A 255,244-nucleotide genomic window follows, 5' to 3' on the forward strand; every position below is an offset into this window, starting at 1 on the left:
GATCCTCAGATTACGAGTCGAGTGCCTTAACCACCTGGTCATGCCGGGCCAACGAGGACATTACGTGAACCAAATGGTACCACGAGAATGTTCCTTTCTGTCTCGATGAACTCATTTATGACATTATACACGTTTCTTTCTTGTGGTTAACATGGTACATGACTATGTTGATTACATAGAGAAATAACTGTTCTTAAAGGTGAATTTTACAGAAAAAATAAAACTTTGCAGTCAAAAGAACTACTCATACTGATTAATTTTGCAGGTTCACATTTTTTATAAAACATATGTGCTAATGAATGAAACATAGAATTTGGTGCAGAAAAAGCCCTTTCCGAGCGGCAATCCAAACGTTTTAGTTTTTACGTTTGTCGCTAGGAAAAGTACTGTGACGTAATAGTTGCCAAACAAACTGCCAACGCCAGCGCGTTGAATGTAAATAAACATGGCCAGTACATACGGAGAAACAGAGGCGGAGTCTGTTTTGACTTTGTGTTCTGAACAGTGTCGAGTAGCACCATATCAATTCAAACCTACTCTGAACGAACCTAGAACAGTTACTTTTGACACAGATCTGACAAGTTCTAGTGATGAGGACAGTTCCACGAGCGAGAGTAGCGGAACTGTGAGTGATACTGATAGCGCCCCAACCGGTTGCGAGTCGATCCTACCTCCAATGGAAGAATGGTAAGCCTAAGTCATGACAACAAATATGGTCTGTATTATTTTACGTGTAATTTTAAGCATCTCGAAACCTGTCTGGTGTTTATAAATTATTGGTATCACAGACTGGGTTTTATTTGTTTATACTTTGCCGACTATGGTAACTAATACTCGGCTCTTCCACAATTATTGTACCGGCTATTTATGACTCGTAAAAAAAGGAATTTCAATTATACGTCATAATTCTGTCTATAAAATCAAACTAGATGTAGCAGTTTGAATAGTTAATTTATCTTGAAATGTTAAATTTGAAAAATGGAATTTTTCAAACTTTTCCATATGTAAAAATGATAAAAAAACATCTACAGAATGATCTACCAGCTTTTAAACTTGGAATATACTCTATTTGGGATAGATTTGTCCACTGTCTAGACTAGTAAATCAAGGTTTCACTGACTTTCAGGTGCCATAAATGCAAAACACGCTCATGAATGTGAAATGTGTATGTCTTGTTACATTTTTCAAAAACTTGTACTTTTAAAATTATTGTATTATACTAATTATTGTTTATCGCTTTATACTGCACACATACCTTTAAGTTTGTTCTTTTCGTGATGGCAAGGGATGGCTTCAGAGGGGTAGAACCTGTACGCTGCAGGCTGAGATCAGTCCTCAGCTCTTCACGAGGAAAGATGGTGGGAACGATCCTGTCTACCGCCGATGGTTTTTTCAGTCTCAACCTGCCTGGCTTGAAACCCACGGAATCCAAAACAGTGGGATCCGACACAAAACATGAGCGTTTAAAGTGATATTGACAAAGCTTTGCATGGTGTGAAGGAGTCCACTTCTTCCTATTGACCATCCGCACCCACTGTCACCACCTTGTCGGTTAATTCTCCTTGCACGGAAATGAAAAGAAGGTTTTGCCTGTTGCCGAACCGTTTTTACAACCATAAGCAACGCAGTAAACCATGTTATCATAAAACAAACACAAAGTAGCAATATCAAGACAAAAAATTGTCTCACAAAGTATGTAATCCGAAAAAAAGCAACGATAGATTTACATAAAACAACAGCACTGAAAGGAACAAAATGGTCGGCGCGCAACGAAGCTTGTTTGGCAACTATTACATCATAGTTGTAAAACGTCACGGAAATAGCCGAACGACCGAGAGGAACTTGAGTTTGAAGACCCGCATATTTTGTTTCATTTTTTACTCAAAAACTAAAATGTTTAAAAATATGGCAACCACACAGGAATTATACCTAACCAAAGTACAGTTTCTAGGGCAATTATTAAATTTGTTGAAAATCCACCTTTAAAAATAATGTTTAATCCCATCTTTAAATGAAGAAAAACAACAAACTTCTACCTCGCTGTTTAGGCTTAACACTCCCAAATAAAGTTTATGAAACAGAACATATTTTATATAGCCTTTCGGTTGACATATAGATGGAGCTCAAGTGATGAGTTCCAACTGGCCGACCCGGCATGGCCAAGCGTGTTAAGACGTGCGACTCGTAATCTGAGGGTCGCGGGTTCGCATCTCCGTCGCGCCAAACATGCTCGCCCTCCCAGCCGTGGGGGCGTTATAATGTTACGGTCAATTCTACTATTCGTTGGTAAAAGAGTAGCCCAAGAGTTGGCGGTGGGTGGTGATGACTAGCTGCCTTCCCTTTAGTCTTACACTGCTAAATTAGGGACGGCTAGCACAGATAGCCCTCGAGTAGCTTTGTGCGAAATTCAAAAACAAACAAAAACAAATGCAACTAGCCTGCTATGCCTAAAGACATTAAACAGATAAGATATGGATCTGTCTTCCTTAAATATCTCTGTTTAAAATATGAGATGGGTTAGCTAGTAGAAAGATACCTGGAGTGACCCATGATGTTTCACTATAAGCTTGAGAACAAAGAAAATATTTTTGATTCTCCTACTGAAGATTGAAAACGAAGCAGCATTAACAATAAGTTGGCTGATTTTATATTAGTTGAAAGTGAATAACATAATTAATAATTCAACAACAACACACAAGTAATAGTCCAAACATAACACATAATTAATAATCCAACAATAATACATAATTAATAACCAAACAATAATACATAATTAATAGTCCAACAATAACACATAATTGATAATTCAACAATAACACATAATTAATAATCAAACAATAATACAAAATTAATAATCCAGTAATAGCACATACATAATAATCCTACAATAAGACATAATTAATAATCAATATTAATAAATAATCAACAATCCAACAATAATACATAACTAATAACCAACTTAACGTTTATATTGCTTAAAAATAATAATAGATAATTAACAATCCAACAACAATATAATTAATACTTCAACTTAACGTTTAAGTTGTTTAAAAGCGAATAACACATAATCCGACAACAATCATAATTAAAAATTGAAAAATAATACATGATTAACAATCCAACAGTAACACATAATTAATAATCCAACAACAACACAATTAATAATCCAACTTAACTGGCTTTTTTGCAAAGTGTTTGTGAAACTATACAGTTTTATTTAAGTGTTTGATATTTGCTGTTGTTTTTTGCGCCATCTGACGATTACATGTTCTTCTGTTTCTTGTTTTTCATAGCGTAGACAGTCTTTCTAACTCTAAGTAGAATTCAGTTCTACATATGCACAATAAATGTTAATACCACTGAAAGAATTAACATTCATTTTTTGTGATTTTAAAATATTGTATTTTTTGAAATTGATTCACTAGCTCTTTAAATATTTATGTCTGCGGACTTACAACGCTAGAAACCAGATTCGATACGCGCAATTGACCAAGCACATATAGCCCGTTGTTTAACTTTATGCGCAATTAGAAATAAACAATTCTTAAATATTTTTTTAGATTTATGGTTCTTAGGTTTACGATCTGTTTCACAACATGTTTTGAGTGTGATAAAAGTCTAGTAGTACCATCTATTTCAAAAACGATCCGGAAATATGGCGAATGGTACAAATTCCAGGCCTACCATCTATTCCAGGAATATCACGTATTCCACGAACAATTTGGAAAGAGAGAAAGTCCAGTATTAGCATTCATTCTTCAAATGCCTTAGAACGATAGCGAGTGATAAAAGTCCACGACTATCATCCGTTTCGCAAAAGATATAGAAAGTTAACCAGTGGTAAATAGACCTGCACTGCCATCTATTCCACAAATTGTCTAAAAAGATAGTGGGTGATAAAAATTTAAGACTATCATCTGTTTCACAAACGACTTGAAAAGATGGGTAATGAAAGAATTTACGTACCCAAAAATTGGACTTGAGGAGAAAATATGTTCTAAGCTTCTTAGAACCAGACAATTACATTTAGTTTTGATTAAAATAAGGAATGTATGTACTAAGTAGGTTCTTGATGTATTTTAAGGTGTTTGGACAATGTTATTTAGTTCTAACTAAAATAAGGGAATAGATACGGTGAATAGATAGATAATGTTTTAGTATGGTGTAGTTTGAACTGTTTTTATATTTTCAATATGTTTACAAGTAATTAATAAGCTTACGTTTAGGAGCAAAATCTCTTTATATATATATATAAGTATGTTTGAATACTTGCAATGGTTTAAAAACAAGAACGCAATTCAATTCGTGTAATAATGTTAATTGTCTTTATGTCATGTTACTCCTTCTAAACTAGTAATCCCAATGACTTCTGGCTGGTGTCAAACGAATTGTCTCGGTTCCCAGGTTTTCACAAAAGTAGAATTTTTTATAAAAACTCTTGGGGAACTCGGATATTTTGAGAAAACACTTTTACGGGGATTTCTTGAACGTGAACTCTATGTTTGGCATTGATTTGCATCGGAGCATATAAATAAGTAGGCCTGCTATTAAGTTGGTTAAATAAATAATTTTTTTTATTATAATTGAAATAATCATCAAACTGACTCAATACTGAACAAGTCCTAAATTTGTATTATGTCGGTCCTGTAAGTGTGAGCTACAGACCCTCGGATTTGCTAGTACTTACAGTGACTTAAAAAACCACCACTACACGTAGCCTCAAGAGCTACTGTTTCTTTTCAGAACGATTTTTTGAAAGCTTGCAGGTTATGATATTGTGTGGTTTATTAATGAAGAACGATTTGCTAAGTTTTCTGTCTTCTCAGTGATTCAGCGGTGAACTTCACAGCTCATACGTTCGAATTCTGGATTTGACATCGGCAGCGGTCACCTCGCAAGTACTCAAAGCAACAGGACTTTGTTTGATGTTAACCGCGACAAATCGAATCCTCCGTTTTTATCAACAACTGTTTCTGTGTATATTATAAGCAACACGAGACATTTTTTAAAATACTATATATAATAAATAATTCAATCTCACTTACAAACATTTTCAGAAAATCTTGCTGAAATATTACAGACAAGTATACGTTCTGTAGCTTTTGTAAACTTGCTGTATTTGTAGAGATTCTGGCGTGATGCTGAAACAATGATAGACTGGCGTGACTTGAGAAGTAAAAAAAAAGTGAGACAAAAGCTCGCGTTGTTTCCAGACGTTACAGCAAGTTAAAATCGAGTATGACCTAGTGGTCAGCAAGTCCAGTCTGCGAACCCTAAGATTCATGGTTCAAGATATTTTTGCTGCAAAAACGCTTTTCACACTTTGCGGTCGTGAGTGCATTATAAGAAAGGCGGTACAAATCTTACTATTCCACCAGATAAGAGTAGCCCTGCAATTAGTGGTGGGCTCTATAAACAGCCAATCAGCTCAAATTTATGGACTGCCATTCGCAGATAACCATTTGCGCGGAAATCTCAAAACAGTAACGAGTACACCAACTTCAGACAATTTTGACTGACCAAACAAGTAAGACGTAGTCAATAGGGCCACCTGGAAAGTATTACTTAATTTTGTAGTTGCGTAATTAATTACATAACATTCCGAAGAGTTTAAATTTGATCAATCGATAAATATTGTTTGTCAAATTAGAAAATTCATAGTTTTCTATGTCCCTGATTTTAAAGTAATAGATCAGAGGAAAGAGAACTACTCAACATCACTCACCACCAACCCTTGGGCTACAGTTTTACCAAAGGAAAGTGGGATTGACCGTAATATGGTAATACCCCTAGGGCTAAAAGAGCGGGGCATTTTCGAACACGGGATTCGAATCTGCGACCTGCTAATCGAGTAACCGTAGCCACCAGGCCTATTATGAGTCCTGTTAATTCAGTGCGTGTGGTGTTGTTGTACTAATAACGAAATATCAACATATGTGTACAACTAAAGTTTTCGCTTGAGTCTGGTTGCCGGACATAAAAATGTTTATAACTGTTAAGTCGAGCAAATGATCTTGATTCATTGAATATAACTCTATTAGAAACATAATATAACTCTATTAGAAACATATTATTCTAATTAAATTCTTAAGCCTGTACCCCCAGTGAGTTAGGTTTGTTTTTAATTTCGCTCAAAGTTACAGTGAAAGACTAGAAGGAAAGCAGCTGGCCACCACCACTCACCGCTAACTCTTGGACTACCCTTTTATCAACGAATAGGAGGATGGACGGTCACATTTTAACACTTCCACGGTTGAAAGGGCTAGCATATTTGGTGTGACTGGGGTTTGAACTCCTGACCCTCGTATTACAATTCGAGTGTCTTAACCACCTGGCCATGCCAGCCCATTCCTTGGTGGGTCAGTAGCAAGTTTATGGATTTACATTGCTAAAATCCAACGTTGGAGTCCTCGCGGTAAACAGAGCCTAGATAATCCAATGTGTACTGTTGTGCATAAAACAAAATAAATTTGACGCTTTATTGAGCTATCTTCTTGTATTAATAGGAGATATTTCACTGGCAAAATATATATTATTAATAGAAAATGTATTATTAACGGGAGGTCACCAAGTGGCATAGCGGATTATTTGCGGAATCATAATGCTAGAAACCGGGTTTTGATACCCATGACGAGCAGAACACAGATAGCTCATTGTGTAGCCTTTGTTAAAAGAATAAATATTATTATCAGGAGATATTTATTAAGAGAAAATATTAATATAATATATATTATTAATAGATGTGTTTATTCATAAAATATATTTTATTAACAGAAGGTTTTTCATGAACAGAAGAAATATAATTAATAGCAGATATGTTATTAAAAGAAGATAATATATATTATTAACAGGAGATGTTTTATTAACAGAAGATATATTATTAATATATGTGTTTATTAATAAAAGATATTTTATTAACAGAATATACATAATTGACAGGAGATGTTTTATTTACACAGGAGATACCTGAACCAGTCATCTGTTCAAGAAGTTAGTTTTCAAATGTTAGCGTAGCTGCAGCTGTGTTTTAATTGTGTTTTATACGTTTCTAAACTTCCTTAGGTAATCCTTGTGTAATGTTTGTCTTGTTGTTTTTTTTTAATTTCGCGCAAAACTAATTGTGTAATGTTACGTTAACATGTGAAAACCAAGACAACGATTTTCATTCCATACTTTACGTAATACGGTCAAACAATGTAATTTTGGCCTACCACTAATGTACTGTTTGTTAGCTAGATATAATTTATCAACGGTTCTGTCAACCCATTGACTCAGCGGAAAACTTGACGGCTTATACACCTAAATTAGAGATTCAATCTAATGCAGAGGACACAACGCAAGTACTCTGCTCGTTGTGTATGTTTTGCGCTAAAGCAAGAAAGGTGCTGTTTGTTGTTAAGTTCAATCCTACGCAATGAGCTCTCTGTGCCAAGCCCACCACGGGTATTGAAACTAGGTTTTTAGCGTTATGAGCCTTCAGATTTGCACTTGGGGTGATGCAGAGTGAACTATTTTTTGATTCCAAATAATTTCTAAAGTTCTATTTAGTAAGGTATAATGAGTATACACACTTAACCTGAAATTTATAAATAAATTTACTGGTAATAAACCAACCGTTCAACGACATTGAAACGTGCAGTGCTGTCACGGCGCACAGTGATCGCTCGTGGTTCACTAGCGCTCTCTGTGTTCAGGTTCAGCAACTAGAGCACTTAATTAGAGCAGGCGGTTATACAAAGGCTCACCTTTCTAATCGCGTTAATTATTTTTGTGTTTCCCAAAACGTAGGTCAACGGTCCTAGCTCCTTCAATAACGAAAGGTGGTGAGAAAGTTTCAGTCGGGGCACAGGTTATGGCTACAAATCACACAGCGAGGTCAAATGATGAGACGTTGAATAACGAGAGATTAGTACGTGAAGATTCTTCTTTTTTTTTTTCTTTAATGGCTCATCACCCCCCACCTCCCCCGAAAGCTATTTGCAGCGCCCGTTAGATCTGATGGCGGCTCCTAACCCCTAGCTGTGTCTTACCTTCGCCTGGTGCGTCATATAAGTGGGATTAGGGGTCAAGGGTTTCGGTAACCTTTGTTGGCTTGCGATGGATACTTGATTTTCTACAGTTACTCGTGTACTGGCTAGATTACTGGTACAGAAACTGCTTACCCGTGTATACTCGCGTAATTTATATGTAGAGGAGGGGGTCATATCGCCGGCTATACTATCAGCAATGTACGTCTTTGTGTTATCAATCGGGTCTGAACAATTGTAAAGAAAGCTCTGCACTCTAGGCAACCTAATACCTGCCCATGAATCGTCTCAAAGACTGTTTGTGGGAAAAGGTCGGAGAATATGATAATTCGAGGACTAGGCGGGCAGATCGTGACCGGTATTACCCCGCATATCAGAGAGCTTCCCGCAGGTTTTATTAAACCATCCTCCGACCTCCGAAGGGGTAGAATAAATAGAATCACACAGCGTCAGGATTTAGGATTGACGAGATGATAAACTCGGCGTGAAACGAAACAATGCACGTGGTATATTTTGATGGAAATTGTATAGTTGTTCGTTAGTGTAGTATGCATTTACAACTACCCCACTTAAATGTTTTCTTGACGTTATGATATTCACAAAACATAACAAGAAAGGACTGAACTTTGAATTTATTCCCGAAATACAAATTTCAATTTTTTTTAATGTTTCAAAGTAAGTTGTGATGAATAGTGTATTCACCAAATGTCACATTGGTAATATATCATGAATGATTCAATAAACAGTGTAGTCACTAAATGTATTGTTGTTAGTACATCCTGAATAATTTTGTAAACAATTTAGTCAAAATGTAATGTTATTAATGTATTCTGAGTGATACGAACAGTGTGGTCACTAAATGTAATGTTGGTAATATATCATGAATTATTTAAAGACAAATCAGTTTTTTTTTAGAAAAACTTATTACGTCTGTTCACGATGTTGCACGAAATTATGTCCTAATTGTGTATTGATGGAGATAATTTTTCGGTATGTAAAAGGTCAGATGTGTTAGTAAGTTATTTATATTCTAGACGTGTCTGCGAATTGATAAAACCAAATTGACCCAGGTTCTGACAAGTCAGATTATAAGGTGATGTTCATCTGAGGAAAATAAATAACTTGTTCATCATACTGTTTTCGTATTTTCATAACCTTTATAACCTGCAAAATCTATATTGAGATGTTTTCTTTAGTATCCTGCATCTGCTAATTTTTCACTTGCATAACGAACTGTTGCTAAATCAGCAGCATAGGTTAAAATGAATAATTGCTCTGACATCATAATGTAATTCCAAGTTGAATGGCGCTGAGGAAAATGTCATAGCTTGACCTTGACCTCGCACACCTGGAGTTAAATGAAAATTGCCATTTACAATATTTTAACAAAATCACTTTTATTTACTATTTCTGAGAAATGTAAATGATTTGTTATTTAATCAATGTTTGTAATTGATCATTTTTTGGTAAATGATTAGTTATTCAACCTATGTATGTAACTGGTAGTGTGTCTAAAGAATTGAAGAGTATTATTTAAGAACAGTAGATTTTAAACGTAGATTCTTTAAATACACCGTACTTAACTCTACTGTTTAACTGTATATAGTGTAAGTGGAAGGCTTATAACTCATTCTTGAGTATTCTTTAAAAATATTATACTTCACACATACTATGGCCTGGATCGTAATTATGGGGTTGCGAGTTCGAATCCCCGTCACATCAACTATGCTCGCACATTCAGCCGTGGGGGCGTTATAATGTTACGGTCAATTCTACTATTCGTTGGGGAAAGAGTAGTCAAGAGTTGGCAGTGTGTGATGATGATTAGCTGCCTTCCCTGAAGTCTATCACTGCTAAATTAGGGACGGCGCTAGCGGTAAGGCTTCAGATTTACAATACTGAAATCAGGGGTTCGATTCTCATCGGTGAACACAACAGATAGCTTGAAATATTATAAATGGAACTGGCAATTATTTGCATTAATATGCGTATTTGGTTCTAGATATACACGACAACATCATTTTACATTTAATGTGAGTATTGTTATCTAGTTAGTTTGTATAGTATGAGTGTTGATGTTGGAAGCGATAATTAATTACAAGATGTTTTTTTTTTTACGGATTCTTTACGAACCATGCTTTGTGTTTTCAATAGTTAAATTTATAATTGCTATATTATTTATATTATTTCGTTGTGCTAATAGAACATTTTAAATCTTCTCGTTATTCTAATAGAATAATATTGCATCACGATACGTCACAATGTGTGGAAGGTTGGAGGCTTTTGTTGGTATATAAATACACGTCGAAAGTGCAGATCTATATGCTTATACACTGCTGGCCAAAATCTTAAGGCCAATGAACATAAAGAAAAAATATGCATTTTGCGTTGTTAGACTTAACCACTTATTTGAGTAGAGCTTCGAAAGATGAAAATAAGAAAAATGGAAAATAAAAATCAAAAACTTTTTTAGCATTTAATAGGGAAAATGTGAACACTATGAAATTAGCCTAAATACCACCTGGTCAAAAGTTTAAAACCATACCAAAAAGAAGTCATAAACAGGGTAGGAAATGCCCAATAAAAGGTCTCAGTAGTGAGTTACACAGCAGTCATTGCGAATAACTGCAAACATTCGCTTTGGCATGGTCGATATAAGCGTTTGCAGAAGGCTGACTGGAATGTTATTCCAAGTGGTAAAGATGGCTTCACGAAGATCATGCACTGTTTGGAATCGACGTCCATTTCTATAGACTTCCCTTGCCATCCACTCCCATACATTTTAAATGGGGTTCAGTTCGGCCGAACACGCTGGATAGTCCAAAAGAGTCACGTTATTTGCATTGAAAAAGTCCTTTGTCCTGCGGACATTGTGGATTGCAGCATTGTCCTGCTGAAAGATCCAGTCATTTCCACACAAGCGAGGGCCTTCATTCAATAAGGATGCTTTCTTCAATATGCCAGAGTAGGCAGCTGCTGTTTGACGCTCCTGTATCACCTGAAGCTCCATTGTTCCATGGAAGGAGAAAGCACCCCAGATCATGATGGAACCTTCTCTACTGTGTCGCGTAGAAAATGTCGCCGATAGGATATCCTTATCGTGCCAGTAACGTTGGAAGCCATCTAGACCATCCAGGTTAAATTTTTCTCATCAGAGAACAAAACCTTCTTCCACTTTTCTACGTCCCATGTTTGGTGCTTCTCAGCAAAGTTTAACCGAGCTGTTTCGTGGTATGGAAGGAGGCATGGCCTTTGAAGATGTTTTCGGTTTTTAAAGCCTTTCTCTCGTAGATGCCGTCTTATTGTTCTTAAGCTGCATTCTGCATCCGTAAGGGCTTTAATCTGGTTCGACAACGGGCTGGTGTCTTGCCGGTCAACCCGTCGAATCTTCCTGCTCAACGCCGGCGAAATGTTCTTGAGCCGACCACTTGAAATTCTCGTTTCGTATCCCTCAAGGTCTTTTAAGAAATTTGCAACAGCAGTTTTACTACGCCCAATCTCACCAGCGATGACACGTTGAGAGAGACCTTGGTTTTGCAGCTCGACAATTTTGCCATGTTCAAACTCTGTCAACTTGTAGCCTTTGTCATATTTTTACCCAATGTAACACAGGAGATGTCAGTGGGAGATGTTGACAACGCTAATGCTTCAACACAGATTACTAAATTTCGTTACGTGTTTACCGATTAATGCTTAGTTTCAGTATGGTCTTAAATTTTTTATCAGCTAGTATTTAGACTAGTTTCATCGTGTTCACATTTTTCCTATTAAATGGTAAAAAGTTTTTTATTTTCCCTTTTCCTATTTTCATCTTTTGAAGTTCTACCCAAATAAGTGGTTGCGTTTAACAACGCAAAATGCATATTTTTCATTTGTGTTCATTGGCCTAATGATTTTGGCCAGCAGTGTATAAATATAGACGACGTAATTACGAGTTTAGTGATATAGAGCGTATAGTGGCGAATTTGAAAGTGAAGTGATCACAGGTTATATTGTAATAACAGAGTATAGAAGAATAACTCGTCTTGTCAGTTGTGTTCTGAGGTAACGGAACCAGTATGTGTTGACCTTGACGAAAAAGAGACAATTTTTTATAGTTTCGGATACAAGTGTGACAACCAAAAGTGTAACGAACATTTATTTGCATGTCCGTTTGACTTATTTTAAAACAACTGGACTTCGTGCAGTTTGTTTATTGTTGAAATTTATCTCCAACAAGTCGCATACACTTACTGTCAAGAATCAAACTCGTACGTGAGAACTGGCAATCAGATACCTGATTTTCATAAGCATGAAGTGAGAGACAAGATGAAAATTATTTATATTTGAGAAATTGAACTTGTTTCAACTTTATTATATCCAATCGTCCTTCGTTAGGTTTATGCAAATCGTTACAAGAAAGTTGCCACGTAGCATGTCCCAACTTGTTTCTAGCGTTTATTACTATTATTACAATTGAAATTGAATAAATTAATACATAATGCAATAATATGTGTGAAATATTTGTATATAGCATAATGTAAAACTATATGCAAGAGGTATATGTACAATGGTAAAATGTGAAACAGAAATTTGTATAGTAGTATAAGGTGTAATAGAACTATAAAGAGTGGTATAAGGGGCAATAGAAATATACAGGACGATATAACGTGAAACGTATATAATGTAGAGTGGTATAAAATACAATAGAAATATGTGAAACGTTATATGGGACATATGGTGAGAAGAGCTGCGTGGTCCGGAATACCAGAACATGGAGTCAGGTAAAGTAACATATCATGATGTAAGGTTGGCCCCCAGTGCATCAGCGATAAATTATTTTTCTATCTAGGAGACTAAGTAAGCAACTAATGGGACTTGCTGCAATAATGACGCCCCCCATCCCCTTAGTGACACTGCGTAATGTCTGCGGACTTACAACGCTAGAAGCCGGGTTTCGATAAGCGCAGTGAGCAGAGCACAGATAACCCATTGTGTAACTTTGTGCCTCATTAGAAATAAGCAAACCTGAAATATTTATTTAGATTTATGGTTCGTAGGTCTCCGATATATTTCACAACAGGCCTTCAGTATGGCAAAGAGTCCAATAATACCATCTATTCCACAAACGATCCGGAAATATGGCGCGTTGTACAAATTCTAGGCCTACCATCTATCTGACAACAGCCAAGGAATATCATATATTTCACAGACGATCCGGAAGTATGGCGAGTGATACAAATTCCAGGCCTACCCTCTATCTGACAATAGTCCAGGAATATCATATATTTCACAAACGATCCGGAAATATGGCGCGTTGTACAAATTCTAGGCCTACCATCTATCTGGTAACAGCCAAGGAATATCATATATTTCACAAACGATCCGGAAATAAGGCGCATGGTACAAATTCTAGGTCTATCAACTATCTGACAACAATCAAGAAATATCATATATTTCACAAACGATCCGGAAATATGGCGGGTGGTACAAATTCTAGGCCTATCATCTATCTGACAATAGTCCAGGAATATCATCTATTCCACAAATAATTAGGAAAGATATCGAGTAGAAAAGTCGAGTATTAGCAATATTCACGAAATACTTGTTTGTTTTTCATTTGCTTTATGACCTATCGTAACCAAAAAAAAATCTTAGTTAAATAAATGTGGCCATTAGTATTTCTAAGGGTAATGTTATTTTGTTGGGGCGTTACAAGGTTCCCCGAAGTTTCATAAGATGGTTTAGGTTTCGATAAAATAATTTGTTACTTTGTAGTTCTATAAAAAAAAAGTACATTTTGCAAAACTGCCCTCTAGGCTTTTCTTCAACACACTGATACTTTTCAAATCACGTTTTTGACACTCAGCTGTTTAAAACGAGAGCATCGCATCTGGTGGATCCACTTTTAAAACATCATTCATTCTTTACTCAGCAACGAAGAAAAACATAAAAGAAGATGTAATAACACATCAATGACACATTGTCTGCCATGTCCGGTGTCTACGTGGCTTTTCATAAGTAACAGGGCTCGATCGTCAGGTTGAGACAGGACAGACATAAGAGTGGCTTATTTGTACCATCTGTTATGGTGTGAAGTACATGTAAATTAAATAAGTGACTATACTTATTGCAGATTTTATTTGCAAATAAAAATTACGACAAGGATTAATAACACATGATATATATATAATTTGTTCTTAAAACCAATTTTTTATTAATTGTATTTTACCTTTATTTAGCTTTAGAAGAACTTGCAAAGCAGTAAACTAGTCTTCTTGTAGTCCAGCAAATTTCTGTAAATATTATTTTTGTTTCGCAGGGATGGCTAGTATTCTTTCAAATATACGTAAATGAATAAAGTTTTATGGTTTAATGAGCTCTATATGTCTTTTTTCTAACTAGTTGTTTTAGTATATATATCTTTTTCTGCAGCAAATTTGTGTTGTTGTAACGTACTAACAACCTTGAACACTGTGATATATATCCCCTCCCTACAGTTTGGTCTGTTGAATTGTTTTATTGCATCACAGGCCTACAAATTGTGTGTTTGTTCTTGTGATTCTCTTGTTCTTACCAATCGAAATACGTAATTAGGTCTAGATGTAGGCTTTTTCAGTAGCCGAAATGTACATCTTTAATATAGGCGTGCTTCTAAGCTTTTCGATCTAAGCGATAGTTCGTAAGTATCAGTCAGTAGGCCTAAATATACATGTAAGTATCGTGGCAACAAGATTACTCTGTGACTGCATATTTACAGCTTTCAGGTTCACGTAATCAGAGATTACCAATTTGCCAATTGAACAGTCCACGTAAGTGGTTGCAAAAATCACCCCTTCCCCCATCGGGTGTAAAAAATCTACGCCCCTGGTTGCACTAACGTAAAAATAAACTTAATTGTACAATTTCACGACTAAAAGCAAACATACTGACTTATTCGAGGCCTGGTAGTTTGGGCGCTTGACCCTCAATCTGTAGGTTGTGGGTTTGAATTCTATAACTAAATATGCTTGTTCTTTCAGCTATAGGGGAGGGGCGTTAACGTGACGATCAATTCCACTATTTGTTGGTGAAGAGTAGTCCAAAAGTTGTTGGTGGGTGGTGTTAACTACTTACCATTAGGGACGGCTAGCGCAGGTAACTTTCGAATATCTTTGTACGAAATTCCTCAGCCAAGTAAACAAACTGGCTGACTTACCAAATTTGAAAGAAACAACTGTTTCAACCGTTTGTTTATAACGTACCTTAGAATCTATATATACAACCACGAATGTCTCTCTTTCTCTTCGTGGGTCTGTTCCTTATGCACGACCACATCTTTAAAGTTACAAACTCCAGACTCAAGGTACAGATACAACTTTGTACGGTAAATAACATTAGCTGTGTTGCAGCAGCTTCAGAGGCTAAAGTGATCAGTGTAGCAATTTTTGGAAAGCATGACGACCAATTGGTCTCAAATTGAAAAAGTCGGATATTTTGGTAATGTGTGATCAAGAGATCCATTATTGATGTTTTTCTCTGTGTGACGACTTCTTCTAATCACTTTATCCATCATCAGTTATGTGTTAAAACGATTTCAAAACTTCGTGGAGCCTTTATTTGTACTCTTTTCGATCCTCGTGCACTCTCTCAACTAAATAAGATTGCTTCAGCCATATTATTCGCTTCGCTCGCGTGCACTCGCAAGAGTCAGCTAAACGATGACTTTACAAAATCGGTTAGTTTGACAAATTTTCATTTACATTGTGTTACAGCGAGCAGAGAATAAATTAATTCTTTATTAAATGGAACAATAATAAAATAAGAATACGTTGTAAAAAAACACCTGAGCACATTGCAAAAATCGGGGTACCATGAAGTAGGTGCTTTGGAAACTTGATGTGTCATACAGTTTTGCTTTAATTAAAGTACCTCTAGTAAATTGTTTTTGTCAATTACTAATTTTATTGATTCAAAAATGTGTTAGGTAAAGAATAATTAATATAGTTGATTTAGTTAAAACAACTCAGCATATTTAAAGACATTTTCGTCAGAGCAACACCTGGCACTCTAACAGTTGCATATAAAACTCGCCTTTAAAGTTATAGAAATTTCCAGTTGTCCTAGACCTATTTTACTATTTTTTTTATTGTCCTTCGGTGGGTCAGATGCAAGTTGGCGAATTTACAACGCTAAAATCCTGGGTTTCACTCCCTGTGGTAGGCACAGCAGATAGCCCAGTGTGTCTTTGTTCCAAAACAAAGAAACTTAACTTTATCATTACGAACAGCAGCTCCCTCTAGCTAACAAACAAATTACAACGTTAAAAATATAGCTTAAAACAATATTCTTCGTCAGATCAACGGCGGCTCTTGTCTAGGGTTTAATATTTGATTGAAAAGCTATCACGTGTAATGTAGTTAATACGCAAGTAAACATGATATAACTTTATTTTAAAGAGTACGATTACATGAAATCCCTTAAAGTACGATTATACGAAGTGCCTTAAAGAACTTAGTTTTTGCATATTTTGATTCTCAGTATTTATATATGGAATAATTAAAACATGTCGTATCTTTTTGTTTATTTTTTAGCATATTTTTATACGAGATAAAGATGTGTAAGGTAATTATTTTTGTTTGTTTGTTATTAAGCACAAAGCTATACAACGGGCTATCCGTACTGCACCCACCAAAAGAATCGAAACTCCATTTTTAGTGTTATAAGACTCTACACTTATTATTCAACCACTGGGAAGGTGCGAATATAATAATGTCCTTTACCTAAATTTCTTTCTGTTTGTCTGAAAACAAATTTGTGATGTCTATTTCTCTGCTGAAATATCCAATTACATAAGACGTATTGAAGTTCGTGGTATGTTTCGACTTGTCTCTACAAGGTGCTTGACGAAATAAGAGTTAGTTCATAAGCAGCCTTGGGAAAACGCTAGGAAAGATAGACAATGAGGAATACATGTAATTCGCTTGTTTCGTCTTTACTGTTATTACGTGAAAACCATTCAACACTCTCAGAGCTAATGACAGCGAGGAGGCGGGGGAGGGGAAATTCCTTTTAGGTTGTGACCTGTGGTGAGGCAAGCACGAAACACTGGACTTCCCACAGTCCATAATGCACGTGAGAGGGCTGCAAGGTGGTGGCTGGTAGAAAGTGATAGAATGCAGCTAAAGCTCTTCTTGGTTACCTATTCAACTCTCCGCCCACAAATAAGACAGTTTAAAAAATAAAAATAAAAACGAAGCAGGATTGCTGCCGTGAGAACCGCCTGAAGCGTAAACTGTGTAATAAAGGACGGGTTCTTTAACACGATAAAGAAGGGATGTTAAGTAAATGGTTATTCTTTTATCCTTGTTGGGTACTCTTCTGCTCTGAACAGTTAACAATCATTTCATAATACCCAGTTCGTTAGCCTCCGCCATCTGCAAAACTGTTTTTGTAAGAACGGCAATATTATAGTTCACCTAACATCCATGAACAATTACAGACTTCGTTTTTTTATTTTAATCGTATATATTTTTTGTTCTGCTTTCGTGAGTTCACAGGAACACCTTCATTTGAAGAGTGTTCAGCATTATAATATCATTGTTGCAATGACGAACTTTCCAATTCCTGGTTTCTCTGATGAAGGATCTTCTGATAAAACTAAAACTTTGGAAGATCAACTATATTCATGAGGGAACCTGCAAGACTAACGAAAGGACTTACAAAACAATAGAACCATGTTAGGCAATGAAAGACTCAAAGTCACAATAGGGTGAGAAGGACTAAAAGACACCAGTGTATATACTAGAAGAGAGGATGGCAGTGTTAGGGAGTGTATAAATTAGAAGATAATATGGCAGTATTACTGAGTGTATAAATTAGAAGACACAATGGCAGTATTAGGGAGTGTATAAATTAGAAGATAATATGGCAGTATTACTGAGTGTATAAATTAGAAGACACAATGGCAGTATTAGGGAGTGTATAGATTAGAAGACACGATGACAGTGTTAAGGAGTGTTTAAATTAGAAGACACAATGGCAGTATTAGGGAGTGTATAGATTAGAAGACATGATGGCAGTTTTAAGAAGTGTATAAATTAGAAGACACTATGGCAGCGTGTAGGGTCAGTCTCAGTATAAAAAATTATACTCCTCGCGGTGTGAAATAATAAAATATATCGTTACTCGAGGTTATACTCTTTAACCTTTTGTTTTTAAATACGCATAAATTATCCACGTTAGGTCAGCTTAAAAGGTCTGTTATAGCCAGGTAGTTAAGGCTCTCGACTCGTAATATGAGGGTTGCGGGTTCGAATCCCCATAAACACCAAACATTTTCTCTTTTTCAGCTGTGAGGACTTTATAATGTGACGGTCAATCCTCCCTTTCGTTGGTGGAATGGTAGCCCAAGAGCCGGTAGTGGATGATGATCACTAGCTGCCTTCTCTCTAGTCTCACACTGCTAAATTAGGGACGGCTAGCGCAGATAGCCCTCGAGTAGTTTTGCGCGAAATTTAAAATACACAAACAATTAGCTGTAAAAGGCTGTGTTTCTCAATGATACAACATTGATATTTGTCTCTACTAATAGTAAAGAATTAGAATTTTAACCACAGGATTTTAATTTTAAAACAAATTACATGTTAATGTAAGATTGTTATTATGAAACACATTATTTTTTGTGTTAAAAGATAAAATGGTTTTAAGTTACATATTGATAATACTGGAAAATAAATAATAGCTGTAACTGCTCACAAATTGGAAGAAAGGACGTTAAGAAATATTTAGATTTTCAAACTGATAAAAATTTTACTGGGCATAGACATAATATATGAAGGATGTGGCAAAATCAGTATGACTATGTTTATTAAGTAAAAGTTATTATTTACAGAATGTCCACTGTGTGAGTGTGTCTAAATAGTAAGCCTTCTTTTTTTCGCATTGATACACTCCATAATTCAATGTGATTCTGTTTGTTTATTAAATTTCGCACAAACCTACTCAGGGTTTATCTGCGCCACTAATTTGGAAGTGATAGACTAAAGGGAAGGAAGCTAGTCAACATCACACTCCACCAGCTATTGAGATGTTCTTCACCAATGAATATTGAGATCACTCATAATATTATAGCTTACCTACGACTGAACGTCCAAGCATGTTCGGTGACGAGTTTTGATCCCGCGGCGTAGCTTCAGAGTTGTGCGCCTTAACTACCAGGCCAACTTCATAAGGAATTTTGATTGTGGGGGTATCTAACTCCACCAAGCCCCCTAATGGCACAGCTGTTTGTCTGCGGACTGGTGCTAAAAACCAGGTTTCGATACCCGTGATAGGCAGAGCGCAGATAGCCCATGATGTATCTTTGTGCTTAATTCTAAACAAACAAACTCCACTAAAGTTGACTGTTTCATTACAGAGTAATACAAAATATATCATGTCCCAATGGTACAACGGTAAGTCTTAGGGGCTTATAAGACTAAAATTTGGGTTTCAATATCAGTGGTGGACGCAGTCCAAAAAGCCAATTCTAGAGGTTTGCGCTTAGCAACAAACATAAAAAATATAATATCATATAATGATAAAAATGAAACAGTTTATAAGAGGTATATTTTACACAGACACGTTTCCAGCGACGTATTTGTTAACACATGAGGGAGTTATAATGCTACGGTTATTCTCACTATTCGTTGATTAAGAGTGTCCCAAGAGTTGGCGGAGGGCGATGTTGACTAGCTGCCTTCCACCTGGTCTATCACTTTAGAATTAGGAACGGGTAATACAGATAGCCCTCGAGTAGCTTTGAAAGAATTTCAAAACTTTATAGTTCTCTCCAGTTGTTTTTTTCCCCCTTGTAATTTATATTATTTCCCTGAAAGGATAACAAAACAACCTCTGCAATGAGAGTAAAAGTATTCGTGATTCTCGATGAAGCTGATCGTGCCGGTTTATGAGAACGTTTCGACAGTTCAGCCAGCAAATGTTTATTTACCTAGATGTCAAACTGGGGGCCCTAAAACACCACGATTTCTCATTGCGATGAACCTGTTTGTTAACTTCTACTCCACGAGATTGAGGTCACGTGATTTTTACTACGTGCTGGCTAAAAATAATCAGTTATGAATCAGTTTTTAAACTCTCCTTCCTATTTCTATGAGATAAAAAAATGAATTTTTATCTGAAAGCGTAAATCTAAGGTTTTGATTTAAGCACTGTTCACAACGAGTTTTAATTCATTCACACTAAGAATAAAATTAAAGTACAGAAACGCACACACATTGGTGAAGCTACACAAATTACTACAATTATTACTTGTATTGTCCTACTTGTTAAAAATCCATAAATTCCAGCTTCTAACATTACTGAATCTACTATAATTAATAAGTCTTCTAGGCAGTTTGTCACGAGTACCTCATCTTAATGATCATGATCAAAGACAATCGGTCGTTAAAGAGACAACCTCCATTCTCAGCTTGCACGACAGCCATAAGTCATATTTGTGAAAGTAGGTAATGTTTTTGTCTTAATAGGGCGTTATTATTATAACCTTAGTCTTATTACACAATGAGATTTCTAGCCATGCATGGGTGAGTATATCTGAAAGGACAGATTTGTATTTCTGAAAGTAAAGAAGAGATAACAATTTATGAATATCTGCCTTGATATGCTCAGCAAGGGGTCGCTAGTTGCACGCGAGATTTTGAATGTGCACGTGTTTTGTAATAGAGTTTGGAGGAAGAGGTCTCGTGCACCTGACCCTCCTGGTTATTCAAAAATTAACATACCCAAATATCCACACAGAAGAAGCGAAGCGAAGGGTTCAAGATAGTTTTGCAAGCAGAAGGTGAAAAGCGGGTCCATGTTTGTTGCAAATCGAGTATTTCATTAAATGCGTCTCAACAGTTGAGAATTAATAGGTTTATTGATCAGTTTTCATACAGATCATTGTAAAAATAAAATATATCATCATTCAGAAACCATAGAATATCAGGACAAAATATAATCTGGCTTTCATCAGCATCAGAAATAAACTTTTAACATACATTCAGAGAGTTTTTTAAGCTTTAGTGTAATTTTTTGTGGTTTTTATTAAACATTTTTACAGAAAAATATTTTCTCGGCACGTATTTTGCCAGACGTAATATTATGTAGTTTGTTATGTAAAACTTAGCTTGATAAAGATTTATGTAGTAATCTTATAACTTAATTTGTGTTTGGGTGGCCACTCTTATAAACCTAAAGCGGCTTATTGTCCCAAGCTAGAAAAACTGTCCATGGAAATGTGTGTCGATAAAGTGAGACCTCACATTTTAGGAGCCACAAACATTAAAATAAAAGCAGACATTAATTTTCTGTTTTATTTGAGGCAAGTTAACAGACAATGGGCAGGTATCTGAGGGTTGGAAGGTTGCTAATGTCACTCCTAATTTTAAAGTGGATCATACGAGTTACCTTGATAGTTACAGGTCAGTTGGTTTGTAGTGAAAGAGTTTTAGAGTCTGAGAAAGAATCTTTACAGAGTCACTCACTAATATATTATAAATGAAATCCGACATGAATGTAAAAGAAAGGTAGGCCTGGTATGGCCAGATGGGTTAAGGCATTCGACCCTTAATCCGAGGGTCGTGGGTTCGAATTCCCGTTGCACCAAACATGCTCGCTTTTTCAGCCGTGGGGGCGTTATTATATGACGGTCAATCCCACTATTCGTTAGTAAAAGAATAGCCCAAGAGTTGGCGGTGGGTCGTGATGACTAGTTGCCTTCCCTCTAGTCTTATACTGCTAAATAAGGGACGGCTAACGCAGATAGCCCTTGAATAGCTTTGCGTGAAATTAAAAACAAACAAACCAAATATAAAAAAGGTGAAACTTGTCGAAGTAATTTTTTTCAAGGATATTAGTTGTTTTCTGGATGATAGAGGAAGTATGGATTTAATGTAAGCTTGAAGCTATTATTTGTTTTGTGAAAAACAGAATAGGTATGGAATTGATGTAATATCGAAGATGGTACTTGCTATTTGGGCGATATAAAGGGTATGGACTTGATGCAATTATGATTTAAAAACACTTTTGGTTAGGCTCAGCAAAAATATTTGCTAAGAAAATCAAATCTGTGAGGGTTGAGGGGAGAATAATTAAATAGATTATAATGATTAAAGTTCGGGAGAAGGATTTGCAAAAAAAATAATATCGTTTTAGACTGGACAAAGGATTGTTAACTGGAGTACAGACTGGTCGGATGAAAGAAAGCAAAACGATGGTATTAAAGGAGTCTGATAAAATTGGATCATTATCAATAGCAAATGCCTTAGAGTTCAGGGTTTGGGTCATAATTGGTTAAAATTATTAAAGTTCATTGACAGGCTAGTGGGGTGTTGACTTTTGGGTCAATTAGAAAGTTGGGTAGATATCTGTCAAACGGTTTTAATTATGGTAAATGCAAGGTCATGGATTTGCGTCATCATAATTTGGATAAAATAATTAATATGTGTGTAAACCCACTCAACTGTATGACTTAATAAAATAATATTATTTTATTATTTATGGATGGATTTGTTATTTATTATTTGATGGATAAATCATTTACGCAGTCACAACACTGCTTTGTTACTAATAAGTTATTTGGAACTTCAGGTGTATATATACAGATAGAACTGTGGTTTGACCTCACATGATATACTGCATACAGTTGTGGTCTTATCTGATAAAGACTGATTTATTGGAAAAGGTTTAGAGGAGGGATAACTTAGGATAATAGTTATCCTTTAGAAATAAGTTAAGATTTTTAATCTACTTTTCCTTGGTAATAGAACAGTAACAGTAATATTATTGAAGGTTATTGGGGGGATAGGATAAAGACCTCTTGTTTGACACAGTTTAACATTCCAACAGAACACCTCTGTCTAAGCAGACTATTAGAACGACATATCAGAACACTTTATTTTAGTAAATTCAGTATGGCACCATCAGCTGAGTTAGAGTAGATGGACCAGTATGGCACCATCACCTGGGTCAGATTAGATGTACCTGTATGACACCATCAGCTGAGTCAGATTAGATGCATTAGTAGCGTACAATCACCTGCATCAGATAAGATGCACCAGTATGACACCATTACCTGGGCCAAATTAGATGCACCCGTACAACACCATGACCTGGGTTAGTTCAGAAGCGTTATTACAGATAAACCCTTTAACCCACATTATCTAAACAATAATCTTATATCATTTAATATCGAAGCAAAAGATACTTGTTAAATAGAACAACAGGGTAAATCACAACCAAGTAATAATTAAAATTGTTATTTCTGTTATTCGATATCTGAAACATTTACCTGGCAGTAAACTGAATACAAAATATATATTACAAAATTGCCTTTTTGAAACTCATAACATAAGTAAGAAAGTATGAAGAGAAAAAAACATCCCATATCTATATCTTAATGTTCAATTACAATTAAAAATTCCAAATTATTCACTCTTCGAGTTTGAGCAAGATTGTAACCCGTAACAAAGAGAGAGAAAAGTGGTCTGAAGAAGACTGTAACCCGTAACTAAGAGAGAGACGTGATCTGAAGACGATTGTAACCCGTAACTAAGAGAGAGACGTGGTCTGAAGAAAATTGTAACCCGTAACTAAGAGAGAAAAACGTGGTCTGAAGAAGATTGTTACCCGTAACAAAGAGAGAGAAATGGTCTGAAAAACATTGTAACTCATAACTAAGAGAGAGACGTGGTCTAAAGAAGATTGTAACCCGTAACTAATAGAGAAAAACGTGGTCTGAAGAAGATTGTAACCCGTAACTAATAGAGAGAGAAGTGGTCTGAAGAAGATTCTAACCCGTAACTAATAGAGAGAAACGTGGTCTAAAGAAGATTAAAACACGTAACTAAGAGAGAGAAACGTGGCCTAAAGAAGATTGTAACCCGTAATGTATAGAGAGAAACGTGGTTTGAAGAAGATTGTAACCCGTAAATAATGGAGAAAAACGTGGTCTGAAAAAGACTGTAACCTGTAACTAAGAGAGAGACGTGGTCTGAAGAAGATTGTAACCAGTAAGTACGAGGGAAATATGGTCTGAAGAAGATTGTAACCCGTAACTAGGACAGAGAAGTGGTATGAAGAAAATTGTAACCCGTAACTAAGAGAAAAAACGTGGTCTGAAGAAGATTGTAACTTGTAACTAATAGAGAAAAACGTGTCTGAAGAAGATTATAACTCGTAACTAATAGACAGAGACGTGTTCTGAAGAAGATTGTAACTCGTAACTAAAAGAGAGAAACGTGGTCTGAAGAAGATTGTAAACCATAACTAAAAGACAGACGTGGTCTGAAGAAGATTGTAACCCGTAACTAGGAGAGAAAAACGTGGTCTAAAGAAGATTGTAACCCATAAGTAACAGAGAGTAACGTGGTCTGAAGAAGATTGTAACCAGTAACTAAGAGAGAAAAACGTGGTCTGAAGAAGGTTGTAACCCGTAAATAATAGAGAGAAACGTGGTCTGAAGAGGAGTGTAACCCGTAACTTTGAAACAGACGTGATCTAAAGACGATTGTAACCCGTAACTAAGAGAGAGACGTGGTCTAAAGAAAATTGTAACCCGTAACTAAGAGAGAAAAACGTGGTTTGAAGAAGATTGTTACCCGTAACTAAGAGAGAGAAATGGTCTGAAGAACATTGTAACTCGTAACTAAGAGAGAGACGTGGTCTAAAGAAGATTGTAACCCGTAACTAATAGAGAAAAACTTGGTCTGAAGAAGATTATAACCCGTAACTAATAGAGAGACGTGGCCTGAAGAAGATTATAAACCGTAACGAATAAAGAGAAACGTGGTCTGAAGAAGATTGTAACTAAGAGAGAGAAACGTGGTCTGAACAAAATTGTAACCCGTAACTAAGAGAGAGAAAAGTGGTCTGAAGAAGATTACAACACGTAACTAAAAGAGCGAAACGTGGTCTCAAGAAAATTTTAACCGGAACTAATAGAGAGAAACGAGGTCTGAAGAAGATCGTAACCGGTAACTAAGAGAGAGAAACGTGGTCTGAAGAAGATTGTAACCCGTAACTAGGAGAGAAACGTGGTCTGAACAAAATTGTAACCCGTAACTAAAAGAGAGAAACGTGGTCTGAAGAAGATTATAACCCGTAACTAAGAGAGAGATTTGTTCTGAAGAAGATCGTAACCAGTAACTAAGAGAGAAAAACGTGGTCTGAAGAAGGTTGTAACCCGTAAATAATAGAGAGAAACGTGGTCTGAAGAGGAGTGTAGCCCGTAACATTGAGACAGACGTGATCTAAAGACGATTGTAACCCGTAACTAAGAGAGAGACGTGGTCTAAAGAAAATTGTAACCCGTAACTAAGAGAGAAAAACGTGGTTTGAAGAAGATTGTTACCCGTAACTAAGAGAGAGAAATGGTCTGAAGAACATTGTAACTCGTAACTAAGAGAGAGACGTGGTATAAAAAAGATTGTAACCCGTTACTAATAGAGAAAAACTTGGTCTGAAGAAGATTATAACCCGTAACTAATAGAGAGACGTGGCCTGAAGAAGATTATAAACCGTAACGAATAAAGAGAAACGTGGTCTGAAGAAGATTGTAACTAAGAGAGAGAAACGTGGTCTGAACAAAATTGTAACCCGTAACTAAGAGAGAGAAACGTGGTCTGAAGAAGATTACAACACGTAACTAAAAGAGCGAAACGTGGTCTCAAGAAAATTTTAACCGGAACTAACAGAGAGAAACGAGGTCTGAAGAAGATTGTAACCGGTAACTAAGAGAGAGAAACGTGGTCTTAAGAAAATTGTTACCCGTAACTAAGAGAAAGAAATGGTCTGAAGAACATTGTGACTCGTAACTAAGAGAGAGACGTGGTCTAAAGAAGATTAAAACACGTAACAAAGAGAGAGAAACGTGGCCTGAGGAAGATTGTAACCCGTAATGTATAGAGAGAAACGTGGTTTGAAGAAGATTGAAACACGTAAATAATGTAGAAAAACGTGGTCTGAAAAAGATTGTAACCTGTAACTAAAAGAGAGACGTGGTCTGAAGAAGATTGTAACCAGTAACTGAGAGAGAAAAACGTGGTCTGAAGACGATTGTTACCCGTAACTAAGAGAGAGAGACGTGGTTTGAAGAAGATTATATCTCGTAACTCAGAGAGATAAAGGTGGTCTGAAGAAGATTGTAACCCGTAACTAATAGAGAGAGAAGTGGTCTGAAGAAGATTGTAACCCGTAACTAAGAGAGAGACGTGGTGTGAAGAAAATTGTAACCCGTAACTAATAGAGAGAAAAGTGGTCTGACGAAGATTCTAACCCGTAATCAAGAGAGAGAAACGTGGTTTGAAGAAGATTAAAACACGTAACTAAGAGAGAGAAACGTGGCCTGAAGAAGATTGTAACCCGCAATGTATAGAGAGAAACGTGGTTTGAAGAAGATTGTAATCCGTAAATAATGGAGAAAAACGTGGTCTGAAAAAGATTGTAACCTGTAACTAAAAGAGAGACGTGGTTTGAAGAAGATTGTAACCAGTAAGTACGAGGGAAACATGGTCTGAAGAAGATTGTAACACGTAACTAAGAGAGAGATGTGATCTGAAGAAGATTGTAGCCCGTAACTAAAAGAGAGACGTGGTATGAAGAAAATAGTAACCCGTCACTAAGAGAGAAAAACCTAATCTGTAGAAGATTCTAACTTCTAACTAATAGAGAAAAACGTGTCTGAAGAAGATTTTAACCCCTAACTAATAGACAGAGACGTAGTCTGAAGAAGATTGTAACTCGTAACTAAGAGAGAGAAACGTGGTCTGAAGAAGATTACAACACGTAACTAAAAGAGCGAAACGTGGTCTCAAGAAAATTTTAACCGGAACTAATAGAGAGAAACGTGGTCTGAAGAAGATTGTAACCGGTAACTAAGAGAGAGAAACGTGGTCTGAAGAAGATTGTAACCCGTAACTAGGAGAGAAACGTGGTCTGAACAAAATTGTAACCCGTAACTAAGTGAGAGAAACGTGGTCTGAAGAAGATTGTAACCCGTAACTAACAGAGAGATTTGTTCTGAAGAAGATTGTAACCCGTAAATAATAGAGAGAAACGTGGTCTGAAAATGATTGTAACCCGTAACTAACACAGAGAAACATGGTCTGACGAAGATTGTAACCAGTAAGTAAGAGATAGAGACGTTTTCTGAAGAAGATTGTAACCCGCAACTAAGAGAAAGACGTAGTCTAAAGAAGATTGTAACCCGTAACTAATAGAAAGAAACGTGGCCTGAGGAAGATTGTAACCCGTAATGTATAGAGAGAAACGTGATTTGAAGAAGATTGAAACACGTAAATAATGGAGAAAAACGTGGTCTGAAAAAGATTGTAACCTGTAACTAAGAGAGAGACGTGGTCTGAAGAAGATTGTAACCAGTAAGTACGAGGGAAATATGGTCTGAAGAAGATTGTAACCCGTAACTAGGACAGAGACGTGGTATAAAGAAAATTGTAACCCGTAACTAAGAGAAAAAACGTGTCTGAAGAAGATTGTAACCCGTAACTAATAGACAGAGACGTGTTCTAAAGAAGATTGTAACTCGTAACTAAAAGAGAGAAACGTGGTCTGAAGAAGATTGTAACTCGTAACTAAAAGATACGTGGTCTGAAGAAGATTGTAACCTGTAACTAATAGAGAAAAACGTGGTTTCAAGAAGATTGTAAACCATAACTAAAAGACAGACGTGGTCTGAAGAAGATTGTAACCCGTAACTAGGAGAGAAAAACGTGGTTTAAAGAAGATTGTAACCCGTAAGTAAGAGAGAGTAACGTGGTCTGAAGAAGATTGTAACCAGTAACTAAGAGAGAAAAACGTGGTCTGAAGAAGGTTGTAACCCGTAAATAATAGAGAGAAACGTGGTCTGAAGAGGAGTGTATCCCGTAACTTTGAGACAGACGTGATCTAAAGACGATTGTAACCCGTAACTAAGAGAGAGACGTGGTCTAAAGAAAATTGTAACCCGTAACTAAGAGAGAAAAACGTGGTTTGAAGAAGATTGTTACCCGTAACTAAGAGAGAGAAATGGTCTGAAGAACATTGTAACTCGTAACTAAGAGAGAGACGTGGTATAAAGAAGATTGTAACCCGTAACTAATAGAGAGACGTGGCCTGAAGAAGATTATAAACCGTAACGAATAAAGAGAAACGTGGTCTGAAGAAGATTGTAACTAACAGAGAGAAACGTGGTCTGAACAAAATTGTAACCCGTAACTAAGAGAGAGAAAAGTGGTCTGAAGAAGATTACAACACGTAACTAAAAGAGCGAAACGTGGTCTCAAGAAAATTTTAACCGGAACTAATAGAGATAAACGAGGTCTGAAGAAGATTGTAACCGGTAACTAAGAGAGAGAAACGTGGTCTGAAGAAGATTGTAACCCGTAACTAGGAGAGAAACGTGGTCTGAACAAAACTGTAACCCGTAACTAAGAGAGAGAAACGTGGTCTGAAGAAGATTATAACCCGTAACTAAGAGAGAGATTTGTTCTGAAGAAGATTGTAACCCGTGAATAATAGAAAGAAACGTGGTCTGAAAATGATTGTAACCCGTAACTAACACAGAGAAACATGGTCTGACGAAGATTGTAACCAGTAAGTAAGAGATAGAGACGTTTTCTGAAGAAGATTGTAACCCGCAACTAAGAGAGAGACGTGGTCTGAAGAAGATTGTAACCCGTAACTAATAGAAAGAAACGTGGTCTGACGAAGATTCTAACCCGTAACTAAGAGAGAGAAACGTGGTCTGAAGAAAATTGTAACCCGTAACTTATACAAAAAAACGTGGTCTAAAGGAGATTGTAAACCGTAACTAAGAGAGAGAAGTGGTCTGAAGAACATTGTAACTCGTAACTAAGAGAGAGACGTGGTCTAAAGAAGATTGTAACCCGTAACTAATAGAGAAAAACGTGATCTGAACAAGATTATAACCCGTAACTAAAAGAAAGAAACGTGGTTAGAAGAAGATTGTAACCCGTAGCTAATAGAGAGAAACGTGGTTTGAAGAAGATTGTAACCAGTAACTAAGAGAGAGACGTGATCTGAAGACGATTGTAACCCGTAACTAATAGAGAGAGAAAGTGGTCTGAAGAAGATTGTAACCCGTAACTAAGATAGAGACGTGGTCTGAAGAAAATTGTAACCCGTAACAAAGAGAGAAAAACGTGGTCTTAAGAAAATTGTTACCCGTAACTAAGAGAGAGAAATGGTCTGAAGAACATTGTGACTCGTAACTAAGAGAGAGACGTGGTCTAAAGAAGATTAAAACACGTAACAAAGAGAGAGAAACGTGGCCTGAGGAAGATTGTAACCCGTAATGTATAGAGAGAAACGTGATTTGAAGAAGATTGAAACACGTAAATAATGGAGAAAAACGTGGTCTGAAAAAGATTGTAACCTGTAACTAAGAGAGAGACGTGGTCTGAAGAAGATTGTAACCAGTAAGTACGAGGGAAACATGGTCTGAAGAAGATTGTAACACGTAACTAAGAGAGAGATGTGATCTGAAGAAGATTGTAACCCGTAACTAGGAGAGAGACGTGGTATGAAGAAAATTGTAACCCGTAACTTATACAAAAAAACGTGGTCTAAAGGAGATTGTAAACCGTAACTAAGAGAGAGAAGTGGTCTGAAGAACATTGTAACTCGTAACTAAGAGAGAGACGTGGTCTAAAGAAGATTGTAACCCGTAACTAATAGAGAAAAAGGTGATCTGAACAAGATTATAACCCGTAACTAAAAGAAAGAAACGTGGTTAGAAGAAGATTGTAACCCGTAATTAAGAGAGAGAAATGGTCTGAAGAACATTGTGACTCGTAACTAAGAGAGAGACGTGGTCTAAAGAAGATTAAAACACGTAACAAAGAGAGAGAAACGTGGCCTGAGGAAGATTGTAACCCGTAATGTATAGAGAGAAACGTGGTTTGAAGAAGATTGAAACACGTAAATAATGTAGAAAAACGTGGTCTGAAAAAGATTGTAACCTGTAACTAAAAGAGAGACGTGGTCTGAAGAAGATTGTAACCAGTAACTAAGAGAGAAAAACGTGGTCTGAAGACGATTGTTACCCGTAACTAAGAGAGAGAGACGTGGTTTGAAGAAGATTATATCTCGTAACTCAGAGAGATAAAGGTGGTCTGAAGAAGATTGTAACCCGTAACTAATAGAGAGAGAAGTGGTCTGAAGAAGATTGTAACCCGTAACTAAGAGAGAGACGTGGTGTGAAGAAAATTGTAACCCGTAACTAATAGAGAGAAAAGTGGTCTGACGAAGATTCTAACCCGTAATCAAGAGAGAGAAACGTGGTTTGAAGAAGATTAAAACACGTAACTAAGAGAGAGAAACGTGGCCTGAAGAAGATTGTAACCCGCAATGTATAGAGAGAAACGTGGTTTGAAGAAGATTGAAACACGTAAATAATGTAGAAAAACGTGGTCTGAAAAAGATTGTAACCTGTAACTAAGAGAGAGACGTGGTCTGAAGAAGATTGTAACCAGTAACTAAGAGAGAAAAACGTGGTCTGAAGACGATTGTTACCCGTAACTAAGAGAGAGAGACGTGGTTTGAAGAAGATTATATCTCGTAACTCAGAGAGATAAAGGTGGTCTGAAGAAGATTGTAACCCGTAACTAATAGAGAGAGAAGTGGTCTGAAGAAGATTGTAACCCGTAACTAAGAGAGAAAAACGTGGTCTGAAGACGATTGTTACCCGTAACTAAGAGAGAGAAATGGTCTGAAGAACATTGTGACTCGTAACTAAGAGAGAGACATGGTCTAAAGAAGATTAAAACACGTAACAAAGAGAGAGAAACGTGGCCTGAAGAATATTGTAACCCGCAATGTATAGAGAGAAACGTGGTTTGAAGAAGATTGTAACCCGTAAATAATGGAGAAAAACGTGGTCTGAAAAAGATTGTAACCTGTAACTAAAAGAGAGACGTGGTTTGAAGAAGTTTGTAACCAGTAAGTACGAGGGAAACATGGTCTGAAGAAGATTGTAACACGTAACTAAGAGACAGATGTGATCTGAAGAAGATTGTAGCCCGTAACTAAAAGAGAGACGTGGTATGAAGAAAATAGTAACCCGTCACTAAGAGAGAAAAACCTAATCTGTAGAAGATTCTAACTTCTAACTAATAGAGAAAAACGTGTCTGAAGAAGATTTTAACCCCTAACTAATAGACAGAGACGTAGTCTGAAGAAGATTGTAACTCGTAACTAAGAGAGAGAAACGTGGTCTTAAGAAAATTGTTACCCGTAACTAAGAGAGAGAAATGGTCTGAAGAACATTGTGACTCGTAACTAAGAGAGAGACGTGGTCTAAAGAAGATTAAAACACGTAACAAAGAGAGAGAAACGTGGCCTGAGGAAGATTGTAACCCGTAATGTATAGAGAGAAACGTGATTTGAAGAAGATTGAAACACGTAAATAATGGAGAAAAACGTGGTCTGAAAAAGATTGTAACCTGTAACTAAGAGAGAGACGTGGTCTGAAGAAGATTGTAACCAGTAAGTACGAGGGAAACATGGTCTGAAGAAGATTGTAACACGTAACTAAGAGAGAGATGTGATCTGAAGAAGATTGTAACCCGTAACTAGGAGAGAGACGTGGTATGAAGAAAATTGTAACCCGTAACTAATAGACAGAGACCTGGTCTGAAGAAGTTTGTAACTCGTAACTAAGAGAGAGAAACGTAATCTGAAGAAGATTGTAACCTGTTACTAATAGACAAGAACGTGGTTTGAAGAAGATTGTAAACCGTAACTAAAAGACAGACGTGGTCTGAAAAAGATTGTAACTCGTAAATCAGAGAGATAAAGGTGGTCTGAAGAAGATTGTAACCCGTAACTAATAGAGAGAGATGTGGTCTGAAGAAGATTGTAACCCGTAACTAAGAGAGAGACGTGGTCTGAAGAAGATTATAACCCGTAACTAATAGAAAGAAACGTGGTCTGACGAAGATTCTAACCCGTAACTAAGAGAGAGAAACGTGGTCTGAAGAAAATTGTAACCCGTAACTTATACAAAAAAACGTGGTCTAAAGGAGATTGTAAACCGTAACTAAGAGAGAGAAGTGGTCTGAAGAACATTGTAACTCGTAACTAAGAGAGAGACGTGGTCTATAGAAGATTGTAACCCGTAACTAATAGAGAAAAAACGTGATCTGAACAAGATTATAACCCGTAACTAAAAGAAAGAAACATGGTTAGAAGAAGATTGTAACCCGTAACTAAGAGAGAGAAATGGTCTGAAGAACATTGTGACTCGTAACTAAGAGAGAGACGTGGTCTAAAGAAGATTAAAACACGTAACAAAGACAGAGAAACGTGGCCTGAGAAAGATTGTAACCCGTAATGTATAGAGAGAAACGTGGTTTGAAGAAGATTGAAACACGTAAATAATGGAGAAAAACGTGGTCTGAAGACGATTGTTACCCGTAACTAAGAGAGAGAAATGGTCTGAAGAACATTGTGACTCGTAACTAAGAGAGAGACGTGGTCTAAAGAAAATTAAAACACGTAACAAAGAGAGAGAAACGTGGCCTGAGGAAGATTGTAACCTGTAACTAAGAGAGAGACGTGGTCTGAAGAAGATTGTAACACGTAATTAATCGAGAGAAACGTGGTCTGAAGAAGATTGCAATTCGTAATTAAGGGAGAGAAACGTTGTCTGAATGAGATTGTAACCCATAATTAGGAGAGATACGTGGTCTGAAGAAGATTTTATCCCGTAGCTAAGAGAGAAACGTGGTCTCAAGAAGATTGTAACGCGTAACTAATAGAGAGAAACGAGGTCTGACGAAGATTGTAACCCGTAACTAAAAGAGAGAAACGTGGTCTGAAGACGATTAAAACACGTAACTAAGAGAGAGAAACGTGACCTGAAGAAAATTGTAACCCGTAACTTATAGAAAAAAACGTGGTCTAAAGGAAATTGTAACCCGTAACTAATAGAGAAAAACGTGGTTTGAAAAAGATTATAACCCGTAACTAAGAGAAAAAAACGTGACTAGAAGAATTTTGTAACCCGTAACTAAGAGAGAGACGTGATCTGAAGACGATTGTAACCCGTAACTAAGAGAGAGACGTGGTCTTAAGAAGTTTGTAACCTGTAACTAAGAGAGAAAGGTGGTCTGAAGAAGGTTGTAACCCATAATTAGGAAAGAAACGTGGTCTGAAGACGATTGTTACCCGTAACTAAGAGAGAGAAATGGTCTGAAGAACATTGTAACCCGTAACTAAGAGAGAAAAACGTGGTCTGAAGACGATTGTTACCCGTAACTAAGAGAGAGAAATGGTCTGAAGAACATTGTGACTCGTAACTAAGAGAGAGACATGGTCTAAAGAAGATTAAAACACGTAACAAAGAGAGAGAAACGTGGCCTGAGGAAGATTGTAACCCGTAATGTATAGAGAGAAACGTGGTTTGAAGAAGATTGAAACACGTGAATAATGGAGAAAAACGTGGTCTGAAAAAGATTGTAACCTATAACTAAGAGAGAGACGTGGTCTGAAGAAGATTGTAACCAGTAAGTACGAGGGAAACATGGTCTGAAGAAGATTGTAATACGTAACTAAGAGAGAGATGTGATCTGAAGAAGATTGTAACCCGTAACTAGGAGAGAGACGTTGTATGAAGAAAATTGTAACCCGTAACTAATAGACAGAGACCTGGTCTGAAGAAGTTTGTAACTCGTAACTAAGAGAGAGAAACGTAATCTGAAGAAGATTGTAACCTGTTACTAATAGAGAAAACGTGGTCTGAAGAAGATTGTAAACCGTAACTAAAAGACAGACGTGGTCTGAAAAAGATTGTAACTCGTAAATCAGAGAGATAAAGGTGGTCTGAAGAAGATTGTAACCCGTAACTAATAGAGAGAGAAGTGGTCTGAAGAAGATTGTAACCCGTAACTAAGAGAGAGACGTGGTCTGAAGAAGATTATAACCCGTAACTAATAGAAAGAAACGTGGTCTGACGAAGATTCTAACCCGTAACTAAGAGAGAGAAACGTGGTCTGAAGAAAATTGTAACCCGTAACTTATACAAAAAAACGTGGTCTAAAGGAGATTGTAAACCGTAACTAAGAGAGAGAAGTGGTCTGAAGAACATTGTAACTCGTAACTAAGAGAGAGACGTGGTCTAAAGAAGATTGTAACCCGTAACTAATAGAGAAAAACGTGGTTTGAAAAAGATTATAACCCGTAACTAAGAGAAAAAAACGTGATTAGAAGAATATTGTAACCCGTAACTAAGAGAGAGACGTGATCTGAAGACGATTGTAACCCGTAACTAAGAGAGAGACGTGGTCTTAAGAAAATTGTAACCCGTAATAAAGAGAGAAAAACGTGGCCTGAAGAAGATTGTTACCCGTAATTAAGAGAGAGAAATGGTCTGAAAAACATTGTGACTCGTAACTAAGAGAGAGACGTGGTCTAAAGAAGATTGTAACCCGTAACTAATAGAGAGAGACGTGGTCTGAAGAAGATTAAAACACGTAACTAAGAGAGAGAAACGTGGCCTGAAGAAGATTGTAACCCGTAATGTATAGAGAGAAACGTGGTTTGAAGAAGATTGTAACCCGTAACTAATAGAGAGAAACGTGGTCTGACGAAGATTCTAACCCGTAACTAAGAGAGAGAAACGTGGTCTGAAGAAGATTGTAACCCGTAAGTTATAGAGAGAAAGGTGGTTTGAAGTAGACTGTAACCCGTAAATAACAGACAGAAAGGTGGTTTGAAGTAGACTGTAACCCGTAAATAACAGAGAAAAATGTAATCTGAAGAAAATTGTAACCTGTAACTAAGAGAGAGTCGTGGTCTGAAGAAGATTGTAACCAGTAAGTACGAGGGAAACATGGTCTGAAGAAGATTGTAACACGTAACAAAGAGAGAGATGTGATCTGAAGAAAATTGTAACCCGTAACTAAGAGAGAAAAACGTGGTCTGAAGAAGATTGTAACTTCTAACTAATAGAGAAAAACGTGTCTGAAGAAGATTGTAACCAGTAACTAATAGACAGAGACGTGGTCTGAAGAAGATTGTAACTCGTAACTAAGAGAGAGAAACGTGGTCTGAAGAAGATTGTAACTCGTAACTAAGAGAAACGTAGTCTGAAGAAGATTGTAAACCGTAACTAAAAGACAGACGTGGTCTGAAAAAGATTGTAACTCGTAACTCAGAGAGATAAACGTGGTCTGAAGAAGATTGTAACCCGTAACTAAGAGAGTGACGTGGTCTGAAGAAGATTGTAACCCGTAACGAATAAAGAGAAACGTGGTTTGAAGAAGATTGTAACTAAGAGAGAGAAACGTGGTCTCAACAAAATTGTAACCCGTAACTAAGAGAGAGCGAAACGTGGTCTCAACAAAATTGTAACCCGTAATTAAAAGAGAGCGAAACGTGGTCTCAAGAAAATTGTAACCCGTAACTAATAGAGACAAACGTGGTCTGAAGAAGATTGTAAACCGTAACTAAGGGAGAGAAACGTGACCTGAAGAAAATTGTAACCCGTAACTTATAGAGAGAAACGTGGTTTGAAGAAGATTGTAACCCGTAAATTACAGAGAAAAACGTGGTCTGAAAAAGTTTGTAACCCGTAACTAAGAGAGAGACGTAGTCTGAAGAAGATTGTAACCAGTAAGTAGGAGAGAAATATGGTCTGAAGAAGATTGTAACCCCTAAATAATAGAGAGAAACGTGGTCTGAAGAAGATTGTAGCCCGTAACTAAGAGAGAAACGTTGCCTGAAGAAGAATGTAACCCGTAACTAATAGAGAGAAACGTGGTCTGATGAAGATTATAACCCATAACAAAGAGAGAGCGAAACGTGGTCTGAAGAAGATTGTAACCCGTAACTAATACAGAGAAACGTGGTCTGACGAAGATTGTATCCACTAACTAAGAGAGAGAGACGTGGTCTGAAGAAGATTGTAACCCGTATCTAAGAGAGACGCGTAGTCTGAAGAAGATTTTAACTCGTAACTAATAGAGAGAAACGTGGTCTGAAGAAGATATTAACCTGTAATTAAGAGAGAGAAACGTGGTCTGAAGAAGATTGTAACCCGTAACTAAGAGTGAGACGTAGTCTGAAGAAGATTGTAACCCGTAACTAATAGAGAGAAACGTGGTCTGAAGAAGTTTGTAACATGTAACTAAGAGAGAAAGGTGATCTTATGATGATTGTAACCCATAATTAAGAGAGAAACGTGGTCTGAAGAAGATTGTATCCAGTAGCTAAGAGAGAAACGTGGTCTGAAAAAGATTGTAACACGTAACGAAGAGAGAAACGTGGTCTGAAGAAGATTACAACCCGTAACTAAGAGAAATGTTGTCTGAAGAATATTGTAACCCGTAAAAAAGAGAGAAACGTGGTCTGAAGAAGATTGTAGACCGTAACTAAGAGAGAAACGTTGTCTGAAGAAGATTGTAACCCGTAACTAAGAGAGAGAACCGTGGTCTAAAGAAGATTAAAACCCGTGACTAAGAGAGAGAAACGTGGCCTCAAGAAGATTGTAACCCGTAACTTATAGAGAGAAACGTGGTTTGAAGTAGATTGTAACCCGTAAATAACAGAGAAAAATGTAATCTGAAGAAGATTGTAACCCGTAACTAAGAGAGAGAACCGTGGTCTAAAGAAGATTAAAACCCGTAACTAAGAGAGAGAAACGTGGCCTCAAGAAGATTGTAGCCCGTAACTTATAGAGAAAACGTGGTCTGAAGAAGATTGTAACCCGTAAATAAAAGAGAAACGTTGTCTGAAGAAGATTGTAACCCGTAAGTTAGAGAGAAACGTGGTCTGAAGACGATTGTATCCTGAAACTAAGAGAGACACGTGGTCTCAAGAAGATTGTAACACGTAACTAAGAGAGAAATGTGGTCTGAAGAATATTGTAACACATAACTAAGAGAAAGCGAAACGTGGTCTGAAGAAGATTGTAACCCGTAACTAATAGAAAGAAACGTGGTCTGAAGAAGATTTTAACCCGTAACTAAGAGAGAGATGTGTTTTGAAGAAGAATGTAACCCGTAACTAATTGAGAGAAACGTGGTCTGTAGAAGATTGTAACCTGTAACTAAGAGAGAGAGAAGTGGTCTGAAGAAGTTTGTAACCTGTAACTGATAGAGAGAAACGTGGTCTGACGAAGATTGTAACCCGTAACTAAGAGAGAGGAACGTGGTCTGAAGAAGATTAAAACCCGTAACTAAGAGAGAGAAACTTGGCCTGAAGAAAATTCTAACCCGTAACTTATAGAGAGAAACATGGTTTGAAGAAGATTATAATCCGTAAATAATAGAGAGACGTAGTCTGAAGAAGATTGTAACCAGTAAGTACGAGAGAAACATGGTCTGAAGAAGATTGTAACCCGTAAGTAAGAGAGAAACGTGGTCTGAAGAGGATTGCAGCCCGTAACTAAGAGAGAAACGTGGTCTGAAGAAGATTGTAACCCGTAACTAAGAGAAACGTGGTCTGAGGATGATTGTATCCCGTAACTAAGAGAGAGACGTGGTCTGCAGACGATTGTAACCCGTAACTAAGAGAGAGAGAAGTGGTCTGAAGAAGATTATAACCCGTTACTAAGAGAGAAACGTGGTCTGGAGAAGATTGTAGCCCGTAACTAAGAGAGAAACGTGTTCTGAAGAAGATTATAACCGTAACTAAGAGAAACGTGGTCTGAAGAAGATTGTAACCTGTAACTAAGAGAGAAACGTGGTCTGAAGAAGATTGTAACCCGTAACTAAGAGAAACGTGGTCTGAAGAAGATTGTAACTTGTAACTAAGAGAGAAACGTGGTCTGAAGAGGATTGCAGCCCGTAACTAAGAGAGAAACGTGGTCTGAAGAGGATTGCAGCCCGTAACTAAGAGAGAAACGTGGTCTGAAGAAGATTGTAACCCGTAACTAAGAGAAACGTGGTCTGAGGATGATTGTAACCCGTAAGTAAGAGAGAAACGTGGTCTGAATAAGATTGTAATCCGTAACTATTTTCAAGAAATTTCTGATCTTTTTTTTGACATAGAGTAAGGAAATATTCAACTTCCAGTTAGATCTATAATAAAGCCGTGAATGATTTCTAAATACAAATAACTTTCTTGTCTGAATCAATGTCTGAAACCAACCCTCCTCTTGCCCCTGTAAGCCACTGACCTGGTAGTTTAGAATATGCAGGAGGGATAGAGTGAGGGGTTTAGTAGTTGCCCGGGGCTAGCACGTACTGGGTGGTTGATATTACTATTTAATCCCGCTACGAGGCCCTTAGCGTCGAGACAAGGCCGTAGTCTTCTACACTTCGACTACCAGCGCTAGCCTAGCCTTGCAGAGTTTACATTCTTTGTGAGTTGTCATAACCCTAGCGGCCGATAATTGGTCTGGTAAAGGCGCATAATCAACAATGTGAAAGTGTTAGACTGGTTCGAGTGTTGTATCATGCCGCCTCTACTGGCTGCCTTCTCCCAGCTCCTTCATCGTTGACTTTCGAAACATGCACGTGGAAGTTGACATTTTCAAAACTATGATTTTTCCGCGCCTTTCTTTGGCCGATAGCGTGGTAAGTCCTGTATACCAGTGATGTATACACGTATTTCGTATAGTAGATTTCTTGTTTGTTTTCCTAGTGATTCTTAATAATTCTATGCCTTCAAAATCATCTACACGTTATATATACTATTGCTATAAAGTAATGGGCACATCCCGTGACTTTATAATAAGTCTGTGTCATTATACGAAGCAATGAGCTTACACTATTTAAAGAGTGCACGTGGTAACTTCGATAAAGCTGCTGGAGCACTGTGGGAACATCATTCCAAACGAACTGTCAGAAAGCTAACATCCAAGGGGCAAGCTCCGATCTCGTCTTTGGTATCAATTAAAATACAAGCCGTAACTGCAATTCTACATCCTGTGATAAGATTGTCACCTACTGCAGTGAATATAAACCGTAGTTTCTAATAAATGCTAAAGTGTTCGAAATAGTAAAATAAATTTGTCTATTGCATCTCCCGTAATGCGATACGTGATGCGTATAAACTTTAGGTTCATCCACTACTGATGTTTTGTAACAATTTTTGTTATTTTAAAGAAGAGTTATTGTATTTTTTCTTCTTAAAACTGATTTATTTTTATAACCCCTTCTGCTCTAGCTAGCTTAGTGGTAAGCTTAATTTTTTAGTGCTAAAATACAGGGATTAGATACCTTCGGTGGACACACTTAGTAACAAACAGTTTATAAACGTTGAAAAATGTTGTATATTAAATGTACTACTAAAATATGTTACTCAAAACACTGTGTTTTCAGAAACATGGTTATTTAAATATTGCATCTTGTGTACTTATAAATAACCCCGATGTTGTGTGTTGTATAGTTACATATAATCCAGATGTTGTGTGTTGTATGGTCACTGATAACCCAAATGTTGTATGTTATGTCATATAGTTATTGATAACTGAAATGTTGTGTAGTCACTTATAACCCAGATGTTTATGTTGTGTAGTTACTAATAACCAAAATGTTGCATGTTGTGTAATATAGTTACTGATAACTGAAATGTTGTATAGTTACTTATAACCCAGATGTTTATGTTGTGTAGTTACTTATAACTCAAATATTGTATGTTGTATAGTTACTGACAACCCAAATGTTGTATGTTGTGTAATATAGTTACTGATAACTGAAATGCTGTATAGTTATTTATAATCCAGATGTTTATATTGTACAGTTAATTATAACACAGATGTTTGTGTTCTAGTTACCGATACCCGAGATTCTGTATGTTGTGTAGTATAGTTACTGATAACTGAAATTTTGTTTAGTTACTTATAACCCAGATGTTTCTGTTGTGTAGGTATTGACAACCCAGATGTTGCATGTTGTGTAATATAGTTACTGGTAACTGAAATGTTTTATGGTTACTTATAACCCGGATGTTGCATGTTGTGTAATATAGTTACTGGTAACTGAAATGTTTTATGGTTACTTATAACCCGGATGTTGCATGTTGTGTAGTTACTTATAACCCAGATGCTTATGTTGTATTGTTACTGAGAACCCATATGATGCATGTTCTGTAGTTACTGAGAACCCAAGTGATACATGTTCTATAGTTACTAAGGGCCCAGATGAAGCATGTTCTGTAGTGTCTGATAATCAATTGCGCAAGATAGAACAAGTCATCATAATTCACTTATATCTCTCCAATAACAACGTTCTATCACGACAGGTTTTTAATTGTTTAATAAAATCGTAGCTAGGTAACTCTTTCATAATCCTAACTATGTAACTCTCACATAACCATAACTAGGTAACTCTCCCATAATCTTAACGATGTAACTCTCATATAATCATAACTACTTAAATCTCACGTAATAGTTACTAGATAACTGTGACATAATCGTAACTAGGTAACTCTCACGTAATTGTAACTAGGTAATTCTTACTTGAAAGATTATTCTGAAACCTGTTTTAATTTATTTGTTTCTTTTTTCTGATTCCAATAAAATCGGTTTTGAGAATATAATCTACTATATCAAGCAAGTTTTTATTTATGAACCATATATAAAGATTTGTAGGACTATGTTTTGTATTAAACGATAGGCGCTGTGATTAAGTGACTTTTACTTTGTTTCCAGGTGAATGCTAGATGTTAATTTGTAGTATTTTTTCTAGTTTGTGATAGCGGCGCTGTCGTTAGCACTGAGCTGGGAGATTCGAAACGATGTTCTTCGTGGTTATCCTTGCATTCGGAGACTGAACCAGCTGTACTGTCCAACACCAGGAAACAGTTATCCCAAGTAAGTAGAGCTCATTGTACGTCCTCGTAAATGGTAAATTTGACAAATACAGTGGAAGCAGGTCTTCCCTCAGTATCGTACTGTAGAATAAACATCGTCCCAAGACACCAGATTGTGCGGTTTTTAATGTTTATGAGCCTCTTAGTGAGATTAGTGGAGCTAACGGCTTAACTCGCTTAAGTGATAACAGCTGATTAACTGCTTAACCCACTCATTTTCTTGAATCATAACGTCGGGAATAACTGCTTGGTTCACTCATCTCCCCGAATGATAACAATGTAGTAAACTGGTTATCTCACTCATCTCCCTGAACGATAACAATGAAGTAAACTGGTTAACTCACTCGTCTTCTTGAATGATAACAATGTAGTAAACTGGTTAACTCACTCATCTCCCTGAACGATAACAATGAAGTAAACTGGTTAACTCACTCGTCTTCTTGAATGATAACAATGTAGTAAACTGGTTAACTCACTCGTCTTCTTGAATGATAACAATGTAGTAAACTGGTTAACTCACTCATCTCCCTGAACGATAACAATGAAGTAAACTGGTTAACTCACTCGTCTTCTTGAATGATAACAATGTAGTAAACTGGTTATCTCACTCATCTTCCTGAACGATAACAATGAAGTAAACTGGTTAACTCACTCGTCTTCTTGAATGATAACAATGTAGTAAACTGGTTAACTCACTCGTTTTCCTGAACGATAACAATGTAATAAACCAGTTAACTCACTCCTCTTCCTGAAAGATAAGAGTGTAGAAAACCGGTTAATTCACGGAATTACAACGTTAAAATCAGGGGATAGATTTCCCTCGGTGGGCTCAGCAGACAGCCCGATGTGACTTTGTTATAAGAAAGCACACTCATATAACACTGACTTATTATATAGGGATATAACAAAGGAAGGTATAAAGCACACGACAGTTTTCAATTAAAAATAAAATAAAAATGCGGTGTTAATATTTCCGGGTAAAAGAGATGATTTACAAAATATTTGATTGTTTTAGTTACACCATTAAAAATAGTTCTTGATGTCCTAGCTAAACGTCACCATGATAGTTTTTGTCGAATTAAATGAAAATTAAATAAATAAAACATACCAATTATCACCTAACAAGGTGGTCTTCGAGCAGAGACAAAATTGGTGTCTGGTTATGAGGAAACACTTTGAACAATTATCAGTAGCTAATTTTTATTTCTTACTGTTTACATCAGAAAATGAGAAAAAATTCTACCTAATATATTTTTATTGATGGCTAAAAGTAAACTATTAAAATATCCTTTTATACTGGCTATAAATGTGAGGTTATAAATAAAATAAATTAACAAAAATTGTACAGACGTTTTTTTTCATATATTATTCGAGTGAAAATAATATATAGTGTAACCTTCCAATTGCAATACTAAGTGTTTTTCATCAAGCTAAACCTGGTTAGTGTAGGCTTAACTGGACTTGTAAGCATAAAGGAAATTTCGTAGACGAAAAGTAATATGATATATTTGATTGGACCGGGCATGGCCAGGCTGTTAGGACGCTCGACTCCTAATCTAAGGGTCATAGGTTCAAATCCCTGCCACACCCAGCATGTTCGCCCTTTGAGCCGTGAGGACGCTATAATGTGACGGTCACTCCCAATATTCGTTGGTAAAAGAGTAGCCCAAGAGTTGGCGGTGGGTGGTGATGCCTAGCTGCTAAATTAGGGACGGCTAGCGCAGATAGCTCTCGCGTAGCTTTGCGCGAAATTCAAAAACAAACAAACCTTCTCTCATCAAATTGTGCCAGCAATGAAGTTGACGCGAAACAAACCATCAAATGTTGTTTGAAAAACTGTCTGTGCATTTATTTAATTAAAACTAAATTAACTCTAAAAGAATGTTTAAATGAAAGTCTAAACTAACGAAAAATGAGAATGAAAATCTTTAGAAGTGAAGTCAGTGGGAAAGTTTGTCATTTCTGAATCAAAGAAAACAAAAACATTAAAATAATAAAATATTACTTCATTATAAAAATAAGAGTTAAATATTTGATAGCACAAGCTAAACAAACTTTAATTATAGTAACTAATTCTTGTATGATTATTGGTTAAAAAAGACACCTGTGGTAAACTTATCTATATTTATATTAACCCTGGAACTACCAACTAGGTCCAAAATGACTCCTTTTAGAGAAACAAACAAAACGATCAAAATACTATTATAAATACAATAATATATTTATTTATAACTGTGTTAATTTCATCCTTTATTCAGTTACTGTAATGTACTAATTGAGTACTAGGTTCACTGGACGTAAATGGTAAAACGAATTACGTCTTTCTGGAAGTTTCAGGGTTGAATATACGACACTATTTATTCGGGAAATTAATTTTCAATTTCTTCTTCAGCCGAAGCTTATATTAATTGATATCGGTTTCATAAAATATTCTATTTGTTTGAAATCAACAATTTTATTTTAATAATTACATTATTATAATTTTTAACCATAAACCAGACTCCCAAGTTTCTGATTAAAATTAATCTTCTATGAAGGGATATAACTTAAAAATTGAAACGACTCTCCGAACTTCAATAGGACTAACGTAACCTACTTTTTGCTGTCCCTCTAGTGCTAATACTACACAGAAAAATGAAAGAGGCAGGACTAAACGAGAGCAGAAACATGAAAGGTGAGACTATTTATCCATCTGTGCATGGCAGCTCAGATTAAGTAGATGCAAGTTGATGGCTGTTATCGCTTTGCTTATCCTCTCTTTGCTAAACATATAACCAGAGGCTTATACATCGAAACTAAAACCAAATCTAAAACGATTTACTTAAAAATTCTGTCTTAATTGAAAGATGAATTAACCTGATTTACTTTCGATAGAAAAGCATTGAAGGTACTTCAGCCAATGAATCAAATAATTTTTTAATCTCATAAAATGTAAACATTTCGCTAAGTAAAACAAGTCCTTTTCCTTCAATACTGAAAGACTTGTCTACTAAACATTCTCCTGTTTTTCAGTGAAACTCAGGTACATAATTACACGTAAGTTGGAGCTGTTGATTTTTATAGACTCTTAGAGACAAAACTAAACACCCATTAAAAAAAAAAAAACAAGTTTAATAGTCGAATTATTTTACCCCTATCGGATGTGTGGAATACCAAAGAAACTGAGCTGTCTATTAAAGGCACAAGTGGCCCCTGTCTAGTATATTAGGTATCTCTCAACTATTTAACAGTGTTTGTGACAAGAAATATATCACAGATGTTATATTTGCCTCTGTCACAGCTGCATGAACAACTTGTTTTACACGTCATCGAGGACATGTTTATTATCGGAACATTTACACCAAAAATACAGTGGTGATATCTTGTTGAACTTGGTAATGTAGCCAGTATAAACTTAGGTCTTCCAGGATTTAAGTGCATAAGATGTGAATTGACATCTGAAGTCTTTAAACGAGCCCGACCACTGTCCATCTATCCTTCCCAAAATGTAGGTGTATTATTGTACCAACTTGATGCACAGTAAGTAACCCGTATAAATTAAACAATACAGGTCAAAATCTATATACGACACAACCTGCTTTGTAAATGGAACAGTCACGTCTCTTTGGTAACGTCACAGGAAGCAATCCAATCATTCTACTTCAGGTCCTTGGTTGAAAATATGACCTACATATGTACGTGTTTTGGCTATTAGACAAACTTTAACTACAAGATTTCATAAAGAACACAACAATTTAATTTATGTTACCTCTATACTATAATAAACAGTGACAACAAATAAATATCTGTGTTGTGTAATATTTATGGATGATATTTTTGTCTTGGAACACTGTGTAGCATGACACAGAGGACCTTCCCATTTGTTGTGTTTCAAATTCGATTTTAAAACCGAATTTTAAGTGGTATCATTCTATTCTAAAGGAATTGTTTGGTGTAAAAATGTGTCCTATTGCAACAGAAAGTTAACCCTAACGCTGATATATCTTCAACATTTATCCCTTGAATCATCTAACTTGTTCTTACACCTTCACTAACGAACCCCGCGATAGCTCAGCATTAAGTCTAAGAGCTTATAGCGTTAAAAAATCGAGTTTAAATACTCGCAGTGGCCACAGCACAAATAGCCCATTGTGTAGCTTTGCGCTTAACAAGCAAATTAGCTTATGCGCTTTCTTGTTACAATGTCTGACATAGAGAACTAATGAAAACAACTGAATAAAAAACATACATGGGTAACCCTAGCAGTAATTAATAGGATTAATATGAGTATCAACGGCGTTTTATATTTTTGTATGACTGATACAGTAGCAGCGGCTATATTTCTAAAAGATAATAGATATACAAGGAATTTGATGTATAAACATGTTTAAACATATAGTCATGTAAACATTTTTAGTGTTAGCATATAACAATGTATTCGTGAGCTTCTGAAACACATTACACACTTAAATAAAATCGAAAATATTTTTAAAATATTATTTCACACAGAAATACACACAGAAATAATCATTACTTTCGATAAGTTTCACTAGAAAAAAATACCTCCAAAATGATTTAAATAGACACGATAGAATTATTTATTTCTGAGTTCATACATGATATATATACATGATTCTTTCCGTAGTGAAAAAATCGAAAACTTTATTGACGAAAATAAATCCCTAATTAAAAGAATGTTTGGAGAATATGAAAAGTTTGCAGAAGACTCCCACAATCCCCCTTTTTCGACCTACGATGGACATAAAATCCCTACGCGATCCCATCGAGGTCCCAGATCTACCTACGGCGCGACCCCTAACAAGTAAGTTATTATTATATCAGTTTATTTACTTATAAAATTGTAGTTTGTCATAGCAATAGTTCATTGGTAGATATTCATAGGTCAGGCAAACAAATAAGAAAGAAATATTTATAATCTATTACGGTTTCGTAGAAATTAAATATATTTTTGCATGAATTGGAAAGAAATATATTTAGTTATTTAAATAAAATTTAAAATTAAATTAAATAAAGAATGAAATTTAAATATATTTATGCATTAATTGTAAGGAAATATGTTTAGTTATTTAAATAAAATTTAAAAATAAATTAAATAAAGAATAAAACAATGGATAAAGTGAAACAAATCTTGGCCTTGGATAAATGACATTAAAGTTTGTTACACATAAGTTGAGAAAATTATTTATCAGATTGAGAATGTACAGCAAAACGAAAAAATTATCATTAACAGAATTTGAGAAATTACAGAACTATTCGTCATGATTAGGGAGTCGAGGCTGATATGCCTACTTTCTAGCCTAATAACTTTGTACGTCATTGAACGTAAATTTTTTAGAAGCTCGTAGTCTAAATAATAGTAGAAAAAATAAGTAAATAAAGTATGGTTGTACGGGAAATTTTAAAGTATTATAAATTATACTAATCATAATTATATCTGAAATTGTGTATAAAGCTTATAATTGTTGCAGTATTCATAGTGTTCAGACTTCATTGAAAAAAAAATGACAAAATGTGTACATTTGCTAAAACAAATTATTTATTTATTTTTTCGTGGGAATACAGGGAAAGTGTTTTGATTGTGTTGTTCAGTGACACGAAACACATTCCATCACATTCAATTTACATATCTCAAAATTTTCGTAAATGTTACTGAAATAAACTGTAATTTTTTTGTGTTCAAAGTGGAAACATTTATTGGAAAACATAATAATGTTTTAAGATAACTCTACGTACAGTACAAGTGAAAGTTGTGTTTTTGTTGTGAGTAGAGTACCTTTAATTAAAAGTGTGTTCTGTGATAAAGAAATAATTGTTGTACATACCATAGGTATTTTTATAATTGTCTGAATCTTAAATACCCAAATTGTGAAATTCTTTATGTATTTTTGTTTTTGGCGCCATTCTAAAACATGAAGCAAGAATTTTGGTTACATACATAGAAACTTACATACACGCTACGTCTATTATACAAATATAAGTTTTAATTTTCCTCTCGAAATATTATCTCGAATTCTTATTACATGTGTATTGCCACTTTAACATATTTCAGATGTTTTATATATTTTTAACTTCTCTTTCTTCCAGTACATTATAATTATTTTATGACCTTTAAAGTAACCTGAAAAGTCACCAACGAATATTTTTTGTAGAGTTGACGCCTGCGAATCTACGGTAGAAATTGTGACCCCGTACTGGGCTTCAAATAGTGCTGGAAAAATTAGGGCTATTATTAACACGAAACATTTACAACAGGCTATACAACAAGAAGTATGTCAGTAAGTATTAACTACGTTAAACGAATATAATCTGCATGTAATGTTCCACTTTGGGAAACAGTGAAGAAGAATGGTTGAATAACTTCTAAATTGGAAAATCAGTTACTTAGATTTAATGACTTCTTCTTTAGGAAGGGAACGAGAAAGACGAATATTAGGATAGTATAATATATATATAAGTATAAGATTGGTTAGAATAATATATATATTTATGTATCTGTATAGAGATTGGTCGGAATAATATATATATTTATGTATCTGTATAAACATTGGTTGCTATAATATAATATGTAGAAAGAATGGTCAGCATAGTATATATATTTAATCATCTGTATAAAGACTGATGAGTATAATGTATAAATTTACTTAAATATTTGTATGAAGATTGATTAGTATAATATATGTATATAAGTACCTGTATAAAGATTGGTTAGTATAATATAAATATTTAAGTATTTGTATAAAGGCTGATTAGTATAATATATAATTATATTTACATATCTGTGTGAAGAATGGCTAGTATAATTCATACATATCAGTATCTCTATAAAGATTGGTTAGTATAATATAGATATATATATGTATCTGTATGAACATTGGTAAGTATAATATATATATTGAAGTATTTATATAAATATTGATCAGTGTAATATATATATTTAAGTATCTGTATAAAGACTGATCAGTATAATATATAATTACATTTGAATATTTGTTTGAATACTGGTTAGTATATTATATATATATATATAAGTATATGTAAAAAGATTGGTTTGTATAATATATATATTCAAGTATCTGCATAAAGACAGATTAGTGTAATTTTTAAATATATTTAAATATCCGTTTGAAGATTAGCTATTATGATAAATATATATAAAAGTATCTGTAAAAAGACTGGTTAGTATAATATATATATTTACGTAGCTGTATAAAGATTGGTTACAATAATATATATATTTATGTGTTTGTATAAAGATTGGTTAGAATAATATATATATTTATGTGTTTGTATAAAGATTGGTTACTATAATATATATATTTATGTGTTTGTATAAAGATTGGTTACTATAATATATATATTTATGTGTTTGTATAAAGATTGGTTACTATAATATATATATTTATGTGTTTGTATAAAGATTGGTTACTATAATATATATATTTATGTGTTTGTATAAAGATTGGTTACTATAATATATATATTTATGTGTTTGTATAAAGATTGGTTAGAATGATATATATATTTATGTGTTTGTATAAAGATTGGTTACTATAATATAATATGTATAAGAAATGGTCAGCATTATATATATATTTAATCATCTGTATAGAGACTGATTAGTATAATGTATAAATTTATTTAAATATCTGTTTGAAGATTGATTAGTATAATATATGTACAGTCATATGAAAAAGTTAGGACACCCTATGAAAGCCTGTGTATTTTCTAACATTTTTGGATATATAGATATTTAATCTCAATTTCGACAATACTGAGAGATTATAGGAATATAACTAAACAATTAAAACTGAAGAAAAGACTTTTTAAGATCTTCTGTAAATGTAATTATACAAAAATGCATATTCTAACTGAGGAAAAGTTAGGACACCCTATCCTCTAATAACTAGTGTTACACCCTTTGGCTGAAATAACTGCAGTGAGACGCTTCTTGAAGCCATCTACCAGTCTCTGACATCGGTCTGAAGAAAACTTGCCCCACTCCTCAATACAGAATTCTTTCAGCTGTGAGATGTTTGAGGGGTTTCTTGCATGTACAACCTGTTTCAAGTCACCCCACATCATCTCAATGAGATTAAGATCTGGGCTTTGGCTCGGCCATTCCAGGACTCTCCATTTCTTAGCTTTCAGCCAGTCTTTGGTGGATTTACTGCTATGTTTTGGGTCATTGTCGTGTTGCAGGGTCCAGTTCCGCTACAACTTCAATTTTTGTACAGATGGTCTCACATGATCCTCAAGCATCCTCTGATACACAGTAGAACTCATGGTGGATTCTATGATTGTGAGCAGTCCAGGTCCTGCTGCAGCAAAGCAGCCCCGAACCATGACACTTCCACCTCCATGCTTCACAGTTGGTATGAGGTTCTTTTCCTGGGATGCTGTATTTGGTTTATGCCAAACATGTCCTCTGTTTTGGTGTCCAAATAATTCAATTTTGGACTCATTTGTCCAAAGAACATTATTCCAGAGGTCCTGGTCTTTGTCTACATTCTATCTGGCAATCTTCAGTCTGGTTTTGATGTTTCTCTTAGAGAGCAAAGGTTTCCTCCTTACACACCTTCCATGCAAGTTAAACTTGTGCAGCCACTTTCTGATTGTAGAGGCATGAACTTTTACATCAACAGTAGCCAGAGCCTGCTGTAGGTCCCGTGATGACATGTTAGGGTGTTTGGAGATCTCTTTTAGCATCTTATGGTCTACTCTCGGGGTAAACTTGCTTGGACGACCAGACCTAGGCATGTTGGCAGTTGTTTTGAAAGCCCTCCACTTGTTGACTATTTTTCAGACAGTGGAATGGCTGATTTCAAAAACTTTTGGAATCTTTTTAAATCTCTTACCAGACTCATAAGCTGCTACAATTTTCTTTCTGAAGGCCTCAGACAGCTCTTTTGTTCTCACCATGGTGCTCACTGTCACTTCAACAGTCAGGAGCACATCAAACTAAATGTTTGAGGTTAAAATAGGACACGTCTCATTCAGAATGCTGAGTAACGATCTTCTAATGATGTGCACCTATTGTGATGCACCTGTGTGTGAGTTGAGCCATTTTAAGTGGGAATAAATGTGGGGGTGTTCTAACTCTTTCCTCAGTTAGAATATGCATTTTTGTATAATTATATTTACAGATCTTGAAAAGTCTTTTCATCAGTTTTAATTATTTAGTTATATTCCTATAATCTCTCAGTATTTTTAAAATTGAGATTAAATATCTATATATCCAAAAATGTTACAAAAATACACAGGCTTTCACAGGGTGTCCTAACTTTTTCACATGACTGTATTTAGGTATTTGTATAAACATTGATTAGCATAATATATAAATATACTTAAGTATGTGTTTGAAGAATTTTTAGTATAATATATATAAGTATATGCATAAATAATGGTTAGAAAATATGTGTATTTAAGAATCACTTTGAAGATTGGTTAGTGTAATATATATAGAAAGATTTGTATAAAGATTGGTAGGTATAATATATACATTTAAGCATCTGTATAAAGACTGATTAGTATAATATGTAAATATGTTTCAATATCTGTTTGACCATCATTGGTTAGTATGATATATATATATATCTAAGTATCTGTCTAAACACTTATTAGTATAATATATAAATACATTTAAATATGTGTTTGTAAATTGGTTATTATAATATATATAAGAATCTGTATAAAGATTGGTCAGTATAATATATATAATTAAGTATCTCTATAAAGACTGATTAGTATAATATATATTTTGTTACCTGTTTGGCCCGGCATGGCCAAGCGTGTTAAGGCGTGCGACTCGTAATCTGAGGGTCGCTGGTTAGCATCCCCGTCGCGCCAAACATGCTCGCCCTTTCAGCCATGGGGGTGTTATAATGTGATGGTCAATCCCACTATTCGTTGGTAAAAGAGTAGCTCAAAAGTTGGCAGTGGGTGGTGATGACTAGCTGCCTTCCCTCTAGTCTTACACTGCTAAATTAGGGACGGCGAGCACAGATAGCCCTCGAGTAGCTTTGTGCGAAATTCAAAACACACACGTTTTCTGTTTGAAAATTGGTCAATATGATATATATATATATATAAGTATCTTTATAAAGACTGATTAATATATAAAGATATTTAAATATCTGTTTGAAGATTGGGTAGTATAATATATATAAGTATCTGCATAAAGTTGGGTTATTATAATATGTATACTTAAGTATCTGTATAAAGATTGGTTAGTATATTACATATATTTAAGTATTTGTATAAAGGGTGATGAGTATAATATATAAATTTATTTAAATATCTGTATGAAGACTGGTTAATATAATATATATATATAAGTATCGTTATAAATACTGATTATTATAATATATAAATATATTTAAATACCTGTGTAAAGATTGGTTTGTATAATATATATGTACATTTAAATATATGTTTGAAGATTGGTTTGTATAATATATATGTATATTTAAATATCTGTTTGAAGATTGGTTTGTATGATATATATGTACATTTAAATATCTGTTTGAAGATTGGTTTGTATAATATATATATTTAAGTATCTATTTGAAGATTGGTTAGTATAATATATATATATATATATGTTAGAGTTTACATAGACTGATTAGTATAATATATAAATATATTTAAATATCTCTTTGAAGATTGGTAATTATAACATATACATGTTCAACTATATCTATAGAGAGTGATTAGTATAATATATAAATATATTTATATACCTGTAAAAGGATTGGTTAGTTTAATATATATATTCAAGTATCTATATAAGGATTGGTTAGTATAATACGTATTTAAATATTTGTATAAAGACTGATTAGTATATTACATAAATATACATAAACATATGTCTGAAGATTCGTTAGTATAACTAATATACTTAAGCATTTGTATAAAGAATGGTTAGTGAAACATATATATTTAAGAATCTGTTTACAGTTGATTAGTGTGATATATATATGAGTATTTGCATAAAGATTAGTAAGTATGATATATATATTTAAGTATCTGTACAAAGACGGATAAGCAAAATATATAAATATATTTGAATATATGCTTGAAGATTGGTTAGTATAATAGATTTATATATAAGTACCTGTATAAAGTTTGGTTAGTATAACATTTATATTTAAGTATCTGTAAAAAGATTGTTTAGTATAATATATATATTTAAATATATGTATAAAGTTGGGTAGTATAATAAATATTTTGTATCTGTATAAAAACTTATTAGTATAATATATAAATATATTTAAATATCTATTTTGAAGAGTGGTCAGTATAATATATATACTTAAATATCTCTATAAAGACTGATTAGTATAATATATACATTTATTTATATATGTGTTTGAAGGGTAGTTAGTATAATATATACATTTATTTATATATGTGTTTGAAGGGTAGTTAGTATAATATATATATGTAAGTATCTGTATAAAGATTTGTTAGTATAATATAGATATATATAAGTGTTTAAAGATTGATTAGTATGATATATATATTTAAATATCTGTATAAAGACAGATTAGTATGATATATAAATATATTTAAATATCTGTATAAAGACAGATTAGTATGATATATAAATATATTTAAATATCTGTTTGAAGATTGTTAGTGTAATATATATATATAAATCTGTATAAAGGTTGGTTATTATAATATTTATATATATATAAGTATCTGTATAATGATTGGTTAGTATGATATATTAAGATGTTTAAATATCTCTTGAATAGTCACACTCAACTTATTATAAAAAGTGGTTTATCGTTTAGTAGATGGTTGATAGTCACATTCTACTTCTATAAAGTAGTTTATCATCTTGTAGATGGTTGATAGTAACACTCAACATATAATATAGAGTAGTTTATCGTTTAGTAGATGATAGATAGTCACACTCTATTTATAATACAAAGTAATTTATCGTTTAGAAGGTTTTTGGTAGTCACACTCATCTAACTATATAAAGTAGTTTATTGTTAAGTAGATGGTTGATAGGTACAGTCTACTTATTATATAAACTAGTTTAACGTTTAGTAGATGGTTGATAGGTACAGTCTACTTATTATATAAACTAGTTTAACGTTTAGTAGATGGTTGATAGGTACAGTCTACATATTATATAAACTAGTTTAACGTTTAGTAGATGGTTGCTAGGTACAGTCTACTTATTATATAAACTAGTTTAACGTTTAGTAGATGGTTGATAGTATCACTCTATCTAATACGTAAAGTAGTTTATCGTTTAGTAGATGATTTAGAATCACACTCATTTTATTATATAAAGTAGTTTTTTGTTTAGTAAATGGTTGATAATCACCCTGTACGTACTGTACAAAGAGTTTATCGTTTAATGGATGGTAAATAGTAACACACTACTTATTATATAAAGTGGGCTATAGTCACACTCTACTTATTATATATAGAGTTTATCGTTTAATGGATGGTAAATAGTAACACACTACTAATTATATAAAGTGGGCTATAGTCACACTCTACTTATTATATATAGAGTTTATCGTTTAATGGATGGTAAATAGTAACACACTACTAATTATATAAAGTGGGCTATAGTCACACTCTACTTATTATATATAGAGTTTATCGTTTAATGGATGGTAAATAGTAACACACTACTTATTATATAAAGTGGGCTATAGTCACACTCTACTTATTATATATAGAGTTTATCGTTTAATGGATGGTAAATAGTAACACACTACTAATTATATAAAGTGGGCTATAGTCACACTCTACTTATTATATATAGAGTTTATCGTTTAATGGATGGTAAATAGTAACACACTACTAATTATATAAAGTGGGCTATAGTCACACTCTACTTATTATATATAGAGTTTATCGTTTAATGGATGGTAAATAGTAACACACTACTTATTATATAAAGTAGCTTTCCTTTAGTAGATGGATGATAGTCACACTCATCATTATGTATAAAGTAGTTTATCGTTTAGTAGATGGTTGATAGTCACTGTACTTATTATATAAAGTAGTTTATCGTTTAGTAGATGGTTGATAGTCACTGTACTTATTATATAAAGTAGTTTATCGTTTAGTAGATAGTATATAGTCACACTCAATTTTTTATATAAAGTAGTTTATCGTTTAGTAGATGTTGATAGTCACTGTACTTATTATATAAAGTAGTTTATCGTTTAGTAGATGGTTGATAGTCACTGTACTTATTATATAAAGTAGTTTATCGTTTAGTAGATGGTTGATAGTAACGCACTACTTATTATGTAACGTAGTTTATTGTTTAGTATATTGTTTATTGTTACACTCAACACATCAGATAAAGCAGTTTATCCTTCAGTAGATTTTTTGATAGTCACACTGTACTTATTATATAAAGTAGTTTATCGTTTAGCAGATAGATAATAGTCAAACTCAACATATTACATAAAATATTTTATCGTTTAGTAGATATTGATAGTCACTGTACTTATTATACAAAGTAGTTTATCGTTTAGTAGATGGTTTATTGTCATACTCATCTGATTGTATGAAGAAGTTTATCGTTTAGTAGATGTTTGATAGTCACATTCAACATATTATATAAATTACGTTATCGTTTAGTAGATGATTGATAGTCACAGTGTAGTTGTTATATAAAGTTGTTTATTGTTAAGTAGATGGTTGATAGTCACTCTTAACATATTATATAAAGTACTTTGTCGTGTAGTTTTTAACTACTTAAAGTTCTGCACTTTTGTTTCAGGTCGCAACATACTAAACGATGTAACAGAGATTGTTCGTGTGAACAGAAGTACAAGTGGCATCGACTTCTATCCTATGACCCTAATGATGATTGTCGGGGGATATTTATGGACTGGTTCCTTTTTCCTTCTTGTTGTGTTTGCAGGTGTATAATCTTTGTCACCAAATGACCCACTCTGAAAAGGTGATAATAGAAGAACTATTTTATTTTAAAACAAAAGAAACTTGATAATAAGCTAAAAAAAACTGAAAACGGTTATATTTGTAGAAAGTGTTAATTTTGAACAGTTGTTTGAAATGTTTTCTTAGGAATGTCTGTGGCGATACTTCGGAGTGTAATCAGTAACTAACGATGTTATAAAATACATCTTCCAACTTCAAAGAGACAACTGTGTACGAAAGCAGAAGTTTCGTATGAATTTTTTAATCTATTTGTCACGTTCGACATCTGGTATTGTTTGGAAGAACTAAGAAACATAAGTCTGCACCAGGAAAGAGAAGCTGAAAAGGTGCGAGACAAACAGATCTGGCACCACCTCTCCTGAGAGATGTAAGAACAGTGTAAATGTATTTGTATACATTGTTTTAAAACCTATTATAAGGTGTTTTTACTTAAATAAGCCGGTTTCAGTTTCTATTGAAGGTCCACTTAGATCCTGCCCGTAGATAAAGAATATCATTACATGCATTATTGTTGCAAGTGTTTGTTTATATAGTTTAGAGCTTGTCTGATGTAACAAAATGCTTTAGTTTAAATCTTTTGTAATAAAACACGCAGAATGTGGATCAAAAATCCATTATCCTTTTTTTGGTTTACACTATTTAAAACTCCAGAGAATCCATTATGTAACACTTCATAGAACGCGATAAACAATAAATTACTTTTACAATTTTTTAAAATAAAATATCAGAGAGATTTTGACAGTAAAGATAGAAAATAAAACGAACTTTACTACCTAAATGATAGTAAAACGTTATTAATAAAATTAATAAATAATAATCATTATTTTTCCATTGCGACTTCGTTATGGATAGTATAATTAGAACTATTTTATTTTTATTTTTTTAATTTTGCGCAAAGCTACACGAGGGCTATCTGCACTATCCGTCCCTAATTTAGCAGTGTAAGACTAGAAGGAAGGCAGCTAGTCATTATTACGCACCGCCAACTCTTGGGCTTTTATTTTACCAACGAATAGTGGGATTGACCGTCACATTATAACGCCCCACGGCTGAAGGAGTGATCATATTTGGTGGTACAGGGATTTGAACCTGCGCCCCTTAGACTGGGAGTCGAGCGCCTTTACCACCTTGCCATGCAGGACTGACTATTTTCATATCGAGCATTACATGTGCTATTAACCCTAACGAAGCCGCAATGTTGATTGCAATGAAAGTTTATAATTATTACATAGAGATAATGAGTCGTTTTTTCCTTACCTCATGCCAACTTTAGTTTTAATTTCAGTACTATGTTTCTTATAATCGGATAACAGTATAAAAACATCTTTAGTAGTGTCTTGCAATTTCACAAGGTTTTGTTTTACTGGCTAAGAGTCTTCATCATGACAGCGCCATAAGATTAGAATATCTGATGATAATATTTTTATTCGAAAGAAGGAAAACAAACAACAAAGCTCGCGACATGTTTACGTTATAACAAACAACAAAACTTGTGACACGTCTATGCGTGAGAAATGCATTGTTGTGAACCTCATAACAATAGTGGCATAAAAAATATTAATAAAGTGCAAGAATATATTTAGAAGGTAAAAAACGGAATACAAATGTTAAAGAATTGACGGAATTCTACAGTTTGAAACACATTAGAAAAAGTAACCCATTACTAATAAAGTAACTGTAAATTATGGTCGTTATATTAGTTTACTTGTGGCCTCTTTCGATCAACATTCATTGTTTTGTTGACACTGCTTATACACAACTAGGAACACTTTTCATACGTTCCTCCTAATAACAATAAGAATGAATTGTTTGATTAGTTCGGTAACCGCGCAGTTAACGATATTTTGGGCCACTAACCTAATAATATACCACGACGTTTGGCAGTTTTAATATACTTAGATTATTCTAAAAACATATATAAAGCTAACAACGAAGAACAATCATTACAATGAGAGTACAATAATTATAAATTTAGGTAATAAAATTAGATATATTGAACAGTTCAACAAATAACGTTCACCAAGATAACTGTAACGAGATAATAATAGTATATTTTTCATCTCCAAAACACACAATTACTGGCACTTAGCAATCAAAAAATACTTGTAAAGATAAGTCATGACTTTTGGTATCCTCTCCGCTAGAGCTGCAACCTCTTCTCCGTACTGACTGGACACTTAATTGTTTGTTTGTTTTTTGAATTTCGCACAAAGCTACTCGAGGGCTATCTGTGCTAGCCGTCCCTAATTTAGTAGTGTAAGACTAGAGGGAAGACAGCTAGTCATCACCACCCACTGCCAACTCTTGGACTACTCTTTTACCAACGAATAGTAGAATTGACCGTCACATTATAACGCCCCCACGGCTGGGAGAACGAGCATGTTTGGCGCGACGGAGATGCGAACCCGCGACCCTCAGATTACGAGTCGCACGCCTTAACGCGCTTTGCCATGCCAGGCCCCTGGACACTTAAATAACACAGCTTCTTGTGACTTAAGAAACGAATCATAAGTTGCTCTAAACAGTGAATGTTGTACAATCAACATTTAATAACATAAGTTAAGAACAGTACTACTATACACTAAGAGACACGTGATGTTAGTGACTAAAGAGCCATACAAGGTTATCAATAGTACTACAATACACTGATAGACATGTGATATCAGTGACTAAACAAATGTACAAGGGTATCAATAGTACTACCATACTCTGACAGACATGTGATGTTAGTGACTAAACAACTATAGGAGGTCATCAACAGAATTGTCATACACTAACACGCACGTGGATAAGTATTAAAACAAAGGTGCACACTCTCAGTATTCACTTAGTATGCATCCAAAATTTTAGGTTTTTAGGCTGTTTCCGTTTGAAAGTGTGGTGGTCACATTTTCTTTTATATGTGTTTTTCTTCAGGTATTATGGTTTAGGAATAAGATTTTTCCCCTGCATTGCCTCATTACCTCCCTTAATAATGTATACAAAGTTGCAGATTTCCTGGAGTTATGTGGTCTGTCACAAACACAGTCCCATAGACAAACCTTTATTAATATTATATATATTTATTTATTTATACCTCTGTATTGGTGTACACATATATAATATCATGTATGCGGTGGTGAAAGAACTGTTAACTTTAATATCTCCTATACACCTGGAGTATAAGAATCACTGATTTTAGATTTTCCTATTACCCTTGTAATATAAAGTTTATTGATTTTAGTACGTCTTACTGCCTTTTTAATATCTCTTACGCCCCGAGTCTCTAGACATCAAGAGATTGTGCATAAATTACTCGAATTACTCGTTACAGAATTGTCATTGCTCAGACAAACGATAAATTTAAGTTAGTTCAGATTAAATTAGGTAAAATAATAATAATAATATAATAAAATGTTTCATAATGAATGCACACGAGCATCACCTGGGCAATGTAATTTGATAACGTAACTTAAGCAGCTCGTAAGACGGGCGAATTACAACTTTTAATAATGTAGACTGCAGTTAAACACGGCTCAAAAGGCAATCATAAGGGAAATAAAACAAAAAAAGTTAATTATAAATACATGTATACTGTTATGAGCTTAAAGCTACTTAGGACGAACGAATGTTGTTTCATTTTACAATGTGAAGTCATTCGAGAAAGAAAAAGTAATTTATGTTTATTTCAATTTTTTGTAGTTACGAGGTCGGTCAAAAATAGATCCCGTTTTGAGTTAAGGTGAATAAAATAACTGATAATATATAAAGTATTATTAAAAATAAACATTTGAAATGTATTTAAGAGGTTTAAGGAATTATACAAAGGAAATATGAGATTCTTGAGACGAGGAAAAGTATTTTTAATCTTAACACGAAAATTATTTTACACAAGGAATACTCAAAATAAATACCCAGTATATTCATGGACAAATCTTTATTTAATTTAATTTAATTAAAATTTCCTTATCATAAAATATGATATTTTGTATATAAAGATTTATACCTTATAACTGAAAGACTGCCAAATTTTGTGAAGATAACAACACTATATTGAGAGTTAGAAGTATTAAATTAAGACCCATTGATTTTAGTATCTCATATCAACCTTGCAACATAAGACTCATAGATTTTCGTATTTTCTAGTACCCTTGCAACATATTGATTTTAACATCTTCTATTGACCTAACAATATAACACCCATCGATTTTAGTATCTGCTATTACCCTTATAATATAATACTTTGTGTTTTAGACTCGTGATATATTAACTGTCTATCTTAGCGCCACCTATTGTCATTATTCAGTAACGATAATTTTCTGTTGCTTCTTTACAAAGCAACTTCTGTGTCGAGGTGACCTGCGATACTTAGATATTTTGTTGGGATACCGTGTTTCAGCGGTTACGTTCTCAGGCAAACGTAAAAGAAACGTGATCTGTACAACAAAACCTTCATACACTTACCAGTGTTTTTTGTTGTTGTTTCCAGAAGACAAATGAATCGATCTGTTCTGACACTGAACAAGAACGATAAGCAATTTACTTCTATCACTAGTCGTCTACATATATAAAAAGGAAACATTCAGCAGGTAGGAAGTAGAGAACAAATACCTGCTTGAATAGCTCGTTCACCAACGTTGTTGCTCCATTGTTAAGGTTTTGTTGTTTGATTTCTACTGCTATATTGCGAAAATTACTAAACGTAATCTAAACTGCTGCTTTCGAGTTCCGTGTAAATCGCTATACTAGTTTGCACAAACACACAAACATTGATGTAAGGGACTAGTTTCCCCTTCGCAACGGAAACAACGAACTATATACATAACGTGACTTTTTAAATTAAACAACAGCTTGCCAAGAGAGTGCGCTTCCCTTGTCGGAACAGTAAGATGTATAATTCTAAATGTTGTAAAATCAAACTGAACAGCAAGAAAGTGCTATTAATAACAAGGTATTTTTACATTTTTATTCTATAACTAAACATAATCTAGTTTTAACAAAACTTAAACACTATTGTAGGTTTGCTGTAAGTTAGGTTTGTAGAAAAGAGGCTTTATAATATAACACCTTACTCACCGGTAGCATCACAATATAAAACTGATAATATAACGCCTTACTCACCAGTAGCTTTATAATATAAAACCAATACTATAAAACCTTACTAACCTATAGTTTTATAATGGAAAACTAATAGCATAACACCTTACTCACCCGTAACTTTACAACACAAAACTGATAATATAACACGTCACTCACCAATAGCTTTATAATTTAAAACTGATAGTAAAACACGTTACTCACGCGTATCTTTATAATATAAAAGTGATAGTATAAAATCTTAATCGCTTGTAGCTTTGTAATGTTAAACTAAAACTATAACACCTTACTCACCCGTAGCTTTATAATATAAAACTGATAATATAACACATTACTCAATTATAGCTTTATAATATAAAACCGATACTATAAAATCTTACTCACCATTAGCTTAATAATATAACTCTGCTAGTATAACATCTTATTCATCAGTAAATTTATAATATAAAACGGAGAGTATCAAATCTTACTCATAAAAAGCTTTATAATATAAAACTGATAGCATAACATCTTACTAGGCTGTAACTTTATGATATAAAACTAGTAGTATAGCTTCTTACTCACCTGTAACTTGATAATATAAAACTGATAGCATAACATCTTACTAGGCTGTAACTTTATGATATAAAACTAGTAGTATAGCTTCTTACTCAACTGTAACTTGATAATATAAAACTGATAGTATAACATCTTACTCACCAGCAGCTTCATAATATAAAACGGATAGTATAACATCTTACTCATACGTAGCTTTATAATATAAAACTGACAGTATAAGAACATACACAACTGTAACTTTATAATATAAGACTGGTAGTATAACATCTTACTCGCCAGTAGCTTCATAATATAAAAGTGATAGTATAGCGTCTCTCTCACCCGCAGCATTATAATATAAAACTGATAGTAATATAACATACACAACTGTAACTTTATAATATAAGGCTGATAGTATAACATCTTGCTCACCAGTAGCTTTTTAATATAAAACAGATAGTATAACATCAAACTCACCTGAAACTTTGTAATATAAAACTGATAGTAATATAACATACACAACTGTAACTTTGTAACATTGTTTGTTTGTTTGTCTTGGAATTTCGCACAAAGCTACTCGACGACTATCTGTGCTAGCCGTCCCTAATTTAGCAGTGTAAGACTAGAGGGAAGGCAACTAGATCATCACCACCAACCGCCAACTCTTGGGCTACACTTTTACCAACGAATAGTGGGATTGACCGTCACATTATAACGTCCCCACGGCTAGGAGGGCGAGCATGTTTGGCGCGACGCGGGCGCGAACTCGCGACCCTCGGATTACGCGTCTCACGCCTTACGCGCTTGGCCATGCCAGGCCCCTTTATAATATAAGGCTGATAGTATAACATCTTACTAACCAGTAGCTTTTTAATATAAAACAGATAGTATAACATCTAACTCACCTGAAACTTTGTAATATAAAACTGATAGTAATATAACATACACAATTGTAACTTTATAATATAAGGCTGATAGTATAACATCTTACTAACCAGTAGCTTTTTAATATAAAACAGATTGTATAACATCTAATTCACCTGAAACTTCATAATATAACATGTTAGTCACTAGTAGCTTTATAACATAAAATTGATAGTATAATACGTTGCTCACCGGTAACATTATAATATAGAACTGATAGAATAACATTTTACTCACCTGTTGCTTTCTAATATAAAACTGATAGTCTTATTCAACTCTAGCTTTTTATACAAAACTGACAGCATAACATCTTATCCACCTGTAACGTTATAATATAAAACTGATATTATAACACCTTACTCACCAGTAGCTTTGTAATATGAAACTGATAGCATAACATCTTACTCACCAGTCGCTTTATAAAGTAAAATTGATAGTGTAACACCTTACTCACCTTTCGTTTTGTAATATAAAACTGATAGTATAACACCTTACTCACCAGTAGTATTGTAATGTGAAACTGATAGTATAACACCTTACTCACCAGTAGTATTATAATATGAAACTGATAATATAAAATCTTTTTCACCCTTAGCTTTATAATATAAAATTGATAGTATAACACCTTACTCACCGGTAGCATTATAATATAGAACTACACTATTGAAGAACAATAATAACAATAAATAGCATCATATAGCAAAGATATTGTATTACTAAAGAACAATATTAAGAGTAAATAACATCATATGAGAAACATATTGCACTGCTAAAGAACAATACTAACAATAAATATCATCACCTGCCAACCATATTGTACTACTAAAGAACCATAATATTAATAGAAAACATCATGTAACAAAGATATTATACTACTGAAGAACTATACTAACAATAAATATCATCATATAAGAAACATATTCTATTACTAAAGAACAATGCTAACAATAAATAACATCATGTAACAAATACATTCTTTTTTCCACAAAAAATTTCGAAAAGTATTCTGTTATTAAAAGGAACAACGACATTAGCAAAATGTTTGCTCAACACAATTGTGAAATGGACTCAGCGTAATACAGTTCAATCATTTTTTTAATAACAGGTAGCCACCTAACGGTGAAATTTTTAACTTCAGTAAAATTCACTTGCTCGTCTCAGTAGCCTTCCGTTCTCAGGCTGGTCGGCTTCTGTATGTCATGATTTATTACTGCTGTCGAAGATTTCGAGGAACGAAAAGTTTCTACTCTATACTGGGTACGTCTTATGTTAAAGTCTATGGTTACTTTCTAATTAATTTTACATCTATTTTTGAATTACGTGATTTCTCCGTCCTTCTCCAAATTGTAGTTTCAAGTTTAGTAAGCACCATATTTATATTTTAAACGTTACGATCTCAAAAAATAATACTGTTTAATTCTCTAAACCTATGGTTAAGTCGTACAATAAATAAAGTTTCTCAGATTTTTAATTTTCTTCATATTTTAAGTTCAAGTTTAGAAGATGAAAATATCATATTAATTTCTTGTTACACAACCGATACTTGATTTGAATCTTGTGCAAAGCTACACAAGGGTTATCTACACTAGGTGTCCTTAATTTAGTAGAGGTGGAAGTCAGGTGATCAATACCACCCACCGTCAACTTTTGTACCGTTACACTAAACTGCCCATCCGGATGAAAAGGCGAACATTTTCGATGTAGCAAAGATCTGAACCCAATGTCTACAGATTGCTGGTCGAGCGTTATTTGTTTGTTTGTTATTGAAGTTCGTGTAAAACTACACGAGGGCTATCTGCGCTAGCAGTCCCTAATTTAGCAGTGTAAGACTAGTGGAAAGGTATCACCACCCACCACCAAGTGTTGGGGTACTCCTTTACCAACGAATAGTGGGATTGACCGTCATATTATAACGTTCCCATGGCTGAAGTGGCGAGCATGTTTGGTGTGACGGGAATTCAAACACGCAACCTATAGATTACGAGTCGAGCGTCCTAACCACCTGGCCATGTTGGTCGTATTGTGTAATGTATAGATGTATTGTTGTGTATCCTATGTAACGTGGAATATATTAGGTAACATATTGTTTATAATGTAGACGTTCTATTGTGTACTCTATGTGTTATATTGAATAGCCTAGTTATACGCAGATCTTAATTTATGATATAACACCTAATTGTACGATATAACGTATATATGTGATTTAATTTGTATTTGTAGATTATAACGTACATGATTCAGTTTGTAAATGTACACAATGTACGTTTTCCCTGACTCACTTTATATGTACACAAATTACACATTGGACCTAAAAACACAAGCTTAAAATAGCTAAAAGAAAACTCAAAACCCATAATTATATTTAAATCACCAACGCAATATTCTAGGAGGGAAGAGTTTGACGTCACATTGATTGTATTCGTTTACAAGAGAATGGAGAAGTGAACATTTAGAACCGAATCGTGTTCCAACATTACAATTGTAATTACTGTAATAATATTCCTTTCACTTTACAGTTCGAAATTTCTGCTACGTATTAGTTTCCACACTATTAAAATCTTCAAACGTGATACCTGTTTTTCAGGCTAAATGTTGCATCTTGAGATGTTTGTGATTATCCAAGTCCTCAGGGCTGTTCGTAACGAACGTTTCGGTAAAAAAATTTTTGATTACTAACAGTGAGCGTCATGTTTAATACCGTATTATGATTTCTAGTTCTAATATTTCATTCTATCCGAACTAGCAACACGACGCCATCTATCAGTGTGATATATAATAAACAAACATTTTAATATTTAATTAGAGATTGTATTAAGATTAATTGTTCTGTTGTGCAGAATATTCTCATCTTCATGTTTTATATTAACGTGTGCTGTAAAATTTCATCTCATTGTCAAAGGTAATTACTAGAAACTGCTCGGTTAATTATAATGTAATTTAGATGTTTATGTTAGAGTGCTTGCAACACTTTATCACGAACAGTTCTTTGTGTGTTTTTTTCGTTCCAGGTATACGAGAGTAACGTGCTCCTCGAAGCCCTCCCGATGACAAAACTTGCAACAATTATTAAACTGGTAGGTCGTTTTTATTTCGTTACGTTAGTTTTCAAACACTCCAACAGGTCTAGTAAGTTCTGGTGGTGCATTTATTATTCATGTCTTCTTCTTGTCTGACACCTGTTTTTATTTAAGTTTAAATATTTATAACAAATATCCAGATGATGCGATGAAATTCATGGGGAGGGGAGCAGGCCAGCTGCAAAGTTGAGAAAAATCAGGCCGTATATACATCCTCTCTCTCTCTCTTTGTCGGGCCCGGCATGGCCGGGTGGTTAAGGCACTCGACTCGTAATCTGAGAGTCGCGGGCTCAAATCCCCGTCACACCAAACATGCTTGCCCTTTCAGCCATGAGCGCGTTATAATGTGACGGTTAATTCAATTATTCGTTGGTGAAAGAGTAGCCCCAGAGTTGGCGGTGGGTAGTGATGAAAAGCTGCCTTCCCTCTAGTCTTACACTGCTAAATTAGGGACGGCTAGCGCATATAGCCCTCGTGTAGGTTTGAGCGAAATTTAAAAAACAAACTATCTTTGTCTCTTTCTTCACATATAGGTATAGGTTTGGGTTTTTTAAGGGCAAACCGCTATGGAAGAGTGTTTATTCGGTGATGCTAGACCTTTCCAAGCCGTTTATAGGTTTTACTCCTGTAAGTTACACTTGATGGATAGCAAACATGATATTAGAAATAACTAGTAGTTTGTACCATCAGGAAGACATAAAGATTTCGTCTTCCCAAATACAAACAAATGGGAGAATCCGTTACTTCATTACAAATTGGTGTCACAACCCACGGTATCGTATCCTAAACCCCCCATTTGATATTGGTAGGGTTATTTGTATCGTACGTGTCAAACACCACAGACGTCATGAAAGTTAGACAATTAAAATAAATATGTCCTGCATAATCAAGTTGTGCCTCATATCGATTCTGAACACACACACAACCTTCGTTAATTGACGTTTACCAGTTAAATACAGATAAACACTACTGTTATCGTGCTCTATGTGTTAATATCTTAAAATATCATTGTGCTATATGCTGCTGTGTGTGTTAATATCTTAAAATATTATTGTGCACTATACTGCTATGTGTTTTAATATCTTAAAACATTATTGTGCACTATACTGCTCTGTGTTTGAATATCTTGAAACGTTTTGTGCTTCATACTGCTTTGTGTGTTAATATCTTAAAAATTTATTGTGCTCTATACTGTTTTTGTGCATAAATATATTAAAACATTATTGTGCTCTATACTGCGCTATTTTTAATAACTTAAATCCTATTATGCTCTAACTTTTTCATATGTTGATACTATCAGTCAGTGTAATTTTTACACTAATTTTATACGTTATAATAGGTTATAAGACACCATAATCTCCATATATCAAGCTAACACAACTTTGTATCACGTGCTGATTTTATGTATAATAGTTTACACAGTAAGTTCGTGTCTATAGGACAAACGACATAATTTCTATCTTCTAGCTTTCCTTAGTGGTCACCGGTGTGAAGACAACCAATTTAACTGACCACGGGAGTGTTTATTGCCGCACTGAGAGAAATCATGGGTCGTACTTGACATTACAGGATTACCACGATGACACCTGTGCCCGCTGTTACCACTACTTACCAAAGTGGTCTTTTCTTAACGAGTCAACAGCATTTCGGTAAATTTAACTTTCATGTTTATTATACTCTTCCAACAAATAATTGTCGCCTGGTTGCGCGTCGAAGGGCAAATTTTGTTCAATAAACGAAGAAGAGGATGAAACGTACATTTTGAATACAACTTATGGTTCGAAAATTTTTAAATCAAAATCAGGATATAAAAAATTATTTGACAAGAAAACGTAACTAAAGTAATGAAAATAAACGATAATTCAGGTTCAATATTTGTTCGAATTTGTGGTGTAAAAGTTGTTAAGGTGGATGTGTTGTCAAAGTCTTCAGATTGTGAATTAAATGGTTCATGGTTCAAGACCTGACCCTAATAACTAGGTCATGTCCATAAGCTAGTTTAAAGGTTATCTGTAATAACAACTTTTAAAATTGTTATTGAGTTTCAAATATACATTTCAAACAAGTTATTCTTAAATGCAACGACATTAATTGTTTAAAATAACATTCACATAAAATATTAGTAACCATAACAATATTAGTTGTTTAAAATAATATTTATATTAAAATATTGGAAAGCATAACAATACCAGTTGTTCAAAAATTTGACATCAAAATATTGATAACCATAACAATATCAATTGTTTAAAATCACATATCAGTTAAATTATTTGGAACAATAACAATATCAGTTCTTTAAAATAACATTTATATCAAAATATTGGTAATCATAGTAATATTAGTTTTTCAAAATAACACATAAATAAAACTATTTGTAACCATTACGATATCAGTAGTTCAAAATAACATTTACTTAAAAATATTGTTAACCAAAACGATATCAATTGTTTAAACTCGCATATCCATTAGAATGTTTGTAACCATAACAATATCAGTTCTTTAAAATAACATTTACATAAAAATATTGGTGAACATAACGAAATCTCTCATCAAAATAACATTCATATTAAAATATTGGAAACTATAACGATATCAGATGTTCAAAATTAACATTTACATCAAGATATTTTTAAACACAATGATATCATTTGTTCAAAATAACTTTACATTGAAATATTGGTAAGCATGACGATACTAGCAGTTAAAAATAACATTTACAGTAAATTTTTTGATATCATAAGTATATCAATTGTTCAAAATAACAATTGCACCAAAATGTTGATAACCATAACGATATCAATTCTTTAAAATGACATATCCATTAACATATTTACAACGATAACGATATCACCTCGACCCGGCATGGCCAAGCGTGTTAAGGCGTGCTCCTCGTAATCTGAGGGTCGCGGGTTCGCATCCCCGTCGCGCCAAACATGCTCGCCCTTTCAGCCGTGGGGGCGTTATAATGTGACGGTCAATCACACTATTCGTTGGTAAAAGAGTAGCCCAAAGTCGGCGGTGGATGGTGATGACTAGCTGCCTTCCCTCTAGTCTTACACTGCTAAATTAGGGACGGCTAGCACAGATAGCCCTCGAGTAGCTTTGTGCGAAATTCAAAAACAAACAAACAAAACAATATCACTTCTTTAAAATAGCATTTATAGCAAAATATTGGTAATCATAACAATGTCAGTTGTGTAAAATAACACTAAAAATCAAAATATTGGTAACCTTAACGATATCAATTGTTCAAAATAACCTTTACATAAAATATTGGAAAGTATAAGTATATCAGTTGTTCAAAATAACTATTACATCAAAATATTCATAACCCTAACAATATCAACTGCTCAGAATCACATATACATTAATATATTTGCAACCATAAAAATATCAGTTCTTTAAACTAACATTTACATCAAAATATTTCTAACGACAGCGGTATAATTTGTTCAAAAACCATTTACTTTAAAATATTGGTAAGCATAACGATATTAGTTCTTTAAAGCAACATTTACATTGAAACTTTGGTAACCGTAAAGATAACAATTAAAAATAACAATTGCATCAAAATATTGATAACCATAACATTATCAATTGTCTGAAAGCTTATATCAGTTAAAATATTTGCAACCGTAACAATATCAGTTCTTCAAAAGAACATTTAAATCAAAATAATGGAAACCTTAACGACATCATTTGCTCAAAATAACATTTTTGTTAAAATATTATAAGTATAACGATATCAGTTGTTTAAAATAACATTTACATCAAAATATTGGTAATTATAACGATATTACTTGTTTAATGTAACATTTACATCAAAATATTGGTAATTATAACGATATTAGTTGTTGAAAATAACATTTATATAAAAATACTGATAACTGTAACAATATCAGTATTCCAAAATAACATTTACCTCATAATATTAGTAACCATAACGACATCAGTTGTCCAAAATAGCATATACCTCAAAATATTGGCAACCATAATGATATCATTTCTTCAAAACAACTTTTACATTAAAATATTGTTAAGCATAAAGATATCTCTTGATTAAAATAACATTTACATCAAAACATTGGTAACTGTAACGATATGACTTTTTTAAAATAATATTTACATTAAAATATTTGTAACCATAATGATATCAGTTGTTTAATATAACATTTGCATTAAGATATTGGTAACCGTAAAGATAATATTTTTTTCCTAATAACATTTACATTAGAATATTGGTAACCATAACGACATAAATTGTTTAAAATAATGTTTGCATTAAAATTTTCGTAACCGTAAAGATATTATTTTTTGAAAATAACATTAAAATATTTATAACCATAACGATATCATTTGTTCAAAATAACATGAACATCAAAATATTTGTAACCATAACGATATCAATTGCTCAAAATAACCTGTGCATCAAAATATTGGCAACCATAACGATATGAGTTGTTTAAAATAATACTTACATTAAAATATTGGTAATCATAACGATATGAGTTGTTCAAAGTAACATTTACATTAACATTTTGGTAACAATAACGATATTAGTTGTTAAAAACAATATTATATTAAAATATTGATAACCAAATGATATCATTTGTTCAAAAATAACATTTATATTAAAATTTGGTAGCCATAACTATATCAGTTGTTAAAAATAACATTTACATAAAAATGCTGGTAACCATAACGATATCACTTGTCCAGAATTACATTTACATTAAAATACTGGTAATCAAAACGGTGTCAGTTGTTCAAAATAACATTCACATTAAAATATTTTTAACCATAACAATATCAGTAATCCAAATAAAATTTCAATCAAAATATTGGTAACTGTAACAATATCAATTGCTCAAATAACATTTACATCAAAATATTGGCAACCATAACGATATCAATAATTTAAAATCATATATACATCAAAATATTCGCAACCACAACGATATCAGTTCTTTGAAATAACATTTACATTAAAATATAAAGATATCAGTTGTTAAAAATAACATTTACATCAAAATATTGGTAACCGTAACGATATCAGTTGCTCAAAATAATATTTACATCAAAATATTGGTAAGCATGCCGATATCAGTTGTTCAAAATAACATTCACATTAAAATATTGGTAATTATAACAATATGAGTTGTTCAAAATGACTTTTAAATCAAAATATTGGTAACCGTAACGATATCAGTTTTTTCAAAATAACATTTACATTAAAATATTTTTAACCATAACGATATCAGATGTTTAAAAGAACGTATTTAGGTGGTTGTTTGTCTCAGAGAAGAGATGTTTTACAGACATCCTATACTGAATCGAAAGTGAACCAATTAAGAGTAATATGAACCAGCTGTTTGTGCGATGGTCATTATAAAGTTTTTTGCATGTTGTTTTCTGATTAATTTGTTTTAATTGAATATGGCCCTTGTGGACTGAAAAGAAACTGTATTGGATTGAAATAGTAGAAGAACATCGTATCTCTCTTCAATTATGTATTATAAATTTGCATCGAAAAAGAAACATTATGTTAAAATAATAATGGTATGTGTAATGCCAATAAATATGAACTTCATTATTGGTGTTATTCTAAGAACGTTGTTTGTGTTTGTTTGCTTTTTAATTTCGCGCAAAGCTACACTAGGGCTATCTACGCTAGCCGTCCCTAATTTAGCAGTGTAAGACTAGAGGGAAGGCTGCTAGTCGTCACCACCCACCGCCAACTATTAGGCTTCTCTTTTACCAACGAATAGTGGGATTGACCGCACATTATAACATCCCCACGACTGAAAGGGCGAGCATGTTTTGTGCGATCGGGATTTAAACCCGCGACCCTCAGATTACGAGTCGAACGCCTTAACCCACCTAGCTATGCCAGGCCCGTTGTTTGTGAAGAAACTCGTATATGATACGGTATAAATACGTATTTGGCACGCATAACCTTTGTACTAATAGTGGTATCGCCAAACATTATGTGAAAGAACATTGGATACTAGAAGCAGATGAATATCTTATTCGATGTTTGAATATGTGTAAAATTTGTTTCTCAAAAATGTTAACTGACGTAACGAACAAAGGAAACTTATTTTTAATATAATATTTTAATTAGCCTTGAACTGGTACTAAACTTATTAAAAGCTATCGACTATATTTGGTTTAACTCATGTTTCATTTGGTACACGTGTAAGAACGTAAATCTTTATTTTATTTCAATTTATAGTAAGTAAGATTAGAGTTTACTTATTATAAAAACTGTACATTGCGATAAAATATGATTTATCAGCACGTAAACTCCAAACGAAACTTAAATCTTTGTCTAGTGCATATTTTCAAAGTTCTGTCTAAACCGTTGTATGTAATAGAACTGTTGCTGTGGTGGATTGCAGTGACAAGGAGTTTCTTTTTTATAAACTCATGTTTCGTGATACGAACCCTTCATCTTAGAAACCCTTCCGAATTTTCTCCAGTTTTATCTAAAGTTCGAGTTGATATTTATTTTGACTTACCGTTTTCATATCAAGATCGTTTCAAACACAGTTTTCAAAGAAAGTCATAAAAAATAAGTAACGAGAGAAATACTTTAGTTCCAGATTTGTCTAATTCGATTTATTTCTATCTTCAACTGTTATCATTAAATCGTATATTCATTAGTTTCATAACATCTAACAATTACTATAACATTTCTAGTTTAGTATCCAGATCACATATAATATAGTTACTAGTTTGTGGGCCTTCAGAAACTTATTTTAAAGTAATAGCTTTAACCAAATTTGATTGAGTTCCCTTTTTAATCCTCGAGTAGATTGTTTTTCTATTTATCAACGTTCTTTGTTCGAAATCAATAACATGTTTCACGTTTAATATAATTTTCTTTGTATTCCTTTGTAACCACATAGCCCAGTTGTTATACCTTATTTCTCCGTTTTGTGAGTTTCCTTCAACCTTCAACATCCATTTCTTAATCTTATGTAAACAATACTCTATTTCCTTCTTTAGATATAATCTACCCTTTGTAAGGAGTAAAGTTTATTTATAATAACCCAGCACGTTTAACTGAAGTAACCCTCTTTTCAGTTTACTCGTTTGTCTTGAAGCTTTGGCTGTGTAAAATTAAGCACAAAGCTGCACAATGGGCTATTTGTACTCTGCCCATCACAAGTATCGAAATCACGTTTTTCGCGGTGGAGTCCGCAGACATTCCGCTGTGCCACTGGGGGGCGTGTCTTGCAGCTATTATCTCGTTATTAAATTTATAAATACAAGTTATCAATATTTGTGTAATTTTCAAATCCAATAAAGAACTGGAACACGTTTTCTATTCACACAATTAAAATATATGTACTAAAGCAGTTAATATCTATTTAAAAACAGTCTAATATTCCTATATCTTTACGAATTCCTTACATTGTCAGTAATTATATACTTCTTGCAAGACACGTGATATGGCGTTTCTACATTACTTACACAACTACAGAGAAAACCGCTAAGCAAAAACAATCACCGCAAACTCTTGCGCTACTCTTTACCTACGAAGATTGTTTGTTTGGTTGTTTTTGAATTTCGCACAAAGCTACTCGAGGGCTATCTCCGCTAGCCGTCCCTAATTTAGCAGGGTAAGACTAGAGGGAAGGCAGCTAGTCATCACCACCCACTGCCAACTCCTGGGCTACTCGTTTACCAATGAATAGCGGAATTGACTGTCACATTTTAACACCCCCACGGCTAAAAGGGCGAGCATGTTTGGCGCGATGGGGATGCGAACCTGCGACCCTCAGATTACGAGTCGCACGCCTTAACACGTTTGGCCATGCCGGGCCCGCGTACGAAGAGTGTTAATGAACGTCAAATTGTAACGTCTCCACAAGTGAAAGAATCGAGTGTGTTCGATAAAAGGGTTCGATCCCGCGAGCTGCAGATTACTAGTCAAATGCCTTAACCTATCAGGCTATACTAGGCCTTTTAGCACCACGACATGTCGGCCCTTCTGATTTAATAAATGGTAGAATAACTCGGGAGATGTTAAAATTCTGTTAATATATTTAGTACAAGTAATAAAAATCGTGATCAACAGATACAGCTTAAACTTATTGTTGACAACATATTAGAGTTCATTTAAATTACGTCTGCTACAATATAACGTTTACTAATATTAAATCAGCTCTCTTCGCTAATATTTTATAGTTGTTTAGTTGGGTATCGACAGTGGTTATATCAGTAATGAAAAATTTTAACTTGAATCTCTGTATTCGTTAATCCTCAAAAAAAAAAAAAAATTTTATTCTGATATGAACTTCAACAAACGAATCTAGCTCGAAAACTGTTTACATTCTGTTATCTGACAAACAAGATGGAAGTAGTTAGTACAAGCTGCTTATACCGGTTTTCTGACAAACAAGATGGAAGTACTCAGTAGAAGCTATTTATACCTTGTTATAAGACAAACAAGATGGGTGTACTCACTAGAAGCTATTTATACCCTGTTAACTGATAAACAAGATGGAAGTAATTAGTATAAGCTATTCATATTCTGTTGTCTGACAAACAACATGGAAGTACTCAGTCGAAGCTATTTATACCCTGTTATCTGACAAACAAGATGATGCTAGTTAGTAGAAGCTATTTATACCCTGTTATATGACAAACAAGATGGAATTACTCAGTAGAAGCTGTTTATACGTTGTTATATGACAAACAAGATGGAATTACTCAGTAGAAGCTGTTTATACGTTGTTATCTGATAAACAAGATTGAAGTACTCAGTGGAAGCTGTTTATACGTTGTTATCTGATAAACAAGATTTAAGTACTCAGTGGAAGCTATTTATACCTGAATATCTGACAAATAAAATGCAATTACTTGGTAGAAGCTATACTCTTCAAAAAAAGAAACGCAAAAGGCAAAATTTGAGACATATTGTTAACAAGTTTATTCCGTGTAGTTCTGTATGACATATATGAAACTTTGTACATTCACTGCTGAACATCCAAAGTCTGCAAAGGCGAAGTCCACGCTCACTAGGTGAAGTTTAACGTCACTGAACATCAATAACGAGTATGCCCCCCGTGAGCATCAATAACTGCTTGGCATCTCCTGCCCATGGAAGCGATGAGATGACGAATCACATCCTGTTGAATGGCTGTCTACTCAGCCTGCAAAGCTGCTGCAAGCTGAGGTAGAGTCTGCGGTTGAGGTTGTCACCGTCGCAGACGTCGGTCCAACTCGTCCCAAAGATGTTCGATGGGGTTTAAATCTGGTGATCTAGAGGGCCAGGGAAGAACGTTGATGTTGTGGTGTCTCAATAAGACAGTGGTGAGTCGGGCTGTGTGAGGACGGGCGTTGTCATGTTGAAAAACGTCGTTGACGTTCACCATGATGGGTTGCACATGGGGCCTAAGAATCTCGTAGACGGTTGCGTACGGTATGATCGGAAATCCTACGCAGCCCTGGTAAGGTTGAGGCAGTAGACGTCGCAGTGCTGGTACTATCCCGAAGGTGACGTAATCGGATGTTGCGATCTTGTGTGGGCGTGGTCACACGAGGTCTGCCAGATCGTGGACGGTCACAAGTTGATCCATGTTGTTGGTGACGATTCCATAGCCTTGTGATGGTGCTTGGGTGGACATTCACAGCTCTGGCAACATCTGATCGAGATTTTCCTGCTTCCAAGCGACCAATGGCGTTGTTGCGTTGTGCTTCAGTCAGTCTTGGCATAACTGTATTGCGTGTCGGTGGCTTAACACTAAGCTATGGAAACCGAGAACCCGTCACTTTTATAGGGATTTTGCACATGTTGTACTTGCAGAACATGCAGATCTCTCAAACAAATTTATTGGACACGAATGCGTTTTGGCGAAAAATCCGATGTTTTCCTCCGTTTTCAAAGTGCACAACTTTTATTGTCATTTTGGTCTGACAATCAGTGCCTTAACACGTGTAACACCACATACTCTAAGCTTGTAACGTTATTACATATATTTCTCTTTAAAATAACTAAAATATCCCTTTTGCGTTTCTTTTTTTGAAGAGTATATTTATACTTTGTTATCAGACAAACAAGATGGAAGTACTCAGTAGAATCCTTTATACTCTGTTATCTGACAAACAAGATTGAAGTAGTTAGTAGAAGCTATTTATACTCTGTTATCTGGCATATAAGATGGAAGTACTCAGTGGAAGCTGTTTATGCCCTGTTATCTGAGAAGCAACATGGCATTACCCAGTAGAAGCTATTTACACTCTGTTATCTGATAAACAAGATAGAAGTACTTCGTGGAAGCTGTTTATACCTGGATATCTGACAAACAAGATGGAGGTACTCAGTCGAAGCTATTTATACCCTGTTATCTCTGTTATCTGACAAACAAAATGGAATTAATTAGTAGAAGCTATTTGTACTCTGTTATCTACAAACAAGATGGAAGTATTCAGTGGAAGCTGTTTATACCTGTATATCTGACAAACAAGATGTATCTACTCAGTGTGAGCTGTTTATACCTGGATATCTGACAAACAAGATGGAAATACTCGGTGGAAGCTGTTTATACTCTAACAAACGAGATGGAAGTACTCAGTGGAAGCTATTTATACCTAGTTATCTCTGTTATCTGACAAAGATGGAATAAGATGACTCCTCAGATAAGCACTAGTTTGTTGACAACATTGCGTTAATTTAATGGAAACAAAAGCAAGGAGAATGGTATTAAATAAAATGAACTAAAGCTATTTCTCACGTCTTCTCTATCCTGTATGTAAGTATACACAAACACGTCTTCTCTATCCTGTATGTAAGTATACACAAACACGTCTTCTGTATCTTGTATGTAAGTATACACAAACACGTCTCCTGTATCCTGTATGTATGTATACACAAACACGTCTTCTCTATCCTGTATGTAAGTATACATAAACACGTCTTCTCTATCCTGTATGTAAGTATACACAAACACGTCTTCTCTATCCTGTATGTAAGTATACACAAACACGTCTTCTGTATCCTGTATGTAAGTATACATAAACACGTCTTCTCTATCCTGTATGTAAGTATACACAAAAACGTCTTCTCTATCCTGTATGTAAGTATACACAAACACGTCTTCTCTATCCTGTATGTAAGTATACACAAACACGTCTTCTGTATCTTGTATGTAAGTATACACAAACACGTCTTCTCTATCCTGTATGTAAGTATACACAAACACGTCTTCTGTATCTTGTATGTAAGTATACACAAACACGTCTTCTCTATCCTGTCCTGTATGTACAAACACGTATACACAAACACGTCTTCTGTATCCTGTATGTAAGTATACACAAACACGTCTTCTCTATCCTGTATGTAAGTATATCACAAACACGTCTTCTCTATCCTGTATGTAAGTATACATAAACAAACATCCTGTGTAACACGTCCTGTATGTAAGTATACACAAACACGTCTTCTTTATCCTGTATGTCTTCTCTATCCTGTAGTATATACACAAACACGTCTTCTGTATCCTGTATGTATACACAAACACGTCTTCTCTATCCTGTATGTAAGTATACATCCTGTATGTAAGTATACAAAACACGTCTTCTCTATCCTGTATGTAAGTATACACAAACACGTCTTCTTGTATGTAAGTATACACAAACACGTCTTCTCTCCTGTATGTAAGTATACATCCTGTAAACACGTCTTCTTCTATCCTGTATGTATGTAATCCTGTATGTAAGTATACACAAACACGTCTTCTGTATATACAAAACACGTCTTCTGTATCTCTATCCTGTATGTAAGTATACACAAACACGTCTTCTCTATCCTGTATGTAAGTATACACAAACACGTCTTCTCTATCCTGTATGTAAGTATACAAACAACACGTCTTCTATGTATCCTGTATGTAAGTATACACAAACACGTCTTCTCTATCCTGTATGTAAGTATACACAAACACGTCTTCTCTATCCTGTATGTAAGTATACACAAACACGTCTTCTGTATCCTGTATGTAAGTATACACAAACATGTCTTCTGTATCTTGTATGTAAGTATACACAAACACGTCTTCTCTATCCTGTATGTAAGTATACACAAACACGTCTTCTGTATCCTGTATGTAAGTATACACAAACACGTCTTCTCTATCCTGTATGTAAGTATACACAAACACGTCTTCTCTATCCTGTATGTAAGTATACACAAACACGTCTTCTCTATCCTGTATGTAAGTATACATAAACACGTCTTTTTCTATGTATTTTGTTTTCTTTATTTTTCGAATCGTTGTTCATCGCTTTTCTTGCTTCTGTTTCTAATGTAATTTCAGGCTTATTCCTAAACAGTAATATGGAGACTTTTTCTTTAACCTCAATAAACATACTTCGAGTCTTATCTTTGGCCCACTTTTCAGTGGCACAGCGATATCTCTGGTGACTTATACTGTTGGAAATGGAGTTTTGATACCCGTGGTAGCCAGAGCATAGAGAACTCTTTGTGTTTAATGACAAAAAACAACATCAATGACCAAGTTATTTTACTTAAACAATTATTCTGTTAACTGTATCTTATGGGTAGTTCATAAATTTTGTTTTTATATGTATTCTTTAACCAAATTATTACTTTTGTAACTCAGGTATCTCGGACCCATTGGTCAGCTTCAGGACCCTGTAACTAAAAGTATTTTTTATCCACGACCGACGAATCATTCTAGTCCAATTTTCAGTACATTTAAAGCCAGTCTGTACAGCGATCTGTGGATTTCTTGTTGTAAAGCAGCGATGAAATGTTGTCATACAATGTTATCTTCATCTGGTTTGTACAAAAGTAGGTATTCAGTAATCTAGCTGTAACTTATATCTTTATAAGTAGGTATTCACTAATCTAGCTGTAACTTATATCTTTCCAAATAGGTATTCTGTAATCTAGCCGTAACTTATATCTTTATAAATAGGTATTCACTAATCTAGCTGTAATTTATATCTTTATAAATAGGTATTCACTAATCTAGCTGTAACTTATATCTTTATAAATAGGTATTCTGTAATCTAGCTGTAACTTATATCTTTATAGATAGGTATTCACTAATCTAGCTGTAACTTATATCTTTATAAATAGGTATTCACTAATCTAGCTGTAACTTATATCTTTATAAATAGGTATTCACTAATCTAGCTGTAACTTATATCTTTATAAATAAGTATTCATTGTTCTGGCTATAACTTTGACTTGACCTTGTTTGTGAATACTGGTATAAACCAATGACAGGTGATTAATTCAATGATGTAAGAGGTTTCGTATTGCCCCCCGCTAGTACAGCGGTAAGTCTACGAATTTACAACGCTAAAATCAGGGGTTCGATTCCCCTAGGTGGACTCAGCAGATAGTCTGATGTGGCTTTGCTATAAGAAAAAAACACACACACGCTTCGTATTAAATTTTATTATGTTAAGCAGCTTGTGTAGCGAATAATTCAGAAGAATAAATTCGTAGAACAAATGTAGTGTTTGATATAAAGGAAGTGAAACGGTAAGAAAACCCATTGTTTGTGTGTGTTTCTTGAGAGTAAAATTGTCAACGAACATTATATTCTAGCCATCACTGGCTGAAACTCAAACAAGGTGTTCGATAAACGTCAGTAAATATAACATTGTCGGTTTGCACGTTAAATAGTTTTATTGATAATAACCAGCTGAATAGGTTTAGTGATAGTAACCAGTTAAATAGTTTTATATTGATAGGAACAAGAAACAATGTTGTCAATATTGAAGGATGCTCATTAGTTACCTACATACAAAACCTTTGGTTTTTATACACGTTGTGTAATCTTAACACAGACGTAGTATGGTGTTTGGGTTCCGTTATATATATATCCAGTTGTTTGAATAAGTTGTTCATCAGTAAATCCGTTTGTCTGTATATCCTCGTTGATATAAATTACTTAATTACATTAGTTTTCATATTATCCGTTTGTTATTCATCAAGTTCTTGTGGTGGTTTGAATGTTTTGTTTATTGCCGAGCTTGTAATTGTTGTTTTGTTTTGTCTGTATTATTTGTTTCGTATCCGTTCTTCAACTACACTTGTTTAAAGTTTAGTATCATTTTTTCTACTGATAACTCCATTTCTTCATATATATTGCTATATGATAACTGTAACCTCACCTGTGCATATTACTATCCGTTAATCAATGGATGAATACTCTAAACGAACTTTTTCTAATCGTATTCTGCAGACGAGTCTCACTGTCCGCGAACTTGGGACGGTTGGCAATGCTGGCCGGACACACCTGCTAGTCAAATGGCTTACGCCCACTGTCCAGATCACATCTACTTCAAGAATGAGCCTCCTCAATGTTCACGTAAGTATGAAACAAGTTTCCAATTACCAGTTTGTTATTGGGAACTAAAAGTCGAGTTTCTATCGATTTCTTTTTAATCTGGTGTACTAACAATGACTTGTATTATGCTAAGAATTGTCTGTATTATGCTAACAATGACCTGCATAATATCTGTACTATGCTAACAATGACCTGCTTTATGCTAACAAAGGGCTGTATTATGCTAACAATGACCTGCATAATATTTGTACGATGCTAACAATGACCTGCTTTATGCTAACAGCGACCTGTGTTATGCTAACTAGTTCATTTAGTAAATCAACATATTTCTTATATCACTGTAATTTAACGACATAAGTATTTGTAACTTATGTAACTTTAAAGCAGAACGTATATATGAACCACATGTTCTTTGTTTAAATGTGAAACATTTACATCTTAATTTGAAAAAGGACAGGTACGCCTAGATTTTTATTTCAATTATTCCTAAGCCACAAGAGGAATAAATATAAAAAAGTTTTTAAAGGTAACAACTTTGACTATATTACACAGAGAGGTAATGTAATCCAACCAAGCGAAGATTGTTTGAGGTAAAGTAAGACGTAACAACAGACACTGTATATTCTAGGTTACGCCAAGAAGATGTGTGATCCTAACGGCGCGTGGCTTGTAACTGACCAATCAAAAGAATGGACTGACTACAGCAGCTGTGGAATCGTGAGTGTAAGAAAACTGGTGCTTTAAACCAGCTACTACCTAGTCAGAGGATACTGTATATCACAACCAATAGAATCTTAAAATATACACTTACTACTCTAACAGATCATTAGATGTTTTTTTTAGATAGCCTCATACCGATGTAAGTGGTTATCAAACGTGTATTAAGATTCTTGAATAGGACTCTAGGTGATTATTAGAAGTGTTATAAGATTTGTGTACCATGACTTGACAAATTACTGGTGGTATCTAAAGAAATTTGCAGGTTACTTTAGTAAACCGTTAACAGTTAATAATACAATACTATGACGTATGATTTTAGCTATGATTGATTAAGGACTCATTTTGGACCATGCAGTAAGTGTATTGATGTCATGATTAACCACAGAATACCTGTAAAGATGTATTACTTTAGAACCTATGATAAACTTGGGGGCTTGTAAAGCTAAACTTTAGGTTTCTATATTTACAGTGTGATATAAATACACCATTGTGTAGATTTGTGCTTAATAGCAAACAAAACAAAACCAGAACCCATAGTTTGAGAAGTGAGCGAGACTTTGTTTTATTTTAAGCTTAATACATGGATTAAATATAATATTTCTTTACAGTCTCTCCGTAAACGGCTCCTCTTCCACATTATCACGTTCGCGGTGTCCATCTCTGCACTTATCCCCTCTCTGGTCGTCTTCTACACGTACAAGTAAGTTGTTTTAAATACCCATACTTCAAGTCTCACAGTGATTTACACTTAGTGATTATTGATTTTCACGAAGTTTATTTTCAAGCAAAACCTGTAAGGATCAAATATATTTTGTTCTGTCTTGTACGGCCCCCCAGTTTCAATAACCGTGGTGGCCAGAGTACGGATAGCCCAGTGTGTAGCTTTGTGCTTAACTTAAAAAAACAACAACAACTGTCTAGTACAAACGTAGAAAACACTAAACTAGATAGTCTTCAATACCAAAGCGGCCTTTTATTTTTTACTCCAATGATTAATCTATCATAAGATTCCAGTATTTCGCTTTGTAAGACTGGACTTTTCAACTGATGTTTGTGTCCTTCCACCAGGCAACTCCAGGTTCCTCGAGTCACTGTACACAAGAACCTTTTTTTCTCTCTTCTGATCAACGGAGTTTTCGTTATTATATTTCGAGCTATAATTCTAATCGAAGAATCTGATGAACTAAAAGACGGACAGAATTTCTTCCAACAAAATGGGGTAAGACTTTATTAAAATAGAAAGAAAGGTTTAACTTATTGTGCTATGTACAACACTTTGACAAATGAAAGGAGACAGCTTATATGGAAGTTATTCGAAATGCTGTCCTCCACGTGGTCTTTAGTCCACGTGTTTCTAAGTGTCAAACTTCTTCCATCATGAAAATACAGCCTAAATCATATGTCATAGGCTACAATCAGAAACCGTAAGTTTTCTTTAACTACTTTATAAATTGTTTTGTGAAATATACTGGTTTTGGATGTAGATATTTCAACAATTTAGATTCTAAAACTGTGGTATCTGGGGCTGATGTCAGCGGTACACAAAATAAATTCATGCAAAAATTATACAACTTTTGATATGCGTTTGACACGTACGTGAGCATTCACTAACCATTCTTTTTGCATACACTAACCATTCTGTTTGCATACACTAACCATTCTGTTTGCATACACTAACTATTCTTTTGCATACACTAACCATTCTGTTTGCATACACTAACTATTCTGTTTATTTATTTCTGGCCTCCTTATTGTTGTTCTTCCTTCACATTGACAAAAAATGTTTGTTTTATTTGTGAACGATTATATCGTATATTATTAGTTTCGTCTTTTAATATGGTTTGGTAACAATACTATATTCCGTTATCCTGGTCTTTCGTCACGTTATGGAGACTATACAGCATATTGTTAACCTTGTATTCTAAGATAATGAAAGACTTTATTCATTCATCACTGTATTAGTATTATCTTCTGATCTGATAGAAAAATCTGTAACGGTTTAAAATGGTGCCGCTACAGCCATGATTAAAAAAACAAACAATTTAGCACCTACCAAAAACATAATAATAAACACGAGTCTGGCCAAGACTTGATGCTAGTAAATGTTAGTAAAAAATAAAACATAAATATTAATTATTTCACAAAAAGAAATAAGGATAAAGAATCAGACAAATAAGAAATAACAATTAAAAAACAACAACATAAAAACACATCATTTCATCTCTTTTCTTGTTAATAAAAATATCAAATGGCAAATAGCAATAATTCACTAATGATATCGACGACTAACTATCTGGTAACTCAACCTGTGAAGCTTATTACAAGATATTGATCCACTGTGTTAAACATAACAAAAATTATATGTATAATTCGCATTCTCGTAAATCCACAAAAAGGCTTACGACAAGCTTAATCCACGAAGGGGTTTACAGCAAAATAAATTCACAAAAGGACCTTTATACCTAAAACAAAGCAAAATTGGTGAGAGGCAAAATAACGTGGCGAACTTCAGAGAAGACTTCCAGATTTTCCCGGTTTCCTCGCCTAACCAGTAGCTGAATTTTAGATCAAACATTTTTTTTTATTTTCTTCTCTCTCACATCAATTTTCTCCGAGTTTTCCAAATGTATTATTTTGAGAATTAGGTTTGTTGGGTGACGAATCTGAAAACTCCTGAGACAGCGCTTATAAATAGGGTTTCAACAGCTGTAGCATAGATAGATAGGAACGTTTCCTAACAATAGAAACATAAAACTTCCTCAAAAGATGTCTGTTCAAGTATAAATACTTAACGTTCTTCTTAAGAAATATATCAAGATAAAATTTTATACAGTTTTATTATTTTCCTCGTTACGTTCTACAGAAATATAGTGGCAAAATGTTGAATTGTTATAACAGAACCCCACAGTTTCATTTATTAAAACAAGCAATAACTACCTACTGGTAAAAAAAAAGTTAAAATAGAAAATCAGAAAATATTTTTTTTCGAGCAACTTCTACCTTACAAGACATTTCATAAAACTTAATATGATTTTAAAACTTCTTATCTGAGAAAAATGTTTGTTTGTTTCTTTGTTTTTGGAATTTCGCGCAAAGCTACTTGAGAGCTATCTGCGTTAGCTGTCCCTAATTTAGCAGTGTAAGACTAGAGGGAAAACAGGTAGTTGTCGGCACACACCCCCAACTCTTGGGCTACTCTTTTACCAACAAATAATGAGATTTACCGTCACCTTATAACGTCCCCATGGCTGGAAGTGTGAGCATGTTTAGTGCAATGGGGATTCGAGCCCCCAACCTCCAGATTACCAGTCGAGATATGTGCACAAATATAATTTTATTATCACCACCTACCACGTAACCAGAGTAAAAAAAAATCAAAATAGAGAAAAGACAGCTTTATAACAGATGTTAGTGAAGTTTAATGAAGAAACCAGAATGATATAAACGTTTCTTCCTGTTTGATCAAGTGTCTTCACTGTAAGAAGAAGTAAAATAAAAGCATCATGGATAACAGTGACACCCCACCGGTCAGGAAAGGGTCAATAGAGTCCTTCTGTAGTTATTAAGGTATGTTCTTTAATGGAGTCCTTCTGTAGTTATGTATACTTTAAGTTCTTTATTGAGGATACCCAGCTGGGGCAGTGGTAAGACTGCGGATTTACAACTATATAAAATCAGGGGCTCGATTCCCCTCAGAAAAGCACACACATAATTTAGGTATGTGCCTTAGCATATATGATTAATATATATTTATTAGTTATTTATTTTAAATAAAAATAGTATACATAATAGAATAGGATGTCGTCTGTTATCCTACACATAGGCTTAAATCCAAGTAGTAATTAATCAAGTTAAAAATACACACTCATCTCGCTTCCTATTTCGTGTTCAGGTTTTCTCCTTGTAAAGACCATTTTCGTTTTCTTTGTGTAGCAGATGTTGTTATTAACTTTAGTTTCTTAGATAATGTCTGTAAAATTTTAATTTTTTTTCTTCTCTTCATATACTATACGTGTTTTCTTACTGGAAGTTTTTTTTTTTTCTATTGGGTTCAACAAAAGTTATCTTAATACAACAGAACTCAATGCATCTGCTCTTCAATAGCTTATCATGTTTCAAATAAATTTGTTTTTTCTGCCTCGTGCACAACGGTTTCTGATCATCATAAATCAGTGGTGCACAAACTTTTTGAGTCAGGGGCCACAAACAGACTTCCCTTAACCATTGGGGGCCACAAAAATGTGAAGATTAAAATCTTTCCACGGTTGTTTTACACAAGATGGACATCACATTTAAGAACACACAAATAACGATTACATTAAAGAGTTTGCACATTATTCTAAGAAATGTTATGATACGTCAGCTGTCACAAAGTCAGTGCGATGGATGGTGCTGCATGTCATCTACGAGCTTAGAAATGTACAGCTTGATGTTTGACGTTGAAAGATGCAAGATGATCATCAGTCAGCTGATTGCAAGTGTTGTTATTGTTCAGTTTTATATGCGAGAAAGCCTGTTCGCAGCAGTACTTGCTGCCAAACATGCTGGTGTGGACAAGTGCGTTCTCTTTCAGATTAGCAAATGCATTAGGCAACGTTTTGTAGAAGTCAAGCAAAATGTTTTCTCAGTCAATAGCACACAGTTCATCAGATGCCTGGAGATCAGTAAGTTTGAGCTGATATTCTGCTGACAAGTCATCCACTGAGACACTGAATGGATCAGCAAAAAGTTTTATCAACAATCTGCATTGGTCAAAGTCATGAAACCGTGAGTTGAAGGATTGAATCAAGGTATCTAGCTTCCCAACATAAACTTGTGTGTCAATGTCCTGATTCTTCTGTAGCTGTGACTGAAAAGTGGAAAGTACACGAACTTACCTGATGCTGCTTGCTGTCGGAACAACTGCAACTTTGTCCTAAAAGCTGAGACGTGATTTGCAAGCTGACAGACAAGTTGATTTTTGCCTTGCAACTTCAAATTCATATCATTCAAGTGTTGTGTCATGTCGACCAGAAAGGTCAAGTCAGCTTGCCATGGTGGATCAGTCATGGAAATCACTTCTGTGTCTTTGTTCTTGCTTCTTAGGAATTCTATCACCTCATCAATCAACCCCCAGAATCTTCTGAGCATCTTCCTCGACTCAGCCAGCGTACTTCACAGCGATACACAAGGTCACCATAGCATGAATCAATTTCTTCAAGAAGACTTCAAAACTGACGGTGATTGAGCCCTCGTGATTTGATGGAATTAATGGTTTTCGTCACTAATGCCATCAGTGCTTGAAAACCAAGTTCTTTACTGCACAGCTTTTGTTGGTGAATAATGCAGTGCAACGTCACCAACTGTCTGCTCTGCTTTTCTCGATGCTTCATCAAGAGTGCTACCAGCCCGCTACTTTCTCCGATCATGGCTGGTGCTCCATTAGTTGTCACTCTTACCAGTTTCGTGAAATTCAATGAAACACTATTACACAGTCGTACTGTCTTCTCGAATAGAGCAGACCCAGTTGTCTGACCCTTTATGGAACCCATGCCGATTAGTTCCTCTGTGATATCAAACGATGACGACACACCACGAACAAAAACTAGTAGCTGTGCTGTTGAACTGATGCCAGTCGACTCGTCTGCTGCCAAAGAGAAGTAGACAAAGTTGGCTGCTTTATTTGTAAGCTACCTTGTCACGTCTGCTGAGAGGTGTGAAATTTTCCGTTGAACTGTCATACGATTCAGAGCCACCGTCTATAGCTTGCGAACTGCTTTTGGACACAACTTTTCCGATGCAGTAATGATACATTGCTTGACAGAATCAGTGAACGGTCGGCCAGATTTCGCTATCATCAACGAAATATCGTAACTGACCTCACATGCTGCACCTAAATCTGCTGACTGCTTTGAGAAAACGTTCTGCTGGTGATTTAGCGACCGCCGCAGGGATTCAATTCGAGCTGTTCGTTCATCACCAACAACATTGTGGAAATCTTTATGCTTCGACTCATAATGACGCTTTATATTGGATACCTTTGCCACTGCTACTGTCGAATGACACAGCAGACAAATCACGTTCTTCTGTTGTTGAGCAAAACAGTATTGCGCAATCCAATCATCATGAAACTGCCGGTTTTCGTTGTCAGCTTTTCTTTTACGATTAGCTGCCATTTTTGTTACAAAATAATATCAAAATAGGGCTCGAAAGTAAATCTCGAAGAACAATTGGAACGCGTGAGATTTCGTAATTACGGAAACATTACGTCATTGCGCCAATGATTAAATGCCTATACATTAACGAGATTTGCTTATTAAATTTTCTTTATTGCTCGACACAAATATGGAACCATCCAGTATCTAATCTAATGCATATTCTTCTATAGCGCTTAATCTTCGCGCAGGCGCGAACTCTAAGCGCGCGAATTCTCTATGTTCGACTTTCCCGTTGGACATCGCGGGCCACTCAGCGAGGATATTGAGCTGATAATAAACAATATTAACATACCTTACACAAAAATAGAAAGAATTATATCCAAGTTAACGAACAAAGTAACAAATTTAATAAGAGTAAATTTAGAACATTATAATATTTTAGAACTGATAAATAATGATATCATTTTGTGGTACCAAAAATACCAAGTCGAACAATTAAAAACACCAGCAGTTGTAATTACCCAGTGTTTTAATTGCCAAAGATATGGACACGTCTCAGCGGCATGTCTAGCAACACCGAGGTGTTGCGAATGTGGCAGTGAACACCATATATCGGCTTGTAAAAAGAACAACCCAAACCAAAATGCTGTAACTGTGGTGAAACACATACAGCAAATTATAAAGGATGCGAAAAATATAAACAGATAAAACAACGCATCTACAAAATAAAAACAACAAAACTATCACAAGATAACACATCAAACACAATAACACAACAAACACACACAACTACAGGACCAACTCCATATGCATAAAAGTTAAAAGAAAATATTACACAACCAAAACCACTAACTAAAAAGCAACAAAATTCAACGAAAACAGTAACCACTTTACAATAACAAAAACACAGATAGAACAAACAACCAAGAAAACAACAATCTTACAATAAACGGAAACACAAACGAAGAAACAAACATAATAGTAAACCTAATTAAAAACATTCTCACAGAGTTTATTACAGAATTTACTAAACCAAACCAATCGAATAATAGCATCGACCTTTTTATAAATATAGCTAAAAAACACATAACACCACACATACCACAACTAATAACAACAATTTCAGGATACATGCTAAAATCATAAAATTCACAGTTCTAAGTATCAACATCCAAGGTGCACTTGCTTTCAAGAAACACGAGATCGAAAACTTAATAACAGATATTAAACCTGATATTTTTATCATTTTATCATATATCCTAAAAATAGATTTAAAATATATAACTATACTTCAATAAGAAAAGATAGAAGAAATAATCAACAGAGGAATCATGTTTCTATATAATAACCACCTTTCCGTTACTGAAATCCCAATAAACAGCAACAATTAAAATATAGTGGCGGATATTCTCTTAGAAAACCACTCGAAAATAACAATAGCAGGATTATATTGTTCTCCAACTAAGTATATAGACATAAATCTAATCTGCAACATCTTTTCTCACAACCAAAATACAATAGTAATAGGTGATCTGAATTCCAAACATAAGAACTTTGGATGTAATTCTACAAACTCCAATGGCAGACACCTATTACAATTCATAGATAATAATAGTATATCTCTTATTAATGATAATACACCTACCCATACTACCTATGCAACAAATTTTAATGATATCCTAGACATCTATCTCACCTCTTACAATATGAGGCAAAAGCTAATAAATTTTAATGTGGGAAAAGATGTTGACAGCGACCATCTCCTAATATGGTGTGTCTTCGATCTCATCCCCCATAAAGATAAAATCAGTAGGCAGGACAAATTTGATTACAAAAAAGCAAATCGGCAAGAATTTCAAAAAGTGTTAGACAATATACTACCAGATAAAGTTAAACATACAGCATACAACGAATTAGAAATAGATTCTTACAGTAAAATAATCATGGAGTTCCTTCTAAAAGCAGCTACGGAAACGATACCTAAACAAAAATATATAACCACAAACAATGGATGGAAACCAACCAAACAACTACTAACAATGATTAAACAACGAAGACAATTAAGAAGACTATTCATGGCAACAAGAGAATAAGAATTAAAAACACAAATTAAGAACATTAGAAATAAAATTAGAGCAGAAGTTAAACAACTAAAACAAGAAAAATGGGACAACTTCTGCTCTCAATTAAACGAACAAACCGACCCTAGTAAATACTGGCTACACTTGAAAAGATTCACAAATGAACCCGCCACAAGAAAATACCCAACACTGGAATATAGAAACACTTTAGCACAAACCAACAAAGCAAAAGCAGAAGCCTTCAAATATCAATTACAAAGCACATTTAAAACACACAATGACACGGCTTTAACAATAAAGAATGCACTGTTGCCTGCTTCCTCGATATCGAGAAAGCATTCGACACTGTATGGCACAATGGTCTTCGGTTCCGTATGTATGAAATGGGACTACCGCGAGGAATTATTCGCTGGTTATCAAACTTTTTGGAAAATAGAAAATGTAGAGTAAACGTAGAGGGAACTTTCTCGGAGTTCTTCACTCCAGAAGCTGGAGTCCCTCAAGGAGGGGTGGTTAGCCCTATTCTCTTCATCATGTATGTAAATAATATGCCACTGAAAGACCCAAACTATGGATACGCGTCACAGTTCGCTGATGATGTAGCAATTTGGAAAAGTGCCCCTACACCAGAAATAGCAGCCACTAACCTACAACCACAACTAAATGGATTATGTGAATATTGCGAAAAATATAGAATTAAAATAAATACAGCGAAGACGCAATTAGAAATATTTTCAAAATCTACGAAATATCAAAAAGTTCAACCCCAAATCTATATGAATGGAGAGCTCCTCCAGACTGCTACATCTGCAAAATTTTTAGGATTAACATATGAATCGAAACTTACATGGATAAAACATGTAAATAACATAAAAACTAAAATTTTGCGAAGAATAAACTATGCTAGGAGTCTAAGTGGTAAAAACTACAGAACAACACCAGAAAACATCATTAAAATATACAAGTCATACATTAGACCTGTGATAAACTATGCAGCTCCTGCATGGATCAATGTAAGTGTAAAACAAATTCAAACCAAACTCCAAACATTACAGAATACAATAATTACATCAGCATACAGAGTACCTAAAACCTCTTCATCAAAGTTCATGCATAATTACTCAAACACACAAACAGTACCATATAGACTTCTGCATCGTACAATAAAACATTTTGATAAAAATTGGTGAAAAAATGAGTTGTTATGCGAACTAGACAGGTATTGCATATATAATGAAAAGAGACCTAAACACTTCTCCCCGTTAAATTTACACATTACATCACTAAGATAGAATCATTTAAAATAATAATAATTTTAATAATAGAATAGAGCTAAAATAAAACAAGCCACCTACGTTCTAGACTTATTTTTAAAAAAAATAATAAATCAAAGAACAATATAAATGGACATTGCCCTGAAAAGGACCTGACTAAATTTATGATACCACTCCAGCCATTCAGTATGTAATCGAAATATATTAATCTGGCCACTTCAACAAAGTTATGGAAGGAGGAAGAGGTCTAGTGTACCTGACCCTCCAGGGTATACAAATAAATATACCCAAATACCAGAGAGAGAGAGAGAGCCACTCAGCGACTCGTCGCGGGCCAGACTTTGTGTTAAATATGTATTAATTATGTGTCTTGAAATTTAGTAAAATATATTGCAGGAAATATTTTGTTTTTAGGTTTAACGCTTCAATACTGCATTTCTAATAGAATAGACGCGGAAAACTCGAGCCGAAGAAGCAACCGTCTGCTAATTCCGAATATATAGAACAGTTAGGTGATTAGTGTTATGTATTCACAAACAGATGGTTGTGACGTCCGCAGAAGCATTGATTGAGGTATTAGCCGTCACCCATTTACTGAACCAATATTTATGTAAGTTGTTTTTATCTTCCTACGTTACTTACATCTAGATGTATAGACACAGTTGTCTAGCACATCTTACAAGGAAAATGTTAACTATCTTCCAGCCTGAATGCAAACTTCTTTTTGTCGCCACTAAATACTTTCGTATGACGTCTTACATGTGGATGTTCTGCGAAGGCCTTTATATCGATAGGCTCATTTCAGCAGCATTTACCGAGTGGAAGAGTCTTACTCTCTTGTACGCTATTGGTTGGGGTAAGTACCACGTGATAATTATAATAAAACAGTTTCATTTAAAAATATAAGCATATAAATATTAGTACCGTAGCTTTAAGTAACACTCTCAGTTTTTATTAGTGTCACTACAATACTCTCAATATTGTGTAAATATTCTGTGATAAAACTACGAATAAATTAATATCTACATTAACTAACTGAATGTTGTTAGTAGTTGATTCTATTTATCTACAGTACGGCATTCCATAACGTTATTGTTTCTTTAAAAATCTGCTATCTATAAAACATTCTATTGCATTCTTATCTTGTAAACTGCATTGTTGACTTTTTTCTAATCTGTAACACTAGAATGTTGATTTTTCTTAATCTGTAACACTGTAATGTTGACTTTTCTTAATATGTAACATTGTAACGTTAACGTTTCTTAACCTATAACACTTCTATTCTTTCCAAGCTCATTTTTAACCGTAAAACAACTCTCATCGGCTCAGTTAAGAACTTAAACATCATTAAAATATCGGGGCTTAATAGCTACAGTAGAAAGAGCACAGATAACTCTTATGTTGTTTTGAGCCTGAACACAAGGAAATAAAACTATAGAAGTTATTTGAATCCAGAATATTATGAACATGCTATTTTTATATTTTCCTTTAAGCTTGTTAGCAACTTGTGTTTTGTCTGCTATATTTTTTGTAACTACAAATATCACTTTATCACTATTACGTTGTTTCACGAGATAAATTTATTGTTAAAAGTTGTTCATTTCTTACAGGGTTCCCAATAGTTCCTGTCGGCATCTACGCTGCTATTCGCAAGTCATTGAAAGATGAGAGGTGAATTTTTTATTGAATTTCTAAACGTTTTCTAACGAAAATAATCTGTTTCATACAAATAACATTTAGAGATGCAAACAAAACTTGTCCATTACGTGTATTATTATTATTGGTTATTGTTGTTGTTTTTTTACACCTTGTTTTATAAAGTAAATAAAATGTTGCTTGGATAGTTCATTAAGCCTTCTTTTCGACAAAATTGATATAGTATTCTAGTGTATATTAATAACAGCAGTGTTTTTAGTGTTTGATAGTGTAATAACATTTGCCTTGTGTTTGCTGTTAGATAATATATTAAAACCTGCAGTGTTTCTAGTGTTAGATAGTGTAATGACACATGTACTGTCTTTAGTGTTAGATAATATACTAAAATCTATAGTGTTTTACTGTCAGGTAATATATCAAAACCTGCAGTGTTTTTAAGAGTTAGATAATATACCAAACCTTTAGTGTTTGGGGGTTAAATAATATAGTAAAACATTAGTATTTTTAGCATTGGATAATATACCAAAACCTATAGTGTTTTTCGGTTTAGATAACATAATAAATCTGCACTGTTTTTTAGGGTTAGATAATAAACCTGCCATGTTTTTAGGGTTAGATAATATACTTGAACCTGCAGTGTTTGTAAGGTTAGATAGTTAATATTTTATGTCGGTGGTGTATTCTTCTTTATGTGAATATGTGAATTGTTATGTAATTGTTCTGTGATATAGGTCTGTAAAACATTTTAAAGATTCTGTTTGCTTCCTGAAAATAGTCCTTTTAATAGCACGTTATATTTTGTAACACGTTTTTCATTTGTAGTCACCACTAATATATCTCATCAATATTACATTTGTTTATAGAATGATTCTTTACATTCTCTTAAGACACGGCTAAAAACGATGGTGTCTTGTTAGTGGAAATGTGCGATAATTTAAGAGATATGTGTAACATGTAAAACCTTTAGTGTTACACCACTGTACGACTGTGATATGATGCACATGTGCGATGTTACGTTACTATGTCGAATTTTCTTGGTGTAATGATATCTGAGTACAGTTATTTTAACACGACTCGTTGCTATGAAACAGGTGTTTGGTACAAGTAAAACCCGTAAAACAACGTGTTTGCATCTATTGTTTTAGAAGACTCATAAAGTAAGTAAATCAATAGTGGAATTATACATGGATTGTCCTCTACGTAAAAAAAACAGTAATATGTTGTTTGCATTCAAGTCATTTGCGTTGTAAGTTTTAAGTATAACTGAGTAAGTAATGAGACGTATTTTCGTTAGATCATTCGAATATAGCTTCTTGTTTTCAGTCAGGTTTCATTTTTATGTGTAATTCTTTGCGTTACGTTATTTTAAGTAAAAGATTCTTAAGGCTACGTTGTTAAACATTTAACACTTTTGATGTTATATTTGTGTGTACTGTTATTGAGTTACTATAAAATTATGTTTTTCTTTGTTTTGTCCTTAATATTACGTTTTGAGGATATATAATTTAACCTTACTTTTAATTCAGATTAAATCATGTCACGTCACTGAACACAGATTCGAGCCATGATGTTATAGTAAAACCTGAACTTTAACTGAATTGTTTCATTATTCCAAGTTCAAAAACAAACGCGTACCAAAAACCACGTCATATCTATTTAAGTCTAGAAAGGATTAGAAATTACCACGGTTCCATAGTGGTTAGTTTAATACCAGAGTTTGATTTTCCGTGGTGAACACAACAGACAGCTTAATATAATTTTGCTATGGAACAAAAATAAAATCTAGAAAAATAAATTATCATCTTAATAGGATGTTACGAAATATGTTTGTTTGGATCATTTAATACTATCATATCTTAGCTTACGCAGAAAGAAAACTCTTAGTATGTACGTGAGATGTAGAATGTAACGATGAAAGAGAAGTAGTCCAGAACATAAAACGTTCTAAACTATCTCAGCAAAATCCCATTGTTCAATTATATGAGAATTTAGCTTATTACAAATTAAATTTGTTTCATAGGGACATATTTTGTACGCTATCAAAAAGAGGGGGGGATGGAAAGAAACATTGACTATGATTCCTTAAAGAGAATCAAATTGTGTGCGAAATTAAAAATGTTTCATGAATTTGTAGCTGTTTTATTTCAAGATTGAGTCTGGCATTAGTGGTACTATAGTTTCCATGTGTTTTACAATTACTTAACGTAAGGCTTAGCTGCTTTGAACTTTTTAAAGAGAAATTCTATATACAATTATTCGAGTGAATTTCACATACGTCTTATTTTTTGTCGACATTTTTTGTTTTTATTTTTTCTGTAGTAATTGTGATGAAAGTTATAAGGTAGATAATATATCATTCTACTAATTATCATACTACGTTTCGGTCTGTTAAATATCTTGCCTAATGAGCAACAACAAAGTGACTGGTCTAAATGTTAATGAATCACAAGAGACCCAGGCATGATTTCATTTTAACAACTTTGAAATGCACGATACTCATACTGCGTTTTTCAAACAAACAACAAAACGAGAAAAAATATACTTTTTTGAAAAATGTAATGTAATTTTACTCGCTAGATGACTTCACTATTTTCGTGATATTTCTATGAGTCATTAGGTGGCTCATTTTTGATTCAATAAATGGCAGGACTATAATTAAAATATTTTTGATTAATTAAATGGTAGCACTATAATTCTTTCTGCTTCATCTGCTTTGCTAGACCTAAATTCTAAATACAAAGCTAACAATACAAAATTATCTCTACAATGAAAATATAATAATGATAATAAATTGAAAATAATAGAAATATATGTTAAACTTTTCAATCACTTTAAGAAAAGATGTAGTACATCTTACGGAACACACAAACATTAATGTTTTGCCTCATGTACCGTCATACATGTTTTACAAAACAGTATAATAAGAAATTGTATGTTTTTGATTAATTTTTATTAACAGTATCTTTCAATCGCCTACCACTCTATAAGTAACATTTATTTAGCTCTTTTTAGTTTCGAAGATTTCCAGCACAGATCTGTAATAATTGTGACATTCCCCTTACGGTGTTAATGGTAATAAGATATGCAGAAATGTAAGCTTAAATAACTATGACATCTGAAAATACAGATATCAAACAAAACTGTTGTCATGTAAAAATAATTACACGGTCACTGTTTAGAGTATGTTATCTTAAATTGGACAATAACAACTTTAAAGTAGTTTGGTCAATAGGAAATAATCACAAATTAAACATTTTACTAATGTCCCACCAGGCGGCGCTAGTAAATTCCTATAAAAGGTGTTATGTCTTTTAAATTATAATTTCATAACGTCAAGTATTTTTATTGACGGTAAAAAAGTGGCAACCTAGGAATAAAATAGACAGTAACACATTGTTCACCCGATGTTACTTCCAGTTACTGTAAAGTACCTCGTGCCTTTGAAATTGTTATTTAACTACTTTGCAATAATTATGACGTAAAGAACAGGAACAACCAGAGACAAAATGTAAACTTTCAAGATATTGCTTAAAACTGTCCACTAGATGGCACCAATTATTGTAACACAGGCATCGAATATTTCTACATTGGGTGCTTTGTTGTACAGTGTGTATGTGATACGAAGCTCATGTTTAAGTATAAACATCGTTTCAAAATAAGCTCTAGCCATCTTATTTAGGTTGATGATGTCTGCTGGTACCTTTTAAGAAAGTAGGTTTGATTGTACTGCAGACGTTTACAAGTGTAACGGGTTATGAAATGTTTATCTGAGACAAGTTTAGTGTGTTTTATGTTTCTCCAAACAGCACAGGAAGTAGGGCAAACTAGAAATACTTTTTTCCAGAGTGGGAGAGTATGTGTACACAACATTACACCGCTAGGTGTACAATGTTTTATTTAGAAGAGCGACATCTACACATTAAACGAGAGGACCTGATGACATTTGAAACTCACGTGTTAGAGCACCCAGTCTGTTGTGTAACTGTAATCTCCTTGTCCAAACACCATCAATGTGTAAATACACATTAAATGATTTCTGTTCCATATATTCTTAAGAAGCATTAAGGAATGTAAATACAGAATAAAAAATCACAAAACTAGGTCATTATTGTTCAACAGTTACTCTGGTTTTTGTTGTTTTTTTCAGGTGCTGGGTGATTCCAATAGGACCATATGAATGGATAATGCATGGTCCCTATTTACTTAGCTTATTGGTAAGTGGTGAAGAGCCTGCACGTGGAAAAAACAAAACACGTGCTCTGTAAAGTTAACTTTGCTCTCGAGACTTTAAAAACTAGATCCCTTTCTGACCTAGTGGGATGTAACTTTTAATAACTTACGTTGTATTTACAATCAGTTGAGTCCCAGTAGTTTGAATATTGTTGACCACGTGTGTAAAATAAATATCAAATGAACATGTGTAACTACACACCAATTCGGAGTGACAGAGATATATCTTTTTATTAACTTATGATTCCTGTTACAGCTTTGGTAATGTTTTTGTAATATTGCTTTGGAAAAAATAAAGATTTATATTGTTTGGTCGTATTGTCATAAAATAGTTTTTCTGTTTTTTTCTAGTTGAACCTTGGATTTCTCTGTAAAATACTCAGAAATCTGGTTACAAAAATCAAAGCAACTCATCCACACGAACCCAGTCAATACAGGTAATTACGAAAACAAGTTTACAGCAATTTTTATCTTAAAGAGAAACGAACTGTAATTTGTTTTTTTAGTTGGTTCAGAGCGTATTACATAAAGATCGTTTAGTTTTCAGATTAGTGCTTGTGTTCTCACATCTTATATTGAATATTGTCTCTTTCTAGTGTATGGTAAACACGTTAAAATGTCATGTAAAATAGGCTTAGTATTTAGAGTGCCCCGACTATCATTCTGCGAATTAATGATTCTAGACCAGTTGGAGCAAACAATGCGCTCCGCACTTTGAATTCTTGGAGTTCTATACGTATATATAAATTAGAGATGGTTTTAGCACAAAGATGAACAAGGCATTGTTTATTCTTTGTCCATTGTGGGGAACTGAACCTAATTTTAGCATTACATTTTTTAATTTTGTGCAAAACTCTACAAGAGTTATCTGCGCTAACTGTCCCTAATTTAGCAGTGTAAGGCAGCTAGTCATAACCGCCCTCCGCCAACACTTGGGCTACTCTTTCACCAAGAAAAAGTGGGATTGATTGTGACATTATAATACCTGAAAAGGCGAGCATGTATGATGAGACAGGGATTCGAATCCACGATCCTCAGATTACGAGTCGAGCGCCCTAACCACCCGGCCATGCCAGGCCGCTGACAAGGGATGATTCAGTTTTATTATTCGATCAAATAAGTATAGCCCAAAAGCTGATGGCGGATGTTGTTGGCTTGCTGTCTTCCCTTTAATCTGTCAGTTCTAAATTAGTTTTGTGCATATAGCCTTTGTGTAGTTTTGCCCGGCGTTCCGAAACATTGAAGTCACAATTAAAACTACGTACGTGGATACTGTCTTACCTTTAAGTGTTTGTTTATTTAAATCTTAAAATAATAATTCTCTGAATAAAAAAATTACCAGAAAAACTTTAACACTCGCTACACATTTTGTTCATTATTTGAATAATACACCTTTTCTATTGAACCATTCTGAAATATTATATTTCTTTCACAAAATTATAGAATCTTTGGGTCGATTAGATAAACTAGTAAAGGTACCTACTCCACGTGCACTATTTATTTTGTGTTCCTCACGAGGTTGGTGGGATGGCGCGTGTGTGAGTAATTCGTTTAATTGATATTAGTATAAAGTTGTCTAGAAATTTCTACTTTCCTCATCAACTTCTTGTAAAATGTTATCTAACTTGTAATTATTGTAACTCAGGGGACCCACTAAAAGTTCCGTGTCGGTCTGAGTTTGTAGGGAGAGGGGGTTAAGTACAGTAATGCTCATATCAGGAGCGTGCAATAGAACACAAACCTTAACTACTGATAGTACAAAGGTTCGAATGAAGCCGGAAAGCGAAACATTGATTGTCTAATTAAATAGAAACAACATTCTGGTGCTATAAGATCGTTTATTTATGCTATAACAATGTTTTCTATACACCAATATGCACTAGAAAAATTAAAGAAAGTAGAAAATTAATGAAGCAATGGATTTTAGTAACTCTATGAAGCATACCTAAGTATATGCAGGAACTCCTAAATGTTTTGTGATTATCAGTAAACTGGAAAATTATCCTTACGGAGGCAGACACAAAGACAACCTTGTGGTGTAGAGTATAAGCAACATGCAGGTGGTTCTCTGGCCATTTGTTCTTGACAAAGAATAATTGATTTGTTTTATAGTACTGTCGTTTCACTATCTGTCCAACTAATACATTAGGTCTTTTAAACCCTATATTAACGTTTATCATAAATCTTATCTTGTCAGTATGCGTTACGACCGCTTTGATGTCATGAGCGGCTAGGTACTCTCGTCAGTAGAACTTACTAATTCTGAGTAATCCTGAACCGTGTTTGTAATTAATGTCGTGGACAGGTTTGGTTCATTGCCCAGCCATGCTTGGTTCACATGCAACCAGATGACTGACATGTAGTTTGTAATTTTGCTATTGCATCATAAAGAAGTTGGAACACTGATTAAACTATATATAGTTTTATGTGTAGGGGTGCGCGTGCATGTGTTTCATTTCATGTAGATTTATTCTAAAATTCTATTAGTTTGTAAAGCATCTATCAGAATTTTTTTTAAGAACACCATGTTTCTTAGGAAAGCTGTTCGGGCAATATTGATTCTTGTTCCACTGTTTGGTGTGCACTTCTTCTTTGATAAATACAGACCAGCGCCTGGTGAATGTGGCTGGATGAATATTTACATCTATTTCAACTTTGCCATAGACGGGTTTCAGGTAGGTCTCTGTGATTTGTGGTAAATGTGTTGATCTTTGTTTTGTTTCTTAAAAAATTCGATTTAACAAAAAAGCGAACACTTGTTTCAAATTAAACTCGCCGTATAAATAAAGAAACAAAACCAAAGTGGTCACGTGGTTTAAGAGAGATGAAAGATTTAATTTGTGTTTTTTCTTATAACAAAGCCACCGCATCCTATCTACCATCGCCCCGCAGTAGACTCGAACTCCTAGCTTTAGCGTTGTAAGTCCATAGATTTACCACTGTTCTAGCAAGGGACGAGTGATGTTTATTGCTAATTTAACTATATAATTATATATAAGTACACCGACTTCTATATGTAGCTTACTCTTTACTACTGCTAAACTTTCCCAACCCATTGGAAGGGTTACAGTTCTAATATATGTCAATAAAGGTTAATGGTTTTATATATTTTTTATGACCCAAACATTTTAGGGTTAATATTTTATAAGAAAATTCTAAAGTAAAACTGCGTTTATCTTTTATTGGGACTTATTCTGTAACCCATCCTAATATCTCTCGCGACTCAAAGTTTGGGAACTGGTTACACATTCCAGATAATCTTGTGTTTATAAAGTTCTGAAAACCTCGTAGGTATACGTGAATTATTCGTGTTATCTAGCGAAACCTGCAAGCTGATGAAATAAAATTTGGGATTTCTAAAACAAATGTTACATAAATTATCTTTAGGGCATACCTTGATTCACATATTTAAACAAGATAATTAAAGAAACACCGTATTTAAGACAATTATATCAGACTTCCCAGTGAATCCTTTACAACAAATAAAAACCAATTTTCAGTTTCTATAAATAGAAAGGTTAATTTATGTTTATAACCACAACCATTACTAAATACTTCCAAAACCATTATCATGATATCACTTCAACACAACTTCAGGATGGCAGGACCATGTGGTTAGGGCTCTTGACTCGAAGTCAAGGGCTTGCGGGTTCGATTCACTATCCCATTAACCAGACTAACTCCCTCAGCCTTGGGAGCGTTATAATATGACTAACTTAATTAGGGACGGTTAGCCCAGATATTCCTCGAGTAATTTTGAGTGAAAAGCAAAGTAGTGGAATTCTCCATATTTATGTGCATTACAAGTTACAAGTATAAATTATAAATATAGTTTGGTTTGTAAAACCACAATTTCCTCTATATCTTTAGAAGAACGAACGTTAAAAAAACTATTTTTCAGTAGCCCACTTTGGAGGCCTACACCCTCTTAAGATCTGCTTGGCTTAAGAAAAAAAAACGAGATTATTTAGATGTGCTAGAAACACTATGTAGGTAATAAACAGGATAAGACAAATATTCAAAACTTATCACTTTAATATGGTTGAATGTTGTTAAGGGTGGTAGTTCATCTTTCACATTATCGCTTTACATTGTTTATTCTTGTTAAGGGTGGTGATTCATCTTTCACATTATCGCTTTACATTGTTTATTCTTGTTAAGGGTGGTGATCCAACTTTGACATTATCGCTTCAAATTACTATTTGACATTAACGGTAGTTAGTCATCTTTACAACATGATTTTGTCTATTTTTAGACCAAGTAGATACGTCTGCCAGGAAAATATATCATTATGAGAACCCGGAAGTCAAACAATAACATGATATAATGGTATTGCATGGTTCACACGGCATTTTTTTATCAATCGTTACGTATGTAAAGCTATTGATGAAGCCGACCATGTCAAAACTGTTCTAGTAAATTAATGGGACAACCCATAATGTCTGTCATCTTCTCAACTACGTTGAATACACGACAGAACCAGAGGTGGCAAGTATGAATGAATTCCAAGACCTTACCTATTTATTTATCATCCAATTCAAAGTATTCTAACACAGAACGATGTCAAAATAACAAGCGAGGATTTCCAGATCCTGCGTAATACCTGTCGTCCTGTTAAAATACTTTTAACAAAGGACAGAACCGGAAGTTTCCTGGAGCATTAGTACTTGTGCTCCCATTAAAATATTTCTTACAAAAGATGAAACCGGAAGTTGTCAACAAGATTCCTGGATCATTAGTGCTTGTAGTCCCATTAAAATATTTCTCACAAAATATGAAACCGAAGTTTTCAGCAAGATTTCTGCACCTTTAGTACTTGTGGTTCCATTAAAAGATTTCTTATAAAAGATGAAACCGGAAATTGTCGGCAAGATTCCTGGACCTTTAATACTTGTTGTACCATTAAAATATTTCTGACAAAAGATGAAACAGGAAGTTGTCGGCAAGATTCCTGGACCTTTAGCACTTGTTGTAACATTAAAATATTTCTCACAAAAGGTGAAACCGGAAGTTGTCGGCAAGATTCCTGGACCTTTAGTACTTGTGCCATTAAAATATTTGTTGCAGAAGATGAAACCAGAAGTGTCGGCAAGATCCATGGAACATACACCATAAGGTTTTGCTGTGTGGTTTACTGAAAGTGGAATACGTATCGGAATAGTCCCGAAATTTGGAGGATCCAAAAACAGCCAATACAAATGATACTGTAAGGACTTATGAAAGCTGTCTTGAAAAGCCAAAAAGGTGTTTGGAACAGCTTCATTCCAAAATAAGTTTCATTTACTGTTTATTAGTGTTTTTAGAATTTTCGTAGGCGTCTACGAGAGGGTTGTCTGTGCAAAATCCTCACTAATTTTCAAACGGCTAGTAACTGATCAACAGTATCGACCATCAACTCTTGAGTTACTCTTATAACGCATCTACTACCCAAATGTGGGAATAGCGTTTTTGTGACAATGGATGCGACTTAATTTGAAGACGCTAACCATTCACCTCAAACCAACCTGATACAATGATTGAAATGAAAGGAAAGCATATTTAATATTTTTTCTGATAGTGTTTAAAATATTCTGTACTATGTTAAAACTTTCCTGTGATTTTCATTGTTCTGTTGGTGAAATTGGGTTATCTATAAGTTATAATAATTGCTTTAATATACATATATATATACATATTTTGCTTTTATGTGTCTCAGACCACGTACTTGTTTGTTTTTTCGCAGGGATTTATCGTGGCTTTAATATTCTGTTACTTAAACGGAGAGGTAAGTTATTCATCTCAGTATTTCTACCTTCTAAAACCTTTGAATACTATATTCGGTACCAATATGGAAGTACAAAACCTAACTTGTTTTGTTTACTGTTAATTAACCTTATACTGCTTCCACCTCACTTCATCTTTCGTTAAATCAGATGATTAGAAGTTTTACCTATGTAAAAATCCGCTTATCTTTTTATGCCTAACAGGTTTTATCCCTCCTGAAAAGATCTTACCAGAAGTACAAGTTACGTCACAGTGTTCAAGTTGGTTTTTCTAGAAGCCTCAAGGTGGCACGAATGTCGACTTCCTCTCAAGTGTATTCACTTAACGAATCCGAATGTATAAAAATCAAATATCCAATGAGGCATTTTTATAAAGGTAGAAGGAACTTATTCAAAGCAGAAGTCGCCCCAAAAGTGGAAGGACTGTATTCAGAGCAGGTGTAAAACAACAGAAATCATCCCAAAAGTGGAAAGAATCTATTCAGAGCAAGTGTTAAAACAACAGAAGTAACTCCAAAAGCGGAAGGAATCTATTCAGAGCAGATGTTAAAACAACACAAAGCATGTAAATAAACATAAACAAACATAAACAGCACAACGGGTCAACAGTGATGGTAACAACTGGACAATGAGTGAAAACCATGTCGTCGAAATCAACAACCACTGAACCTTGAGATAAGATGAAAATAAAGTTACTGACTCAGAAATAAAGTCAATATAATCTCGTTCTTTAAGTGGTCCGTCAGTTAACAGAAGTAATAAATTATTGTTAAAACAAATATATTAGATGAAATATTTTCATGCTTAATGTGGTATGAAATATTATTCGCTCAGGCATAGCCATATTGATTAGGCTTAATGTAATGTGAAATCTTATTCACTCACGCATAGCCATATTGATTAGGCTAAATGTAATATGAAATTTCATTCGTTTACGCAGAGCAATGTTAATTGGACTTCATGAAGCTAGAATAACTGTTGATAAACAATTATGTCGCTGTAAAGTTTGTATTTTTATAAATGAGTCAAGTCAACTCACGATCAACTGATTTGTTCATCACGGATAGGAAATTTCTGGAATTTTCTTAAATTTATTTCTTGTTCAATATTTTATTTTCCAAGTTCATACATCTTGTTGCATTTGTAACGATTGGTATTTTAATATTCCATATACATTTTGGAATGTCTGTGATGATTTCGTAATAAATCACACATCGGTAATCACGTTAATCGACCCCGTGTGAAGTTTAGTTTCTACAAATAAATACCATACTGTTGTTGCTAGGTTAGGCTTACGTTTGATTATACTGTTGCTATGGTGTCGAGGAGCGATAAGTAATCATGAGTCGAAAGTGCGTTTATATTAAAAATTAAATCTCTTATTATTTGCGCCGAGCGCGTAAGGCGTGCGACTCGTAATCCGAGGGTCGCGGTTTCGCGCCCCCGTCGCGCTAAACGTGCTCGCCCTCCCAGCCGTGGGGGTGTATAATGTGACGGTCAATCCCACTATTTGTTGGTGAAAGAGTAGCCCAGTAGTTGGTATCGGTGGGTGGTGATGACTAGCTGCCTTCCCTCTAGTCTTACAATGCTAAATTAGGGACGGCTAGCACAGATAGCCCTCGAGTAGGTTTGTGCGAAATTCCAAAACAAACAAACTTATTATTTGCATTAGGAAATCGCTGGGAAAAAAGCTTCATAATAATAATTATTACAGTTAAGTAAAAAATAAGTAAACTAATTAATAACACACATATCTATAATAGCAGTGTGTTACTCCCCAAGACTACCATCCCGCAGCTAATTGTTCGAAATAATTAACGGTACCATGTCACCTTCATACGTACCGATAAACGTGCTGCGATAGGCTTGCCTAGTTGCAGGTAGGAGAGCGTAAGTTTCGGCTGGGCTAAAATCTACTTTAGCATGTAACAGTAATTATAAATGAATTTGTTTTAGCAATTATTTTATACTTACTGTTTAGAAACAAATAATTTAGAAATATATATATATTTTGCTTATAAACGATTAACTTTTTGCTTTTAATGCACAAATAAGTTTAAACTGGTGCAAAAAAAAACGGAGCGTCTATAATGAAATATGTTTGTAACACGAGCCTGGTAATTAGGATGCTTGATGCGTCATATAGGGCGTGTTGGGATCGAAACTCGTCGCCGAACATGCTTGCCCTTTCATCCTTGGGGCATTATAATGTAATGGTCAAATCTACTATTTACTGATAAAAAGTAATCCAGTAGTTGGCGGTGGGTGGTCTTAACAAATTGCTTTATCTACAGCCTACCACTCCTACAGGGTGGCCCGTAAGTCCCTACCCATCCATATATCTTATGTATCCAGTGTATTTGTGTGCTGTTCCTCATTCTCGCTGCATAATATTATGCGACGTCATGTTCTGTGAGACATTTTCCTCAATATGCCGCGGTAACAGCTGCCTTCAACTCATCATTAGTATTATAACGTTGTTTAGACACAACATATGGATGGGTAGGGACTTACGGGCCACCCTGTAAATTAAGAGTATCTAGTCACATACCCTTCTAGTAGCGTTTCGCGAAACTTCAATGAATAAAATAATTGGTTTGTTTCTTTATTTTGAATTTCGCAAAAAGCTCCACGATGGCTATCTGCGCTAGCCGTCCCTAATTTTGCAGTGTAAAACTAGAGGGAAGACAGCTAGTCATCACCACCCACCGTCAACTCTTAAGCTACTCTTTTACCAACGCATAGAGGGAATGACCGTCATAATATAAAGCCCCCACGGCTGAGAGGCCGAGCATGTTTGGTGCAACGGGGATTCGAACCCACGAACCTCCGATTACGAGTCGAGTGTCTAAACCACCTGCCCATACCGTGCCTGAAAAAAATAATAAGTTTGTTGTCGTAATTTTTATTTATAAAGATATTCTTGCTGTGCTAAAAACGTTTTATACGTTTGTAGCGACGATCTACGGTATAAAAGAAGAAAGTTCTGGTTTAGACGGTACTGTACAGCCACAATCACCTTTGTAGCTTAAATATTTATGCAGGTAAAACGTTTACTGACTTTATTGTTAGTTGAAAAGCTACAGTTTGGAAGGTCCGTTCCATGTTTTAGCGTAGCCTCTTGCTGCGTGTTTATTGCAAGGGATCGAACGCAGAATTGTAGCGCTATAAGTCCGTATACCACTGAATTACCGGAAGATATATTTAATACCAATTTATTATCTACAAATATGCCTGTAGGAATTTGTTACAGTTTTAATACAATATTTAATGGAATATAAGCTGAAGAAACAGTAATAAAAGCGTCTCTATAAGTTTTATTATAATTTGAAAGCTATTTCTTCGATACCGGTCTTTATGTCTTCTGTGGTGTTTAATCGCTGGCCTGGATCTTTTGGATTATTCGATAAAAACAATACAATCTTCAGTCAACCCAGCGAATACTAACATATATTTCTTCAACCTTTCCTCAATGGACTCAGCAGATAGCCCGATGTGGCTTTGCTGTAAAAAAAACACATTTCTTCAACCTTTCCTCGATGGACTCAGCAGATAGCCCGATGTGGCTTTGCTGTAAAAAAACACATTTCTTCAACCTGCTCTTCACAGGCTACGTTCACTTACTAATTCTCACAAACATTAATTAATTGTTCATATTTAGGTCTTTCATAAGGTGGTATATAATTACTGTTAATAATAATAATAAAACCATTGAGTATTTGTTCATATTTAAGTCTTACCATATTTTCACTCATATTTTTATTTTAGTCTAGGAGCCTCTACTGGCCCCAAATGTTTTCAATCTAGAAAAGCTAGAAATTTCACATAAGTGAACTTCGTTCCACTTACTTCCAACACTAACTTACTGTTGGTGAGGAAGTTACAGTGGTTTGTTTTGCTTTATTATATTTCATTTTTTAAATTTTTTTAAACATGTATTGGGTTTAGTGCAATTTGTGTAGTTTTATTTTAATTTATTAATTAACACTTAACTAATATAATGTCTGTATCTGACCACTTGTTCTGTCTGATGCTTTACTGTGTTGTGGTATTGTATAATTAGTGTATTGTTCTATTAATTGTGGTATTTCATAATTAGTGTATTGTTCTATTAACTGTGGTATTGTATAATTAATGTATTGTTCTATTAACCGCGGTATTGTATAGTTAATATATTGTTCTGTTGACTGTGGTATTTTATAATTAATGCATTGTTCTGTTAAATGTCAGAGTGCCATTAAATATGTATTTGTACAAAGCCTTGATTTGTATCTTTTTTTTCTATCCATCCAATTCAACTCGAGGAGAAATAATTCTCAAAGATCGATAATATATTATTGTTAGTGGTTCTAACTTCATACTGCTTTACTTTGTGATATTTAATTTATTTTAGACTGAATAACTGTTATGAAGAGAACTTTACCTGCAGGACACTTCATGGTTTTGCTTCCAAAGATTACCTTTAATGTATTCATGTCAAACGTGTAAAAGTATATCTATTTTTAGGTGATCGATATTTAACAAAAAGAATAATCACAATCAGTTCCCAATAGCCGCTAAAACTACTGAATTCAACTCATGTTTACAGCTAAACATGACTCCTCCATATATAAATTACTCTATGTCTCTACTTTAGTGGCTCCATATTTCCATATCCATCAACATCGGCCTTTTCTTTATTAGCCCACCCTCATAGAATGGGAGGGGGTAATAAACAAAATCACATAGAAGATTCACGACACCTCATAAAAATGGCTGTACATACATGTAAAGTAAAAAAATGGTAAACAAGGGCATTTATCTGAAATAGGTACACAGAAAATTATTGGTAAAATATAACAGTAATACAGAACACAATGAACTATAACAAATGTCAGAAGAAACCCGTGATTATTTAACCTGAAAACCAAACAAAAACTTATATTCCAAACTCCTACATAGCACACAACCCTGTCGACCCTCACTTAACAAATACTTAAAGTCGTGATAGATAGGTACTCTAGGAGTCTGATAGTTTTCTCGTGACCGAAATCGCAAAAAATCGAAATAAATTTTTGCTTTAAGCTGATCTTTAAAAATATTTATAAAATGAACACAAACTCTACGCGCTAGATCCTTATTATGGGCAGAATAAATACAAATGTTACAACCTAAGTTGATGAGAACTTGGTTGAGGTAAAAATCCAACCAAAGCCCCCTGCCCTTTTTCATGATCCATTAACTCATGGCAAAAAAACTGCCTTTAATAAACTTAAAAACTAAATTTCACGTGTCCTCTATTATGGAACATTATAAAAAATAAGTGAGATGTAGTTTATATAGCAACACAACAGAAGAAACATGAGTCAATCAGATGATGAAACACATGAACCAACTTTGTATTTGTAGTCATTGCATGATGCCAAATAAGATAATATAAATCACAATATCGATAACCAAGAAACGAATCAAAACAACTTATTCAAATAGTAACAGGTGCGACACGTGTCCAAAACTGACGCAGGACATGGTGGTGAACATTAACCTACAAAACAATAAATATCCGTTTGTTTTGAATTTCATGCAAATCTATACGAGGGCTATTTACGCTCAATAATTATCTTTCGCAAGGTTTGGTTTGAATCTCGCATAAAGCTACAGGAGGGCTATCTGCATTAGCCGTCCCTACTTTAAAAGTGTAAGACAAGAGGGATGGCAACTAGTCATCACCACCCACTACGAACTCTTGGGCTACTCTTTTACCAACAAATAGTGGGATTGACCATCACATGATAACGCTCCCACTGCTGAAAGGGCGAGCATGTTTGGTGTGATGGGGATTCGGACCCGCGACCCTCGGGTTACGATTCGAGTGCCTTAACCACCTGATCATGTCGGGTTTTTTTTGCAAGAAAATACCCTGTAATATAAACTAAAATCCAAACCATTATTACTTGAAAATACAAAGATCGTGTGGGAGAGCATCCGTCCAAGGGGTGATCTAGAAGTTGAGATAATTAGTCTTTGGGGACAGAGCAGAATAAAGTAGGCTGAAACGTTTATTAGCAAATTTGTTAATGAGTTCTCTGTTACTAGACAAAACCAACTCGGTAATCGTCGATTCTTGTAAAAAAAACAAGAGATAACCTAACAGTGTAAATAACGTTGTCGAGCGATACTTGCAGCTACAAATTCAGGGAAATAAAATGTTCGTCTACGGTTTACACGAGATTAGGGTTAAGAAGCAAAGGTTGCTAGAAAACTCCCATAACATCGTCAGTTGTTCGCCGAGTAAAACCACCTGAACAAATTATTCATCCTCTAACGATTTCAGCAATCTATGGAGGTGAAAGACGTTTACCACCGAGCTATAAATCATCATAAAGGCCAAAATAAAAATCTAACAACGAACTAGAACTTCATGATACCTGTGTCAATAACTAACTTTGTGCATGTCTCCATTCCATAGAAAGGTGAAACATCCCTACGTAATAAAACAAAAGTAGAAGAGTATATCACAGAACTGAGAAAACTGAACCACCAATGATCAACAATCGACCCTTCAAAGATATATCTCTATGTCACCATGATGTTAAACTACGAATGACTCGTCGATAGATATCATGACAGTTCGTACGATACGTCTCAATTCTATTAGGATTAAACTGTTTACCCAGAATCGTTAAAACTTGTGGAGAGACAGTAAACCCTTTAAATATCTCTACTCTCAGAGAAATCAACTTCCTAGCCACAGACCATTGTTCTTATTCCAGTTAACCAGACTACCTGACGCAGGCCCATAAAGTTGACAAATTCTTGTAACAGGAGTTATAGAAGACACATCACGAAGTGTTAAAGTAGAGTCATCAACATATTGAACCATAAGACTTGGTCGAGAAAGTAATGTGGAAAATATAATAACACTATGTCAAACAATCATGTTATGTAGAGTTTCTGCACGAAGAATGTATAATATTGCCGATAGAGGACACCCCTGGCGTAGTCCTCGAGTAACATTGATATTGTCAGTAAAATAACCATTACATTTAATAATACTAGAAATATCAAAATAATAAAGTTTGATATACCAAAGAAAATTAACACAAAACGCTAATGTAAATGAAGAAACAATCATATTAAACATGATCAAAATACTTCATTTGATCGAACTTAATCAAAGATCCACCTGTAAGTTGTCCATTAAGATCTTCAAACTTACATTATACATAATATAAATACATTGTAAGTTGTGAATAACCTTTGAACTCGTCATACTACGTCACAACACTAAATACTTAAATCTATTATTTCACATTGTAATTGCTGTTTAAATGGTTAATATGTAACATACTTATTATGATAATGACAAACATCTTTAATAGATGGCGCTTTTTCTGTTTTGCCACTATAAAAATGAAATTTAATAATTCTTTAATCCGATAATGATACTGAATTTTCTTTCTTTTAAATAAAACTACCAACTTTAAATAAAAGTAAGAGTAAATTATAGGTACAACAGATGAACCATATCGTTACAAAATCGCGATATGTCCAAAAATATCTATTATTTTAGTTTTTCAGCGAATCATAACATCAGGTAAGATTTCTATTCCTCCCGTTGAATCATGAAATGTTATTCTGATTTTTAAGCTATTTAATGCAAGCTATTGTTCATTGAACATATTTCTAAGTATGTAAATCCTAACTTCAAAAATTAAACGATATATTTAGAATAGTCTAGATTTTCGTCTTTGTCTGAACCAGTTCTGATGAAATAATGTCGATAAGAGCAAATAAAAAAATCTTATAGAAATATCTACTCGTTGCGAAAACAATACTCAATTATAAATACAAATATTACAACAAATCAAGGTTTTCGAAAGTTTAGATGGTGTTATAAAAATTCAATTAAGCTGTTAAATAAAAACTCGGTCAGTTTATAAATTCAGCATGATTTTGTAAGTTATCCTGCCCAAATTCCGTTGTAAATTAAACCTTCATAATACATTTTGCAGTTATCGGTTTAACCTGAGAATACCACACTCTTATAAGATAAAAATATCTTAACTGGATAGATACGTTTCTGAAAATAACAAACACGTGAGGTAAACTTTTAGGTTAAGTACTTGCTGAATGCTGATAATTTTTGGAACATTTCTTCACATTTGGATTACTTTTATCTTATAAAATCAATTAATGCCAAATTAACGCAAGAGCTACTGGTGCTGTAGGCCTAAAGCCCTAAGGTTTTGAGAATCACAACTGCCTTGAAGATTTTTTTAAAATACCTACATCGTTATCAATGGGCTCCTAATGTGATTAATTTTTATAAATAGAATACAAATATTCAGGAACTTTTGTGAATTAGCTCATTTAAATTTCATGTTCACAGCTGAATTGTATTCAAACAGAAACTTCAATGATTGCACAAAATCTTAAATCCGTAAACGAAAGTTTCTAAGATTTAATATTTCAAGCGTTATGAGGTTAGCCCCCTAGTGGCACAGCGGCATATCTGTGGACTCACACCACTAGAAAACGGTTTTCGATACCCGTGGTGGGCAGAGCACAGATACCCCATTGTGTAGCTTTGTGCTTAATTTCAAACAAGCTACAAGCTATACGTTTAATAACATTTTTAAAGTATGAAACGCTTTTTTGTTTTACTTTGTGAGAAAAATGATAAAATAAAAAGACGATACATGTTATTTTTCGCTCGCATACGTTTTCTTATAAATCAAAATATATACGAAAATCTACTGAAGCCACCAAAAATTCATACACGATCGAGCAATGCGGAAAATTACATATATGTATATACAGTACTGTGCAAAATTATCAGGACAAAGTCAAAAATTAGATTTCAGGCTACTTCAAAGAACAGTGGAAGGTAAATTACAGGTAAAACATCAATATTTTATTAATATTCATATTTATTTAGTGCAATAGAAACTCACTGAAAGTGTTTGAGTTGAGCAAACAGTTAATGTTTTGTGTGTCCCTTTTCTTCTGATCAGCAACCAAAAATCTATAAGGAACACCCAACAGTGTTCAAGAAGCAAAATCTTTGTTGTGCAGTGTAATTGAAACAGTTACTTTATACAACAGTTTACATCTCCAACTAAAGGTTTAATATACAATAACACTTTTACTAATTTGTGACAAATTAATTCAGATTTGTTTTGCAAAGGCGAACTTTCCCGTATACTTAATCACTATTATTACCGAAGGATTTTAACAAATATATTCTGAAAGAACATGTAATCAAAGTCCAGATTTCATTATAATGAAATTATCTGTAATAAAAAAATAAACTATTGACTTACTATATTCCTTCATTTTCTATGTATCCATTAATCACCTACAAAGGCACATAAAATTTGTAAATGTATGGAGTACATTTCTAAAATGTTCATAGCTTCTTTGAGACAATGTTCTGTAGGACACTCAATGTTTCAGAAATCATGCATGAGCAATTATCTCCCTGCAGCTAAATATAACATGCAGAGTTAGGTATGTAGTCTTAATTTTTTGAAGGCATTAAAACATGTAAAAAAATATTGGTATTGTACATCTTGCAGTTTTGTTTTGCAACGTAATATCCTGAAATACTTATGGGTTAAACCAATTTTTATACAGCTAACTGTTAAATCCTTGTTGTTCTTCTGTTGTTACTTAGTAAAGTTAGTTCACTTAGAAAAAGTAAAAGTTTTATTCAATCTAAACATTTGATATTTATAATATGATAATGAAAAGAAATTATTAATAAAAATACTATGTCAGAATACAATAAATCGTCAGACCACATAAGTCGGCTTGGAACAAAATATCAATTCTACTTAAATATGAAAATGACCTAAGTAGGTTGAAACATTATTCTTTACCTTATTTTAATTAAAGTTTTTAATACCAATACCAGCCGTCTTGAGGACATGAAAAAAGGTTTTGTTTTCATAAGTATCTCCATCAGAATTTGTTACAATTACACACAGAACATACTAATTGTCTAAAATATATTGAGAGACCGTTATCATCATCCTTATCATAAAATTATGCTCATTCACCTTATATCATTTGTAAAGTTATTAATTTTTGCTATAACTAAAAATAATAAACGAATGACTTAGTGTTTCTATGAAAAGTTCAGAAAACATTGAAACGATTCCGAACATGTGTCAAAGATGATCACATGGTCTCTTATTCTCTGAGCAAACAATAATGACATCATTGTCTTAACAACACCATCAATGGTTACAAAGAAGACACTATTTAAGGGCATCATCACATATTATTCTTTAAACAGTTAGTTTACTAATACTTAAAATCGCAAAACTTACCATTTTCTATAGATTATTCACCTTAAATACTATCATACAAATAACACACACAAAAATTTGCATTAATGATTCTATGTTATTGAAAGCCATTAAATAGACATTAAATTTAAAGTTCTCTTTGAGTTCAAAAACATTTCAGTCAAATATCAATACTGTCATATTCCTAGGTAATCATTATAACAAACTTAATGTTTTTGAAACAGTGAATGCAAACTTAATGATACATAAAACATGGTTCTGATACAGGAGGCAAAAGTCATTTCTAACTTAGCAAGGTCTCTATTCCAATACACAGCTGAACCTGGTTGCTCAATCAGATTTAAAAAGCTGTCGATTTGTATATGAAAGCCTTGTACCTTTCACCACTATTAATAATCAAAGTGACACAGTTCTACTGCATGAAATAAAAACATGACTAACCAGTTTTTAAACATAAGTGTATCATTATATATATTTATTTGCTTTTAAATCATTTCCGTGTATCTTTGAGATACTAATGATTACTTTAAGCCATATTTATTATAATAACAAATAATGTTGCTGTGATTTAATAATTATATAGTATTTTATATTTTAGACTATTTTAAAGAAAGAATATTGAGAATAATAAATGGTGAGAGAAATGAAATCCAACAGTGAGAAAGAACCAATAAAACAGAAACAAATGATAATTAGGCTCCTCTACTGTTATATGATACAACTTGAAGAAACACCTGATTAATCTCAGGTCTATCCTATTGGAAATGATTGTTACATCACTCTACGAACAAATGAGAATAACTTGAATATTCATATACGACAGTTTAAGGACTTTAGAAGAGGAAAACTACATCTAATCAAGGAAGGTATCACATTTGTTCAACAAAATAGGAGGAATTTAGACAGTAGATCTCAAACACTAGTGAACAAAACTGAACAAGATTTTATTCTAGGAGGATGGAATCGTGTAATTTGTGTTACATATGTTAACAATATTTTCTCTAAAATGTTTATGTATTGATTTGATTATCATGGTATTGATACATTATCTGATAAGGTTCTCTTTATTTTATCAAACTCAAAATGGTAAATTTATGTGCACAGATTTCCCATTTTGATACTTAATTAAATGCTGTAGATCATAATAAAAAAATAAGTGAGCAAATAGATTAAACCAAAACTTATTAACATATCTGTATGATAAACAAGTTTATTGTTATTTATATCTAATGAAGAAAGAAATCGAATATCTTACTCAAACACATTATTCTTGTAACACTCTAATTCATGAGATCGATGCTGGCAAGAGTGAATGAATTTATTGTTCAATCTATAATTAATTAAAGAGTCATAATTATCAACGAAACTGTCTGAGATACTACTATAGAGAAAGACACTTTAACCAAGAGTTATCATATATTATATCTTTGAAGAAAAAACAAACAAAAAATATGTAAAATAACTAATGATAACAATAAAAACAGTTTTTGACAAAATATTTCAACTGTTGTTTCTTTCAATAAGTTATAATGTATTTCACATTTCATAAACCCAACATGATTAAAGTGACTTACAGCCTATTATATATAGTTATTCAAGTAGAATATCTTAAATAAAACAAAGAGCTAAGTTTCTTTATTTAAAAGGTATACAAAATATACGATATCTAAACTGTCTGCCCTACTGTAAGTACGATTATTTTATACAGATGTATAATATAGATAGAAGGAACTCTTTAATACTTAAAATATGTTAGTCATATGGTCAATCCTTGAGAACAATAAGTATTTATACAAAACGGACAAACAAACCAGAAATTATATTTCAGTATCTTTCAAGTTTCTTGAGATAAAATAAAAGATATTGACAGCATAATAACCTTTGATGTTTATAAAATGGAAATATATAATGATTAGATTGGTTATCATACAAGTTAGTATACAATACTTATTATATTTCTTACCACTAACCTTAAATAACTTTAACCACAAGTTAACCAGAGATAAAATGAACCTATGCCATGGTGAAATGTATCAAACAACTGTTTAATGTCGAAGTCTATATTCAAGGGAATACTGAGTTTATTTAATATATCTGTGTGTGAAGAACTGAATAATGGCCAATGAAACTTTTTTCACTTCACCTGTACAGTATATAAGTTTACCACATTGTAACTACAAAACAAATTTACACTAACACTGACAAAGTTTGAACATCGCACGTATCGCGCCACCAAGTAGTCACACACACACACATAGAATACACAAAGCCATTACAAAAATACTGACGTAATTACCATCTACACTACAAACAACACAAGAATAGAGAATGATAACAGTCTAAAGTGTTTGATATTCAATACCTCTGACCATATCGGTTAAGGAAATATATAAAATTAAAAAAACTAAAGTATCAAACTGGCCAAGTCTATTTGTAATAACTGTCTAACTAGTCCAAAGACCATAAATTGTGTCTTTTTAATAAATATCAAACTAGTCCAAGGACCACAAATTATCAACCAAGTTAGTAAAGTTTTTCATAACATGAAATATATTGTTCATTGTTTGTCATATATTATTACAACTCATTGATTAATATAATGGCTACAAAAATTTAATAAGAAACTTTAAATAATGTGTCCTATGTACTTTATTTATAGTTTTCAATATGCAAATAAAGACGTGTAGAGTGTCATATGAGACTTGGAGGAATAACCCATAGCACTATTTTGCAACACTACGTAGTACAACTTCAGTACTGCTGTATTCCTTGGTAATCATCACAGAAAATATATATTTTCGAAACAGTCAATGCAGACATAATGATACATAAAACAGGGAATTGACACAAGTGATAAAGATCTCTTCTAAGTTGACAAAATCTATTTTGTAATACACGGTCGAACCTAATAGCCCAATAACATTTAAACAGCTGTCAGCATTACTACTGATAAGAGTGATACAGTCCTACTACATGCTAGTACAACCAATAACGTAGATCAAAGTGTTGATTGAAATGGACCTCTATTGAACTTAGATTTAGTTTCTTTATTGTTTTGTCAGTTTTAATATAACAGGTAGAGGTAAGAGAAAGAGGTCTGAACATACCTGACCCTCCCATGTCGCACACAAAAAACAAATGCTGATACAGCAACAACGAAAGTGTGGGTCCAGAGTGTGCCTAAACCTTTCAGGTCACTTGATCAAACAACGACACGAATGGCTTTTGATAAATTGACCTACTCACAATGACCAATGCACAATGACCAAAATATTGATCCAGACAAAACGCTTGGTATAAATTACTTTTGATATCAACTTACATAAAATAATATATATGTGAGATTACAATACGAGGTCTGTTCAAAAAATACGCGGACTGACGTCATAAAACAAAATGTACTTTATTAAAAACTTACAGGGACCCCTTCAAAGTACTCTCCTCCCCAACGCACACACTTATTCCAACGGTGTTTCCACTTGTTGAAGCAGTCCTGGTACGCTTCTTTTGTAATGTCCTCCAGCTCCTTCGTCGCATTTGCCTTAATCTCGGGAATCGTCTCAAATCTTCTTCCTTTCAAGGGTCTTTTGAGTTTGGGGAACAAGAAAAAATCACAAGGAGCAATGTCAGGTGAGTAGGAGGGGTGGGGAAGAACAGTGATCGAGTGTTTGGCAAAAAACTCACGAGTTCTGAGGCACAAATTTCGCAGCAACGCGGTGCATCTGCAATTTTTCGGTCAAAATCTCGTAACAAGATCCAACTGATATCTCACACTCTTCATCAAGCTCCCTGACAGTCAGACGTCGATTTGCCCGCACCAGGGTGTTGATTTTGTCGACGTGTGGGTCGTCAGTTGACGTGGAAGGACGTCCAGGACGCTTATCATCTTCAATGGACTGTCGACCTTAAAACGTTCATGCCACTTGAAACATGCCGTACGCTTCATAGCAACATCACCGTAAGCCGTGTTAAGCATAGCAAAAGTTTCAGTCGCAGATTTTCCAAGTTTAACACAAAATTTCACAGCAAGTCGTTGCTCCTTCAGGTCATTCATTCTGAAATCCGCCAAACGAAAAAAATCGCACTTCACTTAAAACCGCGTAGCTAATACACAAATAAAGATATATGCAATCGGGAAATGGCGTCGTAATCAGCTGATATGTGCGAACCTAGCGACAGCAAGCGGATTCCCCTGAAACCAACTGGAGCCGCGCAATACAAACAGTCCGCGTATTTTTTGAACAGCCCTCGTACAGCCTAATAAACACTATTTTATTCTACTGTAAATAAACTTAAGTTGTTTGGGAGCATTACGTGTGGAATTTTTGTACAGAATATTAAATGAAAGATTATGGAAAATTCTCGGAGAAGCTAAGCCTAGAAATTTAAAGAAATTATTCTACAAGCGCACACACTCATGTATTCGATGAGTAAAGAACAAAGTTTAGATTTGGTAGAGCTAGAAGTTGAAGAAAGATGGTAACTAATCAGAATACAATATGGCTTCAGGAAATATGAAAGTTGAAGAATGGTGAGAAAGGGATAAAACTTGAAATCAAGAGGATTCGACGTCTCTTACATAATTTGAATAGGAGATGTCGTATCATTAACTTATCTAACAGTGATATCTGTTTAACTTGGAGTGAAGTTTTCAGAAGTAAACTATTCAGCGAACTCTTGAAAACGATTTTGCATTTTTCGTTTTTTAGGCTTAGAAGTAAAATCAGATTAAACAAAACTGAGTGAAAGGTTTAAATGGCGTAGAATATGTAGGTCTTTTTATTTATTGTTTTTATTCATAATTATGAAGACTTAGAGTGACTAAAACAAAAAAAACTATAAATATTCATTGCTAAAGCTTTAAAATATTTGTTTCTTGAAAGTAGATGTTCTTAAAGATAGCATCCCAAAGATGTTCACTCTCCTTGCTTGTATCGTTATTTAACTCTGAGGCTTGAAGAAGTAGAATCGACGGACTGAAACTGCTTTGTACATTTTATTTATCTACTGAAGTAAGTTAGATAGTTTCTGTACAGTGTCCTTATCTACAGGTGTTGGTACTCTTTACTGGTTCCGTAGTGTGACAACAACCATCAGGTTCACCAGAAGAGAATGTTAATTTTTTTAGTGAGGTTCTTTTCTTAACAAACAAACAAAACCCCGTTGGTGAAATAACTTTAACTTTCCATAGGCATTATGATGCATATTATTTAATTTTATAGGCATTTTTATAAAAAAAAATATTTAATTATTATAGGCATTATTATAAAAAAATTATTTAATTATTATAGGTATTATGACGAATATTATTTAATTTTTCATAGGCATTATGATGAATATTATTTTTTCTGAAGATGAAGTGACTTTTATTGACCAGACAAAGGTCAGGTGGATGTAACAAACCGTTAACACTATTCATTGAATCCAACATCTAGAACTTGAACAGAAAATGTTCGATGAAACAACATTTTTCTACCATTTTAATCAAAATTTTTCCCTCCAATTCTAGAATAATAACCAAATCCATAAAACTGAGGGTCGGGGGTTCGAATCCTCGTCACGCCAAACATGCTCGCCCTTACAGCCGTGGGGGCGTTACACTCTGACGGTCAATCTAACTATTCGTTGGTAAAAGAGTAGCCCAAGAGTTGGCGGTGGGTGGTGATAACTAGCTGCCTTCCCTCTAGTCTTACACTGCTAAATTAGGGACGGCTAGCGCAGATAACCCTCAAAACAAACCAAACCATAAAACTAAAACCAACGGAACACGAACTGTAAAAAGCAATCTGATTATTACTGTAACTTCCAACAACTACACCTACATGTAAAGTAGTGCTACTTGAGCACTGTATAAGGGTGTAACTCCACCTTCAACCCAAACAAACCTAGGAATAGCATTTATTAAGTACAAAGAGGGAGCTTGCGTTTTTAAGATAAAATTATATTACCATAGAACAGTTAAACATTTAATAAAAATACAATACGAGTACTCATAGTAAAGTGCAAACTATTAACAAATGTGATATTTGGTGTATTTTCAATGTTAATACACACCAAGCTGTGAACGCGGTACTGTTCACAACACCATAGCACATCTTCTAGTCTAGAAATACCTTGCAGCGACTCTAAGGTTCAGGGAATAAAACTAAAAGTTATCACAATACCCAAGTTCATTCTAGTAAAGAGTTTACCCATCTCGAAATAGGCCTACAACATCCTTAGAATGTCCACTTCTACGTGAGTCTCTTACTGGATTACTGGCAATATGTTTTCCTGGGGGAAATTCTCAGATTACAGATGTAAAAGTCCGTTCCTAAAACTAGTTCCAGATGTCCTGTATGGAACTGTGATCTAGAGAAAATGATCACCAGTCTGTGCTCACAAAAATTGTTTTCAAGGGATTGGTTTGTTTTGAATTTCACGCAAAGCTACACGAGAGCTATCTGCGCTAGCCGTCCCTAATTTAGCAGTGTAAGATTAGAGGGAAGGCAGCTAGTCATCACTACCCACCGCCAACTCTTGGGCTACTCTTTTACCAACGAATAGTGGGATTGACAGTCACATTATAAAGCCCCACGGCTGAAAGGGTGAACGTGTTTGGTGCGACGGTGATTCGAACCCTCTACCCTCAGATTACGAGTCTAACGCTTTGTCATGCCAGACCAGGGGGCGTTATAATGTAACGGTCAATCCCACTATTCGTTGATTAAAAAGTAGCCTAAGAGTTGGCGGTGGGCGGTGATGATTAGCTGCCTTACCTCAAGTCTTACACTGCTAAATTAGGGATAGCTAACTCAGATAGCCCTCGTGTAGCTTTGCGCGAAATTCAAAACAAACCAACTCTTAATTTTTAGATTATGAGTTTATGAATTAGGCCTATAGATGACGCGATGATACGCATATACTAAACCTATGTGACGAGCAATTTGATTTAAGATATTATACATTACATTTGGTGGGAAGTATGTGAAAAAAAATGACAGGAATTCGTAAAATCAAGAGCAATAAAAAATTCTCACTGACGTCAACAAATCTATTTACAAATAAATAATAATAAAAATAAAGTTTATTATAGAGTTGGGCCTTTTTATTTCTTTGTATTCAGTACTTCGTTCGTGTGCCTTGGAAAATTTAGCTATCTGACTATCTTTCGTATCTACCTAACTATAATTTCGATACTAACCAAACGCATTAATTATAATAAACTGTGTCCATTGAAAATGAATGAAAATCCAAACTATGCCTTTGGAAACAAATTAGAAGTTTCCATATCAGACTAAATGTTTTATGTGTGTGTGTTTCTCTTACAGCAAATCCACATCGGGTTGTCTGCTGATGTTTTTGTAATAGAATACTTTAGTAAGGTAAAACAAGAAAAATCTCACTTGTTTTTATTATATTTGGTCTCCGGAAAGGCATGGTTTGGAAGTAAACTTTCAATATATTTAAGTTAATTTGTTTATTATAATTTGTTATTGTATAAGTTTGTTTACTAAATACAGTTATGACTTTTAGATTACCGTTAAGGGGTTTTAATGATCGATATGTACAATCTATAAGCCAACAAGAGAGAAGACACTATAATGCATATACGAAACAGAAATAGGCCCATGATCAATTACGAGAGTTTGTTTTGGAATTTCGCACAAAGCTACTCGAGGGCTATCTGTGCTAGCCGTCCCTAATTTAGCAGTGTAAGACTAGAGGGAAGGCAGCTAGTCATCACCACCCACCGCCAACTCTTGGGCTACTATTTTACCAACGAATAGTGGGATTGACCGTCACATTATAACGCCCCCACGGCTGAAAGGGTGAGCATGTTTGGCGCGACCGGGATGCGAACCCGCAACCCTCAAATTACGAGTCGCACGCCTTAACACGCTTGGCCATGCCGGGCCCAATTACGAGAGAAAAAAAAATCGATACAATATAGATATAGGCCTAGCGGCAGGTGTGAAAAAGAAACTGTAAAAAGCAGAGGCAGATCTACAAGTAGAGGTAAAAGAAATATAACTAAACCTAGAATTATAAGCAGAAAAAAAGAAATGTTCAAAAACCTAGAAGAAGAATTTAAAAGAATATGGTCAGAAGTAGGAACAGTACAAATAGGCCTAGCAATAGATGCGGTAGTGGATGTACAGAATAGGCTAGTAACAATTGAGAAAAAAGTTAAATGTTGGTCTTGCGAGTCACAAAATATTTAATAACTAAATACTCTGTTTAAAGTTTTCCAACTAACTTCATTATTTTACAAGACAGCTTTGATACCTTAAATATTCAGATAGTGTTTAACAAACGTTCTATCTTTATTGTTAATCAAACTTAAGCCTGATAACCTAGCACAAACGGGAGAATCTTTGATGTATTACATATCACTTTCGTAGTTTATGTTCGATCACGTGACAACACCTACCACCACGAGAACGCAGAGACTCGTGCTTTTTCAGTCTCGTTATATACAGGATAAACTGTCTATCGATTTCTCTTATATGGTTTCTTTTTTAGGGAGTACAAGCCATAACCCTAACACCAGGATACCACAGCTCACGCAAAAAACAAAAAAGAAGAAGAAATTAACACCAGTTTATTCCAAAGGATGAAGTAACAGAGTATTCGCGCCACACGATTTGTGTTATATCTAGGGAAGAGAGCACTGGAAAGGCCTCGTCGGAACAAACACGTAATTCCTTATTGTTGAGGGTTGTTAGCCAACTAAAATGTTTCTTTGTTATTAAAGAAGTGCAAGTTGATGGCCAGGCAAGTACCTTTATAATCTCTCAATCGTATGTTATACAATTCTGATTAAAACATTTTCTAATAATTTTTATAACAATGTCAATGAACTTGTATACAGTTTTATTTATTTATTTATGTGTAAGTGGGTGTAGCTATATAAAAATGTAGTACTCTCGATAAAAGTTATTATTTGGTTCAGGCACAAAAAATAACATATATAAAAACAATTACCTAACTTAACAAAAACAAGTAACTCGAATCAAAATTAACAAAGAATATTTTTACAATAAACACACTTAACCCAACAAAAGCAAATAACATGACTAAATAAGCATAATAAAAAGAAATAAAATTACCAAACATGATCAGGGAACCTAAATAGAAAGAAACAACCTTGCTGAGTAGAAACAAATAATCTGGTTCATTGAAAATAATTTGGTTTAGTATACAAAGCTAACATGGTATGTTGGTAAATAAAAACAACAACATTTGGTTAAATGTTATCATTTAGTCTGGTATGTCTAAGAAACAAATAATATGTTAACTGAAACAACCGAAATCAATAAACGTATTTAACCAGGCCCAGTGAAATAGCCTGTGTAATAAAAAGAAAAACAAACCTGATTCAATGAAAATAGTCCTTCGCTGGAAAACCGGTAAGTCTAGGGTTTAAATAAATAAAATAAGGAGTTCGATTTCCCTTGGTAGACACAGTAGCTTATTTGATGTGGCTGTGATATAATAATAAAAAAACACATACACACACCGAATGAAAATAACATTTTGAATAAAAATAACCCATTAAAAAACAAATGTCCGAACTTAATTAAAACACTCTATCATAAATAAATAATTGACCCGATAAAAAGAGATATTTTGTTCAGCAGAATCAAATATAGTAAAAATATAACTAATAATTCCTCATCCCAACATACACGTGTCACTTTTCATCAGTCATAATGATAGAACCAAATTACTTTCAAAATAATCGACAGGGGGTTTCTCCTTATGAATCAACCTAAATGTCATATTTTTTACAGGAGTATCTCAGTTCGTACATTTAAACTGACGTGTTTTATAAGTTTTTAGCTAATACAACACTTCACTCTTAAGCGCAAAACTTCACAAATCGTTACATTTTCTGCGTTCTTTTAGCGTTATGAGCATTCAAACATCCTTCTGAACTGAGGTGATATCTGTAACAGATATTTCATTATTTTTATTTATTAAGAAGCCCTCAGAACTACATTAGTTAAGCTGTTCTACTGTTCAAGTATTTCGAAATCAGTTCAATTTTCTGTAGTGGACAGTTCATATAGCCACTGTAGCTTTGCATTAAGAAGCTAACAACAGTTAAACTAGTAAAAATTAAAAACTGCGGGCCTCTGATTCGCAGTATTTTATCTTTCTTTTATAATTAATTTTATATTTATGCAGAATGAATCAGAATTTACTCATTGATTAAAACATTTTAAGTTATATTTGAGTATACAGTCATGTGAAAAAGTTAGGACACCCTATGAAAGCCTGTGTGTTTTTGTAACATTTTTGGATATATATATATATTTAATCTCAATTTCAACAATACTGACAGATTATAGGAATATAACTAAACAATAAAAACTGAAGAAAAGACTTTTCAAGATCTTCTGTGAATGTAATTTTACAAAATTTGACTCAAACATTAATGGTTTTAGTCCTTAATATTACAATTGACAGTCTATTATTCCCTTTATATTGTTAAGTAATACGTTATGTACCAAGTCAGTCACGTACAGAATGTGGTGACATACTGTCCGACAGATGGTGCTTTATACTGAAATATTTGATTCATGTTTATTCAACTACATGTTATAGCACGAAAAGCAGCGGTCAGTAATCTTCAAATCGAGTGATGACGTTTCTCAAAATTCTAACTTTATGAAGTTAAAAGGTAAATGATTAGCTTATATACCTCTAAGAGGCTATCTCTGGCATAACAAGAGAAGTTAGATTGGTTGGTAGGGCGTAACCTGCCGGTAAAGTCGTGAAGCCTTGAATGGTGGTCATCATTCTAGCTAAGCCTTATATGGTAAGTAGCTCCTCAACACTTTTCTTTCTCCATACGTGATCAGGGACCTCTTGTGGAACTTTCTCAATGTTGTTGTTCTCTTCGGGTTTTATTTGTATCGTCTCTTTTGTCAGACATGACCCCTTCCTCGCCTTCATGACGGCTGATGCTTTTGGTCACAGGCATTGTGCTGTCATCACCTGCTGGACTACTGACATTCCGAGTCAACTTGGAAATTAATGCTTCCGATATTTGTTCGGAGATCGGAACGACTGGTATAAGACTGGTGTGTTTTCAGTGAAATCGCTTTAGAACAACTGATGGGCAGAAATAATCTGCAAGGAAAAATCGTCCGATTAACTATACACAAAGCATCGTAACTTACTGATTAGTTCTCTCTTTCAGAATGTTTCTACATCGTTCAATTTGTTATAGAATGTGTGTGAATATAATAGTACTACCTGTTGTATGTAGATGCACTTTCACCAGTATTCGTTTGGAGGTCTCTTGATGACGAGAAGCCCACTCGAAATAAAATTGTATCTCAGAACGGCTGGTATGGGTATTAACACTTTTACTGATCAGAAGAGCACAATGTTTTGACCTTCTTAGGTCATCTTCAGGTTAAGAGATACGTTTGGAGGTTTGTTGGGTCCGTTTTTACATTTTCTGTTTTTCAGCTAAAATGTTACAAGTTTGCAGGAAACACAACAAATTCCTTAATGAAACTAACTGGCTAAAAGTAGTTTGGCAAACGCCCTCTGATTAATGAGAATTAATTTACAGAAAAATGTAACTAAATACATAGAAATGTTTACATATGAAGTTTTGTCCTGGTCAATATGTTTTCTAATAATACACTTTGAACAAGTTATAAAAAGGACAGTTGTGTACCAGAAGTTTGTATGTTTTTGAATTGTATGTAAAATATATATTGTTCTACGAAACCACGTGACGACGTGTTGGAAATACAGGTGCAGCGAAACACGTGTGGATGTCTTGGATATATATGTGTGCATGTAAGATGGTAGACACGAAGGTCATGTGTGATCTCATATCTCTCCCAAACAAAGTAACCTTGAAATCGGTTGGTACTGTAATAAATACCAATCTCGAACCAACAACAAACTTCTGTTGCAACATTTGTCACAAATGACCAGGAATTGTCATAGCTGCTGTTTTTAAGTTTTTTTCTGAATGGCTTGTTTTATGCTCTTTTGTAGTTACTCAGACGCGAAACTATAAAACTTGTAGTTTTAATGGTTACTGGTGATCATCTGAGTATAATTATTAATTAGTAACTAGCTTCTGTTTACTGGATAGTGGCGATCATCTGAGTCTAATTATTAATTAGTAACTAGCTTCTGTTTACTGGTTAGTGGTGATCATCTGAGTCTAATTATTAATTAGTAACTAGCTTCTGTTTACTGGTTAGTGGCGATCATCTGAGTCTAATTATTAATTAGTAACTAGCTTCTGTTTACTGGTTAGTGGCAATCATCTGAGTCTAATTATTAATTAGTAACTAGTTTCTGTTTACTGGTTAGTGGTGATCATCTGAGTCTAATTATTAATTAGTAACTTGCTTCTGTTTACTGGTTAGTGGCGATCATCTGAGTCTAATTATTAATTAGTAACTAGCTTCTGTTTACTGGTTAGTGACGATCATCTGAGTCTAATTATTAATTAGTAACTAACTTCTGCTTACTAGTTTGTTGGCGATCATCTGATTCTAATTATTAGTTAGTAACTAGCTTCTGTTTACTGGTTAGTGGCGATCATCTGAGTCTAATTATTAATTAGTAACTAGCTTCTGTTTACTGGTTAGTGGCGATCATCTGAGTCTAATTATTAATTAGTAACTTGCTTCTGTTTACTGGTTAGTGGCGATCATCTGAGTCTAATTATTAATTAGTAACTAGCTTCTGTTTACTGGATAGTGGCGATCATCTGAGTCTAATTATTAATTAGTAACTAGCTTCTGTTTACTGGTTAGTGGCGATCATCTGAGTCTAATTATTAATTAGTAACTAGCTTCTGTTTACTGGTTAGTGGCAATCATCTGAGTCTAATTATTAATTAGTAACTAGTTTCTGTTTACTGGTTAGTGGTGATCATCTGAGTCTAATTATTAATTAGTAACTTGCTTCTGTTTACTGGTTAGTGGCGATCATCTGAGTCTAATTATTAATTAGTAACTAGCTTCTGTTTACTGGTTAGTGACGATCATCTGAGTCTAATTATTAATTAGTAACTAACTTCTGCTTACTAGTTTGTTGGCGATCATCTGATTCTAATTATTAGTTAGTAACTAGCTTCTGTTTACTGGTTAGTGGCGATCATCTGAGTCTAATTATTAATTAGTAACTAGCTTCTGTTTACTGGTTAGTGGCGATCATCTGAGTCTAATTATTAATTAGTAACTAACTTCTGCTTACTGGTTAGTGGCGATCATCTGAGTCTAATTATTAATTAGTAACTAACTTCTGCTTACTGGTTAGTGGCGATCATCTGAGTCTAATTATTAATTAGTAACTAGCTTCTGTTTACTGGTTAGTGGTGATCATCTGAGTATAATTATTAATTAGTAACTAGCTTCTGTTTACTGGTTAGTGGTGATCATCTGAGTCTAATTATTAATTAGTAACTAGCTTCTGTTTACTGGTTAGTGGCGATCATCTGAGTATAATTATTAATTAGTAACTAGCTTCTGTTTACTGGTTAGTGGCGGTCATCTGAGTCTAATTGTTAATTAGTAACTAACTTCTGTTTACTGGTTAGTGGTCATCATCTGAGTCTAATTATTAATTAATAACTAAATTATGTTTTGTCATAATAATGTTTATTTCTACGAAAGGAAGGGGAAAAACTGTCTGGAACTTTCACCTTTTTTAACCACTCGCACCATGTACAGCAGTGTGTTGTCTCTCTGCCTATTTTGTTGTTTTTGAATTTTGCTCAAAGCTACACTAGGGCTATCTGCGCTAGTCGTTCCTACTTTAGCAGTGTAAGACTAGAGAGAGGACAACTGGTCGTCACCACCCACCACCAACTATTGGGCTACTCTTGTACTAACGAATAGTGGGATTGATCGTAACATAATAGCGCCCTCACGGCTAAAAAAGCGAGTATATTTGATGTGACGGAAATTCAAACCCGCGTCCCTCGGATTACGAATCGAGCGCCTTAATCACCTGACTGTGCTGAGCTGTTTTGTATGTTCAGTCACTCTGTAGAAATTTAAATTACGTTACATTAGAGACACTTGACGTTTAAGTTTTGTACTGTCGTAACGAGAGAAAATGTGCACATGCTGTAGACCACCAGAAGTATTGTGAATTCTTTCGGCTCCAACACAGTATAACATGAATTTCAAAAGCAAGGAAAAATATTTGTTACTTTTAATTTTGGTTTGTGTGTTTTAGAAACAGTACACTTTCGTAGACCCTCCTGGAAAGTGCATCTAATTTTGTTTTTATTTTGTTCGTAAATAAAAGAAGTTGTAAGTGGCTGAATGGGCCTGATTTGAGTTAGTTAAAATGTTTACATATTTAATTGTATTTTTTGTAAGGTAAAGTCTTCCGCTAGGACAGCGGTAAGTTTTCGGATTTATAACACTAAAATCAGCAGTTCGATTCCCCTCGGTGGACACAACAGATTGCCCGACGTGGCTTTGTTATAAGATACATAAAGCAACTTAATTTTGATAATATATAAAGATTCTTATTTTAATTTAAGACATCACCAGAGCGCGTTTTGTACACCTTTCCCAGCCAGAAAATAAACAAGTTTAATAAACGCCGGTAAGTCTACGGATTTACAACGCTAAAATCAGGGGTTCGATTCCCCTCGGTGGGTTCAGCAGATAGCCCGATGTGGCTTTGCTATAAGAAAAGCACACAAACACACACACACAATAAACGCCGGTCATGGTAACAGTTGATATCACCTAGAGATGTGTGCTAACTTTGATTGCATGTTTCAACCAGTCAATTGGTAATATTCTGTTTTCGTGTGTTTATTATAGAAGTGTTACGATTTAGGACTGTAGTGGATTATATTGTTTGAGCCATTTAATGAAAGATCAACTACAGTCGGCTTATGAGTCGTAATATTGAAATACTGACATAGAACGAAACGTCTAGAAAACTACTGAATAATGGCATTGAACGAAACGGCTAGAAGGTAATACTGACTGATGTGATAGAAAAAAGTGTAGAGAAAACAGTATTGACTGGTGACATGGAACGAAACGTCTGGAAAACAGTACTCACTGATGACATTGTACGAAACGTCTGTAAAATGTACTTAGCGACGACATAAAACGAAGCGTGTAGAAAAAAGTACTGACTTATGGCATGGAACGAAACGTTTAGAAAAGAGTAGTGACTGACAGCACGTTTAGAAAATACTGATTGATTACATAGACCGAACCCTTTAGAAAAACAGTGCTGACAAAAGGTCTGGTAAATAGTACTGGCTGATATCACAGGACGAAACTTCTAGAAAGCTTTACTGTATGATAGTGATAAATGAGACGTTTACAAAACCTTAATGTCCAGTCCATTGGTATGAAACGGTTAGCAAATTCTGTGCTTTGTAATAACATAGAAAAAAACATCTATGTAACTGTACTATCGTTTGCCTTACTTGAAACCTCTGTACGACTATGTACTGTGTGAAGTTGGTGTTATAGTTACCACCTGTCCTACCAGCTGTCACTTTTTTTTTGTTCTTTGTTTACACAAAGACTACGCTGTAAACATATATTGATATGCACGTATACGTGTATTATACATAATTACATTTTTAGCCTAAATTGGACATTAATTACGAAAAAAATCGTCATTTCTCTACTATAGGATAACTTTTGAGTTTAAATTTAATGCGAAAAACTCACTTTTTAGAAAATAAACTGTAGAGACGGTTCGAAGATAACGACACAAACTTCATTACAAACTAGCTGGAATATCCCTCTCTGGAAGGAAGTTGTATAAATTTATGATTAATTAACGGTTATCTTAAGACATGAAAAGTTACTTCCCTTATATGCAAATGTAAGAGACGCAAAAACGCCCCCAAACCACCTGAAAACACAAATTGCAAAACCGCTAATTTGCATTTATTTCCACATGAGCTCTGTGGCTGTCTGATATACCGAAACTTATACTTATTAAACTACAAGTTTTGTATTAATAATTGGGCCGATGCTTCTGTCTACCGGACCGTGAATCTTAGGACTTATGATTTGCGTTACAATGGTGTAAAATCTCTCTCCACAATTTATAGCCTTGGGTGCATTATGAGAGTGAATATCAAGTGAGATTATTAGATTAGAGTAGTCCAAACGTTAGAAGTGCGTGCTGTTGACTAGCTGGCTTCGTCTTTAATTTCTCAGTTTAACATTTGGAATGACTTGCGCGAAAATCCAAAACAAACAAATATTTTATTAATGATATCATTAATTAGTATTATAATATTAATAATAATTACTACTATCTTTAGAACTTAATTAATTAGTAAATATGTGATTTACACAGTAAATTAATAATAAAGAAAAACGCGAACGTAATGATGTGAAGTATTTTTTAAACGTCTTGTAATCTGAAAATTCCATCATTGGTAACGTAGAGACACAAAACAGACACAGTTTTAAAAACAACAGAAATATAATTTGTAATACATACTAGGTAAACGATTTGAATATAAGATGAAACGAAAAATATATAACAGAAATGAAATAATTAAATATTTTAAAATAACATTTACCAAATGCTTCACGTAATTACTATTGTGTTTTTATTCATTGCTAAATTATGTTTTCGGTAAAATGAATCGATTACTCAACAATATATCATGGCCGCCATTATAAAAAATGACGGATGTGTACAATGCGGATACGAGCGAAGCATCCAAAGTTTAATGCGCAACGCAAGATGGTGCTCAGTCTTGCAAAAGTAAATTTTGTTTCGTCATTTTCTTCACCAATTAAGAAGTAGTAACATTTGGGTCACCGTTTTCGTTGCTGTATACGGCTCGTGAGCACAAAGTAAAATAATACATTCTACGAAAACGAATCTTTCATGATGAAAGTTGGTTTGTAAATGACTTTTCGTGTACGTATATATATATATATTTTATTATTTTTAGAACTTAACCGTTTTGACAGAGAAATCGTTGAAAATCAGTTTCGTATATAACCAGAAACGTTAGGAATATATTTTCCTAGGTTTCTTGTAAGTGGGTTCGATATATTAATTCTAATATGTTTATTATATATCATCGGTTACATAATTTATAACTAGTTTAATATTTTGATGAAGTTTACGGTTTTTCGTAATAAGAACATCTTGTGTACTATGAAGGTTCGTCCTTTTGTCTTTAACTTATCTCTACTTTTTCACCGTGTAATAATACCATACAAAACTGCGTAATATGAACTAAAGCATTTGAAACCAACCTTCTAATGTAGCCAGTCTGCTGACACACGCCAGATAATTTGCAGTTACCACCCATGTACTAAAAGAATAAAAGTCTAGTGCAGCTGGAATTTCTCTCCATGTCTAGCCTAAGTCTTTTTCGTTGTTGGAATCTTAATCAGGGAATGTTTGTAATTATATAGTTCCTATCAAACCGTTGGAGAGCATTTGTAATTTATCAGAAAGGTTCGTATGTGTACGAACTTATGATGATGATATAAGAGTATTTAGTGAAATAATACTACACTTTATTCTAACCACAGATGTCGCTCAACTTTGTGATTTTTTTAGGTTTATTCTTTCTTTGAAATGTGATACAGAAAGTTTACACGTTTCTGATAACACAGGCATAATTTACACATGTTCTTTTTCAAACCCATCACAATTTTTGGAATAATAAAAGATTTGTTTTTAATATTGTTTATTTATCACAATTAATGATAGATATAAAAACATTAGTTCATACCGCCAGTGTATTTTCTCAGCGTCCTTATAAGTGTATACAAATAAAGTGAATTCCAGTTCAATTGTCTACCCTAGAAACCGTTAAGCTAATTACCGAGACTAGGGGGGCTGAGGATTTGGCAACCATTAAATTCATAATAGCCATACGTAGCAGCAGTCGAGCGTTATATGTTTGTGGTATAGTCTGTTTCAGATATTCGTGTACTGACGCTTTATTTTCGTGATTGCTTCACCCATCAACTTTACATCTAAGGATGTAAAGTAAAGCCAGAAGTTTCAGGTTTTAAGTACGTTTTGTGAGAAAAACTTAAATTAACTTGGAGTTTAGAAGTCAACGCTCACTCCCACTGATTATACTTTCGCTGTATTGTAGTAACCAGCTATACTTGCATTTAACAGACTATATTTTTATACTGTTGGTGAGTCAGCATTAAGTTTCCGAAGTTAAAACGCTAAATTATTGGGTTCGATTCTCGCGGTGTACTCAGCAGATAACCAGATACGGCTCTCCTCCAAACAAGCTGATCATTTTACAATATATTTATGTCATTTTATATGTTCATCGGACAAAGAAAAAACGCACGTAGTGTAATAATGTTACACGTTTGTTTCATAAAGAACCGCTTCTATCAATATCTGCTCTAAATGTTCAGATACTTTTTCTGAGTGCATGTGAATGTATAAGCCCATATGCCTTATCATGTTAGGCCCAACATGGCCAGGTGTTTAAGGCACTCGACTCGTAATCCGAGGGTCGTGGGTTCGAATCGTCGTCACACCAAACATCCTCGCCCTTTCAGCCGTGGGGGCGTTATAATGTTACGGCCAATCACACTATTCATTGGTAAAAGAGTAGCCCAAGAGTTGGCTGTGTATGGTGATGACTTGTTGCCTTCCCTCTTGTCTTACACTGCTAAATTAGGGACAGCTAGCGCAGATAGCCCTCGAGTAGCTATGCGCGAAATTCAAAACAAACCACACCAAACTTAACCGACTCGTAATCCGAGGGTCGCGGGTTCGCATCCCCGTCGCGCCAAACATGCTCGCCCTTTCAGCCGTGGGGGCGTTATAATGTGACGGTCAATCCTACTATTCGTTAGTAAAAGAGTAGCCCAAGAGTTGGCGGTGGGTGGTGATGACTAGCTGCCTTCCCTCTAGTCTTACACTGCTAAATTAGGGACGGCTAGCACAGATAACCCTCGAGTAGCTTTGTGCGAAATTCAAAAACAAACAAACAAACAAACTTAACATGTTCTGTATCCTAATGATGGAAATAACTGACAATTTAGATAGAGTTAATAAGCGATATTGATAGTTAACAATCAATACTTATTTTCTATACAGATAATAAATTCCAAACAGAACAAACTGTGTACTTACAGCAAGACCCAAAATCAGCCTTTCCATCAGTAAAGCGAAGAAAATATACGTCTTTTACGTTTCCATTAATAAATATTAGAATGCATTTTTTCAGTTGGATACTCTCACTATTAACGACATATTTGGTCATAAATCCAGCAGTATCCCACGAAGTTCAGCCAACACATGTGAGTTAGGCTAGTCCTAAACACAAAATGTGAAATAAGAATACAGTTGAATATTTTTATTAAAACTATAACAATGAACGACAAAACAGAGAAGTATATGACATGCAGCTAAGTGAAGGACCTTATCATTCGGATAATGGACTGGTGTTTGTGTTTAAACATAAAAACAAACGTGTTGTTCGAACCATGTTTGAGCTAAATGTATAGTAATTAACTCATTCACAAATCCAAAACTACGTGAAATACATAGGTTAAAAGACTGAACTTCTAGCTTATTTATTAAATAAGTAAATAGTTTGAGTACTGTGTTTGATATTTCTTAAGAGGAGATGTACTTCATCAGATCCTAATCAATGATGCTAAGAGGTCAAGGAAATCTTTCGTGAGAAATATAGTATGTTCACGTTGGGAACTGAAATACGCCTTTCAAATTGTAGCCAAGAAAACGCACCATCATCTAACCACATACGTGAAAGACGCGCCAAAGGAAGCGTTAATAGAAGTTGCGGAAACTTAAGATAACATCTGAATTAGTCTTAGCACAGCTGAGCGCTAACGCAAAAAAATAAAACTCAGAGCACTCTAAAAGACATCTGGATATGACACCCACCCACCCTCTAAGATAACAAACAGATTCATGATGTAGTCTCCATTAGGACTGAGCTAAATTCTTAGTTTTCCTTCCTAACACTAGTCTCGTTCAGTTTGTTATGTAATGTTCATTAATGGCGTGGTAACTTGGATCTAGGTGGCATATCCAATAGATAATATAATTAGAAAAAACTTGAAATTCAGTAAGTAAGTGTGGAGATAAAAGTGTTTCTGAAGATGGGACACAAACGTTAAATGTAAAATAAAATACATGATTGTTAATTTTCATATACGTTGGTGAGTCGGAATTAGGAGCGGTGGGGGCCAAGTTACTGGATGTATACTAACAAAGATGCGACTCCGCTATTTGATGGAGAAGGACCTTTATTTTGGTTGGTGCCGAACTCCCTCTGGTATGTAAATAATCAGTTCGTCAATTAAATAAAAACGTAAAATACATAGCGACAGAAACAATTATGGAGAGAAATAAATTGTTTGTTTTTTTAATTTCGCGCAACGCTGCACGAGGGCTATATGCGCTAGCCGTCTCTAATTTAGTAGCGTAAGACTAGAGAGAAGGCAACTAGTCATCACCATCGACCGCCAACTCTTGGGCTAATCTTTTACCAATGAATAGTTGGATTGACAGTCACATTATAACGCCCCCACGGGGCTGAAAGGGCGATCATGTTTGTTGCGATGAGGATTTGAACCCGCGACCCTCAGATTACGAGTTGAACGCCTTAATTCATCTGGCCATGCCGAACCAACGAGAAATAAATGTCAGACAGTAAATATCTGTGTTAAAGTAAAAGAGGAATTAGCTGAAATTGCGCATAATGCAGTGACCACTCAAACCGCAGAGCAGCTGTCACTGAACGAACTCTAAGAACGAGGACTTTATTGGTCGTAAGACAAGACGACATTCTGTTCTTTGATAGTTGCAACTGAGTACGTGTACAGAATCGTGGATTAGCCAATTACACCAAGTTAAAGTGACAGTTGTAATATCTCTTCAGCTACGTGTGACATTTTAATACGGAGTAAGATGGAGGTTGATAAATACAGACTTGTGTTAATGGCGGTGTCACAGATAACCGTAAAATTCCTATGAAAACGTTTCATTAAACTCATCCAATCTTCAAACACTGGTATCATTCTTTACTAATAGTAAGGTAGAATTAATACATGAAAACAGTAGAGTCACCATCTCGCTTAAAATAAATAAAAACTAGAACACAATATTCTTAATGTAACATCTGGACTCTTTTCTTTGGAGACGGGAAACATATGTAGTCTTCTACTGGAAACTTTAAAGCTCATACATTTGACTTTCAAGAGTGTAAAATGTAGTGTCCACACAAAACGTTTTGACCACAATGCGTTGGATTTGAAGTTTCCTAAAACATTTCAGTCACCTGCTGATATATATATGATGTATGAAGACACTACATCACATCAAAGAGTATATTTTAACGTGCATCATGATGTATATTACAAGATTTATACAGTGTTAGCGCATAGAATAACGTGTCTAAATTACATTCACTCTTCTAACTGTCCTTGTGTCATAGAATTGTAGAACTCTGATTTATGAAGGAAAAGTAGAACTTAAGCGAGCGGATAAAAAAAAACAGTAGAGAACCTATGTATTTTTTACATGTTACATCATCTCTAGTAGTACTTGTTACTCAAACATGCACCAGTTTAAACACGTGGAAGGACGTGGCAACGTCTGGACACGTGTTTTTTTATTGTTTTTTTTTTCATACGAGCATCTTTACGTATGGCTGTTCATAAGATATTTATAGACACTAGTAATAGTATTTGGGCACTGAAATTTATTCCAAACATTTCACAAGTGTGTGTGGGTCCATCACCAGGGATGCTATCAGAAAGTACACGGTGAAAATGTGAACTTAATATTTTCAGTAGGTAACAACAAAATCCAACTTAGCATTTTTACTTGATTATCTCTATTATATTTGTTTGTGTATTTCTTGTTAGTTGTTAAGTCACACGATTGGCTATCTGTGCTCTGTATATTTTATTAACAAACCTTCAGAGTTACTGCTGAACCACAGGCTGATTATCATATATTTTAATTAATTTAGAATGTTCATCAGAAGTAAACAATCAAAACCAGTCGTTTCAGTAGAATGTAACAGTGAAAATAAGCCAATATTATTCCACAACTGGATATTTGAATGTAATATTAAAATTAAATAACCATTGTTAACCCAACCAGTCGTCTAAGTGGAATATCACAGCTAAATAGGCCAGAATTAGCTCAGCTAACAACCAAATGTTTCAGTCGGATATGACAATAAAAGAAACTAGCATTAACCTGCATCGATATTTCAGTAGAATATAAAAGTGAAAGAAGTCAGATTTAGCCCACTGCTACTCTTTCAATGAAATAAATCATGTCATATTAATACGAAATAGTTGTAAAGTTAACTTTGTGTCACCCTTTCTGATCACTACTTTCACAGAGTAAGGAAGTAATAAGTTATCTATTGGCGACAGATCTATAAAGTGGGTCAGAACAAAAAAGATTTTGTATCCCAACGTAATTAGCAGTGTTAGAAATGATGCCATTGGCACATCCTGCATATTACTATTTGTCAGCCTGGGAGTAAAGAACGATAAATGAACTACTTCCTGAAGTTTCAAGATTCTATATGTGTGTATAAATACACATATATATCATTTTATATATCAAAGAAAGACTCTTCTTGCTTTATTTGAAGACAAACTCCAGTGTTTGGCTCTAACACATTCTAGTCACGTGATATACAGTTGTTATTATTGCTGGTGTGAGAGTTTCACTTCTTCATCCTCTTTGGAAGTTAAAACTCTGAGATGTAAAGTTCTTCTTAGTTCTAGAGTGAGTGTTTCACTTCTTGGTCTTCTTTGGAAGATCGAACTCGTGATTGCAAAATTGTTCCTAGTCTTGGAGTGAGTGTTTTACTTCTTGGTCCTCTTCGGAAGTTCTGACTCTGAGATGTAAAGTTTTTCTAGCCCTGGAGTGAATGTTTTACTTCTTGGTTCTCTTTGTAAGTTAGACCTCATGAATGTAAAATTGCTCCTAGTCCTAAAGATAGTGTTTCACTTCTTGTTCCTCTTTGGAAGTTCGAACTCTGAAATGTAAAGTTGTTTCTAATCCTGAAGTGAGTGTTTCAATTTTTGGTCTTCTTTGCAAGTTTCAACTCTGAGATGTTAAGTTGTTCCTAGTCCTAAAGTGAGTGTTTCACTTCTTGGTCTTCTTTGGAAGTTCAAACTTTGAGATTAAAGTTGTTGCTAGTCCTAGAGATAGTGTTTTGCTTCTTGGTCTTCTTTGGAAGCTCGAACTCTTGGATGCAAAATTGTTACAGGTTGTAGAGTGAGTGTTCTAATTTTTACTTCTTGGTCCTGCCCCCCCCGCTAGTACAGAGGTATGTCTCCGGATTTACAACGGTAAAATCAGGAGTTCGATTCCTCTCTGTGGGCTCAGCAGATAGCCCGATGTGGCTTTGCTATTAGAAAACACCACCTTCACTTCTTGGTCCTCTTTGGAATTTCTAACTCTGAGATGTAAAGTTGTTCCTAGACCTAGAGGGAGTGTTTCACTTCTTGGTCTTCTTTAAAAGTTAGAATTTTGAGATGTAGAGTTGTTCCTAGTCGTAGAGTGAGTGATTCACTTTTGGTCCTCTTTGGAAGTTCGAACTTCTGGATGTAAAGTTGTTCCTAGTCCTAGAGTGAGTGTTTCACTTCTTGGTCTTCTTTGGAAGTCGAACTCTGAGATTAAAGTTGTTCGTAGTCCTAAAGTGAGTGTTTAACTTCTTGGTTTTCTTTGGAATGTCGAATTCTGAGATGTAGAGTTATTCCTAGTCGTTGAGTGAGTGTTTCACTTCTTGGTCTTCTTTGCAAGTTCGAACTCTGAGATTAAAGTTGTTCTTAGTCCTAGAGCGGGTGTTTTACCTCTTGGTCTTCTTTGGAAACTGGAACTCTTGGATGCAAAATTGTTCCTAGTGGTTGAGTGAGTGTTTTACTTCTTGGTCCTCATTGGAAGTTCTAACTCTGAGATGTAAAGTTTTCCTCATCCTAGAGTGAATGTTTTACTTCTTGGTTTTCTTTGGAAGTTTGTCCTCTTGGATGTAAAGTTGCTTTTAGTTTTAGAGTGAGTGTTTCACTTGTTCCTCTTTAGAAGTCCGAACTCTGAGATGTAAAGTTGTTTCTAATCCTGAAGTGAGTGTTTCAATTTTTGGTCTTTTTTGCAAGTTTCAACTCTGAGATGTTAAGTTGTTCCTAGTCCTAAAGTGAGTGTTTCACTTTTTGGTCTTCTTTGGAAGCTCGAACTCTACGATGCAAAATTGTTGCAGGTCGAAGAGTGAGTGTTTTACTTCTTACTTCTTGGTCCTCTTTGGAAGTTCTAACTCTGAGATGTAAAGTTTTTCCTAGTCGTAGAGTGAATTATTCACTTTTGGTCCTCTTTGGAAGTTCGAACTCTGAGATGTAAAGTTTTCCTAGTCCTAGAGTGAATGTTTCACTACTTGGTCTTTTTTGGAAGTTCGAATTCTTGGATGCAAAATTGTTCCTATTCATAGAGTGATTATTTTACTTCTTAGTCCTCTTTGAAAGTTCTAACTCTGAGTTTAAAGTTGTTCCTAGTCCTAAAGTGAGTGTTTCACTTCTTGGTTCTCTATAGAATGTCGAATTCTGAGTTGTAGAGTTATTCCTAGTCGTAGAGTGAGTGTTGCACTTCTTGGTCTTTTTTGGAAGTTCGAACTCGTGTATGAAAAATTGTTCCTAGTCGTTGAGTGAGTGTTTCACTTCTTGGTGTTCTTTGCAAGTTCGAACTCCGAGATTAAAGTTGTTCTTAGTCCTAAAACGGGTGTTTTACCCCTTGGTCTTCTTTGGAAACTCGAACTCTTGGATGCAAAGTTGTTACAAGTCGTAGAGTGAGTGTTTTACTTCTTGTTCCTCTTTGGAAGTTCGAACTCTGAGATATAAAGTTGTTCCTAGTCCTAGAGTGAGTGTTTCACTTCTTGGTCTTCTTTTGAAACTCAAAATCTTGGATGCAAAATTGTTCCTAGTCCTAGAGTGACTGTTTTACTTCTTGGCTCTCTTTGTAAGTTCGAACTCTGTGATGTGATGTTGTTCCTTGTCCTAGAGTGAGTGTTTCGTACTCTTGTGTTGCAGATGTTGTGTAGTATTCTGATCAGGAATTAAGAAGTGTTTGAAGCTGGTCTAATCTCACACCCTTATTGATGTTTTTCCTTTTCTTACTCAGTGTCCACCCATCATATTCTCACTAGAAAGTTTGGTATTCATATTAGAGTACGTACTTAAATTTCAGTCAACATATATAATTTCTACTTATTGGAGCTACTCCAGATATTATTACTATAATGCTTTATTAAACGAGCTAGTTTCATTTTCCTGATTCTATCCTTCTCTCTACTGCTGTAACAGAATTGGCCTCAACGTCGTCCATCTGCTGGGTGTCCAAAAAGTCTGGAACTATATCCATTTCAACGAAATTTACAGAATGTTTTCCACATGTAATTCGAAACAAGTTTGGATTAACAGCGGGTTAACTCTTATCTTTTCATACTGACAGCGACATAATCAATCATGTATCTGCAATAAAGAAAAGCTTCAAATCACCTGCGATTCCTGAATCTGTATAAGTAGTCAACAAGTGATTTGATGTTTGAGCTGTTTTTATGGGCTAGTATTTCTCTGCCTACCATGGGTATCGCAAGCTAACATTAGCGTCTCAAGCTTTCAGGCATACTAAGCTATTAAGGGTTGTTAAATAGTTATGTTCGTAAATCAAGCTCCGGAGTTTTCTCCGAGATAGCCTACAAAATAATGAAAATTTGGATTCATTAACTCGAAAATGTTTAGGCCTAACTTTATAATTAACTGGAGAATGTTTAGGCCTAACTTTATAATGTTTAGGCCTAACCCTTTAATTAACTCGAGAATATTTAGGCCTAATTTCTTAAAATATTATGTATATGCACAATAACAACATTAGGCTAATTGTCTAAAATGCTCTGTTGTCAAGAGAGCCATTTGTCGTAGTCGCCATACACGACCGTAATAAGCATTATGGGTTAATACTTCGAGGTTAGATCGTGAAGTGTAATGAGTAAGTGCTAATGACGTTTAGCCCAATAAAACTAATAGAGAAGTGTAAAATCTACATCAGAAGTCGTCACACTTTAAATATTTAAGATAAGTGTTGGTAAATGTTCTTTTTGACACATTGATAAAGATATGTTTATAATGAGAGATGTTTATAGAGTTTGTTTGTTTTTGAATTTCGTGCGAAGCTACACGAGAGTTATCTGCGCTAGCCGTCCCTAATTCAGCAGTGTAAGACTAGAGGAAAGGCAGCTAGTCATCATCACCCACCGCCAACTGTTGGGATACTCTTTTACCAACGAATAGTGGGATTGAACGTCACATTATAATGTCCCAACGGCTGAAACGGCCATCACGTTTGGTATGACGGGGATTCGAACCCGCAAACCTCGGATTACGAGTCGAGTGCTAACCACCTGGCCATGCCGGGCCCTATAGAGTTTGAACGTGTATATTAGAAGTTTTTGTTAGGTGTACGAACATAGGCTTGCAGTTAGACATACGTGGTACTAACACAAAACGTTTAAACAAGATAGAACCAAAAGTAATCATATACTGGGTAATGTACTAATACAAGAGAAAATATTACGAAAATAATTTATATCAGTTTTAAACTAAAAGTTATATACCATAATCTGTGTTGTAAGTGAAACAACTGTACAACCATCTTTCCCTTACCTTCTTTCTAAATAAGGTCTGCACGTAAATTAAATATACTTAGGTATAAGAAAAATGGTTGACGTACTTGTGCGAGAAACAATTTGTGATTACAGTTGTATGGGGTTTGTGTCTTTACACGTGTAGGTGAGATCTGGTAAGATGAACTGTCAGCACGCGCTGCTGTAACATTACCACTCGGTATGTCATAAAAAAAATGAAACCATGGTAAAGTTAACCTTCTAATATTCTTTATCCTCTTAAAAGCTCGTGACTTTGATGTATCAAGCTGCCATTAAACGATTGTATTTCCTTTTTGTATTGAAGGATTTAGTGTCGTTGTTTTTGAAGTCATCGTATTTCCTCTGGACGTGTTGTTTATTGGAAGACGAATGTCAGAAACAGCAGGTAAACACTTCAACACTAATGTCAAATTCATCTGACTGTGATTAGAAGAAAGGGCGAAAAACTACATTGCTTGAAAATGTTACGAAAACACTGTTAACTGCGCATGCGCAATTTTTACGAACAGAATCAAGATAAATTGCCACACAGAAGACAGTCATTCCACTAATTCGGTAAGGTTTGTTTGTTTGTTTTTGAATTTCGCACAACGCTACTCGAGGGCTATCTGTACTAGTCGTCCCTAGTTTATCAGTGTAAGGCTCTTTTACCAACGAATAGTGGGATTGACCGTAACGTTATAACGCCCCACGGCTGAAAGGGCGAGCATGGTTGGCGTGACGTTGATGCGAACCCGCGACCCTCGGATTACGAGTCGCACACCTTAACACGCTTCGCCATGCCGGGCCAACTCGGTAAGGTTTGTTTGTTTGTTTTTTTTGAATTTCGCACAAAGTTACTCGAGGGCTATCTGTGCTAGCCGTCCCTAATTTAGCAGTGTAAGACTAGAGGGAAAGCAGCTAGTCATCACCACCCACCTCCAACTCTTGGGCTACTCTTTTACCAACGAATAGTGGGATTGACCGTCACATTATAACGCCCCCACGGCTGAAAGGGCGAGCATGTTTGGCGCGACGGGGATGCGAACCCGCGACCCTCAGATTACGAATCGCACGCCTTAACGCGCTTGGCCATGCCGGGCCAACTCGGTAAGGAACGTATTGTTTCTGTAACTCGTATCAACAGGATCTGTATTGTGTTGATTTGTTTTTATTCTTTATTATTTTAACGCACAAATTTAGGGAATATATGTTTACTAATCACATAATTTACTTTACTGTCTAACAGAGCAGCTACTCTGTCACGCTGTCAACAGAATATTTTTATAAGATGTCGAAATCAGGCCAGGAGGAGGATGAAGGTCGGATGAGGTCTCTGTCCGGCGGGACTTCAAAGGCGGTTGACCACAGGATGTCGTCAGGTGATGATACCTTTTCTGAAGGGGGTCCTTCCAGGAGGTCGTATGTTTTCGAGGCCTTTCGGCCTCGTTCGAAATCCGACAGTAAGAGATATAGACCAACTTTTATTTCGACCCTGAGGGCCTCTGGTAGCAGTGGGAGAAACTCTCCAAAGTCGCTAGGCCACACCCTGCCTCCTGTTTACCGCACCCGCAACATTATCAATCAAGCTGAGTCTTCAGATTACAAGCGCCCGAGAGCTGGATCTGAGGGTAAACATGGACCTGTATCTAAAATGATGGGGCTGATTCACAATAGATCCCATTCAGTGTCTGGTGATGCTGCAGCGAAAGTATGTTAGTTTCAATCAAATAGTTTATTAAACAGATATGTTTTATAAAGGAGCATTTGGAATTTTTTACTTATTAAAAGTTACTTTTAACAAAATACTTAAGCTTATATGCATATGAATATACGTAACTCAGTCACTTTATTAAATGTGAACAACGATACTTAAGTATCTGATAAAGTACTTACTTGTTCATTTGTTTTTTCACCAAGAAGTCATGATGAATATAGTATCTCATATTTTCAAAAATGTTCCTTTCAATAATACTAACGTTCATTGAAATTATTTAAATATATATATAAACTGGTCACATAGAAGTGAGTTTCGTTGATGCAAAGTTAAACATAACTTTCAGCAGGTGGAATTATTTAATATTGGTATAAAACAAACTTACGATCCTTCCTAGAATTTGGCTAACATTTTTTTCTCGTGGAAAAAAGTTAACAAAAATAAATTTGGTTTTAAAAGTTATAATCGTAAAATAAAATTCCCTTGTTTGTGTTGTTGTTTTATTTGCTTTTGTCATGATCTTTATAGAGAATTGGAGCGACATCTGGATTCCAGTCAACAGGTATGTTAAGTATTCGTTTTTACGCTCGCCAATAATGTTTTAACTAATAATTATTTTAGTACTAGTAAAAATCAGTGCAATAAATGAATGTTAGATAACATAACATTTAAGAAAAAAGTCACACAAACCTTATTTTTTGGTTATCTTGAAATGTTTTTTTTTTGTAATGGAATGTTCTTCAGCTAAGCCTTTATACATTTATATCCATGTTTTTGTTACTTATTAACTCGCGCTAAGTGACCTATAGAAACACACATTTTACCAGCTACCAACGGATGTTAACAACTTCACCTTCACTCTTATGACTATTTATACAAATTTCAGCGATGGCCTGCAGGTTCATTTTGAAAGTCGCGGGTTCAAATCCCCGTCGCACCAAACATGCTCACCCTTTCGGCCGTGGGACGTTGTAATGTGACAGTCAATCTTACTATTCGTTGGTAAAAGAGTGGCCCAAGAGTTGGCAGTGGGTGGTGATGACTAGCTTCCTTCCCTCTAGTCTTACACTGCTAATTAGGGACGGCTAGCGCAGATAGCCCTCGTGTAGCTATGCGCAAAATGCAAAACAAACCAAAATCAAACCATTTCGAAAGCAGAACTGTTAAGGCTGCCATAATTTTGAAATACTGCAGAGCGGAGAGAGGACAGTTTACTGTCCACAGTTTACAGTGGGATATTTTGTGGTATCCAACTTGCCAATCCACGCTCGATGATGGGAGATTGTTTTTGTTTAAATTCCCGCAAAGTTACACAAGGAATATCTGCGTTTGTCGTCCCTAATTTAGCAGTGAAAGAATAGAGGGAAGACAGCTAGTCAACACCACACACTACCAATGTATGGGATATTTTTTTACCAACGTATAGTAGGATTGACAGTAAAATTAATACGTCCCCACATCTGAAAGGACGAGCATGTTTAGTGGAACGTGCGTGATTTTGTTTATAAACCACTTACGAACATATATATGTTGTTGTTTTATAAAGTATAACTTAATTGTTTTTTCTTTCTTTTTTGACTCATTGGATGTATAAAAAAAGGTAGGATATTTTTTAGGATATTAATTTTGATTGTTAATAAATTATAACTTTAAAATTGTACAGCCCAATTAAATTCATACGAGAAACTAAGATGCCTATTTATTTATTCATTTCTTTTATTTAACCAATAAAGACAAAAATATTTTCACCTGGTGAGTCAGGGGCTCGATTCACAGAGTGCGAATAGCTTATTGTGTAGCTTTGCAGAAAGAAAAAGACAAAGTATTATTACAAAATTAAATCAGAACGAAATTAGTGAAAGAGTATTTACAGATTATAATAGAACTTTGAAAAAATGCTTTGAAACATTTGTAAGCTAAAACTGAACTCAAAATAAATGTTTAGTTTTATTAGCAGAGTGAAAGTAATTTCAGTGAAAGGTCACCTAGTGATAATAATTTGCAACTAGTTAGATAACATTGTAGACACGTGTTACGTAGGCGACAAGTAAATCACAGCGTGTCTAATTAGTCTCGGTTTAAAGGTTGTTTATAATATTTTGTACTTCCTTAGATCCCATTCTAGTGCAGTGTTGGTTATACTACAGTTAATTTATTTTCGTAAGCTTTCTATCGTTAAATCACAATCTGTCATTTTTCGAATCGATCGGCACTTGAGAATAGAGATAAATACAGATAAATGAAATACTTTTTAAGTCTGAAATTAGGTTTTCTTGGAAATAATAACTTGCTTTTTCGTTAAACTAATGTGTTTGTCAAACCACCTAAGATATCTTGCTGTACCCAAATTACCTTTAGTTATACAAATGTTTACTATGTCTTGGATGACAGAGCACCCTCATCACAAAAGAAGTGTAACTCTTACTATCCCTAAACTGGCCTAAATAAAAGAACTTCTAATTTCCAGAGAGGTTGCTGACGGGGTGCACATTTAAAAATTAACTTGCGGTTAGTCAATGGTGGCTAAACACACGCTTACCTCGACCTCTAGGAACACATCTGGAAGTCAAAATATATTCTCAAGACGGCTGGTATGGGTATTAAAACTTTAATTGAAGTAAAGTAAAGACAACTCTCCTTATTAACCTGAAGATGACCTGAGAAGGTCGAAACGTTGTTCTGTATTTTATTTCAATTAAAGTTTTAATACCCATACCAGCCGTCTTGAGAATACGTTTTTACTTTAAGTGGGGGTCTCGTCATCACGGACATCTGAAAGTCATCGAGGTTTATGTTTTTTCAGCAGTTAGCTATATTATTTATCATGACAACCAGAATATCTGGACCATTCACCTACGTGAGAATGAAGGCCACGTGTATGCTTCAAACTTTTCGGGAAAGAGGTGATTTTTACTGGTCAAACATGGGTGTAAAATACCATAGAAAAAAGTAATTAAAAAGGGGGTAAGGATTGAAACATTATCTTTAATTGAAAAAGTTTCACCATTCCCAAACCCATGAGTAGCGCTAGACACACGTGACAAAAACTAAATATTATTTAAGACAAAAATTTCTCAAATTTTCAATTTGCCCATTTTAGCGTTGTTGTAAAGGGCAACTTTTCTGAAGCTTGTGTGGTTTCAAAATTCACTTTTGTTCTTTGACTAGATATGTTGTAAATAATAATTAGTATTAAATTAATTGCAGTGTTAGAAATACTGTTTATGAGTATCAATAAATAAAATATGTTTTAACCAATGTGATTAACCTTTAAATAAATGTACTGTTATCTGCAAAGGATATATATATATATTATGTTTTAACATACATCCCGAACTAGGGGTATATAACAAAGTATACATATATATTAGGTTTTAACATACATTCTTAACTAGGGATATATTGCAAAGGATACATAGGTATTCGGTTTTAACATACACCCCTAACTAGGGATATATAAAACGCGAGACAGAGGAGGGAGTAGGAAATAAACGACTCCCTAAGTAGGGAATCATTTTTTAAACGTGTGGAACGAGCATATAAACCTTTTGATATTATTACACTTGCCAAAATACTCCATTCTGTTGTTTTCTAGACTCTAGAATACAGCATGGTTACATGACTTGTAAATAATTGTAAGAAGTAAAAATGGCTAAGAATGATGACTCAGGTTATTATGTTTTTATTTTTCATAATAGTATTCCTACGGTTAAATCTGCAGCGATATTAGGAAATTCGAGGTGCTTCAGACAACACATGATAAATATATCTTTGTATCTATCTGGAGACAGTGGTACTCTGTAAGCTAAGAATTAATAATACTGAACTTATTACGTAGGAAATATTTGTTTTATTACATATATTACGACTGTTATCTGGGAAACTTTGTGTCTGTTTTCTTACTTCTGTTTTGTTTGTATAGCCCACAGAAGATATACGTTCTACAATCAACTCTTCACACTCTTCAAAGTTAGGCCTAACCTTTTTTATCTTGTCTTTATGATCCATTAATAATGTACGTTACACAGTCAACTTCTTAAATTTCAAAATTAGACCTGACCTTTATCTTGTTTTTTATGATCAATTAATAGTGTGCGTTACACAATCAACTTCTTCTTAAATTTCAAAGTTAGGCTTAACATTTAATCTTGTTTTTATGGAACGTTTATCATTAATCGGCCAATGACTACTTTGCAATGACACACAGTACAAGTGTTATAAGACTGTACCACCATTTGGCAAATGTTACGTTTGTGATATGGTATATGAATTTGGATACAAAAAGGTCATATCGTATGTTATCAGACCTAACATACATAGGCCCTAGCATTAAGAACTAAACACTCTTAGAAAGTGGCACCGGATACCATTGCAAACGTAACACTATTTGCTAATCGTTTTGTAAGCTAATATTTTTTAAGTTTCATAATTTAGTTAGACAAGAATTACAAAATTCATTAAAGGCATCCGCGATCATCAGATGGCACTAGTGTGCATTACGTTTTTCTGAACATTTTTAATTCAAAAAAGCAATTATTTGATTGTTTGTTTTTAAACGGACGTCTTTATAATGTGTTATCTATGTTTTTCGGGGATCGAATAAAGCGCTCTTGTGTTAGCCCTCAAACGTACTTCTAAGCTACCGGGACCTAACAAAGGTGATGTGTTAAAGTGGTGAATACTTAGGTCATGTTAAACATTTGAGTATAATTAAGAAACAAATAGACCAATTTAAGAAGAATAGCCATTTTTATTATTCACTGGTCAACAGAGTCGAAATTAGAAATTTAAATCTAAATGGTACGTTAAGCGCAAGTGCGCTAAACTGCCAAATTTGAGACTCCTCGGGTGTCATAATACACGTCCTTAATTTTGAACTACTGATTAAAGATGAAGTATCCAGTCATCATCATCGAATAACGAAACTGGTTATTACATTTATAACGCGCCCATAACTGAAAGCGAAGGGTATGTTCAGTTGCTTCATGTCTCGAACTCTGGATTAATTGGTGCCTCACACTCCACCAGTGGTTGAGCGGCTAGTGTGCGGGATTATAACGATAAATATTTAATTTCGTGTCGGTAGTGGGCACAGCATCAACAACCCATTGTGTAGCTTCGTTTAAACAAGAAACAAAGACTAAATAATAAACTACACTTAACCCACAAATATTCAGATATCATTAAAGATAACAAAGAACTATCTATAGACATGCACTAAGTACGACTTAAATAAACTTTAGTTTAAAGCATTTGGTCAAAAATATTTAAGATTTCGTCATAAAAATTAAAAGAGAACTTATGATAAATAATGTACTCGTTGTTTTTTTTTCTGTTGAAATGCAGTTTAATATTTGTCCGATAGATGGTACAAGCGGTAACCTTAAGTATGTTTTAAATTTAACTGTTTTTCAAGTTGAGCACAAAGCTTCACAATGAGCTATTTGTGCTCTTCCCACCACGGGTATTGAAACCTCGTTTATAGCGTGTAAGTCCGCAGGCATACTGCTGTGCCGCTGGGAGCCAGTTTATGACGTAATGTTTAAATTTAAAATGCAATAGATTCAAATAAGATAACGTTTAATTATACTGTAATTTCGCTTTATTTCACAGTAAAGCACGACTTCTCAAAGAAATAAAATATTTTTCACCTGAAATTGTTATTCAAATAACAATCATTGTTTGTAGATATAAGCTTAGCACGGTTTGTATGGTGACTCACACTATACAATCATATTTCTCATTTCGGGGTTCGGCCAACTGGGCATACTTTATCTGTTAAAATAGTCTCTTAATTTCATAATCTTTTATAGTTTTTGGCCTGACATGGACAGATGGTTAGGGCGCTCAACTCGTAATCTGAATATCTCGGGTTCGAATTTCCATCACACCAGACATACTCATTCTTTTAGCCGTTGGGGCGTTTCACCTCAACGGTCAATTCCATTATTTGTTGGTAAAAGAAGAGTTTAATAGTTGACGGCGGGTAGTGATGACTAACTGCCTTTCCTCTAGCCTTACACTGCTAAATTATAGACCGCTAATGCAGATAGCCCTCGTGTAGTTTTGTGCGAAATTTTTAAAAAATATGCCAACAAAAGTTCGGAGTTCTCAGAGGTTTTTGAGATAAACGGTTAGATTTCACTATTTGAATAGTAGAACCCAAGAGTTGACTTTGCCCTAGACTGTAACTTGAAGGTTAGGAACGGTTAACCTAACTTGTTCCTGTGGATCGTTCCGGTGAACACAGCACAACGACAAACAAACAAGCAACGCTATATCAACATAATACAGTTACTTTAAATATATATATATATATATATACACTTTATTACTAGATTGTAAATTTGTTTTCCTTAAATTCACTGTTTTCTACAATTTATTAGGCTATAATGTTTGAAATACTTGTCCTGTTTTATATTATTTGGTCTCAACAAAACTCAATATTGTCGCGTATTAATCTTTTTTTTTTTTTTTTTTGAGGTCAGTTAAGCTTCTGTGATGAAGGAAACTGAAAATAATATTATATTTATATATAGAACAGAGCTGACATCTGGCAGTGGAATTTTGGTTTACAATAAAACCATTATATTTACGAATAAAAAAGGCTTGATTCTCACACTACACTTATTTTTAAACCGTTTTCTTCTGGCGGAATCCAAATATTGCATGAGTAAGTTTATATATTCTATTGCATGAGTAAGTTTATATATTCGACTGTTATGCACATTCAGTGTAAAAAAAAAAAGAATAAAATTTGAGTAACATATTTTATTTACGAAGTAAAATACTTAGGAAGTTAGTCAGATTATTTTTGTGGTATATTTGTTTATACTGTTTTACCTGTCTCTAGTGTTATTAAAGACCATGCAACCAAAAACCCAGGGACCTTAAGCAGCTTGGAACACAAATATTTATAATTTGCATCTGATGGCACCTGAACTTGAGTCTCATCTATATCTGTTGTTAATAATTTACATCGGTTATGAAATATCTGATCTGCTATTGTTTTATAAGTTTATACGATAAGAATGTTTATATCTTAATGTCTTGTAAGCGTCTGTTTTACCCATGTTCTTCTTTCTTCAAGAAATGTCTTTTACAGTCATGCTTAACCGACTTGTAAGCAATTTGTGAGTCTGTTATCGATGGCTCAGCGTGAAGTCTGAGGACATTTCTGGCTAAAAATTAGGTTACGTTACTCGTGTTGGGCAGAGCAAGATAGGAACTAATGTTTGTAGGCTATTCCTATTAGCGCATGCATCAGAAAATTTGCGCAAGTGCTATTTCTAGTGTTCCACTTATGTCACTTTTAACTGTTTATTTAGGTGCAATTATGAACGTGTTGTAATGTGTTCTATAGGTGGGCGGATTCCAAGTATAGTCCACGTAACGATAACGAATTAATTGATTTCTTTAGTAACGTTTCATACAGGCCATGTTTATTCGTAAGTCTAAATTTAAAACAAACTTTTCAGCAGAAACTCTACATTTTAGTTGTTTTTTGCATATCTGCTATGATAATGATTCAATATATTCTGTACTATATAGAAATAAGGGTAAAACAACTGGATTAATCACTTCAGTGCCACTTAATGATAAAGTACTTCTGATGGATAATTTTAATGTACAAATAAAACACTATACTAAACTGTTCGGTCACCTAAGTGGTTTCCTTTTCCGAGTGTTATGATATACATACAGATGGAATGGCCTTTTGTGTCTTTCTGTCACTTGGAGTTCTCCCTAGGTAAGTGTTCGAGCTAATTCACTGGTGTCTCTTTCTTTGGTACTCCTCTGGAAGAACTCCCAACAGGAGCCATAGAAATTTCAACAGTTGGCTTTTCGTTTGAAAGATTATTCTATGATGTCACCCAGCTTCTCTTCCTCTCACCAAAGTACTCCCCAAAATAATCGCCATGGATAGACCACGTATCCTTCTGGATTATTTAAAGTTTTTAACTTTGGAGTCTATCCTCCTCTTGTTGCAAAGATAGTATAGATCGAAGATATCCAACACTATCATCCTAGTGACTTTTATTGCATCACTAGCTAGCTTAAGTCCTTACTGGGGAAAGTGGTTTCATGACACGAATCGTATCCCTTAGTTTGTCTTCCTTTTTTGTGTAATATTCTACTGAGTGGCTTTCCTCCAGATGGTACTTTAAGTTTCTCTTAAACGTTAATGATAGCGGTGTATTGTCTGTAGCTTCGTGTATTGCTGTTCGATAATTCATAGGTAGGAGTGGAAGATGCTGGCCCTGCGTTTCTTGACATCCGTCCACATAAACGGCTAACTGTTTTAACAATGCATGGTTGTATCTCTCATCATGCCCTTAAGACATCGATGAAAGGATATTGTTCTGGTCATTTTAGTTTCAAACATATGATATATGTTTCGTCCCTGATGTGAGTGGAGTTCCAGAATAACAAAAAATCTTGAAACAGATTCATTGACGGCATTTCCCTGCTAGAGTTTCTACTTTCTGTTTAGGAACAGCATATTCTTCTGGCAGGTTGATAAATAATTCATCATATCTGTGATACATTCAGTCCAGTTGCTATTCTGGGGCAGAAAACTAATCACATCTACAGAGGTGTGTGTTCCGAAAACGTAAGGTATGCATTGATTGCCTTTATAAAACTAAAAAATGAAATAATTAATATATGCCAGTATTTAGAAATATAAATACTAAAATACATAAACAAACAAGGCTGGAACAAAATGAATGCCACACAATCATTTTTATTGTTCTTTTGGTGAACATTATTGCGGACAGTCACATGTTGTTTGTCATATACGATTGTTTCCATTAGGACATACAACTATGGTCATTATAATGGTTTCGGTGCTGAAAATTGTGTACATTTTGACAAAATAGGTTTCTCGGTTACTTTTTAAGCTTTTCCATATTTAGACTTTTTATACGTTAGATCAGAATGACGTAATAGTTTTCATACAGTTTTGAAAAAATTCCTTTTTATAATAATACTTGTAGTCCAATAAACGACTATAGTACAACCACCACCACCGGTGGATCACACCAGTGAGTCTTCAGATTTACAATGTTAAAATCAGATTCTCCTCGGTGGAAAGACGACGACAACAACAGTACAATAAAAATTTATTTCTATACCTGGTCTGTCAAGCTTAATTTTTAATGTGTTATGTTTCTTGTTTTTAGTGTATTTACTTCATAATAGCTGAACTTTAAAGTTTGAAACACATTGAAAAGCAAGCAACTAACTGTACACATTGCTAAATCCAAGCAGACATAGTATGGGTCAGCTGCCCGAATATGACTGCGTTATAGGAAACATATTGAAACAATACAAAAGTGAACTATTATGTAAGGCATTTTAACACGTATTTGTTTGATAACGATGAACGCTTAATTGGATGTCTTCAAAAATGATTTTCTTGTTCTTGTCTGTTTTTGTTTTTTTCAAATGACAAGAATTCTTGACGTAGTACAAGATACATCGATACGGATAACATTCATATTTCAACAGAACATTTCTACATCATCTTTGAGCAATAATTTTTGAGGAGACGTTTCATGAGACTAGAATTCATCACATGTTGGGTAGCCAAACAAAAACGTGATTCAAGGCTCCATGAAAACGTAAAAAAAAAATACGTAAGTAGGGAAAGATTGATTAATATAGTTTGTTTTCAACAAGACAAGAGCTGTTCATTAGAGGACGTGACAAAACAAGTGATTTAACAAAGGAAATGACGTCAAACTTGTCTCTATGACGAAGAACTAAAACGTCATTCATTTGTACTTGTTTTTAGGCTATCGACGTTAATTCAGAGTAACTTGGTAGTGTATTTATTCAACGTATTGCTTGCTGAAATAAAAAAAGTTATTCAAATTAATTTTATTTGCATAATACTAGATAATACAAGTGATGTAATTATTTCAAGTGATATATATCGACAAGCTCTGGGAAAAGATTTGGGTTTCTCATATAGTACTGTACAATATCTGAAGATCTAATGGCTGAAACAATGAACAATATTTGAATATCTAATGACTGAAACAAAGAACAATATCTGAAGATGTAGTGGCTGAAGAACTGCACAATATCTGATGATCTAATGGTCAAAACAATGAACAATATTTGAAGATCTAATGGCTGAAACACTGTACAATATCTGAAAGTCTAATGGCTGAAACTGAACAGTATCTGAAGATCTAGTGGCTAAAGAACTGTATAATATCTGAAGATCTAATCGTTAAAACAGTGAACAATGTTTGAATATCTAATGTCTGAAACAATGAACTGTATCTGAAGATCTAATGTTTGAAACACTGAACAATATCTGAAGATCTAATGGCTGAAACACTGAACAATATCTGAAGATCTAATGGGTGAAACACTGAACAATATCTGAAGATCTAATTGCTGAAGAACTGAACAATATCTGAAGATCTAATGGCTGAAACAATGAACAACATCTGAAGATTTATTAGCCGAAGAAATGTACAATATCTGAAGATTTAATGGATGAAACATTTTGCAACATCTAAGAAACCTAATGGATGAAAAACTGTACAGTATCTCAAGATCTAATGGCTGTAACGATGAACAATATCTGAAGTTGTAATGGCTGTAACAGTATACGATATCTGAAGATCTAATGGCTGAAACAGTGAATAATATATGAAGATCTAGTGGCTGACGAACTTTACAATATCTGAAGATTTAATGGCTGAAACAATGAATAATATGTGAAGATCTAATGGCTGAAAGAATGAACTATATCTGAAGATCTAATGGTTGAAACACAGTACAATATCTGAAAACCTAATAGCTGAAGAACTGTACAATATTTAAACATCTAATGGCTGAAATAATGAACAATATCTGAAAATCTAATCGGTGAAATACTGTACAATGTTGTCCTACTGTCATATCTCTATCTAATATGGCTGTGAACGTAAGCTTGTATGGTTGTCAAGATTTATGAATGCGATTCTTTTCACTGTTTTGCTTACTGTTTTCCTTGGGAAGAGGATAGTGTTGATTTACAAAAGGAGTTAGATCATTTAGTGAGTTGGGCAAATAAATATCAGATGGGTTTTAATTATAATAAACACAAGGTAATATCATAAAGTGAATTATAAGCATAATTTGTATGGTAGTAACCTTAAAAGTGACATTAAAGAAAAAGATCTTGGTGTAATAGTTAATCAAAGTCTAAAGCCATCCAACCAGTGTGCTGTTGGCCATTCAACCAGTGTGCTGTTGGCCATCCAACCAGTGTGCTGTTGGCCATCCAACCAGTGTGCTGTTGGCCATTCAACCAGTGTGCTGTTGGCCATCCAACCAGTGTGCTGTTGTTAGTGGGAAAATAGGATTTTAGGTTGTATGTACGAGGAGTTATAATTTCATTGTGTAGGTTCATAAAGTCCATTTGGAGTATTGTGTTAATTTTTAGGTTCCTTACCTTATGAAATACATTGAATTGTTGGAAAGAGTTCAGGGGAGAGCTACAGAAAATATTATTATGTGAGAATAGGTTAAGATTTCTTTACATTTTTTTCTCATGTAAAAAACAGCAACAAAGGGTGGATCTGGTTGAGGTGTTTAAGATTATTCAGAGAACTAATAGTGTTAAAGTGTCACCTCTTTTCATATTTAATGGTGAGTCTCATAAAAGTTGGAAAATAAATATGCATTTTGGCAGAGAATAAGTTATCTTTAGCAAAGACAGCTTTATTTTTGTAACAGGGTGGTTTGTCTCTGGAACAGGTTGCTTTCGGACATGGTGGATTCAGTTAATTTAAGAGAAACCTTAATAAATGTACTCATGATAAAGGCTGGCTTTGAGGTATTGTTATGTGTTTAGTTTAATTTAGTCGATATGAAAGCCTAGATGGACCAACAGATCCCTTGTTGTCCTTCAAGCTATGTTGTAAAGCGAGAGAAGTTAGTTATCTCGAGAAACTAAAACAATACTGTAAGAAGATTCCAAGTGAATGTTATAAACTACACGTGTCAGTCACGTGGCTTTTCTATAGTCATTGGTAATATAAAGTTTAATCTGGAAGGAAATAGAATACTGACGCAACGAAACAAACTTCGTCAACAGCAGTGTTAATAAGGTGTGCAATATCGATCTTCCTCAGAATACTGTTAAACATACTAAATATTTGCCTTTTCCAGGAAGTCGTTTTCTTTTACAGTGTGCAAGCTAGGACTCGATAACCAAGTTACTTGCTGTAAATACAAAAAAAAAAATAAAAAAATACCATTTCAATTCACGGGCGGTTCCAGGGAAAAGACAACCCCTCTTTTTGATGGAATGCCAAGTAAAACTAAACAAAGGAATTGTTTTAAAAACTTGTGGGAGAACACAATTACTACTTATCAAAATTCTTAGATCCCTAACACTAGCAGTAGTACAAGAAAAGTAATTGACTAAGTATTATAACTGTATGTGTGTTATCTCGGGTAACTTACTAACATCGTTATGTTTTGTTGTTGGTTTTAAAACTTATCATATATTTTAGATTTCGAAATAGTGAAAAACGACTTTAATTTTCTGCCACAAACAGCTCGTGTTATGAAACTGATTTCATCAGGTGGTATAACGAAAAGCACATTTCTCTGAATCTAGTGGTACAAACAGCCAATCAGCGATTACTATTTTACAAGGTTGCGTGACGTTCAAAGAATTTGCGCGAATTCGACTTGGTGCACGTAGTGATCGAAAAAAATGGACTTATTTCGAATAATTGCAAGACGTGATAGTATGGGTGTAAGTGTAATTACATAACACAGTTATTTTGACACGACACCTATAACTGCTGTTTCTAATAAGTGATCTGATAGTGGTATATATTCGAAGGTTTGAGTCACTCGCTGTTCTTACTGTGTGTTGTTTCCTAACATTTTATCGGTAGTGCTAAAGTGAAAGTTTATGCCTCTAGTGGATATTTATCTCAAGAAACGAATTAACGTGTTAGTAAGCACACGACTTTTCGATTGAAAACTGCCATGAATTCGCTTCGACACATCGATTGGTCCACTGAGAGTAACAGAATACATCTTAAATCTCCAAGCAAATCTAAAAGGGACTATTCTAGGTTGAAAAGAGGGTATTTAGAACCGGGTAACCATGGTAAGTGTGAGAAACAACGAGCTTTTTTGTGGTGTGGGAATTATGCTTGTATATCAAATGTTTTAAGAATTCGTGTTATAAATAACGAATAGACACAGTTTAAGACAGAGAACACGACATTTATAGATATGGTGAAACGATACAATAAACAATTAATTGAATTAGAGAGTACCTCTCCTTCCGGTGAGAACGGAAAGTTTAACGGCTGTAAATGCTACAATTCACGGGTGATCCATGCAGTAAACACAATAGCAACCCATTGAGAATATTTGCGCCGAACGAAACAACAGCCAATGAATTAGTAAGGCTTCGCTTTTGTTCTTATTGTCAGATAATAATATTTTATTTGTTATTCTTGTCAGATAATAATATTATTTTATTTCTTGTTGTCAGATAAAAATATTATTTATTTGTTCTTGTTGTTGTCAGATAATAATATTATTTTATTTTCCTTGTCACATAATAACATTATTTTATTTCTTCTTGTTGTCAGATAATATTATTTTATTTGTTGTTGTTGTGAGATAATAATATTATTTTATTTGTTGCTGTTTTTAGACAATAATATTATTTTATTTGTTCCTGTTCTCAGGCAATAATATTACTTATTTGTTCTTGTTGTAGATAATAGTATTATTTTATTTGTTCTTATTTTGAGATAATAATATTATTGTATTTGTTCTTGTCACATAATAATATTATTTTATTTGTTCTCCTTGTCAGGTTATAACATTATTTTATTTGTTCTTCTTATCAGATAATAATATTATTTTATTTGTTCTTATTTTCAGATAATAATATTATTGTATTTGTTCTTGTCACATAATAATATTATTTTATTTGTTCTCCTTGTCAGGTTATAACATTATTTTATTTGTTCTTCTTATCAGATAATAATATTATTTTATTTTACCTATATCAGATAACAATATTATTTTGTTTGTTCTGTGTTGTCAAATAATAATATTAATTCATTTATTCTTATTGCCAGACAGTAATATTATATTATTTGATTTTCTTGTCAGATAATAATGTTATTTTATTTGTTCTTCTTGTCATATAATAATATTATTTTATTTGGGTTTCTTCTCAGAAAATAATATTATTTTATTTGTTCTTATTTTCAGATAATAATATTATTGTATTTGTTCTTGTCACATAATAATATTATTTTATTTGTTCTCCTTGTCAGGTTATAACATTATTTTATTTGTTCTTCTTATCAGATAATAATATTATTTTATTTTACCTATATCAGATAACAATATTATTTTGTTTGTTCTGTGTTGTCAAATAATAATATTAATTCATTTATTCTTATTGCCAGACAGTAATATTATATTATTTGATTTTCTTGTCAGATAATAATGTTATTTTATTTGTTCTTCTTGTCATATAATAATATTATTTTATTTGGGTTTCTTCTCAGAAAATAATATTATTTTATTTGTTTTTGGTTGTCAGATGATAATATTATTTTATTTGTTGTTGTCAGATAATATTTTATTTGATGTTGTTGTTGCCAGATAATAATATTATTTTCTTTGTTGTTGTCAGATAATAATATTATTTTATTTGTCCTTGTCAGATAATAACATTATTTTATTTCTTCTTGTTGTCAGATAATATTATTTTGTTTGTTGTTGCTGTCAGATAATAATATTATTTTATTTATTCTTATTGTCAGACAATAGTATTATTTTATTTGTTCCTGTTCTCAGGCAGTAATATTACTTATTTGTTCTTGTTGTCAGATAATAATATTATTTTATTTGTTCCTGTTCTCAGACAGTAATATTACTTATTTGTTCTTGTTGTCAGATAATAATATTATTTTATTTGTTCTCCTTGTCAGGTTATAACATTATTTTATTTGTTGTTGTTTTCAGGTAATAACATTATTTTATTTGTTATTCTTATCAGATAATAATAATATCTTTTCTTATTCTCAAATAATAATATTATTTTATTTGTTCTTCTTCCAACGGCGCGGCATGTCCGAGTGTGTTAAGATGTTTAACTCCTACTCCGAGGGTTGCGCGTTCGAATCCCGGTCGCTTCAAACATGCTACCGTAATGGCGTTATAATGGGCAGCCAATCTCATTATTCGGTGGTAAAATTTGATTATTTTGTTGTCAGATAATAACAATATTTTATTGTTGTTGTTGTCAAATAATTATATTATTTTAGTTGTTTTTGTTGTCAGATAATATTATTTTATTTATTCTACTTTTCAGATAATAATATTATTTTATTTTTTCTTCTTATCAGATAATAATATTATTTTATTTGTTGTTGTTGTGAGATAATATTTTATTTCTTGTTGTTGTCAGATGATAATGTTATTTTATTTGTTTTTGTCAGATAATAATAATATTTTATTTCTTGTTGTTGTTAGATGATAATGTTATTTTATTTGTTTTTGTCAGATAATAATAATATTTTATTTGTTGTTGTTGTAGTCAGATAATAATATTATTTTATTTATTCTTGCTTTTAGATAATATTATTTTATTTATTCTTATTGTCAATCTACAATCCATTCGTTTTATATATGCAATTCTGTCACCTATTTGAAGGCTTGGCTTCTCGGACGTTCTTTCGTTTTACGTCACTTATGTTAAAACGTTTTTATGAATACCTTCAACTCGTATTTGTTTTAGGCTTAATTTTGTACCTAGTTTTTCTTTTTTTTCTTGTTTTTTCATAAACAGTTTCTACTCTGTGCCTCAGGATTACAGAGGGTTTGTGTGTGTGTTTGTTTAGAGACCATGGTGAATCGAATCATGAATTTTGTTTGCACACTTCCGCTGTCTCACTGGGCAACACAGTCCACATGGGCAAGTATCTGTGTGCTGAAATATGACTGATTAATTCCATTGGGACAGCTATTTAGGTCCTAAAATAGGATTAACACAGTTCACAGTGGCAGATATCTTGGTGCTAGAGTAGGGCTGAAACAATCCACAGGGGCAGAAGTCTAATGTCTAGAATAGGACTGATCCATTTCACAGGGGCAGACGTCTAGTAGCTGGAATAGAACTGATACGGTCCACAAGGACAGACATCTATGTGCTAGAGTGGAACTGATACAGTTCAAAGGGGTAAACGTCTAGGTGCTAGAATTAGGACTGATGCATTTCATAGGGGCAGGCGTCTAGTAACTAAAATATAATTCATACAATCCACAAGGGCAAATATCTACGTGCTAGAATACGTGATACAGGCCACAGGGGCAGACGTCTAGTAGCTAAAATAGACCTAATGCGGTTCACAGACATCAGTAAGATAGACCAGTTTGAGTACAATAATCATCATCAGTCTGAGAAATATATTCGGCTAGCATCAAACAAAAAATAAAAACCAACAAACATGTAATCGACGTTTTATTGAACATTATACAATTCCTTCTTTAATGTTCTTCAAGATTCAGCGGGAAGTTTTACTGGTCAATTTACTGGTTTGGTTCCCTGCGTATAACTCGGTAAGTAGCTTCATGTTAATGGGTTTTAGTCCCCATGTGTCTGCCCCTGGAAAAGAAGGAAGAGGAGGCTAGAACATCTCTCTTAAAGTGTTTTGTACAAATTGTTGTAAATGCTATTATACGTTAAAAATTGTCAACTAACTTGTAAAAGCTTCAAAAATTAGGAAAAATCAAGTTGTTAATATGATTGTGTTGGTTTGATTAATTTGTGAAAACACGCGAAAATGTCTTTCCTTTAAAATTTAATTAATAGCATGCGAGCTTAAATATTTAGTGTTAGATGTAATATTACACGTAGTTTAGTTTTCTGTTTCAATTACAGCCAGAAGTTTAAAAAATGTGGTCATGCTGGGCCAGGGACGTATAAAGCAAAGAAGGATTTTGTTTGTTTGTTGTGGAATTTCGCACAAAGCTACTCGAGGGCTATCTGTCCCTAATTTAGTAGTGTAAGACTAGAGGGAAGACAGCTAGTCATCACCACCCACCTCTAACTCTTGGGCTACTCTTTTACCAACGAATAGTGGGATTGACCGTCACATTATACACCCCCACGGCTGGGAGGGCGAGTATGTTTAGCGCGACGCGGGCGCGAACCCGCCACCCTCAGATTACGAGTCACACGTCTTACGCTCTTGGCCATGCCAGGCCACTCCAAAGAAGGAATATAAGAAAAAATCTAATTTATAAAATTATCAGTTCGATTTTTTTTGGCTCAATAACATTTAAACTTGCATAAAAGAGTGGCAGAGATTGGAGAGGGTCAGAAAGTAGATAATTAACCCCAAGAATATAGGAACAACGCTCTTCATAATTTGTACATGGCACATCTCATATTACCGTTTTATCTCTTCCAAGCCGCTTCCTACTGGCTCATCGCTAAGTGGCTCATGGCTTTCAACACTAAAATGAATTTTTGTTGTTGTTATTGTCGTTGTTTTATAGGCGTGGTAGGCATTGCACTGATAACCCACTGTGTAGCTTTGTGCTTAACTGAAAACAAGTTTCTCAAAGTCGTTTAGTGTTTAAAGAAGAAAATAAACAATGTAGGTGTAGTATCGTGATTAGGGCTGCCACCTATCGGCGGTTACTTTAATATGTTTAGCTGTGAAATAATTGAGCTTGTAAAACTTCTATAATATACATTTACTATCTGCCCCCAAGCGATTTAAATAGTTAGAAAGAACTCATGACCAATAAATCAAAACTTATAAAAAAATCACTAAACTGTACAACAATAAAATGTCCGAGAACGTAATTTTTTTTAATGAAGCTGAACATTTTATTTAAAAACGTTGTTTACAAAACAGATACATTGTTTACTTTAAACACTTGTTTGTTTCTCTGTTGTTAAGTCCAAAACTGCGCACTGGGATATCGAATCCTAAATGTATCATTTTGAAAGAAATTTTAGAGAAGTAATTTTTAAAGTTTGTTATTAGTAATGAACCTAAAATTATGTTATAGATCTAGCGTTACAAACTGCGTTAAATAATGATCTAGGTGAAATGGAAATGGAGTCACTAAACCAGAGTGCAGAGTATATCATGGTCTTGTCATAGGTAACTATAGAGTATATAAAGTCAATCTATACCTCATTACTGTCACTACAAAAAACCTTACTATATAAGACAACGTTTACTCAACTGTAACAATGTTATTTTCTGTTACATAACTGTCAGTACAGAACCGTACTGACTCGTAATCCGAGGGTCGCGGGTTCGCGCCCGCGTCGCGCTAAACATGCCCGCCCTCCCAGCCGTGGGGGTGTATAATGTGACGGTCAATCCCACTATTCGTTGGTAAAAGAGTAGCCCAAGAGTTGGCGGTGGGTGGTGATGACTAGCTGCCTTCCCTCTAGTCTTACACTGCTAAATTAGGGACGGCTAGCACAGATAGCTCTCGAGTAGCTTTGTGCGAAATTCCAAAACAAACAAACAAACAGAACCGTACTATACAAGACAACGTTTATTCAACTGTGTTGATGTCATTCCCTGTTCTTTACTGTCAGTACAGAACCCTAATATACAAAACAACGTTCACTCAGCTGTATTGAGATTTACTCGGATAGCTGTGACACTTGATTGGGTGACTTGCAAATTACTCATGTAGATAAATAGCTGATTTGATAAGCTCTGACTTTATCTTGAACTTAAGGTTTCGTCAGCAATGGAGTGCATATACGAAGTGTGCTATTGTAAAGCTATTGCGGTGCACTCTTCTGGAAAAATTCATGTATTAAATAAAATGATTGGAGCACAATGAGACGAATCAGTTTATTTAGCAATTCCTGTAGCTTAAAGTGGAACTGCTATTACCTTATGGTAAACCGGAACAAACAACTATGATTTGAAGTTCTTAAGATATAGAGGGGAACTAAAAAATTGGTTTCTGGAAGAGAAATGTGTGTGTGTTTTTTATAGCAAAGCCACATGGGCTATCTGCTGAGTCCACTAAGGATAATAGAAGAGAAATATAACTATGAGTTAGAAACCAAGAAAGAACTAGTATAGTAAAGTATGGTTATTTTCAAGAAAGAACTAGTATAGTAAAGTATGGTTATTTTCAAGAAAGAACTAGTATAGTAAAGTATGGTTATTTTCAAGAAAGAACTAGTATAGTAAAGTATGGTTATTTTCAATAATTTAATTTAGATGTTTATTTTATAGATGGAGCATGCCATTACGTTAAGATGCAGATAAATTGATATAAAAATTACGTACGATATAAGTACGATACGTGCAATATGTAGAAACAAGGGTTCGATATAAGAACGACAATGAGTTGTCACTGAGTTTATTCAATTCAAAATTATTAGTGGGAGTTATCTCATATCTTTAGTTATTAGATCGGTAAGTATATAAGTTAGATGTACATTATTCAAGAAATAAGTTATTTCGTTTTCATTCAGTGGACTGTAATTGATATTATGTTTGCCAAGTAATGACAAAGATCTACGTAATGGTAGAACACATTACAGCCGTCTTATTACGAGGGTTCGTTTAAAAAAAAAAAAAAAAAAAGCTTTCATAACGAAATGTAAACATGAAGTCGCGAAACGCCGAAATACTAAGTATGCTTTACTATTTGTTTTTGGTGGTTTTATTTTTATTTGATAGGTATTCTCTTCTTGATTACGATTGGTTGGAATGCACGTTTTAAATTTGAAACAGAATATGGATATTTACTCGAGACTGAACTTCAGAATGCCAAACAGACTTCATCTGAAAAACAAATAAACTAAAATTAAATATCTCGTTCAGGTGAAGTTTTTGATCAAATGTTAAAGCAGTACAATTACAGATAAAATGTTATTATAGTTATAAACTTTTTCCTCAGTAACTTTACGAGATTACTTATTTCTAAATTATTTTAGTATTGAACCAAAACTTTCGAGTAAAAGCTTAAGTACACATCTAATTGGATTACTGACAAAGTAACCGATAAATTATATGTTTTGTTATTCCAATTATCCGGCTACTGTTATTTTTCTGATGTTTTTGTTGTCTATTATAAGTTTAATTTTTTTTTCTTTCACTCTATTAACAGTAGACATTCTTTGTTCACCTTAGCACTCTCATCTTGGCCAGGCGGGCTAAAGCGCTCGGCTCGTAATCCGAGGGTCGCACCAAACATGCTCGCCCTTTCAGCCATGGGGGCGTTATAATATGACGGTCAATCCCACTATTTGTTGGTAAAAGAGTAGCCCAACAGTTGGCGGTGGGTGGTGATGACTAGCTGCCTTTCCTCCAGTCTTACACTGCTAAATTAGGGACGGCTAGCGCAGATAGTCCTTGAGTAGCTTTGCGCGAAATTCAAAATAACAAATAGCACTCTCAGATTCTGTTGTAGAAGTTCAGTTGCTTCACATTAGGTAGAACTGTTGTTAACTTCACCTAGTGCTCTTTGTAACTTTAGCTAGAACTCTTTGAAAAGTTCCTGGTTCAAAAATGAAGCACAACGTGTGTGTATGTTTGTAGGAGTGGAGTAAATCTGAGATTAATCGTTTAAGATGTTGACTCAAATCTTATATGTCAATTACAAATAACGCAGTTTAAAATAGGCCCCCAGGTGGTCCAGTTGGATAATGGGAAGTGTACAAAATTACAACGCTAAAATTTGGGACTGGATTCCCCGCAATGAACACAGGTTTGCATTGGCTCAGCGGTAAGTCTGGTATATTACTTCGAGGATTACATTCCTGATAGTTTGTGCTAGATAAGGAACAAACAAAAAGATATATTTTATTTTGTCACATTTGGTGACATTCGGTTTTTATTGTATATTAAAGACTATCCATAAAAAGTTCCTTTATTCGTGGTCCAGACGTGGTCAAGTACTGTGGATCGGATCGGAAGCTTCATCATTCTAAACAGTTACTACGTCATAAGAGTGACAGTCAGTCCTGTTATTTGAGTTAGATCTAAATAGATCTTTCAATATGGTGGTTGCTATTGAGTGACTGCCCTACCTCATTATTAGTTTAAAATAAGGGACCGATATACCTAAACACTAGGAATATTTTTACATCCCTGTAGAAAATTTTACTTTTTATTTGATTTGAGAACAATCAAAAAGTGGTTTCAACAGTTTTCATTTTAAAACGACTGAAGTTAGTTGTTTATTCGTTTCGTATAGTAACATGAGGGTTTCCTATCTTAGTAGTTTCTGGGAAGAGAACTAGTAAAAGTCCCCTCCGCCAACTCTTGGGCTACTGCAATCGAATAATGAGTTGCGACTGTCATTCTTATAACGTACTCATAGCTCCAAAATAAGGAGTTCGATTTTGTGGCGAAGGGATGCGAACTATGAACCATGTTAAGTTTGTAGTTTTTTTGTTTGGTGATTCACGGTATCTAGATGTTTGATTTCTAGATATTCACCATAAGCAGTAGGCTTGAATACTTATAATGATACAATTCAGATTTCAATATCAGTGGTGGACATTGCACGGACAGCCTATTGAGTTCTTGAAACGAATGTTTTCAAAATCCCAGTTTGTACAGCCAGCAAGTTGGTAAGAAATTAAAGTATCTGTCAGTAAGTGTTTTTACTATAGATTCAACTTATCCTTTAGGACTTGAAACGTCCTAAAGTGAAGTGAGATAAAGTATGATTTTTCTATTTCAAGTGTTGTAAATTATATTTGAAATGCTTTAATTTAGAATTTTGTTTGCTTGAAATAACTAGTCATCACACCGTGATCAATAAGTTTCCGTTACTACGTAGAAATACGAGTACAATGTCGACTGTCCATTAAAAAACAAGTGAATCATTCAGTTCGATAATCAGTGAAGCAGAGAGTTAATAAGGTATTCTGTTCTGTTTTTCACTTAATAACTTAATAATTTAAACAATGAGTTAGTGTGTTTGTTATCGATATAGTAATGAAGAAATTTGCAGATAAGTTTACTTGTGAGTTAGACGTGCATTAATATTAAGCAGTAACAAACATTATTGAATAAATAAATTAATTCGTTATCGTCATGTGGACTAGGCTTTGCATCATTTTTAATGAGTAATCCAAATGAATCCGCCCAACGATAGAATATGTTTGTCGAGTATAAATGAAACTTTTCAAGTTCATCTGGGCCATGACGCTGTAAATAGAAGATGAGGTTAAAATATGACACAGTGTATGACACTATCTTCTAACCTTTACATCTAAGTACTGACATACATCCCCAGATTTGTAACAAAACACCTTTGTTATCATTGTTACTAAACGACCTTTATTTCTTACTGCTACCATAGTTGTCTTACATCTGTCGTAAATTAACGTGTGAATTGTCCAATTAAGTTACAGTATACAGCTAGAGGGCTACACTGTCTCAAGGTTGAGTGTTAGTGATGTGGTCGAAAGACACATTAGATGGACTGACGTTCCTGCGATTTTACTCAGTTCTTATGAAGTAAACACATATTAGATTATTTTATAAAGATTCCATTAATAATAAATTACCTCTACAATTACATGCTAACATTTATTATTTATTTTTAAAAAAATCGTTCATAAAGTAGATTTTCTGAGCCATACCTTCACTGCAGCAGTTCAGTTCTATCCCCGTCAGCCAGTTATGTGTGTGTGTGTATGAAAATTTCACACACCAACGACTGAGTGATAGATGTGTAATTTGTCAAGCTGAAATATCGTTTCTTACGTAAGTAGTTCTTCCACAATTGTACAAGAGAGGGAGTGATCCCCAAACATACTTTCTTTCCATCATAAATCCTATAATACTAAACTCTGAGGTTCGATTCCCGCGGTAGACAGAGTGCAGATAGCCCGCTGTGTAGCTTTGCACTAAGTAACAAAAACATCAACTTTCCGTAAACAGTATTTCTATGACTTTCTCAAAGATATTCAAACGGAAATGTATTTCTCTAGTTTCACATAAAGAATATTTCCGCGGAAGTTCGCCCGACTCACACCGCTTTCAATATGTTTTAATTGTTTAGATCACTACAGGCGATGTTTCTTTTATAATAAATTTAATCTTTAGCGTTATTTAGAAAAGTTGAAAACTAACGAAACGGTTGAGAAATCTGTGTAAAGGTTGACATCTTGTATTACTTAGAGCTTATCTATGTTTAATATTTCACGGTATTATTTTTACAATATGCCACTCGATAATTATCATTATTCGTATATTATTCCCAGCCGTAAATTTACAGTAGTTAATATACATTACGTTAATACATAAGTTTAGGCTTAACAGTGATATCCCTAATTGTTGTTTACTTTCCAGATGCAACATGAATGTCTACCGTATTAATTTTCATGGTATCTAAAAAAGTTAAAATAATTTTTCACGTCTATCCGCCACAAAGACGCACCTCATACAAGCTTTTCATAAAAAAATATTTTCAACATAAGTTCAACAGCTCTTAACATGATGTTATTTGCTTTTTTTACTGAAGGTACGTCTCTACGACGACAGTTGATAGACCCAGAAAAGCGACGGTCGTTTCTGACCCATGGATCTTTTGATGGGTTCTGTCATCATCGAGCTTTAATTCATCGAAACGACTCTAAACGGGTAGGTATGGTTGGTTATTATATTGGTCAGTAAGTGATCCATTGCTGGATTGCTTTTGCTCTAGTAAGATTTATCAAGTTTTTATAACTGCTCATCACAGGGTGATAAAGTCCATGATGGTTTATTTGAAAGAATTGAAATGAAATAATTATATGGGGCATCCTAGGTAGGGTTAGGATGAATTGTTCTAGCGGAACACAGGAGCAAGCCTACAGGTCAGCACGCGCCCGAATTGACCAATATAGGCCCGGTTTGGCCAGGTGGTTAACACACTCGACTTGTAATCTGAGGGTCGCGGGTTCGAATCCTCGTTACACCAAAAATGCTCGGTGGGTAATGACCGTCCCGCTAGTCTTACACTACTAAATTAGGGACGGCTAGCTCAGATAGCCCTCGTGTAGCTTTGCGCGAAATTCAAAACCAAACAAACCTAAAATTAATAAATAAAGGTGTCCTTTGCTACCTGAATTTTTCAACACTAGAATTTACAACCATGCTTTAATCGGGTTTTAGATGAATATCTAAATACATTTACCACCGATGAGTACAATAAAGAAAAAAAAAGATGTGACTCTTCTTATGAAATACAACAGTTGAAGTTTGACAGTACTGTACAGTGATGTAGGAACGTGATATAAAAATACAGCTGTAGAAGAGACCGTACTGTTTAATATTGCATTTCCTACAGAATGAATATTTTAAACAAACTTGAAACAAATGAGCTTTGCTATTAAAGAACCTTAACTTCATACTTGAATGAAAAAAAAATAAATTATACATTATATAGAACAATCACCAAGTTTGTTTTAATTTAATTTAAAGAGAATGACGTTTCGAACTAGCGCTCTTCGTCAGCTCTCACAATTTACAACCAATCAATGTAAATTCCTTACAGTTTACAACCATCAATGAATAGCCTTTACAGTGTACAACCAATCAAAGAAAAGTCCTTTAACCAGCTCGACGGAGTTGCTATGGGTTCGAGATTAATATAATCTCCGGCCAGTTTATTTTTGGGAAATAACCCTGATCGAGCGCCAACTTTCTGAACTGTAGACATAGCAATATGAATATTACTGTGAAAACAGGAACACAATACGAAACGTTCATCTTTTGATACTTTAATTAGTAATAATAATTGTCAATTTTAAATGTAAGGTGTATCATGGGGTAGCGGTAAGACTGCAACGCTAAAGTCACAACAGATAGCCCGATAAAAACACACCCAAAAAAAAACATTTACTGTCTTCTATCTTACTTTGATAACTTTCATTCTAAATATTTTGAAGGAAACTTTTGTTTTTTTGTGTGTTTTTTATTGTTAAGCTTAAAAATACATAATGGGCTATTTGTGCTGTGCCCACCGAAACCCGTTTTTGGAGTGTAAGCCTTCAAATTTACCACTGATCCTCTAGTGAACTGAATATTATTTCGCACAAAATGTATGTTGCATGTAAGTACTTACGTAAACTAATAAAAATTATTATCGTGTTAAAACTGCTTTTTTATTTCACCATAATTTAAATAAGCGAGTTATTAATATACGATGTATAATATAAGTGTCAAAATTTCATACTGACGTCTGTTTACCCTCCGTAGGCGAATATCCTTTAGTTATTATGGATCCGTTAAAAATGTTACTTCAGGGGAGTATCCGGAAGCACTGTTTAAACCTAGGTATCATCTACATTTTTACTTTAGATTTAAGGACCATATTCCATCGTCATATTTAGCCTATAACACCGTATTCTACCTTTACGATCATCGTATGTAGTCTATAACACCGTATTCCACCTGTACGATCATCACATGTAGTCTATAACACCGCGTTCCACCTTTACAATCATCACGTGTATTATATAACACCGTACTGCATCTTTACGATTATCGTATATAGTATATAATACCATATTCTATCTTTATCATCATCACATGGAGTCTATAATACCGTATTCCACCTTTACGAACACCACATGTAGTATACAACACCGTATTCCACCTTTACGAACACCACATGTAGTATACAACACCGTATTCCACCTTTACGAACACCACATTTAGTCTATAACACCGTATTCCACCTTTACGATCCTCACATGTAGTCTATAACACCCCTGAAGACATTGTTCAATCTGAGTAAGAGTCAAAAGTCAACTGACTCTCCGTACAAGTAAGAGCTTGCTCCTGGAGCAGATATCTCTGTATTTGCAGAGAATTTTCACAGTAACACAGTGAGTGTTTAGAGACACATACATTTGTAGTAGTTTAGTTGATAACTGAAGGATATCATAATTATTAGCCCTATCCTCTTCATCAGGTAACTAAGCAACAAACTTTTAAAATGCCTATAACCCATTGTTATATGTATTACTTGTTTTGGACTCTAGGAAAAACTAAGGACCATCCGCCACAATCCTACAATCGGTATCAAACCAAGTACTTGAATACTTTCAAAAATATAGAATTGAAAAAAAAATGCTCAAAAAAATTAAAGAAACAAGTACATATTTCAGTATATTTTTGTCTGAACTAAATTTATGTAGGTAAAAACATATCCGTTCGTCTACAAACGTATTTTTAAGCTTGCGAGTGAAGTTTGAAGCAACTCAAACGAAACTCACCTCACTCAAGGAGAATACAACTTAAGGTACCCGATATAAAGCTTTTACGTGAAACTATGCCTTCTTCATTAATTCTCGAAGCAAACAGCAACATGGATCTTTAGCGTCTCGTTTTGTCAGTGTGTACCTTCAGCATTCCAGTGGAACCTGTGTGCCGATCCAAACAGTTCGCAATCGTCTAACGAAGGACGCTTTAGGGCCAGACGGTCTACAAGAGGCATTATTCTGACGGTGCGTTACCATGCAGCCAGGTTGGAGTTTGCTCGTCAGCACATGGACTTGGAACTTCGTTAATGGGCCACTGTGCTACGAAAAGACGAGAGCAGGTTCACTGTGTCTCATGATGATGGACGTGCGAGAGTATGGAGACGCTGAGGAGAGCGATTTTCCGCCTGTAACATTGTTCAAGTCGACACTTATGGAGGAGGTTCGGTAATGGTCTGGGCAGGCATATGCTTGGGTGGCCGCACGGACTTACCCATACTCAACAGGGATACTCTGAACGCACGACGATATAGAGATGAAATTCTGGAACCAATTGTGAGGCCTTCTGCCGCTGCTGTCGGCGATGGGTTCATTTTTATGCAGGTTAACGCGCGAATTCACGTCGCCAGACTGTGTATGGTCTTCCTTGACGAGGAAGGAATAGAGACTTTTGAATGGTCCGTCAGATCTCCAGATTTAAATCCGATTGAACATTGTTGGGATATGTTGTAAAGGCGTGTTACCCTCCTCAGAATGTATAGAAACTCCGACAAGACCTGGTAGACGAGTGGGCTGCCATATCCCAAGATAACATCGATTCGACGTGTGCCAAATTGGTGTCAGGAGTGTGTCACAGTCCGTGGAGGTCATACTAGATATTGAATGTTTCAAACATTTTTTGAATAAATGCATGTAAACTGTTTAAAGTATTGTTTCATATGAGATATCAGTTTTGGTGATATTGGTCATTTTTTAAAATCTTAGTTCTTCATGTTTTATCTTTCATAACACATTAAAAAATGGATACAGATGGAACTGAAAAGAGACAAATAACCTAAAAAAATAAAAATATTATCACATTTGGAACGCTGAGATAAACTGTATAAGAAAACGTACTTGTTCCTTTAATTTTTTTGAGCAGTTTATATGTTCTAAATACCAATCTGATACTATTCTCAAACCCATCAAAGACACCTGAATTGTACTTACCTGGAACTTAGTCTACAAACATCAACATCTTAGGGTTAACGTAAGATGAAATTAACATAAATAAATCATATCACCGGAATTAGAAATAAAGTTTATGAACGAGAAAACTATGCTAAGATAAAAATACGGAAATAATAGCAAAAGATATCATTAAACTTTATAAACAGTACATCCGTCTAGAACGTGAATACACCTGTCCAACATCGATCAACACTAAAGCATAACACATTATTACACAGAATACCGAATTCGGTAAAAACCACAATACTTTGAGTACCCAGGTCAAGAAAAATCTTCTTTATGAACGAATACGACTCCTTGAATGGCCGTTCAGATAGTTTAACAAAAATATGCACAATCGTTATATCATACATGATGACAATAGCCATAAATATCTCTTTCCACTCAATATATATCATAAGAAAAAGACCAACTATGCTAGACATTAAAATACCCCTTACGTCAAGATATCTAAGGTATACATAAACTGTTGATGTGAAACATGGGTCTGATAACTTAATATAGTGAAACATTGACACGAGTAGGGAAAGAAACTGTTATACAGTAACTTAGAAAAAGGAAGTATGATCAGTGTAACCACCCGCCGATTGTATAAACTCTGGTCTAGAGATGTTTTTGCACCTGCCATGGACGAATTACAGTAAATTTATACGTTATTTTCCGACACGAGAGCTCAAAGTGAACAATAGTTGACGCTGAAAGTGATGAATATAAAAATATTTCAGACAGTATCTGAATGACCTATCTGTTCTCTGCCCACCACGGGTATTGAAACCGGTGTACGTCTGCGGACATGCCGCTGTTCCACTTTGGAGAGGGTGGGGACTAGAAATTTGTTTTGAATTTCGCGCAAACCTGAACGAGGGCTATCTGTGCTAGCCGTCCCTATTTTAGCTGTGTAAGACTAGATGAAAGGCAGCTAGTCATCACCACCCACCGCCAACTCTTGGACTGTTCTTTTACCAACGAATAATGGGATTGCCCATCACATTATAACGCCACCTCGGCTGAAAGGGCCAGGATGTTTAGTGCAACGGGAATTAAAACACGCGACCCTCAGATTACGAGTTAAGCGCCCTAACTACCTGGCCATGCCGGGCTGGGGTTGAAAGTTACAGAAATACTTTTTTTTTTAAGTATTTCAAACAGAGTCTGGAAGTTACAGAAATAATTTTCCGTCCCAAAGAAATATGCATACGTCCTGCAGTGCAACATGGGGGAAAGATATTTGGTTTTCTTAATGTTCGATCCCACCTAATAGAAACTAACTATAGACGTATACAAACGGAGAGATGTTGAACTAAATTAACTTCACTCAGATTGGTTAACATCCTTAATTAAATTACCCGGGTTTGTTTACGTCCTCAATCAAACTACCCAGGTTTGTTTACGTCCTCAATCAAACTACCCAGGTTTGTTAACGTCCTTAATCAAATTACCGAGGTTTGTTAACGTCCTTAATCAAATTGCCCAGGTTTGTTAACGTCCTTAATCAAATTACTCAGGTTTGTTAACGTCCTTAATCAAATTACTCAGGTTTGTTAACGTCCTTAATCAAATTACTCAGGTTTGTTAACGTCCTTAATCAAATTATCCCAGCCCAGCATACAGTTACGACAGAGAGTGTTCGTACCCCTGCGTCCCGAGTAGTTTTTTCCTCATAACTTAAAAAGTATCACGATTAGGATTATGAAAGTAGAGTATATTATAAATATTATACTAACATACATTTACATAATTTTTATGAAAATTGAACGACAAATAAACTGTTTATAAACAAATAACCAAACATATGATGAGCAGAAAGTGTTCGTGCGTCTACTTTAATGGTCAGTTGTATAGCCTTTCAGGTGAATACTTGGCGCAATCTCTCCTCATAACCCTCTATGATCGTTTGACAGTACTCGACTGGTAATTTCTTCCATTCTTCTTTACAGAAGGTCTCCAAATCTTGCAAGTTTTTTGCATGACGTTGATGAACCCTGGTCTTCAACTCATGCCAAACATTTTCAATTGGATTGAGATCGGGTGACTACGATGGCCACTCCAGAACGCTTATATGGTTCTTCTGCAACCAGGATTGCACATATTTCGATTTATGCTTAGGGTCATTGTCGTGCTGGAAGATTCAACGATACCCAAGCCGCAAGTTCCGAGCAGCATTCTTGATATAAGTGCCTAACATATCAACGTACTCTTCTGTTTTCATGATTCCGTTGACTCGGTGAAGGCTGCCTACACCAGAAAAGCTGAAGGAACTCCATAGCATGATCGAGCCACCTCCATGTTTAACTGTAGGGACGGTGTTCTTCGGAAGATGTCGTTTCTCCTTCTTACGGAAAATATAGCGAACATCAGTGTGGCCGAAAAGCTCGATTTTAATCTCGTCTGACCAAAGAATACTCTTCCAATAGGTAAAGGGTTTATCTACATGCTTTCTTGCATACGTCAATCGTTCTTCTAAATGAACAGGCTTTAAATATGGAGTTCTACGAGGACGGCATGCTTTGAACCCAGAAGAGCGTAACATGTTCGTAACTGTAAAGGTGCTTACTTCAACCCCAGTTTTCCTTACCAGTTTCTGTATGTCATTACTTGTTAAACGAGGGTTCCTACTAACTTCTCTGAGAACCTTCCTCTTGGTTCTCTCTGAAATTTTGGTGAGGCGTTCGGAACGAGGGAGGTTAGCAATTAATCCTGTAAGCTTAAACTTGGCAATTATGCTTTGAACAGTAGATTTTGGCACATTAAGTTGTGTAGCAATACCGGAAAGAGACACACGAGACTTGTATTTTACAATAATTCGGTGTTTTAAATCACTTGACAGTTGTTTCCTGTTCGTCATGATGACCAAGCAGATAATGACGGAGACTGGGCTAAATTGCCGGAAGTACATTTTTTGCTGGCTAACTTCCAATAATTATGAACCCAATGTCTAGTTCTGGAATAGTAATGTAGCTGATTTGCCAAACTAAAATATTTTACGGAAATATTAGTTTTCTCACACGTTCTGAACTGTACGAACACTTTCTGCTCCTCATATTTGTGGTTATTTGTTTATTTACAGTTTATTTGTAGTTTAATTTACATAAAAATTTATGTAGATGTGTGTTAGTATTATATTTATAATATATTGTATTTCTATTAGCCTAACCGTGATACTTTTTAAGTTATGAGCAAAAAACCACTCGGGACGCAGGGGTACGAACACTTTCTGTTGTCACTGTAGCCAGGTAAATAAGGCACCCGACTCGTAATCCGAGGGTCGCGGATTGGAATCCCCGTCACACCAAACATGCTTGCCCTTTCAGCCGTGATAACGTTAGAATGGTACGATTAATCCCACTATTCGTTGGTAAAAGAGTAGCCCAAAAGTTGGTGGTGGATGGTGATGACTAGCTGTCTTCCTTCTAGTCTTACACTGCTAAATTAGGGACGGCTAATGCAGATAGCTCTCGTGTAGCTTTGTGCGAAATTCAAAAGAAACAAACGAACAGTCAAATTACCCAGGTTTGTTAACGTTCTTAATCAAATTATCCAAGTTTGGTAATTTCCTTATTCAAACTACCCACGTTTGTTATCGTCCTTAGTCAAATTTTCCAGATTTGTTAACTTCCTTAATCAAATTACCCAGGTTTGTTAATGTCCTTAATTTAATACCCCAGGTTTGTTTACGTCCTTAATCTAGTTACACAGGTTTGTTAACGTCCTTATTCAAATTACCCAGGCTTATTATCGTCATTAATCAAGTTACAATGATTTGTTAACGTCCTTAATCAAACTACCCACGTTTGTAATCCAGGGTGGTTCGTGTAACGGTAGTTAGTTTTTATAAGTGAATTGTCCATGGTGGTATGTGCAACGATAGTTCAGTTCTTGCGAGAAAAGTGAATTTCTTTTATTCACCACATTATAAATCAGCACAGATTCAACTTTATAACGATTATTTCGTAAGTTATTCAGCTGACAGAAATATAAGATATAAAATAATAATTAACTTAAACTGGGTACGGTACGCCAGCATGCGCAGGTCTGAAAAATCACAATTTTAAAAGCTAAATTGTTGTTATCATTAACAAATTAATTTAAGTATTTCTTTGCCGAAGAACTGTCGTAGCCTAACGAACAATAATGCCCCCCAAAACTATTTGTTTCTTTGTTTGTTTTTTATTTCGCGCAAAGCTACTCCAGGGTTATCTGCAGTAGCCGACTCTAATTTAACAGTGTAAGACTAGAGGGAAGGCAGCTAGTCATCACCACCCAACGCCAACTCTTAGGTTACTCTTTTACCAATGAATAATGAGATTGACCGTAACATTATAACGCCCTCACGGCTGAAAGGTCGGGCATGTTTGGTTGTACGGGGATTCGAACACGCGACCCTCAGATGACGAGTCGAACGCCTTAATCCACCTGGCCGTGCCAGGCCGTCCCAAAAAACGAAGATTATAGTCTTGGACAGATGACTGTTCGTATTTGTTAATCACAGATTATATACGAGTAGCTTTAAGAAAGCAGATTACTAAACATAATAAAGAAGGGAGTATTTTTACACAGGGAAAGGAATTTGCATGTAAAGTACCGATGTATAAAAACGAAAACTTAGAAGTTCTGATAGCAATTCTTCTTCTTGCAAAACTTTGCGCCTAATATAATACTAGTAGTTCAAACTGTTGTCATCCTGCATAAAATTAAAATCGTTTTGTTTCTAAATGCACCACGAACTATTTCAATTAGTTAAATTCTTTTTAGATTTGTATGTAACCTGTACCTTACTGTATTAAAAACAATAGTTTCGCCCTGATTTTTATCTCTCTCTCTCTCTGTGTGTGTGTGTGTGTGTGTCTGTGTGTTTAAAAAATGAGCCAATGTTAGGTTTCGCTTTCGTCTATATTAGGTTTGAAAATTTACGACGTTATTATGTTACGATAATCCGGCGTTGTGTCGCCTCGAAACTTGAGTGTCAAAACCAGTCGTAAACATGACAAGAATATAACGCTAATTTCTAGTTAGCATGTAATTAATTGGCTGATCTTGTTTTGAGACATTTTTTATGACGACTTCCAGCATTGTTTTAAAAATAAAAAATCGAAGAAGAAAATTAATGGCTGTGTTTTAAATATTTTAGATGTACGAACGATTACTTGAACCCTAGTTTATTTCCTAGAGGGGGCGTTGTAGAAATGTACAGACGAAGGTAGATATCGATCTAGTGATCGCTTGGAGTCTAGGACTGACGAATTTGTAAGGCATTCTAGTGATCCAAATTGGACACATCTTTAAAATAACAAAATGCATTATTTTTAATACTTAACCCTAAAATTACCCATACGATCACCTTATTAAGCAGATTTTTTATGTCAACAAATATATATTTGTTGAATTTCACACAAAACTATACGAGACCTATTTGCGCTAGCTGTCCCTAGTTTAACAGTGATACTATAGAAAGAAGGCAGCTAGTCAGCTGTACCTTTTCAACAACGAATAGCCAGATTAAACGTCACATTATAGTCCACCCTCGGATGAAAGGCGGGCATTTTCGGTATTAACGGAGACTCGAACCCGCTAACCTCTGATTACAAGTCAAGCACCCAAAACACCAGACTCAAATATTTAAGAATATCAGCCATATTTTTATTAACGCTACTAGGTCCTACTCGTGTGTCCTATTTTAAAAGATAAGATAAATTATTTTATCCAGTTCGTTCTGCGATGCAAAATATAGACCTCAGGGAAAGCAAACGTCAGGTAGAAAACCTCGAAATTTTTATAATAGAACAAGTAACTTGAAAATAAGTGAATGATGACATGGGTGGATTTGACCCTCAGATTCTAGCGTTCTAAATCCGTAAACTTATCGCTATTCAATAGTAGAACGTATGGAGACTGGAATTTGCTTTCACGGCATTTTTATATACAGTGTGTCACAGCTATAACGAATTTTAACTCATTTAAACTGTGGGGCGCTACCGTTTTTAAGCGGGGTGAGAAGCGTTAGAAAAATATTACGTTTTTTAAAAAATAAAATTTATCGTTGTCATCATTGGCTGTGTGTGTGTGTGTTTTAGTGAAACAAACACATTTAAGTGAAATTAAACAAGTAAACCAAATCACGAGAAAGGACTGCGTTAAAAACAGCAAATCCCAACCTCTGATTAATTACATTACAACCATAATTTTTAAAGCCAAAATAAAACACATTAAAATTAAAAAATAGACAAAATACGCTGCATCTTTAAAAAAATCCAAGGGTACAAGCCACAAAGGGGACTATAAAATATATTCTAGGTTTCGGAGATGGCTGTTGAAGTAGGCCCCACATTAACCTCCAATCATAGTGATCTTGTGTAAGGCTAGAGACTTTCAATGAGTTAAACTTTTTTCGGGGGGAAAGGGAGTGAAGTGTTTAGAAAAGAAGAAAAGGGGGGATGGCCTAAATGTTTCGAGAAATACTGACATATACAACTATGCTCTTGTTGTGGTTGAAATATGAACAAAAACAATACGTCGTGTTTTTATATACTTCGACATTTGTCAGGTTTATAACGCCCCTATATTGAAAGATTGGGTGGGAGGTAACTGGTCAATATTGCACTGCGGTGGACATACCCTAGATAACCCACTATACTGGCTTTATGCTTAACAAAGCAGCGTTTCCCAAACTTCTGTTGCGTTCTGTCATTTAAACGAACGAACTATGTATGGCAGGTATTCTGTTTTAAGAAAGGGCATTTTACTTTCCCAACTGAGGTATTCATGGATAAGAGTATCCTCCTTCGACCTGTTGGCGAATATATTATGAAGTCAAAGAATTAATTATTTTAATGGTGTCGGTAAAAAGGTCGGGGAATGCCTACTGCAAAACTTGGTAAATGTCTGGTGGGCGTCGAGACAGAGTGAAGTCCAAGGCCTTCGGTGATTGACGTGATAATGTTGATGATGTAGAAGATGGCGACTATATTGAAGATGATACTGGAATTGTGAAGAAAAGAAACAAGGCGGCAGAATGCGGACAACCCAGTAACTCATGAAATTAACGGGCCTTCATCAGAGTCACTTGGTGGCGGGGATCTGTATATCCAATGCCTTGGATAAGATCACTATCACCATCGCAAAGGAGGTTCAACGGATTATTCATTCCTACCGGACGGGGACAATCACACGCTGATTCCTTCATTTCTCTGAGAAGATTAACCAAGATATGTGATCAGTCATTCACGTCCACCCCTTAAATAAACATGGTTTGTTGCGCGCCAACTTTTTTTTAATGAGTAAAATTATGAGTTAAAGTTACACAATACAAAGATACACATTATTTTGTAATAAATACTTATTATTTTCATTTAACAATATTAAAAGGCTTAATTTTGCATTGTTACACTATTTACTCTACCCTAAGTCAAGAGATAATTTGCGCCCCTTGGGGGGCGCGTCACACACTTTGGGAAACATGGCAATAAGGAATGAACGAGAAACATATGGTGATTTAACCAGACGTACGAGAAACTAGCATGGTTTTTGCTAACGGTTACAACAAATATGTTGACCGTACTTTTAAATGTGTGATGCTATCGGTTTACAGGCCTGGCATGGCCACGCGCGTAAGGCGTGCGACTCGTAATCCGAGGGTTGCGGGTTCGCGCCCGCGTCGCGCCAAACATGCTCGCCCTCCCAGCCGTGGGGGCGTTACAATGTGACGGTCAATCCCACTATTCGTTGGTAAAAGAGTAGCCCAAGAGTTGGCGATGGGTGGTGATGACTAGCTGCCTTCCCTCTAGTCTTACACTGCAAAATTAGGGACGGCTAGCGCAGATAGCCCTCGAGTAGCTTTGTGCAAACACCACACCAACCAATTAATTTACACTGTTGTCTAAGAAATGTTTTTACGTGCTGCTGTATACCAACACCTTGCTGGCGTAATATTGTTTATCTTACTTCACGTAATACTGTAGTTAGAAATATATTAAGCTACTAGAAAACTTATTTTAATGTTAAGAAATTTTTACATGTTACACATTTGTTAACGTCTCTCCCCCACCTTTCTGCTTAATTCAAAGAAAGTCGAGTTGCATGTTTTCAGTCGGTAATATTTACATATCCACTTTGTGTAGTCTTAGATGGTCTAGTACTGTACGTATTTTCGTTATTTAAAATGAAAATTAAGTTTTGAATGCGGATTGTTTATCATAGTAGTGACGCCACAAGTATGAGAAATTCTGGCAGTGCTCAGGCAATAAACTTTAGAATCATAACACGGGTTGTTTCCGTTCAAAGATTCCAATAGATGGCGCTTTTTGACTATGATGGAAGTTATATATGTAAAGTGGATCGAAGCAAGCTGTCATATGCCTAGTTTCTATATTGTGGGTGTTGTGTGAGAGTAGGATTGTGTGAGGAGATAGTTTTGATTTATAGGGTTATTTATATATATCTGCACGTGTGGGGTTCTTGTCAATAAATAGCGTGAATTAATGTTGTCGGGCCTGATTTTAGGTCTTAGTTCTCAATAACTTAGTATAACAATGAACTGTTGTTAACTTACGTTATTCAGTATATTAGATTGGTATTTTTCACTCTGTTAATTCGTGAATGATATGAAACGTAAAGGTTAACCGTTTCTAAATTGTATATTGTTTTTCATTTTAAAACGCAAGCGCAACGCAATATATATTCCGAAAAATAATAATAAAGATCTAAGGTTGGGCATTAAGGGATTTACCATCATATTTTCCCGTTCATCGTAAACGAAGCTGGGGAATAATACAGCGGTTCAAGTGGTTTCATTTCGCCTAGTAACAGACGAAACCATGCGTTCCCAACGCTCTAACGTCCGGCACTCTCACCATCTTTTAAGAAGAACAATGGTCAGTAAACAGTTTACTTATTGTTGACTATATAGTTTAGTCTTCAGTGTTTGTTGATATTTGTACTTTGTGTATCCACGTTCTAAGAAGCTGCCGCATGCGTTATGTACTTGTCACTACTGATTTCTATCAAAGCGTGTTGGATGACATCGAATACTGTCATAGACTGTTGCCTCAACATTCTGTAAGGGTGTTCTATTGTTTTCTTGTAAGTGCATCGGATAAAGTATTGAAACTGAAAGTTTTTTGCATATCTTGTAGTGCAAAATAGTTGATACTTTGATCACAACAAGAACCAATGCTTCATGCCAGTTTTAAAAATTACAATAATAAACTCGAGTCTAAGACTTCTGACCGCTTGGATAACCGCGGAAGTATCTATAACGTTGGTATAATATGCAAGTGTATGTAGTACCACTACAATTTTATTTATTATATAATAAACGGACCTCTTTAATTAACAAGTATGAAAACGTACTTGAATATCTTATAAAAGAAAATGTCGGCTATCTTATAAAACTAGGTTAGTAGAACTAGCTAATCTGTTTAAAATAAAGAACAAAAAATAATTCGAGAAACTTTCATCTTTCACCAAAAGGTTTCTTTCTCAACATCGTTTCAACACTGTCTATGAACATTAGTGTTTCTTGTGTACTCCATCCTAAAGGTTTGTTTGTATTCATTTTGTACCCTTCTGTCACCTAACCACCCTTAACTCTATTTTAACGACTGGTATGGAACTGTAACTCGCTGATCGATATGTCAGGCTCTTGTCTGGTATAACTGGAAAAGCAATACTCTAGAAAGGCTGGTTTTATCGACTATTTTTGATTGCTATAAAACTGAGTTTAACGCTGGTTTTTCATTTTTGACTTAATTTTGCTGTCAGCAGGATTTCAGATAAATTTGTTTCAAATTGCCGTTCATATTTAATACAAAAGTTTTGTCTGCTAATGAATGCAGGTACACCAAATAAATGTATATTTAACACCAGAGTATGCACTTATTACGTGATCTTGTGGCTACGACGCCTATTCTTTGCAAATAACAATACAGGAAGACTTTCTACAATACCCACATGTGGGAAGAGATACAGCTGGCTGTTCATACCCAACACTACCAGCTTGTAAGAGTTATATTTAATAGTTCTAAACGTAAGCATTCATACAGCAAAACTATTCAACGGAAATATTTCTGGGGGTTTGTGTGTTAAAATAGTTCGTCAATGTTTGTTTGTTACACGAGTTTTTGTTTTAATTACCTTTACTATTTAAAACAAAAACTCGTGTACATCAGCTGCCTCTGATTTTGTCACGAAACAAAAGGTCTGAAACCCTTTAACTTGAATACTAAATTTTGTATCTCTTTCAGAAACGTCTTAATGTTTGAATACGACCCGTACCAGCACTACTATACTGGACATACGTTAATAAATCGCATCTTTCTTCAAGTACATAAAATACTGATCGTAAACTAAACTCTGAACTCCACTTTTGTTTTATTTTGAACGCGGTAGCAAGTTTGAAAATCTCCCAAAAGGGAGATAGGCGTAACTCGTGAGGCAACAGATATATTAGAAGCATTAGTTTATTTATTAAACTATGATGCTCCTAAATACATTTGTCTTACAAATTTTCTGCCCTGTTTTTAAAAATGAATTTTTATAGTGTTTTGGTGTGGGTGCTCAAATTTCAGAAGTTTGCGAAGATCTATTACAATTACTCTTGTAACTTTGTACGAGGCCAAACTGGCCTTTCAGTAACTGGGGAAGAATTATACGTGTCGTAACGTTAGTGTTAAGCCTATTTTTTTTTATTAAAATGTTCTAAACACAACTGTTCTTTGTTGTATTCCGGCCGGCTTAACGATTTGGATCTAATGAAACACGTCATTGGTAATGGTTTGTTTGTTTGTTTTGGAATTTCGCACAAATCTACTCGAGGGCTATCTGTGCTAGCCGTCCCTAATTTTGCAGTGTAAGACTAGAGGGAAGGCAGCTAGTCATCACCACCCACCGCCAACTCTTGGGCTACTCTTTTACCAACGAATAGTGGGATTGACCGTAACATTATACGCCCCCACGGCTGGAAGGGCGAGCATGTTTAGCGCGATGCGGGCGCGAACCCGCGACCCTCGGACTACGAGTCGCACACCTTACGCGCTTGGCCACGCCGGGCCCATTGGTAATGGATACGACAAATAATGTAGTTAGAATATGGGGCAAATACTATTGTTTATATTAATGAGCACAAAATAGTTAAGAAGTGACTGTTAATAAAGGTGGTGTTCACAGATGAAACTTGTACATAATAGTTGATAAGAGTAAATGTGGATTTGGTGTCTTTTAAAACATTCATCTTCGTTTGATCACCTTAAGTGAAGATAAAAGGAACGTGTTTTCTTTACTTCGGTTTCGTTTAGTTTTATGCTTTTCGAATATTAGGTATGCGTTTATAATTTACTGTATTTTACAAAATTTTGTCGAGGACTATATTAAAACCACGTGTCTGCATATATGTAAATTAGTCGATACCAGTGACCGCTTTGTCTGCAGACTTACAATGCTGCCTAGAACGGGTGTCGAAATCAAGTTTCTAGGGTACAGATAACCCATTTAGTAGCTCTGTACTTAATTACAACCAAACAAGTTAGCCGCGTTTTGAACAATAAAAATGCGACCTCTGTTTTTGAAGTGACCAATTTAAGTTGGAAACGTTACTAGACTACGTGAATGTGGATACAGTGAAGTTGAAACCTTCAGACCGGGGAGTTAATTGGTCGATTGATTGGGCAGAATTCTATACATTTCCTATTTAAATTAGGCATAGTAACAACATTAATAAAACTGTTTAATAGTTATGGGTAAACATAACTTGTATAAATTTTGAAATAAACTAATTTGTAAGTTATGTAAATGAATTGTATTTTTGCGTTATTTTCTCCAAACAATTTAAAATAACTCTCTCCAAACGATAATGTTAACAGTCCAGGAGACTTATCCTAATGTTTCTTATGTATAAGATATCTGTTGTCACTTGCTTTTGTAGACGTGGTAGCAGCGTCAGATGTTTCACGAGTTCTAAAAAAAAAAATATATATATATATATATACACACAGAATGAAGTTCTCTCAGAAAAGCATGTTAGGCTGCGATAAGAGAACGCGACAACTTAAGTGAAAAATTAAAAAGAAAAACGTGAGTCGTCGTCCGCATTGCATCTTCCTTGTACTGTGTAAAACTATGGTTTATCGTGCCAGTGGAATAAGACCCAGTAGAGGTAATGTTCGAATTGTTTCTTACGTTCCTTCAAACAGCTTCATTTAGCTGTAACTTTACCAAATAATTAGACGCGACAAAATAACAAGATGTTTCTACATTTTTAAATACACATCCTAGTAGTTTTATATAATGTATAAAGTAGAAGTAATCTTGTATATTTTGTTGCAACTCTAACTTACTTGTATGTTTTGTTTTGGAATTTCGCACAAAGCTAGTCGAGGGCTATCTGTGCTAGCCGTCCCTAATTTAGCAGTGTAAGACTAGAGGGAAGGCAGCTAGTCATCACCACTCACGGCCAAATCTTGGGCTACTCTTTTACCAAAGAAAAGTGGGATTGACCAGATATTATAACGCCCCCACGGCTGGGAGGGCGAGCATGTTTGGCGCGACTCGGGCGCGAACCCGCGATCCTCAGATTACGAAGCGCACGCCTTAACGCGCTAGGCCATGCCAGGCCCCAACTTAATTGTACATGCAACTACTTCATAAACTAAACTGACTCGCGCTACACTAAATGCCTTTCTACTTATCCCGAATTAAAACAAATTACAGTATTTAATATATACCTTTGTAACAATATTGATCGTACTGTTGTTGCTTGTGTCATAGACTGGCTACTTAATCGTTTGTTATATCTAGTATACAGCTGCACCATGGTAAAACAAAAGCAATGATAATAACTAGCCTTTAAATTATTTCTTACTGTTTACTTTAGAGCTAGTTCGTCTATCACTACCTTAACCGTCCTACACGTAAACGTCGAGAAGCAAGTATTTGTAGTTTTTTTTTCATTCTTTTGTAAGCTTGCACGCACCAACATTTATAAATCGGTTTTAGTTGCCTCGGTTACGTGATAACCCTAATAAAAGGGAGTTAATCTACTTTAAAGTGTATTGTCTCTGCTAGTGCTGTGTAATGCCACCTTTACCTATGATACGTAAGTAGTTCGTTAGTTTTACCGCAGAGCCACACAACAGTACTTTCAGTCTACCGTGGGAAATCGAATTTTATCGTTGTAAACATAACAATGTAGACAAACGGTAATCTTTTATCGCATATTTTAATTTATTTAACTATTTTGTATATCCCCAAGTGGATCTTTTGTTTTTCGATTGAAGTGATGTATTTGTTGCTGGTAGTTTGTGCTTCGGACTTTGGAACCTTGGGTGCATTATGATTATCAAATCCTAATATATTATTTGCTTTTGATACGACCCATCTAGTCTACGAGTTTAGATAGAATTTGTAATGACTGTAAATCTGCTATAGTTTTGCACGAATAGATCCGAATGAACATCACGAGTTAAGCAGGAACAACTTGTACAAGAAGAACACAAACCGTTTATCGTATTCACATTTCTCGCTGCAGGTGTGATTACAAATGTTTGGAATAGTATTAAATGTAGCTTTTAGATCTTGACCTGTATTGTTAAACTTTCATTGTGAAGACTAGGTCATGTAATTATGGTAACTTCATCACGACCGTGATATGTCACAATAAAAGACAGTAAATTTCCTCATTAATTACATTAATATTCCCATAAATTACCATGGTTAGTGATTAGATTCCCTGCCCATGGTGCAATAGTTTGTGTGATTATATCGCTAGTTGTATGGTCTCTAACAAACACATGCAGTGAATTATCTGTACATCACGTAACTGTGTAGTGTTTAGTTGTATTTTAAGGCTCCGCATGGGCAGGTGGTTAGGGTGCTTGACTCGTATTCTAAGGGTTGTGGGTTCGAATCCCCTTCTCACAAAATATACCTGCTCTTTCAACTGTGGGGGGGGGGCTTTATGTAACAATCAGTTCCACTGTGTTTGTAAGAGTAATCCAAGAGTTTACGATGGGTTGTGATGGCTAGCGCAGATAGCCTTCATGTAGCTTCGCGTGAAATTTTAATTCTTACAGCACCACCTAGTAGCTTACAAAGCAAGAGCTATAATTCCCATTTCCTGTGAGTCGACCTCCTAGCTGTCATTTCTAGGCATACAAACTGGTGTTGCTCTTGGCATTACATCTTCATTCGTCAGCTGTGTTGATATTTATAGTACTCCATATCTTCTGAAGGCTAGGAAAGTAAACAAGGTCACTTCCTCTGCCATTGATCTCCTTAGCAGCATATTGATTGTTTCATGTTGGCCATATTCATTTGGTAAGCAGTTTCTTTCGTCTGAAGGTACAGTACTTCCTAACGTGGTTCATTCTGTAGGTTAGATAACTACTATCAGTTCCTTTCTCGTCTTCTGGTTCAGAGGTGAGAAAGATGGCGCTTTTCCTTCATTTACCTTTTTGATTCCTTGTCAAGCCAGTTCATCACGAGGTGCCTATAGCTAGGTTATTATCGTAGTTTGGTAATCAACTTAATTATTGGACTCTCTGATTACATTGAACTAGTTGATTATTCTCGAGGAATAGAGTTAACACACTCTTCCAGAGTTGCTGCTATTGGTATCAACACCTTTTCTATCCACTATATTGAGATCATATAAATACTGAGATAACTGTACACAGTTAATTCACTTATTTCCAAAACTACTCCTTCATGAAAGGCCCACTTGTGCATAAAATCGAATATTCTCGTTAGGAACAAACATTTTCACCTAAATATGTTTTCTGGTAGTTACATAGTAGTACTAGTAAACAGTTAAAACGTGTGAAGAATAATATTTGAAGACGGTTCAAATGCCTTTTTAAAGTTCTTGTAATGAGTTGTGTAATACTATATTTATGCCATTTCCGTATATAATTACGATTCTTTAAGATAATTTGGGTATTTAAAGAATGATCAGTTACTTATGAAAAGTATTTTAAGATTTACTACGTTTTATTTAAGCCAAACGATATATATATAGGCATAGATACGAAGGGAAATAATCTCTTCACCCTTCACTTGTCCTAACTTTGCTACAGCTCAAACAACTTGCTCACAACTGAAATGGTGAATATATTTGATAGAAACATAAAATAGCCCGAGATTCTATAATTATGAAACCATCACTAACCAAACCGGAATAAACTCTAATTGATTCAAAAAGTAAAGTCTATTTTGCTTATTTAAATACCTGTAGCAAAAGAAATATTAATATATACTCTTCAAAGAAAAGAAACGCAAAAGGGATATTTTTGTTATTTTAAAGAGAAATGTATGTAATAACGTTACAAGCTCAGAGTATGTGATGTTACACGTGTTAAGGCACTGATTGTCAGACCAAAATGACAATAAAAGTTGTGCACTTTGAAAACGGAGGAAAACAACGGATTTTTCGCCAAAACTCATTCGTGTCCAATAAATTTGAGAGATTGCATGTTCTGCAAGTGCAATATGTGCAAAATCCCTATAAAAGTGACGGGTTCTCGGTTTCCATAGCTCAGTGTTAAGCCACCGACACGCAATACAGTTACGACAAGACTAACTGAAGCACAACGCCATTGGTCGCTTGGAAGCAGGCGAATCTCGATTAGATGTTGCCAGAGCTGTGAATTTCCACCCAAGCACCATCACAAGGCTATGGAATCGTCACCAACAACATGGATAAACTCGTGACCGTCCACGATCTGGCAGACCTCGTGTAACCACGCCCGCACAAGATCGCAACATCCGGTAACGTCACCTTCGGGATAGGACTATCACTGCGACGTCTACTGCCTCAACCATACCAGGGCTGCATAGGATTTCCGATCAGACCGTACGCAACCGTCGACGAGATTCTTAGGCCCTATGTGCAACCCAACATGGTGAACGTCAACGACGTTTTTCAACATGACAACGCCCGTCCTCACACAGCGTGACTCACTACTGTCTTCTTGAGACACCACAACATCAACGTTCTACCCTGGCCCTCCAGGTCACCAGATTTAAACCCCATCGAACATCTTTGGGACGATTTGGACCGACGTCTGCGACGACGATAACCTCAACCGCAGACTCTACCTCAGCTTGCAGCAGCTTTGCAGGCTGAGTGGACAGCCATTCCACAGGATGTGATTCGTCATCTCATCGCTTCCATGGGCAGGAGATGCCAAGCAATTATTGATGCTTACGGGGGGCTCACTCGTTATTGACGTTGAGTGACGTTAAATTTCACCTAGTGAGCGTCGACTTTGGATGTTCAGCAGTGAATGTGCAAAGTTTCACACATGTCATACAGAACTACCTGGAATAAACGTGCTAACAATTTCTCATATTTTCCTTTTGCGTTCCTTTTTTTAAGAGTATATTTAATTATAATTTTATTTAATTTTTTGGAACTCTAATCAGTGTAATGGATGCCCATACATAATTGATTTACGAGGGCTGTTCAAAAAATACGCGGACTGACGTCATAAAACAAAATGTACTTTTATTTAGAAGTTACAGGTCTGGGACCCCTTCAAAGTACTCTCCTCCCCAACCCACACACTTATTCCAATGGTGTTTCCACTTGTTGAAGCAGTCCTGGTGTGCTTCTTTTGTAATGTCCTCCAGCTCCTTCGTCGCATTTGCCTTAATCTCTGGAATCGTCTCAAATCTTCTTCCTTTCAAGGGTCTTTTGAGTTTGGGGAACAAGAAAAAATTGTAAGGAGCAAGGTCAGGTGAGTAGGGGGGTGGGGAAGAACAGTGATCGAGTGTTTGGCCAAAAATTCACGAGGCACAAATTTCGCAGCAACGCAGTGCATCTTCAATTTTTCGGTCAAAATCTTGTAACAAGATCCCACTGATATCCCACACTCTTCATCAAGTTCCCTGACAGTCAGACGTCGATTTGCCCGCACCGTGTGGGTCGTCAGTTGAAAGGACGTTCAGGACGCTCATCATCTTCAATGGACTGTCGACCATCCTTAAAACGTTCATGCCACTTGAAACATACCGTACGCTTCATAGCAACATCACCGTAAGCCGTGTTAAGCATAGCAAAAGTTTTAGTCGCAGATTTTCCTAGTTTAACACAAAATTTCATAGCAAGTCGTTGCTCCTTCAGGTCATTCATTCTGAAATCCGCCAAACGAAAAAATCGCACTTCACTTAAAACTGCGTAGCTAATACACAAATGAAGATATCTGCAATCGGGAAATGGCGTCGTAATCAGCTGATCTGTGCGAACCTAGCGACACCAAGCGGATTTCCCTGGAAACAACTGGAGCCGCGCAATTCAAACAGTCCGCGTATTTTTTTAATAGACCTCGTATACAGTTAATGATGTATGTCTTGGTTCCTTTGTAACTTGTGTTATGTATTAACTTTTCTAGGACCATTCTTCAATTTATTTAAGATTTCAACTAGCCGGATATTTAAATTTAGAAGTTAATTGAATGTTAGTATGTACGAAATTTATTTTCGCAAACAAGATTGATACACAATTTTCTTAACACAAACATATTTTAACATACATACAATACAATGTAGTTTTTATCCACAGTTATTACAAATAATGACTTTTTATATGCAAGCTTCACAAACATTAAGTCTATTTGGTCTGGAACTGATTATTTTCACGATGAGATAAAATAGCTTGTTTTGTATTCTTGGCTGGCTTCACACCGTTTATCAACTGACTTTTCTCCAAAAATGTCCTCGTAGAAATACTGACGTACGAAGTTAATTGATTGAAGTTAGCGGTTTGGAATGTTCTAAACCTGTAAGTGTTCCTGGTCAGATATCTGTAGTTTCCCCAATTAATAAGCGTTAATTACAGTTACAGCTTCTGAATATTAAATACCAACTGAAGCAAACCAATATTAAACTGTCTTCATGCATGTTGCTATGCCAATCTTTTAATAATCAAGTGAGATTCTCAAATTTAGCAAGCAGCAGTACTGGCAACCATAAGAATTTTGCATACTCGTACGTACATACGTACGTACATTCTAGCATTTTAAATTGTTCTACAAAGTTAGAGAACAGGTGGGACTTTTGCAATACACATTCGACAACACAAGTTACACGCATTTCTAAACATATTTAACTAAAACATTGATATTAAAATATAATACTAAATCTGTTAAGGTTACCTGGTAATGCACAGAGCTCTTAGTGCTCTGTCAATGTAATAACTTGCCAATGCACAACATGACTGTCTTCTATGTTGCTGAGATGTACTGGAAGAAACACCTGGTCTTGTCACTGGTACACTTGCTCATTGATTAATAACATTACACCACACCTTCCTGCATTACAAACTGAGTTAGACTTCATACATCTGTTATGTTCCTCATTTGGAGTTGGTTATTACCTTGTTGCATAGTGAGAAGTGTATATCTTGGATCTGGGTTAGTTGGTTGCTCTTCCTGGAACTACAAAAATGCAATCACTTAACCTATCATCTGGTGAAATCCTTCTATATGGCCTGTTGTCATGACAGAAATGGTCTCATCTTTCAGATAGTGCCCACAATTGAGCACATTTCATTGTATGGTGAACAAAGCTATCTATCTGCATTGCAGTGTCTTGAGCTGAAGCAACAACATATGAACAAATATTGTTAATACAGCACTTATCTAGCATGCTATCAACTGTTTTTAAAATGCATGAACCATTTAGTTTATGGTTACTTGAACAGAGCTTTCTAATCATAAGTTGATTTAATATAAATGGATATTCACACCTGCATGCATATTTTTGTCATATCATCTATGCTTAGGAGTTATGACTTTATGACTAGCAAAAGATCAGATTCCATTACTTCCTGCAACTTCAACCCTGATCCAGTTCCACTGGCACAGTTATTTCATTAACTTTATGCCAACATGTATACTTTTACTGCTGTAATGCTTTAAGTTGCTCACTCCATCTACAGTGTGTATAAACTTTAGTGGGCTAATACTTGGGAGGTGATTTAAGCTGTTGACCATCCACCATAAATAGTAAGACAACATAAAGCCAGACATTGCTTAGTTACACATTGAGCCCAGCCTTCCAGTACTACTTCTGCAGGATCCATGAAGGCTTTCTTTACACAGAATGTACATTTTGCTGGTATAAGTAGCAAGGATATCTCTTGGTCATTTCTAGGCTCTACGTAAATGTATTGGTTATTCATTCAGGTGCATCCAGTGAGGGAAGACAAGCAGTGGTGTGGCACAAGCCTTAGAAAGGTGAATTCAATTTTATAAAGCATACACATTCACTACATTTTCATTTGACAATGTCTATTACAATCAATTGGATATGATGAATGTAAAATTCTGATTTTGCAGACTGGCTGTGTGACCACCATCTTTGTTTTGTTGTAAGTGTCATTATTGAATCATTTACTCGGTAGCAAAAATGCTGCCTTATGGGTGGCTGTTTGTACTAGTATTTACCAGTTTTCGTATTCAAGTATGCAACATCATTGTTCATCTGTCATTGCTTTTGCTGCATCTGTGAAATTATTGCCCAAACTAGACAGCATTGCTTACTCTGCTCAACAAGGAATAGGCAGTGCACTCTAAAGTGACCAAGGTGCTCCACATCTAAGGTAAGATTTGCTCCTCTTATCTAGAATAAAATCCAGGCAAAGGCATCAGTGGCATAGTGTCCAATGTACACCAAGGGAAGAATAAAGATATCCCTGACCATTCACTGGTTACCAGTGTGGTTGTATTACAGTACCAGGTTATATAAATAACTGGTCAATCTGCATGATATGGATGCATGGGTATGATGGTCTTTCAAAGGTGATATTGCTGCAGATCCTTCTCTTATAGGCTTTTCTTACCAACAGTTTGAAGTTGCTGTATTACCATATAAACTGCCTCTTCCAAATATTTAATTAAAAGAGCATTCTAATGATCTACTGTGAAAATGGTGTAGATCTTTTCATGGTACCTTCATCCTTTCAAGTCTTCAATTGTTTTGCTTCATCTTCCTCAAGTCAAACCTCTGCAATTTGGTAATAACTATCCCAGAGTTGTACCTCCCTCATTCTCTGAGGTCTAGTGCTGGAGTGTTCAAACTGTATTAGACATTGCACAATGGGCTCCAGAGCCACCTATTCCAAGTCATTACTTACTTGAAATACTTAATGCTCCTTTGCTTTATCATTAAATGTTTAGGGGTGATCTTCCTTAGTCCACTTGTGGAAGAGCATTGATCATTGCCAGTACTTTCATATTACAACCTTCCAGCTGCAATGTCATTTTATATTGTAGGCACAGCATTGTAGTTACTGTGACTTGTCTGTGTGGCCAATCACTGGTGTAGTGCCACATAAATTGACATTGACAGCATGTCCTTCAGCTGTGGTGACTTGTTTCAGCAATATCTCCTTACTTAAAGATGTGTATCACTGTCGCATGGTCCACCATTTAATGCATGCCATCTTACCTACTGGCTATTAGGAGAGTGTCCTCCAATCTTACCTTTAGTTTTATTGTTCTGATAGTGTCAACCAGATGAATGTCTAGGAATTTACACATACTGCCTTAGCCAGTCTGATTTTCTAGAACCACAATCCTACAATAACACTGCACAACAAAGTTTTTTGCTTCCTGAACATTGTTGTGTGTTCCTTATAGATTTTTGGCTGCTGATCATGAAAATCACTTCCAAACTTGCCCATCATGTACCATTTCGTTGAAGTCTTCAGTTTTGCTACAATGGAAAAATATTGGGGCAACTGGAATCTGTCAATGCTTGCTGACTACTGTTTGATACTGCAACATGATGCACTGGACATTGAATACAAACAAAATTCTGGAGCAAAACACTTGTTTAACTTAATAGTGTATCAGAAACATAAACACAATTAAATACGTTATTGCAAGTAAACAGTTAATTGTCTATTTCTCAGTTCCTACGTAATGAAGCAGAACCAAAACTATTTGTGCATACCCAGCAGGTGCCTGTCACAATCAGCAAAAACTTTTCAGGAAGCAAAACTTTTCAAAAAAACTGTTGTGCAGTGTAATCCTTGCTCATTGATTCTTTTCTCACTCAAGATAATTCTTAAGGAAAGAGCATAAACAACTTTTTGTGTGTGTGCACTAGATGCTTGTAGTCAGTCATTGGATGTAAGATGATTGGGGACCTTCACATTATCAACTCTTGACTAGCTCCCTCCAGTGACCTACTTTCTTTGCCATATGACCTCTTGTGGGAAATGTCACTTGTGACCTAGTCTTTTGGAAATTGTAGCACTAGGACTAAGACAACGCATGTCATCTTAATAGCAAGCTCTACAATAAGAGCTTGTGGTTCATTGCACAAATTTTCTTTCCTGCACACTGCAGTATTTTTGACAGTTTTAATCTTGGAGCAGTGAGATAGAGCTGCCTAACAGGAGTTGTAAAAAGAATTAATAAATAGTACTTAATCTTGGTAACTAACTTGGGTGAGAAATAATAAAGAGAATGTAAAATATAACCATCTTTTGGTATGGACAGAGATGGACACTTGCACTGGATTAAAACTCTTCTGTCCAACCAACTGAACTATTTAAACTCAATGTTTCTTAACACTAGCTGCAAGATGTACTCTTTGTTAATCTTAATGCACACCTAGCTAGATTTTTCTTTTTTTGTTTTACTGGAATGTGGTAAAGTTTTAGAGCAATCTTATCAACAGAATTGCACTTAAAGTACAAAGATTTTTTAAATACGTTGATTTATCTATCTTATTTGCTTTTGTCTTCTAGGTTCCAAGTAATCCTAGGGCTGAAAAGATCGATATTGAGGATCTAGGTATGCTTTAGTAATAATCTAGTAACTAGCCATATTTCTTTACTGAAAATTGTAAAGAAACATCTTAGTTTATAGTCTTGGTTGTCTTTATATAACAAAACCTCTAAACAGATGTTTTGATAGATTTTTATACTAACAGTATTAGTTTTACAATAGATTTGTGTAGACAAGTCTTCAGAATGGGAACTAAACAATCATTTTCTGAAGAAAGTACAATTAAATTGATTGTATGCTGTCAATGTTTTTCTAAATTTGTAGTTAAAATTGAGTTGAAATTAACTTCACTACATTTAAACATTTTTAATAACATTTCAAAGTTTTGTCCAGAAGAAATTAGACCATAATGTTTTTTTTTTTCTTTCTACTAAACAGGAGAAAATGAGGACCTAATATTTGTAAAGTTTTTTCAACATTTCCATTGTTATGACATCATTCCAATTAGTGGCAAGCTGGTGGTGTTTGATACTCAACTATTGGTAAGGAAACTTGTAATACAAGTGTCTAAGTACAGCGTTCATGATGGTGAAAATGTACGACATGTAGTGTTGATAAATTGGAAATATAAAAAAAAAAAAAAAAAAAAACGGGGAAAAAAATTAGGCCTGTTGAAAGTTAGTGCTGAAATCAGAAATCCAATCAACATTAACTTATTTAATCAAATTGTTTGATACTGAACCTTGCAAGATCTATTTTTTGTTCACTTAATCTGTTGTACTCCTACTTTACTTGTGTTTTTAGTTGCTCAGTTAGTGTTTAACACATTTACTGGTGCCAGTAATATAAACAATACCTATCCTAATGCAGGTGTCTTATATTTGAGTAACATATTTTAATTGAATTGTTTTTATTTGAAGCCACTTGTAATGTGACCCACTGGTGGAGTGAATGTTAAACATTAAATAACTTCATATTTAAGTTATTTATTACTAGAACTTGTGAATAGTTTGAATAGTAAATTTAAATTACTCATTCAATATTTGACAAAATAAAAGCATGTTTTTTCTTTCTCTCAGGTGAAGAGAGCGTTTTTTGCCCTAGTTGAAAATGGTAGGTACAAATTTTACTTGGGGGGGAATGGAGGGGCTAAAATTCAAAATAATATGATTACAACAAACCATTGGAAACTGAAGTGGGTTTACTTGTCTACTTTAAGTCAATTCTTGACTATAGTTTGTCTTCCCAGAAATGAATTTTCAGGAAAGTGAGAAGCATTAGGGCAGAGTAGGGCTTTATAGCACAACAGTCACAGCTGATGTGTTTTTGGTAACTGACTGTTAGTACTATTTGAACTTATTATCAAAGTTTGTGTGGAGGGTGTAGGGAACTTGCTGGATATTTCAGTATATTTGTAGCTTTAAATCGAGGAGCTTGTTGATGTTTTCTATTTAGATTCCTACAACTAACTAGGCTGTTTTACCTAAGTATTTTTAAAGGAGTTTTAAGAAAGTTTGCTTTAAGAAACTGCAGTATTATTGTGGGATTTTGTTTCAGTTTAAGCAGGAACTCTCTTACTGTAGTAAAGACCAAAAGTTTCTTAAATATATGAAATAATTTGAGTAACACAAGTTGGGCTACAGTAGATAATTAGTTATGAAGTAACATGAACATAAGTTGTTAAAATTGTTTTGCAGAAAGATAAGGCATCTTGTCAAAGAAATTCTTTTGATATTAAGTTGCCTCAATTGTCTTTTTCTAACTATAATCTAAACCTTCCAAACAAAATAACTCTTTATTTAAAGTTTTCTCTATGTTGTAGTAGCAACATTTTTGCTATTTACAAACATGCACACAGGGTACTTGAAAAAAGTTCTTAGTACTATCGTTCAGATTTTTAACTTCACGTGCTGGGTTTAGTCCATTATCTGTTTAACTGGTCAATGATTCATTGATGGTTCTCAAAGTTTTGACCAGTTTTTCATTCTGTAAATTAAATGTTCAATCAGTTTTGATGTTTAAAAGTGCTAAGGTTTGTTACACCATTGGAAAAGTTCAAGTAATTTAAAGATTTGGGATGGGAGAGATTAGTTTTCTCAGCAACTATTGAATTTGTGCCAGAGGGTTTCTTTCAATTTAGTATTTATTAGTAAATACTGTAATTCTACTTTTTTGATGTGAATAAAAAATAGTTGGTAATCATTAAGATGTGCTGGACTTGAAGTTAAATCTTGGTTAACCATATCAGTTAAGACTGATTATTTTTATCAGGACAAATGTCTTCAATAATTATGATACTGCATCTCCACACCTGTTTTAATATAAGATATATTTTATTTAACATATTAAATACATATGATACCTTGTTGCAATGTTTGTTTTTATCTCCTAGGAGTTAGAGCTGCTCCACTGTGGGATAGCACTAAACATCAATTTGTTGGTAAGATTATGATAGTAGACCTTAAGCTAAACTGTTTTTTATTCTCATGGATATTTATATTAAATAGATTAACTATAATTATGCTTATCAGCTTCTGTGATACTTAAAACTGATCTATCATCACTTAAGTAATGTTATGCCCTCTATAAACATGATTCATAAATTGTATACTTTGACATATAAAACTATAAAGCTTTCTTTACTTTTAACATTTCTTTATCCCCACCAAATTACTTGTACATAAACAGATTTAATTAAATGTAATAAACAGATTTTTAATTATTTACAGGAATGTTGACAATAACAGACTTCATTCATATTCTAAGGACATATTACAAGTCACCTTTAGTAAGTACATGGTCAATATCCATTAACTCTACTAGTGACTACGAGATAACTTTAGCAATCATTGTTTTCTTGAAGGCAGAGTCAAGTCTTGTAATCTGACTAAACCATGTGTCAACCCAGTAATTATACAACAAGAGTACCCAAAAGATTATATTCAAACTAATCTTTTAATTCCTGCTATGCTGCACTATACTCTTAACCAGCTAGTTGTATATAGTGAACTATTTTTTATGGTTTGTTTATGATTGTTAGGTTGATTTTAATTGTAATATCTTAGTTTGATACTATAACTGTTGCAAATTATTAAAAGCAACTCTTCACTATGAATCTAGTTTCCATTATTCTTTACTAATAAGATGTTTTTAATTTAAGCTCCAATGTTTTCTTGATCATGTCTTTATAATTGCAGGTTCGTATGGAAGAATTGGAAGAACACAAGCTGGAAACATGGAGAAGTGAGTTCAATATTTTGTGATTTGATTTTCTTTATAACAAAATGAGGTGATTATCTTATGAACTTTCCTTGTCAATATCCAGAGAATGTTTCAAATTAACATCTTAACAATCTTTTTTTAATTAGATTCTCCAGATAATTTGAATTCAAAGCTCAGACATCTTGTAGGGCACATATATCTAATCTAACAAGCACATGAGAACCCTCTCCTATTATTTACTACCTGCACCTAAACCCACACTACTGTTTATTTTTAAGGATAGTATACTCTGTACTTTATAATCTATTCAAGACCTGAATGAAATGTATGCTTCAATTAATTCTAAGTAACAGATGCCAAACACTATTAAATATTTAAATGAATTTATATTTTTAGTTTCCTAATTTGGTTCTAATTACCTGAATTTGAAAGACTGCACTTGTATAGCAACACTTTGGTTAGATGCTCTGTAGGTTGACTCTCTAATTAGAAATTTAATGAGGTGTATAGGATGCCAGACTTTATTAATGTAGTCTAATGCAGACATCTTAATTTTAATGCTTTAGTCAGAAGAACATGGACGAAACATTTAATCTAATTTATGTATATAAAGATAATTAAACTCCCAAGGTACTGTAAACAGGAGAAGACTGGTTAGTGTTATAAAAACTACTTTAATAGCTTGTGTTAATTAACAAGCTGTTATGTATGAACCTATAGATATTAAAATAATGACAATAAAAATTGTATTGAATAATATAAATAATTATAAAGTACTTGTGTTGCTAAAGTCATCTGATTCAAATCCAGTTAGTAAGTGTTTTATCTGAGCTGGAAATTCTTTTTTATTTTCAAGATGTCCTGAAGACAAAGATAAAGCCTCTGTATAGTATTGGACCTGAAGCAAGGTAAACAAGCTTTAAGCTCATATTAAAATGTTTTTAAAACGTTTCTAAGTTAGAAATCAACGTAAAATTTTGATTTACACTTTCTATTAAGTTTGAGACCTTGCTACTCTGATGCTAGAATGTGTTTACTTTGAAGTAACTTAATATGGTACGTTTGATTTGAATATGTACTTACTATGTTTCTGTTCACCTGTGAGGCAATGTTTGGTAAAACTTGTTGACAAAAATCTTTCCAGATTTCACCATCCTCACTTTAAGGATGTAGTAAGCTTCTTAATGAACTGTTAAGAAGCTAGAACACAAACTTAACACATGTGTTTGTTTACCATAGTAATATATTGTGCCAGCAAGTTATTACCAGACCATCAATCCAATCACTACTAGAGGACCTGTATAGTAGGTGACCTAGTCACCTGTTTGTGTTGGACACCAAGTTTGGAATTATAACAATGCTGTTATCAAGTGATCATGAAACAATATCTGTAAAAAACAAAACAAAAACACTTGATTACATGAAGTAAAATAATGGTAATAATAGCAATACTTGCAAATAAATGTAGGTGAACTTGTAAACTTTTTTAATATACAGAACTATCAATTTAACTTTGCTTTGTTTGTTATTTATTATATGGAGAATCTTCTCTTCATAACTATTACTGTGAAACAAAATTGTATTTTCTAGCCTGTTTTGTAAAACGTTACAACTTAGCAATTGCAAATTAATTTGTAACCCTCTTGTGAAATCTTTAACAATCTAGTAGCTTAGTCACATTTCACTTAAACTGTTAATCTCCCTTGCCTCCATAGGCTTCTGTAAAATAAGAAAATATGGTTTTAGATAAATTTTATAAGTACCGTTGGCTACAGTTTCTTTAATAAACACTTTCTTTAACATCTGATAAAGGCTATACATCAACATAGGCCTAAATTCATAAACATTTCAACAAAATCTTACAAACCTGTTTGCAGAATGTCTTCACTAATTGATGGATAACAAATGCTGAATAGCTCTAAGTGAATTGCTTGCTTAGCCAATAAGTCACTCATAGCAACTGAAGTGAATGACTTAAGTGGTTACCTCACTGTTATATTTTTGTTCTATATAGTAGAGGAAACATGTGGATAATGATGTAATTGTTTTTCTCTAGTAAACATATCTACATCAAAACGTTTGAAACAATGTTTGTTTCTAAAACACTAATACACTTGTGAGAACCTGAAAGTTAATCACTGTATTCCTTCCATGATTTGTAATTTTTAACTTTGTGTAATTCTTCATGAAAAATAGCTTGTATGAAGCCATAAAAATGCTGATTAACAAGAAAGTTCACAGACTTCCTGTGATAGATCCTCTAACTGGAAATGTGCTGTATGTTCTGACACACAAACGAATCCTCAAGTTCCTCTTTCTCTACGTAAGTAATATTTGTTGTACTTGATAAACTGGCTATTAAATTACTGTTTTGAGTTTCATAGAGACACGAACTTTAGCTTTAACGGTGAAAAAGAAACTGAACTGGTATTAAACATTTTGTTGCTTTCAGCAGGCAGGTTGAAATTGCTGTTTTAATGGTTTAGTACATAGTTAAGTGTCCACAAGCTGACCTTTGCAAGATTGTATTTCAGTATCCAGATTTCCAAACCCTGGCATTAATATTTTGCTCTTGTGAATATTTCTACTCTTCAAAATGTACTTGTATTATACAGCAATTTAAAAGTACTCTTATGTTGCATAGTTTTATCTTCAACAGCTACTTTTCTGAAAAGTCTTTTGTATTTAGAAATTAATAATTTGTAATTTCTGCACATTTTGTACAACTTGTTTCAAACGTTCTACATCTTGTGAAAATCTCTCTAGATGGCTGAGCTCCCAAGTCCAAGTTACCTCAGCAAAAGTTTAAAGAATCTAAAAATTGGAACTTATGAAAACATTGCCACGGTATGTGTTTTACAAACTTTAAAATAGTTTTAACTTTAGTTCATTTATATATTCTAGTGTGAAAAGGTATAATTTTGTCTAGTTTTAAAAGCACCTCATATTTTCAAGATATATTTAGCTTTTGAGTGAACTTTTCAGACAATCTCAATTGTAGTTAAAGGGTTTTCACAAAACTAGGTAATCTATTTTTCTACTAGAATGTAATAAAACATCTTTTCAAAATGCTTGTAAAATTGGTTTTAAAAATATTTTCAACTACATCTGGGTCATTATTTTTGAATCCTTCATGTACAAGAATGATATTCAAACTATATTTTTTTCTTCCCAAAAGCTATTTACATACATCAAAGCTAAAAACTGAGTAAATAATGCAGTTATATTATTTAGATAAATGTACTAAACTAACTTTGGAAACTAAGATTATAATGCATTACTTTACTTTATTTAGGCACATTTTCTTTTGAATGGTGGGGGAATGTATGAAATACTGCTATGCATTGGAAGTACCTTGTATATTCCTAACATATTCAATAAAGTATATAATATTAGCATTATTAGTATTGAAATTATAAAATGCTAGCAGTAATAATGAATTGTAAAATCATAAGCTTGTTTACAATAACAGTTGCACTTTTCAAGGAATGTTAATCTTTCATAACATCAAATGTGTACTTGTATTATCTTTCAAAATAGATTTTTCAAAATATTTAACCTTCCTCTCATCCATAACTTAGTGTTCAGTGTTTGTGTTGCCACACTGACTAAACACATCTTGCATATTTAATCAAACCTTGTTATTGAAACATTAACAACATAGAAACCTCATCTTTGTCTTAATATAAGCTTCACTAGAAGCTATGGTGTTATAACTGAATCAAAAAGTAGAAAAAATGAAACGTAAGCAATAAAAAACAAAAAAATCTTACAATACCTTCAAAGACAACTGATAACTATGGTATCCTTCTGTAATGAACTGTCCAAAAGGTTTAATTAATTTATAAATATACCATTTTGGACTAAATTCCATTTCTTTAGGTTTTCATATTTTGAATATTGTTGGACTAGTTTTGTACCTAGTGTTAATGTACAGGACTGCAGCTCACAAATCTTGCTGATGTTGTATTGAGTAGACTTTACAAGAAATGTGCAATGCAGTTGTCTCATTTAGACAGATAGGTTATCAGCTTTCTGAAATCTGAATGACAAACGTGTTTACAACTTATATGATGTGTGTATTTATAAACGTTTTAAAGAATAAAGAAATTCGTCTCATTCTAGATCAAAGAGAGCACTCCAGTCATTATGGCTTTGAATAACTTTGTAGAGAGAAGGGTTTCAGCTTTGCCCATAGTGAACGACAAGGCAAAAGTCGTAGATATATATACAAAATTTGATGTTATTGTAAGTAATTGATTTTAAATTAGTTTTAAAAAATCCTTTTAACTATAGTTTAACTATAGTTTGTTTTTCCTAATTATTACTTCAGTTTTTGAAAGTACTTGTATAGAATTGTCAGCAAAATAAGTTTTTTAAAGTAGTGTATTTTAAAATGACATATAGATCTAATGTAAATTTGTCATAACACAGGAACATCAAGAGATCACTTCCTACTTTGCAAGTTGTCTTTGCACTTGCATTCTGGATGAAAATGCACTTGAACCTCTTTCTTTTTGGAAGTCTTGGTTTTGTCTTAACTTATAGTGGTGTTGGCATCTACAACTGCTGATGGGAACTTGTTTAAGTTTTATTCTCCACCTATTAGGAGAGTAAAACTTGAACTGGAGCATCGCCTGTCTTCTTCCAAATCTTAACTTGTAATCTCATTTTAATTTTTAGAACATATCTTTACAAGATAACTTGTTCCAGATATTACCTTGGCAACCTTCCTCTAAATCCTTTTAAAGTAAAACTTTCTTCATTAGATAAGAAAACTAAAACTAAACAGTAAAACGTTAGGCTTAAAGCACTTAAATATTCATTGTATTTGTAATTGGTACAAATACATTAACTACTATAATATTAGTGTAGATTAATTTTACTACAAGAGCACTTTGACTTAGATTGTTGTATCCATCCTCTGTCTCTGCTCACTAGCTACGTTGATGAGTTTCCACCTATATCAAACAAAATGCATTAATATTGCACTTACTATATTTAAATTATTTGCCAAATTTATTCAACTTGCTACCTGATCAGTCCATTTAGCAGTACCTAAACATTTTCCATACAACTAGGAGTTTCACAGGTTTTTAATGTTATCAGTGAAGTTACTAACTATATTCCTATTAATCTATAAAAGTATCAAGCACTTAACCCTCCAAATCACTCCTAATAAGATTCACATAGAAATGTTTCCATTAATCTTAAATCTTATGGGGGGGGGTCTAGATAATAAAAAAAAAAAGTGCATTTATCCTTTCACAACCCCCACATGGTTTCCATATAATCGTTTAAAAATAAAACTGAACATCCTTTTCCTTTAAATTTAACAAAATTTGCTTCTGAAACAATTATTGTAACTAGGGTACTTAACTTGTTCTTTGAGGTTCAAGAGCTTGCATTCCCACTTTTTCAGCCATTGAGATGTTTACAATGTGACTGTAAATCTCACTTTGTTGACAGAGTAACCCAAAAGCTTACATTGACAAGCTGCCTTCCCTCTAGTTTATTGCATCAAAATTAGGGATGGCTAGTTCAAGTATCCCTCATTATGATTTCCAGTCTTGTTGAAAATTGAGGGGTAAATGAATTTGTATAGTTCTAAATACAACTTGGATCAAACTGTCCTTCTTTAATTAGGTGTCAAAACCAGGTGACATTACCATAATTGTAATATTTGGTCTATTTGAAATTAGAATAAATGGGATTTGTGCATTTATAATTATGTCATTCTGCACTTCAAAAGCTGTAAGTATAGTTATCAAATAGTTTTGTTTTATTCATCAACTTATTCCTTTTTCTCTTGTAAGGTCCATTAGTTGTGATTTTTTTTTTTTTTTTCCAATCAAGTATCTTGCAGCTGAAAGAACTTATGACAATCTTGATATAACTGTGAAGAAGGCATTACAATACAGATCTGAGGTTAGTGCCACATATTTATTTTGAAACTTGTATTAAAAAAAAAAAAAAACTTCTGACTAAAAATTCTGCAGGTGGTAGCTTGGTATGTTGGTATTTAAGGCCATTGCCAAAATCCAACAAAACTGACAAATTATTTATTCTTATCACAAACACCACTGTTCAGGTTTTAAATGGTTATTGGTGATTTAATTTACATTTTATATTGTATGTCACTATTATTGCATCTTGAATCTATCTGATTATGAACCTGAAACAGTTCTTAAAAATTAACTAACATTTTGAACTACTTTTCTGTAAGCATGTCATTGTATCTTACATTTACGTTCTATTTAAAAAACGTGAAGGAAAATAAGTAACACCTTGTTTCAATTGGTTACAGCATCAATGTTGGACTTGTTTTAAGTAGATGAAACACAATAATAATAATAATGGATTTGGTAAAATATGAGTTTGCTGTAGTTCCAAGATTGTTTGCATATTAATAGAAGATTTTTCCTAGTATTTCGTAGTAACTTTTTGTTACTATCAAAGTATTTATATTAATGGATCTTAGTTAGTTGGCCACTGTTTCTTCTTAAGAGAGCTCCTATGTTTTGTATAAACTTAACACTAAGAAAACATTCTACACTTATCTGAAACTAGATATCTCTAGTGTTGTTGTTGGTTCTTTTTAATGATAAAATGTAAAAGATTTAACTTTCCACTTTGCAGTGTTTCGAAGGAGTACTGACATGTAAGGTAGAGGATAAACTTAAAGATGTCCTGGAAAAAATGGTAGACTCTGAGGTATGATCGGTAATGTATGGAGATTTCTTCAATTTCCCTTGCATAACGAACTTTATAGGTAAACAATTGTATAGCCTATTACATTTGAAACTACTGTCAAAATAAAATGACCCTAAATATTTGGTTAAAAACAAAAAACTTGCTAAAAGTGAATATTGAAACTTTCAGATTTTAAAATTATATGGGTGAATCAGTGCGAGACATTAAATTAGCCTTCTAAATCACTAATCACTTCACTGTACTGACTGTACACACACTAATAATGAGAACTAACTGAATTGAAGTTTGAACAAGTGTAGATTCAAAACTCGATTTTGAAGTCTTGTGTCAATCTGTTCACTGCAGTTCATTTGATTTTTTTTCTAAATCATAATTGTATTAAGGTTAAATTTTTTAATTTGTTTAACTAGTTTCTCTTGTCACTAGACAAACTAGAATATTTAGTTTTGTACAGCCCTAGTGGTTCCTCTTGTGCATGTAAATATAAAAGATTAAGAAAAATGCAAACTAAAAGCAACAAACACAATACAGCAGTATCACTTTCTTCTTGCACTCTAATGTCATCTTCCTGAAATTGTGACTTCCTCTATTTACTAATCTCCACTGCAAGGGTTAAACTAGCTCACTTTACTGACATGATGATGCTTAGTCAATAAGACAAGTCTTTTTAAATCGTTCTTCCCATCTGTGTTAAAATATATTGTTAAAATTAAACACATTAAACCTATTAACTTGTTACTGGGATGTACCTTATTAAATATCTTGCTAATTACTTGCATTTTGTAATCAGGGTATTTTCAGTAGATAACAATTTCTAATTTAAGTTTCTTCTGTATTATAGCATCAAATATTAGCTTAATTGAATTCTTTTCATTCATTGTTGCAAGCTGCATTTGTTTTTAAAAATGTTTATTCATTAAGGTAGTCTATTCGACCCTAAAGTTCTTTCTAATATTATTAACTTTAACTTTACGCTGAAAAACTGTTTTTTCTGTATTAATCTTCAGGTGCACAGACTAGTCATTGTTGACCATGAAGACCATGTTGTTGGCATAATTTCACTTTCGGACATCTTGAAGTTCCTGGTTTTCCAATCAACAGGTAAGGTAAAGTTGCTTTGTGTACAAGTGTCTTTGAGCCAAATTTCAAAACTTTAGAACTTACCTTTGCCACTTATTTATCTGAATGTTTAACTAGTTTTTCATACTACATCGATCACACGTGGTATGGTGAGATTTATAAATAGTTGCTTTATAATTAACTTATTTTGTTCTTGCATAATGGACAGAAGTAAATGTATGGTAATAACTGTAAATACTGATTTTTAAGTGTTGTATCTTGTGGTTTATCCCATTCCATTTGAAACCACCACCAAAATATCAAAAGAAGCATTTCATATTTTATCACATTACCATAAGTCTTAAAGCCAGTATATTAACTCAAGTCTAGAATTAGAGTAAACCAAACTAATCCAAGTGCTCTTATACAATGGCAGTTTATTGAATATGTTTGAAAAATGTTTTTTTCTGAATTTAAGCGAAAGTTATCTTTTTTGTTTGCTAAGAACATTAAAACTTATGACAAAGATATCAAACACAAGTTGTATAATTTTTCAATGTGTTGTCACATCTTGTAATGTCTGATATTGGACATTCAAAGGTACTGCATCTGTAGATTTGTTAACAATGAGCTTTGAAACTTGTTCCTCTGGTTGAATGGATATGTTGGAAACAGCTGTTGCCTGGGACATGTGAACTCTAGTAAACATGAATTCTAAACCCATAAAATATTCAGCACAGACTGCAAGTACAACTAGATTACATATTGTCAACTTAATTTGTATTGAAATGTTTTTACAAAGCAATTCTTCTCAGTCCTGTTATGTTAATATTTAGCAGACTTGTAAATAAGGTCTTATTGCATGTGATGTATAACTTAACGTGTGAAACACTTTCCTTCTCAAGGTTCATTACCTCAGGTAAAGTGACTCGTTGCAGGTCCATCTGTGTGTGGGGTTCTAGAGTCGCTTGTTAACTTTAAATCTCCAGTATGAATGCATCTTTGACTAAATTACAGGTCCTAACTAATTTTAATTAGTACTTAATTTTTGAAAGTTTGGTGTAACCCCTTGTGTAAGGTTTTATTTGTTTATTTTTACAGATGAGAAAATGAAGTTGTGAAAGAATACTGTCACAAAAGTTACAATAAATACAATGTTTATTTAAGTTTATGCTTTGTACTTGTAAACAGTAATCCTGACATTAAATTTGTCTTTTGAAGAACACATGTACCCCAGAAAGTTGTTTTATCATTTGTTTATAAGTTGTATTGTGCCTTTTCTTAATTGTAGATGTTCAGATGCATTTTTAATTAATAAATATTATGATTGTCTCTTTACAAAGTGATGTTTCCTTCAGATTCCAATACATCATTTTATCTATACTTGCATTATAACCAGCAATTTAACTTTGCCCTTGTTTTTTGTCTAATGTATATTTAGACAAATAACAAAAATGCTTAGATATGGCAATTCCAAAACCAAAACTAAACTTTTTTCATTGTTAAATTCTCCAACATAAAATACTTTGGAGAAATGAGTGAAAATTGTATGTTTCACTTGACATTCTGTTTTATATTGTCCCCTAAACTAGGCAGTGTAAACAGGATTACTACTGTGTTTTAAAGTTAAAATAGGAATGTTTAAATATTTTTCCACCTTTGTTTGGGTCTTGGTAGAACCTTTTCTTGTTGACTTTATACACAAAAAGTAAGCAATATTAAAAATGAACTTTAAGTTAATATCTTATCTACATGCAATTAGTGAAATGTTAAGACCTATGCTCAGTTGATTATTGGATAAGATCCAATGTTTCCTCATGGATTTTGAACTTCATAACTTAATGTAGTTAATTGCTCTAAACAAATATACGAAGTTTCATAAAATGTTTCTTTATACTGAAATCTCCCTTTCACATACAGCACAGGTCCAGTAGGAAAATGTTGGTTAGTGTGAAGTGTGGGTACTCACCCCTCCACACCATTTGTATATTGATTGGAACTTCATTACCACCCCTTTCCTCCTCTGTCACATTCCTTTAGTTGAATATAAAGGTTAACACTGCCATTTCATGAATATGAAGTCTGTCTTTCAGTGTGAGTTGCAGGCTTTACATCTTATTGCATTCTACCAAATGTTTAATAGATTTAAAACTGTGTGCATTAAAAACAAAAGTTCAATCAAAACAGATCATAACTTTCCCTCATTCACCCATATTTCAGGTGTCTACAACTTATTACCAAATTATTTTTAGAAAAGTAAAAGGGGATTTAACCCCTACTTTTGCCATTACCTGAGGAAACAGATCTGTCTTTGGGCCAGGTAACTTAACTTGAGGTTGTAACCTCCTGCTAAACTCCTGTATTACCAAGAATGTTAACCTCAGCAACTAATCCATTGTGTTCAACATTTACATAACTTCACCAAAGCAATTCAGAGGTAAACAAAACCTTGTGTAAATTGCAAACGTAGCACAATGCATATCCTCACATAGCCAAACAATGAACCTTCCAAAGACTGTCTTGAGTGCTAGCTCTATCATACAGATATACAAACATGACCTCTTTACTTGGTCATCCAATACACTTAGTACATTTTAAAGAATTAAACTTCCTTAGTGCAGATGGATGAGGTGCACAGTCATACCCAAGTTCTCTCTCCATGCTAGCAGCTGATCCACGAAACCTAATGACATTCACACAAGGGAAAAGAGCTGTCATCCTTTGAAGAAACTATCACATTTGCTTCTTGACTAAACAATCATTGCACATTAACATCACTAACATAAGTGAGGATTTCCACACCTTTAGTCAATTACACTGTACAATTTTGTTTTTAAAGTTTTTGCTGATTTTGTGACAGGTATGGGGTGGGTATGCACAAAGAGTTTTGGTTTGGCTTCATCATGTAGGAATTCTGAGAAATAGTTAACTGTTTACCAGCAATAACTTTGTTGAACTTTGCTTCTGCTTTGCATTTGTATTCAATGTCTGGTGCATCACATTGCAGTGTCCAACAGTAGTCAGCAAGCATTGACAGATTCCATTTGCACTGATATCGTTTTTCCATCGTAGCAAAACTGAAGATTTCAATGAAATGGTACGTGATGGGCAAGTTTGGAAATAATTTTCATAATCAGCAGCCAAAAATCTAAGGAACACCCAACAATGTTCAAGAAGCATTGTAGCAATGTCCTGGTGAAACTTTTCACCATGCTAACATGTCGGATCTGAGGGCCAACAAAAATGCCCTCTTTGATCTTGGCCTCAGTTATTCTTGAACATGTCTTTAACTAAAACCTTCACCTTCTTTGTTCATTGCTTTTATGAAATTCTTCATGTCCCAATTTTATGTGAAGAGGAGGCAAAACAAATCTCTGCAGGGTTGACAAGCAGTTCATGCACCACATTTTTCTGTCCTGGAACTAACTTTTTACAGAGTGGCCAGCTCTGTATAGAATGCAACTCCTGGTCACAACTGTCCAATTCACAGATGAAACGACAGCACTTTGTATAGCCGAGCTGCAGTCCCAGTAACAGAAGAAAGACTTTCAAGTCTCCATAGATATTCCAGTTGTACTGGATGTGCTTCAACATTTCCATGTTCTTGTAGGTTACTTTCAAGTGTGCTGCACAGCCAACAGGTATTGAAGGGTGAATGTTGTCATTGTGTAACAGAACAGCTTTGAGGCTTAACATTGAATCAATAGAGATGACACTCTTGCAGGTCATGGTCACAACCCAAAGCAGAGAACAATCCTTCAATATCAATACAGAAAGAGACTGTCAACTTGTGCAAAGAATTTGGTTATATTATCTTGGCAGCTTCGAAAAACAAATCTTTGTACCTGGTTACAGCAAACACCATTCCTGCAGTTTCAAACCCAGCAATTTGGCTTTTGTTTTTGACAAACCCAAATCTCTGACCAGATTCAATTCTGACTGTTATGACATGTGGACCTCCTGAGGAGCATGGTTCAAAATCCAGATCAATGTCACTGCCAGTTTCCTGCATTGCACTTTCTTCATCTGGTTTGTCTACGGTCCATTCCTTTGGGGGTTTCGAAATTGGAAGACTGTCATATGGCACGGGTCTCATTGCTGAAGGCAGATTAGGGTATTCAATTGACTTCTGTTTGACTAATTTGTCTAGTTTCTCTGCCAAAAACAAGTAACAGTCCGTCACATTGTCCTCTGTTCTCGCCATATCATTGGGACAGCAAATGGCATTGTCTTTCGAGTGCCTCTGAGCCAAGCTCTGACAGACAACACATGTCACACAACAAATGAGGTGCCCATTCCTGGTCATGATCACCAAGTTTACAGCCGAAGTACAGATGATATGCTTTCTTCACACAAGCAGTCATTGAGCATCTCTGAACAAGTGTATACTCGCCACAAATATAGCAGAATGTATCGTGGCTGTTAAGACACTGACAAGACATATTGACTGACACCAATTGTGCTGTAAAACTTCTAGAACATCTAACTTGTTATGGTGCTACTGAGGCAATGCTTTATTCTGACACAATATGTACACACTAAGGTCGATTAATCCAATGAGCAGCATCTGTGTATGCAAGCCATTTTTGTAGCCTGCTGATACTGTCAAGCTGGCTCCAGGCTGCATACTTCCACAGAACAGCTTTGAACCTGGCCTGATTTCATGACCAGACTGCACAAAATTGTTCATAAGTCTCTTACAGAAATAAATTTTTTTGACACAAATAAGACAAAACTGAAGATTTCAATGAAACTGTGATTGGCAAATTTGGATGTGATTTTAGTGAGCAGCAGCCAAAAATCTAAGGAACACCCAACAGTGTTCAAGAAGCATAAACTGTTGTGCAATGTTATGGCTAACAACTCAAATTTGGCACTGCTGCAGATTCCCTGTAACAATCTTTATTTTCCTTAAGCTTGCAAACCTCCAATTCCTGGTACTCTAGGCATGATACATGTCTGTAATATTTGGTTGTACCTTATTCACATGTAGTATCCTGCAAATGGTGGATTTTGTTAAAGGACTAACTTGTCTTATTAGGTTAACTAAATCCAATCTGAGTTGAGCAACTTCCATGCTGCCCAATCCTCTGTAACAGTTGTCAACGGGTGTACGATTATCTTTCACATTTCCAGGAAAGCAAACTTGTGCATCTACCTGTACTGTTCTCACTCACTATAAAAGCTTATTGGCATTGTGGTGTGGTCACTTGGAAGTTGTAGATGTACAGAAAGCATCTGTATCAAAATGAGACGTGATGCTTGGTACATCATAATGGCATTCAGCAAGTCATCAGAGTCAGTTTAACCCTTTCAGCACTGAATAAAAAATTTTAATGTTTGGCATGGCACTGAATATATATTTTTGATACTTCAACTAATTATGATATCTAAACTAAAAGCATGATATCTTGGCAATAACTCAACAAAAGTCCCTGAAATGTTCAGTAATTGTACCCAATACTATGTGTTAAATTCAATACATAAGAATAACAGGAATAAAGGGAAGACGCCCTGATGCACAACAAAATGCCATGTAAAGCACAATTTATTATAAATTGTATACAATTTGTGCAGCAGCCTGTTGATAGTCTTTTTGGTTATGATATATCTTGTGGCATGGTAAAAAGCACATGGGGAGATTGCACTGTTTGCAGAAATAGTCTTCTTTCTTTTCCATACAGCTGTGCATCGATTACTGCAAAGAGTACAATCAGGTTTGTGTTTTTTGTCCTCATATTGTCCAATACTGTCTTTCCACCAAGAGCCAACCTTTATCAGTACTTTGTCTTCCATTTTGTTTGGATTTGCTGACATATCCCTCCAGCAAATTTTGAATAACCTGCTCTCTGAATAGTCTTAGAGATACAGGGTTTTCACCATTGCTCTTGCAGTCTGCACAATATATGTTAACAAGAGCTTCTCTAAGCCAATGGTAAAATACCACTTGGTACCTTTGTGTGGATACATAAAGGTTCCCAGCTTCTGGTCCATGATGTCTACTCCATGTGTTGTATGTTTCAGCAATCGGTGGTTTTCTCACTTTTCTGTATCCACGAGGCTCTCCTCTAGATCAAATTCTTTTATCTGTGGTGCCATTTGTAGAAATGGTCAATTTAAAAAAAAGCACACATTGAGTGTTATGCCAAGCACATGCTACCATATTACCACCATGCATAAATAGCAGCAGATCTCCTTTGCTAAGATGCAATCATGTAGGGTGGATATCTGATGGCATGTGTTTCCAGCCTTAACTGTGTCACAAGCCCCAGTTTCATTCATCTCTAAGTTTTTGAATAAAAGTTGTCCATGTAGACTATGTCCCTTATTCCAAAACTCCTCCGGTAGATTAAAACATAGTCTCTGTGACTGAGCATCCAGCCACAGGGACTATTGTAGTTTTCCCACAATATGTAATAAATTTCAACACATATCTAGATTTGCTTTCATACAATGCAAATTGTTTGCCCCATCTTGTGGGTTTTGATGGTAAATACTATTTGAAATGAACTCTCCCTTTCAATTTGATGATACTTTCATCAATGGACAGCTTATGTTGTGGGGCATATATACTACAAGGTATTTTGATTCATAGATTCATCAGATCCCAAATTTTCCACAGTGGATCATAATTTGGATCTCCATTCTTTGGCTGAGCATGCTTATTGTTAGCAAAATGCAAAAATGTCAGGTTTTTGTAACGATCTTGTGACATTATCTCTAAATGGCATACGAGTTAGTCAAAAAGAGCCACAGTAATCTTCCAGTTCATGTTTCTGGCACAACCCCATTGTTATTTGTAGTGCAACATATGCTTTGAGTTCATTGACATCAGTCTCAATCCATTTCATAAAATGGGAGTAAGATGGCAATTCAGTGGTGCAGTCAAAATACTGCAAAGCATCTCTTTATTTCATTACAAATCAGCTCAAATGCTTCATCAGGAAAGAAAAGTTTGAAATACTGAAATGGAGTGAAATTTGCTGTATCAATCAGGACTCCAGTGGGAGTGGTAAAATCTGGCAACCAGTCAGATTCAAACTCATCAGTGTCACTAATATTGCCCTGGAAAATTTGGATCCTGGTTTTGGTCTTCAGGTTCATTATCACTTTCAGAGACAGCTTACAGCTGTGCTATACTAGCTGCTCTACCTCTCCTCTGACTTCTCTTTGTACCTCTGGGAATATACTCCTTGATCATCCTCAAGCAACACCACTGGAAGTGCTAGGGGCTTCTACAAAATAAAACAAACTTGTACATAGAGATATAGCACTTTTCTGACGTTCCATGTATGTATGTATGTTATATTTATTTTCCTATTGACAATATATGAAAACTTAGAGAATTAGCCCTGGTCAGTCAGTTTATGCAATAAGTTATGACTTCACCTACACCTAACTACACCCTGCCCTTACCTAAAGGGGGGGCAGATTCCAGGCCATAAATGTCTTCATTATCACTCTTGTCCGTTACAAGTAAGCTTTCACTATCATCTTGCTCAAACTTTGTCACTCTCTTCATCATTAAAAATATCTATTACTACTTCAGTGGTATAAGCTTTTCCTTTTAGCATTCTAACAATGTTGCAAGTATCAAAAAAACATGCACAGAAGGAGTCTTCTAAAACAATGAACAGTATGATCTACACAGGCTAGAAAACAATCATGTGACCTCCAGTTTAAATACCTGCTGGGAATCCCAAGTAAAGAATGAATACATGTGGTTCTAGCCTCAAGTGGGTCTACAGGCCTGTGATTATGATAATTAGCCATGAGGGGGATGTTGTTTACATCTTGTCAACAAAGATAAAGATTGCCTGCCATGCTGAGCCTTCAAGTCGACTGCGGTTGCCAACTGCACCAAAAGGGTTAAATAGGATTAATAAATGTTTACCATGTGCTTACCTGTCATTAATTCTGCTAAATTTTTCTACGATCTGGTAATTCATATTTTCACCACATACAAGACTGATCACAAGATGGATAATAATATCCTGTTAAATTGGCAATTGGGCATTTTAATCAGTTCTGTCCTTCAGAAAGGGACTCTATGATGGAAGTCCTTTTACCCCCCCCCCCCCACACACACACACACATACATACATACACACAGAGAGAGAGAGAGAGCCATACATGTGGAAGTTTAATAAACACTAAGAATTTTGCAGTTTTTCAAACTTGTAATCTCTTCAGTTACTTGATGTCCTGGAACAAGCAACTAGAACATTCATTTAAACCTTTTCAAAACAAATCTTTTACTTTCCATTTCTTTTATATTTTCCTGATTCATTATTGGCACATTAGTTTTTTATTACAGAAATTAGCTTCAATCTTTCCACTACATTTAACAATAACTATTTCCACTAACAGCAGTTTCCTTGCTAAAATCTAACAAATGTGTGCCTGTTTCCACATCCTACTTTAACTTGCTCTTTATTTATAACTGCTATAAGACAACAGATATTTACTCCATGTGATATGTAAAAAAACATACACAATTGAACTTCTGTTTGTGAAAAAAAATCTACAATCCATTAACAAACATTCCTTGTATGTTTTTAAAACTATAACCTAATTTTATCCTTTATTACAGACTAGTTTAATGCACCTTTGAAACATGGTTAGTATTGGTTTATGCTTTGTAACCCAGTAACATACTGCACGTATGACTAACTATGACTTGTAATAAAATTCAATCCTTGTGATTTTTCCTTTTTACTGAATTCCTTGAAGCATGTTTCCAGTTTCTGTAGCCACCAATAATCAGCATCTACAATATACACAGGAAAATAAGTCATTTTAATAATAGCTCATAAATCAGATAAGTCATACACAAACCACCAAATATTTTGAAGGAATCTCAAACATATGACTTAAGCTTTTCTAGAATGCATTATTTTTCTTGGAGGCACAACTGTTAGAGCACATCCACTTGCAGAAGGCTCTACTGGACCAAGTGTCAAAATTTAACCTAGAAAAAAAGTACTTGTACAGATCCCAACGTCTTAACTATTACTCACAATGACCACAGCTTAGTTGCTTGCTGATAAACATCTAAAACTAATCTGTGCGACTATATAACTATAGTTATGTAGTCACTATACACAGTTGTTATAAAGTAACAATATTACCACTGTAAATTTGCTTACAAGCAAACTTTTATATAATAATCCACTCTTAGTTTCATAGTATTAGCTACGAAAACATTTTCCTAAACTGATACACAAGATTTTACTTAATATCTTCATACATCTGTACCCTGATCTTCAGTTTGTTTAAATTACACAAACTATTTAAGAGCTAGAAATAAGCTATATTTTAGCTTCATCATTACACTTAAACATTTGTGTTGTAATTTTGTCAACTTTGAAATATATATGTCTGTAAACTAATGTTTATTTAAATGAGCACCAGGTTCGAACTTCCAAATTACACAACGTTCCAGTTCTTAAAGTATTTTATCTATTAGCATATTGGCTTCTATATAAAACCCTAAGAGTTGTATACTCATGCATGTACTGAGATGGGGTAAGTTTTTAGTTTCTTCAATTCATCTCCATACTACAGAAATGGATGGGTCAAGATATTTTTTATTATAAGAAATGTAAGCAGAAGGAATATAGAACTTCAGTTTACAATTGTATCTTTAGCTGTACTTCTATTTACTACCTCTAACCATTAACATTACAAGGCTGTTTTCGTTAAATTTTATATCTTTAAAATGCAATGGCACTTAAATATTGTTGTCATGGAGTTGGTAACCTATAAGATCATCTAAATTTCATAAGTAATTGCTTAACATTTTTTAAAACTAGCACTCAAAATGCAGGATAATTTACAAATTAATCTGCTGCCATGTTTAGGAAGTCATTAACATACTGTGTCTGTGTTGATAACAGTTGGAATTCAATCCTGGGTCTTCCTGCCAGAAACAGTTATCCATGTGATAAGGATCTTTCCCTCATTGAACTTAATTGTGAATATTTTTGTTAGGGCTGTTGAGTTCTGCATGAGCTGGACAGTGTTATCAGTCAGGCTGAATATTTTTTTTTTTCATATAGAAGGATTTTAGTATTGGTCTAACTTATATTGGTCCATTTACATTCTCCTCTCACACACTGGACAACTGTAGTTAAGATTGGTATTAGCAAGTTATCTTCACACTCCTGAATTCTGACTTTGTTGCTGTTTTGGAACTCAACTTGCAACACCCTCTGAATGTTTGTGTCCTCTGTATTAGATCTATAGTGGTTTGGTGTGTCAGATTGTATTGTTTCATAGTTTCTGTTCTTGTGTAATGTTCTTTACCTTTCCTGTTTTCAGAGTCCTCTCCCCTTAGGGAACCAACCACAGCTGTGTCTAAATTTCTGTCTGAGCAAATGTTCTAGTTATGCATTGTTAGATTGGAGTGGTAATTTTTCTTCATCCTTCTTAGGTAGTTTTAGTTTTTTCCTGAATAAACTATTACTTTTTCTTCACAATGTACACAGGTGTGTGAATTTTCAACAAAAGATATTTATTGTAAAATATTAATAACAAATATTTAAAACTTAAACTTCAGTATTTATTTCTCCTATGCATAGAAGTCAAACGTAATTGAAATATGAGATTGAGTAATAAGTACTAAGCTTAGTAGTAATAATACTAAGTTTAAGACTTTATAATAAAACCATAATAACAATGCTTCATCCATTGAAAGCATTTTACATTCCTGCCATAGATAAACACTCAATTGACCTAGCAAAAAAAACTAAGCCTGCACAGCATTCAAATAAGGCAATACATGAATGACATCCAGGAAGAAGACCCAGGCCTAAATTCCTACGATAATCAACCTAGCAATATTTCTCTGAAGATGTGGGATGAAGACTAGGTAACAAGTAAAAAGTATTGATGTATTATAAAAAGGCAAATAACTAAAGGTCAAAACAAAGCTAGAGCCTGGGCTATCTATGCACCACCAGGGGTACTGAAAACTGGTTCTTTAAAGCTGCAGACTTAATTGTTCCCCACTGGTATAGTGATAAAGAATTGGAAAGCTGTTAACTACTAGTGACATCTAATTGCCTTGCCTCCACCTTGCTCTGTCCTATTAAGGGTTGGCTCTAATTACAAAATATTACAAATCTTGTTAGAGCAGACAGAAATGATCTGTGTACAGAAACATATTTAATTTCACTCAGAGCAATAAAATAAAAATCCACAACATTTGTTTAGGCTTAGCTTTAATCTTTTAGACATGTCTTGCAATATGGTTTCTCCTATCACAGAAAAATTCAGACTGTAGGCACTAACTGGTAGTGGTTGTTAGTGTCCCTCTGTCGGCACTGCTGCCACATCAGGACTCCACAAACAATCAGTAGAACAGACGCTGCAAGTCCAAGGCCAATTACAGCCATAGCTGGAATGATAATAATCTTGGGATTATACTCTTATACCACAGTACCAAAAGTAAGAAACTCAATGAACTAGAATAACAAAATATTTACTAAACAAACTTAATTTCAACATCAGAATGTATGGCAACTCATCTACACCATGGGAAATACTTTCAAAATTCAGATATTTCTGGAATTAAGTCCAGAAGAAACTAAATGGTACATATTCAAAAACAGATTTGGATCATGTCCAGATGCAATGTGATTGTACATAGAGTGGTTAGAATGTAATGATACTCTTCCACCACCATGTGGACATACTGCAATGGAAAAATTGTCAAACAATTATATTTACTCAAACTGAGTCTCTAAGGACAAGTGTTGATTAATTCTAACCTAAACTGTGGATTTAATCCGTTATCCAAGTCTCTTATAATAAAAAACTTTTCTTCCTCAACCATTAAAACATGATAGGTGGATGTTCTTTTTAACTTTTATTTTCTATCTTTTGTAAGATGCACCTCTTAGCAATTTTATTTCAATATTCTAGCCTTTAGCTTCAGCTGCAGACCTGGTCTAGAATGGTTGGTATGTTAATTATGTATTGATTTCTTAGAAAACAAATAGAGGATGCTTTTGGTGACATCCAACTCTATATACTAGAAGATGCATGAACACAAATGTGTGACTCACAGCTTACCATTTTTAGACACAACTTCTTCAACAGTCAAACCACACTCCTTTTCCCAGTCCTGTGGTATAAGGTTAGATGTCAAATGTATAAAGTGACCAACTGGACATTCAGGTTGTGGACACTCCGGAAGTGTTAAAAGGTATGGTTCAGTGCTAGTGTCATTAAGGTAAAGAACTTTGATGGTATGATTATGCTGTCCATTTCTGTGTAGTTCAAGGATAATAGTAGCACAGTAAGGAGGAGCCAACATATTGAAGACACCAAGAGCATGAAGTAACAATGACACTTGAGTATCATGCTAAAGCCAGCAATGAAATAATTGTCAGTTCCTATTCAATTTAAATTGCTTTGACAAAAATGAACAATCTAACAGTACACAGTTTAAGAACAGGTTTTACTTAAATCTGACTAAGCTGGTATAATTCTTCTAAAAAAATTTAAGCCTTAACATGTGTTTAAGTGAATTTGTTTTATGTAATTGGAATTCTTCAGAGTCAGTTTGAAAAGTGGCAAAGACCAAGAACATGGAACTTGTTTCAAACATGTAAATTCTACATAATCTTCTTTTAAACAGTGCTGCATTCAACATACCATGTGACTCACTAAAATCTATATTTAGGTGTTCTTTTAATATTTAGTTTAATCTTATACAAGTTAATTTCTTAATTTAAAAGGTTGAATTATATAATCTAGAGTTTCATTCCAAACTCATTGATATAACCTCAAAATATCTCAACGAAGGTTTGAATGCAAGCAAACAAATACAATGACACAGCCTTTGACCTCTAGCCCATTGCAAAAGGGTTAAGGTAATCCATTTGGAACAAAAACACCACCACTGCAGTTAATCTCCTTGATTACTAGTGAGATTTCAATCAATTTTATTCATGGGTTCTTCATGCTGAATTTTGTAAAACAAAAATGTTAACAATACTAATGAACTGCATAAAGACAAGTTAGAAACATTCAAGTGGTAATATTAATTTAACCTGCAAGTTTCTTAAAATGACAGACCAGACTAGTACCAGCCCCTTGCCAACCAATGAAGTTCATACAAAATGACAACTTACACAAATCTGTTATAATTTTATCATGAAGACAAAATCCACATGTTCAATTCTAAAAAAACAAACTGTACTCAGTAAAACAAATTACTTACTGAAGAATACATGAAAACTGTTAGTTTTGGCAACCTTCCATTAATTTTCTTCTGTATATTAGAAATCATGTCTTTAAGCAGCAGGCCTGGTTTCCATTCATGGGAAAAAACAAACACAATTTGGAAACATTTAAAATCAACACATTAAGCACATTTTGTAACTTTCACATTTCTATTTAATGGTATAACTGAAAATGGGTAAAATAAATATTTAGAATTAATTACTTTTGTGAAGAACAAAATTCATTGAACTGTAGTGCACTCAGCTACAGGAACCAGTTGGAAACTACACCTGGGTGATCAACTTAAGCAGAAGTACATTTATGCCAATAAATATGCTGAAAATAACCAACTAATCAAAATGTTAATGCAATTTGTCATTATTAGTTAAGGTTGTTTAACTTAATCTAACATCAACTCATCAAATTAAGGGTTTCTAATTATTCATTTAATTTTAATATTGTTGATACTATATTTGCTTGTCTTAATCACAAAAATAGACAATGGATAACCTATGCTCTCATAATCATCATTAGTAAATCCCACTTATTATTAAACTTTCTCATAAATCATCTCTTTGCAACAAATGAGGGGTTGGTTGGTTTGATGTGGTATGGCACAATGCAACTAGGCTACTGCAACAAACATCTAGTAAATTTAGTAAAATTCATAAAAGGAAATTAAGGTAAAATAAAGTTTAAACCAATATTTACATCTGGTCTGCAGATAAGCATTGAATCCAGGGACCATACTCCATGTACAGAACAGCAGTGAGAGTGCCAGTCAGCTCATTCCTGCAAATACCAACATGGCCCAGTATCCACAAATATTGGGTAGAAGTAGATGTTAAAGAGAAATAGGCCAGTCGTTTTTGATATCGGCAAGAACAGGGTGCGAACTAACATGAAACAATGCCAGGGCTAGTAGAAAACAAAGTGAGTCAGTATAAATTGTGCAATTTGAGTACTGCTTAGCTTCTATGTGATCGAGGGCAAAGGAAATGTCATACAGTTCAGCAGTGACTGGAGAAGCTGTAGAGGGGATTCTGCGCACAATCACCGAACCACCACAAACTACGACAGAACCCACACAGATAGATGAGTTTGAACGATCTGTATAAATAGGAGTGGAAGGATGGTTCAAAAGATGTTCAGCAAATAGCAGACAGTATTTCTAATCAGGATTGTCTTCTTTTCTCAGATGACTTAAAGATAGGTTACATTTGGGGACTGTAAGAAGCCATGGAGGGATTGACTGACCAGTTGATACTGCAATGTTATCTAAGGATATACTCAATTCATCCAACTGTGACTGGATATGAAGACCAAAAGGAGCAATGGCAGATCATCTGTTCTGAAAAAGTATACTTCACTGATGACATAAAACACAATCCCAGGTGGTATACTTTGGTAAGGAATGAAGTTTTGAAGCATATAGTAAAGACAGTTGCAAGCAGTGGAGGTGCAAAGAAGGTTCATGAGACTATGTATAAGCTCTGAACTGGGGAAGTGCAGAAAACTCCAGTGCATAGCTGAAGTCCTCAATGATGAATGGTGTCCAGCATCTTTAAGGTTAAGATCCTGGCAGAGCCATAAACCAGTGATCCATAGTCAAGTTTCAACTAAATAAGAGCATGATATATGTCTGTAGCACAGAACATTGATCTGCTACCCAAGTGGTGGAAGAGAGAACATGGAGGATGTTCAGTACTCTTGTACATTTGACCCATAACTGCTTTAAGTATGGTATAAAGGTCAGTTTATGGTCAAAAATAAGTCCCAGGGACCACAGGTAGCACAACTTCACTGATATGGAGTTCAGGATCAGGGTGAATACCCCATTGGCAGCAAAAATGCATGCAGACGGTTTTAGAGAGAGAGAAGTTAAAGCCGTTTGCTTGGATCCACTTCAGTAATCGAATGAGGGCAGGCTGTAGCTTCCGTTCAATACACCTCATGTTCGACAACTGACATGAGATATGAAAGTCGTCAACATACAGCCCATTTGCAACAGTGAGAAGGAGTTGTTCAGTGATGGCAATAATCTTTATACTGAAAAGTGTAACACTCAAAACACAGCCGTAAGGGACTCAAGTTCCTGTAGAAAAGAATGGGAAAGTGTCAAACCCACACGAACTTGGAATCCCCTGTCTATTAAAAAATGTTTCATAAAAATGGGCAAATGGCCATGTAACCCATACAGATTGAGGTCTTGCAAAATACCTCAATGTTGTATCATAAGCCTTCTTAATGTCAAAGAATATTGACACAAGATGTTGTCATTTGAGAAACGGTTTCTCTGATTGACGTTTCAAGCTGAATCAGGTGGTCCATGGTGGAGTGCTGTCATCAGAACCCACACTGGGTGGGCCAGAGGAGTCTCATTTGATATGAGGAACCAAACAAGATAAGCATTAACCATCTTCTCTAAGTGATGTCGAGAAACCCACTTGTTGAGAAAAATCACCCATACTGGACTATACATTCCTTGGGACTCAGCACATGAAACAAAACAAAAACTCAACATACTAAGAAACCAAATAAACACAGCCATAAAACTATGCTCACCAGATAAAATTAACGATGAATTAGACATAATAAAACAATACTTCATCAACATCAATAAGTTTCCTCCACAAACCATAGAAAACATTATATGCACACACCTAGACAGAAAGCAAAATCAACCAACTAAAGTAAATATATCTAACGAATAAAAAAAATCACGAAACCATATACTGCTGTATACCATATATTCCTGACATCAGCACACAAATAACTAACATTTGGCAAAAATTAGTAACAAAATATGACATTCCAGTTAATACCAAATTTATTCAAAAACCAGGCACAAAACAGGTCTATACTATGTAAAAACTACACTGACAAACACCACACCAACATTATTTACAAAATACAATGTGATAACTGTCACGACTTCTATATTGGGGAAACAAGTAGAAAAATGGAAACCAGATTCAAAGAACATAAAAAAGTCACCTTCACACGTTTTCGAACACTGCAAGTCCAATAAACACAACATAACCATAGAAAACACTCAAATACTAAATAAAAAAACAAACAAACAAATGCAAAATTAAAGAAGTCTTACTTATACAACAACTTAAACCCAAAATAAACAATATAAAGGAACACCTTTATACCTATATTAAAATAATAAAATAAATAAAATTATATATTCAAACATCTAACACCGCCCTCTACATTCCGACACTCAGTTACACAACCCCTTTCAAACATGTGGTCAGCTTCCGGTCAGTTACCTCTTTTTTTTGTGAACCTGACGATGACCGAAGAAGGTCGAAACGTTGTTCGCTCTTCTATATAAACATCTTCTCTAAGGTCTTACAGAAACAGCTTGTCAAAGCAATTGGATGGTAGTTTGAAGGAATCTTAGGATTCTTCCCTAGGTTAGAGAAAGGTAGGACAATAGCCTGGTGTCAGGCATTAGGAAAAACATTCTCCTGCCAGATCTAGTTAAAAATAATCAGAAGAATAGCAAAAGAAACAGGAGATAGATGGTGCAGCATTTCGTAGTGTACATCCTCAGGTCTGACCAATGTATTGCCAGTTTGAGTTCCACCAGTGTAAAGGAACAATTACAGTCATAGAGGCTAAGAAGGTGGAGGAAGAAGCAGAAGTGTTAGATACCTGGCAAGAGCTTTCACCTAGTGTATTGGCAATGCTCAAGGTATCAGCTGCTTCCTGGCCATCAGAGAGCAAAATCGAGAGAGGGACAGAATTATGTTGCCCACTGACTTTCGAATCTTGTCCCATATGACTTCAGACTGGTGGTAGAAGATATGCTGGTAGTGAACTTAATCCAAGATTCCTTCTGACTTTGAAGTCTTACCCACCGAACATGTGCATGGGCCTGCAGGAAAGCCATGCAGTGCAAGAGTGTGGGATACCTATGAAAAGTATCCCAGGCCTATTTTTGAGCCTTCTATGCCATTGACAGGCAGAATTCCACCACAGATGAGGATATTGTGGAAAACGTGTCAAGGTTTTAGGAATGCACTGAACATCTACCTGTATAATACAGTCAGTAACTGCTGCCACACAGTTGTCTACTGATGGGTTACAAACAATGGCAGGATCAAGTTCTGCGAGAGCAGTGAAAGAAGGTCAGTTTGCTCGGTCCAGCTTCAACTGGGGCACATGGGTGGAATGACTGGCATCAATCACGGCAAGTCTCTCTCCAAATTATGGGAAAATGATCACTGCCTCATGGATTACAGTCAACCTTCCATGAAAAGTGGGAGAATAGTAAAGGGGAGCAAACCGAGAGATAATAGCAATAAAGGACTGACTTGGTGCATGAAAATAAGTATAAGAACTGCTATTGAAACGAAAAAGGTTGTGATCAGAGAGCATACACTCTACAGAGCGACACCTCCCCAGAGGAGAAAATGTCCATTAAAGTCCCCCAGGAGTAAAAAGAGAAACAGCAACTGTTCAATGAGAGCATCAAGGGCTGATTGATCATATGTCTCTCCAGGAGACAGGTAGAGTTAACAAACAGTGATGGTACAACCTAAGGAAACATGAATGGCAACAGCCTCCAAGAGTGTATCAAATGGCAAAGACAGGATGAGCACATGCTGATCAATCAACAGTGCCACCCCTCCATGCACTCATCCATCACAGAGCCTGACATTTCTGTACAAAGAAAACTGCTGAAAGGTGACTGTATCAGCAGGTTTCATAAATGTTTCCTATAAGGAAAGACATACAGGATGGTAGGAAGCAATCAGTGTTTTGATGTCATCCAGATTAGAACATAAACCTCAACCGTTCCACAGTATCAAAGTGGTCATTTTTATTTGTGTGTAGGCGAATTGGATAGAGAACTCTTGTTTACGACCATGTCTGTTGACCTCCATGGATCCTGCCCTGGGTCGATTGGGCAAGTCTTTGCTGTTGGAAGAGGATTCTAGCAAATGATCATTTTGTATCTTAGGGTGAGAGAAGAAGATGTAACTAAGGAAATTCCCCTACCTGGAATCAAAAGAAGTGGATCTTGGGATTCACTGGAATGTATGTTAGAGACAGAGATGGGTATTGAAGTTGATTCATCAATTCTTTTAACCATGGAGGTCAAAAGACTTTTCATTTGGTTTGAGAATGATTCTTTTGGAGGGACAGATAGAATTGTCTGCACTCCCACAATAGTAGCGGAATGAAGTGCAGCAGCATATGTCCGAGATGAAATGATGCACAGCAACTTTCGAGCCTCAGGGTAAATGTTTCGAATCATTTACAAATACTGCACCTCTTTTTCCTCCAACCATTTAGGGCAAGAATGAAAGTTAGATGGGTGGGAGCCATTACAATTGATGCAATGAGGATCTGTTTCACACTCATAGGCATCATGGTCCTTGCCACCTCAATGAGCCCATGTCAAGGAACCACAACAAGATGTCTTCAAGTGACTGAACCACTGACACTGAAAACATATGAAAGGGTTTGGAATGTATGGCTGCACCCTGCAATTAAGATAACATGCCTTGATGGTGGATGTGAAGATGTAAATGTCAGAATGAGGACATTGGTCAGCATCATAATTCCAACTTTGTGAGTGGAGATACGCCTCCCTACAGCAACTCCTTGAATGGAGAAACCAGCAAGAACCTCTGACTCAGAAATGTTCTTCAACTCCCTCTCAACAATAACTCCTCATGATGAATTCAAAGTAGCATGAGGTGTAACCGCAATAGGTATATCTCTAATTGTCAATGAATGCACGAGGAGTTCACTGTGTTGAGATGTGGATGTTTCCACCAATATGTCACCAAAGTAAAGCTTTTTGATTGACTTTGGAGAGCCAGCAAGTCCCTCTATTCCTTTCTGAGCAAAAAAGGGAGACATCTACCCTAGAGGTTTGTCTGAAAGAGAATGTAGTATAAGAAAATAAGATACAACAGGTGTTACAGATTTTGAAGATTGCTGCTCAGAATCTTCAAGATGTCGTCATTTGCCTATGGATTGTTCTTTTCCCTATTTTAAGTTTTTATTTGGAGGATCCATAATAAAAAAAAAATATTTCAGTGCCCATTGACCCCACCCACCATGAAGCCCTGTGAGGGGATGCATTACAACACCAGACAAGGACACTGCAGCAATGCCAGGGTTTCGTGAACACTATACCCACACACCAGCATCAGATACAATGTCTGCAACACCTGCTGAGAACTTCCAACACTGGTACTTGATTGAACCTAACCCAAGTGGACCAGCCGATTGACCCAAGGGGGCCACCCCAAAGCTGCCCATCCACAGGAATTCAAAGCCAAAGTGGTGTGTTAGGGCTGGGCCACTCACTCACTAGGATCCTCTCCTATCCTTCATGAGTCACCCTGCACAGCAAATACATGGGTGGATGTTTTGATCCCAAAGAGGGTAAACTTAAAGAACAGAACCTTCCCTGGGATGTCCCCTTACCACATACAGGAATCCACAGTAAGGACCAACTGAATTATTAATTTAGCAATTAAAAAATTCCACTGACACCTGGTTATGTTTAAAATACACCTCTGTTTCAATAGCAACAGTTTGATATTTCCTTTAATGTGAAACTTTGTTAGCAGAGTAACATTTCCTGAAAAGTTCTTTTAAGTCCAGATACTTTAAGTAAAATAACATTTAAGTAAAAATATTTGTCAGAACCATGAAACAAAACTAAAGTACACTTCTGAAAACTGATTTTAAATTCCTGAAATTTCTCATATTAATTTAGATTTATATTATTGTATTAAAATGTTCTTACTGGATCTTAAGGCATAAATCTGAACAAATTAACATTTCCAAATAGAAATTATTTAAAATTTATCATGTTGGTCATGGTAATAATTATCCGATACATGTATATGATGAAAACAAACTCCAAGAGTGTTTTTACACTCATTAAAACTGTGAAGTAGAATATATTTAGTATAGAAATTAGTTGAACATTGGTCTTCTAAGCCCAGAAGCATATTGCTCCTTTAAAGATGCTTGCCCACACAAAAAGTAATAATTAAGCCTGTGGTGACTTTACCAGTTCTAAGCCTTAGTATAACCTCTGAATCAAATCCCAAGTGAAAGTTCCAGTTGCTAATGTTGACCAGTTGTTCCCACATGGGATCTACCCAGTCAGGCACTGTTAGGTTGTGGAGTTTCTAGATGGGAAAAGTAAAACAAGACAAGTTATGTTTAGGAATACTTTACCAGTGCAGTGTGGCAGTAGTTTAAAATATACTGTAAATCAAACAAAACAACCATCTTTCAGAAATAAATTATTAGAAAAAGGATAAAATATTTATCTTAAAACAATCACATGCAAAATGAATGGAACTTAATACAATCTAAATAGTGATGTGTCACCTCAATTTTCAAAGTATCATACACACTCCCTACATCTCTCCAAGTTTCAATCTTTTCACCAGAATGCTCAGACAGACTCCTGTAAAGCTTCTGAAAAATTAAATAAATGACTACATCAGAACTTCTGTATTCCCTATTTCAATATACAACTCTTACAAAAGTGACTAAAACATTAAAAACACCAAAGATTCCAATACATCTTTTATATTAAACCCTTTTCCTTCACATCATGGTTGTTTAACTATTGTACTACAATTTCCTATTGGTTTGCACTTTAATCAACATGTGGAAGTTCAATACTGCTATAAATTATCACTTTTGAACAAAGGATAATCATGAAGTCCCTGAATTTGGCTGGATTTCTTGGAAAGATACATTACTTAGGTAATGACTGTGTATTTAACAACAAAGCAAAATTATGCAAATTATATTATTTAACTTTCCAAGTAAAATATTAAATGAGAATGTTCACCAAAATAATCTTTATTTTTATGCTGCAATGATGAAGTGTCACAAAGTGTTCTCATTTCAATTTTAAACACAACAGTTTATAACTTCATTTAAACCCCGTTTCTCTCACCCACTAAATCTAACTCACAAAAGCTTTCTGATAAAATTAAAACCCTCGAGATTTAAGGCCAAAAACATTTATCTTTAATATCTAATGAAACTTTGAAGAAAAACTTGGTATCCATGAAGTTTGTGATGTTACTCTAGAGGAAATACCTCAAGTTTACTCTATGGTTCCACATATAACATACAAAAAAACGGTCTTCAGATAAACTGGGACAAGATTTTAAAAAATCAATTTTTAACTACTTATTTAAACCTTTTATTTTATTTACTGTTTAATAAATTACTCAAACTTGCACAAATACACATTAGGAAGGGGTATCCAAGAGCGTATTTTCAGTACATTTGTAATTGTAATATTGTACCCAATTCACTTAAGTGTGGAAGTAATGGATTCAAGGGTATTTTGAGAAATTGTAACTCAGAATTATTTTTCACTGTAGGGATTTTATAATTTCCAATGGCAATCAAATTGTGGCAATGCTGAAATAAGTTACTAAATTTTCTAAAACAATTTATTGGTAGTGAAACAAAACATTATTTTATCATGAGTTTCATACAGTAACAATAAGGACTCCTCCAGTAGTATGTTATACATCTACAACTTGAAACTACTCTTGAATGTTCAAGCTGTTTAATAGTATTAACGCAGGACTTGTATTCTAAAGATGGCTGGCATATGTATTAAAATTTTAAATAAAATAAAGTACAGAACAACGTTTTGACCTTCTTAGCTCATCTTCAGTCTTTATAAATACATTTTTACTTCAAGTGGATTTCTCACCATCCTGAATGCAGGACTTGTTTTACTTCATAATGGGTGTAGTGGTTGTTTGGTACTACTTAGGTAACATTACGAGCGTGAACATTAAACACCAAGTACCTTGTATCACTAACAGAAACTGAAAAGTAATATCTTGATTGTTCAGAGTTGACTTCTTTCCTATAAATTAGAAGAATCTCTTACTCATAGCAACATCTTATTTTTAGCTTTACCAGTGATTTTAGATGCAGCTTTAGATGTTACAGTTTTGTACATATTGAAGTATACTGAATTTGTTGTGAATAAGAGATACCAGTTAAAAAGATAAGAAACATTACTTGTTTTACTACAAAATGAATATTAAAGAACAAACTGTCCTTTTAAACACTATGTACTTAACAGTAAATCCCTAACATGTTGGTGCTAAACAGGATATTTAATACTGCTTTCTACACAATGCACAAGCTTAAGCCTAAAAGCTAGGAAAATATAAGTACAGAAAAACTTACATCAGCACATGATGAACTAACACGCATCTACTGTAGCACATCTTAAGCACACAAAATGCACCATTTTTATTAACATACATACAACATTAGTTTACAGTTGCTCTTTGGTTGTAGCTTAAACTAACTTTTAAACAATTTATGCACAAGTATCATCCTTAATTTTGAACTAACAGACAAGAGAATGCATCTAGATAGAGCATCAACCATAAGATCTTGGGCTACTTTTTCTAACCTAATAGTGGGATTTTACCATCACTCTTTAAAACTCATACCACCACAGTATAAACCCAGCTTTGGCAGTAGTGAGCTCTAACTGTCATTGTATCCATTTACAAAATCAATCACCCTTAGAAATAAAATTGTACTTTACAACCATGGCTCCTAAACAGTGGAGACACAATGTAAAATTATTTGTTTATATGAGAAATGTTATAAACTTATTAACTTACTTGATGGTCATTATTAAACCTCTGAGCCATTGGAGATTTCAAAATTCTTAAAACTTCTTTATCAGATTCTGGACATTCTGATTCTGGAAACAACATCTGTTTCCAAATAAAATGTTTAAGTTAACTCATTTCTTTTCACTACATAATAACAAATGTATTATTTAAATTACAGCATATAAAAAGCAGAGAACATATATTAAGATGTTAGCAAAAATAACAAAATCTGCTGAACAGTACACTAATCATTTTTACTCTTAAAAAACCTTCAGAAATGCTAGGGTATAGCCACTGACTGTTTGAGACAAAAAAAAAAGAAACAATGAGAGGAACACTTGAAACCAAATTTAACCTTGACAGTTAAATACAATTACAAACATATTTATTACCATCCCTAAGTCCTTAAAAATATTGCCAGTAAAGTTTCATGTTCAAATATCAAAACTTATTTTTTTCTGTGTTTTCAACACTTACACCATCTTCTGCTAAAGGAACAGTTTCAATTGGCATCGGCTGCCAATTGAGATTATTATTCCACTTCCAATAACCTTGAGGTTTGTAGAGTGCAGCTAAGTTACATTCAGCACTCTCAAGACAGCGTTCCTTGGCTGAGCTGCGGATGGATATCTATACACACAAAAAAATATACATCTGAGGCTTTAAAAACTATCCAGCTTAAGTATTTACTTTAAAACTGTACTCAATCTTGTGAAATTAATGTAATACCAGTAACACAGTAAACTGAACTATTAACACAGTTCCAAAACTATCAACTTTATGTGGAGAACACAGTAAACTGTAAACTGCTCTGGTTATAGTTCTACAAAACATTAACTGTCAGTGAATTAAAACAAGTTTAGAACAAACTAATACTTAAAACTATAAAACCTAACACAGCAGGACAATTCAATGCTGCTTAAGTAACAGGAAAGTGAGACTTGACAATCACTCAAAGTTTTACAAACTAACCACTAGTCGTATACAGTTAAAAACAACAGATTAGAATGATCAACAGAGAGAGACAACAGAGTAGAATTATCAATGAAGAGAGAAACAAACTAGAATTTAACACACACACACAAACTAGAATGATGAATAGATATAATAAACAAGAATAATCAACAGACAGATAGCAAGATAGTAAACTGCAATAATCAAGAAAGAGAAACTAAAATGATGAACAGAGAGACACAATAAACATAGAATTATGAACAGAGACTATAAACTAGAATAACTGATAGAGAGATGGAGAAACAATAATCAGAATGATTAATAGAAAAAGAGACTAATCTAGAATAATCAAAGATAAAGCCAATAAACTAGAAATGATGAACAGAAAAAAACCTAAAGAATTTACAGCCTGTAAATCAGAAGAATCAACAGAGATACTGAATTAGAAGGATAAACATCAGGGTTACCATAAACATTCTATATCCTTAAAAGGCTTTTGTCAAAATAACTAATGTGAGATGTTACAATGTGTTTGTCTAAATGATACAATGCTGCTTACAAGAAAGTTTCATGCACATACAACTGTAACAAGATACATGCCTAGCATACCTTTCACTAAAATTTGAGACTCCTCATTACAACAGTCAGAGATACAACTAAACAAACAACTCTGTATCTGTCCTTTTAATATCTCAAATGAAAAACAATGAGATTCAAAGTGACTGTGTTAAGTTGGGAACCACTAGGTTAATACAACAAAGACATAGGTTGTGATGAAAGACAGATAGTATGAAGTTACTGAACAAGAAAATTCTATATTAATGTTTTCAGTTATGTCAAAAAAAAAATCAGTGAGGGTATCTTGAAACTAAACAGTAATAATATAAATCAATATTCTAAGATGAAAATTACCACCACCATAGAGAAGTATTCTCATTTTAATGCTCAAACTATTATAACAAACCAGTTGTTAACTTAACACTTACATTAGTTGTTATTATTCATATTAATCTTTTCTCTGACCAAAATTATACACTTAATTATCCTTCAGGAAAGTCTAAACACAAGCTGTGGAAAGAACATTTTGTGTTGTAGTTATTTATGTACCTGACACACCTACATCTCAATCAGGATATTATAAAAGTTTCCCATTACTCAAAATCTTAACACCCACCTCTCTTGGATTATCTGTCAGGAAACCTTTGTAATATTTTCTCAAATACTGTCCCAGTTCATACTGTTGTTGCTTCCCAAGCTGAAAGAAATGTGTTAACAACAATGTCACATTTGGGATACTGTTTGGTTATAAGAAAATAACTGAAATATTTCTAAAATAATTTACAAAACAATATTAAAACTAACTTGTTACCAACCAATTAAACCCATCAGGTAAATTGTATATCTGATATCTTATCAGTTCAGGACTTGTGTGTGATATCCATCCATTCCACTTCAATCCAGGGCCTACATCTGATATTTTACCCTAAGCTTCAACCTAGAACCTTTTATAATAATATTCTACCAACTCAGACTTAACCCAGAATCTGTATGCAATATTCTACTGCTCATATTTGACCCACAACATTTGCATAACACAACAAATTAACTAAAACTTAAAATTTAAGCTGTTGGAAAATTTAGTAATTCATATTTTAACAGTTCCTGTTAAGAAAACAGGAATTCATAAAACAATTGTGAATATACAACCTAGAAAAAGAAACACACTCTGCACAATAACTACATAAAAAAATGAAAACTATTTAAAAAATTCCCAAATGAAAAATCAGACATGCCTTTGCCTCCTATTACCTTAAAACTAAAATTAAGAAGTCCCTATTGAAGCCATTTTGAAATGTGTAGATACATATAGTCCCAACAATAGAAGGCATTTATTTCTTTACACATATAGTCATGGTTATCTCAAATATCCAGGCTTCTTGTTGAAGGCAAGTCTTTAGATTTTTCCAAGAAACAGCTTTGAGATTTTTGGATCATAAACCAAATGGCCTCTTTTCATTTATAACCTTATGTTCTTACTTGGAAGCCTTAATCCAGTCCATAATTATGATTATCCTTGGCTTTTGGACTTTACTGAACTGACTGGTCACTCTAGAGCACTTGATGAAGACAACCCTGTTTCCTTGGAACTTCTTTACTTTCCCAGACTTTTCACTTGCACTTGTTGCAATGGAATCAGACGAACTGACAGTAGGCTCTTCTGTAAGGATACTTTTCTCTTGTATGGTTCTGTTACTATTTTTCTAGACTTCAGAACAGCTTTGTTTTTGGAAGGGTTTCTTCCCAATTTTCTTGTTACAGGAATATTGCTTTTGAAGCAGTTGTATCAATTTCCCCTTCTTTTCCTTAACAAAGTTCTTATGACTGAACTTGTAGATGCTGTGGTTTGGCACCTGGAAGTGTTCGGGTACTAAGTTGTCTTGAGAATGACCTGCCATGCATTTCATCTTTCACATGGTGACTATAAAGGAACTTTTTGCCACTATTTCCATAATTCAAAAAGTAGTTATAAACAATACAAAAACACTGTCCAGATAAAGCAGTCTGTGTTCCACATTCATTGTTAATATGACCACATTAACAAATAATTTTCTTTATACCACTGCCAATGCCATTTATTTTTCTCAAATTTATTATGATAAAACATCTATCACACAGCCATGCAGTTAATAATGTGCAAATGAGAATTAATAGAAATTATGTTTGCAACCTGATGGTGTGTTATAAAACTACACACAACTGTTTTACCTAGTTTATGTGTGCAGTAATACAAGAAATGCCCTTTAATTAATTTTTCTTTGTTTCTTCAAATTCTTAAAGAGATTATAATCATAGTAGAAAAACTAATACTAATTTTAATCCAGGATATTTGTAAGGTATTCCACCTTTCAAAAGCACTTGGGTTATAAGGGTTTCTATTTCAGCTTTATCAAGACTTTTTGGACCTACATGTTTTTAGCACATTTTCAAACAGTAGTTTCACTGAACCATGGAAACTACTGGTTGCTCAATCACAGATTCTTACAAAATATTCTATCCTGTTCACTTCAACCCACTATCTGTATGTAACATACAATACAGGATATAGGTGTGGTACTCCATATGTACTGGTGTTATAACAGTGATAACAGAAAGACTTGAAAACACTTAGGATTTTAGAAGTTGTATATTACAAAATCACCAAAAGATCAAACAGGTTAAGTTTGATAACCACCTATGAAATGTTACCATATCATTTTAAAGGAAGTGATTATAAATAATTATATTTTTTAATTAAAGTCTGTAAAACCTGTACTGTTACACAATAAAGATGAAAGGAAGGATGAGCTTATTTTTTAAATATATACATACATAAGACTATATTAACCAATAATGCAGTACAATTTTCACTAACACTAGTTTTCATTTAAAGAACCATTCTGTGTTTGTTTACAAAGTATAGTCTAAGTTCATACCAGTACCTCACTACTTTAATAAATCAAATATAAGTACTTAATGATTAAAACAACCCCTTACCATTTGTGATAAAATTCACAAAATGTACAGTTTTTCCAATATTTCTCTTCATTTACCTATTCTGGAGCTCAGACCACAGCTTCTAAAGTCTCATACAATGTATGTTATTTATATAAATATTCTTTCAGAAAACCTCTCATGAAACAGCCCAACTGATGAGTTCTAGGATTCAATGAAAGGCCTCTTGGGCAGTGCCTTCTGAGAGATAGAAGATAAATCTTAAATGCTATTTTTCACACCTCTGATTTTCAACTGAAAATGAACAGTTATAAATTATGTTTTTTAGTTGCAGTTTTTGTAGAGAAATGTAAAAATACTTCTTGAACAAAGGGCAAATTGCTATAAAAATCTATTTGCTGGTCCCCATATCATAAAATATACCCAAAAATTAAAATACAAATATAACTTACAGGATTGTTCTTGTTTTAACAATTAATACAATACCATGCTTGCTTCTATCAGGAATGAAATATACTACTTTTGTATCTAAAGCTCTTTATACATATTTGTTCATGTATTTTATGGTTTTCAAAATATGTAAATTTGGATGTAAAATATCCCATGCATAAACTAATAAAATAATTCTTAGCTTACATTAGTGTAACCAAATGTTTAGTATATCTGTATCAATATAACAGATTAATCTTTTTTTTATTTTTTTACTTCATTACATAATCTTCCTAAAGCTGACAATAAGCATTGTAATGATATTGCATTAAAATACATTTAATATTATTGTAATAACATCATTGTCCAAAATACTGTTGTAGTAATCAGAAGCAGTGCTAAATATTTAAGAGGGCTTAGGCCCCCATGTGGGCATTTTTGCCATTTAAGTATTACACTTATCGTGGTTAGCTATCCTAATTTTTCAAGATGCCATCTGATAATTTGGAGCAATGCAAATGGAATTGAGGTATTGGCCCCATTTACTAGTGCCAGTAATGGTAAATAATATTGTTGAATTACATACATTTAATATTTTCCATGACTCAGAGTTTGAGAATTAAGGAAACACATATTTAGTTCGGTTTAAAAATCATATGTACATGTTTAAATATCTGTATGTACTTGCCATATTTCTACATTACAGAATTTTTGGAAACTTTTATAGCTCCATAGAAATACGCAATGAGTGTTTTTTCTAGCAATATAATATAAACAAAGCAAAGAAAACACCACTTCACTAAGAAGCAAAGTATAACAGTACAATTTATCGTCCCAGGTTGTCATGAATTTTATCACAAATATTAGGCATATCGATTTCTTGTGCTCAGCCAGTTTTCAGTATTTATACTGTAACATTTAAAGCACTTCATTATGAAAAAAATTCCAAACTATAAAACAAACATTTTTCATTTCCTAGCATGTAAACAAATCCATTTTGTAATAACAATTAACTTTTCATACCTTATAATGGCTTGCATTTTGCACTAAGCTATACAAAGGTTGTGTGTATTCGCCATCCCAAATTTAATGATAGACTAGAAGTAAGGCAGCTAGTCATCACCACCAACTACCAATTCTGGTATTTGGAAAACAAATGCATCTAGCTAATAAGGCTTAACTTTTTATAAAACAAATGCTATATATTTCCTAATAAACAAGTAACCTTTAAAGACAAAGCGTTATGGATAACAAATAGAAATTTCACCTCAATTTTTGTATCAGCGAGGAATCTAAATTTCACAATTCTAGAAAAGAATATATATACTTCATTTGAAAATTTGTAGTTGTTTGACATTTTATAGTGCAAAGTAACTAGGCTATCTGTACCAAACAACTGGTAAACAAATAAAATAAGAGAAAATATCATAAAGTGTACAAGGAAATTAAGTTGAAATAACAACAGTGGTTCAACATCAGATAAAAACTTAAATAGAATTAAAAAGGCCAATGACCTTTAAAAAATTAAAAACATTTGTAAAGTATGCAGTGTCACAACTGTCAATGACACTGTCCATCATCAAGGGTAAACCCATGGTAAAAACATGTCTAAACTGGTGCCGTTTCTCAAGGTCATAACAGTATGACAGTAAAATGTGAGCTATCATGACTTGAGTGTCACACAGACCACACACTGATGCATCAGTCCCAGGTAAAAGAAAACGATTAGTTAAAAACTAATCAATGCATAGTCTAGTTAGGACAACTTCCGCCTTCTGATCCTTATGGAAACTAGACTGCCAAAATCCAATAGAAAGTTTTATCTGGAAAAGCTTGTTATCACATTTCTCATTCCAAGTCAACTGCCAACTGGCACAGAGCCGAACCTTGAGTAGAGGACTGTAGTCCATATATGGAACAAGCTCGGCAGTGATAGCGTCAGAGCAGACAAGACTTAGCTGTAGTGTCAGCTAACTTGTCCCCTCAAATATCAACATGACCTGGTATCCAGAAAAATTGGATAAAAGTAGATGATAAAGATAAATGGGGCAGTCAGTTTTGAATATCAATGAGAATAAGGTGAGAACTAATGTGAAATGATTCAAGGGCCAATGGAGAGCTAAGTAAATTGGCATAAATAGTACAGTTTGTATACTGCAAACCTTCTACATGATCCAAAGCAAGAGAAGTGATGTACAATTTGGTAGTGAACAGAGAAATTGTAGAGAGGATCCAGTATGCAACCACTGAATTACAACAAACCATGGAAGAGCCCACAGAGTACCTGATTTTGAACTATCCATATAAATGGGAATGGAAAGATACTAAGCAAATAGAAGATGGTACTTCCAATTGGGAGTATCTACCTTCTTCAGATGACTCAAAGAAAGGTCACACTTGGGGATGTTCAGATGACTCATAGAAAGGTCACACTTGGGGATGGTAACAAGTCATAATGGGATGATGCACTGACCTGTGGAGACAAAGGCCAGAAGGAATAATGGCAGACTGTGTATTCTGAAAAACATGGCCCACTGAGGGAGGAAAACACAAACCCAGGTAGAATGCCATGGTAAGGATCAAAGTTTTAAAGCATTCATTAAAGACAGTTTCAAATGACAGAGGTGTAGAGGAGGTTCATGAGACTCAGTGTACAAACTCTGGACTGGAGAAATGTGGAAAGGCTCCACACATAGCCAAAGCCCCAAATGATGAACAGGGTCCAACAGTCTTCAAGGCCAAGGTTCTGACAGAGCCATAAATCAGAAACCCATAATCCACTTTTGACTGAACGAAAGCACAATAATCTCGAGCATAGAAAATCAACCTGCTCCCCAAGAGGTGGGAGAGAGGTCATGCAGGATGTTCAGTGGGCCTTGTACACTTCATGCATAGCTGCTTGATGTGTGGAATGAAAGTCAGCTTACAGTCAAATATAAGCCCCAAGAACTTGACCTCAGGACACAGGAAGCACAACTTCACTAAGACAGAGCTCAAGATTGGAGTGGAAACCTATTGGTGGCAAAAGTGCATCTAGACAGTTTGAGAGAAAAGGTAAAACTGTTTGCTGTGGTCCACTTTAGTAAACAATTGAGAAAAATCTATTATTGCTGCTCCATACACCTCATGCTCAATGACTGACACAAGATGTGGAAGTCATCGACAAAGTCCATTTGCAACTGTAGGGGAAGTTGTCCATGAAAAGCATTAATCTTTGTAACAAAAAAGTGGAATTCTCAAGACACAGCCAAGTTCCTGTGGGCAACAATGGGAAAATGTCAAAAACACAAAGTTGGAATCACTGGTTCATTAAAAAAATTGATAAAAATGGGCAAATGGCCATGCAACCCATGAGGGGAGGTCTCACAGAATGCCATACCTCTACATTGTATCATAAGCTTCCTCAAGATAAAAAAAACAGAAACAAGATGTTGCTTGAGAAAGGCTTCCCTGATTGACATTTCAAGACAAATCAGGTGGTATATGGTGGAAAACTGTCATTGAAACTCAGTGGGTGGATGAGAGGAGGTTATCTGATTCAAGGAACCAGACAAGACAAGCATTAATCGTGCTCTCCAAGATCTTACAAAGACAGCTAGTCAAAGCAATTGAACTATAGTTTGAAGGAATCTCAAGATCCTTCCTGGGCTTGAAAAAACAGAGGACAATAGCTCAGTGCCAAGCAAAGTATTCTCCTGCTAGATCCAATTAAAAATCAACCAGAAAAGTAATAAGAGAGAGATGGTACAGCATCTTGTAATGAATATCATTGGGTCTGACTGGTGTACTACCAGACCAATGAAGAGCAAGCTTGAGTTCCATTAGTGTAAAGTCACTTATTTTACTAACAAGATTTATAACCAGAACACAGATAACTGGTTCATCGACTGACTAATTAATTAAGCAACTGTAATTAACTGATTAGTGTAGTGGATGCTTCTTTACCTACAGAATAAAAAAACATTATCTAAAGGACTACAAATCAAAATGAAACACTACTTGTATTCCACCATTATATGAAACTTTTTTATCTTTTACACTCTTCCTTGCAGCACTGTTTAGCTGTGAATATAACAGATCTAGTGTGCTGCAGTGAAAGTAGAAAATTCAAAAAATAGATTAGGCCTGTTGATTGTCTTTTTTTTTTCACCAAAATTCACATTCTGGTGAATAAAAGGAATTCACAAGTAAAGTCTTTCTTGTAAGAGCTACAGGTATCCAAAACATGTTTACTACAATTTGCACAAGAATAATGAATTCATTTTTTCACTTAATCCTAAAGAAGATAGATCCAACTACTAAAACCATTAAGGTTTGATTATTGTTGTAGTTTTTAATGCGATTTTCCTAACCATTTTTATTACTACTATGAATGTAACTATTTTGAATCATTTGAAACCTAAAAACATCAGCTAAAAACTCCAAACAGTTTGGTTTGGGAGTTGTCGAAGCTTCTAAAATTGAAACTTGCAACTGAATGCTTCTATTTGAAATAATTATGACTGTAAACTATCAGAGACTTGGTTACACAAACAGAAGTATTTATTTAAACATCCGATGAAAATGCTACAATGCTGTTAAATAAAGGAAAATTTTTTTCCTGGGTTTGTTTCTTTTTTTAGAAAACAATACATCAGTTTTGCATCCTTTATTACAAATTAAACTATATACATCACAAAGTTATTGGTTTAATAAAAGACTAGTCTAAATATCATCCTTAAATCATTTTAATTATATGTAATATGTATATTTGAGGTTAAATTTTACATTTGTACATTACTTTCAATAATAACTGAAATAAATTTTATCTTACAGAAGCAACCAATGGATTAACTTTCCCAAACTAATAGTTTCTTTCAATTATAAACAAACATATCCACATAATACTCTTGTCAAATACCTTCAAATGAATAATATGAAGTGTATACTATACAAATCATTTCAATAAAACATCACATATTTCCATCATATATTCCTATAACCTTTGCTTTTTTTTTTTAATATATCATCATAAATTGTTTTTCAAATGCAATATTATATCAAACATTTTTCATGTACATTCACATTGCTATAAAACTTTAAAACAGTTCCTGCCACTCACCAAAATACCTGTACCAAATAATCTTTATAAAACTTTTCCTTACGTTTGTTAATCTTCCGAGTCCTTCTGGCCATGTATAATTTTTATTTGGATCTGTATCAAACATTCTAATGGGTGTGCGATCACCATGGCGATAAAGCTGTAATAACACTTATACATTATATGAAGTTAAAATAAATAACAATACAACATGTAACAAGTACAAATGTGGATCTCCTAATACACATCTATTAACACATACACTGTACTACATGGTAACATGAAACTTTCACTTTACTAGCACATCTAATGAAAACTACACATTTCATTTACTATATATTTAGCCAATAAAACAAAGTGCTTGTATACTGTTTTGTAATAACTCATATAGAAATTTATTTAGCTTACCAGGATTCACAAGTCTTTTACTTTGTCACAGATATAATTTTACCTTGGTTTTATACTTGGCTTTTTAATAATAACTAAACAGATAGCTTGTACCAAGAAAACAGCTGAATGTTTACTAGAAATGGGAATTATACTCTTAACAAGGTTCTGCAGTTTTTGGTTCTATAAACAATCCTTCAGGTATTAACGTTAAAAGATGAACACGCTCAGGGATCGTATCATGTCTTGGAATAATAAATTACTTACTAATATTAATAAATCATATTAGAAAGTTGAAAGTTCTTTTCTTTTTTCAGAGTGATTCTGCACATATTTGAAATAAAATCTTTGGATTGTAAAAAAAAAAGTTTGATGGGATCAGGATGTTAAACACCATTTGATTTACAGAGTTAATGAAAATCATATTTTAGGAAATTTCAAAATATTTTATAGAGTGTATTAAACACACATAGAACAGGTAATTTTATTTGTGAGAAGCTGGCTTGAAAATTATAAAAGAAATGTTGTCACCAAACTTCCTCATTTGACTGAGTTTTCTTGAACAGAGATGATACTTGTTTGGATTTTTTGCAGTTGACCAGGCTACTGATGTTGATATTTAAATTTATATAGAACATAAATAAGAATTATCAACTGTCTATGCTACCAAAATTTTAGGTTTATAAAACATTACTATATAAAGATTTAAGGCTTCAATAATCCAAGCTTGCATAATCTACCAGTGACTGTCACCATAACAGCTTGTTGATACTTGCCTAGAAATTATATCCTATTTATTACTTGATATGAAGAGAAGCAAGTAAATAATCCACATAAAATGAAAAACAGTCATATATAGTCTCTAAAAGATATACTTAAGAACATTAATTTTTGGTTTTAAAATTTAAAGGGGAATACACATCTGGTGTTTGCAAAACCCACAAGAGCACATCTGCATTGTAGATACACTGTACTGCAGCCAATTAGAATACCTACAGCTGACTTTGATAAACCAAAGCTCTACTTATCGGCAACAATTCTAATCAGGTTATCATTCAGAGACAGCAGGATATAATGTTAATTCTGGTGTTCTTTATGTCAGAGTTTAAAAAAAGATTATTTCAAAGATCTACAATATTATTTTAACAATGAAAAACTGGGTGGATAATCTGATTAAAAAAAAGGGAATGTTTATATTATTTTTTCAAGATCCAAAGTTAAAATTCTTAGGGTATCTAAGCCTCATCATTTTATAATTTTACAGCCAATCAAGAGATTATGGACCCAACTAGTTTTATAATTCCAATTATTTAATAATGTATTCTATTAATATTCAAACAAGTCCAGTTAATTTACCAATATAAAGATCAAACTTAGTGTTAAAGAATACAAAATGTCCATCTTTAATGGAAGTTTAAAAAATAAAACAATTTGTTCCTCTTTGACTAGCCAGCTGTACACTAGAACAATGATTGTGGGTTGTTTCTTTTTTCATTTAGCATTTGATTGGTTGGTTGTTTTCTCTTTTGTGTTAATTGAATTTTTTAATAATAATAATAAAAACATAAACTGATTTTCAAGATGTCCTTTTGCCCCACATCTCCAAGCAGCTTAATCACGACTTGCATTCTTTTGTTGTGGAGGTTCATACTTTCCATGTATGGTTACATGGCAACATGAAAGTTGCATACAGTCTGTAGGATGCACTTCCAAATTGATAGAATTTTAAATGGAGCTGAAATGATTAGCCAATTAAAAAACAAAAACCACAGGAAATGATGTTATTTTTCATTACAATGCTATGTACAAACAGAGACTTTAACAGAAAATAACATTTGATATCCAACAACCCTATCAATGAAGCAAATATAGTCCACTAATAAATATTTGTATTATACTTAAATGCCTCTTTTCTATATACATGAATGAAAATTTTAGTAAGCAAATGTTTAGCTTGTGTGAACATAATATTCACTTAAAAATGGAAGATACTGAACTTCCTATAAACTATAAAACAGTTTTTAAATTTTGTATTTGCAATAATTATAAAAAAAAAAATACTGGTCTTTCAGATTTTGAAGAAATCTTAATATTAGATATGATTACATTGCTTTTCTTTTTAACTAGAAATTACACCAGTAAAGGTGAGGGACTTTACATAAGCTTTATTTAGGTAATTTTGTCTATGATATTATACAAGAACATACCAATAACTTTCAGTGAAGAATATATGCTTTTTTCCAGTAAATTGGTCACTTAGGACCATTAGATATAACTGTGTGGATTTGGCAAAACTTAAGACCTAGACAAATGCATTTTTATTCAAACCTGTAATGGTTTTTGAACAGCATATACAAAAAAAAAAGTATTTAACTGGAATTTAAATACCACAATCATTAGTGTAATAAGCACATTCTGAAACTGAAATACAGACCTCCTGAGTAGCAATTTGTAATGATTAGAAAAATATTTAAAAACACACTTTACATCTTATATTTACATACCACTGACTTGCAATCATAATAACGTGTAACTTTATTATTATTATTATAAAAAAATATCTATAAATCCAGCTTATTTTTTCCCATACATTAATTCTAGTCTTTTGATAACTGTTTCAAATGGTGAAATAGCAAAAATATAACCGGTCTCTATTTTTACATTAAATTATGTAAATTAGATTAAAAATATAACTTACAATTTGAAGAAGTTGAAGTGAGCTTTGATCACCCGCTTTCACTATCAGTATTTGTAAAAATACACAGTAGAAAATATCCAGGAAATACTTTCTGATTAACATTTCAAAAGCAGAACACTATCGTATTTATAAAATATAATGCAAGTGATGTAAAACAAATTCCCAGCTTGTAATAATGTTGGGTAACAAAAATACAAATGTCGATGAAAAGAAAATTGATATTTTCAAATGTATAATTTTTTACTTAAAAGTTTAAGATAAAAGAAAAAATTGTGTTTTAAAAGCCTTTGACTTTATTGTTATTCGAATTGGAAAGATTTGAGCTGCAACCCACGCAAGTTTTGGTCTGTACTAAACTCGTAAAAAGGTTTTAAAATTACCCGACTTCAGAAGTTTCCTCTATAGCCTTCACACGTTTAACATCATTACTACTAACATACTAGGACTTCAACATTAGCACTAAAAAAATAACAACAGACTATTACACGTACAACAAGAGATTAAGCTCGAAAATTTTAAAAATATATTGAGTTTAGATGTTGTCTTTAAATACTATTAACCACCCGTCTACATCCCAGAATATGTAAACTAAAAACGTTTGCACTAATGGTAGAGAATGCAACCACAACTACCATACGTAATACATTCCAGCTCCTACACATCTATTACTACCGTGTTTCTCCGAAAATGAGACAGAGCTTATATTAATTTTCACTCCAAAATATGACACTAGGGCTTATTTTCGGGGGATGTCTTATTTTGATATATTAAAAAATGAAGTTACAAAGTAACACTATTAAACTAACCATTTAAAATAAACTATTATTAAACTATTAAACTAACTGATTAATACTTAAACAAACTAATTAACTAACTATTAAACTAATTAATAAATTAATTTTTTTTTATTTCTTTCCTCTTCCTGCCACTCTTAACTAGGGCTTATATTAAAACTATCCCCAAAAATCACACTAGGTCTTATTTTATGGGTAGGTCTTATTATCGGAGAAACACGGTAAATAAAACAAAACAAAACAGAAAACATTCAACATTTACTTCTTCCATCTTGACATATAGTGGCGTTATTGTATTTATCCTGCTTTAAGTTGTCTTTTACTCAGTACAGCGAACAAAAATAAATATAAATGTTAATTACACATAAATTATGTCGATATTCTTTAAATGTATTAGTTTACATAAAAGTTTAATATAAAATAAAAAACTTGAAACCACACTTTCTTAAACTCTTAGTAATGGGTCTAGAAATTTGGATGATCCCATAAATCGATTTATATCGAAGCCATACGTTACTTTCACAATCATCAGGTGGGTTAAGGCGTGCGACTCGTCATCTGAGGATCGCGGGTTCGCATCCCCGTCGCGCCAAACATGTTTGCCCTTTCAGCCGTGGGGGCGTTATAATGTAATAGTCCATCCCACTATTCGTTGGTAAAAAAGTAGCCCAAGAGTTGGCGGTGGGTGGTGATGACTAGCTGCCTTCCCTCTTGTCTTACACTGCTAAATTAGGGATGGCTAGCACAGATAGCCCTCGAGTAGCTTTGTGCAAAATTCAAAAACAAACAAACAAATTAGCCCAGCATAGCCACGTGTTTAGGAACTTGACTCCCAATCTGAGGGGCGCGGGTTCAAATCCATGTACCACCAAATATGCTCACCCTTTCAGCCGTGAGAGCGTTATAATTCCACAGTTAATTCTACTATTCGTTGGTAAAAGAGTAGTCCAAGTATTGGCGGTGAGTGATGATGACTAGTTGACTTCCCTCTAGTCTTTCTAATTAAATTAGGGACGGCTAGGGCTTTGCGTGAGGTTAGAAAAATCGAACCTCACTGTGTAGGAAACAGAGTGATTGACTATAGATACTACTGCCTTGGGAGAAAGTTTTTCATATACTGGGAAAGTTTATACGCAAATTTCTCCGCTATCTACTTCCAACAACTGGGCTTTAATTAACTACTCGTACACGTTCCACGAAAAATTACTTCATGTGTTTGTACGTTTGTAATGTACAAGTGTTCAACAAATATTCCTCTTCATTATAACCTTTACCAGGTGTGCGTAAAAACGATGGATAAACAAAATTATCACGTGTTGGACTTCTACTTGCCTTGGAAGGGGATTTGTACGAGTCCCGCTGGTTACGCTCATATATTTATACTACTGATATGATTTTCTCTAGTTTCTTGGGTTATGACTTGAGAATTTCTAGTTTAAAAATCCAAGGCCACATTTCCAAAATAAGTAAAAAAATTAATTCCTAGCTGTGGAGACGAGTAAGTAATAAGTGGTTAGTGGAACAGATTTTGATGATAAACTTTTAAAGATGTTTTTTATATCATTCTGTAGAAAGCGTGTTTAAGTTTTTCCTTGTGTTTAAGTAGTTTCAGGTAGTTAGGAAAGACATAAAAATAACACATTAAAAAACATATTTCATCAATCATAAAAACATACATTCCCTTTGAGAAACATTGCTGTAGACAACAGCTGAGCTAGGTGTAGTTGAAAAGTACAAATTGAAAACCTAAAGTATCTATTTTGTCTATCCCACTCTAGTACAGCGGTAAGTCGACGGACTTACAATCCTAAAATCAGGGGTTCGATTTCCCCTCGGTGGGCTCAGCAGATAAACCGATGTGGCTTTGCTATAAAAAAAACACACACACACACTACTTTGTCTAAAATATTACTCAGATGAAGGCACATTACGTTGTGTTATATAATAATAGTAACGAAAACTTTTTATTCTAAAATTACTGGGATGGAAAAGTATCAACAATTAGATATCTTTTGGGGTGGGGGGATCTAAATCACACATCACTGCACTCACAGGGTTGATGTACACGTTAGGTGGTAAAGATAGGAGTTCTCTACTATCTCATATTCTACCGTTCCAACATACCATCATTTTAAAATAAGATTTTTGTTACTAGTCTCTGCATTTTCTAAGAGCCGAAGTTTTGACTTCCAAAGGAGGTATAACTTATAGATGTAAGGCACAATTTCAACAACTTATTCGGTTCTATTTTGTTGGGAGCCATAATATAATCTACAGATATGACTTCTTGAAGCAAGGTAAGTCATGCCCAAGATACTGCGTGCCGCGGTAAGAGGTGTACGGTAGATTATCTGCTTCCATATAAAACACATAATAAGTTACTGAATGTTACATGCTGCTATAGGTGTGAGAAGGCACATCTTAGGGAGTGTTTTGGTGTATAGGCTAATCGTGGGCATACTGTGGTGCACGAAATACAGCTGACAGAGAGGAAGAAAATCGATATTTTTGCAGTTCACTTTCTAGACTTCAAGTTCCATACTTGATTGGGGAAAAGGTTTTTGTCTCTATCCCTTTGGCTCGGTTTTCCTCGAAGAACTGACATATGCGGTACTATACACAATGCACAGACCGCCATATTTAAACGGATCCACCTCTATATAGAGATTACTGTCTGATAAAGTGACTTTCACCAAACTTTACTCCGTGTTTTGTAGTCACTGTAAGAAGTAACACACTACCTTCAGTGTAAAGAATCTGTAAAACAATATAGTATTTTGTAGTGACGTTTTCATAAACATTTTATCCTATTTTAGAAAACCTAATAAACTGTACGATATTCTAGCCAATGTATTTTAACTTCAGAGATAAGAGGAGTAATGAATGATCAGTATGTAACCTGGAAACAGAACATGGTCAACAGCTTGTGACACAACTAGCATGTAACCTGGAAACAGAGCAAGGTCAAGAGTTTGTGATACAACCAGCATGTAACCTGGAAACAGAGAAAGGTCAACAGATTGTGACACAACTAGCATGTAACCTGAAACAGAGCAAGGTCAACAGCTTGTGACACAACTAGCATGTAACCTGGAAACAAAACAAGGTCAACAGTTTGTGATACAACCATCATGTAACCTGGAAACAGAACATGGTCAACAGCTTGTGACACAACCAGCATGTAACCTGGAAACAGAACACGGTCAACTGCTTGTAAAACAGCCAGCATGGAATATGGAAACACAGCAAGGTCAACAGTTTGTGATACAACCAGCATGTAACCTGGAAACTTAACATGTGGAATAACAGTTTATAACTACACGTGGTAAAAAGTAGATTAAATATTTGAATTAGTTTGAGACAAGACGCAACGAGGAAAAATAATATATTATTTATAATATCAATAAAATACCCTTGTTGGTGCCCGATTCAGATAAAAAATATTTTTAACTTGTAGAGAACATGTTAACGTATGTGAACTTCGTCATGTTTGTCATGTAAACGTTTGAGCAAGTGAATAATTTAGTCCCCCGCTAGTACAGCGGTAAGGCTACGGATTTACAACGCTAAAATCAGGGGTTAGATTCCCCTCGGTGTACTCAGCAGATAGCCCGATGTGGGTTTGCTATAAGAAAACACTCAAACACACTGAATAAATTGTCTAAAACTAAACTGCCCTCTATGTGACACGTACTGAACTGTACAGACAATTAATTTCCCTTCCTCTTTTTTATATATATTTTGTTAATTTTATGCTTCTAATTAGGTTGAAATAATATTCTGACGAACACGACATTTAAAATGAAAACTCCGTTAAACTATAAAAATGATTTAATTGTTATGACATACATACGTCGACGTTACTTTCTAACCACCTGAATTTCTTTGAAAGCGTCCACTTAACATTAAATAATTTGGCCAGTTGTAATCTAGTGGTTAGCTTGTCAAAGGGTTCGAAATGTTGCGTCCACTGATGGGTATGTTAGACGTTTTCTTGGCTTGTTCTAAATTTCAAATCTACACCGTTGGTTATCTGTGCTCTGCCCCATGCGGAATTTAAACCCATTTTTAATACTTGAAGCCTATTGAAGTAACTCTGAGCCATTACGTAGAATGTTTGATGTCTTCTTTGTTTGTTGTAAAACAGAAAGCTAATCAATAAACTATCCGTGCTCCGTCCACTACAGGTGTCGAAAACCGATTTTATTTTTTTTATTTTTTTTTACGATATAAGCCTTTTGACATATCGCCGAGCCGCTGGGAGCGTATTCGATATCTGTTGTATATTTGTTCTAAAGCACAAAACTAAATAACAGGCTACCTGTACTATTGACATTGCTGGTATCAAAACCTGAATTTTATCTATATAAGCCCACAGCTGAGCCACTGGGGGTGTGGTTATGCTGGATATCTTTAAAAATATGTATTATAGTACGTTTTGTGGTAATTATTATATCACTAAATATATATAAAGCTTCGATAGCTTACTCTGATTGGAAGTTAATATTAATTGTTTATTATAAGATACGTGTAGTCAAAAACTGTTTTATTCTTAAGATATTCTACAACATTTATCAAATTATAAATAATTAACACGTCATAATGAACAGGGCATTCTAAACTTCTCAGACTTTTAATGAAAAATAAATTACATTTCAACTATTTATGTCCAATAAGCATTTTCAAGTGATTGGTTTGCTTGTTTTGAATTTCGCGCAAAACTACACAAGGGTTATCTGCGCCAGCCGTCCCTAATTTAACAGTGTAAGAGCTTATAATGTGACGGTTAATCTCACTATTCTTTGGTAAAAGAGTAGCCCAAGAGTTGGCGGTGAGTGGTGAAGATTAGCTACCTTTCCTCTAGTCTTACACTGCATAATTAGGGACGGCTATCGCAGATAGCCCTCGTGTAGCTTTGCACGAAATTTAAAATTAAACAAACAAAACAAAAGCCTACAACATTCCCGCTGTTTTAAGGGTTAATACTATAGATTATAGAACACTGAAATCATTTCACTTTGTTGATGGGTTGAGAGTCTAATTGATGTATGATATATAGTAAAAATATTTTAATATAGCGCATGGTATACAGTAGAGATATTTTAACATAGTATAGTAGAAATGTTTTAACATTAGTTTAATTATTGTGGGTCCGGCATGGCCAAGCGTGTTAAGGCGTGCGACTCGTAATCTGAGGGTCGTGGGTTCGCATCCCCGTCGCGCCAAACATGCTTGCCCTTTCACCCGTGGAGGCGTTATAATGTGACGGTCAATCCCACTATTCGTTGGTAAAAGAGTAGCCCAAGAGTTGGCGGTGGGTGGTGATGACTAGCTGCCTTCCCTCTAGTCTTACACTACTAAATTAGGGACGGCTAGCACAGATAGCCCTCGAGTAGCTTTGTGCGAAATTCCAAAACAAACAAACAAAACATTAATTATTGTGTGGCGTGAGTTAGGTTGTCAGCGATATCTCGAGAACCAACGTGTTACACTGGTAATCTCATCTCGTAAACCAACGTGTTACACTGGTAATCCCATCTCGTAAAGCAACGTGTTACACTGGTAATCCTATCTAAAGAATCACCATATAACACTCGTAATCCCATCTCGTGAACCAACGTGTTACATCCGTAATCCCATCTCGAGAACCAGTCTATAACACTCATAATCCAATCTCGTAAACCAACGTGTTACACTGGTTAGCTCATCTCGAGAAGCAACCTATAACACTCGTAATCCCATCTCGTAAAGCAACGTGTTACACTGGTAATCCCATCTCGCGTAAACCAACGTGTTACACTGGTAATCCTATCTCAAGAATCACCATATAACACTCGTAATCCCATCTCGTGAACCAACGTGTTACATCCGTAATCCCATCTCGAGAACCAACCTGTTACACTGGTAATGCCATGAGGCACAGCCCTGACGAGTTTTGAATATGTAAAGAGAACCAGTCTAGGCAAACAACATAATTAGTTTAATTTCTTCATGAAGAGGAACTGAAAGTTTTTTACAAAGTCAAACGGCCGTTTTAAAATAAAAGGAAGGATCTTAAGTTTTTCACTGTAAAACAAAAGAAGAAGTGTACTATCATACATCTTGATGTAACACAGTTACAAAACTTTCAGATAGATTCGATCAACTTTTCTTTGTGCCTTATATTTTTATATTGACACCAATTACTAACATTTCGATACCGTACAATTTGAAATAATAATTTTGTATGCTACAAAATGGCGTATCATATAAAAATACTTCACTATCCACAAATTAAGAACTGGCTATATTAAATATTATAACTCCTGCAGACTCAGCGACATCTATAAATCAGGTTTTGACATCCAGCAGTGCGCAAAGCATAGCTAGCCCGTCGTGTAGCTTTGTGTTTAATAACAAACAAACAAATAATTAACAATCATTTGTTTTGGTGTAGTTCGGGATGTTCAACGCTAGGTGTTTTCTTTGTTTGGTATTATTAGACAAATTAATTTTTATGCATGACTGGTCTGATTTTTTATATCTTCAGAACACAAAGCTGTCGTAGGATTTCATTATACTGGGTAGGATAAAGCCATTGAATAAGACATTAAAATGTCCATGTTACTTTTAACCTTTGCCATTATATCGTCCATACCAATTGACCAAAGGTTACTCAGTTCTGATAATTTGTCATACCATCAGGCTTAAAACCAGTCATTCATGGAGCGTCAGGTTCAAAAACAGCCATTTATAGAGTGCCAGCCTTAAAACCAGCCATTCATAGAGCGTCAGACTTAAAATCAGCCAGTCATAGAATGTCAGGCTCGAAAAGAGCCATTTATAGATCATCAAACTGAAAATCAGCTATTTATAAAGCGTCAGACTGAAAAACAGCCATTTATAGAGCATGAACCTAAAAAAAAGCCATTTATAGAGCATCAGGCTCAAAAACAGCATTTATATAGCATCAGGTTTAAAAACAACCATTTATAGAGCATCAAGCTGAAAACCAGCCATTCATAGAGTGTCAGGCTAAAAAAGGAAAATTTATAGAACATCAGGCTAAAAACCAGCCATTCAAAAATGCTTGCCCTTTCAACCGTGAGGGGTTATACTGTGATGGTAAATCCCACTATTCGTTGATTAAAGAGTAGCGCAAGAGTTGGTGGCAAGTGGTGATGACTAGCTCTCTTCCCTCTAGTGTTAACACTACTAAATTAGGGACGGCTAGCGCAAATGGCTCTCATGTAGATTTGCACGAAATTAAAAAACAAACAAACAATCAATCAAAGAGAATAATGCAAGAGTTGGCGATGGTATTGACTAGCTTTCCATCTAGTTTATCAGTTTAAAGCTAGAGAGATAAACCTTGTATCGCTTTACATGAAATTCTGAAACAAAAAAAAAATAGTTAATTAGTTTTAAAATAAGGCAACTTATGTAACGTCAGTGTTTACGTTATAGACCGGAATTTTGAATATATTTGCTTGCTGTATTGTGACGGAGAAACAAGGTTACATTGCTATTATATCAACTGTACAATGTACTACTGTACAAAAGTAACAGTTTTGGCTTGACTTTATTGGGTGAGTGATCTATTTAGCGTGTCAATTTCCAACCTGTGTACACGTGTACGGTACACAAGTTTTCAAAATTTAAATTATTCTGTAAACCCGAGTAACGGCTTACGGCTTCTTGCGATATCCAACATCTTGGCAGCAAATCTGTCCTATGTTCGCTGAGAATAGATCGCTCCGTTAAGCTAAACTAGATATCATGCCACCCCCATCCTTTGGAAACACAGAAAGCTTCACGTGCTGCGTTTTATGGCTTAAAATTTTTTTTACGCGCGTTGTAACTTAGGGACATTAACTGTCCGAAGGAACGTCGATTTTGATATGTGCAGTCGTTAAATATATCGTGTTTGCATCAACTAAGGATAAGGCAGAGCCAGTGTTATTTCACCCACCAGTTATGTGGTGATGGCGACATATTAACTGTTTACATTTCTAAGGGCTTTGACATTTGAAAGTGGATACATAACATAATGATAAAGTTTACTCAGTATACGTTAATAAATGGCTTGATATTAGATAGCAATAAATAGGAAACTTTAAAGCTGTTGGTTGTACTTAGGAATTCTTGACGTTGTGTTGTGTTATATTATAAATGGATGTGTGTTCATGTTTGGCTTTGGCAATGTACATGCGCTACCTGATACCGTATTATTTAAAAGTAAATTACATCGTACGTGTAACTTTATTCAGCAACGTTATGTTAACAAAGATGAATTGGCCCAACATATCATAACTTCTCTGTACTTGTTTGGTCATTTGACCTCTGTAAATTAAATTTACATACAGTGTATAAATTCCACTCCATTGTAGAGTTTCAGGAGAAATAGATCGCTACTTATGTAAGAGTCTCAACTGTTCCAAGTTTGTTAAAACGTAACTCGTCTTGTCCGTCTGAGAAAAGATGCTTCAATCCAAATTCATAAAAAAAACTTGCTCTTAAAAGTCAATAAAAAAATATGCCACTTCTGAAATTAGTATCAATAATCGCATTTAGGGTTAACATGGGTCCTTGCATGTATTTTGCACAGAAGTCGAATAATTTCATATGGGTGTAGGGGTGTTACCTGGTGGTTGGCATGTTGAACTGTGCAACCGAGAGTCCTTGGTTTGTATTTCATCATCTCAAATTGTGCTCCGCGCTTTCCAGTCATGGGTGCGTTATAAGAGTGACAGTAAAATCCCACTCACTATTCAAGAGTTGATTATCTGCATTGCTCCAGTCTACTGAATGCTGTAACAGGCAATAAACATAAAACTACGTAATATAATGCAACATGAAGTAGCCTATTACGTCACAATGAGTCGTCTTTCGCATATGCAAAAACACTGGCATGTCTAATGTAAAATGAATTCTTATTTCAATCTTTTTTTCTGTACCTGTTGACAAATGTGATGTCTAAAACAACTGATTTTGTAGAGATGTTGTAACGGGTTTACTGTTATATATTTAATTTAATATCTGCATGTGACGTATATAGTTGAACGTGTATTGTAGAAGATTCTCTTGAGTAAAAATCAACAATATATTTTTACGAAAATATTAACATATCTTCGAATATTGTTGAACATTCGAGAATCTTGCCATAAACCGACGCACCGAGAGACAGTAATAAAATATCGTTGGTCAGCTACAGTCAGTATAATTTAAATCGGAGACTCGTCCGGGATAATTTATAATACATAACAATGTCTATGAACTTAAACATCGTTGACTATTTGGCATGAAGAATATATTATTTGGACTGTTGATGTGCTAAATAGTGACGACATAAAGACAGGTGAAAATAAGATGTAATGGAAGTTAAATAACGTTAGTGTTTTTGCCAGGATTAAATAATGAAATGGTTTAAACAACAAAGACATCGACCAACTATCTTTATCTTGGGGCACAATATAACATTTTGAAATCGTTTTTAAGTTGTTATTTCATATAAGTAACATATGGCAAACGGTAGTTTAGTTACTATCGAAACTACACTATAATACTGAAACACTCGTGAAAGTATAATGGTGTTCTAAGCATTGTCAAAAGCACCTGACGAAAGTCTCGAACACAGTAGAGAGCTGAAAGCAAAGTAAGAGTAGATGTATTTTCAAATTAAATAGTTCGTGTACTACTAGCCCTGAGGAGGCCGAAACTGGAGAAAATTGGCTAAAATAAAATATTTATCACTATGTGGAGAGAAAAGGCTATTTTACTAACTTTATTTTGAAAAAATCTAAATATGAAAATAAAAATAGGAACAATAACAAAATATTATTTGCATGTAATCTACTCATAACGAAAGCCCGACAGGTCCAGATGATTAAAGCATTCGACTCGTGATCTGGTGGTCACGGGTTTGAATTCCGATCACACCAAACATGTTCGTCCTTTCAGCTGTGGGGGCGTCATAATGTGACAGTCAATACCACATTTCATTGGTAAAAGAGTAGCCCAAGAGTTGGCGGTGGGTAGTGATGATTAGCTGCCTTTCCTCTAATTTTACACTGCTAAATTAGGGACGACTAGCGCAGATAACCCTCGTGTAGCTTTGTGCTTAATTCAAAAACAAACAAACCAACCTTTTAGCAATACCTTCTATAGACGTATACAAACATTTTGTACCAACATTTTACGTCTGTCTTTCACGAAACGTTTATCAGAAATCATGGAACCTTTTTAATAAACTTTGCTGAAAGTTGAAACTGATTGAATTAAATAATTTCTTTCATGTTTCATAAATATCTCAATAGGTGTCACCCACGTTGATAAACGACATCGAGCTCCTGAAATTGCTTCTTTGACAAGGTAGTTAATTTCAGAACTTAAGTGTTCTGCAAATTAGATTTAAACGTCTTATATGAATAAATTAATCTTCACTTAAGTTACCCAGTGTTGTCAGTACAAAGTTAATAAGAAGTGCCGTATATTATAAAATGGTTGCATAAAGGTAAGATTAGAAAAATGTACTCTATATCGTGGTTTAAAAGTACGTAAAGGTAATATTAGGATAATGTATACTATATGATGGTTTAAAAGTACATAGAGGTAAAATTAGAAAAGTGTATACTATATGATGGTTTAAAAGTACATAAAGGTAAAATTAGAAAAATGTATACTGTATGATGGTTTAAAAGTACATAAAGGTAAAATTAAATAAAAAACTTTTGCCTAACTTCTAACGACATAAATATTTCCTGAAATTTGACCATCTATGGTATGGAAAGTGAGCTTTCCGCCAGAAAAAACACCAACACTTCAAACTCAGCCCAGGATGGTGGTTGAAGTGTTTGTGTTTGGTACTAGATTATTGATGCTGAAATGGTAGGTAACTTAGTTTTTAGTTCATCTCATCTTCAACGATCAAACTCTGTGTTCCAATCTTTCTTTGCATGTTTTTGTTATAGTATGTCACAGAGATACAGAATGGGCTACCTCTACTGTGCCCATAATGAATATCGATTTTAGCCGTATAAGCACCTATGAAGCCATTAGTGACGAACACAAGGTACTCTAGTGTTATAAGTTATGATCGCTCACGGAAACGGAGAACGAAGTGGAAAACGTGCAAATAAGAACAAAATCACATTTAGACAGTGGTTGGTAGTACTACTGGTGTTGTAGGTTTTACAGTAAGAACAAAATCACATTTACACAGTGTTGGTAGTACTACTGGTATTGTAGGTTTTACAGTTTCAGCGTTCATTTCTTTGACTTCAAAGTCTTCGTATGGTCGACCCAATGTGCCTCTGGTAGCACCTGGGGCATATGAACTTCTACATCATGAAGTATCGAGATGATTCTGTAAAGTTGAAGAGTTCTTTAAATCACATTTTAATTAAACTTTTGGATACACCACTGTTTGGTAATTTATTCTTATTGTTATTTTTAAAGTGATGTTTAAATAACGCATGAATAAAGTATCAGGTTAACTTTTCATTTCTGGACGATATTATTCGATTAAAAAAATAACAACTGAAAACAGTTGTTTTTTCCTCTGAGCATTTATATAATGTTCTCCACATTTGGTTCAAAAATATTTTGATTTACTGTTATTTTGAACACTCTTTTTTTCTGGGTTTTAATCAGGATTTTTGTAAATTTTAGGAAGGCGAGACTTTCACAACATGATTAAAATCTATTGAACTTAGGTTCAATACAACTTTAGTAGTGCATATACCATTTAACGCATTCACATCTGGGAACGAGAGTTTGCCATTCTGTTAAATTTCAGCAGTAAATTTTATCAATGGCAGTCTTCATGACATGTATTTAGGTAACTAACATGGAATGGTAAGAAAATATACATTATTACTCTCTACCTATAAAACGTTTACCACTTAACAATGAAGACATTTATTAACTGACTCAACGTTATTATACACCGTGAAATGTCATCAACATAACTCCAGATACACAGGACAGGACTGTAACCAAACTTTGTCATCAACATACTCCTGATACACAGGATAGGACTGTAACCAAACTTTGCTATCAACATACCTCCTGATACACAGGACAGGACTGTAACCAAATTTTTTCATCAACATACCTTCTGATACACAGGACAAGGTGGTAACCAGACTTTGTCATCAACGTGCCTCCTGATACACAAAACAGGACTGTAACCATACTTTGTCATCAACATGCCTTCTGATACACAAGACAGGACTGTAACCAAACTTTGTCATCAACATAACTCCTGATAAACAGGACAGGAAGCATAAGAAAAGATTAGAAAGATCAGAAGCCATTACTCAATCTGATCATATAGTTTTACTGGTAAACATAAGATGTGATCATTCCTTATATCCTTATACTTTCACCTAGGGGTATATTTGTGAACAATAAGTCATCATTATCACTAAACTTTGTCCGTTTCAAGTTATTGAAAAATCCAAATGCATTCTTAATAGAATATTCCTTCAGTACAAACTCTTTCAAAAATAGGGTCAGAAATCTTGCTAATGGTTGATAGGTGCTTACACTAGAACCAGTTAATCTAATCGGACATCTCTGTTTGTGAACTTTACACTGTGTGCCTTTTGGTAACTTTCTTCCATTACGATACTGCCTGTTTGTTGTTGTTTAAGTCTAAAAGATACCTTTTAAGTTTGGTTCTCTTGGTTAATGTAGTATCATTCCTTGTTTCTATAACTTCATCCATAGTACTAGGATACCTTCCACTTGGTTGGTGTAATCCACCACTTTATTTAAAACCATAACCCAATACTTGTGTTTGTTTGTTCTGAATGTCTCGCAAAGCTACATGAGAGCTATCGGCGCTAGCCGTCATTAATTTAATAGTGTAAGACTAGAGGGAAGGGAGCTAGTCATCCCTACCCACCGCCAACTCTTCGGCTACTCTTTTACCAATGGATTATGCGATTGACCGTCATATTATAACGCCCCCAGGACTGAAAGGGCGAGCATGTTTGGTGTTACTGAGATTCAAACCCGCGGCACTCAGATTACGAGTCAAGCGCCTTAACCACCTGACCATGCCTGACCTATTGCTTGTATCTGAGTTATTTCTCACAGTGGCCTCACATTTTCTTAAAACTTTCAGAGGCCGAGTTTGGTCCTTTTTCAAACTACTATACTTTTTCTTAAACTTGAAGTTCAACCTGTTATACACATATTTTACAAAGTTGACATTTAAACAATGTTTTAAAACTTTATTTAGTCATCAGGCAAATGGTAGTCTGATAAGTTATTAGTGGTAATATCTGGGTGTTCCAAGAACGTGTACTTACGTCTACGCTTTTTAAAGTCGTTGAATATACGTAACTGTTAGATAATAAACGCAGTTAAAACTTTACTTATGGAGTTCACAATGCTAACCTTCAAATAACCTAGGTCTACGGGTACATTGAGTTAAGAAAAGCAATTCTTGACCAGAAGATGACCACAGTTCCCTTTCATTTCCAAATGTGAAAATGTAAAGACAGAAGAAACATGACTTACATTCATTGAATAGTTATTTATAGTTGTTTTAACAATCTTGAAAAGTAACTCCAGCTATTTCCAAAATAAATCAACAGAGGGCAGTAACACCTTTTTCACACAAAGCCGACTGACGTTATTTACGTCATTCGTACTGTTATCTCATAATCCTTCGTGTAGGATTTTAATTAGGCTTAGATACCTAAGTCCCACATTAAAGTTTTGAGTTTTAATATTTCTATATAGCGGTTATTTGATCTGATCATACTGTTGGTCTGCCTCTGAAGACATAACTTTCTGTTTCAATTCTAAGAAATTATGAAGAATGTATAATAATTATCAAATCACACCGTATCTCCTACATCCAGTGACGAGTAGGCCTTTAGCGGATACCAAGTGTAGACTATCAACTCTGACTTCTAACTATACTACTGAGGAAAACACTTCATTAGTCAGCATGTGCCCTTGCAGTTGGTAATTTGTGACCTTTTTTTTTTTTCAAATAATACGTGATTATCGAATTTTAAGTTTTACAGAGGTTAAGTTTGACGAATTTTGAACCTCACCACAACTTCAAAGTCAATGTGATCGCATCCGGTTAGGTTCTATTCGACGATCGTGAATCTTGACAATAGCCCTGCAGCTTAGATTGTATTGTAAAAAGTTGTGTCGAAAGTTACACAAATTTCAAAGCACACCACACCTCCATGCATGCTCTCCAAAATTCATCTTGTGCACGAAAAGTGATATCTTTTCAGTGGCATCACATTACCTAAGAATTACTTGCTTTCTTGTTTGTAATTAAACACAAAGCTACACAGTGGACGATCTGTGTTCTGCCCACCACGAGTATCGAAACTCGGATTCTAGCATTTTAAGTCCGCAGACACACCACTGTACCACTGGGGGCAAAAGAGTTGCTATCCTAAAGTTAATGTTGGTTACTGTCGACTGTCACTGTCTTACTTACTGTGGTATGTTGGTATGCATTGACAAATACGCTGTACCACTAAGGGGAACAACCTCAAAAACGCTAAACATTGTAAAATTGAGTTCTGATGCATTCCGTTTCTCTGCGACTTTACATGGGCTATGACTGTCATGTGACTCATTGATTTGCATATACAGAATAATTTTAATATAAAGTATTTACTCTTCTGTGTTATACATATAACGGATTTATTACCAAATATTTATTTTGATATTTATGTTTGTTTTAGTTAAATATGTGTTGAGAAGTGCATGTAACTTATATTGTTAAATGTGTATTGCGCAATTCTCACCTGTTCCCTAAATTTGTAGAAGATTCTCGAGTGTAAGAATCAACAATATACTGTGTGGGTATGTAAATATTAGTGACTGCTAGTATTGTTGCCAACTGAAATTTCGAGAACTTCGCTGAATGATTATGAAAAGTAGCCATTCTAAAACACGAAGAGACAGAATATGTTGCTGGTTTGCTACAGTTGGTATACTATAAGCCTTATTAACTGTAACTGTGATAAGCGCATCTCAATCGTGAAACTATAGATATTTGACCAGGAACATTTAAAGATCTCAAACATTACAAACCGTTAAACGCCAGTAAATTATCTTGGACGTTAATATTTCTAGATATTATTAAATATCTTTCTTGGTCAAAAACTCACATGTGCTCAGTGAATAGGGTAGTTTCCCGTTAAATGAACTGTACCAGTGTCAACACAGAACTAATTCGCTTATCGTGAACCGTCCATAAAATATTTAGTTCCAGACCAGGTAGAAGACTCAGTACTGTTTGTGAGTTGGTAAAGCTCTTGTATATACACTATTATTTGTAACGACTGTTTGTAATACCGTTACTGTAAGTTGTATTACTTCTTGTGTATTAAAATATATTTGTGTTAAGAAAGTTTTGAATTTCGCGCAAAGCTACACGAGGGCTGTCTGCGCTTGCAGTCCCTAATTTTGCAGTGTAAGACTAGAGGGAAGGCAATTAGTCATCACCACCCACCGCCAACTCTTACCAACGAATAGTGGGATTGACTGCCACATTATAACGCTTCCACAGCTGAAAGTGCAAGCGTGTTTGGTATGACGGGGATTCGAACCTGCCACCCTTAGCTTACGAGTTAGAGCTTTATCCACCTGGCTATGCCGGGCCTGTTAAGAAAGAAAACTGTGTGTATCAATAATTTCAACGTGAACTGTAATATAATTCTAATTATAATAGAGTTCTGAGTAAATCGTTTATTGAACAATTTCTAACGACTGATTGTCGTATCAATTTATATTTTCGATAGTAATTCCAAGCATACGAAAAAATGTTTTCACATTCACGACTTTATTTTTTTAAACGTACTAAAAACTCATTTACGTTTTCGACTTTTTTCGAACGCACTATAAACGTGGTTGCATTTTTGACTTTTTGTAAACACGCTAAAAACATGTTTATGATCATGAACTTTTCTTTCAAACGCAGTAACAAAAAACGGAAAGCATGTGCAGACTATTGCCTAATCACGAAATGACCCAAACTAGTTTAAGTTACTGTTTTAATAAGTCATCGTCTTATATGATATAATTCCAGGTTTGCTTCACAATTTTGATTTATTATTTCTTACAATAAGATATTTCATTTTGTGAAGCTCTTTATTCTATTTGCCACATTCCAGCTTTTTTTTTCCAAACTGCTGACTTAAGGTTTAATAATATTCTTGTAAAACCCACTTTGTTGCTAGCATCCCTTTAACCTCTTTAACAATTCTCTTCTGAGCATTCCTGATAAGTTCTGTATTGGCTATTATCTCAACCGATTCTTATTTTTCCGCACCAAAGATAGTAACTGGAACATTTGTTCCAGCAAGTATGTTTTAATTACGTTTTACTGCTTCTAGCAGTAAACTAGGCTGTAATGTCGTACACGTTTTTGCTAGGCTGTTTTGGGCACAGGTTTGTCAACATTTTCCGTTTCAAACAGTTAGAAATAATGGGTTCGTCGAAAAGGGCAGAAAGTCATGGTAACAATTGAACCCACAGTTGTTAGTTCACATGTACACGATAAAGCTTCAGAAAGCTTATAACGCTAAGGTTCAGAGTTCTTCCCACCGGAAGCACAGCAAGAATAGCCCATTGTGCAGCGTTGCGTTAAAAATAATAATAAAAACAATCAAAACCTGTAATTGTGACTTTGTCAGATGTGCACACACTATGTTCTGTCAGCACTGTTGAAAATACTTTATTCTTTAGGTTTTTTTACGAAAAGTAGTTTAGCATCGAGTAGAAAAAAGAAACATCAAGACATCCTGTTTTCAAAATCAAGTGTCCAATCCACTATGAGAAACCTTTACTGACTTCTCTTGCTGTGAAACCGATTTGCTACACGTTATAAACATGTTAGTATAAATGTAAGAATTAGGCTTACTAACTACATGTTAGGCTACATGATATAAAAACCAATTAAGATCAATTATTTTTTGCTCCCTATTCCCCCCACCCCACTGGCTCAGCGGTAAGTCTGAAGGCTTATGATGGTAAAATCCTGGTTTTGATCTCCGTGGTTGGCACGGCACAGATGGTTTATTGTACCTTTGTTTATTGTTAGTTGACGTTATTTGTAACGTAAGCCCTCAACAAACTACAGTAATGTACAACTGTGCAACTTTATAGAAATATTGAAGGACGAAGGTTTTGTTTGCTTGCTGTTATCTTTTTACTAAATACAAAAGAATACGATGGGCCGTCTGTGCAGTGTCCATAACAAGATATCGAAATCTGGTTTTTAGCTTTATAAACCACCAGATTTACCGTTAACCCACTGGAGGGCGAAGGAAGGAAGTAAAGTAATTTATTAACGTTACGTGGACTAGATATTGAATTATTTTCGCCAGGTAATTCCACGGAACCCGCCAAGGAAATAACAATGCCATTACAATAAATGTGCTTATTGTAAAATGTAGGGCATGGCCAGGTGGTTAAGGCGCTCCACTCGTAATCTGAGGGTCGCCGGTTCTAATCCCTGTCGCACCAAATTTGCTCGCCCTTTCACCCGTGGGGGGCGTTATAATGTGACGGTCAATCCCACTATTTGTTGGTAAAAGAGTTGCCCAAGAGTTGGCGGTGGATGGTGATGACTAGCTGCTTTCCCTCTATTCTTGCACTACTAAATCAGGGACGGCTAGCACAGATAACCCTCGTTTAGCTTTGAGCGAAATTAAAAAACAAAACGTAGACCAGTTTTTCTTGCAGACAAATGCATAAAACTGCATCATACTTCATGACATGACCAACGTATACGCAAGCTTGCAGATATGTTATTAACGCTTAAATTACAGTGCAGTAGATATAACTAATTGTGACAATTTAAAAGTTTGTCATTAGTTTTTTAAAAAAAGCCTACTTCAGATGGTAAACACTGTAAGGTCAGAGCTAAATTGTTTTAAACGTAACATAACCAGTTCTTGACATTATACACACACCATGATCATATTTGGCAGGAAGTTCCTGACGTATCAAACACAGAATAATCGAAATTCAAACTTCGACTTGCGAAAAAATAAATTATTTTTTTATAGTTTTCTTTAGACATAAGCTGATATAGAACGGTTCCCAATTCATAAAATTCCGTATAAGTACACGTCTTATTTCAACTTACTATTTTTAATTTAAAGAATGTTACATCAAATACGTCCTATGTATTATTGCTTTGCAAAGTGTCGTAAAACGTAAGACAAATATCTCTCAGACATACAAATAACCTTTACTCCTCATTACTGGGTCATCACTTGTTTAATTTCAGTTGAAATCAGTAAACTTCAGATCTATTTTCAAGACTACATCGTATTAAAGTTGTCTACTTGTAAATTGTTAGCTAATTATTCCTAGCTTTGCGCACGAACAAAGACTCATTTAGCTTGACGATACTGTGGTTGGTTTTATGTTTCTTTCGAAGTATGTTTTATATTATGCGGATGGTGTATTTCGTGGCCTGTAATTGCGCGTGTACTATAGACTGTGAAACATTAGTGTACGTTTATTTTGTATCTCTTCCCAGTGATTATAGCCAGACTTCTGGCTACTTTGCTAAGGGCCTTGTTAGCTTACCTAGACTGTGAATCCAGATATATCTGATTCACATCCCATTGTTAACAAAATGCGCTCCGCACTCTGTGAGACTGTGAGTACAGTAACGTCCAACTACCAATATTTGGTCACCTAGGAGTGGACCAAGCTGTAGCGGCGGGCGCTATTGTAGCTGTCTTCATTATAATCTAGTTTCTCTGCGTTGTATTTTGCGCGAAGGTACTCGAGGGCTATCTGCGCTAGTCGTTCCTCATTGAGCAGCGATAGGTTAAAGAGAAGACAGCTAGCTAGTCACACCACCCGCTGCCAACTCTTGGACTACTCCTAACCGACGATTGGTTGTGATATTATAACACCACACGGTAAGGACAAACATGAGGATATCCGAACCAGCAACCTTCAGGTGTGAGTTGAGCGCTCTAACCACCAGACCATGACAAGCCTTCTCTAATTTGTTAGTTCAAAATTAGGGATGGATATGTACAGATACCCTTTTGTGTAGCAA

General features: G+C 34.5%; 4 protein-coding genes across 19 annotated transcripts; 3 read left to right on the forward strand and 1 right to left on the reverse strand.

The window, feature by feature from the left end:
* The first annotated feature begins 38,275 nt into the window (after positions 1 to 38,275).
* Positions 38,276 to 55,355, forward strand: LOC143252446 (protein spaetzle 3-like). Of its 2 annotated transcripts, XM_076504558.1 has the most exons (6): positions 38,276 to 38,566; positions 40,682 to 40,806; positions 43,420 to 43,479; positions 45,430 to 45,606; positions 46,955 to 47,080; positions 54,571 to 55,355. In XM_076504558.1, the coding sequence occupies exons 1-6, from the start codon at positions 38,501 to 38,503 to the stop codon at positions 54,737 to 54,739; spliced, it is 723 nt and encodes a 240-aa protein (XP_076360673.1). In that variant the 5' UTR covers positions 38,276 to 38,500; the 3' UTR covers positions 54,740 to 55,355. The 2 variants fall into 2 exon arrangements, with proteins under 2 accessions (XP_076360673.1, XP_076360674.1); XM_076504559.1 differs by lacking the exon at positions 43,420 to 43,479.
* On the forward strand, positions 54,986 to 104,797 carry LOC143252445 (calcitonin gene-related peptide type 1 receptor-like). 3 transcript variants are annotated; one of them, XM_076504554.1, is made up of 15 exons: positions 54,986 to 55,119; positions 64,298 to 64,363; positions 65,834 to 66,015; positions 76,999 to 77,189; positions 78,598 to 78,723; positions 79,331 to 79,425; positions 80,031 to 80,122; positions 80,491 to 80,641; positions 89,620 to 89,770; positions 90,525 to 90,585; positions 94,718 to 94,784; positions 95,152 to 95,237; positions 97,337 to 97,475; positions 100,523 to 100,564; positions 100,767 to 104,797. In XM_076504554.1, the coding sequence occupies exons 2-15, from the start codon at positions 64,334 to 64,336 to the stop codon at positions 101,004 to 101,006; spliced, it is 1,653 nt and encodes a 550-aa protein (XP_076360669.1). In that variant the 5' UTR covers positions 54,986 to 55,119; positions 64,298 to 64,333; the 3' UTR covers positions 101,007 to 104,797. The 3 variants fall into 3 exon arrangements, with proteins under 3 accessions (XP_076360669.1, XP_076360668.1, XP_076360670.1); XM_076504553.1 differs by lacking the exon at positions 54,986 to 55,119 and adding an exon at positions 62,413 to 62,546; XM_076504555.1 differs by lacking the exon at positions 54,986 to 55,119 and adding an exon at positions 62,413 to 62,546 and having other exon boundaries at positions 79,331 to 79,419.
* A 14,475-nt stretch (positions 104,798 to 119,272) lies between these two features.
* Positions 119,273 to 209,855, forward strand: LOC143252447 (5'-AMP-activated protein kinase subunit gamma-1-like). 11 transcript variants are annotated; one of them, XM_076504563.1, is made up of 18 exons: positions 119,273 to 119,614; positions 138,772 to 139,233; positions 139,768 to 139,801; positions 162,778 to 162,896; positions 188,478 to 188,523; positions 188,896 to 188,999; positions 189,537 to 189,570; positions 190,850 to 190,897; positions 191,187 to 191,245; positions 191,655 to 191,700; positions 192,536 to 192,587; positions 193,876 to 194,002; positions 194,446 to 194,526; positions 195,805 to 195,927; positions 197,536 to 197,607; positions 198,319 to 198,393; positions 199,401 to 199,494; positions 209,776 to 209,855. In XM_076504563.1, exons 2-18 carry the CDS (start codon positions 138,814 to 138,816, stop codon positions 209,838 to 209,840), a joined length of 1,599 nt encoding a protein of 532 aa, XP_076360678.1. In that variant the 5' UTR covers positions 119,273 to 119,614; positions 138,772 to 138,813; the 3' UTR covers positions 209,841 to 209,855. The 11 variants fall into 11 exon arrangements, 9 of the variants coding, with proteins under 9 accessions (XP_076360678.1, XP_076360681.1, XP_076360675.1 ...); XM_076504566.1 differs by lacking the exon at positions 209,776 to 209,855 and adding an exon at positions 200,554 to 200,794; XR_013029000.1 differs by lacking the exons at positions 119,273 to 119,614; positions 209,776 to 209,855 and adding exons at positions 121,432 to 121,664; positions 200,554 to 200,794 and having other exon boundaries at positions 198,319 to 198,402; positions 199,401 to 199,499.
* On the reverse strand, positions 207,859 to 236,097 carry LOC143252448 (prostatic acid phosphatase-like). 3 transcript variants are annotated; one of them, XM_076504571.1, is made up of 11 exons: positions 235,397 to 236,097; positions 232,376 to 232,471; positions 224,485 to 224,565; positions 222,834 to 222,986; positions 222,363 to 222,458; positions 220,069 to 220,158; positions 219,743 to 219,863; positions 212,684 to 212,769; positions 211,531 to 211,822; positions 210,748 to 210,853; positions 207,859 to 208,222 (listed from the first exon to the last, which is right to left on the reverse strand). In XM_076504571.1, exons 1-11 carry the CDS (start codon positions 235,496 to 235,498, stop codon positions 208,216 to 208,218), a joined length of 1,230 nt encoding a protein of 409 aa, XP_076360686.1. In that variant the 5' UTR covers positions 235,499 to 236,097; the 3' UTR covers positions 207,859 to 208,215. The 3 variants fall into 3 exon arrangements, with proteins under 3 accessions (XP_076360686.1, XP_076360687.1, XP_076360685.1); XM_076504572.1 differs by lacking the exon at positions 210,748 to 210,853 and having other exon boundaries at positions 235,397 to 236,092; XM_076504570.1 differs by lacking the exon at positions 207,859 to 208,222 and having other exon boundaries at positions 208,233 to 210,853; positions 235,397 to 236,092.
* Positions 236,098 to 255,244: the final 19,147 nt, after the last annotated feature.

The sequence above is a fragment of the Tachypleus tridentatus genome, chromosome 6, assembly GCF_004210375.1.
Source record: "Tachypleus tridentatus isolate NWPU-2018 chromosome 6, ASM421037v1, whole genome shotgun sequence".
Classification (NCBI taxonomy): domain Eukaryota; kingdom Metazoa; phylum Arthropoda; class Merostomata; order Xiphosura; family Limulidae; genus Tachypleus; species Tachypleus tridentatus.

What these genes read in the sequence shown, in the direction of transcription:
- LOC143252446 (XM_076504558.1), top strand. Translation starts at nt 38,501, where the DNA reads ATGCACGTGGAAGTTGACATTTTCAAAACTATGATTTTTCCGCGCCTT. An exon ending in TTTCTTTGGCCGATAGCGTG is followed by an intron (nt 38,567 to 40,681) that starts GTAAGTCCTGTA and finishes TATTTTTTCTAG; the next exon opens with TTTGTGATAGCGGCGCTGTC. An exon ending in TACGGCGCGACCCCTAACAA is followed by an intron (nt 45,607 to 46,954) that starts GTAAGTTATTAT and finishes TATTTTTTGTAG; the next exon opens with AGTTGACGCCTGCGAATCTA.
- LOC143252447 (XM_076504560.1), top strand. Translation starts at nt 121,632, where the DNA reads ATGGTGGTCATCATTCTAGCTAAGCCTTATATG. An exon ending in TTCTAGCTAAGCCTTATATG is followed by an intron (nt 121,665 to 138,771) that starts GTAAGTAGCTCC and finishes ACTGTCTAACAG; the next exon opens with AGCAGCTACTCTGTCACGCT. An exon ending in CTGGTGATGCTGCAGCGAAA is followed by an intron (nt 139,234 to 139,767) that starts GTATGTTAGTTT and finishes TGATCTTTATAG; the next exon opens with AGAATTGGAGCGACATCTGG.
- LOC143252448 (XM_076504570.1), bottom strand. Translation starts at nt 235,498, where the DNA reads ATGTTAATCAGAAAGTATTTCCTGGATATTTTCTACTGTGTATTTTTA. An exon ending in GACTCGGAAGATTAACAAAC is followed by an intron (nt 224,566 to 232,375) that starts GTAAGGAAAAGT and finishes CATTTCTTTCAG; the next exon opens with CTTGGGAAGCAACAACAGTA. An exon ending in TTCCTTTAGCAGAAGATGGT is followed by an intron (nt 222,459 to 222,833) that starts GTAAGTGTTGAA and finishes ATTTGGAAACAG; the next exon opens with ATGTTGTTTCCAGAATCAGA.
- LOC143252445 (XM_076504554.1), top strand. Translation starts at nt 64,334, where the DNA reads ATGACAAAACTTGCAACAATTATTAAACTG. An exon ending in GCAGCTGTGGAATCGTGAGT is followed by an intron (nt 79,426 to 80,030) that starts GTAAGAAAACTG and finishes ATTTCTTTACAG; the next exon opens with TCTCTCCGTAAACGGCTCCT. An exon ending in AAGTCATTGAAAGATGAGAG is followed by an intron (nt 90,586 to 94,717) that starts GTGAATTTTTTA and finishes TGTTTTTTTCAG; the next exon opens with GTGCTGGGTGATTCCAATAG.